This window comes from Carcharhinus amblyrhynchos, chromosome 26 (assembly GCF_965287045.1).
Source record: "Carcharhinus amblyrhynchos chromosome 26, sCarAmb.v2.hapA, whole genome shotgun sequence".
Taxonomy (NCBI): Eukaryota; Metazoa; Chordata; class Chondrichthyes; order Carcharhiniformes; family Carcharhinidae; genus Carcharhinus; species Carcharhinus amblyrhynchos.
The window spans coordinates 14,613,298-14,831,528 of NC_137349.1; the positions used below are offsets into that span (position 1 = coordinate 14,613,298).

At 44.3% G+C, this 218,231-nt stretch overlaps 4 protein-coding genes across 5 annotated transcripts in view; 2 read left to right on the forward strand and 2 right to left on the reverse strand.

Annotated features, from left to right (window-relative positions):
* Positions 1-41,319: 41,319 nt before the first annotated feature.
* comp (cartilage oligomeric matrix protein) lies at positions 41,320-87,520 on the forward strand. Its single transcript, XM_080213125.1, has 19 exons — positions 41,320-42,062; positions 43,176-43,255; positions 47,609-47,660; positions 48,981-49,153; positions 49,439-49,576; positions 50,844-50,921; positions 57,707-57,859; positions 59,272-59,376; positions 59,494-59,601; positions 63,332-63,491; positions 66,555-66,673; positions 67,593-67,645; positions 78,092-78,285; positions 79,004-79,182; positions 80,103-80,151; positions 80,447-80,643; positions 82,048-82,220; positions 82,620-82,759; positions 86,323-87,520. Exons 1-19 carry the CDS (start codon positions 41,981-41,983, stop codon positions 86,370-86,372), a joined length of 2,283 nt encoding a protein of 760 aa, XP_080069251.1. The 5' UTR covers positions 41,320-41,980; the 3' UTR covers positions 86,373-87,520.
* A 78-nt stretch (positions 87,521-87,598) lies between these two features.
* On the reverse strand, positions 87,599-172,643 carry LOC145358817 (CREB-regulated transcription coactivator 1-like). Of its 2 annotated transcripts, XM_080213126.1 has the most exons (14): positions 172,506-172,643; positions 158,441-158,557; positions 151,125-151,262; positions 149,130-149,191; positions 148,213-148,313; positions 138,141-138,226; positions 133,245-133,288; positions 132,913-133,133; positions 132,249-132,394; positions 126,927-127,139; positions 117,345-117,446; positions 108,325-108,405; positions 107,368-107,545; positions 87,599-99,678 (listed from the first exon to the last, which is right to left on the reverse strand). In XM_080213126.1, exons 1-14 carry the CDS (start codon positions 172,629-172,631, stop codon positions 99,467-99,469), a joined length of 1,827 nt encoding a protein of 608 aa, XP_080069252.1. In that variant the 5' UTR covers positions 172,632-172,643; the 3' UTR covers positions 87,599-99,466. The 2 variants fall into 2 exon arrangements, with proteins under 2 accessions (XP_080069252.1, XP_080069253.1); XM_080213127.1 differs by lacking the exon at positions 117,345-117,446.
* Positions 172,644-194,230: 21,587 nt separating this feature from the next.
* Positions 194,231-203,484, reverse strand: klhl26 (kelch-like family member 26). Its single transcript, XM_080213004.1, has 3 exons — positions 203,416-203,484; positions 201,274-201,456; positions 194,231-197,074 (listed from the first exon to the last, which is right to left on the reverse strand). Exons 1-3 carry the CDS (start codon positions 203,460-203,462, stop codon positions 195,493-195,495), a joined length of 1,812 nt encoding a protein of 603 aa, XP_080069130.1. The 5' UTR covers positions 203,463-203,484; the 3' UTR covers positions 194,231-195,492.
* Positions 203,485-216,957: 13,473 nt separating this feature from the next.
* Positions 216,958-218,231, forward strand: part of LOC145358590 (uncharacterized) — a 20,646-nt gene continuing 19,372 nt past the window's right edge. Inside the window, exon 1 of the mRNA XM_080212774.1 lies at positions 216,958-216,997. The gene's annotated coding sequence lies outside the window, so the exon portion shown is untranslated. The remainder of the gene's footprint in view (positions 216,998-218,231) is intronic.

Genomic DNA, 218,231 nt, shown 5'->3' on the forward strand with positions numbered 1-218,231 from the left:
CTGAGTTGCCACCTTCAGAGAAGTGTTGATCTGCACACCTCTGTACATTAATATTTCTAAGGGCTCCACCATTTACTGTACACTTTCTTTCTTCCAGATCACATCACCTCACATTTGTCCAGATTAAGTTCCATCTGCCATCTTTCGGCCCAGGTCTCCAGTTGATTTATATCCTGCTGTATCCTCTGACAGTCCTCCTTACTATCTGCTACTCTCCCAATTTTTGTATCATCTGCAAATTTACTAATCAGACCACCTATATTTTCCTCCAAATCATTTCTATATATCACAAGCAACAGAGGCCCCAGCACTGATCCTTGTGGAACACAGCCTGTCACTGACCTCTAGTTAGAAAATTACCTTCCTATTGCTACTCTCTGCTTTCTATGACGAAGCCAGTTTTGCATCCATTTAGCCAGTTTATCCTGGATCTCATATGACTTCACCTTCTGTATCAGCCTGACATGAGGAACCTTACCGAAGGCTTTATTAAAATCCATGTATACAACATCCACTGCTCTGCTCTGGTCAATTTGTCTTGTCACTTCCTCAAAGAACTCAATCAGGTTTGTCAGGCACGACCTCCCCTTCACAAAACCATGTTGCCTATCGCTAATAAGCCTATTCTCTTCCAAATGTGAGTACAATAATTTCCCCGCCATTGATGAAAGGCTCACAGGCCTGTAATTTCCCAGGTTGTCCCTTCTGTCCTTCTTAAACAGAGGAACAATGTTAGCTACTCTCCAATCCTCTGGTAGCCCGCCTATGGCTAAAGAGAATACAAAGATTTTGGCCAAGGCCTCAGCAATTTCTTCCCTGGCCCCTCTCAGTATTCTGGGATTGACCCCATGTGGCCCTGAGGACTTGTCCATCTTGATGTTTTTCACAACCTCCAATACCTCTTCCCTTTTTATCTCAACGTGTCCTAGAATGTCAACATCCTCCTTTCTACACTTACCATCCACCACATCCTTCTCCTTTGTGGGTCTGGAGTCACATGTAGGCCAGACCAGTTAAGGACAGCAGGCTTTGTTCCTTAGAGGACATGAATGAACAATATGGGCTTTTGCGACACAAACAGAAATGCTGGAAAATCTTAGCAGATCTGATAACATCTGTGGAAAGAGAACGGAGTTAACATTTCGTTGATTCTTTATCAGAGCTGCAGACAATAGAAAACAGGACAATATTTATACTGCTGTGGGCGAGAGGGAGGTGGTGGATTATCATAGGCAAAAAGACAAAGGGAACATAAATGGTGCTGATCATGGCTATGAAGCATACTGATAGTAGCCAAGCTAAAATCCCAGGCCAGCCATACAGACTCCCGCCGACTACAGCAATGTCTGCAAGACTGCCATCCCTTTTTTGACTTCTAATCTAGTCCCAGTTGTCCATGTTTGGCCCATATCCCTCTGTACCCATCTTACCCATGTAACTGTCTAAACTCTTTTTAAAAGACAAAATTGTACCCGCCTCTGCTACTATCTCTGGAAGTTTGTTCCAGACACTCACCACCCTCTGTGAAAAAATTGCCCCTCTGGACACTTTTATGCCCCTTCCCCCTCACCTTAAACCTATGCCCTTTAGTTTTAGACTCCCCTACCTTTGGGAAAAGATGTTGACTGTCTAGCTGATCTACACCCCTCATTGTTTTATAGACCTCTATAACATCACCCCTAAGCCTCTTATACTTTAGGGAAAAAAGTCCCAGTCTACCATTTCATGAACAACCTCAGCTGGTATAGGAAATGAACCCATGCTGTTGGAATCTCCCTGCATCATAAACCAGTCATCTAGCTAACTGAGCTAAACATCCCCCACCTATGTATTAAAGTGATGGAATGTACCAGTTTAGGGGAGCTGCTGTGAAACAGTCCAAATTGGGGTTATTATTGTATTTTAAGAAGTACAAAAGAGTATGATTCAGAACCTAATACATCCATTGACAGTGAGATCCTATATTGTAAAGATGTTATGATTTGAACCTACAATTTTCTGACTGGTGAGAGGAATCATTGAGGAGGAGGCAATTTTCTAAAAATGATACCAATCAGTCCCACCCCCTTTGTATTTTCCCAATCTTCTGCAAGGTTCCTTTTTAAATATCTAATGCCGTTTACAGGATATTATTGGTCTCAATTGTCCAATTGTTCCTGCCAGCGGGATCTCCTGGTGCCACTGATGGCCCAATCCCTGCTGCCGGTGTATATATCGGGAAATCCCATTGACAGTGGTGGGACCAGAAGATCCCACTTCCAACCAATGTTGGGCTGGCCCTGCCAACATGAAATATGCTGCTACGACGTATGAAAGTTGCCACCTGTGGAATCTGTTTCTAGTTTTAAAATGTATTTCTTAGTTTCACAATTAGACTGCAATGAAGTTACTGTAAAATTCTCCTAGTCGCCACACTGCAGTGCCTGTTTGTTTATAAAGCTTATTTATTTATTAGTCACAACTAAAGCTTACATTAACACTGCAATGAAGTTACTGTCAAATTCCCCTAGTCGCCACAGTCTGGTGCCTGTTCGGGTCAATGCACCTAACCAACATGTCTTTCAGAACCTGGGTACAATGTTTGGATACATTGAGGGAGAATTTAGCATGGTCGATCCACCCAACCAGCACACCTTTCAGACTGTGGGACGAAATCAGAACACCTGGAGGAAACCCATGCAGACATGGGGAGAACGAGCAGACTCCACACAGACAGTGACCCAAGGCAGGAAGCGAACCTGGGTCCCTGGCACTGAGGCAGCAGTGCTAACCACTGTGCCATCATGTTTACCCATTTAGAGTTTGTGAGTAGATGTAGATCTGAGTGTGTTAGTGCTTGTGTCAGCAATTAAGTGAGGGGGATTGTTCTTTCTATTTGTTCTCAGGATGTAGCAAAGCCAACATCTATTGCCTATCCCTAACCACCTGGAAAGGAGTTGGTGAACCACATTATTGGATCGTTACAGTCCATGTGGTTAAAATAGTCCCACAGTGCTGTTAGTGAAGGATTTCCAGGATATCGACTCAGTAACGATGAAGGAATGATAAATCAGCTTGGTGCGTGTAGTAATTCCACCTAAGCCAGTCTTCCATCACCAAATCCTCCCACATACGTCCAGCTCAACAGAAATTGGGCACCTTTTTTATCAGGTGGTCTGTTTCAAAGTGAAATTGAAGATCCTTCTCCCACAGACATTGAGGACCACCATCACCTCCTCCCCTCATTGAATGGATGTTTCCCCACCCCCCTAGTCAACAAAAATTGTCAGCATTGGGAATTGGGGCCCTTTCAATGGGTCCCCCTTCATGCCTTACCCCGGTCAGGCCCCGCACCCTTGGCACTGCCCCAGGGACCTTGGCAATGCCGGCTAGTCAGTGCCACATGGGCACCATCCAACTATGCTCTGACCACCAGTGGCCTTTGAGCCGTCCATCCCTCCCACCCCACAGACCAGTGTTGATTCTCGCCAGGTTCCAGCTGCGCCCAAGAGTCGAGAAATCCCGGGAGCAGGAAGAATCCGGCCTCAAACGACTCTGCATATTTGGTTTCTGACCATCAAGGGCAGGAACCCTAACCCTAACCCTAATGCAGGAATCAGATTGCATCCCAGAGCAGTGGCTGGGAAGATCATAATAGGATTTGGCACCGGCACTGAATGTGCTAAAGGCCTAACCCACAATTTTCCGGCCCTGCTCCACTCCGACCTGACCTGCACTGGGCACAACACGGCCAGGTAATTGCAACCAAAAATTGCAAATCAAATCTCTGAATGGAATTCACCTGCCATTTGGACTAACATAGCAGAATGTAATTATCTGGTGGCTCATCATCGGGGTGTGCGTGTCTGTCTATGTGTGTGTGTGTGCGCACGACTGTCTGTGTCTGTGTGTATATGTGAGATCCTGGGAAGGTGTGATTGTAGGTCTATGTGTGTGATTTATGGGAGTGTGTAATTTTGAATATGTATGACTGTAGGTGGGGGTGTGCGTGACTGAGCAAATATGTACTGTGAATTGGTCTATTTGAGTGGGTGTGTAAAACCTCTCTCAACCCTCAGCTGCAACAACTACATGCTGGAGTATGCCTGTCACAACAGACCCAGCTCTCAGGATTCTGTCAAACTGCTCATTATCCAGGAGCAGAAAGCAAAGCCCTTTTTATTTTCACTTGCACCAGGCTGTGGGCTGGAGGTACAGGTGTCTCTGCTGATTCTGAGGATAATTTACAAGCTCATTCTTTGTGAAAAAGTCAGAGAATTGAATTTTTGAAAAATTACTGTTTGCCTTGTGTTTTCCTAATGCCAAATCCTAAAGCTTTTCGCCAGCAGAGGGAATGACTTTTTCCGCAGTTTATTACCCAACCAGTGAGTGGTGGTGTTGTTCCTTTAAAGGAACAGCTCTGGTTTCCGATAATGCGATTTGTATTTGAGGGCAGGAGAATGCCACTCAGCCGCAACCTGCAGTGAAGGAGAGTTTAAGGTTTCCATCCCTGTGGCTCTTGTGCTTTGTCCTAGATTAGCCAGTGCCCGCTACCCTACAACCCCACAACATCACCTCGCCAAGGCAATTATCTCCCTGTGACTAATCTATTATTTCCTTATCGTTTTTAAACAGTTCAATTACGTTAGCCCTCAATGTTCTAAACTCAACGGAATACTTGGGTGCCCCTGTACAAGGAACACGGGAAGTTAGCCAGCAGTTACATCAAGTACTTAGTGAGGGGAACGGTATGTTGGCATTTTGGCAAGGAGCTTGGAGTATAAGAATAGGTAAGACATGCAGGGCTTTGGTGAGACAACACCATCATAGGACAGGACACCTCAGAACTAATCGCATGTATCTGCACAGTACTATCTCCAATACAAGTGTATCCTTCCTGAAGTAATGATGAGAAGTTCAGTGAATTGGGTCCCTTCTCCAAGTTGCTTTGAAGAGCGAGAGTTGATCTCATTGAAACATACTAGATTCTGAAGATGTGCGGATTACTTTGATTGGCCATGCTAAATTGTCCCTAGTGTCAGGGAGATTAGCAGGGTAAATGTGTAGGGTTATGGGAAAAGGACCTGGGTGGGATTGTTGTCAGTGCAGGTTTGGTGGGCCAAATGAGTGGCACAGTGGTTAGCACTACTGCCTCACAGCACCAGGGATCCGGGTTCGATTCCTCGCTTGGGTCACTGTCTGGAGTTTGCATGTTCTCCCTGTGTCTGCGTGGGTTTCCTCCGGGTGCTTCGGTTTCCTCCCACAGTCTGAAAGAAATTCTGGTTAGGGTGCATTGACCCAAGCAGGCACCGGACTGTGGCGACGAGGGGAATTTCACAGTAACTTCATTACAATATTAATATAAGCCTTACTTCTAACTAATAAATAAACTTTAAAACTGGTCTCTTTCTGCACTGTAGGGATTCTGTGATTCTATGCAGGGATTTAACTGGGTGGATGCTGAGAGGTTCTTTCACTTTGCTGACTTGGAGAATGGGCAGATGTGCAATTGAAGCAATGAATTGGCCAACATCACAGCAAATAGCAGAGCAGGATTGAAGGGACAAATGGCCTACTCCTCCTGATTGTTATGTTATTAACTTTTCTTCTAGTCTCTAATCTGGATTATGTCCTCTTGGATTGTGAAGGTTTACAGTCTAATGCAGGCAATGGCTCTGCCAACATTTAACATAACATTGGATAGATGGAAGAAAATTTATTCGAAGAGGGCAGATACACATAACTCAAGCTGTTATTTTATTTCTATATTGACGCTGTGTACATGCTTTTACAGGGCTGGTGTGCTGGAGCTTGTGATATCCCTGCTTTGCTATTCAGGTTGAACAGTACTAACTCCTTGTACATGATTACTCTCTGTACATGCTGACCCCCTGAACCACTGACCTTTGAACCACTGACCCCTGTATAAACTGACGCCTGTACACACTGACCCCTGTGCACACTGACCCCTGTATGCACTGACCCTTGTACACGGTTACTCCCTGTACACACTGACCCCTGTACACACTGACCCCTGTATACACTGACTGGTGTACACACTTACTTCCTGTACACACTTACTCCCTGTACTCATTGACCCCTGTACACACTGACCCCTGTACACACTGACCCCCTGTACACACTGATTCCCTGTACACATTAACCTACATACACACTGACCCCTGTACACACTGACCCCTTGTACAGATTGATCCTACATACATAATGACCTTGCACACATTGACCTCTGTGCATACTGACTCATATACGTACATACCGTACTCCCTGTACACACTGAACTTCTTTGTCCACACTATGCCACACTTTGTCGTCTGCCCATTTTCCTATCTGTGAGAGGTGATGGGAACAGAGGCACAGAATCCAGGGCCCAGATTGATGCCCTGGGGATATGGGTTCAAAACCTACCACACAGCTGGTGGAATTTAAATTCACTTAATCTGGATAAATAAATTAAAAGCTTGCCTAATGGTGATGAAAAAAACCATTATTGATTATTGTAAAAATCCAACTGGTTCACTAATGCCCTTTGGGAAAGGAAACCTGCTGTCCTTACCTGCTCTGGCCTACACGTGACTCCAGACTCACAGTGATTTGGTTGACTTGGCCAAGCGAGACACTCAATTGTATCAAACCATTACAAAGTCTAAAAGGAATGAAATCTGATTGGCCAGCTAGCATTGACCTAGACACCAGAAGCAAGAACAGAAAACCCAGCCCAGGACCTTTCACAGCCCTCCTTACTGACATCGGGGACTTGTGCCAAAATTGGGAGAGCTGCTTAACAGACTGAGCAAGCAACAGCCTAACATAACTCATAGAATCACACCTAGACAATTGCCCAGACACCAACACCAGTGCTGGACATGTCCTGTCCCACCAGCAGGACAGACCCACCAGAGATGGTGGCACAATAGTATATACTTGAGATGGAATTGCCCTGAAACATTGATACTTGACACACATGGCGCCAGGCCAAATATGGGCAAGGAAACTTCCTGCTCATTACTACCTACCATACTCCCTCAGCTGATGAATCAGTACTCCTCCATGTTGAACACCGCTTGGAGGAAACACTGCAGGTGGCAAGTGCGGAATGTACTCCAGTTAGAGGACATCAATGTTTAGCGCTACGCCTATTGGTAGCACCACCACAGACCGAGCTGGCTGGGTCCTAATAGACATGTGATGGACTGGGTCTGTAGCAGGTGGTGAGAGAACCAACAAAAGGGAAAAACATACTTGATCTCATCTTCATCAAACTGCCTGTCACAGATACAACTGTCCATGACAGTATCAGAGTGACCACTGCACAGTCCCTGTGGAGATAAAATCCTTCTTCACATTGAGGATACCCTCCAACGTGTGGTGTGGCACTGTCACTGTGCTAAATGGGACAGACTTTGAACAGATCCAGCAACACAAGACTGGGCATGCATGAGGTGCTGTGGGCCATCAGCAGCAGCAGAATTGTACTCAACCACAATCTGTAACCTCATGGCCCAACATATCCCCCACTCTACCATTACTACCAAGCCAGGGGATCAACCCTGGCTCAATGGCGAGTGCAGGAGGGCATGCCAGGAGCAGCACCAGGCATACCTAAAAATGAGGTGTCGACCCAGTGAAGCTACAACACAGATTAATGCATGCCAGACTGCATAAGCAGCAAGTAACAAACCAGCTAAAAATAAGTTTGAAGCATTTGTAGTCATCTTCAGCCAGAAGTGCTGAATGGATGATCCATCTCAGCTTTCTCCTGAGGTCCCCAGCAACACACCTGCCAAATCAATTCACACCACGTGATGTCAAGAAACGGCCAAAGGCAATGAAAATTGCAAAGACAATTGGGGTTACTGTTCATCAGAAACTGAACTGGGCTACCAGATAAATATTGTGTTACAAGAACAGATCAGAGGCTAGGAATTCTGTGGCGAGTGAGTCATCTCCTGACTCCCCAAAGCCTATCCACAAGCCACAAGCCAGGACTATGATAGAATACTCTCCACTTGCCTGGATGGGTGCAGCTCCATGGTGCTTGACACCATCCAGGACAAAACAGCCTATTTGATTGGCACCCCATCCACCACCTTCAACATTCACTCCCTCCACCACCAGCATACAATTGCAGCAGTCTGCATTAACTGCAAGATGCACTGCAGCAACTCACCAAGGCTCCTCCTACAACATCTTCCAAACTCATGCGCACAACCATCTAGAAGGACAAGAGCAGCAGATACGTGGGAGTACCAGCACACTGAAGTTCCGCCTAATGTCACAAACCATATTGACTTGGAAATATATCGTCATTCCTTCACTGTTGCTGGCTTAAAATCCTAGAACTCCTTTCCTAACAGCACAGTGGGTGTAACTACACCATATGAACTGCAGCTGTTCAAGAAGGCAGCTCACCACCACCTTCTCAGGGCAATTAGGAATGGACAATAAATGCTGGCCTGGCCAGTGACATCCTACGAATGAATAAACAAACTAAATCAGGAAAGACAAAGACTGCCACAAGCATTACACTTGAAGTTGTCCCATGCTGATGGTGCAGATGATCTCTGGTGATGTGTTGTGTGCAAGGCTAATATTTGCTTTGAAACTTCTGAAACCATGGGACGATTCTCCCCCAAAAAATCTCAGTGTTGAATTTATGGGAAAACTGGAGTAATTCACTGTTTTTTCAGTGGGAATTCCAACTAGAATCTCCCACACTCTGTGCAATGCAGAGGCTGCCAGCGAGAATCTCATTTGATTTGAGGGGATGGGGCCTATTCATGCCCAGGAGTCTGAAACCAGCGGGACTCTGCACATGTGCAGTGGCCCCGAACTGAGAGCTTCCCGATCACTGGCCAGCCCAGGATACCCACGCTGCTGCCTCACCCCACCCACAGCCCCATCACGTCCCCATCCATTCACGGGCCATCTCCAAACCTCCGCTCTGACCCAGCCCTCCCTGATCCCCAGTCCCCCTTCCACGCCAGCAGTGATGATCACCCCCACCACCACCAGCAGACCACCACCCCACTCCCTCCCAGCAGCCTGCCCGATTTCTAGCCTCCCCCGGCTCCCATCGATCCCCATGCAGGGTGGCAGTGGGGCCCCCACACCCCCACCCATTGCCCCCTAGGCCCTGCCCCCAGCAGCCTCGTGCTCTTGGCAATGCCTGATGCCCAGTTGACAGTGCAAAGGCGTGCCCTTGGGCAATGCCAAGGGCACAGGATGCCCATGCCTGGGGTACAACCCTCTGCCCAACCCCCGGGCCCCCTTTGTGTCAGCGGGGTCAGGCCACTAGCTCCCTGAAAGTGGGGAGCTACCCTAAATCCCGCTGGAGTGAAATACTCTGGTAGGGTGGCAGATGCTCGCAGGACCAGAGAACTCAGTCCAGGGCCCACTAAAAGCATTTTAAAAGTATATAAAATGCTACTTAAGTGCTAGTCCCACCTCCCAACCGATTTCCAGGCCTGGGAGATGCAAGCGCGGCATGAACACTTGCGGGAGTCCTGCCAATCGGCAGATGCATGATTCTCCCGGCCCGCTGCACTAAGGGATGGGAGAATCACCCCCCGTATGTTGCGGTGGTGGCAAATTGCTGCCTACAGCTGGTGTCGCTGTTTGCATTGGTAGTGAGCTAGAGTTTCCTACTTCTTGATGTTGAGGGCTTTCATGTCTTCTTTGACAGTAGCGCAGCTTTGGCATCCGACTGATCTGTTGGCAGAGGCTACCTTCCCATGTTGTATATTCAATGGGCTGCAGCCTTCTTCCATCCTGTACACATGCCTAAGTCAGCAAAGCCTTCTTTATGTGATCAGCCCTAGCATGGGCTTGACATGTTTGCTCTAAAAAGCATTGTTGATATTAGGGTTAATTTTCCTTTTCCAGCTGCCACAGGAACTGTAGCGGGCGATAGGCAGACCATGGACGGTCCACTGACCTCAGGTGGGATTTTCCGGTTTTGAGGTGAAAGCAGCCGGAAAATCCTACCCATTGTCTTTCCATGTGATGCCAAGGATACAGTGTGGATACCAGAGATTAAAGTTATTGAATTTTTCTTCTTGATAAAAGTAAGTTGTTCAGGCTTCCCTGACCCCAACAGCAACATGCTGAGGAAACAGGCCTTGTAGATAAGCATCATGCTGTTGTGGGTCAGTCTGCAATGTTAGCTCCGCTGGCTGGGCAGATAGCCTGTGGATCCAAGTAACACTAACTGTTGGCGTTTGGTCCTGGCCCTCACTGAGGTAGACTTGAGAGCGTTCCCAGTGGTAACTTCACACCTGCTCTGTATTCTAGTTCTGATTCCAAGACCAGTTGGAATCTACATGATGTATAAAGATGTAACAGAGGTTGTGGAGGCAGTGCTGTGGTTGCCATTAGTAACTATTGAGATGGTATGGGGATGAGTCAGGGATATATCAGAGTTCTGTGTCAGTAATGGAGGACATTTATTAGCTGTTTTGCTGAAAATGTTTGCAGCTGTCTGTACAGTTAAGGGTCTGATTATAAACTTCAGATATTGAAACATCCCAATCATTGCATTCATTTAACAACACAGCCTTACGTTTGTGGAAGAGAATTCATCTGATGTGGCTTTTTTATTATTTCCTGTGAAATACCTCCCACCTCCCATGAAGCCTTTAATGAAATTCCAAAAATAGCCTTTCAAGTTTTCTAAGACTTGAACAAGTAATTGTCTCCTTAAACTCTGACCATGCAACAGAATGATTTTGATACACTGAGCCAACCAGAGGCCCAAACATCCTAGACCATTGCTACACAAATATCAAACATGCCTACCACTCTATTACCCGCCCACACTCTGGCAAATCAGACCACAGGGCTGTGCTCCTGCTCCCGGCTTACAAGCAAAAACTGAAGCAGAAGAATCTATCAAAGAAAGTCGTGCAATGTTGGTCTGAGGAATCAGATGATCTCCTACGGGGCTGCTTGGAGTCAGTGGACTGGTTAGTATTTAAGAACTCTGCAACTAGCCTGAACGAGTACACTGCTATGGTAACTGACTTCATTAGTAAGTGTGTAGAAGACTGTGTGCCAAAGGAGCAAATCCGTGTGTTCCCCAATGGAAACCATGGATGAACAGAGATATCCACCTAGTTGAAGTCCACGTCTGAGGCGTTCAAGTCAGGCGACACTGACCGATACAAGAAAGCCAGATATGATCTAAGGAGGTCGATCAAAGATGCCAAAAGACATTACCGGACCAAACTAGAGTCCCAGGCTAGCCACACTGACACCTGCGACATGGCAAGATTTGCGAGACATAGGCTACAAGATGAAGGCTTGTAAAATTGCCAGCTCCAACATATCCCCTCCCTGATGAGCTCAATGCGTTCTACGTCCATTTTGAGCAAGAGGTCAGCGAGACCATGTCCTCCACCTTGGAAGCATGGATGAACCTGTATCTGGGGTCACCATTCAAGATGTCAGAGCAGCTTTCTTGAAGGTCAACCCACGGAAAGCAACTGGCCAGGATGGGTACTCTGAACCTGCGCAGATCAGCTGGCAGGGGTATTCACAGACATCTTCGACATCTCTTTACAACAATCTGAGGTTCCTAATCTGCTTCAAGAAGATGACCATCATCCTGGTATCAAAGAAAAATCAAGAACACACCTTAATGACTATTGGCTGGTGACTCTGACGTCCATCATTATGAAGTGCTTTGAAAGGTTAGTCATGGCATGAATCAATTTCAGCCTCCCGGACTACCTGGATTCGCAACAGTTCGCCGACCGCCGCAGCAGGTCCACAGCAGATGCCATTTCCCTGGGCCTGCATTCAACCCTGGAACATCGAGATAACAAGGACACCTATGTCAGACTCATATTTATTGACTATAGCTCAGACTTCAACACCACTCATCTCCAAACTCCATGGCCTGGGCCTCAGCACCTCCCTCTGTGACTGGATCCTGAACTTCCTAACTCACAGACCACAATCAGTAAGGATAGGCAACAACACCTCCTCCACAATAATCCTCAACACCGGTGCCCCACAAGGCTGTGTTCTTGGCTTCCTACTATACTCCTTGTACGCCTCTGACTGTGCAGCCAAATTCCCCTCCCAATTCAATTTTCAAGTTTATTGATGACACCACCATAGTGGGTCAGATCTCAAACAATGATGAGACAGAGTACAGGAATGAGATAGAGAATCTGGTGAACTGGTGCAGCAACAATAATCTCTCCCTTAATGTCAACAAAACGAAGGAGATTGTCATCGACTACAAGAAACATAAAAGAGAACATGCCTCTTCTACATCAATGGGGATGAAGTAGAAAGGGTCGAGAGCTTCAGGTTTTTAGGTATCCAGATCATCAACAACCTGTGCTGGTCCCTCCCATGCCGACAGTATAGTTAAGAAAGTCCACCAATGCCTCTACTTTCTCAGTAAACTAAGGAAATGTCAGCCATGACTCTCACCAACTTTTACAGATGCATCTGTGATGCAGATGGTTGTATCACAGCTTGATATGGCTCCTGCCCTGCCCAAGACCGCAAGGAACTATAAAAGATTATGAATATAGCCCAGTCTATCACACAAACCAGCCTCCCATCCATTGACTCTGTTTACACTTCCTGCTGCCTTGGCAAAGCAGCCAGCTTAATTAAGAACTCCACACACCCTAGACATTTTCTCTTCCACCTTCTTCGGGAAAAAAGATACAAAAGGCTGAGGTCTTGTACCAACCGACTCAAGAACAGCTTCTTCCCTGCTGCTGTCAGACTTTTGAATGGACTTACCTTACGTTCAATTGATCTTTCTCTACACCGTAGTTATGACTGTAACACTACATTCTGCCCTCGCCTTTCCTTCTCTATGAACAATATGTTTTGTCTGGATAGTGTGCAAGACAGTAAAAAGTCTGACAACACCAGGTTTTAGTCCAACCTATTTATTTGATAATATTCTCACAAGCTTTCGAGGGGACAGCCTCTTCGTCAGGTGAATGGAGAACTCTCCATTCACCTGACGAAGAGGCTGTCCCCTCGAAAGCTTGTGAGAATATTATCAAATAAATAGGTTGGACTAAAACCTGGTGTTGTCAGACTTTTTACTGTGTTTACGCCAGTCCAACGCCGGCATACCCACATCATAGTGTGCAAGAAACAGTACTTTTCATTGTATGTTAATACATGTGACAATAATAAATCAAATCAAATATATGCAAATATACCAGAATATATAGACTGTTAATGTTAAAGGAAGGGTTCCAATTTTGAAAGATTATCAGATGGCACAGTGGCACAGTGGTTAGCACTCCTGTCTCACAGTTTCAGGGACCCGGATTCAATTCATTCTATTTAGGTGACTGTGTGGAGTTTGCATATTCTCCTTGTGTCTGTGTGGGTTTCCTCTGGTTTCCTCTCATAGTCCAAAGATATGCAGGTTAGGCAGATTGGCCACATTAAGATGCCCCTTAGTGTTCAAAGATGTGTAGGTTAGATGGATTAGTCATAGTAAATGTATGGGGTTACAGGAATAAGATGGAGGAGAGAGCATGGATAAGATACTCTGATAGAGAGTCAGTGCAGACTTGATGGGCCTGCACTATAGGGATTCTATGATTTTTCGGGGTGAATCATTTACAGTTGTTTCCGTTGCTCGGTTGAACAATAACAAGGAGCTTAGACCATCACAGGAAAGTTAGAAAATTTTTTGTGGGATGTTATTGTTGTTGGGATCCTTCCTATTTGTTTTATATATTAACAATTCAGACATGAACATGGGGGGAATGATAGAAAAATCTACAGATGACACAAAGGTCAGCCGAGTAGTGGATAGTGTCGGTGATAGCTTTAATCTCCAAAATGATATTGATGGGATGGTGGAGTGGATGGGAAAGTGGCAGATGGAGTTCAGCTCTGATCAGTATGAGGTGATGCATTTAGGGAGGTCAAACATTTATAGGGAGTACACAATAAATGGGAATATACTGAAAGGGGGTAGATACAGTGAGAGATCTTGGTGTATACAGGCCCCTAAAGGCAGCAGCACAGGTAGACAAGGTTGTAAAGGTGGCAAATGGAATGCTCTCCTTCGTTGGCAGAGATATAGAATATAAAAGTACAGATATAATGTTGGAATTGTATAAAACACTACTGAGGCTACAACTGGAGTATTGTGTGAAGTTGTGGTCGCCATGTTACAAGAAGAATAATTGCTCTGGAGAGAGTGCAGAGGAGGCTTACAAGAATGTTGCCAGGGCTAGAAAAGTGAAGCTATGAGGAGAGATTGGATGGGTTGGTGTAATGGGTGCTTGGACTGCCCAAGTTGGTGGTGGGAGGAGTCCATAACTGGGGTCATAGTTTGATGATAAGGGGTAAACCTTTCAGAATTGAGGTGAGGAGAAATTTCTTCACCCAGAAGGTGGTGAATATGTGGAATTCACTCCTACAGAATATAGTTGAGGCCAAAACATTGTCTGATTTTAAGAAGAAATTAGATATAGCTCTTGGGGCTAAAGGGATCAAAGGATATGGGGAGAAAGGGGGATCAGGATATTGAATTCGATGATCAGCCATAATCAAAATGAATGGCGGAGCAGGCTTAAAGGGCCGAATAGCCTACTCCTGTTTCTATGCTTCACCAGCAAACTTGAAAATCGAGTTGGAGATGAAATTGGCCGCACAGCGTACTCGTTCAGGCTGGTCACTGAGTTTTTAAATAAGGCCTGTGGGGCCTTAAGCCTTGTGGGGCACTGCTGTTGAGGATGATCATGGAAGTCTACAGTCCAGTTGTAGAGGGAGGAGCCAAGGCCCAGGCCACAGAGTTTGGAGATGGGTTTTGCCAGAATAATGCTGTTGAAGGCTGAGCTGTAGTCAATAAATAGGAGTCTGACTTAGGTGTCTTTGTTGTCTAGATGTTCCGGGCTTGAGAGTAGGGCCAGGGAGATGGTGTCTGCTGCGGACCTGTTACGGTGGTAAATGAACTATAGTGGGACCAGGCAACCCTGGGAGGCCGGAGATGATTCATGCCATAACCAACCTTATTGATGGATGTCGGAGCCATCGGACAATAGTCATTAAGGCACGCTGCCTGGCTTTTCTTTGGTACTGGATGGTGGTCTTCTTCTTGAAACAAGTAGCAACTTCAGATTGGTGTAAAGAGAGGTTGAAGATGTCTGCGAATACCCCTGCCAGCTGGTTCGTGCAGAATCTGAATGTTCATCCGGGTATCCCATCCGGGCCAATCGCTTTCCGTGGATCGACTTTCGAGAAGGCTGCTCTGACATCTCCGATGGTGACCTCAGTTATGGGTTCGTCCGAGGCTTCCAGGGTGGAGGGCATGCGCTCCTGACCTTTTGCTGAAAATGGGCATAGAATGCATTGAGCTCATCAGGGAGAGGTGTGTTGGAGCTGGTGATAGCACATGCCTTCATGTTGTAGCTTGTTACATCTTGCAGATCTTGTCATAGTTGGTGGGGGTTGATGTGGCTAGCCTGGCACTGTAGCTTAGTCCAGTATTGCCTTTTGAATCTTTGATGGATCGCCCTCAATGGTATCTGGTTTTCTTGTATAGGTCAGAGTTGCCTGTCTTGAACGCCTCAGGTCTGGACTTCAGCAAGCAGTGGATATCCCTGTTCATCCATGGTTTCTGGTTGGGGAACACACAGATTTGCTTCTTTGGCTCACAGTCTTCTCCACACTTACTTATGAAGTCAGTTACTGTAGCAGCGTACTCGTTCAGGCTGGTCACTGAATTTTTAAATATTGACCAGTCTACAGACTCTAAGCTGTCCCGTAGGAGACCATCTGATTCCTCAGACAAACATTATCTGACTTTCTTCAACAGATTCTCTCGCTTTAGTTTTTTGCTTGTTAACCAGGAGCAGGAGCACAGCCTTGTAGTCTGATTTGCCAAAGTGTGGGTGGGTAGTAGAGTGGGAGGCATGTTTGATATTTGTGTAGCAATGGTCTAGAATGTTTGGGCTTCTGGTGGAACAACAGACATGCTGGTGGTATCTTGGTAGTAAGCTTTTGAGCTTGGCCTGGTTGAAATCCCCGGCCACAATGAACAAGGCCTAGGGATGTTCATCTCAAGCTATTTATGGTGGTGTATATTTTGGTCAGCGTGGTCTTCACATCCGCATGGGATGGGATGTAAACTGCTGTCAGGAAAACAGAGGTGAACTCCTGTGGAAGGTAGTAAGGGCAGCATTTTAGCACAGGTATTCGAGGTTTAGAGAGCTGAAACACACCAGCATCGCTACGTCTAGGCACCACATGGCGTTTATTAGGAAGTGGACCCCACCTCCCCTAGCCTTGCCTGAGGCTGCTGCACAGTCCATTTGGTGGATTGAGAAACCCTCTGGTTGTAGAGCACAGTCCGGTGAAGCAGGAGTGAGCCACATCTGTGAAACAGAGAACACAGTAGTCCCTCAATTCTCTTCAAAGAGTGAGTTTGGCTTTAAGGATGTGAGGATTTGGTATGATTTTTGCCCGTGACTTAGAAAGTTGAGATTCGGTCCTGTTTTATATTTTATAACTCAGGCAGCCTCTGAATGGTGATTCTGAAGTTGCACTGCATGGTCGGAGAATTTCACGTGACATTAAATGGTGGCCTCGTCTGCCTTATCAAACTCACACAGAACCCGCACAGCCTTTATTTTGATGAAGAGCCCGAAATTCCTCAGCTTTGTGGCTAATATTCCTCTTAACTCACTTCACTACAAAGAATTGGTTTGCTTGTTCGCTCCGTGCAAACATTGGCTGCTGCATTTTCCTATGTTATAGCAGGGGTTCACTTCGAGAGTAATTCTTTGGCTGGAAGGTTTGTTGAGTTGTCCCGAAGGTAACAAAAACAGTATACAAGTTTGTTTCCTCAGGTGTTGTAGCTTCTGGGATGTTAGATATCTGTTTGTACAGGACTATCATCTTGCAATGTATCTGAATTCTTCACACAGTTGGTCTGTTTGGAGCACTGAGCTCATTATGCTGCTAATCCTGGCAATGAACTGAAGCCGCACAGGGAATCACTCTCAGATCACACCGCTCCCATTATCACCCACCCAAATACAAACAGAACAGCACTTCAAATACTCCTGCCCTCTGGCTATTCTTTTAAAGAATGTTTACTTTCAGCAGTTAAAAATACAGAAAAACATTACAGCTAGCCTTTGTAATAAAAAACAGAAAATGCTGGAGAAAGTCAGCCAGTCTGGCAGCATCTGTGGAGCGAGAAAGATATTTAACATTTTGTGTCCATTGGCTCTTCTAAAGAATTGAAAAGAAATAGAAATATGATAAATTATATACTTGGAGAGGGGGGTGGGGCAGAATGGAGAATCGGTGATAGGTTGGAGTTAAGGACAGTGGATTGACAAAGTTGTCATGGACACAGGACAAAGGACTGTCAATGGTGCCATCAAGGACTGAAAGAATGTTAATAGTGGCAAAGGTAGGATCACAGAATATGTTATTATTACTTGCGTGGAGAAAAACTGCAGCAGGCGATGGTGCAGAGGGACCTCGGGGTCCTTGTGCATGAGTCGCAAAAACCCAGCTTGCAGGTGCAGCAGGTGGTCAGGAAGGCGAATGGGATGCTGGCCTTCATCGCGAGGGGGATTGAATATAAAAGTAGGGAGGTCTTGCTGCGGCTGTATAGGGCATTGGTGAGGCCGCAGCTGGAGTACTGTGTGCAGTTTTGGGCGCCATACTTACGCAAGGATATTTTGGCCTTGGAGGGAATGCAGAGGAGGTTTACTAGGATGATGCCGGAGTTGAGGGGGTTGAGCTATGAGGAGAGGCTGAATAAGTTAGGGTTGTACTCGTTAGAGTTTAGAAGAATGAGGGGAGATCTCATTGAGACGTATAAGATGATGAATGGGATGGATAGGATAGAGGTGGAGAGACTCTTCCCGCTCAGAAAGGACAGTAGGACTAGGGGGCACAGCCTCAAGATAAAGGGGGGGCGGTTTAGAACGGAGTTGAGGAGGAACTTCTTCACTCAAAGGGTGGTGAATCTCTGGAATTCTCTGCCCGTTGAGGTGGTGGAGGCTACCTCGCTAAATATTTTTAAGACGCGGGTTGATGGGTTTTTGATAAGAGAGGGGATTAAGAGTTATGGGGAGAGGGCGGGAATGTGGAACTGAGCCACGACAGATCAGCCATGATCTTATTGAATGGCGGGGCAGGCTCGAAGGGCTAGATGGCCTACTCCTGCTCCTATTTCTTATGTTCTTATGTTAATAGGAGGGCAGTAGTCAGTGCTGAGGGGGAGTGACACTGAACAAAAGGGACAGTGGCCATTCGTGGGAGGGATGACTCGTGTTGGGGTAAGGCAGAGGAACTGAATATAGGAAACAAAAGTGGGGGAGGGGGAGTCAAGATGGAGGAGAAAGTTCACTGACTAAAGTTGTTAACTCAACATTGAGTCCAGAAGGCTGTAATTAGCCCACATGGAAGATGAGATGTTGTTCCTCCAGTTTGCATTGGGCTTCACTGGAACATTGCAGAATGGACATATGGGCATGGGAGCAGGATGCTGATTTGAAGTGCAAAAGCCTGGTCACATCATTCCTTAAGCAGAAACCCCTGCCCTCTTGCAAGCAGAGAGCAGAGAGTTCTACCCCGACTCTGGCAGGATCCTGATAGTTGAGGTTGCCAACAGTCCAGGATTAGCCAACAATCTCCTGGAATTAAGGATTATTCTAAAGGGTACTGCTAGGAGCAATCCTTAGAGAAACAACTTCAGGGAAATCAAAAGAGCTGTGTTTTTACAAAATATTATTTGAACATCTTTGGAGTAAAGGGTGTTAACCAACAGTGCAGAATTAGGCAATCAGATAATAATGCTTGGTTTCCAATCGGCCAGGAAAGTGGGTCACCATGAATATTGATATGTTGGGTGACCAATAGTGGATGTGTGTAGGCCAGAGTCCAAGTGATGGAATCTCCAGGAATATGTTCAATCATAGTTGGCATCTCGATTGGCAGCAGTTTACAGGACAGAAGACTATTGCCTTAAGTTTAGAAGATTGAGGAATTAATTTATTGAGATGTTTAATATGATAAAGGGGTTCAATAGGATAGAAATAAACTTTTCCAATTGTGGGAGGGAGTCAAGAATAAAGGGGCAGAACAGTAACCTTTGAGTGTAGCTGTTCAGGGTAATGTCAGAAAGTAAAACTCACAGCCGTCTCAAGGGGCTTTTTCAGGATTAAGATCGCCAGATTTTTGTTGGGTGAAGGGTATCAAAGGAGAGGGAAAACAGTTGGGTGAATGGAGTCGGGCACAAATCAACCAGAATTGAAAGGGGAACAAGATCAGCAGAGTGAATGGCCTTCTCTTGTCCTTCTGAAGTTGCATTTAAACAGCAGCTTTCACATCATCAGAACATCTGGAAGTGTCTCCCAGCCAAATAATTATTTAAGATGATTATTTACAGTCTCATGGACAAATACAGCTGGTAAGTTGTACACAGTGAAATCCTCCCAGAGATATGACTGGGGTGAAGTGCTTTAGTGATACTGGCTGAGGGATTACTTTTGGCCAGAGTACTGGGATAACTCTGCTCTTCTTCTATTGCCAATGAAGTGATAGGAACAGTAGAAATATACTTAATAATTCAGAGACTTAGAAACCAGCTGGACAGGAGAGCAAGTTACTAAAATAAGTGTTACAGATCAGTAAAGAATTTAAAATTCTAACAAAGTGCTGGTATTGTTGAGGACAGTATAGAAACAAGAGGGGTGAAATCAGAAAGGCAATAAGGAAAGCAAAGAGAGGGTGTGAAAGAATATTGATAAGCAAATTCAAGGACAACTCAAGATATTTTGTCAATACCTCAAGGCCTGAATTTCTCCCTTGCTGTGTGCTCACAATCAGCAGGCCTGAGGTGGACGGAAACCTCCCTCCCAACTGAAACTGGCAGCTGACATCATTCACTCACTGACCAGCCAATCAACAGCCACTCAGCATGAAATTCATTCTCTGAGGGGGTGAGCACAGCTGGGGGGCGGCGGGGGGGGCGGGGGGTAGTGGAGGATGTTGGTGGAGGGGCAAGGGGAGGACGGGAGGGAGACAGTTTAGCACAACTAGAGGGAGGGGTTGGCACTGTCGGGGTTGCGTGGTGCGGGATCAACATGGCCGAGGGGCTAGAACTGCCAGTGGAGGGGAGCTAGCACAGCCAGGGGTAGGTGGTTGGCACAGCCAGGGCTAGGAGGTTGGCACAGCCAGGGGTGGGGGGAAGGAGGCTAGCGTGGGCAGATGTCTAGCATGGCCAAGGGAAGGAGGCTAGCACAGCCTGGAGGAGGGGTGCCAGCATTGCCAGGGATGGGGGGGGGTTCAGCATAGCCAAAGGAAGGGGGCTAGCACGGCCAGGGGAAGGGGCTAGCACAGCCAGGGGAAGGGGGATAGGCATGTGGCACAGCCAGGGGTGAGGGATTTAGCACGGCTAGGAGGAGGGGGTTCAGCGCTGCTGGGGATGGGGGGGGTCAACACAACCAAGGGAAGGGGGCTAGCACAGCCAGAAGGGGACTAGGCATGGCAGGGGTAGGGGTCTAGCATGTCCAAGGGTAGGGGAGGCTAGTACTGCCAGGAGTTGGGGCTCAGCATGGGTAACGGTAGGGAGCTAGCACAGCCAGGGGTAGGGAGTGGGCATGGTCAGGGGTAGAGATTTGGAACAACCAGGGGTAGGGGATAGGCACAACCGGGGGAGGAGTCCAGGGGTAGGGGGTTGGCACGATCAGGGTGGAGAGCTGGCATGGCCTGTTGGAGTGAGCTGCAGGCTGGAGGGCTTAAAAAGATAGGAGGAAGCACACAATTAAAGTGGTGGAAAGAAGGTTTGTGAGATTGTGCTGTGGCATATCTGGAAATGCCTCTAGGAGAGAAGCCTCCTCACTTACATTGGAATACGAGCAATATGGTTTACAGAGAAAGCAAGATAGTGCAGAGTTACACAAGAAATGTTACTCCTCCATCCACACTCCTTGCTTCATCTTCAGCCTTATTTCCCACCCTGCGATCACAAAGTGCAAATTGTATGACTCCTCCTGACTGTCCCTGACTGTAAAAAACACAAATCTCTTTAGTAGAGAAATGGTGTTGGGGAATTTGATGGGATTGAAGGCTGATAAATCCCAAGGGACTGATAATCTATATCCCAGTTTACTTAAGGAACTGGCCCTAGAAATAATGGATGCATTGATGGTCATCTTCTGAAATTCTGTAGACTCTGGAACAGACCCTGCAGATTGGAGGGTAGTTAACGTAAGCCCACTATTTTAAAAAGGACGTAGAGAGAAAACTGAATTCTAGACATCAGCAGTGGGGAAGTTCTAGAATCTTGGAAAGCAGTGACAAAATCGGACAGAGTCAGCATGGATTTACAAAAGGGAAATCATGCTTGCCAACCCTACTGGAATTCTTCAAGGATGTAACTAGTAGAGTTGATGAGGGAGAGCTAGTGGATGTGATTTATTTGGACTTTTGACTAGGTTCACCTAAGAGATTAGTGTGTAAAGTTAAAGTGTGTGAGATTGGGATAGTGTACTGAGATGGATAGAAAAGTGGTTGGCAGACAGGAAACAAAGATTAGGAACAAACAGATCTTTTTCCCAATGAATTAAAATGTCTTTGCTAAGTGCAGCACTGTTTTCTGTGAACTTATCTCACAGTGCTTCTAAAACTCAAACAGAACCAGTAAAAATAAATCTCAACAAATCTGAAGGCAAAGCTGGGACATCCTTGGATCTGCTGAATGCATGTTTAGTTGTGCATGTTTAAGAGGAGGGTCATGGAGAGGTTGTTCAAGGTGGGGAAAGGTTTCTGTTTTTAATTTCTTGTATTGGGCACTCCTTAAAAACAGTGCCCCAATCTTTTACAACCAAAGTTGCTGTCAGGACAGGCTCATACAGAGACCACCCTGCCAGCGTGACATCAGGGGACCCACCCCCTCATTTTGTTTGGCTACATGTGGAAGAGGGCGACTGGGAAAACTGCCGTTGGGGCTAGCGGCTGAGACACTCTGCCTTTTTTAAAGAAAGTTCTACCCTATGTTTATTGACGAGTCGGAGCGATACAAATCCAAGCTACAGCCTGACATGGGCGCTATACCCTTGCTGACTTCTTCCAGACTCTTCTACACAGAGGCTATTATCATGTGACTGATGTGGGTGGTACAGCAGAGTGTCAATCTAGACTGCAGTCTTACATAGGGTTCAGTGGGGAAATTCTGATACCAGGAGTTTTTTAGTCTACTATCCCAGCAGAACTTTTCCTATTCAGTGGGAATGCTGATGCCAGTGGCGTATGAAGCAGCACACAATGTACTTACAAACGAGACAGTTACCAAACCTCTGAAATTCTCTGGGGAAGCTGAGATCAGACATTGTGCAAAACAACTTCCAAGAACCACAAGCATTTGAAAATTACCTGCACCTTTTACTCACTTCCTCCTCAATCTGTCATAGGTTTGGAATGGAATGAAGTATGTTATTGGTTTGTTTTCTGTTTGAGAAACTGAAGCTGAATTTGAACAGCAGGCTGAGGACAAAACTGTGTTTGCTCTCCGCTAATACTTAGCCTGCTGTCTTTTACACTGATTTCTCCCTGAGTGCAATAAAATTATGTGTGGACTTGAATTACAGAGTCACGGAACCCTTTGGCCCAAGTCTGCACTGATGTATGAAATGCCCTGACCCGTCCACCTAATCCCACTTGCCAGCACTTGGCCCATAACCTTGAATGTTATGGCGTGTCAAGTACTCATCCAGGTTCTTTTTTAAAGGATGTGAGGCATCCCGCCCCACCACCCTCCCAGGCAATGCATTCCTGACTGTCTCCACCCTCTGAGTAAAAAGGTTTTTCCTCAAATCTCCTCTAAACCTCCCACCCCTCACTTTTAACTTTTGTCCCCTCATAACTGGCCCTTCAGCTGAGGGGAACAGCTGCTTCCAATCCATCCTATCCATGCCCCTCATAACCTTGAACACCTCAATCAGGTCGCCCCTCAGTCTTCTCTGCTCCAGAGAAAACAACCCAAGCCTATCCAACCTCTCTTCATAACTTAAATGTTTAATTTCAAAAGATGTTTGATCGGGAACACTGACTAGAATTGTTGGCAAAATTAAAGCCAATAGTAAAGAGGCAGCAGTTGCCGGGATACAAAACTGGGGAAGAGACAAAGCAGAGGATTGTGCTGAGGGTTTGTTTTACAGACTGAAGAGAATATACAGCGATATTCCCCTTGGGTCAGTGTTGAGATCGCAGGTCTTTCCGATATATATTAATGACCTGGAGTTAGTTATACCGAACATCATTTCAAAGTTGCAGATGACACAGAACTCAGAAATGAAGTAAACAACAAGGAAGATAGTAATGGAATTCAGGCGGGCGGAGGCTGACTGAAATGGAAAGACATATGGCAAATGAAATTTAACACAGGGAAGTCTCAAATGGAATATTTTGGCGGGAATAATGAGGAGAAGCAGTATAAACAAAATGGACCATTTTAATGGAGGTGTAGGAATTCAGAGTATATATACACAAGTCTTAGAAGGAACAGGATAAGTTAAGACTAATAAAAAGCCATATAGGTCCTTGGGTTTATAAATCATAGAATCAAAGAACAAAGAAAATTACAGCACAGGAACAGGCCCTTGGCCCTTCAAGCCTGCACTGACCATGCTGCCCAACTGAACTAAAATCCCCTACCCTTCCGGGGACCAAAACCCTTAATTCCCATCGTATTCATGTATTTTTCCCAACGCCCCTTAAAAGTCACAATCATATCTGTTCCACTGCCTTCCTCAGCAGCAAGTTCTGGGACCTACCACCCTCTGCCTCACACATCTCCTGTAAACCTTGCCCCTTGCACCTTAAACCTATGTCCCCTAGTAATTGACTCTTTAACCCTGGGAAAAAGCCTCTGACTATCCACTCTGTCCATGCCCCTCATAATCTTGTAGACTTCTATCAGGTCACTCTTCAACCTCCGTCGTTCCAGCGAGAACAAACTAAGTTCCTCCAACCTCTCCTTATAGCTAATGCTCTCCAAATCAGGCCACATCCTCATAAATCTTTTCTATATTCTCTCCAAAGCCTCCATATCCTTCTGGTAGTGTGGCAACGAGAATTAAACACTACATTCCGAGTAGGCCAAATTAAGGCTCTATAAAGCTCAACATGACTTGCCAATTTTTAAACTCAGTGCACCAGCCGATGAAGGCAAGCATGCCGTATGCCTTCTTGACTACCTTCTCCATCTGCATTGCCACTTTCAATGACCTGTGTATCTGTACACCCAGATCCCTTTGCCTATCAGTACTCTTAAGCGTTCTGCTATTTACTGTATATTTCCTTTCTGTATTAGACCTTCCAAAATGCATTACCTCACATTTGTCCAGACTAAGCTCCATCTGCCATCTCTCCGCCCAAGTCTCCAACCAGTCTATATCTTGCTGTATCCTGTGATGGTTCTCATTGCTATCTGCAAATCCACCAGCCTTTGTGTCATCTGCAAACTTAATAATCAAACCGGTTACATTTTCCTCCAAATCATTTATATTTTTACAAACAGCAAAGGTCACAGCGCTGATCTCTGAGGAAATCCACTTGTCACAGCCCTCCATTCAGAATTGCGCCCTTCCATTGCTACCCTCTCTTCTTTGACCAAGCCAGTTTTGTATCCACCTTGCCTGCTCACCTCTGATCCCATGCGACTTCACCTTCTGCACCAGTCTGCCATGAGAGACCTTGTTAAAGGCCTTCCTGATGTCCATGTAGACAACATCCACTGCCTGATCCTCATCAATCATCTTCATCACTTCCTCAAAAAATTTAATCAAATTGATTAGACACGACCTCCCCTTGACAAACCCATATTGCCTCTCACTAATACATCCACTTATTTCCAAGTGGGAGTAAATCCTGTCTCGAAGAATTCTCTCCAATAGTTTCCATACAACTGATGTAAGGCTCACCAGCCTGTAATTATCTGGATTATTCTTGCAATCCTTCTTAAACAAAGGAACAACACTGGCTATTCTCCAATGTTCTGGGACCTCCCCTAGAACCAGCAAGGATACAAACATTTCTCTCAAGGTCCCAGCAATTTCCTCCCTCGCCTCCGTCACTATTCTGGGGTATATCCCATCAGGCCCTGGGGACTTATCTATCTTAGTGTTTCTTAAGAACCCCAAAACCACCTCCTTTTTGAGCTCAACATGACTCAAACCGTCTACACACCCTTCCCCAGACTCATCATCCACCAAGTCCTTCTCTTTGGTCAATACTAACGCGAAGTATTCATTTAATACCTCACCCATTTCCTCTGGCTCCACAGATAGATTGTCTCCCCTGACCTTGATTGGGCCAACCCTCTCCGTGGCTACCCTCTTGATCTTTATATATGTATAAAAAGCCTTGGGATTTTCCTTAAACATGCTGGCCAATGTTTCTTCGTGACCCTTTTACTCCTTGCTTAAGTTTCTTTCTACTTTCCTTGTATTCTACACTTGTTTCGTATGTTCCCTTGACAAATGCTTCCTTTTTCTCTTTGACTAGGCTCACAATATCTCTCGTTATCCAAGGTTCCCAAAACTTGCCCTACTTATCCTTCATCCTTACAGGAATGTGCCAGTCATAGAATCGCTATTGGGCAAAAGGAGGCCATTTGCCCCATTGAGTCTACTTCAACTCTCTGAAAGAAGAGGGTCCTCCCCTCCACCCTATCCCTGTAACTCTGTGCATTTACCATGGTTAATCCACCTAACTTACATATCTTGAAAAACCAAGGGGCAATTTATCATGACCAATCCCTCTAACGTGGACATATTTGGAACGTGAGAGGGAACTGGAGCACCCGGAGGAAACCCATGCAGACACAGGGAGAACATGCAAACTCCACATTGTCACTCAAACCTGGAATTGAAATGGACCTCCGGTGCTGTGAGGCAGCAGTGCTAATCACTGTGCCACCCTGCTGCTCCTATAGTACTAAAGTTGTACTGAACTTTTATAAGTCACTGGTTAGGCTCCAGCTGGTGTGTTGTCTCCAATTCAGTTCTGGGCACTACATTTTAGGAAGGTTGTCAAGGCCTTGGGGCAGCAATGGTATGGCTGGTGGGAAGGAGGGGGGAGAGACCGGCGAGGGAGGGGGGAGAGGCCAGGAGGGGGAGAGAGGGAAGAGGCAGAGGGGGATGGGGGAAGGCTAGGAGGGGGAGAGAGGGGAGAGGCCATTGTGGGGGGGAATGAGGGAAGGCCAGGAGGACGGGAGAGGCCGGGGGGGTGGGGGAGGGATGGTGGTAGGCTGGCTGGGGAGGGGGGGATGGGGTAAGACTGGGGTGGGGCAGGGGAGGGGAGGAGTTGCAGCAAGGTCTTCAGTTATGAAGAATGGCTGCAAAAGCTGCCATTATTCTCTTTAGAGCTGAGAAGACTGAGGGGAGATTCAATATAAGTGTTCAAATGAAGAAGGTTTTGACAGAATAAATAAGGAGAAACTGTTTCCAGTGGCAGGAGGGTCAGTAACCAGAGGGACACAGATTTAACCAAACTGCCAGAAGAAGAATGAGGAAATATTTATTTGCGCTGCGAGTTGTTTGATCTGGAATACATTGTCGGGAGAAGTGGCAAAAGCAAATTCAATGGTAACTTTCAAAAGGAAAACTGAATAAATATGTGAGGGTAACTTTTGCAGGGATTTGGAGAAAGTGCAGGGGATTGAGTCTAATTGGATAGTTTGACCAAAAAGTCATACAGATCTGATGGGTTAATGGCCTCCTTCTGTACTGTATCATTCTATGCTTTTGGAATTCTTTCGGGGCCTCAGCTCCACAGGAGTTGGGTGCCCTGACTCTGACCTCATTCATATTAATTGAAAGTATAATTGTATTCAGGTGGTGGCCATTAAATGGGGACTTATCTGGGCTCACATAAAGTTGAAACTATGGTTGGTTGATGGAATTACAATATATATAATGTGTTTCTCTGCAAATAAAAGCTTGTAAATGTACCAAGACCTGGCCCCAGTCCTACCCTTCACCACATGGCTTTCTGTATTGTGATGTAGAGATGCCGGCATTAGACTGGGGTAAACACAGTAAGAAATCACACAATAACAGGTTAAAGTCCAACTAGTTTATTTGATAGTAATCCCACTAGCTTTGCGGAAGTGATGTTCCTTTGTCAAGTGTGTCCTTCTCTGATCAGAACCTTCCACACACCTGAAAAGGAACAGCGTTTCCGAAAGCCTGTGGGATTACTATCAAATAAACTGGTTGGACTTTAACCTGATGTTGTGAGACTTCTTACTGTACTTTCTGTATTGTAACAATCCACATGACCATTCTTCCTGTAGGAATCTGGATGGTGGTTATTCAGTTTTGGAGAACATCATGGGGCAGCTGAGTTTGTTACTTTCTGATGCAGACAGGGAGAAAGCTTCCAACAGAAAGTTCAGCTGCAGTTCTTCTCTGAAAATGCCTGAGACACTGACCCTAACTGTAGCTCTTAACCCCAGCATTGACTGGGATGAGCCACTTCGACACAGACAAAGAGTGAAATCTGTGCATGTCTCAAACCTTTGCTGACACATTAAAGAAGTGTGGTGTGCTCTGTTTATTATAGAACCATAGAATCTGCAGCTGTAACCACTGTTCCACCATGCCGCCCCTTGGCACTGATATCAATTATAATCTTGACCTGTGTTTCTGCACCTCTGATGAATCTCAGCGCAATGTCAGTTCCAGTGACCACTGTGATTTAGCTGATCATTAGCTGACCCCACTAATTGTCATCAGATAGATCGGAAGCTAAATTTTTACCTGCAGGTTCTTCCAGGCAGGCAGTCTGTAATGACCCTAAAGAGTAAAAAATAACAAGGCTGTACTGATCCTCACAGGAAGTCTGAGGCTGTAACATCCAGAAGGCCAGTCATGTTAAACAGAAAAGCACAGTGAATTCAGCTAAAGAGTGGGTGTCCTTTATGTAACCAATGTTAATTGAGCACCGAGTGCGTTTGTATTATAAGTCAGCAGATATTCTGGGTTCAATACATAGCAAGCAACAACCGAGATGGGTGTAAGATGTACAGTTTTTATAATGCTTTTATGATTGCTCAGGATACAGGGAGATGGCATTCAAATCAGTTTCACTTGTGCAATGTATTAACTGAAAAATTAAGCGGAACATTGTGGCGTTCCCTGTCAGTGAGTCAGACATCGTGCTGTCTCTGAGGATCTTCCAGCTTGTTGGAATAATCATTCTTTGTTCCACTGTAAATGTGTTTTCCTCTTGTTAATCTGCATCATAATCTTTTCCTGACCGCTTGACTCCTCCCTGATCCTCAGATTGCTCTCTGATCCTGGGCTCTGGAAGTAAAATTGCAAACATTTGCACTGCAACATCTATGTTTATTCCCCGCTTCTATCTGCCCCCCTCTCTGCCAGACATTTCCTCCCATCACTAGCTGCTTCTCTTTCATTTCTGTACCCCTCTTGCAAACTCATCTCTTCAATCTTCTACTCTAGTTCCAGCTGCCAAGGGTTCACTGGTTCCAGCATTCCTGGATTTAACCAGGTCCAGACTGGTGGGGTTTTCAACCAAATTTAACATTGTCAGGCTAACCAGGTCCAGCCAGGTGTTAACCAGGTCCAGCATTGCCAGGATTAGAGTCATAGGTCATAGACTCATAGAGGGTTCCAGCATGGAAACAGGCCCTTTGGCCTAACTTATCCATGCCTCCTTTTTTTTAAAGACTAGGCTAGTCACAATTGCCCACTCTTGGCCCATATCCCTCTATACCCATTGTACCCATGAAACTGCCTAACTGCTTTTTAAAAGACAGAACTGTATTCGCCTCCACTACTACCTCTGGCAGCTTATTCCAGACACTCATCACTCTCGATGTGAAAAAATTGCCCTTCTGGACACTTTTTTATCTCTCCCATCTCACCTTAAATCTATGCCCTTTGGTTTAGACTCCCCTACCTTTGGGAAAAGATATTGACTATCTAGCTGATCTATGCCCCTCATTATGTTATAGACCTCTATAAGATCACCCCTAAACCTCCTACACTCCAGAATAAAAAAAGTCCTAGTCTATCCAACTTCTCCTTATAATTCAAACCATCAAGTCCTGATAGCATCCTAGTAAATCTTTTCTGCACTCTTTCTATTTAATAATATCATTTCTATAATAGGGTGACAGAACTGTACACAATATTCAAAGTGTGATCTCACAAATGACTTGTACAACTTCAACAAGATATCCCAACTCCTGTATTCAGTGTTCTGACCAATGAAACCAAGCATGCTGAATGCATTCTTCACCACTCTGCCCACCTGTGACTCCACTTTCAATGAGCTATGAACTGTACCCTTAGATCTCTTTGCTCTATAATTCTCCCCAATGCCCTATCATTAACTGAGTAAGTCCTGCCCTGGTTCAATCTACCAAAATGCATCACCTCGCATTTATCTAAATTAAACTCGATCTGCCATTCATCAGCCCATTGGCCCAATTGATCAAGATCCCATTGCAATCCAAGATAACCTTCACTGTCCACTCTGCCACCAATTTTGGTATCATCTGCAAACTACCTAACCATGTGTCCTAAATTCTCATGCAAATCATTAATATAAGTAACAAATAACAGTAGACCCAGCACCGATCCCTGAGGCACACGGCTGGTCACAGGCCTCCAGTTTGAAAAACAACCGAAGCCAATTTTGTATACATTTAGCTACCTCACCCTGGAACCAGTGAGATTTAATCTTATGCAACAACCTACCATATGGTACCTTGTGAAAGCCGTTGCTAAAGTCCATGTAGACAACATCAACTGCACTGGTCTCATCTACATTCTTGGTTACTTGTTCAAAAACTTAATTAAATTTATGAGACATGATTTTCCACTCACAAAGTCATTCTGACTGTCTGTAATCAGTCTCTGCCTCTCTAAATGGCTGTAGATCCTGTCTCTCAAAATACCTTTCAACAATTTACCCACAACAGATGTGAGGCTCACCAGCCTGTAGTTCCAAGGCTTTCCCCTGCCGCCCTTCTTAAACAAAGGCACAACGTTTGCCACCCTCCTATCTTCAGACCTCACCTATGGCTGTCGATGATTCAAATATCTCTGCTAGGGGACCTGCAATTTCCTCCCTAGCCTCCCACAAAGTCCTGGGATACACTTCAATAGGTCCCGGGGATTTATCTACCTTGACGCACTTTAAGACTTCCAGCACTTCCTTCTCTGGAATATATACATTCCTCAAGACGTAACTATTTATTTCCCCAAGTTCCCTAACATCCATGCTTTTCCTAACAGTAAATACTGATGAGAAGTATTCATTTAGGATCTCACCCATCTCTTCTGGATCCACACACAGATGACTTTGTTGATCCTTAAGCGGCCCTACTCTCTCCTTTGTTACTCTTTAGATCTTTATGTATTTGTAGGAGCTCTTTGGATTCTCCTTTGCCTTACTTGCCAAAGCAATCTTGTGTCCCCTTCTTGCCCCCCTGATTTTTCTCTTAACTGTACTCCTACACCCCCTATACTCTTCAAGGGATTCACTTGATCCCAGCTGCCTATGCATGTCATGTGCCTCCTTCTTCTTCTTCACCAGGGCTTCAATATCCTGAGTCATCCAGGGTTCCCTATTTCTATCAGCCTTGCCCTTCTAAGAGGAATGTGCTCACCTGAACGCTGGTTCACACACTTTTGAAAGTTTCCCACTTACCAGACGTCCCTTTGCCAGCCAACAGACTCACCCAATTAACAATGGGTTAACCTGGTCCAGCCCTGCCAGGGTTAACCAGGTTCAACCCTGCTAGGTTTAACCTGGTCCAGCCTTGCCAGGGTTAACCCGGTCCAGTCCTGCCAGGGTTAACCAGGTCCCACTTTGCAAGGGTTAACCAGGTTCAGCCTTGCCAGGGTTCACCAGGTCCAGCCCTGCCAGGGTTATCCCAGTCCAGCCCTGCCAGGGTTAACCCGGTCCAGCCCTGCCAGAGTTAACCAAGCTCCTCTTGAACTGGCAGTTTGTTGTTAATTCAAGGTTTGGCTGTTGGTTGATTTCACCCAGCCTCCTGGCACTGGAGGAGTAGACACAGACTGTCTGCCTCTTCCTGTGCTGGAATTTATCCGTCTCTGGGGCACTGTGCAAATCATGGAGCCCACGTGTGGTGGCTACTCTAGATCCTTGAGTGTTCGCCGCAAATTCCTTCCAGAAAATTCTTTGGATATCTGGAAAGTTAATTAACTGAGTGAGGCACACGCACTTTGCAATGGCCAAGAGGCATTGGGCAGAGCAGCCAAGCTCACAGCTAAACACTCAGGAATCTCATGCATGGACTGGTGCAGAATAGATTTCAGTCAGGTTTAACAGATGCAATGGAATTACTGTAACAAATTCTCGCTAACCTCTCATCACCCTTCACATGTGTTGTTTCATGCAATCTTTCCCCATCAAAGGTTTTAGTCATGGAACAAAGTTTCCTTCCAGAACTTTACACCATCTCCCTCGTAACTTGTGCCTCTAGCTCTCCATTTCACCCTTGACCTGCCATAACCTATTGTTCCCTAAACTGTTTTGTCCCCTCTACTTTTGACACCATAGGGTAGCAGGATTGTATGGAGCCTACAAGAAGTGGAATCGTGGCCTGTGGGACAATAGAATTTAGCAGGGTGAAATTCTGACCTCCCAGTGGCAGGTTGAGATGCGGAGATTCTGTCAGTGAGTACCTGGGGTGGCCTGTGGAAGGTTAGTATTTGTAACACTAAAGAATGAACAAAAAAAATCATTTTTTCTTCCATAACAAAGGAAATGTCCCTAAATCTCCTGTGAGCACCAACATGTCAACTATGAGAAACACCAGTACAAGCTGCTCCGCGACTGAGCTTGTCTCAATAATTAACAATGAGACACACATGAATAAAGTGAAAGCAATGAAATATTTACAAATGAAATTTGAATATGAAACAATAGCCAGCCCTCCATGGTGCTCTCAATAAGACTCATTTGATTAGAATGGCATTGGGCAGGAAAGTTGTGACTATGATGCAGTCTGCCTGTTTGTCTCTTTTACAGCCAATCCATAGCAAGGGCATTGCCAGGCTAGGTTTCACTGTTAAAACCCACCTCCCTCCATGGAATCACACATCTTTCCAGTGCATGCTGCCACACTGTCAATTTTAATTATAATCACTGGGAAACAGGGTAAAGCAAGAGAGCTAATGTGGCGCACATTCCACCATTGGGAATGTCACACCACTGACAAAATTCTGCCCCTTATTCCATCTTTTGTTCCCCCATTTCCATCCCTGCTCTAAAAATAATTGGTGTCATCATCTATGTCCAAGCAAGATTGAACGTATACAGCAGGAGTTTCCAATGCTTTCCCTCTCAACTAAAGGCAAGAACAGACTGAAGCTGCCCTCCCGCATAACCAATAAAAGCCCCTCTTCCTTGCTTCACCTTGATCTCCTGTATTGAAGGATTTGATGAAATGTTCTCCTTAAATCACAAGCGTGTGCATTGCTGCTTCTATCTTTATTCCCCTTCTCTTTCTGCCCCCCAGTATCTGCCAACCACTAACCCCCCATCCTTCACTTTAGCTCTTTCTCATTAATCTCTTCAACCCAGGAGGGAACTTGTCTTCTTTAAAATCATCTCTTCTATCTTCAATTCTTGAGCATTCAGTTATCAGCTACCATTCTGGGCCTCTGTGATAACCCCCATGAGTTCCATGGGGAATCTCTAATTGACCTCCTTGAGGGGTGGTTGAATATAGAGTCATAGAGATTTACAGCATGGAAACAGGCCTTTTGGCTCAACTTGTCCATGCCGTCCTTTTTTTTTAACCCCAAAGCTAATCCCCATTACCTGCATTTGGCCATATTCCTCTATACCCATTGTACCCATGTAACTGTCTAAATGTTTTTTAAAAGACAACATTGTACCCACCTCTATTACTACCTCTGACAGCTTGTTCCAGACACTCACCACCCACTGTGTGAAAAAATTGTCCCCCTGGATCCTTTTGTATCTCTCCTCTCTCCCCTTAAACCTAAGACCTCTAGTTTTAGACTCTCCTACCTTTGGGAAAAGATACTGACTACCTAGCTGATATATGCCCCTCATTATTTTATAGACCTCGATAAGATCACCCCTCAGCCTTCTAGGCTCCAGAGGAAAAAGTCCCAGTCTATCCAGCCTCTCCTTATAACTCAAGCCATCAAGCCCCAGTAGCAATCTAGTAAATCTCTTCTGCACTCTTTCTAGTTTAATAATGTATTTTCTTTAATAGGGTGACCAGGACTGTACACAGTATTCCAAGTATGGCCTTAGCAATGTCTTGTACAACTTCTACAAGACATCCCAACTCCTGTATTCAATGTTCTGACCAATGAAACCAAGCATGCTGAATGCATTCCTCATCACTCTGAATATGAGTTCCCTTGGTAACAGAAAATGGTCTGCCCAGGTGGAACTTGTCACCTGAACGCTTTATAAGGCAGACATTGGGAAGGTCTGTAGAGCTATTGTCCCAGATGGGACTTGTGTGTCCCAAAAGATGTAACCTCAAAAGGCATAACTCTGGAAGATGAAAGGTTACTTTACTTACAATGGACTCATTGTAAAGTAAAAAGTAAAGTTAAACACAAAATAAAGCCACTATTCCCTGGCATACATACACAAGTCCCAAATTTCTTTTTACTTAAATAATTTGTCCAAATACATTATAATCTAAACACATTAAAAATTACAATCCAAATACATTATAACTTCACAATGATAACTTATTAAAACAACAAGCTGATATAATTACAATGTCAATGGTAAATATGCCTTCCTTAAGCAAAATCCTCCTGCCAAAGAAAATGGAGTCCATTGTCTTTCGGGACACTCAAGTCCCAACCAGGACAATAGCTCTACAGACCTTCCCAATGTCTGCCTCATAAAGCGTTCAGGTGACAAGTTCCACCTGGGCAGACCATTTTCTGTTACCAAGGGAACTCATATTCAGAGTGATGAGGAAGGCATTCAGCATGCTTGGTTTCATTGGTCAGAACATTGAATACAGGAGTTGGGATGTCTTGTAGAAGTTGTACAAGACATTGGTAAGGCCACACTTGGGATACTGTGTACAGTCCTGGTCACCCTATTATAGAAAGGATATTATTAAACTAGAAAGAGTGCAGAAGAGATTTACTAGATTGCTACTGGGACTTGATGGCTTGAGTTATAAGGAGAGGCTGGATAGACTGGGACTTTTTCCTCTGGAGCCTAGAAGGCTGAGGGGTGATCTTATAGAGGTCTATAAAATAATGAGGGACATAGATCAGCTAGATAGTCAGTATCTTTTGTTTTATTGTTAAATACCATTCCTTTCCAGTTGGCTTCCTGAGTTATTACATTGGTGACAAGGAACAGGCAGCACTTCAGATAACCTTGCCTTTCAATAAACCTGGTGAGATGGTGTAGTTAAGAAGAGATAGATAGGTTCTTGATTAACAAGGGGATCGGGGGTTATAGGAAAAAGGCAGGAGAATGGGGATGAGAATGGTAGAGCAGACTCAATGGGCCGAGTGGCCTAATTCTGCTCTTATGTCTTATGGTCTAAGACAGTAACTGGGAGATTTGAAAATGCCGCTGTTCGGAAAATTGGAACCGTGTGATGCGGGTGTGGAGTGTTATAATTCAGATCAGAAACTCCAAAATACTTTCTGAACTCTGTCTGAATCATAAGTTTTTTCACTTTGAATTTGGCTAGGATAAGCATGAGATGTTTCACTTCAGGGATGATTCAACTGACCCATTCCAGAGTTTTTACCAAGCAAAGTTTATTTAAGAATATAGTTAACATGTATAGAAAGAGAATTAGTAATAACTTTTACCAATTACAAACAAGCAAATACACAATCATGATATTGTATAAATTTAACAGCTAAATACCATTCCAAGCAAACAAATCCCATAAACAAAATCCTTGCCATTGGTTTAGCACAAAAAATATGCATGTTCACGTGACGCTGGAAATTAGTCCTTTGGTTGGATACTGCAGTTCTATTGATACACGCATAGATAAGCTTAAAACAGAATAGCTTCCTAAAACAGGAGAGAGAGAGAATCTAGTTACTTGCGAAAAACCATCAACAGCAGAATATTCACTCCAAGAAGGACTAGAGATCTGCTTCCAGCTAGTCAGCAGAATTTACAATACCAGGGAGAGAGAGAAAACCTGTCTGCCGCTTGAAAACTAGGACATCTTCTGACTCGAAAACCAAAACTGAAAATAATCCTTGGATTCATCTGGGGAAGAACCACCTGACTCTGACTGGAGTTTAACAATAAATCCTATTCCTTTTCAGCCGGGCTTCCCTGAGATATTACAGTCCCTGTGTCAGTGAGCTGGCATTGTCCATCTGCCCTAGTGAACTTCACACATATTCATACAACTGAGCTGTTGTTACCTCTCTGCCCTTTCTGTTTTTAAGATTAAGGATATTTTGTGTTATCACTTCTCAGCTCCATTTGAAATCTCTCCATTCTGAAAAAAGATACAAAAGTGTGAGGTCACGTACCAACCGACTCAAGAACAGCTTCTTCCCTGCTGCCATCACATTTTTGAATGGACCTACCTTGAACTAAATTGATCTTTCTCTACACCCTAATTATGACTGTAACATTACATTGTGCGCCTTCTTTCCTTCTCTGTGAACTGTATGCTTTGTCTGTGTAGTGCACAAGAAACAACAGTTTTCTCTGTATATATTAATACATGTGACAATAATAAACCAAATCAAAATACTGTGCTCACTCTAACCCTGAGTGGGAACCTTTCTGCAGCTCCTGTAAATGTGCTATCCTCAACTGTCCAACCCCTTGGAGTTCCGCTTTCCTTTTGTAAACATAGCTTGTTCCCATCATTGCTGCCTCCATCACCGATCCTCTCCTATCACCCCCACTCACCATCTCCCTCTGAACCCCCACCCACCAACCCCCTCTCCTCTCACCCACCCACCCACTCCCCCCTCCCTCTGACCCCTATCCAGTATGCCCTCCCTTAGAGACCCTTACTCATCAGCCCCTCCCCCACTGAACTCCATACAGGAACCTCCCTTAGAAACCTCCACCCTGCAACCCTTTACTCAGTGACGCTCTCCATGAACCCCACTCACTGATCGTCACCCAGCACCCCATCCTCTGACCCCCCCCCACCCCGTTCAGTGATGACCTTTGCTGCCTTTCTTCAGTGCCCATCTGTGCAATGAACTCTAGATTTACTCTATCCACTGTATGCCCTTTAGACCTTTGACCCTGGATTCCTACTATTCTCACTCTATCTCCAATCCCGACTGGACAGAGATGTTCTTCTGCAGAGATGGCAAAGAAACACAGTCTGGTCAGTCTGTCGTCCGGTCAGAACACCCAGATGAAAGCAAAATATTGTAGATGCTGGAATCTGAAATAGAAACAGAAAATGCTGGACAAACTCAGCAGGTCTGGCAGTGTCTGTGGCGAGAGAGCTAATGTTCTGAGCTCCGATCACAGTGTGGTTCAGGGCATTCTGAAAATCTGAACTAAGATTGGAAAAATAAACTGGAAATATGCAGCATGGCAGTTGGTGTGTCGAGAGAAATGGAACATTAGAGGCAAAGTCTTGCTTAGTTTGGTGCTCTTTCTGTCCCCGTTCCATAGATTCACTGACAAGCCTGTTATTTCCAGCATTTTCTGTTTTTCTTGCTGTCTATTTTATTTTTATTCTTTCTTCCAGTTTTCCATTCCAAGGATCTCTCTGGCTTTGAATAACCTACTCTGCCACAGCACTATTTCTGTTAACTCATCGAGAAATCATTCTCGGGGGGGAATGGGCAGGCACATAGGAAATGAAACTTAGTGCCAGGAACTTCAAAGAATTTTAGTAGGAAGAATGAGCAGAGACAAAGAGGCCCTAGGGGGAAATTAACATAAATCATTGAAGGTGGCAGGACAAATTGAGAAGATTTTTGGAAAAGCAGATGTGATTCTTGGTTTATTAATAAAGAGATTGAATAGAGGAATTATGTTAAACCCGTATAAAATACAGGTGACAGACCAGTTGGAATATTGAGTTAAAATCAGGATACAGTATCTTAGGAAGGATAGAGTCATTGAGTCATAGAGGTTTACAGCATGGAAACAGACCCTTCAGCCCAACTTGTCCATGCTGCCCTATTTTAAACCCCTAAGCTAATCACAATTGCCCGCATTTGGCCCATATCCTTTCATACCCATCTTACCTATGTAACTGTCTAAATGCTTTTTAAAAGTCAAAATTGTACCCGCCTATAATACTTTCTCTGACAGCTCATTCCAGACGCTCACTGCCCTCTGTGTGAAAAAATTGTCAAAATTAAACTCCATCTGCCATTCATCAGCCCATTGGCCCAACTGATCAAGATCCCGTTGCAGTCGGAGATAACCTTCTTCACTGTCCACTATGCTACCAATCATGGTGTCATCTGCAAACCTATTAAGCAGACCTCCTATATTCTCATCCAAATTATTAATATAAATGACAAATAACAGTGGACCCAGCACTGATCCCCAAGGCACACCACTGACACAGGCCTCCAGTTTGAAAGATAACCCTCCAAAACCATTCTTCATCTTCTGTCATCAAGCCAATTTTGTATCCATTTAGCCAACTCACCCTGAATCCTGTGAGATTCAACCTTATGCAACAACCTACCATGCGGTACCTTGTCAAAGGCCTTGCTAAAGTCCATGTAGACAACATCAACTGCACTGCCCTCACCTACCTTCTTGGTTACCCCTACAAAAAACTCAATCAAATTGGTGAAACATGATTTTCCACTTACAAAGAAATGCTGACTGTCCCTATTCAATCACTGAACTCTAAATGCCTGTAGATCCTGTCTCTCAAAATACCTTCCAACAACTTACCCACCACAGATGTGAGGCTCACTGGCCTGTAGTTCCCAGGCTTTTCCTTGCAGCCCTTTTTAAACAGAGGCACAACATTTGCCTCCCTCCAATCTTCAGGCACCTCTCCTATGACTATCGATGATTCAAATATCTCTGTGAGGAGACCTGCAATTTCCTCCCTAGCCTCTCACAATGTCTTGGTATACACTTCATTAGGTCCTGGGGATTTATGTATCTTGATATGCTTTAAGACTTCCAGCACCTTTCTCAGTAATATGTACACTCTTCAACACATCACTATTTATTTCTCCAAGTTTCCTAACATCCATGCTTTTCTCAACAGTAAATACTGATGAGAAATATTCATTTAGAATCTCACCCATCTTTTGTGGATCCGCACATAGATGATCTTGTTACTCCTTAAGAGGCCCTACTGTCTCCCTAGTTATTCTTTTGGCCTTTATGTATTTGTCGATGCTCTTTGGATTCTCCTTTGCTTTATCTGCAAAAACCCCTTTTTGCCCTCCTGATTTCTCTCTTAACTCTACTTCTATACCCCCTATACTCTTCAAGGGATGCACTTGATCCCAGCTGCCTATGCATGTCATATGCCTCTTTCTTCTTCTTGACTAGAGCCTCGATATCCCGAGTCATCCAGGATTCCCTACTTCTACAGCCTAAGAGGAATGTGCTTACCCTGAATCCTGATTCACACGCTTTTGAAAGTCTCCCACATACCAGACATCCCTTTGCCTTCCCACAGACTCCTCCAGTTAACTTTTGAGAGTTCCTGCCTGATACCATCAAAATTGGCCTTGTCCCAATTTAGAATTTTAACTTTTGGGCCAGACCTATCATTCTCCATTGCTATCTTAAAACTAATGGAATTATGGTCACTGGTCCCAAAGTGATCCCTCACTAACACTTCCGTCACCTGCCCTTCTTTATTTCCCTGAAGGAGGTCAAATTTTGCCCTCTGTCTAGTCGGGCCATCCACATACTGAATGAGAAATTCCTCCTGAATACACTCAACGAATTTCTCTCTATCCAAAACGCTAATACTATGGATGTCAATGTCTTGAAAAGTGTTCAGGGACAATTTACTTGAATGGTATCAAGGATGATGCTGGGGGCAGCATGGTGGCACAGTGGTTAGCACTGCAGCCTCACAGCTCCAGGGACCCGTGTTCAATTCCGGCCTCAGGTCACTGTCTGTATTGTGTTTGCACATCCTCCCCATGTCTGCTTGGGTTTTCTCTGGCTGCCTCACCTCCCACACTCAAAGATGTGTAAGTTAGGTTGATTGGGCGTGCTAAATTGCCCTTTAATGTCAGGGGGATTAGGTGGGTAAATATACGAGGTTATGGGGATAGGACAAGACATGGGTGGAATTGTTTATGGTGCATAGGACCAAAGAAAGAACCATAGAAACCCTGCATGCAGAAAAAGGCCATTCGGTCCATCGAGTCTGCACCGACAACAATCCCATCCAGGCGCTATCCCCATATTTACCCGCTAATCCCTCTAACCTACGCATCCCAGGACACTAAGGGACGATTTAGCTTGGCCAGTCCACCTAACCTGCACATCTTTGGACTGTGGGAGGAAACTGGAGCACCCGGAGGAAACTCACGCAGATACGGGGAGAATGTACAAACTCTGCATAGGCAGTGACCCGAGCCAGGAATCAAACCCAGGTCCCTGGATCTGTGAAGCAACAATCTTAGCCACTATGCTATTGTGCTGCCCCGGCTCGATGGGCCAAATGGCCTCCTTCTGCACTGTGGTTTCTATGATCTATGAGGGAGTTCAGTTTTGTGTAGAGAGGATGTGGGATTTTTCCCCTAGGAATCGAGAAGGTTTAGCGGAGATTTCAAAATCTTGAATGATTTTGGCAGAGTAAATAAGGAGAAGCTGACTCCAACGTCAGGACGGTCGATAACTAGAGGACCACAATTTACAAAAGAACTAGAGGTGAGATGAGGGAAAATAATTTCTCTGTGTGTTGGGAATGTGCTGCCTGAAAGAGCAGTGAAAGTAAATTGAGTGTTCACATTCAAAAGAAAAGTGGCTAAGTACTTGAGAGGGAAAACATTGTCATATTTCTCTGTACCCTTTTGGAAACACTCTGGGTGTATCTTCCTGCAGTTACTGGAAATGTGACCTAATCACAGAGTGGCTGCAGCTAAGAGGCCATGTGGGGATGTGTGGGCATGTACAGATGGAATTTAATGGAGAAATGTGTGAAATGATACATTTTGGTTGGAAGAATGAAGAGAAGCAGCAAAAAAAGGATACAATTCTAAAGGGGATACAAGAGTAGAGGGCCTTGCAAATCTTTTCCTCAAACTCTCCAAAGTCTTCATATTCTTTCTAAAATTTGGTGTGTAGAATTCAACTCAGTGGGTTAGAATTCATGCTACCCTGCTGATGGGCTGAAGGTGGGGGAACCAGTTAACCCACTATCTACACACTTGCCCTGCCACAATTTTAACAACAGTGGGATGGGGTAAGAAGTGGTGGGGGAGGGATAGGGGAGTAGGGAGCAGAGGGCCTATCCACCTGTGGGCCAATTTGAGGCCTTCAGTGGCCTACTAATGTCCACCTAGGGATTTTCTCCTGCTATTACTGGGATTTAACCAGCAGCTGGAGAGGCCCATGCTACATACTCAGCCTGGTAGCTTTTCCACATTAGTCAGCTAGCTGATCCTGGACTCATTGGAGGGCCTCCCCCATCCCCTAAGGTACAACACCACTGCAGTTCCCCTCCAGCCCCAGCCCATCTATCTGCTGGTTATTGCCTGCTGGTCTAACTCCAGTTATAATCCCATCCTTACCTCTGGTCAAAATTCCAGCACAGCCTACCTTCCTCACGGCTTCCTGTATGATTGGCAATGGTGTTGGCTCTGATTGGGCGACAGCTCTCTGATTTTGGGGAGATCAAAGTCCAGCCTCAAGCTGGTTAATAACCAATAGGATGTTGAATATCAGTGAGGAAGCCCTCCAGAGTGAGGGTGGGGGTGGGGAGACACCATCTCTCAGCTTTTAACCAGGGCTTGGGCAGCATAGTCTCCCACTATATCCAACTGAGTACTCCCATTGAGGCCCAATCAGCCTTTTATGAAAGTTCATTGAAACCTCCTTGCTTTTGCACTCTGAAAAAGCCAGATTCTGTTTGCCTTTTGAACTTCTTTCTTAACCTGTCCAGCCACCCTCAATGATTTGTACACATGTATTCATGAGTTCCTCTACTCCTGTATCCCCTTCAGAACTGTATCCCTTATTTGTTGCTTCTCTTCATTCCTCCAACCAAAATGTATCATTTCACACATTTCTCCATTAAATTCCATCTGGTACATGCCCACACGTCCCCTCACCCAGCCTGTCAATACAGGCAGACAAACAGAGGGAGATCAGACAGGCAGAGAGATGCAAACAGACAGATGCAGACACATGGAGGGAGATGCAGACGGACAGAGAGGTGCAGATACGTGGAGGGAGAGGCAGACACATGGAGGGAGATGCAGACAGAGAGATGCAGTCACATAGAGGGAGAAGCAGACGGACAGAGAATTGCAGACACCTGGAGAGAAAGGCAGATGGACAAAAAGGAAACTACAAATATTTTGAAATTATTACTTTTTTGTGGGTGAAAGAAATCAAAGCTCTGAGTGAGGGATTTTGCTTCATTCTGAGCAATGCCAGAGAGTGTACCGAGGGCAGCGAGGGTTAGATACGGGAAGGAAGTGAAAACTGAGCTCTTCGTCATTCGAGCGGCCTTCAAACTCCTTTTGTTTTTGTTTTGGGAAAGTGATTCAGAACAGAATGCCAACGCATGATGTCACTCAGGCAGCAAGCATCAGTGATTTAAAAGTAGCAGCAGCCACTTAGCAAAGGCACAGAGAGAGGGAGAAAGTGCTGCAACAAGCTTAGACAGAAACAGACACAGAGAACAGGAGGCAGAGCGTTAGAACAGGTTTGGGGACGGAGCTGGAAAGTGGGCAATAGTTGTTCTCTGGATTTAGCTGAGGGCTAAGACAAGCTGAAAGAGATCACTTCAACTTAAAGCATCAAAACAGAAATGATTGCAAATGTGTACTTATTGACTATGATTTTGCAGCTTTTGTGCCAGTGCAGCTCCTGCCAGCAACTGGTTACCGGAGGTAAGAATCTTATTCCATTTTTATTACTTTTTTTGATATTTGTGACAGGAATTCCTCAGGTTTTGCTGATTCCTGGCTCTGAGGCAACCAGCTGGTTTAAGCTCAGTCATTTAAAGGACTGTATCAGATCCCAGCAGCTATTCTGTGTTCTCAGAAATACAGAAACTTCTTTAAACCATTCTCTCCTCATTTAAAAAAAAATTCTCTGCGATGAAAATCATGTGTTGGAAGAATTCCTGGTGTGTTTCTGAGTTACAGAGTTGCAGCTTTCAAAGGAGCCTTCCATCAATTAGGCATTTCCTATCCCTCTGTTTGAAGATTCCAGCTCTGGAAGACCTCAGCCCATTACTCTGTCACTCCTGCACACATTTCTCCTTTATTCACAACTTTCATTTCTGGATCATTACTCAATCCTGGGTTCCGTTATCCTGTTTCTGTTATTCCTTTACAGAATTTGTCATCGGGGATGAGTCAAACATTTATAAAATAAAGTTCAGTAGTTGAAGTGATTTTACTTTTAAAACATTTTTGTGATGCTGATGAAGTATTTCATGAATGGGAATGGATTAACATCAGAATCATAGAATCTTAACGGTGAAGCAGCGATACAGAGAGTAATACAGGGATCTGGGGGGAGCGGGAGGGATGCGGGGGGAGAGTGACAGTGTGAGGGAGCTGAATTAACGTCAGAGAAGGTGGTGGTGGTGCAGTGATATTGTCACTGGATTGGTAATCTCAAAAATCCAGTGTAATGCTGTGGGGACCTAGGTTCACATTCCATCATGATAGGAATTCAACTTTTAAAAATCTGCAATCAAAAGTCTAACAATGACCATGAAACTATTGTCAGTTGTTGTAAAATCCCACCTGGTTCACTAATGTCCTTTGGGGAAGGAAATCTGCCGTCCTTGCCCGATTTGGCTTACAAGTGACACGTAGTTGAGTCCTAAATGCCTTGTGGCAGGCCACTCAGTCCAAGGGCTGTTAGGAATGGGCAGTGAATGTTGCCCCGGTCATCAACACCCACATCCCATGTCAGGATAAAACAAAATGTGGTTGTGCGCTATTGGCTGCTGTGACTGACACTGTTTCTTTATTTTCTAATTTGTGGAGATGTTGGCCGCAGAATGCTTTCTCAGATGATGGAAACCAACCAGGAACTGGCAGAAATCAAGCAGCTCCTGAAAGAGCAGGTTGGTGAAAGGAATATCACTCCTGTCATCCTCTATCCCCTTCTGTCCTTTTATTCTGAAGGGTCCGAATTGTGAGTGTCAACTTCAGGTAACAAGCAGGACAGTGGCCCAGAGTAACATTGTGAGATAGCTCATTCAACCAGAGTCCCCGCAGGTCTGACCCTGAAATGTCCCAGCTCAACTTGACCCTAGCCTGTTGACTGTAACTTCCCTCAGTACCTACTCTATGACTCCAGAAACCATTCTACTGCTTAATGGCTGTGAACCATAATATTTGAATTACGCAGTGCATTTTTCAGTGCTCTGAACTCATTCTAATGATATCATTAAACAACAAAGGGAGAGGTTAAAATTTCCTTCACTTAGTTATATGACCCATCTTCTGTGTGAAAGAAAAATACAGAGTGGAATTTTCCAGCCGTGCTCGTCCCGAAACCGGAAAATCCCGCCCAAGGTAACGGACCTTTCCATGGTCCGTCCCTCACCCGCACCAATTCCTGTCGTTGTTGGAACGGGAAAATCTGTCCCTTAGTTGTAAAGCTCCAGTAAATCCCGACCTGTTCAATAACACACACAGTTTAATCAGATAAACGGTTCCACGGGTAACCGCACACCCGTGGAATTTTTTCGGCTGAGTCACTTGCTCATAAATGTTACTTGCATTTAATACAAAATTCCGGAACTGTTGGAGGCTTCCATCTGGCATGTAGAATCCAGCAATTTGGCTTTCAGTGTTTATTTTTGATAACTGAAATATCATTCCGAGGCAAACTGTGAACACTTTTGATGTTTACTGATATTTAACTGAAATGGGTGAATCTGTGTGCCCTTGCACCAGTTTAAACAATTCCTGTCGTAAATTTGGGATAGTGATGTCTTGTTGATGCAACCTTTCCGCATTTAAGTCCTGCTTTCAAAATGTGAAGCCATTCAGTGATTTTAGATTAATCCATCATTAAACAAAAATACATTTTCATCACACAAAAGACTCCTTTGATTAATGCTTAATTGATTCCCAAATTGTGGATTGACAGAAATGTCAGTTTTAAGTATTTCTTGGTATTTTGCAGTCACATTTAATATTGGACATGTTTTTCTGGGACTCACCTCAAAACATTTCACACAGCAATTTTTATACATAACTTTTCGTCTAATGTGAAATCACGCTTAACTTGCTGGTTGTCCGGCAAAGCGGATGGATGGGCATTACACTAGTAATCCAGAGTAATCAGAGACCTGGGTGAATGTTTTGGGGACCCAGGTTCGAATCCCACCATGGCAGATGGTGAAATTTGAATTCAATCTAAAAAAAAATCTGGAATTAAAAGTCTAACGATGATCATGAAACCATTCTTGATTGTCATAAAAAATCCATCTGGTTCACTAATGTCCCTTTAGGGAAGGAAATCTGCCATCCTTACCTGGTCTGGCCTACAAGTAACTCCAGAACCACAGCAATGTGGTTGACTCTTAATTACCCTCTGAAATGGCACTGAAAGCTTTTCAATTCAGGGGCAATTAGGGATGGGCAATAATTGTGGCCATCCAGCGACGCCCATGTCCCACAAATGAATAAATAAGTAGCACTTAGTCTAAAACTAGAGGACATAGGTTTGAGGTGAGAGGGGAGATACAAAAGGGTCTAGAGGGGCATTTTGTTTACTCAGAGAGTGCTAAGTGTCTGGGACAAGCTGCCAGAGGTAGTAGTAGAGGCAGATACAATTTTATCTTTTAAAAAGCATTTAGGTAGTTACATTGGAAAGATGGGTATAGAGGGATATGGACCAAACATGAACAATTGGAACTAGCTTAGTCGTTAAAAAAAAGGGTGGCATGTTGGGCCTAAGGGCCTGTTTCCATGCTGTAAACATTTATGACTCTATGACTCCTTACCTGTCCAAGAAAACAGGTGCAGTAGAACAAAGGAAAATTCTGCTTTCTGGTTGACGTTCTCTCGTCAGTAAAGATGACCAACTGGTGAATTGCTTATGCGAGAGTTTCATGCTCGAGTATGTTGTGAATTCTCATCTCCTCACAGCTAATGTCGTAGCACACAGCCATCGCCTTGAGAATGTGCAAGCACCTGGTGGAACTGCTCAAGTTTACAGGCAATCTATGAGAAGCCATGGGTAGCAAACAGGTCACAATGGAAGATAAACTTTGCAGAGTGGATTTAATGGACTTCCAATTGCGCCGTGCCTATCTCCATTCCTTTGCTTATATGTGACTTTGGTCAGAGCAAAAAGCTTCACTAAGCAGATCGTGGCGTCCTGACTGAGTGATGTGTTAACTATTCTCAACTTTCTGTGGACCATTTATAGGAAAGTTACTCTGCCTAATCCCTGCTCATTATGTCAAACAAGAACAAAACCATAGCTTTATTTACAAATTATTCTTATTGTTTGGAGTTTTCAGGGGGTTGAAGCTAAGACTAGTAGGTACCTTAATGAGAGTATGGCTGGGGGAGGTGATGGGTGCAGTGGCTGCTATAGTGAATACCTTCAAATTATTAAATCAGATTTTCTCCTCATTCATATTCAACATTTGGAGACTGTTCCCTGTCTCGGTCTCTCCATACACTGCTCAGTGATTATCCATCAATGAAATGTTAATCTGTAGGTCTCTTTGTGTTGGAAGTAAGCTAAATTAAAGACTTATTTATTTTGTGCAGTGACCCACACAAATATTAAACTTGGGTAAAGCTGAGTTACAGTCACAGTTAGTGTTAGTCTTTTAGTGAAGCTATTAATCTCACTGAGTGCTTGGAAATTGGTTTCCAAGAACCAGGCTAACCATTGAAGGATTTCCTTCAACTTAAGGTCTTTTGAAAGTTGGGCAATCGATTATTTGCTCAGCTGTTGTGGTTGATTTATTTATGAACACTATGAAAAGCAAGATTTTTCTGAGATCCAGATTTTTTTCCTGAGGTGAACTCTCAATTTGCATTTAAGAAAAACAGCAGCGTTTTGGAAGCAAAATTTAACAACACCACAACTGAAGAGACTTCCCCAAATTCTGAAAATTGCATTTAGTACTTTCTCTGAGTCATTTGGCTTAAGTTTCCTCTCTCTTCATCATCTATAATCCCCATAACAGATTCAGCACATTAACTGTAAGACACTGCTCTCCACTGTCCCCATCAAACACAGTAAAAAGTCTGACAACACCAGGCTTTAGTCCAACCGATTTATTTGATAATAGACTTACAAGCTTTCGGGGTTAGTCCCAGTAAGTGAGGTTCACTTACTGTACTGTCTGGAGACAATACACATCTCTTTAACCTGTGATCAGTGCTCCTTCCACTCACATTGTCAGCCACTTCAGGTCTTGAACAGCAGGTTAGGTGTAAGGATTCACATTCTAATCAGTAATCTCTAAACTGTCTGTGCTTTATATGCTCTGTCTGAGGCCAGAACTCTCCATTCACCTGACGAAGGGACTAACCCCGAAAGCTTGTGAGTCTATTATCAAATAAATTGGTTGGACTAAAACCTGGTGTTGTCAGACTTTTTACTGTGTTTACGCCAGTCCAACGCCGGCATACCCACATCATGCCCATCAAACACTCGCAGGGTAGGTGCAGCACAGGGTTACATACAGAGTAAAGCTCCCTCTACACTGTGCCCCATCAAACACTCCCAGGACAGGTACAGCACGGGGTTAGATACAGAATAAAGCTCCCTCTACACTGTCCCCCATCAAACACTCCCAGGACAGGTACAGCACAGGTTAGATACAGAATAAAGCTCCCTCTACACTGTCCCCCATCAAACACTCCCAGAATAGGTACAGCATAAGGTTTGATACAGAGTAAAGCTCCCTCTACACTGAGCCCCATCAAACACTCCCAGAATAGGTACACCATAGGGTTTGATACAGAGTAAAGCTCCCTCTACACTAAGCCCCATCAAACACTCCCAGGACAGGTACAGCACGGGGTTAGGTACAGGGCAAAGCTCCCTCTCCACTGTCCCCATCAAACACTCTCAGGACAGGTACAGCGCAGGGTTAGGTACAGAGTAAAGCCCCTCTACACTGTCTCCCAGATCAAACATTCCCAGGACAAGTACAGCATAGGGTTAGATACAGAGTAAAGCTTCCTCTCCACTGTCCCCCATCAAATACTCCCAGGACAGGTACAGCATGGGGTTAGATACAGAATAAAGATTCCTCTACACTATCCCCATCAAACACTCCCAGGACAGGTACAGCATGGGGTTAGATTCAGAGTAAAGCCCCCTCTACACTGTCCCCATCAAACACTTCCAGGACAGGTACAGCATGGGGTTAGATACAGAGGCTTCTTGACGTTGTAGGTTTTTCTTCTACTAACTCTGCTGTATGTCCTCACAGATAAAGGAGATCATCTTTCTGAAGAATACACTGGCAGAGTGTAATTTCTGTGGTGAGTAAATTGACTGAGAATCAACAGGAATTCAGGAACCCCAATAATATGGACGGTTTGTTATAATGACAGCATCTTACTCAGAGCGAGCACACCATGGTCTTTTTGTCAATTGGAGATTGGAATGCCCCATCACCTTACCCTCCCCACTGCCCGTGAGCCCTCACCATTGACCTGGAGCTCTCCCCACTGCCCCCAGAGCCCTCCCCAGTGCGCTGGACCCTTTCCCATTGCCCTGGAGCTCTCTGCATTGCCCAGGACCTCTCCTCACTGCCTGAGAGCTTTCCCCATTGCCCCGGACTCCTCCTCACTGGTCTGGCGTTCTCCCCACTGTCCAAGACCCCTCCCCACTGCCCTGGAACCTACCCCACTGCCCCAGGAGCCTCCCCACTGCCCCGGAGCCCTCCCCACTGCCCCGGAACATACCCCACTGCCCCGGAGGCCCCTCCTCCCCCCACTGCCTCAGAGCCACCCCCCCCCCCCCCCCCCCACCTCCCAACAACTGCCCCGGAGCCCTCCTGATTGCCCTGGACCCCTCCCCACTACCCTGGAGCCCTCCCCACTGCCACAGAGTCCTCCCCACTGCCCTGGACCCCTCACCACTGCCCAAGAGGTCTCCCTACTACCCTGGACCCTTCCCCACTGCCACGGAGCCTTCCGCGCTGCCCCAGACCTCTCTTCTTGCCCCATCACCGTGCCCTGGAACCCTCTCCTTGCACAAGACCCTACTTTCGTTTTATACATTTACAGATGTGGGTATTGCTGGCTAGACCAGCATTTATTGCCCATCCTAGTTGCTCTTGAGAAGGTGTTGGAACCTACGCCTCCACATCAGCACTGCTCTGGATCTCTCTCATCACACACACCCCACTCCCTGTGTTTGATTTGGTTTGGACAGTCTATCACTTGGGTAAAGGGGGAAGAGTTTCTGGGGTAAAGGGAGAAAGGTTTTGGGGTAAAGGGGGAAGAGTTTCTGGGGTAAAGGGGGAAGGGTTTTGGGGTAAAGGGGGAAGGGTTTTGGGGTAAAGGGGGAAGGGTTCTGGGGTAAAGGGGAAGGGTTCTGGGGTAAAGGGGAAGGGTTCTGGAGTAAAGGGGGAAGGGTTTTGGGGTAAAGTGGAAGGGTTTCTGGGGTAAAGGGGGAAGGGTTCTGGGGTAAAGGGGGAGGGGTTCTGGAGTAAAGGGGGAAGGGTTCTGGGGTAAAGGGGGAAGGGTTTCTGGGGTAAAGGGGGAAGGGTTTCTGGGGTAAAGGGGGAAGGGTTTCTGGGGTAAAGGCATTGGCAGGTTTGGTGTTTCAGGTCTCATATCAGATTTCATCCCCAGGTATCCAAAGTGAACGGCAGCAGCGACCAATCACCCTTTATCCTTTGGGAAGATGTGTTCCCAATCCCTGCTTCCCGGGAGTGCTGTGCTCAGAGACGGCTGATGGATTCAAGTGTGGGGCCTGTCCCAGCGGTTTCACTGGCAATGGGACATACTGTGTCGATATCGATGAGGTGAGGAGAGGGAAGCGGCTGAACTGAGCTTCCTGCTCGGAATTGTTGAACAGCAATGTCAGATTAGTTACTGTGTGGAAACGGGAAGAGTGGAATCAGAATTCTGTTATTAATTTTCTCAATTTTCCTCAAAACTCACAAAGGAATCATTCTAAAATTAAGTGACATTTCTGCTCCAGTTACTGTGAAGGATACTCTGACTGATCTGAACAGTTAGGGTTTGGGTTACGAACCTCAGCGGAAGGCATCAGAGGTTTTTGAACAAATCTTTCTCTCTTCTCCTAGTGCCAGTCACGTCCCTGTTTCTCCAGGGTCCGATGCATTAACACCTCTCCTGGTTTTCAATGTGAGCCTTGCCCGACTGGTTACACTGGCCCAAGGATTCAGGGAGTGGGAGAGATGTTTGCCAGAACTCACCGGCAGGTAAGGAGGCAGCACCAGAACTAGCCAAATATTCTTCACTGTGCCCTCTGCACCCTCTGCACGTGGAAGCCCTGGTCCATTAAATTTACTGGGACAATACCATCCACTCACACAGGGTTAACCTCAAACTCCCAGTGCCAAAGCACCTGCTCCGAACTGGACAGTGGACTGGGAGGGGGGAGGACGTGGATGGGGAGACAGGGTGCCTGGGTCTTTCCTCTGACAGTGGATTGAGTTTCGTCCTGTGGGCGGTCAGCGTCGCTGAGGTGAAGCCAGGATCTGGTGTTTCATGGCATTGTACAGAGCAGTGCTTTCACTGGAGTGTGAGAGGATGAAGGGGTATGGGGGTCGAGAAATTAAGGGATGGGGGTCAGTGAGAAGGATAGGGAGGGGGTGAGAAAGCTGGGGAAGCGGGTGAGAGGGCTGGAGGAGAGGGTAAGAAGGCTGGGGGAAGAGGTGAGAGGGCTGGGGAGAGGGTGAGAGGGCTGGGGAGAGGGTGAGAGGGCTGGGGAGAGGATGAGAGGGCTGGGGGGGGGATGAGAGGCCTGGGGGAGGGGGTGAGAAGGCTGGGGGAGGGGGTGAGAAGGCTGGGGGAGGGGGTGAGAAGGCTGGGGGAGGGGGTGAGAGGCTGGGGGAGGGGGTGAGAAGGCTGGGGGAGAGGGTGAGAGGGCTGGGGAGAGGATGAGAGGGCTGGGGGGGGGATGAGAGGCCTGGGGGAGGGGGTGAGAAGGCTGGGGGAGGGGGTGAGAAGGCTGGGGGAGGGGGTGAGAAGGCTGGGGGAGGGGGTGAGAGGCTGGGGGAGGGGGTGAGAAGGCTGGGGGAGAGGGTGAGAGGGCTGGGGAGAGGGTGAGAGGGCTGGGGAGAGGGTGAGAGGGCTGGGGGGGGTGAGAGGCCTGGGGGAGGGGGTGAGAAGGCTGGGGGAGGGGGTGAGAAGGCTGGGGGAGGGGGTGAGAAGGCTGGGGGAGGGGGTGAGAGGCTGGGGGAGGGGGTGAGAAGGCTGGGGGAGAGGGTGAGAAGGCTGGGGGGAGAGGGTCAGAGGACTGGGGGAGAGGATGAGAGGCCTGGGGAGGGGTGGTTAAGAAGGCTGGGGGGGTGAGAAGGCTGGAAGGAGGGGTGAGAGGGCTGGGGAGGCAGTGGAGAGGGATGGGGAGGGGATGAGGGGGCTGGGAGGGATGAACGTGATGGGGAGGTGAGAGAGATGGGGGAGGGTGAGAGGATGTGTTTAATGCGCTAATCCGTGGCAGCCCTTCACATTCTCTCTTTTCAGATTTGCAACGATATCAATGAGTGTGCGGATGGTGATAACGGTGGCTGTGACCCCAATTCCAACTGCATCAACACTCCGGTAAGATCCCATAGCAACCTCACACTGAGCCCCAACCTGCACTGGAACAAAATACAAATCATTGAGAGGCAAATGGCCAAGCACATTGGACTGAGTGTGAATATGAATGAGTGTGAGTGAGTGTGAGGGCTGAGTGTGAGTGTGAATGAGTATAAATGAGTGTGAGTGTAAATAAGTGTGGGTGAGTGAGTGTGTGAGTGAGTGAGTGAATGTGAGGCTGAATGTGAGTGAATGTGAGGCTGATTGTGAGTGAGTGTGTGAGTAAGTGACTGAGTGAGTGTGAATGAGTGTGAGGGCTGAGTGTGAGTGAGTGTGAAGGCTGAGTGAGTGTGAGGGCTGAGTGTGAGTGAGTATGAAGGCTGATTGTGAGTGAGTGTGAAGGCTGAGTGAGTGTGAGGGCTGTGTGAGTGAGTGTGAAGGCTGATTGTGAGTGAGTGTGAGGGCTGAGTGAGTGTGAGGACTGAATGTGAGGGCTGAGCATGAGTAAGTGTGAGGGCTGAGTGAGTGTGAAGGCTGAGTGCGAAGCTGTCTTGCTCTGCCTGGTGGTCAGCCATTCCCTGCCTGCCTGTGGAGATTGAGCCTGCGGTGTGACCACCTCTCTATGTGGTATCCATGATACTCTCCACCATGCGGATGCTCCACAGCATCCCCAGACATCGCTCCAGCTCCGAAATACAAGCTTCCAGAAGCTGTAGCTGGAGACATTTCCTGCACACATGCTGGCCCCGGGCACTGGAACTGTTTCTGGTTGCAAGGAATTAAGGAGAATGTGGAGTTGAAGGAAATTAGTACAAGTGAGAAGATTGTATTGGAGAAATTAATGGGACTGAAAGTTGATAAATCTTTGGGACCAAATATTTTGTATCCCAGAGTATTAAGGAGGTTGCTACAGTGAAAGTGGATGCAAAGGTGGTCATCTTCCAAAATTCAATAGATTGTGGAATGATTCCTGAAGATTAGAAGGCAGCAAATGTCATCCCATTGTTTAAAAAGGAAGGGAGAGAAAACAGGGAACTACGGTCTGTTAGCCTTACATCAGGGATTGGGAAAATGCTGGAATCCATTACAAAGGATGTGATAAATGGACACTTGGACACCATGGTCCAATAAGGCTTATTCAGCATGGATTTACAAATGGGAAATCACATTTGACAAACTTGGAGTTTTTGAGGATGTTGCTTACAGAATTGAGAAAGGAGAGTTGATGGATGTTGTATATTTGGATTTTCAGAAGATTTTTGATAAGGTCCCCACAGGAGGCTGATTAGCAAAATAAAACTTCATGGGATAAGAGGCAATGTACCCTCATGGATTGAGGATTGGCCAACAAGCAGAAAAGAGAAAGCATGAATAAATAGGTAATTCTTGTGTTGGCAGGCTTTGACTAGTGGGGTATCACAAGGATCAGTACTTGGTTCCCAACTGTACACAATACATATCAATGATTTGGATGTGTGACCAAATGTAATATTTCTAAGTTTGTGGATGGTCCAAACCAGGCAGAATTGTGCATTATGAGGAAGATGTAAAGCATCTCTGAAAGGATTTGGAAAACTTTGTGAGTGTCATAGAGTCATAGAGGTTAACAGCTTGGAAACAAGACTTTTGGCCCAACTTGTCCATGCCGCCCTTTTTTTTGAAACCCCTAAGCTAATCCCAATTGCCCACATTTGGCCCTATACCCATCGTACCCATGTAACTATCTAAATGCTTTTTAAAAGACAAAATTGTACCCATCTCTACTAATACCTCTGACAGTTTGTTCCAGACACTCATCACCCTGTGTGAAAAAATTGCCTCTCTGGATGCTTCTGTATCTCTCTCCTCTCACTTTAAACTGTGCCCTCTAGTTTTAGACTCCCCCATCTTTGGGAAAAGATATTGACTATCTAGCTAATCTGTGCTCCTCATTATTTTATAGACCTCTATAAGATCTCCTCTCAGCTTCCTACGCTCCAGAGAAAAATGTCCCAGTCTATCCAGCCTCTCCTTATAATCCAAACCATCAAATCCCGGTAGCATCCTAGTAAGTCTTTTCTGCACTCTTTCTAGTTTAATAATTTCTTTTCTATAATAGGGTGACTAGAACTGCACACAGTATTCCAAGAATGGCCTTACCAATGTCTTGTACAGCTTCAACAAGATGTTCCAACATCTGTATTCAATGTTCTGACCAATGAAGCCAAGCATACTGAATGCCTTCTTCACCACTCTGTCCACCTGTGACTCCACTTCCAAGGAACTATAACATATACCCCTAGATCTCTTTGTTCTGTAACTCTCCCCAGTGCCCTGCCATTAACTGAGTAAGTCCTGCCCTAGTTCAATCTACCAAAATGTATCACCTCACATTTGTCTAAATTAAATCTATCTGCCATTCATCAGCCCACTGGCCCAATTGATCAAGATCCCATTGCAATTGGAGATAACTTTCTTCACTGTCCACTATGCCACCAATCTTATTGTCATCTACAAACTTACTAACCATATCTCCTATATTCTCATCCAAATCATTAACATAAATGACAAATAACACTGGACCCAGCATTGATCCCTGAGGCAGACCGCTGGTCACAATTTGAAAAACAACTCTCTACAACCACCCCCTGGCTTCTGTTAAGAAGCCAATTTTATATCCATTTAGATATCTCACCCTAGATCTCGTGAGATTTAACCAAATGCAATAAACATATCATACGGTACCTTGTCAAAGGCCTTGCTAAAGTCTATGTAGACAACATCAACTGCACTGCCCTCATCTACCTACTTGGTTACCCTAGAAAAAATCTCAACCAAATTTGTGAGATATGATTTTCCACTCACAAAACCATGCTGATTGTCCCTAATTAGTCCTTGGCATCTCTAAATGCCTATAGATCCTGTCTCTCAAACTACCATCCAACAACTTACCCACCACAGATGTCAGACTCAGCAGCCTGTAGTTCTGAGGCTTTTCCCTGCAGCCCTTTTTAAACAAAGGCACAACGTTTGCCACTCTCCAATCTTCAGGTACCTCCCCCGTGACTATCGATGATTCAAATATCTCAGCTAGGGGACCCACAATTTCCTTCCTAGCCTCCCACAATGTCCTGGGATAGACTTCGTCAGGTCCCGGGGATTTATCTACCTTGATGCGCTTTAAGACTTCCAGCACCTCCTTGCCTGTAATATGTGCACTCCTCAAGGCATCACTATTCATTTCCCCAAGTTCCCTAACATCCATGCTTTTCTCAACAGTAAATAGTGATGAGAAATATTCATTTAGGATCTCACCCATCTCTTGTGGATTCACACATAGATGACCTTTTGATCCTTAAGAGGCCCTACACACTCCCTTGTTACTCTTTTGCCCTTTATGTACTTGTAGAAGCTCTTTGGATTCCCCTTTGCCTTATCTGCCAAAACAATCTCCTGTCCCATTTTTGCCCTTCTGATTTCTCTCTTAACTCTACTCCTACACCCTCTATACTCTTCAAGGGATTCAGTAGATCCCAGCTGTCTATGCATGTCATGTGTATCTTTCTTCTTCTTGACCAGGACCTCAATAATCTGAGTCATCCAGCGTTCCCTACTCCTGCCAGTTTGCCCTGTGTGCAAGAACATGGCAGATGGAATATAATGTGGAAAAATGTGAGGTAATCCACTTTGGTAGAAGGAACAGACGTGCAGAGTATTTCCCAAATGGCAAGAGATTTGAAAGTGCCGATGTACAGAGGACCTGGGTGTATTTGCCTATAAGTCACTGAAGGCTATCGTGCAGATGCAGCAAGCTATTAGGAAGATAATGGAATGTTAACTTTTATCACAAATGGATTTGCGTAAGGAGTAGTGAGGTCTTGCTTCAATTGTATAGAACCTTGGCCAGACTGCACCTGGAGTAGTGTGTGCAGTTTTGGTCACTTCACCTCATTGAGAAAGTGCAGTGAAGGTTCACCAGACTTGTTCCAGGGATGGTGGGACTGTGTTATGAAGAGAGATTGGGCAAATTGGGCCTGTATTTTCTAGAAGTTTGAAGAATGAAAGGCAATCTCATTGAAACCTATAAGACACTTAAAGGAATAGACAGGGTAGATGTGGGTAAGATGTTTCCCTTTGTTAGGGTATCTTCAACCAAGGGGCACATTTTCACAGTAAGGGGGATGCCACTTAGGGCTGAGATAAGGAGAAATTTCTTTACACTGAAGGTTGTGAATCTTTGGAATTCCCTACCCAAGAGACTGTGGAAGCTCAGTCACTGAGAATGTTTAAAGCAGAAATTGATAGATTTGTGATTGACAATAACATAAAGGATGTGGGCATAATGGGTGTAAAAGGTATTGAAGTGTCTGACCAGCCATGATTGCATTGAATGGTGGAACAGTTTCAACGGGCTGAATGGCCTACTCCTGGTTCCTGTGTTCCTAATTGTCCGTTGGAAAATGGCCATCAGATATTTAGACTGCTCTCCAACATTTAGTCTGAGGGTAATAAGGGTGTGGAATGCCCTGCCTGCAGCAGTAGTGGATTCGCCAACTTTAAGGGCATTCAAATGGTCATTTGATAGACATATGGATAATATTGGAATAGTTTAGGTTGGAGGGTCATTAGATTGGTTCCACTGGTCAGCACAACATCGAGGGCCGAAGGGCCTGTACTGCGCTGTAATGTTCTATTCTATTCTATAACATTGACTCTCAAGGGTCGACTTTATCATGGTGCCATGCTTGTCATTATCTTACTGAGGCCATTCTTCCATCACCAATCACCCTTTATTTACAGCATGTTTGAAATGCCATTCAGCAGCTACAGAATACTGGTCAGCCCCGAGCCTATTGGCTGCCGATCTGAGTGCAGCCAGCTGCAGCCCCTTCCTTATTGGGTGAGCCTCCACTCAGCGAATAAGGGAGCTTGTATTCTAAGAGGCCCAAAGGGAGATCTATTGATTATCCATAAGATGGAGGGGAAGATTAAGCCATTCAGCCCATTAAATCTGCTCTGCCATTCAATCATGGCTGATAAGTTTCTCAACCCCCCCTTCACCCATCTTTTCCCTCTAACCTTTGATCCCCTTACCAATCAAGAACCTATCTATCTCTATCTTAAATACACTCAATGACCTGGCCTCCACAGCCTTCTGTGGCAATGAATTCCACAGATTCATCACCCTCTGGCTGAAGAAATTCCTCCTCATCTCGGGTCTAAAGGTATTGAAGTGTCTGACCAGCCATGATTGCATTGAATGGTGGAACAGTTTCAACGGGCTGAATGGCCTACTCCTGGTTCCTCCTCATCTCGGGTCTAAAGGTATTGAAGTGTCTGACCAGCCATGATTGCATTGAATGGTGGAACAGTTTCAACGGGCTGAATGGCCTACTCTGAATGCCCTTTACTCTGAGGCTCTGCCCTCAGATCCTAGTCTCTCCGACTAATGGAAACATCTTCCCCACCTCCACTCTATCCAGGCCTTTCAGTATCCTGTAAGTTTCGATGCGCTCCCCTCTTATCCTTCTAAACTCCATCGAATACAGACCCAGAGTCCTCTGCCGTTCCTCATACATCAAGCTTTTCATTCCCAGGATCATTTTCTTGAAGCTCCTCTGGAACATCTCCAAGATCAGCACATCCTTTCTCAGATACAGGGCCCAAACCTGCTCAATATTCCAAACGTGGTCAGACCAGGGCCTTATAAAGTCTCAGCAGTACATCCCTGTGTTTGTATTCTAACCCTCTCAAAATGAATGCTAACATTGAGGCCCTACTCTCTTCCTAGCTGCCAATTCAATCTGCACGTTAACCTTAAGAGAATCTTGAACAAGGACTCCCAAGTCCCTTTGTGCTTCCAGTGGCCAGATACATATGTCACTCCCTGAGGGCCAGAACTTTCTCAATGGAGAGACAATGTGCTCAGAAGGAAAGGCAGTGACTCTAGTCATGGCATGCGTAAACTTCTTCATGAGATTGAAGAGTTTCTGAAATCTCAAACGTTTCCTGTGCTGATCTAGAAATACTTGTTTTGCTGATGATCCAATGCAGCTCAACACTCGTGTGGAGTTGAGCATTGTCTGGCCTTTCCTTGTTCCTCTATTGGGAATTTACCACATTTTCTCCGTCACCCGCTTCTGCCCACGTGTGTGTGCCCACTGGCTGCTGCCATTTGTTTTTACCATGCAACATGTCCCACTGACAGGAGAGTATCTGTACTGGTAAAGTGTGTGCTGGACTAATGTGTTACATGCTGCCTCTTCCTCTCAGGTCTCTGCTAGATGCATTGCTCTCTGTTGTGCCACCTCTGTTACTGCCTGTGGGAGAGACAAGAGCACACGTTACAATGCCCCAGTGCTCACCTCCCTCCTGCCAGTACAGCCTGGACCACAGAGGCACCACCACAAGACCAATGGAGACGAGTGTGTGCCCACCACCCATTATTGGTTAGCTTCCCTCGCAGAGCTTCTGTTGATTGGTCACATTGCAGGAGATACTTATGGGTGAGTGACCTGGAAATGATCCTGGCATCAGGAACTCAAGCCAATCGGAAATCCAGCCCAAATGGCCACAGGTTTAGCAATGAAAGGAATGGGTTATCTGAACACCAAGGGGCAAATCAATAATGATCCAACCTTCAATTCTTTGTTTGATGCTAAATAAGAAAGTTTCCAATATTCTTAGACTGGACCCTGCCCTGACCCCTGCCTTCTGACCTCACCGACTGAAACCTCAATTCCCAACAGCTTCAAGTAACCTGAATCCTTGAAATTCTCCTTTTCAAATTCCAGATGTTGACAACAAACGTCTTTCTGTTTCCCCAGGGATCATTTCGATGTGGCTCTTGCAAACACGGCTACATCAGAGACCAGAACATGAGGTGTCGGAAGGAGAGGAGTTGTTCTAGCAGAGCTTCAAACCCTTGTCATGAGAAAGCAGAGTGCAACATGGACCGAAATAATGAGATCATCTGTGTGGTAAGGATTCTAAATCAACCAGAGGGACAGGGGAGAGAGAGAGAGACGGGGACAGCGTAGAGAGAGAGCGAGAGAGAGATGGGGCAGGGGAGAGAGAGAGAGAGAAATGGGGGCAGGGAAGAGGGGGGTGGGGGGAGAGAGAGATGGGGGCAGGGGGGAGAGAGAGAGAGAAAAGGACAGGGAGAGAGGAGCAGAGGAGAAAGAGAGAAATGGGGGCAGGGGAGAGAGGAGCAGGGAAGAGAGAGAGGGGCAGGGAAGAGTTGGGCAGGGGAGAGAGGGAGGTGGAAAGAGAGAGAAACAGGGAAAAAAGGGATGGTGGGAAGAGAGGGAAAGACAGAGAGAAGCAGGGGAGAGATAGTGGTACAGGGAAATAGGGACGGGGAATAGAGAGTGAGAGAGAGAGGTGGGTGTGAGAGATAGAGCGATGGACTGAGAGTGAGAGGAAGAGAGAGAGAGAGGGGGAATGGGAAACAAGAGGTATAAGAGCGAGAGAGAGAGATGGTGGGGAGAGAGAAAATGATGGAAACAGATCCGGGGAGAGAGACTGATGGGGAGACAGGGAGAGAGATGTGAAATAGGTGAAAGAGGGAAATAGAGAGAGAGTGAGAGGCACAGAGTGGTAAGAGAGGGAGAGAGGGATGGGGAGAGGGAGAGAGGGAGGGATGGGAAACAAGAAAGAATGAGTTGGAAAAAGAGACAGTAACAAAGATTGAGCAGAACAGGGAGAGAGAGATTGAGAGAGGGATGGGGAGAAGGCAAAAAGAGTGAGACAAGGAGTGAGTGGAACGAGAGAGTGAGTGCAATGGACTGAGGGAGAAACACAAGGAGCAGAAGTGAGAAAGTCAGATGGGGAGAGAGGGAGGGACTGAGGGGAGAGACATAGTGAGACAGGGTCCAAGTGAAGGACAAAGATGAAAGAGTAGGATGGGGAGAGAGGGAAATAGTCATTCAAGAACGGTGTTAGACACAATAACAATTAAGAGGCAATTCTGTCTCTGGAGTGTGCTCAGTTATTCAATGTGATTCCAGCTGATTTCATAACTCATTCACAGAATGCTATGTACACACTAGTGTATTATTCAGGAATATGTACAAACACACAAACACTAATTATTGATGAATAAAGAACATACTGGAAATGAAAGAGGGAACACATGCTCATTCAGTAAGATAATGCTCTGGAGGGAGTGAGCAAGGATGTTAAATGATCTGTTTACAAAGTGTACATGGGAGAGAAGCAGTGGGACAAATCCAGGTGTGCCACAGATGTTTATGTAGCTTTAGTGATTCACAATTCATTGTGTCAACAATCTCAACAAAGGTCTCAACAACATATCAGTTAGTGTGCTCTGGATGGTTCATGTCTAATCATGTTATTAATTAAGATGGTCTTTAATTTTTAATTGCCACAGTGTGCAACCGGATGGGCTGGAAATGGCTACAGATGTGCAAGGGACACAGATATCGATGGGTTTCCAGATGTGACACTTGAATGTCCTGAAAATAACTGCCGCAAGGTATGGATGGAATGTAACGGAAGGAAAGGAAAGTTGGAGAGATAGAATGAGGAAGAAGGAATAGTAGACAGATGAAAAAGGGTGAGTGTTTGTTAACATGCTGTACTCCCTTCCTAGGATAACTGTGTATCAGTGCCAAACTCTGGGCAGGAAGATGCTGATGGGGACGGTGTTGGAGATGCCTGTGATGATGATGCGGATGGGGATGGAGTTCCAAACCTTGAGGTTGGTGTTTGATTAAATGGAATATCAGTTTGTTGAATGGGTGGCATGCTAGCCTGAGAACTTTGTACTCCAGAAAACGGAAATCACAATCCAGGCTGGCACTCCCGGCACAGTACTGAGGGACTGCTTTACTCTCAGAGGGACTGTGTTTCACATCAGATGTTAAACTACAGATGTCCTCTCAGGCAGACAGGTGAAATCCCATGGTCACTATTTCAATGAAGAGCAAGGGAGTCCCCCCAGCCAATATTTACCTTCAATCAAGGCCATTACACCAAATGATTTGGGATCTTGCTGTGTGCAATGTAGGACAGAAGGTCAGAAACTCCAACATGTTTTATGGAACCTGAATCATAAGTTTTACACCTTGAATTTGGCTAGGATAACCATGATATGTTTTACCTCAGGTATGATTCAAATGACCCACTAGGGAGCTTTTATCAAAGTTTCTTTAAGAATACAGTTAACATATATGAAAAGAAAATTAGCAATCATTTTTTATCAATTAGATCAGTACAAACAAAAAACAATAATGTATAGCCCTCAACAAATATATCTAAGATGTTCCAATCAAACAAAACTTCCTTTAGACAAAAAAACACTTCACACAGGTTTAACACAGCAAAGACTAATGCTTACATGATAATGGAACTGAGTCTTTTGGTTAGAGAATTGAAACCCTGGCTTCTCAACTTGCAACCTCTAACAGCCCTCTGGATACCCAGAACAGCTTGAAGCCAGAACAGTTTCCCAGAACACCAGGTGGCGACTGGTCAAACTACCAATAGCAGATTCTCTACTCCAGGAAGGCAAGAAGCCTTGCTTTCAGCTAACCAGCAGAATTTCCAAATCCAAGGAGAGAACAAAAGACACTGCTGTCAGATGTCCACCCCCTTCTAAATTCCAACTGCAGCCAAACAGAAATGAAACCTTAAATTCACTAGGAAGATAAAAAAAACTATCCCAAACACATGACCTTCCTCCTAACAATGCAGGGTCAGAAAACATGATGTGGGTATGCCGGCGTTGGACTGGCGTAAACACAGTAAAAAGTCTGACAACACCAGGTTTTAGTCCAACCTATTTATTTGATAATATACTCGCAAGCTTTCGGGTTAGCCCCTTAAAACACCCAGAGTAAAAATAAACAACCTCATTTAAACCACTGAAGGAGCAATAAGAGGACTTCTGGCAGACAGCCTGGTAACAATAAACCAAAACAGCTTACAGCTGCAGAGAATATGATTTTAAAAAATTTCTTAAAGGTACACTAACGTTACACCGCCACCCTTAAAAAAAACCATCGACATTCAAAGACAGTTTCATTTTTCTAACCCTTTCAGTTTCACACTACTAGTGCTCTACAATAAATATATATACAATTTGCAAAATCAAAATGTGCAAACATAACAGCAATACAGTCCATTCCAGTCCTCGTCTTCCACCATTGAACACTCCTTTTTTTAAAGTGCTTCATCTTCAAAATTCTCCTTCAGCCTTTAATCCTACGTTCTTGATTCCAAATCCAAACTCAGTTTGTTGTTATGATGATAAATTAGTTCTTGTAAGCTCTTCAGAGAACTAGGTAGGTTTAGCAGATGACACATTGCATGTGTGTTGTCAGGGCCGTTCAGAAAGGTCATGTTATCTCTGTCCCCTTTGTTGTTCACTGGCCTTAGCTCCTCCTCTTCCAATCAATTCTACTCCTTTGTTTGCTCTGGGTCTGCACCATCTCTTTCTGCACACTCTTTGGTAAAGACATATGGCAGATTGTTTCCCTTGGCATCAGAACCCATTTCGACCATGGTTCCAAGAATCAATTACGCCACTATAAAAACCACTGTTAGTTATTTGAACACCAGCCTGCCTACAATATGATTTCACAAGGCATCCACATCTCTGCACACTGTACACAATCATTATGCCAGCAGCTCATTTCAGATGATGGTACAATTTTGGCAAACGGTCTGATTCCCTGTTGTTGTCCTTTCCATTGATCCGCATTAATACGATACTTCACTCCTCAAACTCCTTTTTAATATCACATATGACTGTTGACTCATCCACACTTTCCTTTGCATATATCATCAGCTGTTTTTGACAGTCCTGCAATTTATGTTTAGGCAATTTGGACAACTCAGCAACACGTTCCAAAACAGTCAACTTGTCTTGTATCTCTGTCCACACCTGCTCACTTTTTTTATCCACATTATTGTCCATTAACTGGTTCCCCTTCTCTGCCTTCACCAGTTTTCTGTGATCTATTGAGACTTTTGGCTGCTGCATCTCAGACTGAACAAACGTCAGCTTTTCCATCTAAACCTGTGCCAACCTGAAAAAGTCATGTTTGCAAGGAAAATGTTTAATTGGAACTGTATTTCCCACATCTACATCATATATGTTCATTCTAGTATTTCCCAACTTAATCCCACACACTTGTCCATGTGATATTAATAACTCTTTCAGGCCAGTTCAATTTTCCTCTGGAAGGTAAGTCAGTACTTTACCCCAATTTTTAATAACATCCTCGTTATCCAATTTAATTTGAGTAATTCAGAGTCATCTGGATTCGGTTCTTCACTCTGAATTATAACCTTTAAAATCTCCTCCTTTTGCTCTCCTTCCCTGGCAAATTGGATATACAATTGGCTCGATGGTAGGAAGCAGAGGGTATGGTGGAAGGATGCTTGTCGGACTGGAGGCCTGTGACTAGTGGTGTGCCTCTGGTCATCTGGGCCCATTGCTGTTTATTATCAATGATTTGGATGAAAATGTACAAGGCATGATCAGTAAGTTTGCAGTGACACTAAAATAGGGGGTATTGTAGACAGTGAGGAAGCTTATCAAAAATTGCAGCAGGATCTTGATCAGCTGGGGAATTGGGCCAAGAAATGGCAAATGGAGTTTAATACAGATAAGTGTGAGGTGTTGCATTTTGGAAAATCAAAACAGGTAGGACTTTCACAGTGAATGGAGTATCATGGAATAGCGGGACCTTGGAGTTCAGGTGCACGGTTCTCTCAAGGTGAAGTCACAGGGCAGTGAAGAACGCTTTTGGCATTCTGATCTTCATCAGTCAGGGCATTGAGTATAGAAGTTAGGAAGTCATGTTGCAATTGTACAGGGCGTTGGTGAGGCTGCACCTGGAGTATTGTGTTCAATACTGGTTGGCTTGCTCTATGAAAGATGTTATTAAACTGGAGAAAGTGCAGAAGAGATCTATAAGGATCTTTTCCTTGCCGGGACTCAAGGAACTGAGTTATAGGGAGAGATTGGACAGGCTAAGACTTTTTTTCTTTGGAGTGTAGGAGACTGAAGGGTGATTTTATAGAGGTGTAAAAGATCATGAGAAGCATGGATAGCACGAATGCTCTCAGTCTTTTCCCAGGGTTGGGGAATTGAGAACTGGAGGGTATAGGTTTAAGTTAAGAGGGGAAATAATTAATGGGAACTTGAAGAGCCACTTTTACACAGAGGGTGGTACGCGTGTGGAATGCGCTGCCGGAGGAAGTGGTTGAGGCAGGGACATTGACAACATTTAAAAGGCATTTGGACAGGTACATGGATAGGAAAGGTTGAGAGGGATATGGGCCAAATGCAGACAAATGGGGTTAGCTTAGATGGAGTTTTTGGTCGGCCTGGACCAGTCTGGGCCAAAGGGCCCATCTCCGTGCTGTAGATTCTATGATTCTATGACAGTGAACTATCTTATTTAATCTCATTTTTACAGGATAACTGCGTTCTGACACCAAATGTTGACCAGAGAAACGCAGATCTGGATAATTTTGGAGATTTATGTGATAACTGCAGATTGACAGTTAATAACAACCAGCAGGACATTGATGGTGATGGGAGCGGAGATGCATGTGATCAGGACATGGATGGAGATGGTAAGCACTGTGAAATGTGAGGTTTCCTGGGGATTAAAAACCCTCCACGGTTAATTCCCCATTACATCCGACAAGGATTGACTTGGAAAAGGAAGAGAATGGGTCTTCACTCATTGAGTCCCAAACTGATGAAAAAAGCAATGGGGTTGTGTTAAACCCTGCTGCTCACTGCTGGCTTGTGGTATTACTAGTTGGTACAACTATTAATCTCAGTACTTTCAGTGTGGGGGCAGTGTACTGTGGCAGAGAAGAGAGGGAATCAGCCAAACTAAGAACATAACTGATTAAAGAGCACGGAGCAAGAAAGAGACAAAAGTTTATTAGACAGTGAAGAGAGACTGGACGAGTAAGCAGGAGGCATTGACATGTTTTGGCAACGTGGGTTCAAATCCCAGCATGTCCTGGTGGAATTTAATTTCAATTGATGAAGATCTGGAATGGAAAGCAAGTAATGAACCATGACTACTGTCATCAATTGTCATAAAATCTTGTCTGGTTCACAAATGTCCTTTAGGGGAGGAAATCTGCCGCCCTTATCTGGCCAATATGTAACTTCAGACCCAAATCAATGTGCCCTTGAAAAGTATTCAGTTCTAGGGCAATTCAGGCTGGGCTGTGCCAGCAATGTTACATTGCATGAAAGAATAAAGAAATAAAAGTTGTGGAGAGTATTCAGTCAAAGAGATTCTTATCTGAAAAGGAGGAATACGCAGAGTGAGGGGAGAATGGCACCAAGGCAATTGCTCTTTCAGAAAGTGGTGCAAACACAACACACCGAATGGTTTCATTCTGCAATAATTCTGTGAAGAAACAAGTTCCATACCAGAAATAGACGGTAACCCGGGGTTAAAAAGATTGAGGGAACTAGGGTAATTAATATCAACAAAAGTAAATTATTGGAGAAACTGAAGGGTCTAAAATCCAACAAATGATGGTCTACAGCCTCAGGCTCTAAAAGAGGGAATGAATGTGCTGGCAATGATTTTCCAAAATTATTCACATTCAGGAACAGTCCCACTAGATTGGAACCAAAAGAGAAAGTGCTGGAAAATCTCATCAGGTTTGGTAGCATCTTGCAGCATCTCTTTTGGTTTCAGATTCCAGCATCCACAGTAATTTACTTTTACTGCTAGATTGGAATTTGGTAAATGTTACACCACTTTTCACGAAAGGAGGGAGAGAGAAAACAAGGAACTACAGGCCAGTTAGCCTGAGATCAATTGTTAGGAAAATGCTGGAATCTACTATTTAAAAAGTCTTAACAATGCACTGAGAAAAGCATAGCGTGATTAGAACAAATCAAAATAGTTTTACTAAAGGGAAATCCTGTCTGACAAATTTAATAGAATTTTTTGAGGATGTAGCTAGTAGAGTAGATAAAGGAGAATCAGTAGATGTAGTATGTTTGGATTTCTAAAAGGCACTTGATAAGATGCCACACAAAAGGTTAGGGGCAAGGAAAGGGCTCATGAAATTGGAGGTAATATATTAGCACGGATAGAGAAACAGAGACTGAGCATAAACAGGGCAAGTTGGCAGGCAACTTGAATAGTGAAGTTCTGCAAGAATCAGTGCTGAGTCCTCAGCTATTTACAATATCTATTATAACTTAAATGAAGAGACAGAGAGGAATGTATCAAGGTTTGCTGATGATACCAAGCTAGGGAGGAACGTAAACTGTGGGGAGGACACAGAGAGGCTGTCAAGAGATGTAGACAGGTTAAATGAGTGGGCAACAAGCTGACAGATGGAGTAATATGTGAGACGTGAAGTTATTCACTTTGATTGCAAGAATAGAAAAGCAGAATATTCTTATAAGGTGAGAAACTTGTAAGTGTTCAAAGAGTCTTGTGTTCATACAAGGAATGCAGAAAGTTAGCATGTAGGTACAGCAGACAATTAGGAAGGTAAAGGGCATATTGGCCTTTATTGCGAGGGTGAAGAGTAAAAAATAAAGAAATCTTGTAATAAAGGTTTTAGTGAGACCACATCTGGAATATTGTGTGCCATTTTGGTGTCTGCATTTTAACAAAGGATAGGCTTGTATTGGAGGTGGTACAGTGAGGGTTCACTAGATCGGTCGCTGGGATTGAGGGATCTTTGATGAAAGGCTGAATAAATTGGGTTTATACTCTCTGGAGTTTAGAAGAATGAGGCTACCTCTTTGACACATCCAGGATTCTGAAGGGGATTGACAGGGTGGAGGCTGAGAGAGTGTTTCCATTGGTCAAAGAATCTAAAACATGGGGCACAGTGTCAGGTTAAGGGGCTGATCATTTAGGACTGAGATGAGGAGAAATGTCTTCGCTCAGAAGGAGTGAATCTTCAGAATTCTCTCCCCAGAGGATTATGGATGCTCCATTGTTAAATAGATTTAAGATTTTTGGTCTGTTGGGGAATTATGGAATATGGGGAGTTGGCAGGATCCAGAGCCCAACATCAGCCATGGTGGTGTTAAATGGTAGAGAAAATCTGATGGGCCAAATGGCCTACTCCTGCTCTGATTTCTTGTGTTGAAGAGCTTGCTCTTCGTTCAATATCGATTAAGACTGATCCTTAGTTTCAACTTCCCTTTAATGCCTACTCTCCACATTCCTAATTCCTCAGAGATCAAAAACCTATCTCAATTTTGAATATGCTGAATGACTGGGGAGAGAATTCCAAAGATTCACTCCCTCTGAGTGAAAATATTTCTCCTCATCTTAGTCCTAACTGCCCCTTATCCTGAGATTGTGCTCCTGAGTTTTAGATTCCCTGACCAGCAAATACAATCTCTCAGTGCCCACCCTATCAAACCCCTTCAGAATCCTGGATGTTTCAATAAGATCACCTCTCATTCTTCTTAAACTCCAGAGAAGATCAGCCCAATTTTCTCAGCCTCATCATGGAACAATGCCCTCATCCCAGAGAGGAATCTAGTGAAGTTAGTGAGCTACAAGGTGGGTAGGGGTGGCCTGGGTCTGGAAACGTACTGAGACTGGCAAGGCTGCACTGCAGTTGGTGAGTAGTTCCTGTTCCTAATCTGAAATGCTTTGGATTTCAATCGTTCTTTATCTTTTCCAGGAATCAGGAATAGTTTAGATAACTGTGAGGAAGTTCCTAACTGGGATCAGCTGGACCAGGACAGTGATGGAGTTGGAGATGCTTGTGACAGCTGTCCAAACATCAGTAACCCAGATCAGGTAAGTGTCAGGTGCTTGGCACCAGCCACCTCAACCTCCTCCCCTTGTCCTGCACCTGGGGAGCTCTCACCTTCTATCCGGGGCAGCCTCAGACATTGGCCACATAACCCTCAGCCTGCTCTCAATGGCTCAACCTCTGGCTCATACTCAATGTGTGAGAAGTTCTAGGGTCCTCTTCTCTATAGGGGTCTCTTGCTGTCTCTCTGGGGGTCTCTTCCTGTCTCTTGGGGGTCTCTCACTGTCTCGCTGGGGGTCTCTCACTGTCTCGCTGGGGGTCTCTCACTGTCTCCCTGGGAGTCTCTCTCCATCTCTTGGGGGTCTCGTGCCATCTCTCTTGGTGGTCTCTCGCTGTCTGCCTGAGGGTCTCTCACTGTCTCTCTGGGAGTCTATCACCAGCTCCGTGGGGGTCTGTCACCATCTCTGTGATGGTTCTCTCACCGTGTCTCTGAGGGTCTCTCGCTGTCTCTCTGGGGTTCTCTCGCCGTCTCTCTGGGGGGCTTTCTCCGTCTCTCTGGGGGGGTCTCGCTGTCTCTCTGGGGGTCTCTCGCTGTCTCTCTGGGGGTCTCTCACTATCTCCCTGGGGTTCCCTCGCCGTCTCTCTGGGGGTTCTCTCACCATCTCTGTAATGGTTCTCTCGCTGTCTCTTTAGGGGTCTCTCGCTATCTCTCTGGGGGGGTCTCTCGCCATCCCTCTGGGGGGGGGTCTCTTGCCGTCTCTCTGGGGGTCTCTTGCCATCTCTCTGAGAGTCTCTCGCCATCTCTCTGGGGGTCTCTCGCCGTCTCCCTGGGGGTCTCTCGCCATCTCCCTGGGGGTCTCTCGCTGTCTCTCTAGGGGGCGCCTCTGTCTGTGCTCAATGAGCTGGGATGAGTGGGATTTAATGGTCTGGATTTGAGGGTTATTTTGATACTGATTTTTCCAGGTGGACCATGATGATGACCTTGTAGGTGATTCCTGTGACACAAACACTGACAGGTAAGGGTGCAGGCTCCATCTTGAAACTGAGTGGGGAAGTTGTGTATACAACAGGTAATTAAAACAGGAACAGAGTGACTTTGAGAAAGATTATTCACAACTTCAGTCCAACAATCCTCACTACTGAGCACCCACTCAGCTGGGGATATAGAGGCAATAAGAGGATAGTGTGTGTGTGTGTGTGTGTGTGTGTGTGTGTGTGTGTGTGTGTGTGTGTGTGTGTGTGTGTGTGTGTGTGTGTGTGTGTGTGTGTGTATACAAGTATATAGAGTCAGAGATTTACAGCATGGAAACAGGCTCTTTGGCCCAATTTGTCCATGCCGCCCATTTTTTCAAAACCCTAAGCTAATCCCAACTGCCCACATTTGGCCCATATCCTTCTATACCCATCGTACCCATGTAACTATCTAAATGCTTTTTAAAAGACAAAATTGTACCCATCTCTACTACTACCTCTGACAGTTTGTTCCAGACACTCACCACCCTGTGTGAAAAAATTGCCCCTCTGGACGCTTCTGTATCTCTCCCCTCTCACCTTAAACCTATGCCCTCTAGTTTTAGACTCCCCAACCTTTGGGGAAAAGATATTGAGTATCTAGCTGATCTGTGCCCCTCGTTATTTTATAGACCTCTATAAGATCATCCCTCAGCCTCCTACATCCCAGAGAAAAAAGTCCCAGTCTATCCAGCCTCTCCTTATAACCCAAACTATCAAATCCCGGTAGCATCCTAGTAAATCTTTTCTGCACTCTTTCTAGTTTAATAATATCCTTTCTATAATAGGGTGACTAGAACTGCACACAGTATTTCAAGAGTGGCCTTACCAATGTCTTGTACAACTTCAACAAGATGTTCCAACGTCTGTATTCAATGTTCTGACCGATGAAACCAAGCATGCCGAATGCCTTCTTCACCACTCTGTCCACCTGTGACTCCATTTCCAAGGAACTATGAACATGTATCCCTCGATTTCTTTGTTCTGTAACTGTCCCCAGTGCCCTACCATTAACTGAATAAGTCCTGCCCTAGTTCAATCTACCAAAATGTATCACCTCACATTTGTCTAAATTAAACTCTATGTACCATTCGTCAGCCCACTGGCCCAATTGATCAAGATCCCATTGCAATTGGAGATAATTTTCTTCACTGTCCGCTATGCCACCAATCTTATTGTCATCTACAAACTTACTAACCATGTCTCCTGTATTCTCATCCAAATCATTAATATAAATGACAAATAACACTGGACCCAGCACTGATCCCTGAGGCACACTGCTGGTCACAGGCCTCCAATTTGAAAAACAACTCTCTACAACCACCCCCTGGCTTCTGTTAAGAAGCCAATTTTATATCCATTTAGATATCTCACCCTAGATCTTGTAAGATTTAACGAAATGCAATAAACCTATCATGCAGTACCTTGTCAAAGGCCTTGCTAAAGTCTATGTAGACAACATCAACTGCACTGCCCTCATCTATTTATCTATCTATTTCTAGTTTAATAATATCCTTTCCATAATAGGGTGACCAGAATTGCACACAGTATTCCAAGTGTGGCCTTACCAATGTCCTGTACAACTTCAACAAGACATTCCAACTCCTGTATTCAATGTTCTGACCGATGAAACCAAGTATACTTTCAAGGAGCTATGAACATATACCCCCAGATCTCTTTGTTCTGTAACTCTCCCCAACGCCCTAGCATTAACTGATTAAGTCCTCCCTGGTTCAATCTACCAAAATGCATCACCTTGCATTTGTCTAAATTAAACTCCATCTGCCATTCATCAGCCCACTGGTCCAATTGATCAAGGTCGCGTTGCAATTGGAGATAACTTTCTTCACTGTCCACTATGCCACCAATCTTATTGTTGTCTGCAAAACTTGCTAACCATGCCTTCTATATTCTCATCCAAATCATTAATATAAATCAGAAATAACAGTGGACCCAGCACTGATCCCTAAGGCACACTGCTGGTCACAGGCCTCCAGTTCAAAAAAGAATTCTCTATAACCACCCTCTGGCTTCTGTCAAGAAGTGGAGATGCTGGCATTGGACTGGGGTAAACACACTTAAGAAGTCTCACAACACCAGGTTGAAGTCCAACAGGTTTATTTGGTAGTAAATGTCACTAGCTTTCAGAATGCTGTTCCTTCGTCAGGTGAGTGGAGAGTTCTGATCACAAACAGGGCATAGAAAGGCACACACAATTTATAGACGATTGATTAGAATGTGACTCTTTACAGCTAATCTGCTACTCAAGTCTTAAAGGTGCAGAGAGTGTGAGTGGAGATAGCATTAAGCATATGTTATAGAGATGTGTATTGTCTCCAGACAGGACAGTAAGTGAGATGTTGCAAGTTCAGGCAAATCATGAGGGTTACAGATAGTGCGACATGAACCCAAGATCCCGGTTGAGGCCATCCTCGTGTGCGGAACTTGGCTATCAGTTTCTGCTCAGCGACTCTGCACTGTTGTATGTCGTGAAGGCTGCCTCGGAAATGTTTACCTGAAGATCAGAGGCCGAATGCCCATGACCGCTGACGTGTTCGCCAACAGGAAGGGAACAGTCTTGCCTGGTGATTGTCGAGCGGTGTTCATTCATCCGTTGTCGTAGCGTCTGCATGGTCTACCCAATGTACCATGCCTCAGGACATCCTTAATGCTCCATTAAGGACACTCACCTCAGCACCTCACTGTGTCGCAAGCCCACAGATAACTTCACGATGCTCCACTTCTCCAGCTTCCACCCTAAACACGTTAAAGAAGCCATCCCCTATGGACAAGCCCTCCGTATAGACAGGATCTGCTCAGATGAGGAGAATTGCAACAGATACCTCCAGATGCTGAAAGATGCCCTCATAAGAACAGGATATGGCGGTCGACTCATCGATCGACAGTTCCGATGCGCCACAGCGAAAAACCGCACCGACCTCCTCAGAAGTCAAACACGGGACAGAGTACCCTTCGCCGTCCAGTACTTCCCCAGAGCGGAGAAGCTACAACAACTTCTCCGGAGCCTTCAACATGTCATTGATGAAGATGAACATCTCGCCAAAGCCATCCCCATACCCCAACTTCTTGCCTTCAAACAACCGCACAACCTCAAACAGAGCATTGTCCACAGCAAACTACCCAGCCTTCAGGAGAACAGTGACCACAAACACTACACAATCCTGCCACAGCAACCTCTGCAAGACATGCCGGACCATCGACAAGGATGCCATCATCTCACGTGAGAATACCATCCACCAGGTACACAGTACATACTGTTACAAATCGGCCAAAGTTGTCTACCTGATACGCTGCAGGAAAGGATGTTCTGAGGCATGGTACATTGGGCAGACATGCAGACGCTACGACAATGGATGAGCAAACACCGCTCAACAATCATCAGGCAAGACTGTTCCTTTCCTGTTGGTGAACATTTCAGCGGTCACGGGCATTCAGCCTCTGATCTTTGGGTAAACGTTTCCAAGGCGGCCTTCACAACATACAACAGCGCAGAGTCGCTGAGCAGAAACTGATAGCCAAGTTCCGCACACATGAGGATGGCCTCAACCGGGATCTTGGGTTCATGTCACACTATCTGTAACCCCCATGACTTGCCTGAACTTGCAACATCTCAGTTACTGTCCTGTCTGAAGACAATACTCTTTAACCCATGCTTAATGCTATCTCCACTCACACTGTCTGCACCTTTAAGACTTGAATAGCAGATTAGCTGTAAAGAGTCACATTCTAATCAGTATTCTGTAAACTGTGTGTGCCTTTATATGCCCTATTTGTGATCAGAACTCTCCACTCATCTGATGAAAGAACAGTATTCCGAAAGCTAGTGGCGATTACTACCAAATAAACCTGTTGGACTTTAACCTAATGTTGTGAGATTTTTTATTCTGTCAAGAAGCCGATTTTGTATCCATTTAGATACCTCACTCTGGATCCCGTGAGATTTACCTTATGCAACAACCTACTATGCGGTACCTTGTCAAAAGCCTTGCTAAAGTCCATATAGACAACATCAACTGCACTGCCCTCATCTACCTTCTTGGTTACCCCTTCAAAAAACTCAATCAAATTTGTGAGATATGATTTTCCACTCACAAAGCCATGCTATCTATCCCTAATCAGTCCTTGCATCTCTAAATGCCTGTAGATCCAGTCTCTCAAAACACGTTCCAACAATTTACCCACCACAGAAGTGAGGCTAACTGGCCTGTAGTTCCCAGGCTTTCCCCTCCACCCTTTTTAAACAAAGGCACAACAGTTGCCACTCTCCAATCTTCAGGCACATCACCCGTGACTATCGATGATTCAAATATCTCGGCTAGGGGACCTGCAATTTCCTCCCTAACCTCCCACAATGTCCTGGGATACACTTCATCAGGTCTCGGGGATTTATCTACCTTGATGCGCTTTAAGACTTCCAGTACCTCCTTCTCTGTAATATGCACATTCCTCAAGACATTAATATTTATTTCCCCAAGCTCCCTAACAACCAAGCTTTTCTCAACAGTAAATACTGATGAGAAAAAGTAATTTAGGATCTCACCCATCTCTTGTGGATCAGCACATAGATGACCTTGTTGATCCTTAAGAGGCCCTACTCTCTCCCTTGTTGCCCTTTATTTATTTGTAGAATCTTTTTGGATTCTCCTTTGCCTTATCTGCCGAAACAATCTTGTGTCCCCCTTTTGCCCTCCTGATTTCTCTCTTAACTCTACTCCTACACCCCCTATACTCTTCAAGGAATTCACTTGATCCCAGTTGCCTATGCATGTCATGGGCCTCCTTATTCATCTTGACCAGGCCTCAATATCCCAAGTCATCCAGGGTTCCCAACTTCTGCCAGCCTTGTGCGTGTGGGTGTGTGTGTGTATGTATGTGTGCGTGTGTGTCTGTACATGTGTGTGTGTATATATACAGTGCCTAGGTGAGGATCCCCAAATTTGTTAATCCAGGTAACACCTCTCTATTTGCTATGGCTTGGCTGGAATATCCCTGAGTTTTTGTGTACAGGTGAGGGATAATGAACTGGCTGCTTTTATTAAACCCCCTCTGCTGGTCGCAACAAGATTAACCTGAAGAAACAATCCCTCCCTCTGCCTTTTCCCGTCCCAACATATATATTTTAGAAGGAGCCAATTTAACCAGGCTTTCTGGAGTTAGAGTGAGTTTATTAACTACCAACGGTAAGAAAATGTTAAAACACATGAATATATGTTTGCACAGATGAGAAGTGAAACAGTCCATGACCTGTGAGGAATAGATTGATTGTTGCAGTTGTTGTGATTTGAGATTCCAGTTGCACTGAATTCAGCACGCGCTTCTGTGGGTGTGAGAGTGTGTTGTGCGTGTGTCTCAATGTTTGTGTGTGTGAGAGAGTGTGTGTGTGTCAATGTGTGTGTGTATGTGCGTGTGTATGTACGTGCACGCTCGTGTGTGTGTGTGTGTGTGTGTGTTCGTGTGTGTGTGTGTGAGAGAGTGCATATGTTTTTTCAGTTGTTCATGGGATGTGAACATGGTTGGCAAGGCCAGAATTTATTATCCAGCCCTTGAGAAGGTGGTGGTGAGCTGCCTTCTTGAACTGTAGCAGTCCATGTGGTATACGTGCACCTACAGTGCTGTGAGAAGGGGAGTCAGTATTCCTCTTGGAGGGAACTCACAGCTGATAGTGTTCCCATACATCTGTGGCCCTTGTATTTCTAGGTGGTAGAAGTCATGTGTTTTGGGGCTTGACAAGTTCCTGCAGTGCATCTTGTAGCTGGTACACACGGCTAGTACTGTGCATTGGTGGTGAAGGTGAAGGATAAGTGACAACTAGTGGGTTGCTTTGTTCTGGATGAAGAACTGGTTAGCTAACAGAAATAGGGAGATGGCATAAATAGATCATTTTCTGGTTGGCAAGTTACGATGAGTGGAGTGCCTGAGAGATCAGTGCTGAAGCCTCAAACAAGTAACATTGATATCAATGACTTGGATGAAGGGACTGAATGTCTGGGAGCTCAATTTTCTGATGACACAATTTTGAGTAGGAAGATAAGTTGAGAAAAGAACATAAGGAGTCATAAGGAGGTTAACTGACATTCTTCAGTGTTGTTGGAGCTGCACCCATCCAGACAAATGGGGCGTATTTCATCGCACTCCTGACTTGTGCCTTGTAGATGGTGGACATGTTTTGGGAATCAAGAGATGAGTTACTTGCCTCAGAATTCCCAGTCTCTGACCTGCTCTTGTAGTCACAGTTTTTATATAGTTGGTCAAGTTCAGTTTCTGATCGATGGTAACCCCCAGGATGTTGAGGGATTGGAGTAATGCCATTAAATGTCAAGGGGCGATGGTTAGATTATCTTTTCTTGGAGATGATATTGCCTTGCACTTGTGTGGTGCAGATGTACACGAGAACATGCAAACGTATTTATTAGAAATAGGAGTGGGCCATTCAGCCCCTCAAGCCTGCTTCACTATTCAATAAGGTCATGGCTGATCTGATTGTGGACTCTGCTCTACATTTCTCCTCCCCCAATAGCCATTGGCTCTTTGTTAGTGTAAGATCTATTGACCCCACTTCCACCGTTCCTTGGGGAACAGAGTTCCAAAGATTCACAACAGAGAAAAAAAAATCTTCTCATCTCTGCTTTGTGTGGGAGGCCCTTATTTTTAAACCATATCAGCTGGTTCTAGTTTTTCCAACAATCTTTTCAGCATCCATCCTGCCAAGTCCCCTCAGGATCGTATATGTTTCAATAAGATTACCTCTCAATCTTCTAAACTCCAATGGGTACAGGCCCAACCTTTCCTCATAAGATAACACTCTCCCCCACTTCCGATCTCCCCAGAAGCAATCAGGTGAACTATTTCTTACATATTTATATCCTTTCTTCAATAAAGAGACCAAAACTGTACACAATATTCTAGATGTGGTCTCAACAACATCTTGTACAACTGTAGCAAGACATCTGTGCTTTTATATTTCACTCCCCTTGCAATAAACAACATTTCATTTTCCTTCCTAATCGCTTGCTGTACCTGCAGCCTAACTTTGTGATTCATGCACCAGACACCCAGATCCCTCTGTACCTCGGAGTTCTGCAGTATCTCTCCATTTCAATAATATGCTGTTTTTCTATTCTTTAAGCTAAAGTGGACAAGTTCACATTTTCCACACTATACTCCATCTGCCAGTACTTTTCCTATTCATTTAACTTGTCTATATCCCTTTGCAGATATCTTATGTCCTTCTCACAACTTACTTTCCCACCTTTCTTTGTGTCATCAGAAAAGTTATTAACGATACATTTGGGTCCTTCACCCAAGACATTGATATAGGTAATAAACAGTTGAGGCCTCAGCACTGATCCCTCTGCTTGTCGCATTTTGCCAATTGGAGAATAATCTATTTATGCCTACTCTCTGTTTCCTGTTAACTAACCCCTTGCATCATGAGCTTTTATTTTGCATAATAATCTTTGATGTGGCACCTTGACAAACACCTTCTGGAAATTCAAGTTCATCACATCCACAGGTTCTCTTTATCCATGTTGCTTGTTGCTTTCTCAAAGAGATCCAATAAATAAATTCCCTTTCACAAAGCCACTTTGACTCTGTCTGATTCCATTAATATTTGCTAAGTGCCTTAATAACAGATTCCAGCATTTTCTCTGTGACAGATTTTATGCTAGTCAGCTTGCAGCTTCCTGTTCTCTCCCTCCTTTCTGGAATAGAGGGAGCCACATTCCCTATTTTCCAATATTGATGGGACCTTCCAGAGTCTTGGGAATTTTGGAAAGTTAAAACCAATGTGTCTGAAATCTCAGCAGACACTTTCTTTTCAGGTCCTAGGATGAAGTCCACCAGAACCTGGAGACTTGTCAGCTTTTAAATCGAATAATTTTCTCAGTAACCTTTTCCTGGTGATTATAATTGTTCCAAGCTTCTCCCTCCCTCTCACCTGATTTGCAATTATTTCTGGAATGGTATTTGTATCGTCCATGATGAAGACACAAAATATCTATTCCATTCAACTGCCAATTCTTTATTTTTTGTTATTTCCCCATTTTAAGTCTCTAGAAAACGAACATTCACGTTACTTTACCTTTTTCTTTTTAAATAAACTCTTACTACCTGTTTTTATATTTCTAGTTAGCTTTCTCTCATATTCTAATGTTTCCCTCCCATAGACCAGAAAACATAGGAGCAGAAGTATGCCATTCGGCCCATCGAGTCCACTCCGCCATTGAATGAGATCATGATTAATTAGATGTGATAACCCTCAACTCCCCATTTCCCGCCTTATCCCCATAACCCTCAATTCCCTTACTGATTAAAAACCTTTCAGTCATCATTTGCTGTTCTTTATATTCTGTAAAAAGTCTGACAACACCAGGTTTGACTAAAACCTGGTGTTGTCAGACTTTTTACTGTGTTTACGCCAGTCCAACGCCGGCATACCCACATCATGACTTTATATTCTGTCCAACCTTTTGACCTGCCACTCATCTTTATGGAATTATATGTTTTTCTTTCATCTGATAATATTTTTAACCTCCTTAGTTACCAATAGATCATCTGCCCTGTCCTTAAAGTCTGCCTTTCTCACTGGAATATATTTCCTCTAAATATTTTGAAACATTTCCTTAAATATCTGTCACTACATCTCTACTGACCTTCACTCCACTCACTTTAGCTAGCTTTGTCTTAATTGCACTTTTATTTAAATTTAAAATATCAGAGGTAGATCCATTCCTCTCTCCCTCACATGTAATGTGACATTCAGTCATGTTATGATTGCTGCTACCAAGGAGATGCCTTTACAATTAGGTCATTAATTAATTGTGTCTCATTGCACATTACGTGATCTAGAATAGCCTATTCTCTGGTTGGTACTAAAACATGCTGCTCTAAGAAACTGTACAAAAACACTATGGACCCAATACCCAGACTATCTTTGCCAAACTGATTTATCCAATCTACATGTAGATTAAAATACCATGTTTATCACTGTATCTTTCGCACAAGCCTCTTTTATTTCTTTCTGTAGATCCCGTCTTACAATGTGGTTACTCTTAGGGAGCTTAGAAACTACTCCCACCAGTGACATGTCAGCTTTACTATTTCTCATCTCCACCCAAGCTGATTCTACATTCTGATCTCTCTCTCTCTATTGTGCCGATATCATCCTTGATTAACAGAGCTACCCCTCTTCCCCCCCCATTTCCTAATTTCCTGTCCTTCCTAAATGCCCTGTACCTTTCAATATTTATCTCTGATTCTTTTGTCAACTTGCAGCTAAGACTCTGTAACGCCTCCCACATCATCCATACTGATTTTGATTTGCGATGCCATTTGCTTTGTGCATCCAAGATCAGAGCATTTGGTTGATCCTCTTACAGTCAAACTCTGATCATCATTTTTCTCATTTCTCCCTTGCTCTTTCACCATGTCTTTTCTATTTAGTTTATTACAATTTCCCAAACTTGATCCCTCGCCCTCCCCACTCTTTAGTTTAAAGCCCTCTCTAACCCCTCCCTCCCAGTTATACAACTCTGCAGAACACTGGTCCCAACACGGTTCAAGTGAAAACTATCCCAGTGATGCAGCTCCCCTTTTCCCCAATATTTCAGCCAATGCCACAGGAATCAAAACCCATTTCTTGCACGTTAATCTTTGAATCACGCATTTTATTTGTTTTGTGGTTCAGATAACAATCCACACATTATTACCTTTGAGCTTTTGCTTTATAATTTAGTCTCTAGCTGCTCAGGCTCCTGAGAAAAACCACTTTCCTGCTTCTACTTATCCCACTGGTACCTTCATGGACTGTGGACCACTGGATTGTCCCTTACAAACTACAAATAAATGACACAGAGTTTTAAGATAAGTGATTGGTTGGTGAATATTTCAGTCACTTATCTGTTTTCCTGTGAAGTCACACTTTGATTTGTCTCAGAATGTTGCTGCATCCTCTGGGTAAACTTGTTGAAAGACAACCTGAACCTGGATATTGTCCAGGTCTTGCTGCATTTGGACATGGATTGCTTCAGTATCCAAGGACTCGGAATAGTGCTGAACATTGTGCAATCATCGGCGAACATCCCCATTTCTGACCTTATGACGGAGGGAAAGTCATTGATGAAGCAGCTGAAGATGATTGGGTCTTGGACACTAACCCTGAGGAACTCCTGCAGTGATGTCCATGTGTGTATGGGGGTGGGGGGGGGGGGGGGGTGGATGGGAGATTTGGTGTAGATTTGTGCATGTGCATTTGTGTGTGTTGTGTGTGTTCGTGCATGTGTGTGTGGGTCTGTGTGTGTGTACGCGCATTTGTGTGTGGGTCTGTGGGGGTGTGTGTGTGTGTGTGTGTGTGTGTGTGGATGTGTGCTGAGTACGATGCTGTGTTCATATTACCATCAATAGTTGGGATGTTATCATTCTGCACTCAGTGACGGCGATGGACATCAGGATTCCAGAGATAATTGTCCGACAGTCATTAACAGCTCCCAGCTAGACACAGACAGGGATGGAATGGGTGATGAGTGTGATGATGATGACGATAATGATGGAATTCCTGACACCTTCTCACCTGGACCGGACAATTGTCGGCTTGTAGCTAATCCAACACAAGAAGATTATGATCGTGAGTGATTGACTTTCTCTATCTCTCTTTCCTTCTGTCTTTGGCCTTTGTCTGTCTTTGTCTCTCTCCATCTGTCTCTGCCTTTGCCCAGTCTCAGAGATAGAATGGAGCAGAGGGAAGAAAGGGAGTGTGGCAGTGAGAGGGAGAGAGTGGGGCAGAGAGTAAGGGGGAGAGGGGCAGTGAGAAAGTGATTGAGGCAGTGGGATTAGTTTGGGATTGTTCTGACAGAGCAAATGTAGCCATAATGTGTGAGTTAATGGGTTGGGGGGGGGGGGTTAGGATTTAATGTGGGGATTGAGTTGGGATTTTGTTTAGAATTAGGGTTAGGGTTTTGATTAGAGTTACAATTAGGGTTGGATTTGGGTTTAGGGTTAAGGTTATGGTTTGATTCAGGATTTGGAGTTGGGTTATGGGATAGGGGTTGGGTTAGAGTCAGTGATTGGGTTAGGATTTAGGTTGGGATTTTGTTTGGAGTTAGGGCTAGGGCTTAGAGTTACAATTAGGGTTGGGTTTGGTACAGGATTTGGGGTTGGGTTAGCGTTAGTGGTTGGGTTAGGGATAGGAATTGGGTTAGAGTTAGGGGTTGGTTTAAGGGTAAATGTTGGTTTATGGGTTGGGTTTGGGTTAGTTTTAGGGTTAGGGTTAGGAATATCTCAGATTGTTTGGGCTACTGAGTTAATTTGTGATCCTCAAGTTAATCATCTCCTTTGAATCACAGGTGATGGGACGGGGGATGCCTGTGAAGGAGATTTTGATGCTGACAAAGTTATTGATGTTATCGATGTTTGTCCGGAGAACGCTCAGATTGCACTCACCGACTTTCGAGCCTATCAGACTGTGATTCTGGACCCTGAAGGAGATGCACAGATTGACCCAAACTGGGTCGTCTTGAACCAGGTACCACATCTGCCAGCGTAAGACCCACTCCCAGGTACCACATCTGTCAGCGTAAGACCCACTCCCAGGTACCACATCTGTCAGCGTAAGACCCACTCCTGGGCACCACATCTGTCAGTGTAAGACCCACTCCCGGGTACCACATCTGTCAGCGTAAGACCCACTCCCAGATACCACATCTGTCAGCGTAAGACCCACTCCCGGGTACCACATCTGTCAGCGTAAGACCCACTCCCGGGTACCACATCTGTCAGCGTAAGACCCACCCCCAAGTACCACTATCTGCTTCAAGAAGACGACCATCATTCCAGTGCCTAAGAAAAACAAAGCAGCGTGCCTTAATGACTATCATCCAGTGACTCTGACATCTATCATTATGAAGTGCTTCGAAAAGCTAGTCATGGCACAAATCAATTCCAGCCCCCCCAGACTATTTGGATCCACAACCACAACATGTCCACAGCAGACACCATTTCCCTAGCCCTGCACTCAATCCTGGAACACCTAGATAACAAGAACACCTGTGTCAGACTCATATTAATTAAATTCAATCCGATTAAATTCAGTCAATCATTAGTTCTAACACTGATATTCAGCAATATCCAATTCAGGCAGATCTAACTGACAACTTGAGATTTTTGTTGTTAATTTAAAATATTTACAGCACCTGGTTACAGGCGATTGTTACAGTGACCTGTGCTGAGAGAGTGACTTTCCTGATGTTATTACAAGTTCAGGGTAATCTCACAATCTCTGCATAGCTCTTTAAAGGCAGCCCTGTACTTTTAAGATAGGTACAACTGTGACTGCAAAACAAATATTCCAGCCATACTGTAACTTTGATTATAAACAGTTTGTGGTTTATTGTAGATGTGTCTAAGATTTGTAACCATTACTCAAGGTTATTGTGATCATTGCAGGGAATGGAGATTGTCCAGACAATGAACAGTGACCCAGGGCTCGCTGTTGGTAAGATTTGTCTATCTTTTTATCTTTTGGATAACAGAGATGTCAATTAAATATGGAATCAATACTTCACTGTCGTTAGAGTGTTTGATGGGAACAGTGTAGAGGGAGCTTTACTCTGTATCTAACCCCATGCTGTACCTGTCCTGGCAGTGTTGGATGGGAACAGTGTAGAGGGAGCTTTACTCTGTATCTAACCCCATGCTGTACCTGTCCTGGCAGTGTTGGATGGGAACAGTGTAGACCTCAACCTAAAAGCCATGGCCTCTGTCTTGCTGAATCTGTTCTTTCTCCTCAGGTTACACGGCCTTTAATGGTGTGGATTTTGAAGGCACTTTTCATGTTAACACAGTGACAGACGATGACTACGCTGGGTTTATCTTTGGCTATCAGGACAGTTCCAGCTTTTATGTGGTGATGTGGAAACAGACAGAACAGACATATTGGCAAGCCAATCCATTCCGTGCTGTAGCTGATCCAGGAATCCAGCTTAAAGTGAGTGATTTCCCTCCATCCACAGTCTGCATCTTCACTCATGAAGCAGTCCCTGGATCCAGACTGCAGAACACAGGCTCTGTCTAGACCCACAGCATACAGCACAAATCCCCACTCTGTATTAACTCCTTTGTGCCTCATTCTGTAACCTTCTCCTCCCTTTCCCTCTCCACCTCACCTGCCTATCCATGTCCCTGTCTCCATGTCGCCCAATTTCTCTTTGCCTGTCACTCCGTACTCCCAGTCTGTGTTGCCAGCTCCAACTGTGATCTAACCGACCTTTACATAGAATCCCTACAATGCAGGAGGCCATTCAGCCCATTGAGTCTGCACTAATTGCAATCTGACCCAGGCCCTATTCCCACATATTTACCCTGCTAATGCCCTGACATTAAGGAACAATTTAGCATGGCCAATCAACCTAACCCACACATCTTTGGACTGTGGGAGGAAACTGGAGCACCTGGAGGAAACCCACACAGATATGGGGAGAAGTGCAGACTCCACACAGACAGTGACCCAAGGCCGGAATTGAACTTGGATATTTACATCTTCACTTTTGTATTCTGGTCTCGTAGAAATAAATCTTTCTGACCTTTCACAGCATATTTCCACTTTGCTTATTCATGTTTCCGCTCATCTCCATTCAGATTCTTCAATGTAATGTCAGAGGTGAAATTTATCAGGAAATAGCAGGAGGGACTGGAACTCATTGGTTAATTCTTCCAAAGAACCAGGATAGGTGCAACAGGCTGAATGTAGAATTGTGTGATTTTTCTAAGCACAGTGGGAGGCTGCCGGGACAGTGCATCAGGCAGAATTTAAACTTCCAAATATATAAATCCCATACATTAATACTCATTGTATATTGGCTATAGCTGGATTGGTTGTTGGGCAGTGAAACATTATCTCACTAACTGTCCATGGGAAGGGATAAAGAAATAGAGCATTATCACGAATCAATGAGTGACTATCAGGAGGTGATAAACAGGCTTGTTATAGATGTACGGGGAAAAAGCAACGGGTTCTCAATAGTGAGTAGAGAGATGTTATTATGCTGACTTGTTAACCACGATTAACCAGTAATAGCTAAAGCATGTTGATGGAACCTATTAGAAGGATCTAATTGATTAAATCTAAAAAAAAGGACAATGGAGCTCCTTTTAAACTGGTCTATCTGAAGGTAGCATTAACTTTCATCTGCTAGTGTTTAAGTTGATTCTGATCTCTCTATACTACCCACAGAGGGCGGTATCTCACCCCACTGCCGTCCTGACTGAATGGAGACTTTCAATGTTGTCCAGCACTCCCCAGCTTGTAATGACGATGAAAGGATATGTGACAATATCCACGATAAACTAACAGATCTTTTACTGATGGAATGTTTTAACTTGCTCCGTCCAGGCAGTGAAATCTCAGACTGGCCCAGGGGAACACCTCCGCAATGCCCTGTGGCACACAGGAGACACCAGTAATCAGGTCAAGCTCCTGTGGAAAGATCCCAGGAATGTGGGATGGAAAGACAAGACTTCCTATCGGTGGTTCCTGCAGCATCGTCCCCAAGTGGGGTACATCAGGTGAGTCGTAGCCCTGTGGAGGGGGAGGAGGGGGCGAGGGTCATCACCCCAGGGGTTAAAGGTCACAGGCCAAAGGGGTATTTTTGGCAGGGAGGGGGAGGTGTTCGCCCAACCCCCATTTCCTCTAGGATAGACAATCACTTCATCACAGAACAGAAACTGGGGAAAGCTGTAGTGAGCGGCAGGTGGGAGCAAGAGTTAGAATATACCATTGGAAGCCTGTCCTTTCAATAAGGTTGGATGTGTGCACCAGGTGTTTCACCTCTGCAACATCAACTCCCGCTGCTCCCGAACCTTCACCTTCCCTCCCCATCTCCCTTGTCCCTCTCCCACCTCCCTCAGCCTCTTCCCCCCTCCCCATTTCCCTCGTGCCATTGAGTCTGTGTTTTGTTCTTGCAGAGTGCGCTTGTTTGAAGGAACAGAGATTGTGGCGGATTCCGGAACAATCATTGACACCACAATGCGTGGCGGGAGACTCGGAGTCTTCAGTTTCTCTCAGGAAAATATCATCTGGGCAAACCTGCGGTATCGCTGCAATGGTGAGAGGGGTGAGGGGTGTCAAAGGTCAAGGGGGGGAGCGAGGAGGATGGGTGAGTGTGGTAAGGATTGAGGGCAATGAATAAGGGATGAGAAAAACTCTGGATTATTACTTCACACTGACATAGGGGACTGTAGGACATTTATCAAGAGTTGCAATGAAGTAGTTCTGGAGCAGAGATATTTAGGGGTGTGTGTGCGCGTTTTTAAGGCAAGGATAGATAAATTTTTGAATAGTGAAGAAATTAAGCGTTATGGTGAGCAGGCGGGTAACAGGAGCTGAATCCACAAAAAGATCAGCCACGATCTTACTGAATGGCAGAGCAGGCTCAAGCGGCCAGATGGCTTACTCCTGCTCCTAGTTCTTACGTGTGTACAAAATCAATTCAAAAGATAAACTGAGTATTGATCTTTGTTGCAATGGAATATAAATGGAGGTGGTGCATGTTATCTGGAGCTCGAGTCAGACCCCATTTGAGGAATCGGGAAGGGTACATTGGCCTTACCAGGGACGGTGTGTAGATTTACTAGAATGATATCGGGTTTATATTCTATTTTTTATGACTCTCAAAGATATATTCCATTCAGAACAAAAGACTCTGAGAAGAAAAGACCATCCAAGGTCAAGGAAATTAATGATGGCGTTAAATTGAAAATGTGTACAATGCTGTGAGGATCAGTGATAGGCCAACGGATTGGGAATAGTTTAGAAACCAGCAAAGGCTGACAAAATAAACATAGAGGGAGAAATTAGAACGAGAGAAAACTAGCAAGAAAGAGGAGAATAAACAGTGAGAGCTACAAGTTTATAAAAAAGGACAGTAACTAAAATAAACATTGGTTCTTCAGAGAATGAGACTGGGAAATTAGTAATGGGAAACGAGGGAAAAGCAGAGACTTGTGTCGTGGACAGGAGAGCGAGGTGCCCTCGACTACCTGTGACCAATGGTTTAATTTTTAATTTAATTCCCCCAGTATCTTTTCCCTTCTCGAGTTTGGGTTGTGGCGAGTTTCTCAAATCCTGGTTTATGAGGTACAATGTTGATAATAATCGCACAGCAAATTCTTTAGGGTAAAATAAAACTAGGATTGTGAACACATTCACACTCGAACAAACAAAATAGAAAAGCGGAGAAAGAAAGGGAAAGAAATTATAAATTGCGAGTTACTTACAAAAAAATCAGAACCGTGTTTGTATTAATTCACGGGGTCTTGTCAGTCGGTGTCCTGAGAAGGTTCTTTCAGAATGTCCAGTATAATTCCCGGTTTTTGTCCAGTTTGAGACAACTGAAGATGCAGCAAAGTATTCTGGGAATTGGGTCACTCTGAATGAGATCCAGAATTCTTTCTGCAGATCCAACTTTGGGAGAGCTTGAGGTCAGAGGCAGGCAGCTATCTTGGAGTCCAGTTTTCTCTGAGTCCAAACACTGTATAATTAAAGTCCAAATCTCAGTCATGTGACATGGTGGTTTGGGGTTGACCATTTGGCTAATGCCTGATGTTTAAGGCTATTGTTAAAACCCAATGCATTTTGAACAGGTAATGGTGGAACTATTAACAGAGTTGGAGCTCTGCCTTTGTCCAGGATTGGCTGGTGCAGACCTCTTGGTGCCTAGCCTTTTGTGCTGGCTTGGCTGGAATGTTTATACAACACAGGGTTCAACATTCCGAGTGTTTGATGAGTTAGCTTTTGTTCATTATAAAGTTGCACAGAAACTTCCAGAACTATTGTCACATGGTCAATTCCAGCCATTTTTATCAGTCTAACCATTTGACTATCTTTTTAAAAAACAGAATTTGAACAAGAGAATATGGAATGGAAACTAATTTTTAAATAGTTTTCTCTTTGCACCTTCTTAATATGAGTATTTTGTAACAATCTTCATGGTAGAAGACACAAAAAAACCCAATAATAGTTGAAAATCAAGAGATAAAGGGAGGAATTTAAACAATCAGGATCACGTGAAAGGTAAATTAATGAGACTAAGGGCTGATAAATCTCCTGGACCTGATAGCCTGCAGCCTAAAGTCTTAAAAGAAGTTGTTATAGTGCATATTAGAATACCACAAAGGTAGCAAATCTGTTCAAGAAAAGGAGGAGACAGAACGCAGGGAACTATCGACAGCTTACCCTTAGAACTGTCATTAGGAAAATGCTAGAATCCATTATTGAGGAGATAGTTGCCAGACATGTAGAAAATTATAATACAATCAGGCAGAGTCAATCTGGATTTGTGAAAAAGAAGTCATGTTTGACAAATTTATTGAAGCTCTTTGCAAATGTAACAAGCAGGGTGAATCAAAGGGAACCAGTAGATGTAGAGTATTTCAATTTCCAAAAGATATTTGATAAAGTGCCACATAAGGGGTCACTGCACAAAGTCATGGCATTGGAGGTGATATATTAACATGGTTAGAGGATTGACTAATTATCAGGAAGTAACAGTTGGGTTAAAATGGATCACTTTCAGACCAGTAAAGTGTAACTTGAGGCGTGACACAAGGATCAATGCTGAGAATGCAAATATTTACAATCTGTATTATAGCCAAATCTACTGATGATACTAAGCTAGAAAGGAGATTAAGTTGTGAGGAAAATACAGAGTCTGCAAAGGGATAGGGAGCCATGGAGTTAAAACATGACTCATTCAAGATCTCATCGATTGGCAAAACAGTACTGAGGGACTCCCGGTTCCATTGGTCTCGTTCTCTGACACAGCCTAGTGGAGATAGGGGATGTGAAAGACCACTGCCCACGTTACACATCTGATTTCTGCTTCCCCATACTGGAGATGCCATTGAAGAGACACTGAAGGACTAACAGTCTGTGCTGTGACAGCCGCAGTGTCTGCTCACTGGATGCACTATCTTTACACTCACTCCTAATCTAAAGAACAGGCTAGTTTTCTCAAAAGAAACATAAAGCCCAACAACACTTCCAATTTGCTGAAGAAACTGCTTGCAGCCATAGTGTAATGTTGTGGAGATGCTGGCATTGGCCTGGGGTAAACACAGCAAGAAGTCTCAACACCAGGTTAAAGTCCAACAGGTTTATTTGGCAGCACTAGCTGTCAGAGTCTCAGGCTTCTTCTTCAGGTGAGGACAACTCTGCATTCATTTGAAGAAGGAGCCTGAGACTCCGAAAGCTTGTGCTGCCAAATAAACCTGTTAGACTTTAACCTGGTGTTGTGAGATTCCTTATAGTGTAATGCGATTCAGTCACTGTCCACAATTAAGTAATTAAAACAGCCATGGGGCATTAAGTCTGCTGTCAGACTTTTGAATGGATCTACATTAAGTTGATCTTTCTGTACACCCTAACTGCGCTGTAATACTACATTCTGCACACTCTTGTTTCCTTCTCTGTGAACGGTATACTTTGTCTGTGTAGCACACAAGAAACAATACTTTTCACTGTACGCCAACACATGTGACAATAAAATCAACTCAAAATATGCTTCTCTTGCAAGTCCACACACCTTCTGATCCCACACTGCATCCCTCTTTATTCCCCCCCGCCTTTGCCTTCAGCCCCCTTTAATTGTTCTGCTTTCGTCTTTCACAGACACGATTCCAGAGAACTTCCACCCAACGCAACTCCAGTACCAGCTTTGAAGAGTGGAGTCTGAAATCTTAAACCAGAAAAAGCCTTTGGTTGGTCGAAAGCCTGGCAGCCTCTCATCAAACTTCCAATCAACATTTCTGGAACCTTCCCCACAGTTTTACAGCGAAACCAATGATTCTATCAATTGGATCTTTCCTAAATGGTGGGAAAGAACAGATTGGATTGGTTATTCGGCAGAATCCTGGTCACTCACAATCAACCAATTGACTGGTTGCTGGACTTTGGCACTTGTTTCCTAAACACCAAAGATACAAGTTCGGTCAACGTTCCAGCAGCTCAGTCTGATTGGAGGATTTGTTGATGCAAAGGAGGAGCAAAATGGAGTGATTGGTTTTGGCAGTTTTGGAATCAATGAAGAAAATTGATTCCCAAAAAAGTACAGTATTTGATTGTTTCTGTGGAAGCTCTTCCTCCCACTCTGCTTCATCCCTGCCGTTTCTCCATAACTCCAAGAATTCCTCATCCTTAAGTATGTGTTCAGCAGGCTGAGGGCTTTATTTTTGCTTAAGACCTGCTCTTTCTAGATCCCAACTTGGAGCACATTTCTCCTAATTTTCCCGCAAGATTTTTGTTTTCCCGATTATTTTGAATCTGTGACCTTTGCTTATTGACCCACTCAGCAGAGATAAGTTTCTCTTGATCAAAATCTCTCGTCTGTACAGTGGGAGTGGGCAAACTGCATATTTTTTAATGACAGAAATATTCTTGATTGAAATTAGCAGCATTGATCGACTTACTATATTTTTATAAACAGGATTTATTAACATAATATCATTCATACCTGAAGGCAACTGATTAAATAACAAGTTCAATGACATAAAAGTTACTGCAATATGGATTCTAATTAAAACATTGCTAAATGATTATCTTATAAGAAGCATACATCAAAACCTCTCATCATGTTGAAAATCAATTAGATCACTCAAACTGTTCTGTTAAACCGTTCCTCTATAATCTGTTGGGCCTTTCCTCTGTTAGATCGCCTCAACTTTCATTTCAAGATTAGTCCTACTGTGCCTCTATTTCCAGAACTGAGTTCCTCTTCCTTGGTAAAATTGTGAAACTTCTCTGTACATTTTCTAAGACATTTACATTTTTCCTTCACTGTGTTACCCAAGAATAAAGGTTTTGAGATGTTGTGGAGTCCTTCAGTCATTCATTTGTCCGATTTTACCAATCCTCTATTGCCAATCCTACCCCTATTGTTCGATTCGGTAAGGATTGGCACTGGGAATCAGTAAAGTGGGAAAATGTGAATCAAAGTATTGATGGGAAGATACACAAAACCCACATTCCAAACCCCAGTTGCTAATTCCTCTATCTGTTCTGTTAAGCAGCAGAGTCAGGAAGTTGGAAGTTGGTGTTTTGTTAGTGATAGACTAGATGTGTGAATAAGAGTAAGATAGATATGACAGCTTTTAACCAATGTAGTTCTTTAAAATACTCATTTATATTTACAAACCATTAGGTATAAGGACTTTATTGGGGTGGAATTTAACTAAATTCAAGAGAACACTGATATAACTTGAATACTAAGCATTTTTATTCACTGCAAACATTTTCTGAATAAAATTTTTCTTGCAGGTGTTAAAAAAACTATATAAATATTCCTATTAACTAAACAAAGATTGTTTCTTCTTCAGGGTTAGTATGATAGGCTAATGAACTCTAATGCTGCAGGATTCTGAGATGCCAATATATTTATAGAGCGTATTTTCACAACTCAAATCTCTTGAGTGTCACATTCCATTTGTTACTCTGAAGTAGTTACTGTTACTGTACAATGAGACCTGGCAGATCATAATCTGCACTCAGCAACATTCAGTCAACTGAACTTCCTGGATCTTAATCAAGACTTCCATTCTTTCCAATATTGTCACTGGGTCAAACCTGACAACAGCCTCTCTCAACTTCATGCTTCACTGAAAGGACTGTACTTCTGCTAGTGCAACGTTCCTACTGGAAGACATTGGATAAGTAAAGATTATGTGTACTCCATCACTCCTCTAATACACACACACACAAACATCCATGGGCAGGTTCACACATTGGAAACAGAGTAAAGCTTGGGTCCAGTGCTGCATCGATCTTTGTTCTAAACTATCCCATCAAACACGCCCAGGTCAGGTACAGCACAGGGTTGGACAAAGAGTAAAGCTCCCTCTACACTGTCCCCATCAAACACTCCCAGGACAGGTGCAGCACAGAGTTAGATACAGAGTAAAGCTCATTCTACACTGCACCAAGTTTGTGAAATTTCTGTGATTTGCATCATATATGTTCTGAGAATCAGCTGCTCCTGGGCTGTGTGGCTGTAAAATGAAAAGGAAATCAATATTCAGGCTTCAGGAGAGAACGGAAGTGAGAAGATATTAAAGTGCGAAGGACTGCGAGCAGAAAACCGTTGAACTTTAATTACATTTCATTTACAAAGACAGAAGCCTCACACAAACATAAACTTTAAAAAACATTTACAATTTAAAATGAAGATCTTTTGACAGTCTGTCAGTACAAGTTATGGTTTGCATTATACCTGAAATCCACTTCAAAATTTCCAAGTTTATTTATAAAAACAAGACATCAGAAAAATAAATAAATGATGCGTTTGCCGGACGGAATCTGATTAAAATGTCAATCTGGGGAAAGCTGCTTCGCTGCGTCTCTCTGAAAAGAAAGGTTTTTGCTGCCAATTAATTTGAGTGTGTGGCGGGGGTGAGTGATTTGCTCAGGGTCTGCTGCTTACATCTGCTTCACTGCAACAGGATGAAAGGACTAAGAAATTTCCGGTTAGCTCCAAGTCAAGCAAGTTTCTCCCAACTCGGAGAATTATTTCAATGTGATGTAATTATAAACTGCCTCTCAATTAGCATTTATTATCAACTCTTACCTTGAGATTTGTTAGGATAGAAGTGACTACATTTAATCCCGAAAGCACTGGTATTTTGAAAAGGTAAAGAATATAACTGGAATTAAGGGGCGGAAACTGGGCGTTAATGAACTATTTTCTACTATTACCTGAGCATCTGAATGAGATTCGTACTCTTTCTGGTCCATTTTCATAAAGATCACAGGTTCTAGAGACACATTTGATACAAATACTTCTTACGTGAAATGCAGAAAGCTTTAAATTCTGCAATTCTGCTAACTGTAAATTTCCTCAATATCCAACCAAAATTACATCGGGATTAATGATCACCGGTTATCTTAAACCTTCTACTCAATGCTACATTTTGATTTTGTTTTTAACTGTAGTGCTTTGAACAGTTTTTAAAGTACTCCCAGAAAACAGTTCAGTGAGGCAACAACACAAGAATTTTCACCAAACAGATGCAATCTCATTCAGTATTATAGGGGCAGAATTGTACTGTAGACTGTTAACAGTGACTGAAGGCTGTTTATTGCAACAATCATTGATCAAGGTTCCTGAATTTAGATCAATCCATTGCTGATCAAAGAACCACAATGATAGATTTAAATTGTACAAAGGGAATCAGCAGGGATTAATTACCAGAAGGTTAGAAGTTAATCACCCACCCACTCTCAGGATTCGCTGGTTAACCCACAGCATTCAGATTAAAGGCACACCTCGTTCAACTGCACGGTCTGAGAAATACCATATTGCCTCTTGCATTGGCAGGGACAACCTGCAAAGAACCAGGCAGCAGTGCAGTATCATTATACAGCACATCATCATTCCTGGCCATGGCTACACAGGAGTTACCAGGTTAGACAAATGCACTACCAACATCTTTGAATAGTTTTGAAGCCGGTGATTGTTAGCATGCTGTGTGCTGGCAGGCTTGCAGTCTGACTAAATGATACCACACAGCATTGCTTAATGAGTGACCTCATGTTTTCAGGAAAGCATCCAACCTATAATACCATAAACTCTTGCAGAAGGTGATCCAAATCCAGCTGAAGTCTGACCATATAGTGAATGTAAGGAATACAGGCCCAGGGAGGCAGTGTTATACAGCACATTATAATTGGGGTGTGTATGTGATGGATATGGAGTGGGAATGAGAGGCGGCCTGTGGCTGACATTTCAATCTGTCTCAAGTTCTGGCATTGATTGGATTGCGTAAAGAATGTTAGAACTATTACAAGGACTACATCTGATAATTCTGTGATCAGCAGCTAATGTTTGATAGCATGATACAGCACAGGAAATTATTTGTCCCACTGTAGCTGTATCAGTTCTTTGGCAGAGCTAGCCAGTAACCACACACTTTCCTCTCCCCTGCAACTTTTTCCTCTTCGTATGTAACTAATTCTCTTCTGAGCACATTACAAAGAAGTTATTTCATTTCATATCACCACTTTTTTTTGGTCAATTACTTTAAATCGGTGTCCTCTGATTGACAAACCCATTTTTAAGAGAAATGTTTGTGGTAAGTAAGTGTCTCTGGCAGGACTGGCATTTAATGTCCATCTCTAATTACACAGGAATTCCCAACTCAGAAACAGGCCATTTGGCCCAACCAATCCATATTGGTGTTTATGCTCTACTCGTGCAGTCTTTCCTTATCTAAATCTACCATCAGACTTGATTCCCTGCTCCTTCACGTTTGTCCAGCTTCCCTTTAATGTATCCTTTCCATATCTTTCAACCATTCCATAATAGAGTTCCAATTTTTCACCATTCTTGGGTAAAGATTTATTCTGAATTCCGAATATGACTTTTCGGTGACTATATTCTATTGACCACCCCCAGTAATGTGCTTCCCTACAACACAAAATGTTCTCTCTGTACCCACTTTGTCAAAACCTTCCATCATTTGCAATATCTCTCTTGGTCACCCCCTCAGCCTTTGTTTTAGAGAAGAGACCCAGTCTCTCAACCCTTCCCTGCTGTACAAACTCTCTCATTTCTCAAATCATTCTTGTAAATCTCTGCACCCTCTCCAGTGCCACGATATCTTTTTACAATATGGCAACCAGAACTGCACACAGTACTCTAAAGTGTGGTCTAACCAAGGTTCAATACAGATTTAAAATAACTTTTTAACTTCTTAATCCTACTCTTCTAGAAATAAAACCTAATGCTTAGTTTTCTTGCTAACTTGTGGCGTAACTTTTAGTGATTGTATTTGTACTCGAGATCCTTGTTCCTCTCACTCCATCCCAACTCTCACCTTCCAGTTAATAAGCAGCCTACCACTTCTACGAAAATATATAATAGTGTTGATGCCAATTATTTGCCCAGAGTTTATTAATGCCCTTGTGATGTGTTAACAGGCCTCTTCAGTATGGACTTGCTCTCCAAATCGTCCACAAATTAAAAAATTATATTTTTGATTCCAAATCTTTAATGTAAATTGTGAAAGGCAGAGGTCCCAGTTCAGATTCTTGTGGAACCTCACTTCCCACTTTGTGTCACTCTAAATAACAACCCTTTTCCTTCTCCTCGCTTTTTTTTTATCTTAAAGCCAGTTAGCAATACCTTCTGTCACTTGTCCCACTCCACATTCCTTAAACTTATTCGTTACTCGATTATGGGGAACCCGTTAATATAAACCTATTTGTGACACTAATAAATAAACTTTAAACTTATGAAAAAGACTGAAAATCCAGACAGGTTACACATACTGCTTTATCGCTGTCAACTCTTACTGCCTTAAAAATTCAATAAAGCTGGTCAGACAAGATTTTTCCTTTTGAAATCCATGCTAATTATTCACAATTATCGAGAAGGTGATGATGAAGTGCTTCCTGTTACTGGAAACAGTTCACACTTTAACAAAACCATTCCAGTTTTGAATCGCTCATATTTCCCTTTAATTTCTGCTTGGGAGAGAACTCCGGCTCCTCCAAATTATCTGAAGTCCCCCATCGCTGATATGAACAAAGAACAACACAGCACGGGAAACAGGCCCTTCGGCCCAACGAGCCCACGCCGCCGTCCCACTGTCTCAGTGACCTATTCATGATTTTAGTCTACGCCTAATATGCGAGGATTCCAGTAAATCTCCTGAAAGCATGGTGCTCAAAGTTGAACACAATACTCCAGCTGGGGTCTAACCAGGATTTTATAAAATTTTAGGATGGCTTTCTTGCTTTTGGACTCTGTGTCTAATTAATAAAGTTAAGGACTGTAATATGTTCTTTTTTAAAAACAGCCACCTTGACTCGTTCTGCCACTTTCAAAGATGTTCGTATTTATACCTCGGACCTGTTTACATTGGAAAAATGAATGAGGCAAACAATAATCCACAAACTTGTATTTAATCTGCCACACATCTGCCCATTCACCAATTCACCAGTCATGCACACTATTATTCTCCTCTTATTTACATGATTTCTGAATTTCAGGTCATCTGCAAACTTTGAAATGATACCCAGTACACCCAAGTCTAAGTTTCTAACAGGTATCAGAGACTTGGAGAACAGCACTATCTGCTTCAACACTACTATCTGCTTGGTGCTTTAACAAAAGTTCTATCTGTGCTGGCACTATCCCATGGACTTTAATTTTGCTAGCAAGTCTACTTTGGTATTTTGAAAGTCCACATACACATCAACTGCATTACCCTCAACAACCCTCAGCCAGTATATCGAAGAACTGAATCAAGTTAATCAAACACGAAGCTCCTTTACAAAATTTGTGTTGGGTTTCATTTTACTAGCCCACAGCTGTCCAAATGCCCATTATTTATATCTCAGATTGTTGTCTGATTTCCCATCATTGATGTTAGGCTGACTGATTGCTCATTGCCAGGTTTTTTCCTTCCTGTGGCACCACTGCGATATTTAAGAAGCATTTTCAATGCTTGCGGTACAGAATGTCCTGTGATCTATCTTACTGCCTAGTGCCTAATTAGTGATGGCAATTTAAAAGGAACATTGATTGTAAAGTACTTTGGGACCTCACAATATCATGCAAGTTCTTTACTACTTCACAAGAAATAAAGCACAATCTATTTGTCAGTTCTCTCAATTTGACTTGTCTTTTGAAATGCTTACATTTGGAATTGAGTTATCCATGTCAGTCATTCATTTTTGTCAAGAGTCCACCCAGTCTCTTTTTGGAATCATTAACCATATCTGTTTCCACCACCCCGAAGCAGCAACTCTGAGTGTGTTACCATTTGCTGCGTGAAAAATTCCTCATGTTCCCCCTTCCTACAATCCTTGCCCCAAACCATGAATCTTTGGCCCCTTTATATATAATTTCTGTGTTAACATCCATAAGAATACTCCAGATGTAATGTCAGTTTTGTCCCCTAGTAAAATATTCCTCTTAATTATACACAAAGCTTCCAAAATTGCTTTGCTATTTATCCCCTTCACTCATTACAGCTACTGTTTAACCCTTTGCTGATTACATTTCACCCCTCCCTTAAACAGAAAAGAAACTGGATCTCTTCAACCTCTCATCACAATCAGTTCCTCCTCCACAAATGGCAAAGATTAGACTTTATTCTCATTAAATCGCTCACTAAGATAAAACAAACAACTTCTGCTGACAGCATTTACACGTTGACATTATTTTGAATAATTCAACAATTTACAGTTACATAGGGTCTCCAAGTCTCATGCTCTCACTGAAGTCTAACAGTCTGAGTGGTGTGTATGTCAGACATTAACCCACTTTCACTCTGGAAAAGGCTTGCAGTCCTCTCAGATACCGCTCAGATTCTCCAACCTCAAACACCAACCAAGAGAAAGCAGCGTGGAGACAAAACTGACCTCTCAACATAAGCAACACTCTGTTGGTCAACAACATTCACTCTGTGCAGTATCAACACCATCAGCACCCAGTGGACAACCTCTGGAACTCAGTTATACTGCAAGCAGAATCTGAATAGTTCTCTCCAGCCTGTTCAACCTCAGGACAACTGGCAGCAGGAAACCAGGGAACTAAGGCTAAACTGAGCACAGCAGCAGCAGCAATCAACACAAACATTGCACCCTCAAAAGCATGAAGAAATAATAATGGCTCTGCACTGACTCTCACAAAGCCCAGGTAGACGAGACATCAAATATATACTGAATGTAAACTCATTAATGTGGCATGACGGCAAGAATCATTGCCTGACAGTGATGGGGACTTGGGTTCGATTCTAGCCTTGTGGAGTTTGCACGTTCTCCCCGTGTCTGCGTGGGTTTCCTCCAGGTGCTCTGGGTTCCTCTCACAGTCCAAAGATGAGCTAGGTGGGTTGGCTATGTTAAATTACCCCTTAGTGTCCCAACATATGTAGGTTCAGGGATTAGCAGGGTAATATGTGGGGTTACAGGTATAGGGTCTGGGTAAGGTACTCTGTTGGAGAGTTGGTGCAGATTCAATGGACCAAATGGCATCCTGCACCGCAAGTGTTCTACGATGCTTCACATGGGTAGCTCTCTCTCAGGCACTAATAGCTAGTATGTTCCATTAGTGTCCTACTCCAATACGCCTGTACTGGCTGCCATCTCATCTGCAAATACAAGCAGCAACTTTTATCACCACACTTATAACTGATTCAGACTCCTTGCGGTGAGGCAATTCCTGTGGAAAATCATTAGGCTGAGTTCACTGTGAGAAATGTACATAACATGAAAGAAAGTTGCTTTTCATGTCAGAAGTGGTGCAAAACACATTTAAATTTCACTTGTCTGTACATCATTTGATCTAACCAATTTCCATCTTTTGTCCAAACATGTCTTACGTTCCTAATTTCCAGTTTATTGCACTGAGTGGGAACATTGCCGTGCTCAATAAATAATTCATTTCAAATTCTAAGCTCTTACTTAAAATCCTGTTATTGGAGTATTACGCTACATTATGATTAATTATTAGCCACCAGATTTTATTTTAAACTAAAATCTGATAAATGTCCAAAAACCGACCCCTCATGGCACAGACTGTTGATTAGTTGGATTTTCCCTGTCACAAACGTTGACATTTATTTAATTTGTGTGTGTAACAAAGAGCTGTGGAGCACTTGACATTTCTCCAACATGCAGGAACAATGTTAAAATGGAAAGAGTGCAACATTACAGTAATGCAGCAGAGGCACAGTGACGATTGCAACACTGTAGTGTTACAGCACAAGACCCATCATGTTACAACATGCAGTAACGCAGCAGCGAGAGGCACAACATGCTGCAACACTGCAGTAATGCAGCACAGTGTGAGGTACAGCACACTGCAGTAATGGAGCAGTGGGAGGCACAGCATACTGCAGTAATGCAGCACAACAAGGGGTACAGCACACTGCAGTAATGTGACAGTGAGAGACACAGCACACTGCAATAATGCAGCACAATGAGGGGTACAGCACACTAACACTGCAGTAATGCAGCACAGTGTCAGGCACAGTGCACTGCACTAATGCAACAGTGTGAGGCACAGCAATGTCATGTCACAGGCACGATCTGCAGCAAACAGTACTGAGATCCTGGGTAACCCTGGTCAGGTCACATCACATCAGAGCTTCAAACACTAGCTTCAGAATTGGCAGCTGAATGATAACATGCTCTCTATCTGCCTTTTCTATGGGGAATGGATCAGGAAACTGACGTACAAGAAACTGGCAGTGAACTAACACTTGACTGATACCAAATAAAAACAAACATCACGAACTGAACAAATTAAAAACATTCTGTACATTAGAACTCTGAGTAACGCTGGCTGTGATTTACAGATTTCACATAGCCACCCAAAGTGTGGCTCTAACTCTGCGTGTGCAGCTATCAGGCACATGCTACATCTCCCGTTGCTGGAACATCGTGTGGCAGTGCCAGTAAAGGTCTGGATGCTAACAGCCAGTGGAGAGATTGCTGATTGGAATAAAGTCACACATTGTTGGGCACAGTATTTGCTTCTACAAGTCTACACCAGGAACCTTTAACACCCCAAGGTTTCTGTACAATTTACCCCAAAGGCCACTGGGCCCTGGCACTCGGGGTGATTCTGACCAGATTATTCATTAAACACTGATTCAGATACAATGATTAAAACTTCAAAAAGCCTGCCTTGTTGCTAACATAGAAACAGGAGGCCATTCAGCCCCTTAAGTCTGTTCTGTCATTCACATCCTCAGAACACATTTTTAAAAATTAGATCACGGCTGATTTGAACCTCAGCCATTTATATTCTCCAGATCTCACGATAATCTGACCCCCGCCCCAAGAAGCTATGGATCTTAATCTTGAAAGTTCAAGTGTAATCTGAGCCTTTTTTGGGTGAGAGTTATAGATTTCTGCTATTACTCCTGAACAGCGTGGGTCTCATTTAGAGGTTCTGTCCCCTGTCCCTTTTCCCCCCACAGGAAACAGTTTCTCTTTACTGGCCCATCAACTCCTTTATAAATGCAAATATTGCAGTAAGATCTCAGCTTAGTCAGAATATGAACCAGGTTTATGTAACCTGGCTTCTCTACCCTCTAAAATTCACTTCCCTTGAGTTAATGGTTAATACCCCATCTGTCCTTGCTTTTTGTAACAGTTCACTAGTTTTTGATGAGCCTCTAAAACTTCCTGCTCCTCCACAGTCCTTAACTCCTCACCGATTAGAAAATACTCATATCTATTAGGTCCAAAGTGGACTCTCACACTTTCCCATACAGAACTTCACTTGTTCCAGCTTTTCTCACTCACTGCCTAGCAATGTCCCGTTGTCACTTTCTGATTCCATTTAAACTCATCACTGTTGGATCTGACTCTCTTGAAACAGCTTCTTCAGAAACATGGTGGTAAGTTTAGTCCCCAGAATAGATTCAGAGGGAAAATAACAAAATACAAATAATTGAAGAAAACCATTTAAATGACTGTTTTTAAGAGTGACATAGTCAGGGTGGCATGAGACCAGAAGATCAACGTGTTAAAGCATGACGAAGGATGAACATGTTAATGCACAGAGAATTAACAGACGTCAGATTGTGTGATGGAGGATTAGCACACGTTAGAGCATGCTGAATGATTAATACATATTAAGTGCGAGATGGAGGTCTAACACAGATGTGCTGGAGAGCACGTAATGTGTGTGCATTTGTCCTCATCAGGGCTGTGGCAAAGGAAGGGAACATAAGTAGCAGCGAAAGCTGACTGTTCAGCTCATCTCTGCCGTTCAACGTGACCGTTGGCTATTGCCTTGACTGTACTCTCCTACCCACTCTCCAGTTCTCTTGTAGAGACTTCCAAAGATTCACAACCCTCTGAATGAAGACATTTCTCTTTTTAGTCCTAAATGATTGGCCCCTTATCCTCAGACTGCATATTGCAGATCCCCCAATCAGGGGAAATAACCTCTGGGTATCTACCCCATCAAAACAATTCAGAATCTTGTATGGTTCAACAGATCAATTCTCAACCTTCTATCCTGCAGGATATAGATCCAATTTACTCAGCCTCTCATCATAGGACAACCCTCGCATTCCAGCTAACCTAGTCATCCTTTATTGTACTGCTTTCAATGCCAAGTGTATCCTTTCTTACATATGGAAATCAAAATTCTGCATAGCACTCCAGGTGCGGTCTCACTAAAGCCCTGTACAACTGTAGCAAGACTTCATAATCCTTGTACTCCAATCCCTTTTATAGTAAAGGCCAACATGCCATTTACCTTCCTAATTGTGTGCTATTGTTGTGTTTCTTGCCTTGCACAACTGTCTAGTACTGACAGAAACTTGTTGCAGCATTTAATTGCTCAGTAACTGCTGATAAAACATTTACAATATGTAAAGTTTGTATTTTAGTGGTAAGAGATACAATTTAGTGTTCTCTCCAAGAGACATTAGCAGGAGTCAGATGTGTCAAATGTTGCAAATTGCGAGACAGATTAGCAGCCAAAAAGGCCAGTACGAGTTTAGTGTCTTGAACTAACATTTGTGATTCTGTTGTGAAAAATAATTCACTCAAGCAGGTAATATTTGACAGAAAGGGTTCTAATTTGTAGTGAATGCATTGGGAGCAGGTCCCACAGCATGTAGTGTTAGTAACAGTCCTCCCTGTCCACACACAGGGCTAAAAACTGCAGCAAAAGTTCTGAAAAGCCACTTGGGTCCACAATTATCAAACATCCTGCCAACAGCTGGCAGGAAGCTTTTCTCCCCAAAGGAACACCAATTATTTCTGCCTTCTCTCTCATTTCAATGGCCATTGACCAGCTGCAAAATATTGCGATTGTTGCTGGTCACCACAGCGACTGGCGATGGGAATGATCGACCACCACACTCTTAACACACACTTCACAAGCACCAGAGAGAAGGGTGTGTGTCTGTTGGGGAGAGGGTGACTATAGAGTCACCTAAAGTTAGACATTAGTGCAGGGGCTGAATGAGAATTGGGCTGAGGGAAGGAGAGAATGTTTGGTTTCTCAGAGACAGCTGGCAGCAAACCCTAATCTTCAGCCAGTACACATTCTTTTTTAAAAGCTGCTGGAAAAAAGTAAATGAAAGGGACACAAACAGGAGCTAGAGATCGCCCCTGTTAAATATTGGCTGTAATACAATTTCTGTCCATGCACTTAGCTCTTGTGTCAGAACAATCTCAGATCAGTCTCTTGTTCACTTTCTCAGCAACATACAACAAGGCAGTGGCTTTTGCTGAACACAAGCAGAGTGAAAGGGAATAGGGCAGGAGAAAGAAATCACAGACAAATATAAAAATATAAATAAGAATCGAGCAGCACAGAAAATACAATGGCAACAGCGCACTGAAGAGTGTGTTGGACCGGTGACTTCAGGCTAAATGATAACGTCACCGTGCTATTGGCCTGGAGCTGCCAAATGTTACTGTCAGTTGTTACCTTGCAGGTAGATCCCAAATTACTTGTAAACCTGCCAATGACAACGATGCACTGAAAGCCCACCGCAATCATGAGGACAATATAAATAGAACGGAAAATAAAACAAGAGGCCTGGGGATGTGATGGAGTCAAATGAAACGTTGCAATGGAGGAGTGCGCCACATAGCTGAAAGCGCTATACTTGGTTCATTCAGGATCGCAGAGTTGCAAGCTCAGAACAAGAAGCGGAATTCATTGCACGCTACGCTCTCACGTTAACATCATTCCATCAATTGCACTCGGTCACTCAATTTCCGCTCCCTGGCGGGTTTTGGGCCTGCTTCCCCAACTTGTCTTAGGTTTGAGTGTCCCTTTCTACAGGCGATCCATGCGGAAAGTATCCTCTGTAGCGGGGTCTGTCAGCACCATGTCTGGATCATTCAGCATGTGCAGACCATCCAGTGTTAAGGGGTCAATTTTCAGTTCATCAAGAGGAAATTGGGAGTCGGTGTCAAAGGTCACATCAGCAACACCCGCGAGTGAATTGGTCAGCTCCTTTGACAGGCTCGGGGGAGACTCTCCAGTCACTGTGTGGGGAAGACAGAAAGACAAGGCCAGTTAGCAAAACACACAGCAGCTGTACACAGGTATTAACATAAAACACCCAACACTCTACTCCCAACTCTTGGCTTTGTGCAACCAGCTTTATTTTTAAAATATATTTGAATTTCTCAAGCAAATAATTCCTGCTTTTGAGTTTTAACCATTCCTGAGACTCCAGGGTTTGAAGGCTATATAAGTCCATTGATATTAATTGATGGGGCTTGGGCACTGACCAGGGTTAGCATATATTGATCACGTCAAATTGCTAGCGAGATGTTGAGAATTACACTTCAGGAAGACCAACTGGTGAAGGATGATACTGAAGCCAATCTTTACTCAATCTGCAATATCACAACCACACACACCCCAACTCTCACAACACGCTTTCAATTTGTCTCTTTATATGCGCTCAAGTGAAATCTCTACATACAATTTAGCACAATTAATTATCCAATGAACAACCTTCTTGAACCGCTGCAGAGTTTAAACAAATATGGCAGGGGGATGGGAACCGACGCAGGAAGTCGGAAGGAAGTGGGGACAGAAACAAAAAGCAGTAAGGAAGGCAGAGAAACCAAAGACAAAAATCAAAAAGGGCCACATTACATCATAATTCTGAGGGCAATGAATGCCAAAAAAACAAGCCAGAAGGCTCTGTGTCTCAATGCGAGAAGCATTTGTAATAAGGTGGATGAATTAACTGAGCAGACAGTCTTAACGGATATGATGTAATTGGGATTATGGAGACCTGGCTCCAGGGTGACCAAAGAGGGAACTCATCATCACGGGTATTCAATATTCAGGAAAGAAAGAAGGGAAGGAAACAGGAGTGGGACGTGTTGCTGGTTAAAAAGGAGATTAACGCAATAGTAAGAAAGGACATCAGCCTGGATGATGTGGAATCTGAATGGGAGGAACTGCAGAACATCAAAGGACAAAAATTGCTAGTGGTAATTGTGCACAGACCACCAGACAGTAGTAGCGAGGTTGGGGATGGCATCAAGCAGGAAATTAGAGATGCGTGCAGTAAGGGTACAGCAGTTATCATGGGCGACTTCAATCTGTATATTGATTGGACTCATCAAACTAGTAGCAATGTGATGGAGAAGATTTCTTGGAATGTATAAAGGATGGTTTTCTCGACCAATATGTCAAGGAACCAACTAGACAGCAAGCCAACCTAGACTGGGTATTGTGTAATGAGAGAAAATTAATTAGCAACCTTGTGGTGTGAGATCCTTTGGAGAAGAGTGACCATAATATGGTAGAATTCTTCATTAAGATGGAGAGTGACACAGTTAAGTCTGAGACTAGGGTCCTGAACTTAAGGAACTTGGATGGTATCAGACCTGCACTGGCTTGGATAAACTGGCAAAGGATACTTCAAAGGTTGACAGGCAATGGCAGACATCTAAAGAACACATGGATGAACTTCAACAACTGTACATCCCTGTCTGGCCTAAGAGTAAAATGGGGAAGGTTGCTCATCCGTGGCTAACAAGGGAAATCAGGGATAATGTTAAAGCCAAAGAGGAGGCATACAAATTGGCCCAAAAAAGCAGCAAACCTGAGGACTGGGAGAAATTTAAAATACAGCGAAGGAGGACAAAGGGTTTAATTCAGAAGGGGAAAATAGAAGATGAGAGTAGGCTTGCTGAAAACAAAAAAACTGACTGCAAAGCTTCTATAGGTATGTGGAAAAAAAAGACTGATGAAGACAAATGTCGGTCCCATACAGTTGGAATCAGATGAATTCATAATGGGCAGACCTGTTGACCAAATACTTTAGAGTTGTCTTCACTAAGGGGGACACAAATAATCTTCCAGAAACATTACAGGACAGAGGTCTAGCAGGAAGGAGAAACTGAGGAAATCCTTATTAGTCAGGAAAGCGTATTAGGGAAATTGCTGCGGTTATAACTCAGTAAGTCCCCAGGGCCTGATGCTCTGCATCTCAGAGTACTCAAGGAAATGGCCCTAGAAATACTGGATGCATTGGTGATCATTATCCAGCATTCTATAGGCTCTGAAAGAGTTCCAACAGATTGGAGGGGAGCTAATGTAACTCTACTTTTTGAAAAAGGGAGAGAAAACGGGGAATTATAGACCAGTTAGCCTGACATCGGTGGTGGGGAAAATACTGGAATCAATTATTAAGGATATAATAACTGAGCATTTGGAAAACGATGACAGGATTGGTCTAAATCAGCATGGATTCACTAAAGGGAAATCGTGCTTGATAAATCTTCTGGAATTTTCTGAGGGTGTGACCAGTAGAGTGGACAAGGATGAACCAGTGGATGTTGTATATCTGGACTTTCAAAAGGTTTTTGACAATGTCCCACACAAGAGACTGGTGAGCAAAATTAAAGCTCGTGGTACTGGGGGTAAGCTATCGACGTGGATAGAGAACTGGTTGGCAGACAAAAAGCAGAGAGTGGGAATAAATGGGTCCTTTTCAGAATGGTTCACAATAGGCAGTGACTGGTGGGGTACCGCAGGGTTCACAATATACATTGATGATTTGGATGAAGGAATTGAATGTAATATCTCCAAATTTGCAGACGACAGTAAGCTGGGTGGCAGTGTGTGCTGTGAGGACAATGCCAAGAGGCTGCAGGGTGAGTTGGACAGGCTGGATGAGTGGGCAAATACTTGGTAAATGCAATATAATGTGGATCAATGTGAGGTTATCCACTTTGGTAGCAAAAATAGGAAAGAAAATTATTATCTGAATGGTGGCAGTTTAGGAAAAGGGCAAGTGCAACGTGACCTGGGTGTCTTGGTGGAACAGTTGCTGAAGGTTGGGAGAGGGCAGAGGGGTTCGCTATCACTCTGCATGCGATCGGCGGAGGGGGTGGGAGGCAGGGGGCTGTGATCAGTCCGGATAGCAGGGGCAGTGCAGGGATGGGGGATCAGTTATGTTGTGGGGGCCGGGGGAGGCATTATCTGGCCTGGAAGTGATGTGGCAGGGGAGCGGTTTTCTATTTTTTTAATGCGCATGTGAAGTTGGAGGTGCCGATCAGCGCTGCAGGATTTCAGGTGCAAGTCCCGCTCACAGGCTTCCGCAACGCGATTCGGAATCACTGCTATTTTTTCAGGCAAAGTGTGAATGGGGGTGCCTGAGAACAGGTCTTAAAGTCGGATCTAAAACAATCCCAGATTCAAGTCCACCCAGGACTTAGAATGAAAATGTTGGACCCTTTGTCTCTCTCACAAGGATGTCCAATCTTCACCTTCAACCACCCTTGGAATTCTTTCCAAACATTACTCCAACTGGGATGGCCGGGCAGCCGGTGGGCTTCTCCAAGGCAGATGGGGACAACCAGCCTCTGTACAGTTTTATTTTGTTAATAAATACATTGTGCTCCTGACAAGGTCTGCTGTGTGCTTCATTATGCCAACCTTGGATTAAGGGCCTATGCTTTGTTGCTTTCTGTCTCCCTCCTTTCTTGAAGAGAGGTTAGAGAAACGGAGTGCAAGAATTAAACAGTTTATAATTAATTAGTTAGTTAATAATAAACAAAGAATTAAACTCCCCCACCCTCCAGCCAGAGATAACAATATCCCCTGCATTTAGTCTATTCAAGCCTGACCAATTTTTTCTTCAGCTCTCCAACTCTAGAACAAAGAACAAGGAAAATTACAGCACAGGAACAGGCCAATCGACCCTCCAAGCCTGCACCGACCATACTGCCCGACTTAACTAAAACCCCCGACGCTTCCAGGGACCATATCCCTCTATTCCCATCTCATTCATGTACTTGTCAAGATGCCCCTTAAAAGTCACTACCGTATTCGCTTCCTCTGCCTCCCCCAGCAACAAGTTCCAGGCACCCACTACTCTGTGTAAAAAATCTGCCTCATACATCTCCTTTAAACCTTGCCGTTCGCACCTTAAACCTATGCCCCTAGTAATTGACTCTTCCATCCTGGGAAAAAGCTTCTGACTATCCACTCTGTCCATGCCTCTCATAATCTTGTAGACTTCTAACAGATCTCCCCTCAACTTCTGCTGTTCCAGTGAGAACAAACCAAGTTTCTCCAACCTCTTCTCATAGCTAATGCCCTCCATACCAGGCAACATCCCGGTAAATCTTTCTTGTACCCTCTCCAAAGCCTCCACATTCTTCTGGTAGTGTGGCGACCAGAATTGAACACAATATTCCAAGCATGGCCTAACTAAGGTTCTATAAAGTTGCAACATGACTTGCTAATTTTTAAACTCAATGCCCTGGCTGATGAAGGCAAGCATGCCTTCTTAACTACCTTCTCCACCTGCACTGCCACTGTCAGTGACCTGTGTACCTGTACATCCAGATCCCTTTGCCTATCAATACTCTTAAGGGCTTTGTCATTTATTGTATATTTCCTGTCTGTATTAGACCTTCCAAAATGCATTACCTCACATTTGTCTGGACTAAACTCCATCTGCCATCTTTCCGCCCAAGTGCTGTATCCGCTGATGGTCCTCATCACTATCCGCAAATCCACCAACCTTTGTGTTGTTGCAAACTTACTGATCAATCCAGTTACATTTTCCTCCAAATCATTTATATATATTACAAACAGCAAAGATCCCAGCACTGATCCCTGTCACAGCCCTCCATTCAGAAATGCACCCTTCCACTGCTACCCTGTCTTCTTTGACTGAGCCAGTTTTGTATCCACCTTGCCAGCTCACCTCTGATCCCATGCGACTTCACCTTCTGCACCAGTTTGCAGAGGGACCTTGTCAAAGGTCTTATTGAAGTCCATGTGGACAACATTCACTGCCCTACCCTCAATCATCTTTGTCACTTCCCCGAAAAACTCAATCAAGTTCGTGAGACATGACCTCCCTTTCACAAAACTGTGTTGCCTCTCACTAATATGTCCACTTATTTCTAAGTGGGAATAAATCCTGTCTCAAAGAATCCTCTCCAATAACTTCCCTACCACTGATGTAAGGCTCACCGGCCTGTAATTACCTGCATTATTCTTGCCACCCTTCTTAAACAAAGGAACAACATTGGCTATTCTCCAGTCCTCTGGGACCTTCCCTGTAGCCAGTGAGGATACAAAGATTTCTCTCAAGGCCTCAACAATTTCGTCTCTTGCCTCTCTCAGTATTCTAGGGTATATCCCATCAGGCCCAGGGGACTTGTCTGCCTTGATGTTTCTCAAGAACCCCAATACCACCTCCTTTTTGATCTCAACATGACTCAAACTATCTACATGTCCTTTCCCAGACTCATCACCCACAACTCCTTTTCTTTGGTGAATAGTGATGCAAAGTACTCATTTAATACCTCGCCTATTTCCTCTGGCTCCACACTTAGATTCTCTCCCTTGTCCTTGAAGGGACATAGAAACCAGAAGCAGGAGGAGGCCATTCGACCCTTCGAGCCTGCTCTGCCATTCATCTTGATCATGGCTGATCATCAAATTCAATAGCCTGATCCCTCTGTTCCCTCTATATCGCTTGATCCCTTTAGCCCCAAGAGCGATATCTAATTTCTTCCTGAAATCACAGAATGTTTTGGCCTCAACTGCTTTCTGTGGGAGTGAATTCCACACATTCACCACCCTCTGGGTGAACAAATTTCTCCTCACCTCAATTCTAAAGGGTTTTCTCTTATCCTCAAACTATGACCCCCCCCCCCCACTAGTTCTAGACTCACCCACCATTGGGAACATTCTGAATCTACCCTGTCTAACCCTGTTAGAATTTTATACGTTTCAATGAGATCCCCTCTCACTCTATGAAACTCTACTAAATATAATCCTAACTGACTTTGACTTTCCTCATATAACAGACCTGCCATCCCTGGAATCAACCTGGAATAAACCTTAGCTGTACTCTCTCTATAGCAAGGTCATCTTTCTTCCGATAAGGACACCAAAACTACACACAATACTCCAGGTGTGGCCTCACCAACACACTATACAATTGCAGCAAAGCATCCCTATCCCAATACTCAAATCCCCTCACTATGAGACCAAACTACCATTTGCCTTTTTTACTGCCTCTCACTGATTTGGCAGGTTTTCCTACTAATAGCTGTTTCCAGTCCAATCCTCATTTGATGCTTCATTAAGTACATCATTCCCCCTCACAGCTTAATTGATTCTTTAAACAATAATGCTACATCCCTACCATTTTCTCTAATTATTGTGTTGATACCATGCTGCCATTTGACTGTCTGTATGCTCAGCTCATCAGCTTTATTTTCTATGCTCCTTGCATTTATATATCTACTTTTTAACATTGCCAAATTCCTGTGCTGTACACTTTGTAACCTGTACTGTTTCTGTCTTTCAGAGTTATTAATTCTCTGAATTTGCCCTCAGGTTCCCAGCCCCGTCAGTCTGGTTTAAAACTCCAACAGCACGAGCAAATCTCTATGCAAGGATATTCATCCCAGTCCTGTTCAGGTGTAGACCTTCCAGTTTGCACAGATCCCACCTTTCCCAGAACTGGTCCCAATGCCTCAGAAATCCAAAACCCTTGACCAGCTTTCCAGCCATGTTTTAAAAATCGCTCAGTTCTCCTGTTTCTATCCTCGTGCAGGTGGGGACTGGGAGCAATGTGAGGTAATACGTTTTGGAAGGTCTAATACAGATAGGAAATATACAGTAAATGACAGAATCCTTAAGACTATTGATAGCAGAGGAATCTGGGTATACAGGTCACTGAAAGTAGTAACACAGATGGAGAAGGTTGTCAAGAAGGCATTCGGCATGCTTGCTTTCATCGGCCGGGGCACTGAGTTTAAAAATTGGCAAGTCTTGTTGCAGCTGTACAGAACCTTAGTTAAGCTACATTTGGAATACAGTGTTCAATTCTGGTCGGCACACTAACAGAAGGATGTGGAGGTTTTGGAGAGGGTACAGAAAAGATTTACTAGGACATTGCCTGGTATGGAGGGCATTAGCTTTGAGGAGAGGTTGGAGAAACTTGGTTTGTTCTCACTGGAATCTCAGAAGTTGAGGGGCGACCTGATAGAAGTCTACAAAATTATGAGGGGCATGGACAGACTGGATAGTCAATAGCTTGTTCCCAGGATAGAAGAGTCAATTACTGGGGTGGGGGACATAAATTTAAGGTGCGAGGGGCAAGGTTTAAAGATGTACGAGGCAGATTTTTTTACACAGAGAGTAGTGGGTGCCTGGAACTCATTGCCAGGGGAGGTGGAAGCAGGTACGATAGTGACTTTTAAGGGGTGCCTGGACAAATACGTGAATAGGATGGGAATAGAGGGATATGGTTCCCGGAAGGGTAGGGGGTTTTAGTTCAATTGAACAGCATGATTGGTGCAAGCTTGGAGGGCTGAAGGGCCTGCTCCTGTGCTACAATTTTCTTTGTTCTTTAATCCTGAGATTACTGCTTTAGAGATCTTGTTTTTCAATCTCAGTTCCCTAAGGTCTGCTTTCAGGACTTCATCACCTTTCTTACCTAAATCATTGGTGCCAATATGGACGATCACTTCTCGCAGATCATCCACCCCTAAAAGAATACAGGCACAGGAGGAGGTCACCCTACCCGGTTGCCTGTGCTGTATTTGGTTATAAAGTTATTGTTGTGACTCATGTTCCAACTACGATGCTTGTTATTTGGTGACGTAACAAGTTGATGAGTGGGAAGTACAAGGAGTGAAACATTAGCTACAACAGTGTTGTGAGGTACTTACCAGTCAGAATGATGTTGGGGATGTTTCCGTGATTGCTGTAACTGAGCTGAGAGTCCTGTAGATTCCCGTGGCTCCCTGTCAGCCCCATCATTGCTGCCTGCGAGTAGTTCAGGGTTGAGATTTGGTTGTACAAGCTGTTGGTGCTGTTTGGGCTCTCAATCATATTAAACTGTTCAAGCTAAAATAAAGAATTTAATGATTAGAATCTTCTCCTGGATGGATTCCACAGGGGCTAAAGACCCAAACCCTGTGAGGGAAGGGTCCTGGACCCATACCTCCAGGAGAGGTGGGGGGCCCTCCAAGACTGTGCACGAATTTATGCCACTTCTCAGAAGTGTAAAATGAGCCACACTATGAGATTGACTGATTATCTTAAATTAGTTTCTAAAATAAAAACAAAGCATTGTGGATGCTGCAAATCTGAACTAAAAAACAGGAAATGCTGGAAAAGCTGTGCTGCTCTGGCAGCATCTTCTGAAGTTGAGTCACATGGATTTGAAATGCTAACTTTGTTTCTTTCTTCACAAAAGCTGCCAGACTCCCTGCAGAGGTTTTTCAGGATTTTCTGTTTCCATCTGAAATTGGCTATTAGTGTAGCTATTAGCACACTTAGGATTGTTCAGCAAGAGCTGGCCAACTGCAGAACCCTATCTAACATTTTGTTTTGGGTTTTGCACTTGCTGGTTCATTACAGCCTGAACTCTATTATAAATAACCAAAGAATCAGCCAATCACTGGGATGTACAGCCAATGGACCTGGCATTGCACCAGCACTGAAATTCATACACAGTGTTATTCACCGTATGATAGTTAGAATGTCCTTTTGGATTGACAGCAGCATCCAATGAATTGACGAATAATTAAACTGAAGTTACAAAGACTGGGCCAAATTTAAAACTTTGACGAGTTGCTGACGCTGCCTACCCACTGCAGCAGGGAATTGGCCTGTGTCCTTACCTGGTGAGACAGCGAGTTGGCTTGTCTGTTTGTCAGCTGCTGATCATAATAATCTCCAAAAACACTACCAAGTATGGATGTCTGTGGAAAAGGACAGAGAATTTATTGCTCACAAATAAGACATTTAATGTACACTAATCATCTTGTGACTGACAGGCACCAAGTACACATACCACGCACGCACATATACACGCACACAGACACACCGCGCACACACACAGACACCGTGCATGCATACAAACACATTGCACACGCTCACACGTACACAGCCATACCACGCACACACACATACATGCACACACACACAGACATACACACATACACTCTTGCACACGCACTCATTGTTTCTTTTCTGAGATTGCTTCCTTCAGTTACAGTCTATAATGTAATTCCTAAATATGAAGCTGTACTGAAAGGGAGACTCAGACCTCCTCTTCATAACACCAAGTGCTCTGTCAGGTCAAGCCTATCTCACCTGCACCCAGTCTCTGGTCTTATCCACTCTGTCCTGGACACTGGGCAGTCCACGGAACTGCTCTTGTTACAGTCTCCCCTCCCTGGGCATTACATCTTCTACTAATGCTGTATAAGAAGAGGAGGGTAAATGTGATGAGAACTTGCCAACATGGATTGGATGGGCCGGAAGGCCTGTTTCCAAGTTGCAATTTCTATGTATTGCTATGATGCAGCATCAATCAGAAGCTGCCACCTCGCTGTAACCCATTGTGTATCAGCATTATGACAAACATACTGCAGCTTTGTAAACTTGCTAATCCATCTTGGGAAATACTTTGTCAGATTAAGTTTGAATTTCAGAAAAGGTTTCACAGTGAGAACACGTCATATATTAGCTGCAGGAGAGCCTAACTATAACAACATAGGCGAACCTCCAACATGCACAGTCTAAATAGATCGGTCCATCAAACAGCAAGCACCAGATCCAGCATCAGCCTTAGGGTCTTCTAGGTACCCCCTGCCTGAGCCCCCCTCTCCGACCCTCTGCCGTAACCATTCCCTTCTCTCTGCCCAGGGATCCTCCTTGACTCTCCTCTCTGCCTGGGACTCCCCTGCCCCCCCTCTCCACTCTGCCAGGGACCCCCCACTCCTCTGTCTGGGTCCCTCATTTACACTCCTCTCTACCAGGGACTCCATTCTCCTCTCTCCCAGGATCCCCCAGCCCTTCTGCCCGGAGTCCCCTGTTGACTGCCCTCTGTTCAGGGTCTGCTCTCCTCTCCTCCATGCCTATGGCAAGTCCTATAGAATGCTTAATAAACATTAATTCAGCCTCAGTCAGCATATTACTTGTTTTATAAACCAGTGACTTCCAAGGTTGCCACCTTCTTGGACTAAATCCTAATAAAAAGTAAAACAACAGCATTTAAGACTCCTTCGTGAACAAAATGAATGTCATTATTATTGCTTCTTATTATTTGCACCAGATACCGATCCTCAACGTTATTCACACTTGATGGTAGTCTGCATTGGGATGGGGTTGTCCTAGTTATAAGGAATAGGTGCAGTCCTGCACCACCAGGGCAGCACTGGTGGCGTCTGAATAGCCAGGCACAAGTTCTCCCCACTCACTCTCTTACCAAAGAAAAGTTCCCGCTGTCATACTTCCCCTAGAGAATGCTTTTTACTCATTCTAGCTCTCACTCTCTCTGCAGAGAATGCTTTCTGCACGCACCCCTCAGATCCAATGCCACAGGAGGCCATTCGGCCAATCAAGCACCTGAAAACTCACTCTCAGTAGAATAATCCAGTAAGTAGGATTTCCCAGTTTATGCCAATAATGCTGCAAGTTTATCTCCCTCAAATATCCACCTGGATCCCAATCTGAAGCAAGTCATTGTCTCCATTTCAGTCATTCTTGTAGCAGGGAGTTCCAAGTCATTACCACACACCACATAAAAAATGTTCTTCCTAAAAAACTCCTTGCATCTCTTAGCTAAAACGTTCAATCTGTACCCGAGTCCTGGAACCACCAGCCAATGGAAACTTTTGTCTACCTTATCTAACCCTATCATAATGTTATACTCCCCTATCAAATCTCCCCTCAATCTCAAAGAACAAAGAACAAGACAGCACAGGAATAGGTTCTTCTGCCCTCCAAGTCTTTTAAAGTTTATTTATTAGTCACAAGTAAGGCTTACATTATTGTAATGAATTTACTGTGAAATTCCCCTAGTTGCCACACTCCAGCACCTGTTCAGGTCAATCCTCTGGGACCTCACCAGTGGCAAATAAAGAAACAAAGATTTCTGTTAGAAGCCTAGCAATTTCATCTGTTGTCTCCCTCAGTAATCTCCTTTTGTTCAAGTACAAAATATCAGCTTCTCCAATCGAGGCTTGTAGTTAAAATCTGGCATCTCTGAAACCATTCTGGTTAATCTCCTCTGCGCCCGAATGGAGACAATTACTCTGTTGATATTGTCATGACTTCTGACCCATTTGGAGTATTGCATACAGTTCTGGTCACCACACTACCAGAAGGACATGGAAGCTTTGGAGAGTGTGCAAAGAAGGTTCACCAGGATGTTGTCTGGACTCAAAAATGGTGACTGTGAGAGGTTGAATAAACTAGGATTGTTTTCATTGGAAAGAGGGAGGCTGAGGGGACACCTGATAGGGAATTATGAGAGGCACAGACAGCGTGGATAGTCAGAGGCTTATTCCCAGGGTGGAAGTGTCAATTACAAGGGGGCACAGGTTCAAGGTGAGAGGGGGAATGTTTAAGGGAGATAGACTGTCACGACCTTTGACCCATTTGGAATATTGTATGCAGTTCTGGTGCAGGGGAAGTTTCTCATGCAGAGAGTGGTGGGTACCTGGAACACACTGTCAGAGGAGGTAGCTGAAGCAGGCACAATTGCAACATTTAACAGGCATGGGGACATGAAGAGAGAGGGAACAGAGGGATATGGATCAAGTAAGGGCAGGAAGTTTTTTTTTAGTTTAGTTGCGGCATCATGGTCGGCATGGGCTTGGAGGGCCGAATGGCCTGTTCCGGTACTATACTTTTCTTTGTTCTTTTGGAAGCAGTATAGTAAGAAAAATGTGTCATTCTTTAAAAAGTCTGTGGAATCTAATTATTTTTATGAATGCTTGAAAAAGGACTTTGACTGAATGGCTGGCAGACACAAAATGAAAGCTGTAGCCACAACTGCTGGAGTGTGACTGTTATCAGCATACAGATATAGATACAAAGAGAAAGCAGTCAGAGACAGAAAGAAGAAACAGAATTCCTGGGAGAAGCAGCAAATCACTCTCAGGAACAGATCAGTTTTTTTCAGTTTGGCAGAAAAACAGACATGAGTTCTTGGAGGTACTTTGTGAGCTGGTTAAAAAAATCTAAACCCTGGAAAGCTGTGTGAATACTTCAGGGACATTAAAAAGTTAGGTATTTTCCTATAAAAGGGCACACTATGAACTAGGTGCTACTGGTTGGTTGATGAGGAACTCTGAGAAGCTATACTAATCAGGATTATCGTGACCCAAGGGAGAGAGGGTTCACAGGAGTGTGCTTTGCTGATGATGACTGTACCCATGAAACTCAAAGATGGATCACCCTCTGGATCTACGTTCTGTAAGTAAAGACCTGCTTATTATGGAACTGTGTAATTATGTAGTCCCATGTTTGTGCAGGGGGAAATATGAATGTTTGTGGTTGCTTAAGGCTTAACAATGTTTAATCAAGTATTTAAAGGAAAATTTTTACCTTTTTATTTGAAGTATCTTTTTGCCTATTAATTCATGTGTGGTTTGCATTGTTCTGATTCATATTAAAGGAAAAACTATTCAAGTGGAATCTTGTTGGTACTGTCTTCATTTGGCAGCGATACAGTGCATTTGGTTATTTTGAAATTTGGCAGGTCATTGTTACAACCCCAAAGCCAAAGACTATTAACCCCCAGGTTCCTATGTCATGAAGTCTAAATCATTAACAGACACAACAAGCATCAACGACTCCAACACTGAGACCTGTGCAACATCACTGGAAACTACTTTCCAGTCACAAAAATAGTCATAACACCAGAAGATGTAAGAGCAGAAGTAACCATATGTCCCATCAATTCTGTTCCACATTCAGTGAGATCATGACTGATCTGATAATCCTCAACTCCACTTTCCATCCTTATCCCATAATTCTGGATTCCCACAGCGATTAAAACTGTCTATTTCAGCCTTCAACATATTTATTCCAGCTCTCTGTGATAAAGAATTTCACCTAGTCACTACCCTCAGAGAAGAGATTTTTTTCTCATCTCTGGGTCGTCTTCAATGGGTCGCCCTTGACTCTGAGATGATGTCCTCTGATCCTAGTCTCTCCCAAAAAGGGAAACAACCTCTCAGTATCAAACCTGTCAATCCCCCTGAGAATCTGATGTGTCCCAATAAGGTTGTCTCTCATTCTTCTAATCTCCAATGAGTACAGGCCAACCTAGAAGCCAACCTCTCCAAAGAAAATTCCTCCATACCCAGGAGTAACCTAGTGAACCTCCTGTAACTGGCTCCAAAGCCAGTATATCTTCCCTTAGATAGAGACCAAAACTATTCACAGTATTCCAGATGTGGTCTAACTAATGGCTTGTACAGTTTTAGCTGGATTTGCCTATTTTATGCTCCTTTTCTTTTGAAATAAAGGTTAACATTCCATTTGTTTTCCCAATACCTATCATTGTTTTGTGATTTATGCACGAGGACCCCCAAATCTCTCCAAGCTGCGGCTTTCTGCAGTTTTTCTTCATTTAAATAATTTATGCCCCTTTATTCTTCCTAACAAAGTGCATAACTTAACATTTTTCACGTTATATTCCATCTGCCAAGTTTTTGACCACTCGCTTAAGCTACCTGTATCTCTCTGAAGACTCTGTCATTCTCATCACTAGCCTTCTGACCTATTTTTATGTTATGCACAAACTTGACTTTGGTATATTCACTTCCCTTGTCCGTGCTATTAATATATATTTATATCACTGTGGACCCAGTACTGATCCTTGTGGAAGTCCACTTGTTACCATCCTGAAATGCCCTTTATCCCAACTGTCTTCTATTAGTTAGACAATTTTCTATCCATGCTAATATACTACCACCAAACCATGGGCTCTTATTAAGTAGCTTTTTGTGTGGTACCTTATCAAAAACTTTGAAATCCAAATATGTCTGCTTGTTCCCCTGTATCTAGCACGCGTGTTATTAACTCAAGGAATTCATTTACATTTGTCAGGCATGATTTTCCCTTCATGAAGCCATGCTGACGCTGCTTGATTATACGATGTATTTCTAAATGTTCTGTTGTTATATTCTTTACAATGGACTCTTCACATTTTCCCAATGACAGATGTTAATCTAACATGCCTGTAATTAACTACTTTTTACCTCCAGCTCTTTTTCAATAATTGGCAGTTTTTCAATCTTCTGGTGCTTTTCTACAATTTAAGGATTCTTGGAAGATTACTACCAGTGCATCAATTAAATTACTCCTTTTACTCGTTACTGAGTCATTTCTGGAATCAACCTGTTACTTTCCCCTGTATCCCATGAGATCTCACTTTTCTGACCAATCTGCCATGTAGGACCTTGTCAAGTGCCTTACTGAAATCCATGTAGACATTATTCACTGCGCTGCCCTCAACAATCTTCCTTGTTAATAAGGCATGATCTTCACAACACAGCAAAGCTGACAATCCCTGATCAATCTCTGTCTAAGAATTCTTTCCAATAATTTGCCCACCATTGAAGTCAATTTGACCAATCTATAGTATTCTGGTCTACTTTTCACCCTTTATAAATTGTACAACATCTGCAGATTTCCAATTCTCTGGTACCTCACCTGTGTCTAGCGAGAATTGGAAAATGATCCTCAGAGCATTCATTATTTCCACCTTGGCTTCCATCAACAGCCTGGAAAACATCTCACGTCCCCTTCTCTGAATTTGTCCTCAGGTTCCCCGTCAATCTAGCTTAGAATCTCGCAACAGCATGAACAAATCTTCCTGCGAGGATATTCATCCCTTTCAAGTGTAGACTGGCCAGTTTGTACAGGTCCCAACTTTCCCAAAATCTGCCCCAATGCCTCAGAACTCTACTGCACTCCCTCCCACACCAGCTTTCCAGCCATATGTTTAATTATTCAATGCTTCTGCTTGTATACTTGTGCATTGTGGAGATTACTGTTTTAATCTCCTCCTGAGCATCGCAAGGTCTGCTTTCAGGACCTCATCCACTTTCCTCCCTAAATCATTGATACCAATGACCTCTGGCCGATCACTCCTGACCCAAGCACCAGGGAGGCACCATATCATCCTGAGTCATTTCTGTGGCCACATGTTATTCTAACTAATGCATCCCCTTTCAATACTGCTCTTCATTTGGGCATTGAACGTTAGGGGACACTATTGTCAACCATTTGCCAGACTAAAAAAAAAACTAATTATGTATTTCTGTCCTTAAGATAATTTTTCATCCAAGCTGACACTACTTCCTATTCCATAAGCGTCAATTTTGTTAACCAGCCTTTTACAGGTTATTTTGTGGAACGCTTTCTTAAAATTTAGATATCCAGTGCATTCCCTTCATCAGTGTTCAGTTATTTTATCAAAAAATTCAGTCAATCAAGTTAACCATGATCTGTCTTTTACAAATGCGTGCTGGCTGTCTTCATTAAATCAAACCTCTTTAGTTGACAGTTGAATTTTTTTTCTAATTATTGATTCTAAAACCTTACTCACCAGCAATGTTAAACTGATTGGCCTGCTGTTGTTTGGAATGATCTTGCATCCTTTCTTGAATACACTCAACACATTTGCCACTCCCCAATCACATGCACATCCCTGATATGCAGGGAGGATTGTGGCAAGCACTTCTGCTACCTCCATCCGTATTTCCTTTAGCAACGTGGGAATGCAAACCATCTGGACTGGATGACTTATCTGCTCAAAGTATAGCAGCCTTTCCAGTACACTCTCAACAATGGAAAAGCATTTAATTGAGCACCTGAAAAGCCACAGCACACAATGCTATGGACCAAGTGCTAGAAAATAGGATTTGAATAGACAGGTGCTTGGCGGTGTAGACACAAATGGTCTCTTTTTGTGCTATGAAACCCTCACCACTTCCATCGATATTTTGTGAGCGTCTCCTTAGTAAACACTGGTACAAAGTACTTATCAATATTTTAGCCTTGTCCAGTGCTTCTTATCATCTATTACCCTTCTTGTTCCTAATAGAACACACTTCCTATTTAGATGCTGGTAGAAGATTTTTGGACTTCCTTTTATGTTAATTGTCATTCTAGTCTCATTCGGTTTCCTCTTCTCTTCTCTCTGTTTGTATTTGGCCTGATTTCCACTTGAAAACATACCCTCTTTATACTGCTTCATTTCATTCTCTATCTCCTTCATTACCCAAGGAGCCCTGGCTTTGGCTCCTCTACCTTTCTTCTTGTTGGAACATATCTAGCCTGCGCCGAGAAGATCTTCTTAAGATCACCCACTGTTCCATTACAGTTTTTCCCGTCAATCTTTGGTTCCATTCCACTGTAGCAAAATCCCTTCTCATTCAACTGAAATTAGCCCTCTTCCAATCTACTATAGATTGTTCCTGTTCTCCCCCATTATTAATCTAAACGTTATGATCACTCTTGACCAAGTGTGCCCTCTCAGACACTTGGTCCACTTGGCCCAGCTCATTCCCAAAGCAAACTGGAGGAACAGCACACCTGTTCTTCCGATTAGGCACTTTACAGCCTTCCGGACTGAACAGAGTTCAATAACTTCAGACCCATGAATTCTCTCCTCTACTTTTACCCCATTTCCATCATTTAATTTCAGTTTATTATTTTTCATTTCTTCCATTGTTTCATTTTTCAGCTTATCAAAGATCTCTCCATCTTTTTCCACCCCCACCATGTGTCTCTTCCCTCCCCCCTCCCACCACCACTGTCTCCCCCCCCACCACTACTGACTCCCCTTCCCCCCACCACCAGTGTCTCCCCTTCCCCCCCACCACGGCCACTTGCTACATGTTTCAAGTTGTCCTTTGACATTCTGCTTACCTTTGTCCTGCCATTTACACATTCTGATCCCTTAAAGGCCGCAATCACCACCATTTGTGTTTCTTTTGTCTTTTTAATCTTTAACATCTTTGACAATCTCTCTCATCTCCACCAACTACAGGCCCTCTACCAGTCAGTCGCCAGCCAACCCCAACCCTCACCCCCAAACAACATAAATCTCATCCTATTTACTATTGTCTTCAGTTCTGATGAGAAACATTAACTCTGTTCTTGATCCGCAGATGCTGTCAGACCTGCTGAGATCTTCCAACATTTTCTGTTTCAGATCCAATAATATCTTCTTTCCAGTTAGATTAAGAACATAATTCTGCTGAACACATTTCAGAAATTCCTCCCCTTCTTTTCCTTTAATTATATCCCAATCAATATTTGTTCCCCAATATTACCACTCTAAATTTCTTGCAAATCTCTTGTGCTTTCCTGCAGATTTGCTCCTCTATTTCCCCTCACTATTTTGAGAGTTAGAAAATATAGCATTCAACTCCTGCTCACTCAAATTCTCACACCTTCTCCTGCAGGGTGTGCTGCCTGCACACATCCTTCCTTCAGAAGTGGAACAGATACACTCGCAATAAAATCTAGGCTCTTAACTCTGCCTAATCAATATCTTAATTCGAAGATATCCGAATTTGTTTCCATAAATCCAAAAGTTAGCAATCAATTAAATACAGAATGATCAAATCTCACCCAGATCCATGCTTAGTGACATGCATGCACACACAGAATCATGCAGCCATGTGCAGCCACTCAGTCATACACACCAACACAAGTGGAAATGGAAACTTTAATAAGGCTCAGAAACAGTTCTTGGTTAAACAGAGAGGTACATGGTGATGGAAGGTGACAAAGCAAATTGTGACATGGCAAGAATGGGATAACCTCATTGCAAACCATGAATTAGTCACAACACCAAGCCAATCACTGGAAGCAAAGGTTCCCTTACTTGAGGGGAGGTGCCGGGAGAGAAGCCTTGATTGGAGCCAGGGGAGGTGGGAGACTGGTTGGCTGGAGATCCAGCATTACTGCGGTACTGCTGGAGGGAAGCCTACAGAACAACACAGAGTTAAGAACGACTGCTGAGATAGGCAGAGTATAGCAGCTTTGGAAGTTCTGAGCGGATGCAGGTAATGATGCTGGTGCAACTATTTCAATCCCTTGGATCCGGGCAAATCAGTTCACAGCTACCTAAAACCAATGCTGAATTTAATCTGCTGAAGTAGGAGATACTTGGGATTCCAAGTCCTTTTCATGTGAAGATTGTATTACGGAGTGAGGTAACAGGGGAGCTGCAGAACGAGCTGGGGCTATGACTGAGTTCCCTCTCTTCTGGTTTGTTTGCACCTTTGTCCTCTCTCCTCTCATGTGTACGCATCCCTTTACTCTCTCCCTGCTGGCTTTTTTTCTCACATGTGTCTTTCTTCCAAGTTCCTTTCCACCCCTATCACAGCCCTGTCCTGCATTCGCTGCCTTCTCCATTCACTTCATCTTTCTTGTTTGTTCACTCCCACTTTGTTCTCAGCTTATCACACTTCATGCCTCCCTGCTCATTCCTCACACACTTCACGTTTGCTTGCTCCTTCTCTCCATATATCTCCCCTTCAATCTCTCACCATCACCCCTTCTGCTTACTTATCTCTCACTCCCCTTTCTCCTATTTGCTCCAAATCAACCCCACTCTCATCTTTTGCACTCTGCACCCACTTCAGGCTCATTCATGTTTATTTCCGATCTCCCTGGCTGGGTTTCTTCCAGCTCACATTTTCTCTCATGGTGGCAGTGGTTAGCACTGCTGCCTTACAGTTTCAGAGACTTGGGTTCAATTCCTGGCTTGGATCACTGTATGTGTGGAGTTTACACGTTCTTCCCGTTTCTGAGTAGGTTTCCTCCAGGTGCTCCAGTTTCCTCCCAAACTCCTAAGATACGCCAGTTAGGTGCATTGACCCGAACAGGCGCCGCCAGACTGTGGCAACTAGTGCAATTTCACAGTAATTTCATTGCAGTATTAATGTAAGCCTTACTTGTGACTAACAATTTTTTTTAATAACCATTACACATCTCAAAATGCTTACAGTCAATGAAGAGCTTCTGAAGTGACCATTGATCATGCTAAATTGCCCCTTAGTGTCCCGGGATGCGTAGGTTAGAGGGATCATGGGGTAAATATGTGGGGCTACGGGAATAGAGCCTGGGTGGGATTGATCTCGTGCGGACTCAGTGGGCCAAATGGCCTCCTTCTGCACTGTAGGGATTCTACATTTCTCTCCCATGGGTCTCTGCTTGCTTGCTTGCTTATTTCTATCACATTCTCTCATTCTCAGGGAACCACTCAAAGGAGAGCAGGAGAAGTCTGTCCTGAGCCAAATTTATCCAAGGAATAAAGAACAAAGAAAATTACAGCACAGGAACAGGCCCTTCGGCCCTCCAAGCCTGCAGTGCCATGCTGCCCGACTGAACTAAACCCCTTAACCCTTCCGGGAACCATATCTCTCTATTCCCATCCTAATCATGCATTTGTCCAGAAGCCCCTTAAAACTCACTATCGTATCCGCTTCCACTACTTCCCCCAGCAAAGAATTCCAGGCATCCACCATCCTGTGTAAAAAACTTGCCTCGTACATCTCCTTTCCTCACACCTTAAATCTATGTAATTGACTCTTCCACCCTGGGAAAAAGCTTCTGATCGTCCACTCTGTCTATGCCCCTCATAATCCTACAGACTTCTATTAGGTCACCCCTCAACACTCCAGTGAGAACGAATCATGTTTCTCCAACTTCTCCTCATAGCTAATAGCCTCCATACTAGGCAACATCCTGGTGAATCTTTTCTGTACCTCTCCAAAGCCTCCACATCCTTCTGGTAGTGTAGCAACCAGAATTGAACACTATATTCCAAGTGTGGCCTAACTAAGGTTCTCTAAAGCCGAAACATGACTTGCCAATTTTTAAACTCAATGCCCCAGCCGCTGAAGGCAAGCAAGCCTTATGCCTTTTTGACTACCTTCTCCACCTGCGTTGCCACTTGCAGTGACCTGTGTACCTATACACCCAGCTCCCTCTGCCTATCAATACTCTTAAGGGTTCTGACATTTACTGTATATTTCCTATCTTTATCAGAACTTCCAAAATGCACATTTGTCCAGATTAAACTCCATCTGCCATCTCTCCGCCCAAACCTCCAACTGATCTATATCCTGCTGCTGGTGATGATGATGGTCCTCATCGCTATCCGCAAATCCACCAACCTTTGTATCATCCATAAACGTACTAATCAAACCAGTTACATTTTCCTCCAAATCATTTATATATATATTACAAACAGCAAAGATTCCAGCATTGATCCCTGAGGAACGCCACTCATCACAGCCCTCCATTCAGAAACACATCCTTCCACTGCTATTCTCTGTTTTCCATGACCAAGCCAGTTCTGTATCCATCTTGCCAACTCACCTTTGATCCCATGCGACTTCACCTGTCTGCCATGATGGACCTTGTCAAAGGCCTTACTGAAGTCCACGTAGACAACATCTATTGCTCTATCTGCATCAATCATCTTCGTCACTTCCTCGAAAAACTCGCTCAAGTTCATGAGACATGACCTCCCTTTCACAAAACCATGTTGCCTCTTGCTAATACGTCCATTTATTTCCAAGTGGGACTAAATCCTGTCTGGAAGAATCCTCTCCAATAATTTCCCTACCACTGATTTAAGGCTCACGGGCCTGCAATTACCTGTATTATTCTTGCTACCCTTCTTAAACAAAGGAACAACACTGATTATTCTCCAATCCTCTGGGACCTCCCCTGTAGCCAGTGAGGATACAAAGATTTCTCTCAAGGCCCCAGCAATTTCCTCCCTTGCCTCTCTTAGTATTTTGGGGTATATCCCATCAGGCTTAGGTCTGGCCTTTTCCTCAATCAACATCACGAAAGCAGGTTATCTGGCTATTACTGGATTACTGTTTGTGGGATCTTGCTGTGTGCAAATTGGCTGCCAAGTTTCCGACATTACTATAGTGTCTACACTTCAGAAGCACTTCATTAGCTGAAAGCATTTTGAGATGTCTAATGGTTGCTAAAATAAATTATTTATTAGTCACAAGTAAGGCTTACATTAACACTGCAATGAAGTTACTGTAAAATTCCCCTAGTCACCACAGTCCGGTGCCTATTCAGGTCAATGCACCTAATCAGCATGTGTCTCAGAACGTGGGAGGAAACTGGAGCACCTGGAGGAAACCCACGCAGGCAAGGGAGAGCGTGCAAACTCCACACAGTGACCCAAGCTGGGAATTGCACCAGGATCCCTGGCACCGTGAAGAAGCAGCGCTAACCACTGTGCCACTCAGGTACTAAATAAATGCAAATCTTTATTTAACTGGTTGTAAAGTATTTTCAGACATCCAGAGGTTGTGAAGGAAGCTTTACAAACGGGACGTTTTTAAGACACTCCAGAGTCTGTGAAGAATTAGTTAAGTTTTCATAGCATCCCAAACTGCAATGCAAGAACCAGACCAGAATATTTCAGCTCTTATGAAGGCCTTTGTTTCAATCCAGCGCCTGTTATTGCAAAGTAACTGTTCTCTTTACATGAAATAAATGGACTGCAGCGATCCATAACCACCATTCTCTCAAGGCCAACTGGGGATGGACAATAAATGCTGCCCTTGTTGGCTAAATCCCATGAAAGAATAAAAAAATGAAGTTTTTATAAACAAGCCTCCCAAGGGTGAATCAGTCAAGTGAAACACTCTGACGAGAATTCAGGAACCCTCAGTATCATTGCAGTGCAGTATTACAGTTCCTGCAAAGGACATCTAGGACTTCTGGAATGGCAGCTTAAGTAACTCTCTGAACAAGCCATCAACACTGGCAGAGGTACTTTAAAGTTCAACACTCAGCAAAGGGGCAGACACTCAGGGGTTCCAAGAACGGGAATCGTATTTCACAAAACGCAACAAATTTCCCACTGGGGGTTTATTTTGGTGACTGCTTCTCCAACACCACCACCAGCTGATTTACAGCATGGCAGTGACTACACTTCATCAATTCCACATCATTGGAATTTCTGAACAAGAAACTTATAAGGAAGCGAAGTATTTGATTGCTACAGCACATACTCAGAAGGAGCATACAGAGCAGGGTCAAAGTGAGAGTATGAGAGGGGATGGAAGGATGGAACGAGAAGGAGGGACAGATTAGAAGGGAGAGAGAAATATACAAAGGAACAGCATTATAGAGGTTTACAGCATTGAAGGAGGCCATCAACCTCATATTCATCATGCATTTGCAAATCCCTCAATTATAAATCGATGAACACCCCAACCAGAAGTACTCTTCATAATTTCAACAACTCTTAAATCTCTTGACAACAGCTGCTCCAGTGGCAACTGTAGCAGTATCTTATGTCTCCCTTCAGAACTAGTTTTCATTCTTGGCAATGTCCTGGTGAATCTGCACTGTCTGCTTTCATCTCTTATTGTGGCCTAACCATTATTCAAATTTATCATGATTACTTGACAACAACAACTTGCATTTACACAGCCAAGATTTTTCAGAGGAGTAATTAACAAAATTTGACACCAAGCAAGGAGCAGATTTTAGAACAAATGGCCAAAGGCTTGGACAAAGAATTGGGGTTTAAGAAGCATTTGAAGGAGGAGAGAGAGGTGGGGAGTTTTCAGAAGACAATTCATTTTCTATTGTGTTCCATGCGCCTTATTATAAACCCAAAATGCTCTTGCTTGTATTTTCTGGAACTATCTGTCTCTTGGGAAATGATGCAATTGCACCTAACATCTGGATTTAGGAGTTAACTTTAATTTTTCCTCCTGTGTGCTCCTTCCTTCCACTTCACAAACTGGCCTACACCTTTCACTCAGCCCTGAAAGCGTCACAGAGCCCACTGCTCTTATGATTTCAGTAATTGTGAAGTTGTGTTCCCTTTGTCAAAAATCATCCATACTTGCTCTGCCCCCACAGGTCAAGATCCAACTCTGTCCTGTTTCCCCATTCACTGCTTACCACACTAATCCCCCAATCCCCAGTCATGACTCGACATTCCCCCTCACTCCAATATTCTCAGGCCATTACCCTCCTCTTCCAATCCTTTCCTAGCGGAACTACACACATTAACCTAAGCATTTTGGCTGGGCAAGCAGTTCCTAGCTATAGGTTGCTCCATTTCGATATACAACATGACTGAATTTTGGAAACAAGCCTCTAGGAGGGCCACAGTAGATCCACATAGACTACACATACTTTATTCCCTTTAACCATCCCTCAACAATCACCTCTACAAATTAAACCTTTGTATGTCAAACATCATATTGCCTTTAACAAATGAATGTTGGCTGCTCTAGCATATTCCATGCATCTTTAAATGTTCACTGATTTGACCCTTTATTACAGATTCTAAAAGTTTTTGACAACTGGCATATTAACCAAGCTCTAATTAAGAACAAAGAGGCCACTCAAGCTAGTTGCATCATTAAATCTCCTCACTCTGGTTCCACAACCCTCAAAACCCTTCATTTTTGCAAAAGATCCTTAGTCTCAACAGCTTTGTGACAAAGTGTTTCCCGACATCATCCCTAAACAGTTGAGCTGCAATCTTAAGGTTATGGCCTCTTACTCTGAATTCCATGCCAAAGGTGATAGTTTCTCTCTTTTCTATCCCATTAACTTGACATACAACCTACATAACTGAAATAAAAACAAAGTGTTGGAAAAGTTCGGCAGGTCTGGCAACATCTGTGGAAAGAGAAATACTCAACGTCCCGAGTCCAACATGACTCTTTGGAAAAGTTATCCTTCTTCCAAGAAAGTCAATTTGGACTTTGAAATGTTAACTATTTCTCTTTCCACAGATGCTGCCAGACTGGCTGAGATTTTCCAGCAGTGTTTTTATTCCAGATTTACAGCATCTGCAGTATTTTATTTCTCCATTAATGAGCTAGACTTGGATATCAACAGACCAATTTAAAAATTTGCAGATGACAAAAACTTGGAAGTATTGTTAACTATGAAGAGGATAAGGACAGACTTCAGGTAAACACATACAGCCTGGTGGAATGGGTGGAAATGTAGCAAATGAAATTTAATGCAGAGCCAAACAAAGTGTTTTACTTTCGTGGGAAGGATGAGTACAAAATAAAAACTTATGGATACGATTCTAAAGGGGTTACAGGAACAGAGGGAATTGTTTGAATTTTTTGAAAATGTGATCAAGTGTTTGAATGAGGGAAGTTCAGTTGATTTAGGTTGTACACATTTTAACAAAACTTTTGACAAGGTCCCACATGGGAGACTGATTGAGAACGTTAAAGCACTCAGAATTGAGGGTAAGTTGGCAAGATGGATCAGAAACTGGTTTATTAATAGGACACAAAGGGTAGTGGTAGAAGACTGTTCAAGTGACTGGAGGCCAGAAGGATCAGGACTGGGATCCTTATTGTTATATACATAAATTACATAGATGAAAATGTAGGGGGAATACCAAGCAAGCTTGCAGAAAACATCAAGATTGGTAGGGTGGTTAATAGCGAATAAGATGATTTTATAGCAAAATATAGATGGTACTTAACTCTGATAAATGCGAGATGATGCACTTTTAAAGAAGAAACAACATAAGGGAGTTAATTTAGATAAATGCAAAGTGATGCACTTTGGTAGATTAAACCAGGGCAGGATTTACTCAGTTAACGGTAGGGCTTTGGGGAGAGTTATAGAACAAGGAGGTCTAAGGGTACAGGCTCATAGCTCCTTGAAAGCAGAGCCACAGGTGGACAGAGTGATGAAGGCATTCAGCATGCTTGGTTTCATCAGTCAGAATAGTGAATACATGAATTGAGACGTCTTGTTGAAGTTGTACAAGACATTGGTAAGGCCACACTTGGAATACTGTGTGCAATTCTGTCACCACTGACAGGCAAGGCAGATGAACTCTGGAGTGTAGGAGGCTTAGGGTGATCTTATAGAGGTCTATAAAATAATGACAGACATAGATCAGCTATATAGTCAACATCTTTTCCCAAAGGTTGGGGTGTCTAAAACTAGAGGGCATAGATTTAAGTAGAGAGAGGAAAGATACAGAAAGGCCCAAAGGGACAATTTTCTCACTCAGAGGGTGGTGAGTATCTGGAACGAGCAGCCACAGGCAGTAGTAGAGGCGGGTTCAATGTTGTCTTTTAAAAAGCATTTACTCAGTTACATGGGTACGATAGAGGGATATGGGCCAAATGCGGGCAATTGGGATTAGCTTGGTGGTATAAACTGAGTGGCATGGACAAGTTGGGCTGAAGGACCTGTTTCCATGCTGTGAAGCTCTACATTTCTAACATTTAAAATTGAGATACGTAGAAATTTCTTCTTGAAAAGGTGGTGAATCACTGGAATTCTTTGCCCCAAAAGTTAGTGAAGTCTGGTTCATTAGAAGTATTTAAAGTGGAGGTGAATAAATATTTCAGAGACTGTGGAGTAGAGAGCAATGGGGAAATGGCACAGAAAAGGAATTGAGGTCAGCAGAGATCAGCCATAACAAAAAGAGAAAACACTGGAAAATCTCAGCAGGTATGAAAACATCTGTGGAGAGAGAACAGAGCCAACGTTGAGTCTGGGTGCCCTTGTGAGAGCTGCCATGACTGTATTGAATGGCGGTGCAAGCTCGAAAGGCTTCGTGGCCTACTCCTGTTTCTATTTTTTGTGTACCTTCGGGTTGAGAAAGCCGAGGGGGGGGGGGGGGGGGGGGGAAACCTGATTAAAGAGTGGAAAATTACGTGGGACACAGATAGGCTGGATAGAAAGAAACTTTTCCCCTTAGTAGAGGGGTCAGTACCAGGGGGCCTGGATTTAGGGTAAAGAGGAGGAGACTTAGAAGAGATTTTTGGACAAATGTTCTATGTAAATCTTTCCACCTAGAGGGAATCTGGAACTCACTGCCTGAAAGGGTGGTAAAGGCAGGAACCCTCACAACATTTAAGAAGCATTTAGGTGAGCATTTGTAACACCATAATATACATGGCTATGGAGCAACTGCTGGAAAACAGGATGAGAATAGAAAGGTGCTTGATGGCTGTTGCAGGCACAATGGGCTAAAGGGGGACTCTATGACAGTTTCCATTTGACTGGATGAATGCTGTGGCTCCAACAACAAAAAGCTCAAAACCATCCAGGACAAAACAGCCCATTTGATTGGCACCCCATCTACCTTCAACATGCACGCCCTCCACCACCAACAAACACTGGCAGCAGTGTGTACCTTCTACAAGATGCACTGCAGCAACTCACCAAGACTCTTTCGAAAGCACCTACCAAACCTATTACTTCTTCCACTTAGAAGGACAAGGGCAGAAGATACATGGGAACACCACACCTGCCAGGTCTCCTCCAAGCCACACCCCATCTTTACTTGGAAATATAATCGCTGTTCCATCATTGTCACTGGGTCAATATCTTGGAACTCCACCCTTAACAGCACTGTGGGTATGCCTACGCCGTATGCTTTGCATAGTTCAAGGTGACGGTGACTCATCACCACCTTCTCTAGGACAATTAGAGATGTATAATTATTGCTGGTCTACAACCAGCAAAGCCCACGTCCTATAAAAAGGAAAATATTCCAAACTAAAAGCTTCAAAATGATGAGAATTTCCTTCATATAAAACTCCTGCACTGAAATCACAGGTAGTTCTTCTAAAGTTAGTAAGAGAATGAAAATTTGTAAAGTTCATGTTCTAAGTAACAGATCTAAGAAAATGAAAATTTTCTTGTTTTCGTTCTGCTGTCACCTTAACCAAAAGCAAATAGATGAGTGAAGCAGTAATGAGACATACTTATCATTAAGTCTCACAAGTGAGTTTCAAATCAAAAGGAAATCAGTACAGACCCCCCAAACACAATGGAGAGTTGCAGCAAAATTAACTTTCCAAAATTACTAGTGGCTAGAACTGCATCCGTTACAGTCCCAAACTGCCCAAGCACATGGGGCCACAGGAAGAAAACTTGACAATATAACCTGCAGCAGAACTTACTTCCTGCGGTGACAGCCTTAATGAGGCTTCCTCTTGCACTCCAGACCCATCAAGTGAGAGCCAATTGGCTCACAGTGCTTTAAAGGCACTCCCAAAATGAAGCCACAGTTGATCAATTCTAAATGGCTCCTTCCGTTTCCCAAGGGATAGTCTTTACATGAATTATTCTGCCTGATCACTCAAACTACAGAACTTTCATCTACTCTCACATCTCCAGTATGAAATCCTGGAATGATGCGTCAGTGAATTATTCCAGCTGCGATGAAGCAGGACTATGGGTTTTTATTCAGTTCATGAGGCATCCAATGAGTAATGACCTGCAAAATGTATGAAAAATTAAATGCAACTATTGACTGAACTTTTTATATCTCCTGCTCTTGTTGATGCACTTTTCTAGATACGCATATATATTTATCTATATAAATACAAGAAAGAAGTTGGTTGACGATTTTGAAATAGTTATCCTACCAACTCTGCCATAGACCTTACCCACTTACCGTGCTGATATCCATTCCGATAGGTGCCTGTGTTTGGTTCATTGGCGGGGATTGCGGCATTGTGGCTGCCTGTTGCTGGCCACTGCTTTGCTGTGACTGTGAGCTCTGAGCCAGGCTGCTTGAGCTCTGGGACTGTGGCTGCGTTGTCTGCTGCGTGAAAAATGGATATGCAGGAAGATGCTGCTCCAATGCCAACGCGTCCATAGCAACAGCCTACAATAAAAATAACACCCCATTCAGCAGCCACACTTTGCACAGACTGTCACACCACACAAACTAAGACATGTGCTTTTACAGCGTAGTGCAGAGGGTGAAAGCGCTGGCTGGTATGGGTCTCAGGCAAACACCTGAAAGTTTATAAGTTTCATCCCTGCTCTGTGCTGAATTAGTTGATCTTAGTGGGTAGTGATTGGGAAATTGGCTGCTGGTTTTTGAGGCCTCTGGCTACATGAAGAAAACCAGACAGGATGGCTGCTCCCAAGATCCAATCTATAGAGAGCCTTCTGCTTGGAGGTACACATGCAAATGTCAAGTGAGCTAAAATACTTTATTCAGTTCTGGGCACCATACTTCAGGAAGAATGTCACGGTATTGAAGAAGGAGCAGAAGAGATTTACTTAATTGGTACCAAGGATAACCAACTGCAGAGATTTGAAAAGGCTCGATAACCTCAGCTGGTTCTTCTTAGAGAAGACAAAAGAGGGATTTGAGAGAATAGAAACTATTTCCAATGGAAGAAAGGGTCAGGAACCAGAGGAGACAAATTTAAGTAAGCAGTAAAAGAAACACAGGAGTAAATAAGGAAAATTATTTTTATGCAGCAAGATGCTATGATCAGAAATGTGCTGCCTAAAATGGTGGTGGGCGTAGATTCAATAATAGATTCCAAAGGAAACTGAAACAAAGAACAATACAGCACAGGAACAGGCCCTTCAGCCCAAGGAGGTTAGAAAGATTAATGGGGTTACAGGATGGGGCTGGGATGGGATTGTTGTCAGTGCAGACTCGACAGGCCAAATGGCCTCTTTCTGCACTGTAGGAATTCTTTGATTCCATGAAGACTGTGCCAACACAGATGTCTCTCTAATCTAATTTTCTTGCCTCTACGTGGTCCATGTCCCTCTATGCCCTACCTATTCATGTATCTATCCAGATGTCTCTTGAACGTTATTATAGAACAGCGGTCTCCAAACTCCAATCTGGATGCAGCCCGTGGGCCGTAGTTTGGAGACCCCGTTATAGAACCTGCTTCCACCACCTCCTCCAGCAATGCGTTCCAGGCATTCACCACCCTCTGTGTGAAAAACCTGCCCCTTGCATCTCTTTTAAACTTTCCCCCTCTCACTCTCAACGCATGCCCCGAGTAACTGACCGTTCGAGACTGGGAAAAAGACTCTGACTGTTCACTCTATCCAAGCCTGTGATAATCTTGTAAACCTTTATCAGTTCCCCCACATCCCCTGATGTTCCAATGAAAACAATCCAAGTTTGTTCAACCTTTCTTCGTTGTCCATATCCTCCAAACCAGGCAACATCCTGGTAAATCTCTTCTGCACCCTTTCCAATGCAGCAACGTCCTTCCGGTAGTGTGGCGAACAGAATTGTACACAATACTCCAACTGCAGCCTAACCAAAGTCTTATAGAGCTGCAACATGATTTTCCAATTCCGATACTCAACTCCCCGACTGATGAAGGACAGCATACCATACGCCTTCTTGATCACCTTGTTCACCCAAGTTGCCATCTTCAGGAAACTGTGGATCTGCATGCCTACATCCCTCTGTATGTTAATATTTCTAAGGGCTCTACCATTTACAGTATACTTGCTTCTGCAGTACACCTTCCAAATTGTATCCCCTCACATTTGTCCAGGTTAAATTCTGTCATCTTTTGGCCCAAGTCTCCAGCCAATTTATACCCTACTATATTCTCTAATAATCCTCCTTGCTATCCCGCTATTCCCCCAATTTTCGTATCATCATTTTGGAACACTTGGTCAACATTTACCTTGCTGTGAGCGGGTGCCCAATAAGACGGTATAATTTCCAAACTATTTCATTTTATAAAGGCTTTCATCTTAGTTTGGCTAATTCCTAGTGATAAAACATGGCAGTTAATGGAATGGGATGGGATCCTAAATGAACATTTCTCATCCGTATTCACTGTTGAGAAAAGCATGGATGTTAGAGAACTTGGGGAAATAAATAGTGATGTCTTGAGGAGTGCGCACATTACAGAGAAAGAGGTGCTGGAAGTCTTAAAGTGCATCAAGGTAGATAAATCAGTGGGACCCGATGAAGTGTATCCCAGGACATTGTAGGAGACAAGGGACAAAATTGCAGGTCCCCTAGCCAAAATATTTGAATCACTGATAATCATGAGTAAGGTGCCTGAAGATTGGAGAATGGCGAATGTTGTGCCTTTGTTTAAAAAGGGCTGCAGGGAAAGGCCTGGGAACTCACATCTGTGGTGGGTAAATTGTTAGAAGGTATTTTGAGAGACAAGATCTACAGGCATTTAAAGATGCAAGGACTGATTAGGAACAGTCAGCATGGCTTTGTGAGTGGAAAATCATGTCTCACAAATTTGATGGAGTTTTTTAAAGGGGTAACCAAGAAGGTAGATGAGGGTACTGCAGTTGATGTTGTCTACATGGACTTTAGCAAGGCCTTTGACCAAGTACTATAAAGTAGGTTGCTGCATAAGGTTAAATCTCATGGGATCCAGTGTGAGGTACCAAAAGGGATATAAAATTGGCTTTTTGACCAGGGGTTGGTTGTAGTGGGTTGTTTTTCAAACCGGAGGCCTATGACCAGCGGTGTGCCTCAGGGATCAGTGCTGGGTCCACTGTTATTTGTCATTTATATTAATGATTTGGATGAGAATATAGGAAGCATGGTTAGTAAGTTTGCAGATGACAATAAGATGGGTGGCGTAGTGGACAGTGAAGAAAGTTATCTGCAATTGCAACAGGATCTTGATCAATTGGGCCAGTAGGCTGACGAATGGCAGATGGAGTTTAATTTAGATAAATGCAAGGCGATGCATTTTGGTAGATTGAACCAGGGCAGGACTTACTCAGTTAATGGTAAAGCGTTGGGGAGAGGTACAGAACAAAGAAATCTAGGGGTAGAAGTTCAAAGCTCCTTGAGAGTGGAGTCACAGGCAGACAGAATGGTGAAGAAGGCAGTCGGCATGTTTGGGTTCATTGGTCAGAACATTGAATACAGATGTTGGAACGTCTTGTTGAAGTTGTACAAGACATTGGTAAGGCCACACTTGGAATATTGTGTACAGTTCTGTCACCCTATTATAGAAAGCATATTATTAAACTAGAAAGAATGCAGGAAGATTTACTAGAATGCTACTGGGACTTGATGGTTTGAGTTGTACGGACAGGCTGGCTAGGCTGGGATTTTTTTCTCTGCAGCCTAGAAGGCTGAGGGGTGATCTTATAGAGGTCTATAAAATAATGAGGGGCACAGATCAGCTATAGTCAATATCTTTTCCCAAAGGTAGGGGAGTCTAAAACTAGAGGGCATAGGTTTAAGGTGAGAGGGGAGAGATACAAAAGGGTCCAGAGGGGCAGTTTTTTCACACAGAGTGGTGAGTATCTGGAACAAGCTGCTAGAGACAGTAGAAGAGGGGGGTATAATTTTGTCTTTGCATTTAGACAGTTACATGGGTAAGATGGGTATAGACGGATATGGGCCAAATACAGGCAATTGGGATTAGCTTAGGGATTTTAAAAAAATGGCATGGACAAGGTGGGCCAAAGGGCCTGTTTCCATGCTGTAAACCTCTATGACTATCATTTGGATGCAACAGGACAATTGTATAGAAATCTATGGTGGTGGAGTGCTGCTCTGAGCTGCAGCAGAGCTTGGTGACAGGAGGAGTTTGGTAAAGGGGAGAGTTTGGCGACAGGGAGAATAAGATGATATCGCTTAGCCCTTTGAGCCTGCTGCACCATTCAAATATATCATGGCTGAGCTTTGACCTAACTCCATATACCTATCTTTGCCTCATACTCCTTAATACCTTCAGATAACAAAGATCTATCAATCGCAGATTTAAAATGAATTAGTCTTTAGATCAATCATCAATTGCCATTTGTGAAACAGTGCGTCAAGTTTCTATCACCTAGTGTGCAGACATGTTTCCTCATTTCACTCCAGAATGGCCTGGATTTAATGTTTAGATTACGGCCCTTACTCCCAAGCTAGAGCAGCAGAAACAGTTTCTCTTTACCTGCTCCAGCTCCTCCCCTTCACATCTTAAAAACATCTTAAGCAAATCACTGCTTAACATTCCACACACTGGAAAATAAACCTCTAGTTCGTGTACTCTATTGTAATGTAACCCTTACGAGGTTATGAATAAGGAGCAGGAGCAGCCCGCTCCACCATTCCATAAGACTGTGGCTAATCTGATCTGCAGTTTAGATTTCAATCTGATAAATCTCTGCTCCGAAGGCAACATATTCTCCCTAAGATTTGGTGTGTAGGTCTGCATATAATACTCTAATTGCAGAGTAACCAGGGCATCGAAGTATAATTTCCACCCATTTCATTCTTGCCCTCTAGATATCAAGCATTCCAATTAGCCTTTGTGATTTTTTTTTGCAGCATTTTGATGACTGATGAAGCGGATATCCAAATGGCTGCATGTCTATCCCAGTGTTTTAAAGGAGGAAACCATACATTTTCTAGTGAGCCTAATGGCCCAGCTCAGTCAATTCACTTTCAATTCCTCAAGCTTCCACTTTAGCTAACAGTTTCTTTTTATAGGATCAGAGAACAGGTACAGCATGGTAGGAGGCCATTCAGCCCATCGGGTCTGTGCAAGGCCTGCTTAAAATATGGTACAAGCTTAAATTGTCTCTCTGTGTATGTGTGCTAACAAAGGTTTAAAACTTCAGTTCAGCTTCACCTTTAACATAGGTGCCTGCCAGGCTGTGGCTTTTAGCTTCACTTTAAACGTTGTCTGCACTGTAATTAAGGTTTTAATTACAGATTGAAAAAAAAAAGCAGTTTTTGGCAATCAGATGTCCATACTGAAAAACAGGAGCATTTTGAGTTCAGTCTAGAACCAGGTCACCCAGAAGCAAGATGCTTTTGGCAGCTGAAGGAACTTATCTACAAGATAGCAGATCAGCAGCACTGCAAGCGTTTGTGTGAACAAATAATGACCCGATAGAGACTGACCTCATGAGATTAAGTCAATTAAGTTTCTGATGAGTTTAATCTAATTGTCCTGTTAATGTATTACACTGCAAAAGCATGTTACATTTGTGGTATCTTATTCCATGCAGACCATACCTGTGTGATTGGAGAGAGTGGGGAGAGAGCTGGTGATAGTTGAAGTTGTCTCCGTGAATCCGTGCTGACTGGTATGGTGAGGGGTGTCACGGTTGGTTGCCGACTCTGGAGAGATCCTGTTAGTGACCCCTGTGATGATGTCAGGCCTGCAGACAATGCAAGAGATTGCTGACTGGAAAATTGATGGGAGTGATTAATATTGTTTTTCTGGGAGGTTCTATTCATGTTTCCACCCACTGCTCAGATAGAAGCAAGCTACCCAATTATTGACAGCACCTCTGCAGTTCCACGGTGAGGGTGTGCAAATCAGGTACCAGAAGTCTTTGCATTTTCAAATAATTACTGCAATACAAGTGTTATGGGTTCCTCTCAAAACTGAAGTCTGTATTCCACACACTCATATCTCTCCAAAACCTTCTTTGGCTGTCTGCCAGAATATGAGACACACAAATTATTCTCCTGAGACAGGATTCTGCACATACCCTGATTGTACCACATCCATCCCAAGATCCCTAGTTCTATGTGCTGATGCTCTCAAACATACCTACACTGTTTCCTCATGCGTGCTGGCTATTGGTGCAAATGGCCCCTCATGTACCTTGGCTGCTGGTGCCATTGCCCCCTCATGCACCCAAGCTTTCAATACTAAAGCCCCAATGCGTACCCTGGCTGGTGGTATTGAGGCCCAGATGGTTCATATTTGCTGCCAGGTTTCCAGTGCTGTTTGCGCTGCTCAAGGTCGGGAATGTTGTCTCCTCTGGATCTAGTGGGGTGGGGAGGGGCGGTGGGAAGTGGATATTTGTAAGATCTGGCAGGGATCCTCCAGTATTATGGGCAACAGGCATCAGTGATGTGTTACTTTCCTGGTCTGTAGATGGGAAAATACTGTTAAGAAAAAGAAAAATTGAAGTTTTTACTTGCAACCAACTGACAATTTCAGAGCTCTTCTCACATCGCACACCCACACGGTCAACAAACTCCAGAAAATCTACTCACTTGATTCCTGGGACTTCACATGATTTAGGCCGTGATGGTGCAGACTGTGAAGAGAAACAGTTGAAATGAGAAGCATATTAAAACGTGAATTCTTATGGAAAAATCCATAATCAGCAAAACCACCAAACCCATCAAGCCTTAATTCTCCAATTTTAAATTCCCTGTCTTTAGTCTGTGTCTAATGTTTTGTCCTCCAATATCTTGCAAAAATGCTCCGAACATTTAACACCCATTGAATGGGAAAAAAAAAGTTAGCAAATGAAGTCCTGTCTATGGATTTTTCTTAGTGTAGGAAACTGGACAGGGAAATCGTTCCTCTCTTTAACAAATATATCTCAAAATATTATTTTAGTATTTCAACCTGTTTCTTTTGTTCTATCTTGTGATTATTTCTATCCTTTTGAGCTATTAGGACTGGCGTAATGAAGCTGTAGTGGTGAATCAGTTGTTTTAATCTTTCTGGAGTAGACCAGACTCGACTTCCACTTGATCAAAAACATCCTTTAAACTGCAGTCAAACTCGATGGCCTTGACTGCCTCAATGGCAACAGGCAGTGTCCAGAATGAGAACGAAAGAAACAGATGAACCAGGACTGATTGAAGTCTACAAGATTATGAGGGGCATGGACAGAGTGGATAGAAGCTTTGTCCTAGGACGTATGAGGCAAGTTTTTTTTTTACAGAGAGTAGTGGGGGCCTAAAATTCATTGCTGGGGGAGATGGTGGAAGCAGACACAATATTGAGTTTTCAGGGGCTTCTTGACAAATACAGGAATAGGATGGAAATAGAGGGATATGGTCCCCGGAAGCATAGGGGGTATTAGTTCAGTTGGGCAGCATGGTTGGTGCAGGTTTGGAGGGCTGAAGGGCCTGTTCCTGTGCTGTAATTTTCTTTGTTCTAGGACAGAACCTGTCCTTGTGCTAATCAGCTGTTCTATGTGAGGAGCAGCAACTGTGGGGCTTCAACTGACTCTGCAGTACGGGAGAAAAACAGCAAGAAACAAAGACAGTAAAAGCTTCCACAGGTATATAAAAAGGAAACGATGCACTAAAGTGAGCACTGGTCCCTTACAGGGTGAGATTAGGAAATTAATATTGGGAAATGAGGAATAGGCAGAGGCTTTCAACAAGTATTTTGTCTCCACCTTCGTAACAGAAAACATAAAGCATCCCAAGAATAGGAGAAAATCAAGAGACAAAAGAGAATGAAGAACTTAAAACAATCACTAGAGAAAAAGTAATGGGTAAACTAATGAAGTATAGAAATAAGAAAGTTTTGATGCAACTATACAAGGCAAATTGTAACCCACACCAAGAGTACTGTGTACAGATTTGTCACCTTCAGGAGGGACAAACTTGAATTGGAAGCAATTCAGAGAAGGCTCACCAAGCTGATTCCTGGAATGAGAGATTTGTTTTCTGAGGAAAGATTAAGCAGAATGGACCTTTATTCATTGGAGTTTAGAAAAATGAGAGGTGATCTTACTGAAACAAAGAAGTTTCTGAGAGGGTTTAACAGGATAGATGCTGAGAGGATGTTTCTTCACTCATGGGGAAATCCAGAACTTATGGAGACAGTTTCAAAATGAGGGTTTTAACTAAGACAAGGATGAGGAGAATTGCCCCTCTCAGGGGGTCATCAGTCTTTGGAATTCTCTTTCCCAGTCAGCAGTGGAGGCTGGATCATTGAGCACACTGACGATTAAGTTAAATTTCTGATTGACAATGGGGTCAAGGAATACTGGGGGGTGGCAGGAAAATGTGTTAAGGCCACAATCAGATCAGCAATGATCTTGCTAAATTATACAGAAGGCTTGACAGGCTGGATAGCTTACTCCTGATCCTCCTATTTCTTACATTCTTCTCATGGAAAGTGTTTGTGTCAGGAAGTTGAGGGACAAATGTTAATGACGCTCCCCACAGTTAAACAGCCTGTCAGTACTGCCCATTGAGGATAACACAATAGTTTAGTCTTTTGGGCAAACTACCACAGGAAATCCAATCCTATGGAATTATATCTCAGCAAGAGATAGGAAGGGACAGGAAAACAAAGTCAAAGTTGTTAAAGTTTGGCCTTTGCTAAGGAGCCACGTGATCACAAACATCATGTATCATGAAGGGTAGACATGGGTAATACAGTATATGTAACATATTTGGATTTTCAAAGAGCCGTTGATATCACACAGTGGGCTTACAACTAAAGTCAGAACATGTGGATTCAGGGAATAAGTAGCTGAATGGACTGAAAGAAGACTATAAAACCGAGAATAAGGGTTGCTACTCTGACTGACAAAAACTGCAGAATGGTGTTCCAGAAGGATCACTGTCATTCGTCATTGATGGAAATCATTCAGATTTGGAAACTGAACAAAGAATTGATTTAGTTAATACAGAAGAGGACTGTTAATGAATACAGCAAAACATTAATAAACTTGCAGAATAAGCATGTAAATGACAAGTTCATTTCAATGTAGGCAATACATTTTGTTGGGAAGGATAAGGAGGCCACATATTACTCAGAAAATCAGAATAAATGTGGTAGAGGAACAAATGAATCTGGAGGGATACAGACATATGAATCACAGATCATTAAGATCATAAAAAAGCAACTCATTTGTAGAACAGAACTGAAATGCAGGAAGTTATGTTAAATTTGCGGTAAACTTTGGTTAGACTTAATTGCAACACTGAAGTTATGATTTCCATAGTATTTTTATGGAGGCATGAGAGAAGGTGCAAAAAACATCTACTAGAATACTAAACTGAGAAGATAGAGCTACCTGAAAATATTGGGCAGGCTTCTCATGAAAAGAGATCAAGGGGTGACCTAATAGAGGTATTTTCTTAATGGTGAGGATTTGCTGCCAAAGCATGTCTGTCATTGAGATGGCAATGCTGAGCTGCTGCAGCCTCTGAGATGTGAATATACCCACAGCTGTCAGGGAGGGATGATGAAAGGCCATATTTTTCCCAGTCAAGATAGCACATGACTTGGAGGAGGACTTACAAGTGATGTGCCCCATGCACCTGCTGCCTTTGTCCTTCTCAGGCAGATGATATACAGGGGTACTGGGAAAGATAGGGAATGGCACTAAGTCATGTTGCGCAAATGGAGAAGCGGTGGAGACATGATGGGTCAAATGGCCGCCTTCTGCACCATTACAATTTTGTGATTCTGTATGATGAAATATTGTGAAAGGAATTGCTAGGATGGACAAAGAGATGCTTCTACTTGCAGGTGGGACCAGACCTAGCAGCCAGAAATAAGACCGTTGCTAAGAAACCCAACAAAGAATTCAGGAAAAATTTCTTTAGAGTGATGAGAATATGGAGTGTGTTACCACAAAGTATAGCTGAAGAAATTAGCATTGATGGATTTCAGAGAAAGTTGGATAAGTGCCTAAAGGGAGAAATGAATAAAGATGATCCTGATAGGGTTATATAAAGATAGGTAGGTGGAACTTGTTCATAACCAACACCAATACTGTTGGTTAAAACTTTGGCCTGAACATCAGGGGAACTACTCTGACCTTCAAATAGTGCCTTTGGATCCGAAGGATATCACTGTAGCACACCTCGGTCCTGCACTGAGACGTCAGCCCTGGTTTTGAGCTCTCAAAAAAAGGTTGAGACTTTGATCTTAAACCAAGGGCACAATGAGACTACTGAGTCATCACTGAGTAACTTCACTGAGGATCAGATATTATGGAAGCAGACTGTTCAAAATAGAGGCCATCACAGCATAGCCCACCCTATCCTCACTTAATGGGTGGAATTTTCACAAAAAATTGCTAAGTATCAGGTTTCTGAGAGAAATAGGCAGGTTTTCTCTCCAGATCTTATGGCATTTTGCCATTTTAAAGCAGGGTGTGTGTCTCGTGTCATCATTGTGAGGGGCAGAGCCTAAAGGCGCCAGCAAGGCTGCTCCACAGAGTCTTTACAAAGGGCACCTCGATGTCAAATTAACGTCAAAGACCACCTCCACCCAACGGCCTCCAACATCTCTTCCCCCCATGTGTTTAGGACCCACCACCTGGCAGAGTGCCCACCCACCCTGGGAATCACTGGCCTCCATGTCTCTAGTGTGGTCATCATGACTGGTTTCAGTTTTTGGATACCAGTTTTTATTCCCGCTAGCTGGCATCACGGCTGCAGGGGGTAATAGACACTGTGAAGACATTTTTGAATATTTCCATGCATGCTAATCAGATTTATGCCCTTGCTGGGTGCAAAAGCTATGACCTTACGGCCAGAGGGTGGGGACCCCACTCCTAAGCACAACTCCCACTCTGGCCCTCTCGCAAGAGCTTCTGGCCATAATGGGATTTGCGACCACTGCAAATTGTCCCAATGTCCATGTGCACCATTCCAACAAGAATCACAGCAACAGGGTGTTCTATCCAAAGTTTAAACCAACAGCATTAGAAAGGTTTAATAATTGATCTCATTGCTGTATGAGAATTCTTACTGTGAACAAATTGGCAGCCGCATTTCATCACAACATCAAGTATAATTCTAAAATTAAATCAGTGGCTGTGAAGTGTTTTGAGGTGCCCTGAAGCTGTAAAATGCGCTATACAAATATCAACGTATTCTTTTCTGAAGCACATCCCAGCACAGCAAGCATCATTTCCAGTAGAGCTGGAGAAAACTGGGACTCCTCAGTTTAAAAAAAAACAAAAAATTACAAAGGTTAATGCATGCCAAAAACAGTAAGAAAGAAACAAGAAGGAGCTTAAAAGGGAAGAGTTGCAACACAAAGCACAATAAAGAAGAAGCTGCACAAATAGAAACAGGATATCTAATGGACAAGTGACATGAGATGAGTGACCAGGGCCACTCTCATGCGTTCCAAATCCACCTCAGAAAAATTAGACATTAAATATCCTACAATACCTTTTTGTTGTCCCACAGTGGTTTGGATAGAGATTTATCAGTCTCAGACGTATTCTCGTCCATCCCAGGAACCGTTAATAGTAACACTGAGAGACGTGTAAGAGAGAGAGAGAGATACACAGACAATAAATGGTTCAAGAATTAGACAAGACAAAAAAAAAATCAGGGAAAGATGCACTGATCCACCAGCACCTTCTGTTTCTCAGTAACTGAGGATGAAGCAACCCGACCAGATATGGTTTGGCCCGATTATCTTTAACTCTTGCTCAGGGGGAAGGCCATTGAAGTCCGATGAACCAAACAGCAGCAAGGAGCCAGCAATGGCACAAAGAGCTGGACCGTGGTCTTTTGTTTCAAATCTAAATGTTGTTAAAAGAATCAAATGCTGTGGGCATTGTATCTGGAAAGGGTCAGATCACCAGGGGGAATGTTTGCATTCCGCGCCCACCAGCGGGGGGGGGGGGGGGGGGGGGGGGGGGGGCGGCACAACGACAACATGCAAAAGTCTGTTGACCTCGGGCAGGATTTTCTGGTTTTGGGGAAATTCCGCCCGTTGTGTTAAGCCAAAAAATAGGAACTTTTTGTTTGTCCATTCTGGTTCTTTATTTAACTTTATGTTCTTTCCCAATCCTGCACCTGACCTCTGACAACTCTTCCTCCAGGCTAGCCAGTGAGGGTGCATCACAGCCAAAGCTAATACAGTCCTCTTGTGCATTTTCCAGCTACAGGGACAGAAAGGGACAAGTTTGAATTGTCCCCACCACCCCTCTCACCGCCCCCTTCTTAGTGGTGGGATTTGGAGGTTAACTCCAGTGGCCTAAAGGCTGCCCTGAGTGCACAGACCAAAGGGAAAACCAAGGTCCTCCTGGTTAGTAAGTAGCACACTTATCTCAAGCCATTCTGATTGTGACTTCTCTGTTTTTCCTTTTTTTAAAAGTTTATTTATTAGTGTCACAAGTTGGCTTACATTAACACTGCAATGAAATTACTGTGAAAAATCCTGAGTCACCACATTACAGTGCCTATTCGGATACACTAAGGGAAAATTTAGCATGGCCAACGTGCCTAACCAGCACGTCTTTTGGACTGTGGTAGGAAACTGGAGCACCTGGAGGAAACACACGGGGACACGGGGAGAACGTGCGGAACTCCCCACAGACAGTGACCCAAGCCAGGAATCGAACGTGGGTCCCTAGTACTCTAAGACAGCAGTGCTAACTACCATGTCACCCTTAACAACTCTAACTTCAATAATGGCAGATTGGCACAAAATCTAAAATCACATGGAATTCAGGTTGGGATGGCTAGATGGACACAGAACTGGCTTGGTTATACAAGACAGAGAGTAGCGGTGGATGGGTGTTTTTCAGAATGGAGATCTGTAGCTAGTGGTTTTCAGCAGGGATCGGTGCTGGACCTCTGTTATTTGTAGCATATGTAAATGATCTGGAGGAAAATGTGCATGGTCTGATTATTAAGTTTGCGAATGACACAAAGCTTGGTAGAGTTGCTAATAGTGCCGGGGATTGTCAGAGGATACAACAAGACGTAGATTGGAAACTTGGGCACAGAAATGGCAAATGGAGTTTAATCCAGACAAATTTGAGGTAATGCATTTTGGAGGATCAAATTTAGGTGCAAATTATACTATAAATGGCAGAACCCTTAGGAACATTAACAAATAGAGGGATCTAGGTGTGCAGGTCCACAGTTCTCTCAAAGTGGCAACACACAAACAGCCAAAGTGACAAAGAAGGCATTCTTTCATTCAGCTGGTGAACTGAGTACAAGAATTGGGAAATCATGTTGACACTATATAAAACCATGGTTAGGCTGCATTTGGAGTATTGCGTGCAGTTCTGGTCACCACACTACCAGAAGGAGGTGGAAGCTTTGGACAAAGTGCAAAGAAGGTTCACCAGGCTGCTGCCTGGTCACGTGGGCATTGGCTATGAGGAGAGGTTGAATAAACCAGGATTACTTTCACTAGAAAGATGGAGGCTGAGGGGAGACCTGATAGAGGTCTACAAAATTATGAGAGGCAGATACATCTATAAGGAAGCTCTGAATCTTAGAACAATTCAAGAGCATGGACTCCCGAATTTTAGGAAATCCAAATCGATCTATGCTGAGAGTTTTTCTCCAAGGGATGCTGGACAATTACAGACTGAGAACAAATGAACAAAATGCTGGTATTGTGTTCATACTATCAGAGACTGAGCCTTGCATAGCTCTGCTTCCAATAAACCAAACAACATCTTAACCACTAACAGAATGACAAAAATACTGAGGTATACGTAAACTGTGAAATATTGCCTGAACAAACTGATCAATATCTATTCCATCTATAAACCCAACTAAACGATCAATATCCATTCTGTGTATATACCCTGCATCTAACCATGACAGTTTGATAGGAGTGAGAAGCACATGATCCTTGTGGATGGAGAAGAGGTCCTATCTCCACCATGTTGTGTGGCAGCCCCATTGTTCTAAATGGGATAAAATTGGGATGTATCCAGCAACTCGAAGGTGAATATCTATGTAGTAGTGTGAACAAGCAACAGCAGCAGAATTGTATTCCACCACAAATGGTAAAGTAATGGCCTGGCGCATCCCTCAAATCTACACACCATCAAGCCAGGGGCCAACCCTGGTTCAATAAGGAATGCAACCATAATACAACTGAATTCCATATTAAATTGCAAGAGTCATTCTGCAGTCCAAAACAAGATTATTATTAAACAAAGTTAATCACATAGGTATGAAAGAAAAGCCAGCCAAGGTTGATAGGGTGAACAGAGTAAAAGGAATTGCAGTAAATAAACAACGGAAAGCATTTAAAGAAACAGTTCATAATTTCAAACATAAATTTATTCTTTAAATAAAATCTCAGCAAGAAACATTCATCTGTGTCTCATTACAGTTGTTAAAGGTGATATTAGATTTCAAGAAGAGGCTTAAAATGTTACAAAGAATAATACTGAGCCCAAGGCCTGGGAAAGTAGGAAACAACAAGAGTAAAAGGGATAAAAAGGGAAAATAAAAGAATATGCGAGTAAACAAGCAAGAAATATTTAAAATGGATAGTAGAAGTTTTCACTAACATATAAAAAGGGAGAGTCACCAAGGTAAACATTGGTCCCAAAGAAGCAGAGGTTAGCAAAGAGAATGCGGAAATAGCAGATATGCTGAGTAAATTATAGATCAGAAATAAAGGGTAACCGGAGCTTATAGGAATGAGGAACTTAATGTCATTAACATCAGCAGAAAAAAGTCATGAAGAAACAAAGGGATTAAAGGTCAACAAGCTTTCAGGACATTTTGGCCTACATCCAAGAGTTCTAAAAGAATTAGCTGAAGAAATAGTGTATGCGCTGGTATGATTTATCAAACTTCCCTGGTACCAGCAGTTAGGAAGTTAGCAAATGTAACTCCACTTTTCAAGAGAGGGACAGAATACAGGGGATTGCAAGCTAGTTAGCTCAGCAGTATTTATCAAAATTGCGGGAATCTATTGTTAAGAAAGTCTTAGCAATGCAATTAGGAAGTCATATTATGCTTAGACAAAGCAAACGCGATTTTACAAGAGGAAAATCTCATTTGATAAATTTACGAAGAATTAAGAATGGTTTCATGGTCATCATTAGACTTTTAATTTCTGATGTTTTGTGGAATTCAAATTCCACAATCTACCATGATGGGATTCGAACCTGGGTCTCTGGATTACTAGCCAAGTGACAATTCTGCCTCCCTTAATCTATATTAATGATTTAGATGAAGAGAGTAAATTAATAATTTGGAAGAAGGAACTATATGTATTATCTCCAAATTTGCTGATGATACAAAGCTGGGTGGGAGGGTGAGCTGTGAGGAGGATGCTGAGATGCTTCAGCACGATTTGGACAGACTGTGTGTGCGCGCATATACATGCAGATATAGTATAATGTGAACGATTGTGAAGTGTGTGGGGGATTGCGGGGGTGGGTGGCGGAGTGCAGGGAGGTATCAGGATATTGAATTTGGTGATCAGCCATGATCAAAATGAATGGTGGAGCAGGCTCAAAGGCCGAATGGCCTATTGTTTCTATGACTAAGAGCAACACATCTGAGTTTGTTGACCATACAAAATCAGGTAGAAATGCAAATTAAATGGTGGACACAAAGAGGCTGCAAAGAAGTATAGACGGGTTAAGTGAGCGAGCAACAAGATGGCAGATGGAGAATAAAGTGTGGCATTGTAAAGGTACTGGACTTAAGAACAGAAAAACAGATGTGAAACTTTTAAATGCTGATGTTCAGATAGACTTGAGTATCCGCACCCAAGGAACACAAAGTTAGCAGGTACAGCAAGCAAAGACAAAAGGCATGTTGTGCTTTATTGCAAGGTGATTGGAAATATTGTGCTCGTGATTGGAAGAGAAGAGTAAGGAAATCTTGCTATAATTATACAGAGCTTTGCTGAGACCACACTTAAAATGAATTTTCTGCAGTTTGGCTCCATATCTGAGGAAGGATATACTTAAATTGGAAACATACAACACATCTTCAATAAACTGATCCATGGGATGACAGCCTGAGTAAACTAGGCATATACACTTGGAGTTCAGAATAATGAGAGGTGATCTCATTGAAACATCGAAGATTGTTTTCAGTGAAAACCATGGAAGAGTGAGGAGCAACTTGATTGTAGTATACAACATCCTGAATGCAATTAACAAGGTGGATTTTTTAAAAAATTCATTCATGGGACATGAGTGTCGCTGCACGGCCAGCATTTATTGCCCATCTCTAGCTGCCCTTGAGAAGGTGTTGGTGAGCTGTCTTCTTGAATCGTTGCAGTCCATTCTGCTGTGGGTTGACCCACAATGCCGTTAGGGAGGGGATTCAAGCATTTTGACCCAGTGACAGCGAAGGAACAGCAATATACTTCCATGTCAGGACAGTGAGCAGCTTGGAGGAGAACTTATAGGTGGAGGTGTTCCCATGTACCTGTTGCCCTTGTACTTCTAGATGGAAATGGTTGTGGGTTTGGAAGGTGCTGTCTTAGGATCTTTCGTTAATTGCTGCAGTGCATCTTGTAGATAGTACACACTGCTGCTCCTGACCATCAGTGCCACAGGGAGTGGATACTTGTAGATGTGATGCCTTGTCTTTGTCTTAGATGGCGGCAAGCTTCTTGCGTGTTGTTGAAGCTGCACTCATCCACGCAAGTGAGGTGAATTCCATCACACTCCTGACTTGTGTCTTGCGGAATGGTGGACAGGCTTTGGGGTGTCGGGAGGCGAGTTACTCGCCACAGTTTTCCTAGCCTCTGATCTGCTCTTGTAGCCACTGTGTTTATGTTGCAAGTCCAGTTGAGTTTCCAGTCAATGGTAACCCCAAGGATGTGGACAGTGGGGGATTCAGTGATGGTAACACCATTGAATGTCAAGGGGCAGGTGATTAACAGTGTCTCTTATTGACGATGGCCATTGCCTGGCATTTGGGTGGCGCAAATGTTACTTGCTACTTGGACTGCTTTAGTATCTAAGGAGTCATGAATGGTGCTGAACATTATGTAATCGTTGGCGAACACATCTGACCTTATGATGGAGGGAAAGTCATTGATGAAGCAGCTGAAGATGGTTGGGCCTAGGACACTAACCCTGAAGGATTCCTGCAGTGATGTCCCAGAGCTGGGATGACGGACCCTCCACAGTCATAACTATCTTCCTATGTATGGTACGACTCCAACCAGCAGAGGGTTTGCCCAGATACCCATTTGATTCTAATTTCACGAGGGCTCCTTGATGCCACACTCGGTTGAATGCAGCTTTGATGTCAAGGGCTATCACTCTCACCTTACCTCTGGAATTCAGCTTTTTTGTCCATGTTTGAACCAAGGCTGGAATGAGGTCAGGAGCTGAGTGATCCTGGTGAAACCCAAACAGGGCATCACTGAGCAGGTGCTGCTTGATAACGCTGTTGATGACCTCTTCCATCACTTTATTGATGATCGAGAGTAGACTGACTGGGTAGTAACTGGCCGGGTTGGATTTGTCCTGCTTTGTGTGTACAGGACATACCTGGACAATTTTCCACATTGTCGGGTTTATGCCAGTGCTGTAACTGTACTGGGAGAGCTTGGCTAGGGGAGCGGCAAATTCTGGAGCACAAGTCTTCAGTATTATTGCTGGAATGTTATCAGGGCACACAGTCTTTGCTGTATCCAATGCCTCCAACTTGATGCCACATGGAGTGAATCGATTTGGCTGAAGACTGGCATCTAAAATGCTAAGGACCACTGAAGGAGGCTGAGATGGATCATCAACTTGGCACTTCTGGCTGAAGATTGCTGTGAATACTTCAGCCTTATCCTTTGCACTGATGTGCTGGGCTCCTTCATCATTGAGGATGGAGATATTTGTGGAGCCTTCTCCTCCAGTGAGATGTTTAATTGTCCACCACCATTCATGACTGTGACAGAGCTTCAGAGCTTAGATCTGATCCACTAGTTATGGGATCACTTAGCTCTGTTTATCATTTGCTGTTTTTGCCATTTGGCATGCAAGTAGTTCCGTTTGGTAGCTTCACCAGATTGCCACCTCATTTTTAGGTATGCCTGGTGCTGCTCCTGGCATGCCCTCCTGCACTCTCCATTGAGCCAGGGTTGATCTCCTGGCTTGATGGTAATGGTTGAGTGGGGATATGCCGGGCCATGAGGTTGCAGATTGCGCTGGAGTACAGTTCCACTGCTATCGATGACGCACAATGCCTCATGGATGCCCAGTCTTGATTTGCAAGATCTATTCAAAGTCTGTCCATTTAGCATGGTGATAGTACCATACAACAACTAGGACATGTTGAGATAAAAAGGGAGAGGATATTGAAGGTTTTGAAAAACATTAAGGTGGACAAGTGCCCAGGGCCACATATGATTTATCCCAGAATACTAAGAGACGCAAGGGAAGAAACTGCTGAGGTCAAAATCTTTGTATCCTCTTTAGCCACGGTGAGGTACCTGAAGATTGGAGACTAGCCAACATTATTCCTCTGTTTAAGAAGGGCAGAAGAGACAGTATGGGAAATTACAGGCCTGTGAGCCTTGCATCAGTGGTGGACAAGTTATTGGAGAAGATTCTGAGGGATAAGATGTACTCACATCTGGAAGAGTATAGGCTTATTAATGATAGGCAGCATGGTTTTACAAAGGGGAGGTCTTGCTTCACGAGTTCTTTGAGCAAGTGACAAGAAAAATTAAGCCAGGAAGGCAGTGGATGTTGTATACATCGACTTTAATAAAACTTTCAATAAGGTTCCTCATGTTACAGAAAGTGAAGTCATTTGGGATCCAAGACGAGCTGGTTAAATGATACAGAACTGGCTTGGGCATAGAAAGCAGAGAGTAGCAGTGGAAGGGTACTTTTCTAACTGGAGGTTTGTGACAAGCATGTTCCACGAGGATCAGTGCTGGGGTCTCTGTTGTTTGTTGAATATATAAATGATTCAGAGGATTCTGGTACACAAGGTGAAGTCGCACGGGATCAGAGGTGAGCTGGCAAGATGGATACAGGACTGACTCGGTCAAAGAAGACAGAGAGTAGCAGTGGAAGGGTGCAGTCCTGAATGGAGGGCTGTGACAAGTGGCGTTCCTTAGCGATAAGTGCTGGACTTTTGCTGTTTGTAACATATGATTTGGAGGAAATTGTAACTGTTTGATTAGTCAGTTTGCAAACGACACAAAAGTTGATGGAATTGTGGATAGTGATGAGGACTGTCAAAGGATACAGCAGGACATAGATTAGTTGGAGACTTGGGCAGAGAGATGACATTTGGAGTTTAATCTGGATAAATGTGAGATAATGCATTTTGGAAGGTCTAATACAAATAGGAAATATACAGTAAATGGCAGAACCTTTAAGAGTATTGAAAGGCATAGGGATCTAGATGTACAGGTATACAGATCACAGAAAGTGGTAACACACGTGGAGAAGGTAGTCAGGATGTATTATGGCTTACTTGCGTTCATTGGCCAGGGCACTGAGTTTAAAAACTGGCATGTCATGTGGCAGCTTTATAGAACCTTAGTTAGGCTGCACTTGGAATATAGTGTTCAATTCTGGTCACTACACTACCAGAAGGGATGTGGAAGCTTTGGAGAGGGTACAGAGAAGATTAACCAGGATGTTGCCTGGTATGGAGGGCATTAGCTTGAGGAGAGGTTGGAGAGACTTGGTTGTTCTCACTGGAATGATGGAGGTTGAGGGGCAACCTGATAGGCCTACAAGATTGAGGGGCATGGATGGAGTGGATAGTCAGAAGCTTTTTCCCAGGATGGAAGCATCAATTACTCGGGGATATAGGCTTAAGGTGCAAGGGACAAGGTTTTTGATAAGAGAAGGGATTAAGGGTTATGGGGAGAGGGCGGGAAAGTGGAACTGAGCCACGACAGATCAGCCATGATCTTATTGAATGGCGGGGCAGGCTCGAAGGGCTAGATGGCCTACTCCTGCTCCTATTTCTTATGTTCTTATGAGACGTACGAGACAAATTTTTAAACACAGAGGGTGGTGGGTGCCTGCTCACGACTAGGAGAGATAGTGGAAGCTGATATGATAGTGACTTTTAAGGGGTGTCTGGACAAATCTACGAATAGGTGGGAAGAGTAGGAAGTTTTAGTTCGGTGGGGCAGCATGGTTGGTGCAGGTTTGAAGGCCCGAAAGGCCTGTAGGTGCTCGGATTAGTAAATTTGCAGATGATACAAAAATTGGGGAAGTAGTGGATGTTGAGGAGGATTGTCAGAGGATACAGCAGGATATAAATCGGCTGCAGACCTGAGCCGAAAGATGGCAGATAGAATTTAACCAAGTGTGAAGTGATGCTATTTGGAAGGTCTACTGCAGAAGTATACAGTAAATGGTATGGCCCTTAGAAATAGGAGACATACAAAGGGACCTAGGCGTGCAGATCCACAGTTCCCTGAAAATGGCAAGACTGAAGCACTTGCAACCTTCTTAGCTAGCGTGCCAAGTAGATGATCCACCTCAGCTTCCTCCCTACCATCACAGATGCCAGTCTTCAGCCAAATAAATTTGGACAGCACAGTGATTAGCATTGCTACCTCTCAGTTGCAGGGACTCGGGTTCAATTCCGGCCTTAGGTGACTGTCCCTGTGGAGTTTGCAAGTTCTCCCCATGTCTGCTCAAGTTTCCTCTGGGTGCTCCAGTTTCCTCCCATAGTCCAAAGATGTGAGGTTAAGTGCCATGCTAAATTACCCCCCCAGTGTCCCAAGAGGTGTAGGTTAGGGAGATTAGCCATCTTAAATGTGTGGCGTTATGGGGATGGGTGAGGGAGAAGGTCTGGGTAATGTACTCTATCAGAGGGTTGATGCGGACTCAATGGGTTGAATGACCTCTTCTGCACTTTAGGATTCTACAAATGACTAAGCACACCGAAGACAGCAAAGGCTACAGGATCTGGCAACATTCTGGCTGTTGTACTGAAGACTTATGCTGCAGAACTAACCATTCTCCTCAGCAAGCTGCTCCAGCACGGCCACAACACTGGCACCCACACAGAATTGCGGCCTGGTCTTAAAAAGCAGGACAATTCAAAGCCAGCCAATTACTACCCTCCAATCTGTCTCTATCATGAGGTAAATGATAGAAGGTCTTGTTGACAGTGCTATCAAGCAGCATTTACTCAACAATAACCTTATGCTCAGCTTAGATTCCATTAGGACATGACAAATTGCTTTCCAGTAAGGGCTTCAGGAATCAGTTTCTGGTGCACTTTCCACAGGTATAAAAAGTTAATGATACAAAAATTGGGACTATATTTGTACTTCGCATCCTGTAAATGAATAGATAACAAACACAGCCATCCTACCTTCCTTAGAGCTGCTGCTTTCATGGCTCTGCAGCTTTGAATGAACAGTCTATTAGTTTGCATTTGCCAGTGCATGTATCTGAGAGAAATTGTCAGAAATATCAAATGCATGAGCGTTCTGTCTGAAAGGTCAGTAAGGGTAGCCCTAGTGAGTCATCACTCACTGGAGGGCCAGAACCCGCAGATTGAACACTGTCCTCACCTCGCTTGTGCTGTTCTTGTGTTTCTTGGGAGCCCCCATTAAATGGATCCTGAGCGGTGGGATTCATCGTACTCTGGTGCAGGGCAGAGTCTGAATTGGTCCTGAAATAAAAATGTGTATCATTTGTGATAATCAGGCACAAGTGTGATGGACTGACAGTAACCCAGAAAGAATATAAAACAGATCAGTGAAAACAGATAAAGGTGCTTCATTCAAAAATGAGAAACCTCTGTGCTGTGCACATATCACAGAGTAAGGACAGCCCTGCTACCATTTCACCATCTGTCAATTCTTTCTGGACCCTCAGCCAATGTCATGCATGTACTTTTCTGGAGAAAGATGAGCTTAATGTCCAGTACTAACTAGTTACTGAAAAGGTGGGTGAGAATGAATATAAATTATTACACCTTCTACATTATTTACATGCTTGTAAAATCAATAATAATTTAGCTAGCTGGTGGCGTTTGCTACCAAATAAATCTGTTGGACTTGAATCTAGTGTTTTGAGACTTCTTACTATGCTTATCCCAATCCATTGCCGGCATCTCCACATCAGAGAAGAAAACCCAAGCCTATCCAACCTCTCTTCATTATTTACATGTTTCATCCCAGACAACAGACTCAAATGTCTCTAATGTCCAGGTCCACTCTGCCGCCCTCCCATCAGATCTCACCTCTTCTTCCTTCCCACCCTACCTATGCTCACTGATCCACCTGCCTTTGTTCCCCTGAAAGTCATTCTCCCTCACTGCCTCTTGGGTCAGCCTCATTCCCACATATACCGAGGTGCCACAAAGGTCAAAGTATTAATTTCTTAAATTCTTAACTCCAATTATTAAAACATCTATTTGTTACAATGCATGGATTCCAACAGATAGACTGAGATTGGAAGTTTAATTTAGGAAAATGTCACTCACCTTCTCCAGCTGGTGTCAGCTGGGGGCGATAGATAGACCGAACCATACGGACAGCTGTCTGCGTGCTGTGGAGTCAAGGAAACTTCAGAGAACAGAACGGATTCTGCAACAAACTGTTCACTGTGCAGAAAATTAAATATTTTACACACAGCTCCTCTCCTGTGGAGCAATACCCACTGCAGTAAAACTCAATAAAAATCTTTACATCCTATTGGAATAGAGCTTCCAACCCCATTTCCTCTCCATCTCCTTAACATCACCCAAGTGTGTCACTGCATCAGCACATCAGTTGCTCAAATTCTCATCTATGCCTTTGTTAGCTTTAAGATCACAGAATGTAACAGCACACACGTTGGCCATTTGATCCATTATGATTACATTAACTTTTTCAAAAAGCAATGAAGTTGGGCCCACTTCCCCACTCTTATATCCCTGAATTTTTTTTCCTGTTTCAAGTATTTATCCAATTCCTTTTTGCGGTCTGCTATTGAATCTCTATGTGCAGTACATTCCAAATCTTAACCAATCAGGTACATAGGCATTTCTTTCCTCATGTCACCTTTGATTCTTTTGCCAGTTACCTTCACACTGTGCACTTTTATGATCAACCCTCCAGCTACCAGAAACAGTTCCTTTTCATACGAACGTAAGAAGTCAGAGCAGAAGGCAGCCATTCGGATCTTTGAGGCTGATCCACCATTAGTTAAGATCAGGTCTCATCTGTTCCATTTCAAATTCCACATTCCCATCTGCCCCCAAAAATTCCCTTATTGAATAAGAATATTTCTGCCTCCACATTAAAATATTCAATGACTCCCAACTCCAATGTTGCCTGAGGCAGAGTTCCAAAGTCACACAACCCTCAGTGAAAATTTCTCCTCAGCTGTCACACAACGCATGAAATAGACGGAGTGGTCCCCCCATTCAATATGATCATGGCTGATCTAAACCAGCCTCAACTCCTTTTCTGTGGTCCCATTGTCTAAAATGGCTCCCAACCCTGTAGCAATTCAATTCTCATTCTAGTATTCAAATCTCTTCATGGACTTACCTCTACCTATTTTGGTAACTTACTCCTGCCCTACAACACACAGACTTCCCTGGGCTCCTCCAATTCTGGCTTCTTGCTCATCTCCCATTGTCTTTGCTCCTGGTCATGCCTAGGTCCTAAGCTCTGGAATTACGCCTCCAAATCTTGCCCACCTATTTTTAAGGTGTTCCTTAAGTTTAACTTTGTTGACCAAACTTTTCATCACATGTCCTAACATTTTTCTATATGATTTAAGATCAAATTTTATTTGTAATGCTCCTAGTGCACCTTGGGATACTACTTTAAAGACACTATATAAATGCAAATTATTGACATTGTCAAATCAATCATCCTTACTTTTTTATTATTATTTGTTCCAGGGTTGCGGGCACTGTTGGCACAGCCAGCATTTGTTGCCCATCCCTACCTTCCCTTGAGAAGGTGACAGTGGGCTGCCTTCTTGGACCACAGCTGTCGATCTGGCATAACTACATACATAATACATAGGCAAATATATAGCGTCAAATTAATAGTTAGATTTAAACACCATTACGCTCAAATTCATGTGGCAAAAATCTTACATTTGTAATTAATACATCACTAATAATCCTTGAGAACCACATGTGCATTAGCTATAGCAAAACACCCTTATATGAGTGAGTGTTAATTCTGAAGAAATGATAATTATGTTAGAGAGCAGAAAGTTCAGAGGGCACAAATACTTTCCCTGAAAACACTCCACGCCACGAGACTGATATTGTCAGACCAGGTCCAAAGGCAGGACATCATTTATCAAAGGGGCCTTCATGAGTAGATCTCAACAGATCAAAGCAACGTGACTTCTCTTACCCTTCTTGTGAGGCTTTACCTGGCAATCTTGGTGAGATGTCCTCACCAAAGTCTTTTTCCTCTAAGCTTCAGCTCTGGATCACAGTATCCATGCCACACTGACACAGGAAGGATATCTGGCGCCCGTGTTTGTCAACAGGAATGGCACGGCGGTGTGGTGATCCCAGTCGGTTTCTGTCCCTGTAGACCCGGTCAACCAAGCCATGATGCCGGGTCGATCTACTCGTGTCCAAGGCTGATGATTGGAACGGAGTCTGCAATACAACCATGGGGAGTCCTTCAGTATTGTGCACATGTGGTTCAGACATGCTGACTTTTTCATGGCTTGGACTAATTAGAATTAACTTTTATTTTCCACCTTGATAAAACTAATGGTGTCAGGTTTAGCCTTTTATACATCATATACATAGTACAGAATTTGTACCTCAGTGACTGGTTTTAAGTTTCACTTTATTACGAGCCCTACCTGTGGAAGTCAGAAGTTCTAACCTAGGTAGATTGCTGCAACATACCTTCAGTCAGTTTTGGGTTCTGTATGATGCACATTTAGAAAAGTCCTTCAGGCGAGCTTAACACAACGAGCAAGCACAGGAGTAATGACAACTTCCCCACTCCTTAACCCAGGGACACTGGAATCGATTGAAGCAGTGTTGCCAAGATGCCAACGGCAGATGGAGAAGGAATCTTTGCACTTGTGGCAAAGTTTCTGCAGATGAAATTAGTAGATTGCAGAGTTCAGACACAGAATGAAACTGGATTGAGATTATCTGTCTGTTCCACTGGTGTTTGGCATAGAAGGGTTACTGAAGATGGGATGGGAATAACTGAGGAGGATTGCAGGATCTACAATAGAACTCAGCTGTATTCAAGCTCATTGGCATTGAAAAATTAACTGTTTTTTTTCCAAAAATGCTGCTTGACCAGCTGAGTATTGTGTTGATTTCAGGTTTCTAGCATCTGCAGTATTTTGCTTTCACTAGCAATCAATCTTATTTAGTTACAAATTGTCTGTCAAATCTGAATTATAGGAAGGGCCGTTTCATTTTGTTCCTCGGGGCAGGATTTTACAGCCTTACTCAGGCGAGACCAGAAATTCTCGCCTGAGGTCAACGGAGATTTCTGTTATCTGACCCTTGCCCGCTCTTATTCCGTGTTCGGTGAGGTGATAGAGTTTCGGTCCTGGTCTCCCACATTGCATCTATGTAGCACAAATTCGCTGTTATACCTCAGTCATTCACCCAGAGAAGAGACAAGTCTATTGCATTCCCACTTTTTGACTGAAGACATCCAATTAAAGTGGCCCCTTTCTTGCGCTTCACATGAATGATAGCTGAAACATTTGCAGCATTGTCTTGTTTGGAGGGTGATGATGTCACCCTGCACTGGCTACTGAGTAACCCTGGAAACAGGGTTAAGTCAAGAACTTCAGGCAAAAGTACTCATTTATATGAAAGCAAAACGATGTTTACGAACAGCACCTATACACAGGGAAATTCACTCACTCAATGTTGGGGAACCATGCTAGGAGCAGACTATTCTACATTTAGTATCATGTAATGAGATAGGGCAAATAAATGATATTATGGTTAAGGATCTTCTAGAGAAGAGTGGTTATAACATGCTAGAATTTCAAATGAAGGCATTATCATTCTGGATTCAAAGGAAATTACATAGGCATGAGGACAGACTTGTCCCTAGTGAAAGAGGCAGCAAGACTACAAGGTAGGACAGTTGATGAACAGCGACCGATATTTGAGATATTCAAGTCCTCCCAACCAAAATATGTCCCAGAGGAGTAAAGATGATGAAAGGGGGGGGAAGAGGATAGACAGACATCCAGGGTTAAGCAAATAAGTTAGGGATAACAAAGATAAAAACAAAGGCATATCATATTACAACGGACAGTAGCACATTGTAAAATTGGGAAGCTTTAAAAGCTCAACAAGGGTCACCAAACAGTAACAAAAAGAGCAAAGATAAATATGAAAAGAAAACAAGCGCAAGAAAAAGCGTAAATTCATAAAGAGGAAGAAGGTAGCTAAACCGAATATTGGTCCTTTGGAAGATGAGGCTAAGGAGCTAATAGTGGGGAATGCAGAAATGGCTGAGACACATTCAATATTTTGCCTCAGTTTTCACACCAGAGGACATGAGCATTACCCCAAAGGTAACAGAAAATGCAAACGTTATAGAAAGGGAGAAACTTAGAACTATCAAAGTCACTTGGGAAAAAGTATTGAACAAACTACTGGGATTGAAGGCAGGCAAGCCCAGGGTCTGACAGCCTACATCCTAGGGTCTTAAAGGAAATGGCGTTGGAGATAGTGGATCTATTGGTTACAGTATTCTGAAATTCTCTGGATCTGGGGACGGTTCTGGTGGATTGGAAAAATGCTAAAATAACAACCTTACTCAAAAAGGGAGAGAGGTAAAAGGTAAGAAACTATGGGCCAATTAGTTTAACATCTGCCATTGGAAAATTGTTCAAATCAAACATAAAGGAAATAATAGGTTATTTAGAAAGTAAAATGCAATCCATCAGAGTTAGCATGGTTTTATGAAGGGTAAATAATATGACTAATTTGAGTTCTGTAACAAGGTGGGGATCCTGTAGCTGTAGTATATCTGTACTTCCAGAAGGCAACTGATAAGATGCTACACAAAAGGTTAGTTCACATGGCATTAGGGGTAATTTATTAGCTTGGATAGAGGGTTAGCTAACCAACAGAAAGCAGAGAGTTGTGATAAATGGGTCTTTCTCGTGTTGGCAAGATGTAACGAGTGGGTGCTATAAGGTTCGGTCCTTGGGCCACAACTATTTATAATCTATATTAATAACTTGGATTCAGGAAAAGCAGGTACTATAGCCAAATTTGCAGATGCCACTAAAATAGGTGGGATAGTAAGCTGTGATAATTAAGTAAGAAATTTACAAAAGGATATGGATAGGTTAAGTGAATGGGACAAAATTTGGCAGATGGCGTTTACATGAATAAATTTGAGGTTATCCATTTTGGTAGGAAAAATACAAAGGCAAATAATTATCTAAATGGAGAGAAACTCTTGGAATGCTGCTGGGATAGTTTCCTGGACTAGTGTGTGTTGGAGCCGACAAGGGAGCGAGCTATCTTGGATCTGGTGTTATGTAATGAGGCGGGTAGAATTAGGGACCTTGCGGTGAAGGATCCTCTTGGGGAGAGTGATCATTGTATGGTGGAGTTTCTGGTGCAGATGGAGGAGGAGAAGAAAGTGGGTTCCCGGACGCGCGTCCTTTGTTTGAACAGAGGGGAGTACGGTAGGATGAGAGAAGAATTGGCGAATGTGGACTGGGGGAGCGCATTGGAAGGTAGGTCTGCTGAGGAGCAGTGGAGAATCTTTAATGAGATCTTTCTTGGTGCTCAGCGGAAATTTATTCCGATGGTCAAAAAGGACAGTAGAAGGAGAGGTAATAAGCCGTGGATAACGAAGGTGGTGAAGGAAAGTGTTAAATTAAAAGCAGAGGCGTTTAGAGTAGCTAAGAGTAGTGGGCGAGAAGAGGATTGGCAGAGGTTTAAATGTCAACAAAGATTGACAAAGAAGTTGATAAAGAAGGGTAGGAGAAACTATGAAGCTGGGCTAGCGCTTAATATAAAAAAGGATAGCAAGAGTTTTTATAAATATATAAAAAGGAAGAGGCTGGCGAGGGTGAACGTTGGTCCCTTAGAGGATGAGAAGGGGGACTTAGTGGTAGGGGATGGGGATATGGCTGAGGTCCTGAATAACTTTTTTGTTTCTGTCTTCACGGAGGAGGACGTGAATAATTTGCCGGGTGTTAGAGATGGAAAGGTGGTAGGACTGGAGGGTCTTAATGACATTACTGTTACGAGAGAGGTGGTGCTCGACAGACTGGAGGGGCTGATTGTGGACAAGTCGCCAGGACCGGATGGAATGCATCCGAGGGTTCTGAAAGAAATGGCGGAGGTGATAGTGGATGCCTTGGTGGTTATTTTCCAGACGTCGCTGGATTCCGGGGAAGTGCCGGAAGATTGGAAAGTGGCTAATGTTACGCCGTTGTTTAAGAAGGGTGCCAGGCAAAAGGCAGGGAATTATAGGCCGGTTAGTTTAACGTCTGTTGTAGGTAAAATGTTAGAATCCGTCATCAAGGAGGAAATAGCGAGGCATCTTGAGAGGAATTGCTTGATAGAGCAGACGCAGCACGGTTTCATTAAAGGGAAGTCGTGTCTGACAAATTTACTGGAGTTCTATGAGGATGTGTCTAGGGCGGTGGATAGAGGAGAGCCAGTGGATGTGGTCTTTCTTGATTTTCAGAAGGCGTTTGACAAGGTACCTCACAAGAGGTTATTGCAGGTCAGGGGACATGGAGTTGGGGGTAGGGTGTTAACGTGGATAGAGGATTGGTTGTCAAATAGGAGGCAGAGAGTGGGGGTCAATGGGTGCTATTCGGATTGGCGGATGGTGACTAGTGGAGTGCCCCAGGGGTCGGTGCTGGGGCCTCAGCTATTTACCATTTATATAGATGATCTGGAGGAGGGAACCGAATGTAGGGTGTCGAAATTTGCTGATGACACCAAGATTGGTGGAACGGTAAATTGTGCGGAGGGTGTGGAGAGCCTACAGAAGGATCTAGACAGGCTGGGCGAATGGGCCAGGAAATGGCAAATGGAATTTAATGTTGGCAAGTGTGAGGTGGTCCACTTTGGTAGGAATAATGGTAGGAAGGATTATTACTTACGTGGAGAAAAACTGCAGCAGGCGACGGTGCAGAGGGACCTTGGGGTCCTTGTGCATGAGTCGCAAAAACCCAGCCTGCAGGTGCAGCAGGTGGTCAGGAAGGCAAATGGGATGCTGGCCTTCATAGCGAGGAGGATTGAATATAAAAGTAGGGAGGTCTTGCTGCAGCTGTATAGGGCATTGGTGAGGCCGCAGCTGGAGTACTGTGTGCAGTTTTGGGCGCCGTACTTACGCAAGGATATTTTGGCCTTGGAGGGAGTGCAGAGGAGGTTTACTAGGCTGATTCCGGAGTTGAGGGGGTTGAGCTATGAGGAGAGGCTGAATAAACTAGGCTTGTACTTGTTAGAGTTTAGAAGAATGAGGGGAGATCTCATTGAGACGTATAAGATGATGAATGGGATGGATAGGATAGAGGTGGAGAGACTCTTCCCGCTCAGAAAGAATAGTAGGACTAGGGGGCACAGCCTCAAGATAAAGGGGGGGCGGTTTAGAACAGAGTTGAGGAGGAACTTCTTCACTCAAAGGGTGGTGAATCTCTGGAATTCTCTGCCCGTTGAAGTGGTGGAGGCTACCTCGCTAAATATTTTTAAGACGCGGGTTGATGGGTTTTTGATAAGAGAGGGGATTAAGGGTTATGGGGAGAGGGCGGGAATGTGGAACTGAGCCACGACAGATCAGCCATGATCTTATTGAATGGCGGGGCAGGCTCGAAGGGCTAGATGGCCTACTCCTGCTCCTATTTCTTATGTTCTTATGTTAAACTTCAGAAAGTAGAGGGATCTGGGTGTTCTTGTGCATGAATCGCAAAAAGCTCGAATGCAGCTACAGCAGGTAATAACAAAGGCATATGGAATCTTGGCATTTATTGCTAAAGAAATGGAATATAAAAGCAGTGTTGCTGCTACTGTACAAAGCATTAGTGAGATTGCACTTAAGAATACTATGTACAGTTTTAGTCTCCTTACTTGAGGAAAGTTATAGTTGCATTGAAGGTGGTTCCAAGGAGGTTCACTAGATTGATTTGAGAGATGAGGGGTTTGTCTTACGAAGAGAGATTGGACAGGTTAGGTCTATGTTCCCTGGAGTTTAGAAGAATGAGAGGAAATCTAATTGAGGAGTATGAAATCATAAGGGGGATTGACAAAGTAGATGTCGAGAAGATGCTTCTATTTGGAGGACAATCTAGAGGTCATAGTTTTAGGATATGGGGTGGAAGATTTAAAACAGAGATGAGAGAAATATTTGTCTCAAAGTGGCGCGAGTCTGTAGAATTCACTCCCCCAGAGTGTGAGGATGTTAGGACTTTGAATAAAATTAAGGAAGAGGTGGACAGATTTTTAACTACTCAGGGTTTGAAGGGCTATGGTGAAAGGGCAGTTAAGTGGAGTTGAGGCTGAGGTGAGATCATATTAAAAGGCAGAGCAGGCTCAAGGGGCTGAATTGCCTACTCCTAGTTCTTATGACTCACAACACTGCCTCCACTCTGTGTTCCCTGTTTATGTGGTGCTCAGAGAGAGTTCAAATTCAGTTTGAGAACTGGAGTTTGGAGTCAGATGATTTTAACATCACCAATTTGACTGACTGACTGACGATCAGAGTACAGAATCCATCAGCAATCATCAACTCAATGCTGAGCAGCACTTTATTACTGTGGATCAATAATCCAGCTGTGCTACACCACAACACAATCCCTGGCCAGCACTCAACAGAACGAGGCCTATCAGGTACAACATCACCAGTGACTGAGAATCAATCTGATCAAGTGCAGCACACAAACCAACCTGCTTTACCCAATGAGCAACAGGATGGCAGAGAAGGATCACTGTACATTGGGTGAGAGATACAAGAGATAAAACTGGTGAGCTTTTCTTTTTCTTATGTTGTTGCTTCCCCAGATAGTTAGGGATGCAGCTTGTGACAAGTGCAGTATCAGCCAGATCCTCAGATCTCTTTTATCCACTAATCACTCATTGCGAATGGTTTTGTAAATTCTAAAATCGCAGAAGTAGATCACAGACTAGAAGTTCTAATCTCCAGACAGTACATGACAGGTGAGCTGACATTCACATTGGGTAGTCTCTTGCAACAGTCACAATAGGCAACTCTTTCACTTGCTGACACCCATGACTGACTGGATCGGATCAGACAGAGCTGCTGCAGGTAATCTAAGATGCTGGCATTTTTTGGTAATTCATTCACGGAATGTGGGCATCGTTGCCTGGGCCAGCATTTATTGCCCATTCCTCACTGCCCTTGAAATGAGGCCTGAATCCAAATCCCAACTTTCATCCTTCTGAAGCACTGTATCTGCCACAGATCTGTACAGATCAACAGACAAACAGTGATCTTCAGCTGCTCTTGTACTAGCACCGAGTGAAATACAAAAGATGACTTTGAATGGGCTCTTTATTAGAATTTGCATACCTGTTGAACAGAGTTTTTAAAAAAATCCTCATCTGATTTTGAAACTCACAATTTACATAGTAAATTTACTATTTAAATTTACATAGTACATTCTGTGAATTTAGATCCAAATGTAAACTCGGAGTGAAGAACGAGGAGCAACTTTTGTGAGGCATTGGCTCCTTTCTTAGTTCTTCCTCCTTGACTTTGATAAGGGACTTGTTATGCATTTATCATAATTCTCCTGTTTAATCTCCAGTTTTTATTCTTTTTCTTTTTAATTGAAAAATGAACTCACCTGAAAAGGGAGGTCCAGAGTGGTGCTCCCGATCTGGTTGACGTTGGGAAGGGAGCCTCCATAGTACTGGCCCCGACTCTGTCCCAACTGTAAATACTGAGATTTCTGCAACTGTAACTGAGAACAAACAGAAACAGTCTTGTTACAAACAAATTAACGGGAGTCGAGACACTGGCCAAAGAACTTTCTGGAACCTCTATGACCACAATACAACAGCACAATCACTATCACATACCAACGGCTCCAGGGGCTGGTCTCCACACAGCTACTGCTCACATAAACTTAATAAAAACTCATATCCAAAAGACTCAGTGTATCTGGTGGCATCTGCGGAGAGAGAAACTGCTAACATTTCAAGATAATATGACTCCTCTTCAGAGGCCAAACAAATTCAAAATGTTAACGCTATGTTTCTCCCTCCACAGGGAGGGGGCCGGAGTAGGATTGGAACAAGGGTTGCTCCACATAACCCATAAAGAGACAGACATTTCTAGGACACATGTGGGTGCCCAAATCAAAACGTTTTATTTGGAGGAAATGAGGTGAGTTAAAGGCGAAATTAGATCTGAGAGGATTTGATGAGGAATCTACAGAAGTTGTACTGGGCGGTACCTGTCACTTGGTTTCAGAGAATGGTGAGTCTGACCACAATTTGCCTATTGGTTTATATGGACCCTGTAGCTCCTGAGAACTACAATGTGGAGATGTTGGATTGGGGTGGTCACATTAAGTCGTCGCACAGGTCATGAAGAAGTGCTTATGAAAGCTTGTGATTTAAAATAAACCTGTTGGACTTTAACCTGGTGTTGTAAGACTTCTTACTTCCTGAGTACAAGATATATTTTATAACTTTTGTAATTCTTACAGATTTGCGTGCATCAGTGAAGATGTAGTGGGAGTGAAGTTCTGTATTATAGTTAATCTTAAATGTTTTATTATTTTGTTAAAAGTTAATTTGCAGTCCCATTACTCTAAACAAAAAAATAAAAGTTATGATCTATTGAGCTAGCTTCTGCTCTGAAGCCTGACTGCCCAGTAGTATCAGCCACTTGTTATTCACTTGTTATTTCCTCTCTTCTTTCCCTTTTGCAGTGTCTAGGTTTGTATTCCCTGGAGGACTGGTGGCATAGTAAGTAGCGGAGAGGGGAGCATAAGAATACAGAGAGACAGATTAAATGAGAGGGAAGAACTGAGTAAGGAACAATAGTACGTGCCATTATTGGACTAGCAATCTACAGGGGGGGATTCAGTGATGGGAGTGCCACTGAATGTCAAGTAGTGGTGGTTAGATTCTCTCTTGCTGGAGACAGTTATCGCCTGACACTTGAGTGGCGCAATGTTAGTAATCTTCCAATTAGGCACTTTTCAGCCTTCCTGTCTCAACAGTGGAGTTCAATGATCTTAAATCATAACATCTGCCTCCTTTTTTCTGGATGGCAACCATTAGTGGTGATTCTGTTTTCCCCTTTTACACCTCCTCTAGGTTGTAGGCTGCTTATTCTTTACTTGATCCATTATCTTATAGCTATCACAATACTCCAGATCTTCACTTGTTATTTCCTCTCTTCTTTCCCTTTTGCAGTGTCTAGGTTTGTATTCCCTGGAGGACTGGTGGCATAGTAAGTAGCGGAGAGGGGAGCATAAGAATACAGAGAGACAGATTAAATGAGAGGGAAGAACTGAGTAGGGAACAATAGTACGTGCCATTATTGGACTAGCAATCTACAGGCCCGCACTAATGCGCCAGAGATGCAAGTTCAAATCCCAACACAGCAGCAGGAGGAATTTAAATGAAATTAATTAATAAAATGCTGGTCTCATTAGTAATCATGAAGTATCTGAATTGTTGTAAAAACCTATCTGATCTTTTGGACTGTAGTGGTCAACTTTTAAGTGCCCTCTGAAACGGTCAAGCCACTTAGCTGCACCAAACTGCTACAGAAAAGTCAATAACAATAAAAGCAGACTGACCACAAGGCATTGATTTGGGCACTGGAAACAAAGGCATCCCATGTTGCAGAGTCAACTTGATAACTCAACTGAAGTGTACAAGATCCTGAAGGGATTTTACAGTGTGAAGCAAGCTTGAGGGACCAGGTGTCCTAGCCCTACTCTTAATCTGTATGCAAAGCCTTATTCACCAACATTATCCCAAAGTTTGGAGAGCTATTCCTCAGACTGATCAAGAGCAACTTGATGTAGTCATACTCATTGAATCATAATTTACAGCCATTGTCCCTAGTTCCTCCATCACCATCCTGAGGTAAGTCCTGCCCCACTGGTAGGGCAGACTACCAAATGGTTTGGTGCCCATTCATGGGAGCTACTGGTCCTGGGAGTCCCCAGTAATGATTCCGAACCCCCATGAAATCTTCTGTTGATTACCTCCTACCTGAACCAGAGTTCCTCGTTCCTCCATGTTGAGCACCCTTGGACAAAGCACTGAGGGTAGCAAGAACATGAAATTTACTTGGAGGGGTGTGTGAGTATGTGCATGCAGGGGGTGGGGGGACCAGCTGTCTCCTGAAGGACACAGTTGCCAGACTGAGCCTGCGGCAGGTGGTGTTAAAATCAATGAGGAGAAAAAAAACCTACTTGAATTCTCCTCACTGACACCTGTTACAGATGCATCTATCTGTGATCCAGCTGGTAGGAGTGATCACCACGCATTTTTGTGGAGACGTCATCTGCTCTTCATGTTGAGGGCACTGTTCATCATATTGTCAGGTACAATCACTGTGTCAAACGGGAGAGGCTCAGAGCAGATCCAGTCACTCAAAACTGCTCATCTATGAGGCTGTCTTTAACAGCAGAATTGTTTTCAATCTGTAACTCACAATCTTGCAAATCCCTCACTCTTCCATTATCTTCAAGACAGGAGACCAACTGTGGTTCAATGAAGAGTTCAGCAGAGCATGTCAGGAGCAGCATCAGATGCCAACCTTGTGAATCTACAAACACAGCGCTACACACACATTAAAACAGTGCTGTAGCATGCTATAGACAGAACTAAGTGGTCCCACAATCTGTGGATCAATTTAAAGTCCTACAATCCTGCCACAAAGGGTGGTGGTTCTTGTGACTGGAGGCCCATATCTAGTGGTGCACCACAGGTTCAGTGCTGGGACTCATTGTTTGTTATAGACATAAACGATATAGATGAAAATGCGGGAAATATTATGCAAGTTTGCAAACGACACCAAAATTGGTAGAGTGAGTAATAATAAAGATGGTCATAGGTTACAGGAAAAGATAACCCTGATAAGTTCAAAGTGATGCACTTTGGAGGAAGCAACAAGACGAGGGATATTTAATGAATGGCAGGACACTGGGAAGCTCAGAGGAACAGATGGATCTTAGGGTACTTATTCATAGATCCCTGAAGGCAGCAGAACAGGTGAATAGAGTAGTTAAGATGGCATATGGGACACTGGCCTTTATCAGCCATGGCACTAAGCACAAGAACAAGGCGGTAATGCTGGAGCTGTACAGTCTGTTGGTTAGGCCACAGCTAGAGTGCCGTGTGCAGTTCTGGTCACCTCACTATAGGAAGGATGTGATTGCACTAAAGGGGGTACAGAACAGGTTCACCAGGACGTTGCCTGGGATTGAACATTTGAGCTATAAAGAGGCTAGACAGGCTTGAATTGTTTACAACAGAGAAGGCTAAAGGGTGTATGATTGCGGTGTGTAAAATTAGGAGAAGTATACATCATTAAATGCCTACAGGCCATTTGGCCCCTCAAGACTGCACTGACAACAATCACACCCTATCCCAACAGACCAGGTGCTTAGGGAGCAGCTATTCCCCTTGGTTGAGGGGTCAATCACAAGGGACAGTTTTAGGGCAAGGGGCAGAAGATTCAGAGGAGATTTCATGCTGAGGACCTGTGGTTCAGTAATTGTCCCACCCCTTCCCTAGCTATTCCAATAAAGCTACAACAATGACAACGACCCAGCTATCTTACCAATGCTCAGTTTGGTTTCACTAAAGCCACTCAGATTCTGACCTCATTAAACCCTGAGACCAAAATGCCCCTAGATATGTGAGGTGAATACTAGAGGTGAGGTGAAAGTGACTACTCTTGACATGAAGGCAATATCTAATTATGTGTGCATCAAGGAGCCCAAGCAAAGTTAATGGGAACCGAGAGGGTGGGGGGTAAAAACCGCTGGAGTCATAAGTTGCTCAAAGAAAGATTGTTGCAGGCCAATCATCTCAGCCCCAGGACATTACTGCATGAGTTTCTCAGAGTAATGTCCGAGGTCCAACCATCTTTTGCTGCTTTAATGACCTTGCATCCAACATAACATCAGAATTGGGGATGGTTATCAATAACTGCAGTGTTAGAACCACTCGCTACTCCTCAGATACTGGAGCAGCCTATGCTTGCATGCAGCAAGACCTGGACATCATTCATAGAAACACAGAAAATAAGCATAGGCCATTCGACTCCTCAGACTTGTTCTGCCATTCAATATGATCATGGCTAACCCTCTATCTCAATGCCACACTCTTGTTCTCTTCTCAATCCCCTTGTTGCCTTTAGTGTCTAAAAATCTATTTCAAATTTATTCAGTGACTTGACCTCCACAGCCTTTTGAGGTAAAGAATTCACAGGTTCGTCACCCTCCGAGTGAAAGGATTTCTTTTCATCTCAGTCCTAAATGGCCCATCCCCGTCTCCTTTGTTCTTAATCCCCCCACCATTTCTGCATCCAGTTTATCCAGCCCTGGCAGAATTTTAGATGTTTCAATGAAGTCCCCTCTCATTCTTCTAAACTCCTGTGAATACAAGTATAATGGATCCGATCTCTCACCGCACATAAATCCTGCCATCCCAAAGATCAGTCTGCTGAACTTTGACTGCATTCCCTCTACGGCAAGTATATTCTATCTAAGGTAAGGAAAACAAAACTGGACACAATACTTCAGGCTGCAGTGAGACATCCTTGCTCCTGTATTCAGATCCTCTTCAATGAAAGCCAACATATCATTTGCCTTCCTAGCTGCTTGCGGAACCTGCATACTTGTTTTCAGTGACTGGTATACAAGGACACCTAGGTGTGCCATATTTCCCAATCTATCACCATTTAAATAATCTCTGCCATTCTTTTTTGCCTACCAAAGTAGATAATTTCACATTTGTCCACATTATACTCCGCTGCCATGTATCTGCCAACTTCCAAATCACCTTGAAGCCATTTTACACCCTCTTCAACACGTACATTCCAGCTAGTTTTGTGACATCAACAAACTTGGAAATATTACATTCTGTTTCCTCATCCAAATCACTGACATATATTTGTAAATAGCTGGGGCCCATCATTGATCCCTATAGGAGCTCTCCAGTCTCTGTCTGCCACTCTGAAAAATACTAATTTATTCCCACTGTTTCCTGTCTGTTAACCAATTTTCAATCCATGCCAACATGTTGCCCTCAACAAAGAAAATTACAGCTCAGGAACAGGCCCTTTGGCCCTCCAAGCCTGCACCGACTATGCTGCTCAATTGAACTAAAACCCCTTACCCTTCTGGGGACCTTATCCTTCCATTCCTGTGCTTTAATTTTTCACACTAACTTCCTCAAAAACATCCTGAAAATCCAAATACATCACATCTACTGGTTCACCCTTATCATACTAGTTATATCTTCAAAAAAACTTCAGGAAGTATGTCAAATGTGATTTCCCTTTCATAAATTTATGTTGATATTGTCTAATCTCATCAATATTTTCCTTAATAGTGTCCTGTTATTACATTCTTTATAAAAGACTTGAGCATTTTCTCTACTGACGTTAGGCTAACCAGTCTGTAATTCCGTTTTCTCCCTCCCTCTCCTTTTATTTGTCATACTAGAATCTGCCGGGACAGTTTCAGAATCTAGAGAATTTTGGAAGATGATCACCATATTTCCATGGCCATCTTCCTTAGTATCCAAGGATGTAGATTATCAGGCCCTAGGGATATGTAGGTTTCAGTCCCATTAATTTCTCCAGCATTGATAATATTAATTTGCTTTAATTCTTCTTTAGAACCATAGAAAAGGGTGTTTTCTACCAACTTTGCATGATTCTTCTCTGGATTTAATGTTGTATTTATTTTGTTAGTCATAGTTGGGTCACTTTTCTTGTTCTGTTTTTGCACTAGAAAGGAACATATAAATGTTGCAATGCATGCATATGCCCCTTAAATATTAGCCATTATCTATCCACCATCATGCCTTTAAATGAAATTCCCCAATCTATTGCAGCCAACTCATACCTCATATCTTTGTAGATTCCTTTGCTTACATTTGGGATCCTAGTTTCAGATAGGACCTCTTCACTTTCCATCATAATGAAGAATTCTATCATGTTATGGTCGCTATTCCCTAAAAGGCCATGCATACCAAGATTATTAACTCCTTCTCAATGCACAGTACCAAATGTAAGAGAATCCATTCCTTTAGTTAGTTTGTTGATGTATTGGTCTAAAAGAAACAATGCATACACACTCCAGGAATTTATTTGTCACAATATTATTGCTAATTTGGTTCACCCCATCTATATGTAAATTAAAATCACCTATGAGTGATGCAGCAACCTGTTACACACATCTCTAATTTCCTGCTTCATATCATCCCTTACCTTACCACTAGGGAGGACTATAGACAGCTCCCACTAATGTTTTCCACCCTTGTTGCTTCTTAGCTGCACACTGACTGAATCCACATCTTGATTTTCTAAGCCAATACCCCTTTTTACTACTGAACTTATTGTGATTTACTAACATCACCAACCCACCTTTTCCTTTTTGCCTGTCCTTCCTAAATATCAAATTTTTGTTGATATTCAGCTCCTAACCTTGGTCACCCTGCAACCACGTCGCCATAATTGCAATCATATTGTGACCGCTTACATCTAACTGCATGCTAATTTGTCTATCTTATTGTGAATGTGGGCAGCACTGCTGCCTCACAGTGCCAGGGACCCAGGTTTAATTCCAGCCTCAGGTGACTGTCCGTGTGGAGCTTGTACTTTCTCCCCGTGTCTGTGTGCATTTCCTCTGGGTGCTCCGGTTTCCTCTCACAGTCCAAAGGTGTGCGGGTTAGGTTGATTGGCCATGCTAAATTGCCCCCAGTGTCTGGGCGATTAGCAGGGTAAATGAGGGTTATGGGAATACAGCCTGAATGGGAATGTGGTCAATACAGACTTGATGGACCAGATGGCTTCCTTCTATAGTTAGAGATTCTACGAATGCTCGATGCATCCAGATACAGTGCCTTTAAGCTTGTGTTTATAACATTTTTACACATCTTTGTGTACTATTTACTGCTTGTTTCCTTTGCTTTCCACTTTTGCGTTTGTTGCTTTCATTTCCATCTTTGTTTCCCTCTCCTGTCTTCCAGCTCATTTTCCCATCCCCTTATCACTCGACTATAAATCCTCCTCCACAGTACAAGTGAGTACCCCTGCAAAGTTATTGGTCCCGGTCCTTCTAAGGTGAAAAGCACTGTCACCAATGATGGCGTGGTTAAAATCTGAGCCAGAATTAGTTGAGTACAGATATCTTGGAGGATTGTGGGACAGGCAAGATTAGACATAAGTGAGGGCATGGAGGAATTTGTAAACATGGACAAGTACAGTTAAATGCAAAAGTACTAGCTGAAGGATAGTTAACTTAAGAGAGTTGAAAATGAATCTGGCCCCAGTGGAATCCGGAATCGGTAAACCAAATAGGAATTGACCAGAGGAGACGAATGGGGTACAACGTCAACACATTCCACTAAAGGGAAAAGGAAGGGCACTGAAAGTTCTCTTGATGACTAAAGATACAGGGGTTGAAGTGAAAAGGGTGACACAATGGTTAGCACTGCTGCCTCACAGCGCCAGGGACCTGGGTTCAATTCCCGGCTTGGGTCACTGTCCGTGTGGAGTTACATGATCTCCCTCTGTGTGCGTGGGTTTCCTCCAGGTGCTCCAGTTTCCTCTCACTGTCCAAAGATGTGCAGGTTAGGTGCATCGACCATATTAAATTGTGCCTTAGTGTCTCAAGATGTGCAGGTTAGGGGAATTAGCAGGATAAATATGTGGGGTTACAGGGATAAGGCATGGATGAGATGCTCTGTCAGAGTTGGTGCAGACTCAATGGGTTGAATGGCCTCCTCCTGCACTGTAGAAATTCTGTGATCATATAATAGAGGGCTTATGACAAATGTAAAAGTTCATAATACAGTACAGTACCAAACTGAATATAGAAAATATAAAACAATCTTTAAAAAGGAAATAAAAGGGACAAATAGAGAGTATGAGAATAGATCAGTGGCTGACATAAAACAAAATAGGGAACCCTGGATGACGTATGATATTGAGGCCCTTGTCAAGAAGAAGAAGGAGGCACTTGACATGCATAGGCAGCTGGGATCAAGTGAACCCCTTGAAGAGTATAATGGGTGCAGGAGAGCAAAAAGGTGACACAAGATTGTTTTGGCAGATGAGGCAAAGGAGAATCCAAAGAGTTTCTACAAATACATAAAGGGCAAAAGAATAACAAGGGAGAGAGTAGGGCTTCTTAAGGATCAAAAAGATCATCGATGCGCAGATCCACAAGAGATAGGTGAGATCCTAAATGAATATTTCCCATCAGTATTTACTGTTGAGAAAAGCATGGATCTAAGGGAACTTTGGGGACATAAATAGTGATGTCTGAGGAGTGTACATATTACATAGGTGGTGGTGCTGGATGTCTTAAAGCCCATCAAGGTAGATAAATCCATGGAACCTGATGAAGTGTATCGCAGAACATTGTGAGAGGCCAGGGAGGAAACTGTGGATCCCCTAGCAGAAATATTTGAATCATCAATAGTCATAGATGAGGCGCCTGAAGACTGGAGGGAGGCAAATGTTGTGCCTTTGTTTAAAAAGGGCTGCAGGGAAAAGCCTGCGAGCTACAGGCTGGTGAGCCTCACATCTGTAGTGGGTAAGTTGTTGGAAGCTTTTTTGACAGGCAGGATCTGCAGGCATTTAGAGATGCAAGGACTGATTAGGGACAGTCCGCATGGCTTTGTGAGTGGAAAATCATGTTCACCAAATTTGACTGAGTTTTTTGAAGGGGTAACAAAGAAGGTAAATGAAGGCAGTGTAGTTGATGTTGTCTACATGCACTTGAGCAAGGCCTTTGACAAGAGTACCGCATGGTAGGTTGCTGCATAAGGTTAATTCTCATGGGATCCAGGGTGAATTAGCTAAATGGATAGAAAATTGGCATGATGGCAGAAGACAGAGTGGTTGTTGAGGGTTGTTTTTCAAACTGGAGACCTGTGACCAGCGGTGTACCTCAGGGATCAGTGTTGGATTCACTGTTATTTGTTATTTATATTAACGATTTGGATGAGAATATGGGAGGCATGGTTAGTAAGTTTACAGATGACACCAAGATTGGTGGCATTGTGGACAGTAAAGAAGGGATCTTGATCAAAGGGCCAGCGGGCTGACGAATAGCAGATGGAGTTTAATTTAGATAAATGCACGGTGATACATTTTGGTAGACTGAACCACGGCAGGACTTGCTCAGTTAATGGTAGGGCACTGGGGAGAGTTACAGAACAAAGAGATCAAGGGGTACAGATTCATAGCTCCTTGGAGTCACGGGTGGACAGAGTGGTGAAGAAGGCATTCAGCATGCTTCGTTTCATTGGTAGAACATTGAATACAGGAGTTGGAGCGTCTTTTGAAGTTGTACAAGACATTGGTAAGGCCACACATGGAATACTGTGTGCAGTCCTGGCCACCCTATTATAGAAAGAATATTATTAAGCTAGAAAGAGTGCAGAAGAGATTTACAAGGATGCTACCGGAACTTGATGGTGCGAGTTATAAGGAGAGGCTTGATAGATTAGGACTTTTTCTCTGGAGCGTAGAGGGCTGAGGGGTGATCTTATAGAGGTCTGTAAAATAGTGAGGGACACAAATGAGCTAGAAAGTCAATACTTTTTCCCCAAAGGTAGAAGAGTCTAAAACTAGAGGACATAGGTTTAAGATGAGAGGGGAGAGATACAAAAGTGCACAGAGGGGCAACTTTTTCACACAGAAGGTGGTGAATGTCTGGAACAAGCTGCCAGAAGTAGCAGTAAAGACAGGTATAATTTTGTCTTTTAAAATGCAGTTAGACAGTTACATGGATAAGGTGGATAAAGAGGGATATGGGCCAAATGAGGGCAATTGGAACTAGCTTAGGGATTTAAAAAAAAGAGTGCTGCATGGACAAGTTGGGCCAAAGGGCCTATTTCCACGCTGTAAACCTCTATGTCTTTTATAAACACATTAGTAAAAGGGTGGTCAAAGGAAAGGTGGAGCTAATTAGAGACCAAAAAAGAGATCCTGTGGAGACAGAGAGCACAGTTGAAAAGCTGAGTACTTTGCATCTGCTTTCACTAGAAAAGGAGGATGTTGCCAATGTAGCAATAATGGAGGAGGCAGTTACTGGATAGAATAAAATAGATAAAGTAGGTGTACTTAAAAGTTTGGCAAAGTATAAAAGTCATTGGGTCCAGATGGGATGCATCCTTTTTTATTCAACAATGTTAGGGTGAAAATTGGGGTGCTTTAGGCTTCCAAAATTAGACAAGGGTCAGAATAGTTATCTTCCAGACTGGATTGAAGAATCCTGAGTGATTAATGTGGGAATCGCTGCTCTTTTTGATATATATTGATGCCCTTAACTTGAATATTCAGGATATAATTCAAAGTCTGGACATGATATGAAACTCAAATGTAGTAAAAAAAATTTAAAAAGCAACAGACTTCATAAGGACATACATGTTGTAAAATGTGGCACGTGAATTTAATGCAGAAGACAGTGCAAGAGGAGAGGCAAGTGGGAGACTGAAAAGAGCATAAAAGGTGAGGTGGGAAGGGGATTAATGATAGCGCAAGAGGAGTGGCAGTGAGGAGATTGAAAACAGCGAAAGAAAATAACTAGCAACATCAGCAAAGAAGCTACTTAATTGGTTGGAGAAGCTAGCTGTTTGTTTTCTGTAAGGAAGGGCATTTAGATGATAAAAAACTGAAAGGGAAAGAGCAGTGAAACTTTATAAAGAGGCATAGGGGGAGAGGAGAAGATGATTGGTGAGGAAACACTTTATAAAAAGTTTAAGGTGTATTAGTGCAATTCAGCAATGTATGTCCTGTAGAATGTGGGAAGGCACAAAATAAACTCAACTTCATACACACGAAGGAAATGACAGCAGCTACAGAATCTTAAGCTCTACATTGCGAAACATAAGCCAGTGGCGCATCCGCAAAGCTGAAGATTAAGTGGATAGCATGTTTAGAGAGGTAGTCACACCCTGGCTAGGAGATACAAAAGCAGAGAGGGAATGGGTGACGAACAGAATGTCTTGAAGAAATAGGCAGGTAGCATAGAAATTCCCCAAGGATATCTCGCTCTCTAACCGCTTTTCCATTTTGGATACTGATGGTGAAGACGGTTCCTCAAAAGACTGTAACAAAAAGTAAGTTTGTGGCACCACGCGTGGCTCAGCTGCACAGGAGAGCAGGGAGAATGAAAATGCAATAGTGATTGGGGATTCCATAGTTAGAGCAGACAGGCATTTCTGCAGCTATAGATGTGACTCCAGGATGATAGGTTGCCTGCTTGATGCTAAGGAGGAACAATATTTTCACCCAGTAGGTGAATTTCCTGAGAGGATGGTGAAGGCAGATTCGATTGAAATATTGAAAAGGAGTTGGATTGCTATCAGAAAAGAACGTGCAAGGTTATGGGGATAAGGCAGTGGAATTTTCTTTCAGAGAGCTAGTCAGACTCAACGGGCCAAATGGATTCCTTCTGCACTGTAAAGATTTGACGACTGGGGAAATAACAGAAACAATAAGGAGGCAAAAGTGGTTTTAAAAAAAGCAAAATACAACAAATGCTGGCAATTTGAAATAACAGAAAATGCTGGAAATACTCAGCAGGTTCTAATAAGTGGTCTCTGACTGAAATGTTGCTTCTCTCTCCACAAATGCTGCCAGGCTTGTTGAATAATTCCACCATTTTCTGTTTTATTTTAAACTAAATGATACAGTTTGGGGAGGGTGAGGAGTGGTTTATACTGAAATTTTTCAAGGTTGCAGGAGACAAGTTGAAATGGCTTTATTAATAGAGGAATAGAGTAGAAAAGCAAGGAGATGATGCTAAATATTTATAAAGCAGTAGTTAGGCTTCAGTTGAAGTATCAAGTTCAATTCTGGACAGACACCACAATTCAGGAAAGATGTCATGGCATTGGGAAGGATGAAGAAATTTATGACAAATGGACAAAGATGAGCGATTGCAGTTAAGTAGAGGCATTGGAGAAGTTAAGGTTACCATTCTGTGGACCAGAGGAGATCAAGAGATTTGATAGAGATGTTCAAAATCACAAAAGATTTTGTTAGAGTAAATAAGGAGAAATTGCTTCCAATGGCAACAGGGTCAGTAATGCGAGGACACAGGTTAAGGCTATTGGCTAAAGAATCAGAGGCAACTGGAGGAAACTATTTTATTACAATGAGAATTATGATCTGGAATCTGCTGCTGGAAAGTGCAGTGGAAGATTTAATAGTAACATTCAAAAGCAATCAGATAAATACTTGAAGGACAAATATTTGCAGGATGATGGGGAAAGGAGGTCAAATCATTTGATACCTACCAAAGAGACAGCACAGGCACAATGGGTTATTGTATCACTGTATAATTTTATCTTATTGAATGATAAAAAGGGCTTGAGGGGCTGAATGGCCTTCTTCTGTCCCTAGTATGGAAAATAACGTGTGACCTAATTGTGAGGCTGAAGATGATTAAAGCAACTGATAGCCCAATTTTGTCTGGTGGGTTGTGCCCAGAACAAGAGACTATAATATTAAAATTAGTCCTAGATCAGAGGTGATGTCAGAAAGCAATTTCTCACACAAAGAATCGCCAATACACTCTCTACTAAATAACTGGTGAAGCTGGAAGTCAATTAAAAATTTTAAAACTGAGCTTGACAGATTTTTGTTGAGTATAGAAAGAAGGCAGGTAAATTATGTTATATTACAGTTCAGCCATGATCTACTTGAATGGTAGGAAAGAGGCTGAATAGCCTCCTCTTGTTTCTGTAATTCTTCTGGCAATTATCTTAAAATCTGTATCCTCTGCCAACTGACCCACCTGCCAGCAGAAACAGTCTGTGCTTTGATTGAACACCCTATCTCGCTCTCCACATCCGTCATTAGGACTGTTCAAATTAAGCACCAATGATCATGCGAGAGACATTGTACACTCAAAATCAGTTGTTGACATAATTTTGTTTGTTGCGGAAACACCGGTAGCCATTCACATGGAGTCAATGTTCTAATGAGAAATGTTGGATTCCCCAAAAGGCAAAGCCAAAAGTCCAACTAACGCCTGACACAAACAAAATCTGTTATCTCACTGGGTGGCAGGTTTGCAGGGAAACAGCGCAAGCTTGTTCACTGTCAACAAACTCCAGCAACTCATTCAGTGACTAGATCCGGGAATCTGTTTACACATCTCGCTATGTTCCTCCATCTGGAGATGAAGCCGCTTGTTTCATTCAACACAATGAAAACAATTCCGAAACCAAGGAATTCAATCGCAGCAATGGCTGAGTAACCAACCCAATAAGCTTCGAATATAAAATCTAGAATGTAATGTTAGTAAACAGCAGAGCGATCAGCACAAATTGACTCAGTGTCACTGGCATTAGAATCAGGAGCCTCTTGAAACAGACACTGAATTAAAGAGCTCGGAATCGGCCTGGTTAAAGTAGTGAAACATCCCAAAGTGCCGCACAAGCAGTGACTGACAGCGAGCCACAGGGAGCGGAGGTTGCGAGCATCGCGGGGGGGAGGGGGGAACAACCTGGGGGCTGAAGGCACGACTGAGCCGGGCAGAGCCGGAGACAGAACCGCGGCTGCTCACTGGACACAGGGCCCCGGACACTGGACTCCAGAGCCCGGGCTCGGGCCTAGGCCGCTGCGGCCCAGCTCCCGATGACAGGAGGCCCCAGGCGGGCGGGCGGAAGGCGCTGACTCACCCTGGCGGCTCGGGTGATGCTCAGGTCCTTCATCACCTCCTCGAAGGCGGCGGTCTCCTCGGCCTGCTTCTGGGTGTGCAGCGCGATCTTCTCGCTGAATTTCCGCGGGTTGTTCGAAGCCGCCATCTTCCCGCAGCGCCTCCCTCGCCCTACATCATCACGCATGCGGCGTCGGCACGCACGCACACTCTCTACGTCAGCACGTACGGGGATGGATTATCTCCCCACCCCGGCGGCAGTATGGCCGCCCCCAGTCCCAAACACTGGGATGGAACCTCTCCTGACCCTGGGGACAGTGTGTCCATCTGAAACACTGGTACAGAGCATCTTCCCGCTCTGGGGACGGTGTGTCCACTCTCCACCCCAGACACTAGGACAGAACCTCTCCCCACCCTAGGGATAGTGTTTCCACCCCCCACTCCAAACACTGGGACAGAAACTTTCCCCACCCTAGGGAAAGTATGTCGACCCCCCCCCACCCCAAGCACTGGAACGGAACTTCTCCCCACTCTGGGGGCCGTTTCCACCCGACCCCAAACACTGGGACAACCTCTCCCCACCGTGGGGGCAGTGTGTCTACCCCCCACCCCAAATACTTGGACAGAGCATCTCTCCATCCTGGGGGCGGTGTGTCCACCCCTCCACCCCAAACATCGGGACAGAACCTCTCCCCACTCTAGGGACAGTGTGTCCACGCCTCCACCCCAAACACTGGGACAGAGCATCTCCCCATCCTGAGGACAGTGTGTCCACTCCGCACCCGAAACACTGGGACAGAGCATCTCCCCATCCTGAGGACAGTGTGTCCACCCACCCTACTCAAATACTGGGACAGAGCATCTCCCCACCTTGGGGGCAGTTTGTCCACCCCCTCCCCCAAACATTGGGACAGAACCTTGCCCCACCTTGGGGCATGTGTCCACCCCTCCATCCCAAACACTGGGACAGAACCTCTCCCCACCCTGGGGACAGGGTGTCCACCCACTTTCCCCCAATATTGGGTCAGAGCCCTTCCCCACCCAGTCCACACAGCATCTTATAGGAAACACACAGACAGGCCATTTGGCCCATCTACTCTGTGATGATGAATTCCACATTCTCATCTCTTTGGAGTGAAGAAGCTTCATCTGATTTCTCTATTGGATTTCTTGGTGACTACCCTATTCTGATGGCCACTGGTTCTGCTCTTTCCCACAATTGGAAACATTTCTGTGTAGCCATTGTTGTCAAAATGTTTTATAATTTTAAAGACCTCTTTAGGGTCATACTTCAGCCTTTTTGCAAAGAGACCCAGAATATTCATGTTTCTGTGACATGTTTGGCTTTTCTGGTATCATCTTTGTAAATCTCCACTGCACCTTCTCCAGTGCCTCAATATAATTTTCATATAATAGACGACACAGTAGTTAGCACTGCTGCTTCACAGCTCCAGGGACCTGGTTTCAATTCCCGGTTTGGGTCACTGTCTGTGTGGAATTTGCACATTCTCCTTGTGTCTGTGTGGGTTTCCTCCCACAGTCCAAAGATGTGCGAGTTAGGTTGATTGGCTATGCTAAAATTGCCCCTTAGTGTCCTGAGATGCTTCGGTTAGAGGGATTAGTGGGTAAAATATTTAGGGATATGGGGGTAGGGCCTGGGTGGGATTATGGACAGTGCAGACTTGATGGGCTGAGTGGCCTCTTTCTGTATGGTAGGGCTTCTATGATTATGACCAGAACTACACACAGTATTGTGTGTGGACCACCCAAGGTTTGATCCTAAAACAAAGTGAAGAAATAAAGTAATTACAGATAACATAAGCAGAAAAAATACTGGAGGAACTCAGTGACTAAAATCTGACAAATCCCCAGGATCTGATGGCCCTCATCCTAGGGTTCTGAGAGAGTTAGCTGGATTTACTGGCTATGATTGTCTAAAATTGCCTTGATTCTGAAACATAAAACAGTACAGCGCAGGAACAGTCCTTTCGGCCCACAATGTGGTGCTGAAACATTTCCAGATTGGTAGTTGGTATTGAATAAAAAGGGGAAAGAGAAAACAGGTAACCATAGGCCAGTTAGCCTGATATCAGTCGTTAGGGAAAGTGCTGGAATCTATTATGGAAAGGTCTTAACAATGCATTTAGAAAAATATAGTATGGTGAGAACAAGTCTATCATTTTTCCAAATAGAAAATCTGACAAATTTATTAGAATGTTTTGAGAACAGTAGACGTTGTTCCTAGATTATCGATTTAAGTTTAGTAGGATTTAGTGTGCTTGCTTAACTTGACTGTTTTATTTTAAAGCCATTTTTACAAACTTTGATTTGATTTATTATTGTCACATGTATTAAAATACAGTGAAAAGTATTGTTTGTCGCACGCTATACAGACAAAGCATGCCATTCATAGAGAAGGAAACAAGAGGGTGCAGAATGTAGTGTTACAGTCATAGTTAGGGTGTAGAGAAAGATCATCTTAATGCAAGGTAAGTCCATTCAAAAGTCTGATGGCAACAGGGAAGAAGCTGTTCTTGAGTCTGTTGGTACGTGACCTCAGACTTTTGTAACTTTTTCCTGATGGAAGAAAGTGGAAGAGAGAATGTCTGGGGTGCATGGGGTCCTTAATTATGTTGGCTGCTTTGCTGAGGCAGCGGTAAGTGTGGACGGAGTCAATGGATGGGAGGCTGGTTTGTGTGATGGGTTGGGCTACATTCAAGATCTTTTGTAATTCTTTGCGGTCTTGGGCAGAGCAGGAGCCATACCAAATACAACCAGAAAGAATGCTTTCTATGGTGCATCTGTAAAAGTTGGTGAGAGTCGTGGCTGACATGACAAATTTTCTTAGTCTGAGAAAGTAGAGGCGTTGGTGGGCTTTCTTAACTATAGTGTTGGCATGGTGGGGGGAGCCAGGACAGGTTGTTAGTGTTTGGACATCTAAAAACATGAAGCTCTTGACCTTTTTTACTTCATCCCCGTTGATGTACATGTTCTCCTTTACACTTCCTGAAATTGTTGATGACAATCTCCTTCATTTTGTTGACATTGAAGGAGAGATTATTGTTGCCATACCAGTTCACCAGATTTTCTATCTCATTCCTGTATCTGTCTCATCATTGTTTGAGATCTGAGCCACTACGGTGGTGTCATCAGCAAACTGAGGGGAATTTGGCCGCACGGTCATAGATGTATAAGGAGTATAGTGGGGACTGAGAACACAGCTTTGTGGGGATTTTGATCGTGGAGGAGGTGATGTTGCCTATCTTTACTGATTGTGGTCTGTGGGTTAGGAAGTTTAGGATCCAGTTACAGAGGGAGGTGCTAACGCCTAGGCCACTGAGTTTGGAGGTAAGTTTTATGGGAATAATGGTGTTGAAGGCTGAGCTGTAATCAAAAAATGGAAGTCTGACATAAGTGTCCTTGTTATCAAAGTGTTCCAAAGATGCGTGCTGGGCCAGGGAAATGGTGTCTGCTGTGGATCTGTTGCGGCAGTAGGCAAACCGTAGTGGATTCAAGTAGTCCAGGAGGCTGGAATTGATTCGTGCCATGACTAGCCTTTCGAAGCACTTCATAATGATGGATGTCAGAGCCACCGTCCAATAGTCATTAAGGCACGCTGCTTTGTTTTTCTTAGGTACTAGAATGATGGTCGTCTTCTTGAAGCAGATAGGAACCTCAGATTATTGTAAAGAGAGGCTGAAGATGTCTATGAATACTCCCGCCAGCTGATCCGCACAGGATCTGAACAAGCATTTTGCAACAAACCAACTCATCAAGTCATGATTTTGTGCTAACACATTATCAGAAAATGAGCCATGTTGATATCGCTAACCTTTTACAAACTAATTTAATATGGTATCTGTGAGATTGGCACTGATCAGTGACATACAGGAAAGACGCTCATTTAAACAGCCCTGATTTCTCCTCTCACCATCTGTCCATAAAGAGAAAGGTATTTTGATTTGCTTCCCCTTTTACAAGCAATGCTGTATTTCCCAAACACTTCATATTTTCGTGATCCAATTCTTTCTAATAAACCCACAACAAGCTTTAGAGAAGATGAACTCAAATGGTTAGTTTAGTTGCACGCATTCAAAATGCAAGAGGAGGGTCACAACATAGCCCCCTGTATACTGATATAGTAGAAGTGCTTCTCCAGCCCTTATTTGCAAGGTGGACAAAGGACAAACACGAGTAAAGGTTCAATAAGTTTATTAATAATAATACTATTAACCCTTAAATGACTCACATAAAACAAGAGGATACCCCAGATTTAAGTGTACTACCCACAAAGATGGCTTTGTTAAACTGCAGGCCCAATTCTCTGAGTCCCTCTGGTCCATCGTCACGAAGGTGAGTCTCAATGGCACCTTCTCTGGTCAGTCTTTCGGATGGTCAAGGTTGCCTCCCTCGTTGAGTCTTTGCTGCTGGTGTGTCTGAGATGTGTCTTCCTGCCTGCCTTTCCAGAAACTTCTCTGGTTTTCAGCCAATGAGGTCCCAGGAGGGGGTCCCAATACCCAACAGGTTTCTTAATGTCTGCCTAACAAGACATCGGGATCTGCCCCCAGGTGTCTATCTCCATGCTGTTGCTTACATGTAATCTGCTGCCAGGTAAGGTAACTGCAGGAACTCTCAGTGACAGACAGTCTGGCCCGATCTGGCCTTCTAACAATAGGCTGATGCATTTCAGTGGGGTGCAATGATCTCCTGCTAGGTCTCAGTAGAGTGCAGTAGTCTTTAACGAATGATTGATGGGCCAGGCCCAGACATGTTCCTGTACATTTGATTTTCATCAAGTCTGACCTGTCCAAGGTTTTACTGTATTTTGTTTCAATATGCCCAATTCTTTAATTTAGGATATCTAATTGGCCTTAAAACTGGGCACTGATTATATTACCACACCATGTCACATTTATCCCACCTCCTCATGGTGTCCTTGACAAAGAGTGCATATCCCTTTAAAGAACAAAGAAAGAAAATTACAGCACAGGAACAGGCCCGCCAAGCCTGCAATGACCATGCTGCCTGACTGAACTAAAACCCCCTACCCTTTTGGGGACCACATCCCTCTATTCATAAGAACTCAGAGCAGGAGTAGGCCATCTGGCCCCTCAAGCCTGCTCCGCCATTCAGTAAAATCATGGCTGATCTTTTTGTGGACTCAGCTCCACTTACCCGCCCACTCATCATAACCCTTAATTCCTTCACTATTCAAAAATTTATCTATCCTTGCCTTATACATTCCCATCCTATTCATGTATTTGTCCAGACGCCCCTATCGTACTATCACTATCGTGCCTCCTTCCAACATCTCCCCCAGCAGCAAGTTCCAGGCACCCACCACCTGTGTGAAAAATTTGCCTCACACATCTCCTTTAAACCTTGCCCCTCGCACCTTAAACCCAAGCCCCCAGTAATTGACTCTTCCACCCCGGGAAAAAGCTTCTGACTATCCACTCTGTCCATGCCTCTCATAATCTTGTAGACTTCTATCAAGTTGTCCCTCAACCCCTGTCGTTTCAGTGAGAACAAACAAAGTTTCTTCAACCTCTCCTCATAGCTAATGCCCTCCAGGCAACATTCTGATAAAACTTTTTTGTACCCTCTCCAAAGCCTCTGCATCCTCTGGTAATGTGGCAACCAGAATTGAACACTATGTCCCAAGTGTGCCCTAAAATTCTATAAAACTGCCACATGACTTGCCAATTTTTAATATTCAATGCCCGGCCGTTGAAGGGAAGCATGCTGTATGCCTTCTTGACTACCTTCGTAGAATCATAGAAACCCTATAGTACAGAAAGAGGCCATTTGGTCCATCGAGTCTGCGCTGACTACAATCTCACCCAGGCCCATCCCCATATCCCTACATATTTACCTGCTAATCCCTCTAACTTACGCACCTCAGGACACTAAGGGGCAATTTTAGCATGGCCAATCAACCTAACCGCACATCTTTGGATTGTGGGAGGAAACTGGAACACCTGGAGGAAACCCACACAGACACGAGGAGAATGTGCAAACTCCACACAGACTGTGACCCAACTGGGAATGGAACCTGATCCCTGAAGCTGTGAAGCAGCAGTGCTAACAACTGTGCTGCCGTGCCACTTCCACAGCAACACTTCTGCACCAGCGTTGCCACTTTCAGTGACCTGTGTACCACTACATCCAGATCCCTTTGTCTGGATCCCAAAGATTGTTAAATGTGCCAACCATTTAGACTTGAAGGTTGTGGGGTCCTTTGTCCTAGCAGATGAATAGGCTACAGTTGGCCAAGCCTGGCTGATGAAATGCAGGTGACCTAAGTACAGTTCTCTTTGAATTTGGTCTCTGCAGCCCCTAGTTGTTCGTCTCTCTTCAGAGATGAGAAAGTGTGAGATTCCCAGCCAGGTACTGCCAGAAATGTCCTCTTGTCTGAGGGTCACAGACATAGCTTCAGAATCTTAGAGTCTTTGTCTGGTTTTTAAAATTTTAGAAATTAGCTATGACGATATCTATAAATGTATATGATTTATAAAAAAAACCAATGAAGTCTTAGTCCACTGACACTAGCAACAGCAGTTGGTGGAATTTGAATTCAATAAAATTCAATAAAAAAATCTGGAATTGAGAATTGTCGATTGTTGGAAAAACCCATCTGGTTCACTAATGTCCTTCAAGGAAGGAAATCTGCGTCATTACCCGGTCTGGCCTTCATGTGATCCAGAGCCACAGCAATGTGGTTGACGTCAACTGCCCTCTGAACAAGGGCAACAAGGAATAGGCAATAAATGCCAACCGGCCAGCGACGCCCATGTCCCATGAGTGAAAAAAAAAGAAATTTAACTTGGCTATCAGTGTGCTCGAAGACCCAGGCTCCACTGCTAACTGGGAAAGAGAATCGCAAAGACTAATGACCCTCTGAAAAGGGAAATTCCTCCTCACCTTTGTCTTAGTTGAAACCCTTATTTTGAAACTGTCTCCCTAAATTCTGGATTCTTCCATGAGAGAAGAAACATCCTCTCAGCATCTACCCTGTTAAGCCCCCTCAAAATCTTCTTTGTTTCAGTAAGATCACCTCTCATTCTTCTAAATTACAGTGAATAAAGGTCCAATCTGCTTATTCTTTCCTCAGAAAACAAACTTTTTTTGTGGTTTCACAACAGACTTAATGCCATCATATAAAATCTAATTATTAAGGATACTGGTCTCTGAAACAAAAACAGAAAATACTGTAAAATGTTAGCAGATCTGACAGCTTCTGTGGAGAGAGAGTAAAGACAACGTTTCAAGTCTGATTCTTGTTCGGATCTAAAGCCATGTTTAATGGCAATGCCTGGAGGACTGCTCAATGCTCCCACCTCTCAACTGGGTTGAGGATGATGAGAAAGATGATACCACGCCATAGCCTGACCATCTCGCTCCAAGTACATGCCCACCCTACCAACGTCTGCATTTATAGCCCATGTAACTGCCCTGGTAATGACCTACGCAATCCAGCCACACACAAGGCTTCCCTGCATAAACACACACAGATACAAAGCAGGCGGCCATTGCAATGTGGTTGCATCTATCCATCTTCCCTTACCTTATAACAATCTTCCAATTCCAGTTTCAAACTCACATTAATAGGAGCAACCACTGATTGTGATTTTACCGCAACTTCCCAAGACCACCAAGATTACAAAACAACAGAAGACTTCAACAATTACCAACGGAGAGGCTCCAGTGTTGACTTCCATCTTGATTTGCTTTCCATAAATAGGTTCCACTTGCACCTCATTAAAAGTTAAAGTTTATTTGTCACAAGCAAGCTTGCATTAACACTGCAATGAAGTTATTGTGAAAAATCCCCCAGTCGCCAACTCCGGCACCTGTTCAGGTACACTGAGGGAGAATTTAGCATGGCCAATGCACCGAACCAGCACATCTTTCAGACTGTGGAGGAAACAGGAGCACCCGAAGGAAACCCACGCAGACACAGGGAGAACATGCCGACTTTGCACAGTGTCCTAAGCTAAACACAGGTCCTTGGCGCTGTGAGGTCCTCCGTTAAAATACTTCCAGCATTTTTCGCATATGATGTATTCCCTTTGTTCTTCCTGAACTCTCCAAGTCCATCATCTATCCCTTAGGGCAGAGTCAACAGGATAATCTTCCTTAATCTATCCATTAGAACTCCATAATTCTAACTTCCCTGTGTTGCCTGCAATCACCTGTATTATTTCAAACACAATATTATATTCATTTGGATCTGACCAGCTGAAATTGGTTTCTTTCAAGTTCAAACTGCGGATGGTCCAACATTTGGTCTGAGGATTGTCTCCTTCTGTCTTGATTACAATGAGTGGCTGCTCTTAAAGTTCTCATTTTCAAAGTCCACTTTCTTCTCTCTCTTTAAACTACAAGATAAATGCAGTATTTACTTTTTTTACATTTTTTTAACTGACTAGTGTGATACCATTTTCTGATTCCCTTTGTCCCCTCTCCAGCTATGTCGAGGGTATCTTGAAACCCATTGTACAATGAACTCCCAGCTTCTGTCATAATACTATGGACTTCTTACAAAAGCTTAACACCTATGGAGCAGTTGAACCAGGAAGACTCCTTGTCACAATAGATATCTCGGCACTCTACACCAGCATCTCCTACGACGATGGCATTGCTGCAACTGCCTCAGTACTCAACACTGACAACTGCCAATCTCCAGGCACAATTCTGCAACCCACCTGTTCATCCTGAACCACAACATCTTCACCTTCAACAACCTGTACTTCATCCAGACATATGGAACAGCCATGGGGACCAAATTCGCACCTCAATATGCCAACATCTTCATGCACAGGTTCAAACAAGACTTCTTCATCACACAGGACCTTCAACTGACGCTATACATCGATGACATTTTCTTCCTTTGGACTCACAGCAAACAATCAGTGAAACAATTACACAATGACATCAACAAGTTCCATCCTACCATTAGGCTCACCAAGGACTACTCTCCAGAATCGGTTGCATTCTTGGACACATGCATCTCCATCAAGGATAGTCACCTCAGCACTTCACTGTACCACAAGCCCACGGATAGCCTCACAATGCTCTACTTCTCCAGCTTCTTAAACACGTTAAAGAAGCCTTCCCCTGCAGATAAGCCCTCCGTATACACAGAGTCTGCTCAAATAAGGAGGATCACAACAGACATCTACAGATGCTGAAAGACGCCCTTGTAAGAATAGGGTATGGCACTTGACTTATCGATCAACAGTTCCGACGCGCCACAGCAAAAAAAAATCGCACCCACCTTCTCAGAAGACAAACACGGACATGGTGGACAGAGTACCCTTCGCCGTCCAGTACTTCCCCGGAGCGGAGAAGCTACAACATCTTCTTCGGAGCCTTCAACATGTAGTCTATGAAGACAAACATCTCTCCAAGGCCATCCCCACACCTCCACTACTTGCTTTCAAACAACTGCACAACCTCAAACAGACCATTGTTCGTAACAAACTACCCAGCCTTCAGGAGAACAGTGACCACAACACTACACAACCCTGCCACAGCAACTTCTGCAAGAAGTGCCGGATCATCAACATGGATGCCATCATCTCACATGAGAACACCATCCACCAGGTACACGGTCATACCTTTGTGACTCAGCCAATGTTGTCTACTTGATACGCTGCAGGAATGGATGTCCCGAGGCATGGTACATTGGCGAGACCATGCAGATGCTATGACAATGGATGAATGGACACCGCTCGACAATCACTAGGCATGGGGCATTCTCTTCCTGTCGTGGAACACTTCAGCTGTCAAGGGCATTCAGCCTCTGATCTTTGGGTAAACGTTCTCCAAGGCAGCCTTCAAGACACACGAATCACTGAGCAGAAACTGATAGCCAAGTTCCACACTCGAGGACGGCCTCAACTGGGATCTTGCGTTCATATCACACTACTTGTAACCCCCACGACTTGCCTGGGCTTGCAAAATCCAAAATCTTACTAACTCTCCTGGCTGGAGACAATTCACAACTCTTTAACTTGTGCTTAGCCCTCTGTCCACTCGCATTGTCTGCACATGCAAAGATTTGATTACTTGCAAAGACTCGCATTTCAACCATTATATTGTAATTGAGTCTATATATATGCCCTGTTGGTGAACCCAAATGTCCACTCATCTGATGAAGGGGCAATGCTCCAAAAGCTCGTGCTATCAAATAAACCTGTTGGACTTTAACTTGGTGTTGTGAGAGTGCTGATAGGGTCCTCTCCATTTTGGATCAAACACATTCTCTTTTTTTGCCATAATTGAGAATCATCTCTGCTTTCCTCCCTCATGCTCTTGGGGTTTTACTTTTGCATCAAAGCACTTCTTGATTTTTTTGATGCTCCCAAATTCTTTGCAATACTAATTTACCAAAGCTGTCCATTCCATTTACTCCATCACTCCTGATTGATAGGACCTGTTGCCTTTGTGTCAAATGACCTGGGACTTCCATTAGGCTTCCTGTCATTACCTGACAGGATTGTCTCCACCTTAGGAGTTGAAGGGTCATATGGACTTGAAATGTTAAATGTGCTTCCCTCTGTACTGATGCTGCCAGACCTGCTGAGTGCATCCAATATTCTCTGTTTTTATTTAAGGAGACTCCTGTTGTTCTGTGAGGTATTCATCTGTACTCAACTTCTTTCTCATTGCTTTCAAGAGTTCTGATTCCCCCTTTTTCCATGCCGTTTACAGTATGGAAAGAGGCCCTTTAGCCCAACTTATTCATGTGCCCTTTTTTTAACCCCTAAGCTAGTCCCAATTGCCTGCACTTGGCCCATTTCCCTCTATACCTATCTTACCCATGTAACTGTCTAAATGCTTTTTAAAAGACAAAAGTGTATCTGCCTCTACTACTACCTCTGAGCTTGTTCCAGACACTCACCACCCTCTAGATACTTTTGTATCTCTCCCTCTCATCTTAAACCCATGGTTTCTAGATTTAGGCTGTCCTACCTTTGGGGAAAGATATTGACTATCTAGCTGATCTGTGCCCCTCATTATTTTACAGACATCTCTAAGGTCACCACTCAGCCTTCTACACTCCAGAGAAAAAAGTCTCAAGTCTATCCAGCCCCTCCTTATAACTCAAACCATCAATTCCTGGTAGCATCCTAGTAAATCTTTTCTGCACTCTTTCTAGATTAATAATATTGTCCCCACTTAGCTTACCCCATCCAATTGGAACACTGCAACTGTGAGAGCTGGGTTGGACCTGCATGGGAAGGCCTCAACCCACTTAGTGAATCAATCTATCAGTACTAGTGCTTACTGATGTTTGGAATATTTGGCGGTCTATTGGAGCAAGTGGCTGGATTTTGCTGCAGGTAACATGATCCGTGCAGATGGCATCCTGAAAATCTGACCACCAGACCACTTTGGCAATTTTCTGAAACAAGAATAATCCAGGTAATTATAGGCCAGTGAGCCTTACGTCACTAATAAGAAAATTATTGGGGAGGATTCTTCAAGACAGGATTTACTCCCACTTGGAAATAAGTGGATGTATTAGTGAGAGGCAACATGGTTTTGTGAAGGGGTAGGGGTGGGGGTGGGGTGGGGCGGTCGTGTCCCAGTAACTTGATCGAGTTTTTTGAGGAAGTGACAAAGATGCTTGATGAGGATAGGGCAGTGGATGTTGTCTACATGGACTTCAGTAAAGCCTTTGTCAAGTTCTCTCATGGCAGACTGGTGCAGAAGGTGAAGCCGCATGGGATCAGAGGTGAGCTGCAAAAGTGGATACAAAACTGGCTCGGTCAAAGACAGAGGGTAGCTGTGGAAGGGTGTGTTTCTGAATGGAGGGTTGTGATTAGTGGCATTCCTTAGATCAGTGCAGGGACCTTTGCTATTTGTAATATATATAAATGATTGGAGGAAAATGTAACTGGTTTGATCAGTAACTTTGTGAAAGACACAAAGGTTGGTGGATTTGTGGGTAGCGATGAGAACCATCAAAATATACAGCAGGGTATAGATTGGTTGGAGACTTGGGTGGAGAGATGGCAGATGGAGTTTAATCCGGACAAATGCGAGGTAATGCATTTTGAAAGGTCTAATACAGATGGAAAATATACAGTAAATGGCGGAATGCATAAGAGTATTGATAGGCAGAGAGATCCGGGTGTACAGGTACACAGGTCACTGCAAGTGGCAAAGCAGGTGGAGGAGGTAGTCAAGAAAGCATACGGTATGCTTGCTTTATGGGCCTGACATGGAGTTTAAAAATCGGCAAGTCATGTTGCAGCTTTACAGAACTTTACTTAGGCTGCACTTGGAATATTGTGTTCAATTCTGGTCGCCATACCACCAGAAGGATGTGGAGGCTTTGGAGAGGGTACAGAAAAGATTTACCTGGATGTTGCCTGGAACAGAGGGCATTAACTTTGAGGAGAGGTTGGAGAAACTTGGTTTGATCTTACTGGAATAACTGAGGTTGAGGGGTGACCCGATAGGCTCCAAGATTGTGAAGGGACTCTACTTAGAGTCTTTAATCAGAGAGTGGTTAGGGTGTGGAATGCACTGCCTGCTGTGATATTGGAGTCGGACACTTTAGGAACTTTCAAGCAGTTATTGGATAGGCACATGGAGCACACCAGAATGATAGGGAGTGGGATAACTTGATCTTGGGTTCCAACATAGCTCGCAACAGCATCAAGGGACGAGGGGCCTGTACTGTGCTGTGTTTCTATTAAGATTATGAGGGGCATGGACAGAGTGGATAGTCAGAAACTTTCTCCCAGGGTGGAAGAGTCAATTATTAAGGGACAGAAGTTTAAGTTTAAAGGAGATGTGTGAGGCAAGCTTCTACAAGAGGGTGATGGGTGCTTGGAACTCACTGCCAGGGGAGGTAGTGGAAGCGGATACAGTAGTGACTTTTAAGGGGTGCCTGGACAAGTACATGAATAGAATGGGAATAGAGGGATATGGTCCCTGGAAGGGTAGGGGGTTTTAATTCAGTTGGGCAGCATGGTCGGTGCAGGCTTGGAGGGCCGAAAGGCCTGTTCTTGTACTGTAATTTTCTTTGTTCTTTGAGACTTGATGGTAGTTGGAGGTTAACTATTTGATTACTGGAAGTTAAATTCAGAAACACCAACCTGTTACTGAACCATGCGAGAAGCACCTACCCCCATTTGTCAAAGATTCCAGTTGCGTGAATTATTTTTCCACCATAGATTTTCCCAATGGATTCTGGAGCATTCTCCTTATATTTGAGGAGAAAATACATTTGAAGATTAGAGTTACACCTGGATTTGTCTGCCTCAGAATTTCACAATGCACTCACAATTTTTCACAAACAAATCACAGCAATCTTTAAAAATGTCCCTCAGACCTCAGTGTCTGTGTTTCAGTTTGTAGACAGCATTCTTTTGGCAACTGATTCAACGAGAAAACATTTGTTTCTACTAGAAGAATTGTTAACACTCCTGGCTCCAGCAGGTGTCAAAAATAACCCGTTAAAAGCTCACTTACTACAGGACAAAATGTAACTTATTTGGGAGTCATTTGTCTGAAGGGACTGCTTCAAACTTTCACAAAATATTCAGCGATTACCTTTCATTCAACTGCCTTTTAATCACTTTTGGGTTTGGTCAGTCATCAAAGAAACATTCTACCAAACTTTGCTGAGAAGGCAAAACCTCTGTGAACTTTCAAATTTCAGAGCACTAATATCCAAACTGATTAGAAAACGTGTGATGCTGAAGCAATGACCAACCTTAAAAGGGCAGTCATGCGGTCTCATTGCACCTGAACCTTCTCCAGCTTTTCACTTAGAAATGGCCTCTCCAAAACAATGTCTGACTGTTCAGCAAAAATCTGCAACCAACTGATTATGTGCCACTTATACAGCAAAGGATGCAGAATACCGCTTCTGCGTGCGAGCGTCACCTGTTCTGGGGATTCATGAACATCACGGGTTTGCGATGTATTATTCTGCACTCTCCACACCTCTAAAGCTACTCATAAAACCTGCAAACTCCTTAGTCTCATCACAATGATCAAGGAGGTGGAAGTTGGAGTTAATGCACATTTGACATTACTACAAAAGGAACAACATTGTTGCTTTATCTTCTGTCACAGCAGGGAGGGCTTTGCCAGCATCTTTAGTACATTTTGAATCACACCCAGTGAGGAAAGAACCTGTTGGGTGCCAAAGCTGTGTGTGCATGGCTCATGTTATTATATATCTCACACATGTTATCCAGGCTAGTGCCTATAAGATAATGTACCCAGTCTTCCCGATACGCAGAGTGACTTATTATTATCACATGTATTAACATAGTGAAAAGTACTGTTTCTTGCGCACAATACAGACAAAACATACTGTTCATCGAGAAGGAAACAAGAGAGTGTAGAATGTAGTGTTACAGTCATGGCTAGGGTGTAGAGAAAGATCAACTTAATGTGAAATATTTCCATTCGAAAGTCTGACAGCAGCAGGGAAGAAGCTGTTCTCAAGTCAGTTGGTACGTGACCTCAGACTTTGTATCTTTTTCCCTGACAGAAAAAGGTGGGAGAGAATGTCCGGGGTGCTTGGGCTGCTTTGACGAGGCCGCGGGAGGCGTAGACACAGTCAATGGATAGGAAGTTGGTGTGCGTGATGGACTGGGCTACATTCATGATGTTATGTAGCTCCTTGTAGTCTTGGGCGGAGCAGGAGCCATACCAAGCTGTGATACAACCAGAAAGAAGGTCTTTTATGGGGCATTTGTAAAAGTTGGTGACAGTCGTAGTTAACATGCCAAATTTCCTTCGTCTTCTGAGGAAGTAGAGGCATTGGTGGGCTTTTTTTTTAACAATAGTGTTAGCATGGGGGGGACCAGGACAGGTTGTTGGTGATCTGGACACCTAAAAACTGAAGCTTTTGGTCCTTTCTACTTTGTCCCCCTTGATGTAGAAAGGGGCATGTTCTTTACGCTTCTGAAGTTGATGACAATCTCCTTCATTTGTCCTGTTAACAACCAGAGATAAACATCCAATCAGATAGTCATTTTCAGCTCTGACAGTCTCTGCCATCCCAATATACACAAAAGGAAATATCGTCATGCACAGGGTAAGCCTTTACTCCATTCGATACTGTGGAAGGTTTAGAAAACACTTCACAACCATAGTGAACCTTGCTACATTGGGACAATGGCTGCCCACAAACCAGAAAGGTCCCACAACGAAGGGAACTCGGAAGCTGATATAACTGCTAAAGGGGCTGCACAGACAGAAATATACACAGAACCCTCAAGGGAAGCTGTTGGAGTAGCAGCAGTCACACTAAAAGGTTCAATAGATTTGGTCACCTTACAGCAGCAGTACAACCTGCATGCCAGAATCATTGAATGGCACAAGCAACCACTCCCTCAACCAACCCCTTGGGCCACAGAATCCAGTCTTCAAAATCCCAACTCTATGTGTCCCGCTGGAAGTAGGTTTGGAATTGATATTCCACTCCCACCCTGTCAGTGGTCACTATTCAATTGAAGTAACAAAGAACAAAGAAAATTACAGCACAGGAACAGGGCCTTCGGCCCTCCAAGCCTGCACCAACCTGCCTGTCTGAACTAGAACTCCCTCCCATTCTGGGGACCATATCCTTCTATTTCCATTTTATTCATGTATTTGTCCAGATGCCCCTTAAAACTTAAAATTGTATCCACTTCCACTACCTTCCCCAGCAACGAGTTTCAGACACCACCACCTTCTGTGTAAAAAATCTTGCCTCGTACATCTCCCTTAAACCTTGCCCCTCGCACTTTGAACCTATGCCCCTTAGTAATTGACTCTTCCACTCTGGGAAAAAGCTGACTATCTACTCTGTCCATGCCCCTCAACCTTGTAGACTTTGATCAGGTCACCCCTCAACCTTGGAGACTTTGATCAGGTCGCCCCTCAACCTCCATTGTTCCAGTGAGAACAAACCAAGTTTCTCTAACCTTTCCTCTAGCTAATGCCCTCCACACCAGGCAAGATTTACCTGGTAAATCTTTTCTGTGCCCTCTCCAAAGCCTCCACATCTTTCTGGCAGTGTGGCAACCAGAATTGAGCACTACATTCCAAGTGCAGCCTACCTCAGGTTCTATAAAGTTGCAACATGACTTGCCAATTTTTAAACTCAATGCCCTGGCCGATGAAGGCAAGTATGCCATATGCCTGCTTGACTACCTTCTCCACCTGCGTTGCCACTTTCAATAACCTGTGTACCTGTACACCCAGATCCCTCTGCCTATCAATACTCAAAGGTTCTGCCATTTACTGTATATTTCCTATCTGTATTAGACTTTCCAAAATGCATTACCTCACATTTGTCTGAATTAAACTTTTTTTCTTTAAAAGGTACTCACCTTTGAGACATCAACTTCATTGTTCAATCGGAGAAAGCAGAGAGGGAGTGATTTGTGTAAGGAGAGCTGAGAGTTTGATTTTTACCTTAATTTTGCTCGGAGATTTTCTTCCAGTGCAATAGAAAATGGGAAACCGGAAGTAGGCTGTGGAGAGGCCTGGGAAGGTTTGTAGTTTGCTTTTATAATGTGGGTCGCAGTGGTTGCTGGTTAAGTGTTTTATTTCTACCTGTGTTTAAGTTGGGTGGTTCCTAAACCCGAGACACTATACTTGTAGTGCCCCCACCCTTCCACCTCCTCTAACCTAAAGGGGTGAGTGAATATTAGGTTAAGTTCTTTTCTCCTTCTTGTTTTCTACCGCAGGTTTACCTAGAGGGAATGGAAGTGAAGGCAGTGCAATGTTCCTCCTGCAGAATATTTGAGGTGAGGGATGCCGTCAGTGTCCCCGCTGATTTCACCTGTGGGAAGTGCACCCATCTCCAGCTCTTCAAAAACTGCGTTAGGGAACTGGAGCTGGAGCTAGATGAACTTCAGATCGTTTGGGAGGCAGAGATGGTCATAGATAGAAGCTTCAGGGATGTAGTTACTCCAAAGAATGATGATAGATGGGTGACGGTGAGAGGGGCTGGGAGGAAGCAGGCAGTGCAGGGATCCCCTGTGGTCGTTTCCCTCGGCAACAAGCATACTGCTTTGGATACTGTTGAGGGAATGACCTACCAGTGGTAGGTGTGTTGACTAGATCTCCAGCACTGAGTCTGTTCCTGTGGCTCAGAAGGGAAGGGGGTTTGTCAGGGGGATGGAAAAATGAGCTGTAGTCCAGAAGCCAGTGTTGAGTGTAGTGAGGTACTGAGGATATCAAGGTCGCAGAAGTGTACCAGCAGACAAGAAGGTGGGCTGAGGTGTGTCTACTTCAATGCAAGGAGTATCCGGAATAAGGTAGGTGAACTTGTAGTGTGGATTGGTACTTGGGACTACGATGTTGTGGCCATTAAAGAGACATGGTTAGAACAGGGGCAGGAATGGCTGTTAGAAGTTCTGGGGTATAGATGTTTCAGTAAGAAAAGTAGTAAAAGAGGTGGAGGAGTAGAATTGTTAATCAAGGATAGTTTAATGGCTGCAGAAAGGCAGTTCACGGGGGATCTGCCTACTGAGGTAATATGGGCTGAAGTTAGAAATAGGAAAGGAGCGGTCACGTTGTTAGGAGTTTTCTAAAGGCCCCCAAATAGTGATAGAGATGTGTAGGAAGAAATTGCAAAGCAGATTATGGATAGGTTTGGAGGTCACAGGGTAGTTGTCATGGATGACCTTAAGTTTCCAAATATTGATTGGAACCTTTATAGGTCGAATAGTTTGGATACAGCAGTTTTTGAACAGCATGTGCAGGAGGGTTTCCTGACACAATAGGTGGATAGACGTACAAGAGGTGGAGACACATTGGACTTGGTACTGGGTAATGAACCGGGCCAAGTGTTAGATTTGTTTGGGGGAGAGCATTTTGGAGATAGTGCCCACAATTCAGCGTCTTTCATTATTGCAATGGAGAGGGATAGGGCCATACAGCAGGGCAAGGTTTATAATTAGGGGAGGGGTAATTATGATGCGATTAGGCAAGAATTGGGGAGCATGAGATGGGAACAGAAATTATCAGGGAAATGCACAAATGAAAAGTGGAGCTCGTTCAAGGAACAAATACTGTGTGTGTCCTTGATAAGTATGTCCCTGTCAGGCAGGGAGGAAACGGCTGAGGAAACCATGGTTCACAAAAGAGGTTGAATGTCTTGTCAAGAGGAAAAAGGAAGCATATACAAGGGTGAGAAAACAAGTTCAGTTGGGTCGCTTGAAGGTTACAAGATTGCCAGGATTGAGCCAAAAAAAGGGCTTAGGAAAGCTAGGAGGGGGCAGAGATCTCCTTGGTGGATCAGATCAAAGAAAACCCCAAGGCTTTTTACTCTTTTGTGAGAAATAAAAGAATGACCAGGATAGGGATAGTGGTGGGAACTTGTGCATGGAGTCAGAAGAGATAGGTGAGGCATTGAATTAATACTTTTCTTCAATGTACATCAAGGAGAGGGACCATCTTTTTGAGGATGTGTGTGTAATACAGGTTGATAGGCTGGAGGAGGTAGATGCTCTAAGGGAAGATGTATTAGCAATTGAAAAACCTGAAGGTTGAGAAGTCCCCTGGACCAGATGGGATATATCCTAGGATTCTTTGGGAGGAAAGGGAGGAGATTGCAGAGTCTTTGGCTTTGACCTTTGGGTCCTCACTGTCCATAAGGATAGTCATGATGTGGAGATGCCGGCGTTGGACTGGGATAAACACAGTAAGAAGTCTCATAACGCCAGGTTAAAGTCCAACAGGTTTATTTGATAGTAAACACCACAAGCTTTCAGAACGCTGTTCCTTTGTCAGGTGAATGGAGTTCTCACTCACCAGACGAAGGAACATCTGGAGAACTCTCCACTCAACTGATGAAGGAACAGCGTTCTGAAAGCTTGTGGCGTTTACTATCAAATAAACCTGTTGGACTTTAACCTTGTGTTGAGAGTATGAAGATAGTGCCAGAGGACTGGAAAATGGTGAATGTTGTTCCTTTGTTCAAGAAAGGAAATAAGAGTGACCCTGGCAATTATAGGCCGGTCAATCTTACTTTGGTGGTTGCTAAGTTAATGGAAAAGATCCTGAGGGATAGGATTTATGACCATTTGAAAAGATGCAGCTTAATCCGGGATAGTCAGCACAGATTCATGAAGGTTAAGTCTTGCCTCACAAATTTGAATTCTTTGAGGAGGTAACTAAGGGTGTGGATGAAGGTAGAGCAGTTGATGTTGTATACGTGGATTTTAGTAAGGTGTTTGATAAGCTCATTATTGGCTCATTAAGAAAGTAAGGTGGTGTGGGATAGAAGGAAATTTGACCGATTGGATAAGTAACTGGCTATCTCACAGAAGAAAGAGGGTGGTGGTGGATGGAAAATTTTCAGACTGGAGACCAGTTACTAGTGTACCACAGGGATCAGTGCTGGGTGCTTTGCTATTTGTGATTTTTATCAATGACTTGGAGGAGGGGACTGAAAGGTAATTTTGCTGATGACACCAAGATTGATGGAGTAGTAGATGAGGTGGAAGGCTGTTGTAGGCTGCAAAGAGACACTGATAAGATGCAGAGCTGGGCTGAAAAATGGCAGATGGAGTTTAACTCTGATAAGTGCGAGGTGATTCATTTTGGTAGGACAAATTTGAATGCAGATTACAGGGTCAAAGGCAGGGTTCTGAGGAATGTGGAGGAACAGAGAGATCTTGGGGTTCATATCCACAGATCTCTGAAAGTTGCCACTCAAGTGGATAAAGCCGTGAAGACGACCCAGAGTGTGTTGGTGTTTATTAACAGGGGGTTTGAGTTTAAGAGCCGTGGGGTTATGCTGCAACTGTACAGGACCTTGGTGAGACCACATTTGGAATATTGTGTGCAGTTCTAGTCACCTGACTTTAAGGAGGATGTGGAAGCATTGAAGAGAGTGCAGAGGAGATTTACCAGGATGCTGCCTGGTTTGGACAGTAGATCTTATGAGGAAAGATTGAGGGGGCTTTTCTTTTTAGAGTGGAGGAGGATGAGAGGTGACTTAATAGAGGTTTATAAGATAATAAGGGGGATAGATAGAGTGGACATTCAGAAACTATTTCCTTGGGTGGATGTAGCTGTTACTAGGAGGCATAACTATAAGGTTCATGGTGGAAGATATAGAAAGGATGTCTGAGGTAGGTTCTTTACTCAGAGTGGTTGGGGTGTGGAACGGACTGCATGCTGTGATAGTGGAGTTGGACATTTTAGGAACTTTCAAGCGATTATTGGATAGGCACATGGAGCACACTAAAATGATAGGGAGTGGGATAGCTTGATCTTGGTTTCGGACAAAGCTCGGCACAACACTGAGGGCCGAAGGGCCTGTACTGTTCTAAACTCCATCTGCCATCTCTCCACCCAAGCCTTCGGAAGGAGCGCTCTGAAAGCTAGTGGCGTTTGCTACCAAGTAAACCTGTTGGACTTTAACCTGGTGTTGTGACACTTCTTACTGTGTTTACCTCCTCTGTAGCCAGTGATGATACAAAGATTTCTCTCAAGGCCCTAGCAATTTCCTCCCTTGCCTCGCTCAGTATTCTGGGGTATATCCCATCAGGCCCTGCAGACTTGTCTACCTTAATGTTTCTCAAGAACCCCAATACCTCCTCCTTTTTGATCTCAACGTAACTCAAACTATCTACACATCCTTTCCTAGACTCTTCATCCACCAAGTCCTTCTCTTTGGTGAATACTAAGCAAAGTCCTCATTTAATATGACCCATTTCCTCTGGCTCCACACATAGATTCCCTCCCCTGGCCTTCAGAGGGCCAACCCTCTTGCTCTTTATATATGTAAAAGCCTTGAAATTTTTCCTTAATCCTGCTGGCCAATGATTTTTCATGACCCCTTTTAGCCTTCCTTACTGCTTGCTTAAGCTTCTTTCTACTTTCCTTGCATCCCACGCTTGTTTTGTGTGTTCCCAGCCTCCTAGCCTTGACAAATGTTTCCTTTTTCTCTTTGACTAGGCTCACAATATCTCCCATTATCCAAGGTTCCCAAAACTTGTCACACTTATCCTCCATCCTTTCAGGAATGTGCCAGTCCTGAATCCCTATCAACTTACTCTTGAAAGCTTCCCATATGCCACATGTTGATTTGCCCTTGAACATCTGCCCCCAATCTACATTCTTCAGTTCCTACCTAATATTGTTATAATTAGCTTTCCACCAATTTAGCACCTTCACTTGAGGACACTTATCACAATTTTACTGAATTGTGGTCACTGTTCCCGAACAGCTCTCTGACAGGCTAAAGAGGTGAAACTGCCATGCACGACGGGGGTGGCACGGTAGCACAGTGGTTAGCACTGCTGCTTCACAGCTCCAGGGACCTGGGTTCGATTCTCGGCTCGAGACACTGTCTGTGTGGAGTTTGCACATTCTCTTCATGTCTGCGTGAGTTTCCTCCAGGTGCTCCAGTTTCCTTCCACAGTCCAAAGATGTGCAGGTTAGGTTGATTGGCCATACTAAAATTGCCCCTTAATGTCCTGGGATGTGTAGGTTAGAGGGATTAGCGGGTAAACGTGTAGGAATATGGGGGATAGGGCCTGGGTGGGATTGTGGTCGGTGCAGACTCGATGGGCCGAAGGGCCTGTTTCCACACTGTAGTGTTCTATGATACTACCCGGAGCATCCTGTACAACATCCCCTCCCCCACCACACCCTGCCCCCCACGAACACTGCCAGGTCTTCAGTCTGCCCTGTACACCTGGTAAATGTATAAATATCAGCCGTGCGGCGCCGACCCCCGGACAGTGTGCGGGTCCTCAGTGCTGACCCTTGGATGGCAGACGTGGGCCCTCATTTAGTCCCTGGCTGAGCCGCAAATCCAGGAATTTTATTACCCATGGTCCCAGGGTGAATGAGATCATTTCACGCCTCAGTTACCGGCAGGCATTTTATTCCAGAGTTAAATCTGTACATTGAGATTCCCATCCTTAACCTGGATGAACAGGGAGGTACGAGCTAAAATAAATGAACTGAATGTGCTGTCTGCCCCAGAGGGATGGCTCCAAATCTGACTGCAAACAGAAGAGGCACTGATGTTGGTGACTGGAAAATGAGCACCAGCTCAAATCTTGACAACATTGGGACAGGCAACAGGCAGAATGAGTGACTTAGACTTTACACAGAGCATGGCTGGAACCAATGGCAGAGCACTGAGCAATATCCCAGTTCCAGATGCTTCACAGACCCCAGCAACAGATTAACACTTCAAATTCAATACATTTTAAAATGAAGAGTCAGCACTGCTCTGCGGAGAGGTCCTGACCGGAAACATTGACTGTTTCTCTTCACAGATGCCTCCTAACCTGCTAAGCGTTTCCAAATGATTTTGTTTCATTTTAGATTTCCAGCATCTGCAGCATTTTGCTTTTCACCTGGTTTCCCGAATGCTTCATTCCTGATCAGAAATGTTCAGCTCTGATCCTAATGCACACTTGCGCAGTCTCTGCCGACTGATCTCAGTTGGAGGCAGGTCCCTTGTGGGAAGGTTTCTGTTTTCATAGAATTCCGACTCTCAGCAGTTGAGTTACACTCAGTGAATTCAGGGGTCTTGTATCAAACCCAAAAATCACTGATTTCAATATCAGCTGACAGAGCGGGTCCAAGCGGCTCACTTGCAGGGTCACTATGTTACAGTATACTATATACAATAACAAACATTTTGATTTTTTTGATTTTCCTTTCATTGAGGCCAGTGGGAAGGCTTCCTGGCTGAGATTTCAGCAGCATAATGAGGATTTATTACATTCAAGGAATACTGCAATTGGCTGAGTTTAAAGATGTTTCAAATAAAACAGGTCAGTTTTTGCTCCCCTCTGTACAGCCACCCAGGGACCCCGAGTGAAACGTAGACGCAGCGTTAAACATGTGGGCTCCCGGGTAAACCACACTTTGTCCTGATTTGGTAGGGAGCGATGTTGTTGACTGGGTCACCCAGCTCTTCCCTCCTGTCCTGTAAACAAGGTCTTCCAGTTCCTGCACCCGACCTGAGGGCTCCCTTTCCTACTGCCCGCTGGGCAGTGTCTTGGCTACCTCTGCACCAAGAGCTGTGGAAGGACGAGCGGAGCACAGGCAATTCCTGCATAAGATTCGGGGAAATGCAGGTCCCTCTCCCATTCATCTGTGCCAATGTTATAAACCTGTACAATGCTGGTCACATTGTTCAAGTGCCAATTATATCCTCCTACCACATAGATCTTTCTCTGTAGCACACAGCAACCAGCTTCAGACTGACCCGTCCTCATCGGACTAACACTGGTCCACTGATCAGTCTCAGGGATGTAATATTCAACAGCCAGGACATCGAAACAGTGATCAACATGGTCCATACGGCCGCCAATTGCATAAATCCGCCCATTTGCACCGACCATCGAGTGGAGAACCCGTGGCTCATTCATCGGAGTTTTGAATTCCCAGAGGTCAGTTTCAGGAGTGTAGCAATGAAGGGATTTCTTATCCTCGATGGTGATGCCATAACCTCCAGAGATGTACAGCTTCCCCCCACTGGCTGTTCCTGCGTGGCCCCAGGTTCGCCGTTTCAGGCTGCACACATTTGTCCATTCATTTTTCCGAGGGGAATAACGCTCGACTGTGGAGAGGCTCCCAGACCGATTTCGCCCACCAGTGGCAAACAGCATTCCCTGCAGCACGTCCAGCTGGAACTGGATGCGAGCTTCCTGCAGAGACCGAATCCGCAGCCAGTGATTGAGATGGGGGTCGTAACGGAAGCACCAGCTAACAGCCCCTTCTCCGCTCCTGTACTGTAGGTGCTGACCTCCCACGACATACACAAAGTTATCCAAGACAGCAACACAGGCGTGGCTACATCCCACCTCCATTTCTGGTCGCTCTGTGAACTGGCGAGAATTCCAATCCGGCAGAGCAAAGACTTTGCGGCTAACCATTCGGTCATTGTCCGTGTATGGAGTGCCACCAAAGGCAACGAGGGACACGGTGTCAGAGCGGATTCTGGTCCTGGCAGATTGCATCTCATGTTGGCGGAATGGCAGGATCTGGTAATTGAAAGCCTCCAGCAGGTAATGACGACACAGAGGATCTTCCACCATGACTGCCTGCGTCTGCACACTGTCCACTAGCTCAGAGGATCTCATCAGGGGGAAGCGGATGTAGCAGAGGACCAGGTGAGCATTAGCTCGCCGAGACTCATCAAACTGCAACCATCGGATGGCAGCATGGAACAGGTCAACCTCATTGCAGTTCTTTAGCTTGTTGCTGTTCAGGAAGAAGACAAGTCTCTCAAGAGGAAGCTGTAGGAAATCCTCCTCCTGTGCAATCTGCAGGAAATGAGCAAAGGTGAAGGCATCCACTGACTCCTTCAGGGAGGAGAGGTTGAAGGTGGTGGCCATCTGACCAATATTGAGACAGGTCTCCACACTCATGGCTGACTTCAGGAACTGTTCACATAATTCAACCACAGGCACAATCTGCAGGAAGACAGCAGCTCCCAGTACATCTTGGATACAATCGAGGTCCAGGGTCACCTCAGCGCTATACGCAAAATCAATGATGTGTTTGAGGCCCTTGGCAGATACGCCTTTCAACTCAATAACATCCTGGCCAGCTTCCCGCATTCCTCCAGTGAACATTGCCCTAGAAAAGAAGAAATAGAAACAAGAATTAACTGAACACATCCAAATGGCTGATCTCAGCTTGATCACAATGTATGACCCTGTTTGTTAACCCTCTTAGGGGAATAATCCCATCTTCTCCACATAACTAAACAACTTCATCCATGGTATAAAAAGCATTCTTTCTGGCTGTATCACAGTTTGGTATGGCTCCTGCTCTGCTCAAGACTGCAAGAAACTACAAAAGGTCGTGAATGTAGCCCAATCCATCACGCAAACCAACCTCCCATCCATTGACTCTGTCTACACTTCTCGCTGCCTCAGCAAAGCAACCAGCATAACTAAGGACTCCATGCACGACGGACATTCTCTCTTCCACCTTCATCTGCCGGGAAAAAGATACAAAAGTCTGAGATAGCATACCAACCGACTCAAGAACAGCTTCTTTCCTGCTGCCGTCAGACTTTTGAATGGACCTACCTTGCATTTAGTTGATCTTTCTCTACATCCTAGCTATAACTGTAACACCACATTCTGCACTCTCTTGTTTCCTTCTCTATGAATGGTATGCTTTGTCCGTATAGCATGCAAGAAACAATGCTTTTCATTGTACGTTAATACATGTGACAATAATAAATCAAATCTAAAATCAAAGCAAAATACTGTGGATGCTGGAAATCTGAAATCAAAACAAAGTGCTTGCACAACTCAACAGGTCAGGAAGCAACAGAAGAGACAAACCAAGTTAACATTTCAGATTGTGATCTTTCATCAGAATTTCCAGAAATGTTAACTTGCTTCCCTGTTTCCTGTTAGCTTGGTCTGTCCATGCCAACGTTACCCCCTACACCATGTGTTACCCCCACAGCAATTATTTTCCACAAAATAACTTTTGATGAGGCACTCAACCAAACGCTTTCTGGAAACGTAAGTACTGTATATAGAAACATATGAACAAGGAGCAGGAGTAGGCCCTTCAAGGCTGTTCCTCATCAAGTAAAATCATGGCTGACCTAATTGTAATTTCAAATCTGCAACCCACCTACCCCCTATATCACACTAACTCCTTACTGGCCAAGTATCTCTCCACCTCTGCTTTAAAAATATCCAAAAACTCTGCTTCGACAATTTGCTTAGTATCACTTTGGTGACTACAGTGATAAGTCTCATAACACCAGGATCAAGTCCAAAAGGTTTATTTGGTATCACAAGCTTTCAGACTGCTACTCCTTCATCAAGTACCTCACCTGATGGCCACCCCAGTCCAATGCCAGCATCTTCACATCTTTGGTGGCTGTAATTGCAGTGTGTTCCTCCCTCCCTACCCATGCGCGCGCACGCACACAAACTCAGCCGCGCTGCGCGCGCACACAAACTCGGCCGCGTTGCGCGCGCGCACACACACAAACTCGGCCGCGCTGCGCGTGCGCACACAAAGTCGTCCGCGCTGCGCGCGCGCACACAAACGCGCGCGCGCACACACAAACTCGTCCGCGCTGCGCGCGCGCACACACAAACTTGTCCGCGCTGCGCGCGCGCACACAAACTCGTCCGCGCTGCGCGCGCGCACACACAAACTCGTCCGCGCTGTGCGCGCGCACACACAAACTCGTCCGCGCTGTGCGCATGCGCACACACATAAACTCGTCCGCGCTGCGCGCGCACACAAACTCGTCCGCGCTGCTCGCGCGTGCACACACACTCGTCCGCGCTGCTCGCGCGCGCACACACAAACTCGTCCGCGCTGCGCGCGCACACACAAACTCGTTCGCGCTGCGCGCGCACACACAAACTCGTCCGCGCTGCGCGCGCGCGCACACACAAACCCGCGCGTGCGCATACCCAAACCCGCGCGCGCACACACACAAACCCGCCCGCACTGCGCACACACACACACAAACCCGCCCGCGCTGCGCATGCACACACACACACAAACTCGCCCGCGCGGCACACGCACACACACCAACTCACACGCGCACACAGACACAAACCTGCCCACACACACATGCAAGTACGGCTACCCCCACCCCCACAAAATATTTTTAAAAATACATCCACCCTTACAGCTGACATACAGGATTAAGGGGGGACCTTTCTGAAGCCTCCTCCTGCGCTTTGTTGTTTAATTGCTCAACTAGCCAATATGTGGCAGGGTTTCAGAGATGTCCGATCTGTTGGTTGTGGGATCACTAGCTGAACCATCCTGGTGATTACCATTGACCAGAAATTGATTGGATTAGCCAAATAAATATAAATATGCTACCAGGGCAGGTCAAAGGTTAGGAATCCTGTAGTGAGTAACTCACCTCCCTCCCACATCTACAAGTCAAGAGTGTGATGCAATACTCTCCAATTGCCTGGATGAGTGCAGCTCTAACAACACAAGAAATCCAATACCATCCAGGACAAAGTAGCCTACTTGATTGCTGCCCCTTCGAGAAACGTTCAATCCCTCCACCACTGATAAGCAGTGGCAGCTGTGTACATCATCTTAAAGATGCACTGCAGCAACTCACCAAGGTTCATTAGGCAGTACTTTCCAAACCCATGACATCTACCAGGACAAGAGCAGCAGATATCTGGGAACACCACCACCTGCAAGTTTCCCTCTGAGGATCATTGGGTCAAAGTCCTGCAATTCCCTCCCTAACAGCATTGTGGGTGTGCGCCTACACCGCATGGACTGTAGCGCTTCAAGGCGGCAGCTCACCACCACCTTCTCAAGGGCAACTAGGGATAGGCAATAAATGTTAGCCTAGGCAGCGACACCCACATCCTGTAAATGAATTTTAAAAAAGCTTGATTCCATGTTGCTTCCGTTATTTGACATGCAAGTAGTCCCACGCTGCAGCATCATTCGGTTCGCAAGTCATTTTGTCACATGCCTAGTGCTGCTCCTGGCACGTTCTCCTGAGCTCGTTATTTAATCATTTGTCCCATTGCTTGATAGAGTGAGGAAAATAGCAGGCCATAACACTACAGGTTGTGGTTGTAGATAATGGCCTACAGAACCTCATGGATACCCTAGATCAGATAGGTTCTGCATTGATCCCAACTAACATGGTAGTGACACATGACAGAATGGAAGATATCCTCAGATGGGTAGAAGCTGGGAGGCTGTTTTCCCTGGCTTGCAAGTCGAGTACTAACAATCATAGCCTCAGGATAAAGCACCATCAATTTAGAGGTGAGATGATAAGACAATAAAGGTTAAAGTTTACTTTATTAGGCCTACATTAACAGTGCAGAGAAAAAATTACCGTGAAAATCCCTTAATTGCCACACTCCGGCGCCTGTTTGGGTACACTGAGGGAGAATTTAGCATAGCCAATGTACCCTACCCAGCACGCCTTTCAGACTGTGGGAAGAAGCCCATGCAGACATGGGGAAAACATGCAAACTCCACACAGACAGTGACCCAAGCTGGGAATTGAACCCAAGTCCCTGGCACTGAGAGGCAGCAGAGCTAACCACCATGTCAGCATGCTGCCCGTCATCTCATTGGAATGCACACTTCGTTATTTTTATTCATTATTGGGATGTGGCTAAGCTCATGTTTATAAGAACTAGGAGCAGATGGAAATCGCCGGCCCACCTTTTAATATCCTGGCTGGATTTCTACAAAACTCCACTGTGCCAACCAGATATTCCGGTTTCCTTCCAGAGTCCAAAGATGTGCAGGTTAGGTGGATTGGCCATGCGAAATTGCCCCTTAGTGTCAGGGGGATTAACTAGGGTAAATGCATGGAGTTATGGGGATTGGGCCTGGGCGGCATTTGGTCGGTGTCGACTAAATGGATTCCTTCTGCACTGTAGGGATTCTATGACCACTTGATAGTCTAACAGAATAATCATCTGTCACTCACACGAATACCTAGATTGAAGTGATAGACTTCAACGTGGAGGTGGATAAATATTTGATAGATCGAGGAAAAGAGAGCTATGGAGAAATGGCATAGAAAAGGAGTTGAGGCCAGAATAGACAACCATTATTGTGTCGAATGTCAGGGTCTGGAGGCTGAATCCTGCTTCTATTTCTTGTGTAACCATACCTTTATGACAACTTGAACTCTGACCTTCACCTTGGGGCTCAAAGGTTAGACAAAGGTTGAAGTTATGCTCAGAAAGGAATACGCCAGCATGAATGGCCTGTTCAGCATCAAACCACTGGTTAAAAAACACATTAAAAAACTGTGGCTGAAAACAAAGTAGGCAACTCACCGAAAATAGTCGCTGCAGGCAGCCAGTACTGCTCGATGCACCCGAAATATCACAGTGTTTACCATCAGTACCACATCCAATAGCTGCTCGCGAGCTCGAAGCAATGCCAGTCCCCGGAGCAGAGTAGCACTGTGCCCTGGGGCTGAAAATGTGTGACGCAGGGCAGTGCTCTTATCAGCCATGCTGTGAGGAGACAAGGAGCAAACAGAGTATAAACTGAGTTAAATAGAGAAGAATGTTCAAATGTGGGGCAGCACGGTAACACAGTGGTTAGCACTACTGCTTCACAACTCCAGCGAACTGGGTTCAATTCCCGGCTTGGGTCATTGTCTGTCTGGAGTTTGCACATTCTCCTCGTGTCTCTGTGGGTTTCCTCCGGGTGCTCCGGTTTCCTCCCACAGTCCAAAAATGTGGAGGTTAAGTTGATTGGCCATGCTAAAAATAGCCCCTTAGAGTCCTGAGATGCGTCGGTTAGAGGGATTAGCGGGTAAATATGTAGGGATATGGGGGTAGGGCCTGGATGAGATTGTGGTCAGTGCAGACTCGATGGCCAAATAGCCTCTTTCTGCACTGTAGGGTTTCTATGATTCTATGAAATATTAGAGGGAAGGGAAGGGGGAAATTCAGGAAGAATGAGCATGACAGTTGGCAGCTCTCTCCAAGCCTCTCCACATTATGCCTCTGTGCTCCCCCTTCTCCACTTCCTCTCCAAACCTGTCTTCATTCCCCTCTCGTCTCATTCCCCTCCATCCTCCTCCCCAATCTGAGCCAGCTCTTCCTCCTCATCATCCCCTAACCTCCCATCACCTAATCCCCGCTCTCTCCTTTGCTTCCTTCTCCGCCTCCTCTCTCTCCCATCCCCTCTCCCCTACTCCCACCTCCCCAACCCACTCTTTGATCCTCCTCTTTCTCTCACCTCACTTTCCTGTGTGTTCCCCTCCCCCACCCTACTTTTCCTCAACCCGTTACTGTCCTGCTCACTCCTCCTCTCCCCTCACTCAATGTGGTGTATGGCATGCTGGCTTTCATCGATTGGGGTGTTCAGTATAGGAGATGGAAAATCGTGTGTGATTGGCACAGTGGTTAGCACTGCTGCCTCACAGGGACCCGGGGTCAATTCCCGGCTTGGGTCACTGTCTATGCAGAGTTTGCACTTCTCCCCATGCCCGCATGGGTTTCCTCCGGGTGCTTCGGTTTCCTCCCACAGTCCAAAGATGTGCAAGTTAGTGGATCAACCATGCTAAATTAACTTTTATGATCGGGGGACTAACTAGCGTAAAATACATGGGGATTGGGGCTAGTTGGGATTGTGGTTGGTGCAGACTCAATGGGCTGAATGGCCTTCTTCTGCACTGTAGGATTCTATGATTCTGTGTTGCAGCTGTATAAGACTTTGGTTAGGCCGCATTTGGATTATCGTGTACAATTCTGGTCACCACACTACCAGAAGGACGTTGATGCACTCTTTCCCCCCCTCCCCGCCCCCTTCCCCTTCCCCCCTCCTCGCCCCTCCCCTCGCCCCCCCTCCCTCTCCCCCCCCCCTCGCCCCCCCCCTCCCCTCGCCCCCCCCCTCCCCTCGCCCCCCCTCCCCCCTCCCCTCGCCCCCCCCTCCCCCCTCCCCTCGCCCCCTTCCCTCCCTCGCCCCCTTCCCTCCCTCGCCCCCTTGCCCCCCCTCCCCCTCCCCTCCCCTCCCCTCCCCCCCCCTCCCCTCGCCCCCTCCCCCCCCTCCCCCCTCCCCCCCCCTCCCCTCCCCCCTCCCCCCTCCCCTCCCCTCCCCCCTCCCTCCCTCGCCCCCTTGCCCCCCCTCCCCTCCCCCCTCGCCCCCCTCCCCTCCCCCCTCGCCCCCCTCCCCTCCCCCTCCTCCCCTCGCCCCCTTGCCCCCCCTCCCCTCCCCCCTCGCCCCCCTCCCCTCCCCCTCCTCCCCTCGCCCCCCCACTCCTCGCCCCCCCACTCCTCGCCCCCCCTCCCCCTTCCCCCCCAATCCTCGCCCCCCTTCCCCCCTCTCCTCGCCCCCCTTCCCCCCTCTCCTCGCCCCCCTTCCTCCCTCTCCTCGCCCCCTTCCCTCCCCCTACTGCCGCGAGCACAGGGCCTACTGGACTGAGGCATTGTTTCCCAGGCCCGGTGCCCCGATTTTCCCTTTACCTGCTCTGCTGCTCGGGAGAAAACTCCCCGCCACCGGACTCGGCCATCTTAGCGGGGGGTGGAGCCTGTGGGAAGGGGTGGGGCGCGGGGCGGGGCGTGCGGGAGGGGATCGCCCTCGCGGCGGGGGAGGGTGGGGACCGCCGTCCGGGAGTGGGCCTGAGACAGGGAGGGGCGGAGCCTGGAGCGAGGGGCGGGGCCGTGGCCGGGCAGTACAATAGCGGACGTGCCCAGTGAGGAGGCGGGGCTTACTCAATACATATTCACTACGTATTACATATTCATTAGTCAGTTTGGCAGCAGCTTGAGTCATTACAGCGGAGTGAGGCCATTCTGCCCTTCCACACCTGATGGCTCTCTGTAGGGACTGTGTCAGGCTTTTCTAACCTAAGCTTGTGGACCCTCATCCCTGGAGTCATTCCCCTAACCCTGCACCCTCTCCTCACCCCCTTCCCGAAGGGTGCTGAGCAGAACTGGACACAATGTCCCAGGTGTAGCCAAACCCTGAGCCTTATTAAGGTTCAGGCTAACTCTAAAAGAGAACATGCTGGAAAATCTCAGCAGGTTTGGCTATGTCTGTAAGGAGAGAATGGAGCTGATGTTTCGAGTCCGGATGACCCCTTGTCAAAGCTAAAAGGCAGCTGGGCTTTCAGTCTAACATCTTTTGCATTCATTGGGACTGATTTTACCATTTTGATTCTGAGTTCTGAGCAGACTTGAATCTGGGAGTGCTTCAGATCAGACCTTTAAACCCGTTCAAAGTGTCCCCATATGCACTCTGCCTGAAAAAATAGCAGCGATTCTAAATCACGCTGTAGAAGCCTGTGCGTGGGGCTTAATGCACCCAAAATCCTGCAGCTCTGATCAAATCCTCCAACTGGACACGCACAGAAAAAAATGATAGCATGCGGTTCCTCTGCCACATCGCTCCCGGGCCAGATAATGCCTCCCTGTGGCCCCCATAGATGTTGCCCCACCCTCAAAATGTTACTGACCCCCCTTATCCCCCCTACCCCCCCGACCCAGACCAATTGTGGGGCCCTCCCCCCTTCCCCCCATCGATCTGAGGCGGAGTGGCAGCAGACCTCCCCTTCCCCCTCACTGATTTCAAGCAGAGAGCCCTTGGACGCTCAGCGCTTACCTCCTCACTAACTTCTATGGAGCATGTCTGTTTCACGCTGATTCTGGATGGGTGAACACAGCGGTAAAGGGGGAAGTGCTGGTAAAATTGGACATGCAGCCCATTAAGTCAATATAAATGCAAAATGCATTTAAATTGACTTAATGGGTTGCACATCCAATTTTGCGCTCATTTTGGACGCAGTCCTGGTTGCGGCCATTTTCGGCTTTTGATAAAGGGGGAACCGCCGCAGAGGCTGGCGCGGATCGTGCGACTCGCCTCATGTTTACCAAGTTTCCGCGCCCAAAAGCGGATGCAAGGCGATGGTAAAATCAAGCCCAATATATTTATTTATGAAGCTGAAGATGTGTGGCTAACCCCTCTGAATACGTCCCGTGTGTTGCAACAATCTAAACCCGTGAAAACCCCTCCCAAGTCCTTGTTCACTCTTTAGAATGTGCTATTAGTCTATATTGCCTTTCCTTCCATTACTTCTGCCAAAATACACATTTCTGTATTAAATTCAATCTGCCAATTTTCTGCCCAATCTGCTGCCTCTATAAATATCTTGTTGCTGTTTGCTTGTCTTATCCTCACTGCTTCCCATGCCTCCAAGTTTGGTATCATCAGCAGCTTGTGGAATTATATTGCAATATCGATGTCATTTATACATATATATATATAAAACAAAAAGCATTGGTTGAAGCCTTGGGACACAGCACTCATCCTTCAGTGTGAAAAACAACCAATTCCCATTTTATGCCCTTTTTTTGTATACAAGCTGCCACTCATCACTCCTTTTCATAGGCCTTAACTTTATTAACCAGGCTTTGATGTGGAAATTTGTCTAATACTTTATTGAAATCCGTATCACCGGCCTGGCTATGTCCTTATGTGTATCGTTAACCTCCTGATACTCTGCCCTTTACACCCATGTCTGAGTATTCAATACAGCATTGCCACTGACCTGAGAGAACTCCCTCCAGGCTGAAAAAACAATCATTAAGCACTGTCTGTTTCCTGTCACTCAGCGAGATTCATGTCAATGTTGCCACTTTTACTTTAACCTTGTTATAAGTCACTGTGTCAAACACCAAGCACGTTAACTCCATTCCCCTTTACCTCATCAAAAGAGACTATTAATTGTCTTTTAATTTCCCTGCAGATTTATTCCTCTCTATCTCCCTCACTATTTGGTGACCAATTCTCTACACTCAGCAGTGTAAAGTCACCTTTACTGTTTCTTAACTCAAACCAATTAGATTCTTGACTCTTCTAGGATATTTTCTCTTTACTGTAATATTATCCTTATCAATACTGAATGTATTCAATTCTACCAATCCTCCTCCTTTCTTTTCTTCCCTCTGTTTCCTGAACAGCTTGTATCTGGAATACCTACTATCCAGAATTTCCCTTTTTGGAACCATCATAACATCACATCCATACGTGGCTACCTGGGTACACAGCTCACCTACCTTACCACACATGTGAGCATTCACATACACGCATGATAAACCCCATTTAAGCCTTATTGTATTCTCTCTTTGACTGATCCTATCAAATATCTTACTATTTCTTATGCTACCACTCTGTCTTTACCAATCCTTTGTGAACCTTGTTTCTACTTTCTATTGCGACATCCTAGCTCTCATTTCCTGCAAGCTTGTTTAAAAGCTTCCACGCTGCACTGATGACCCATGAAAACATTGACCCTGGTTCAGCTTAAGTGCAATCAGCCTGGCCGTACAGGTCCTACCTGCCCTACAACCAGTCCCGACGTTCCAGGAATCTAAAACCTCCCTCCTACCTCCCTTCCCCCATATTCCACAGAGTCCATGCAATCCCTTAGACTCCCTATAGTGCAGAAAGAGGCCATTTAACCCATCGAGTCTGCACCGACTGTGTGAAAGTCAAGTCCTGCACGTCCCCACCCTGTACCCATCACCCCACGATTTAACATGGCTACTCCACCTAACCTGCATATCTTTGAACATGGGAGAAAACCGGAGCACCCGGAGGAAACCCTCACAGACAAAGTAACCATTGACCTGCTTTATCGTCCTTTCTCTAGTGTATGATACTGAGACCAATCCAGAGATTACAGACAGGAGAGATGTAGGATAACAGGACTTACTTCCTCCCAGCTTCTGTCTGTAAGCAAAAAGTGCTTTGAATTATTTTTAAAGTATGCGATGGCGTGTTTTTCCAAACCCTCAGTTTGTGTGATCCAATTGGCTAACTGGCATTATGATTAAGTCAGAGGAGTAGTTTATTTCACATTCAAAACCCAGGGAAGAAGTTTTCACAACTTTTCACCCCACATACACCCCTCCGCACACACACACACACACACACAAATGCACAAACACCCACACAAACACACACACATACACACGTGTCCACATACAGGCATGAGCAGACACACATGCACACACACATACATGCACACACATATGCATACATGCAAACACACACACATGTGTGTCCACACACAGGCATGTGCACACACACATGCACACAGACACATGCACACACAGGCATGTGCACACACACACACAGACATGCACACAATCACACACACACACAAATGTGCACACACGCACACATGTGTACACATGCACACACAGTGTAAAGGTGGGGTGGGGCTAGATCAAGTAGTTTGACTGTTTTGGATGGCAACAGTACAAGAACCAGAGAAATGAAGTATAATTCATGTATTTTTATTCATTCTGTGGTTGTGGGCATCACTGGAACAGTAATTATTGCCCATCCCTAAGTGCCCTTGAACTAAGTGCAAGGTAATTTCAGAGGCCATTTAAGAGTCAGGCGCATTGCTGTGGCTCTGCAGTCACATGTAGGCCAGACCAGGTAAGGACAGCAATTTCCTTCCCTAAAGGGCATTAATGAACCAGATTTTTTTTTAAATGACAATCAACAATGGTTTTATGTTTATCACTAGATTTTTAATTCCAGATTTTATTGAATTCAGATTTCACCATCTGCCATGGTGGGATTCGAATCTGGGTTCCCAGAACGTGACCCTGGGCCTCTGATTATGGTTCAGTGATTTTCAGAGTAAAAGTTAATGAGGAATTCTTTCATGCAGGAGCTCCAGTTCAGCTGAGTGTGTGGAATCTACTTTCCTGTTGGCGTTGATAGCACACGGCGAAGCAGAGATTCTGCTGGCAATGGTAGGAAATTCTCCAGCGGTAACAAGCTTCGAGGGCCTGGAGTTCTGTTTCTTTGTGGTTCATCAGTTGGATGTTAAACTGCAGACTGCCCGTGAGACCAAAGATGTATTGTTAACACTGTCCAAAAAGGCTGGAGGCTTAGGTCATGTGACATGGTTCATTAATGGTTAATTACATAACAATCAGTTTCTGTGCTTCTGGCCAAAATTCCATTGTTCCTCCACAGAGAAAAATTGATAACTTGCTAGAATCTCTTCCATTATAATGAATTTTGATCTCTCTTTTGTGATGATTTAGATTGGGGAGCCAATTCATCTGTATTTCATTTTGTTGATTTCAAGGGGTCTGCTCAAAGAAGTGTGAGATTGTACGGGCTGAGTGAAAAATTATTCTGTTTGGGTAACTTCTGCTGGTAGCTCCCAGAACAAAGGGCCAGCCATGGCCTTTTTTCTCTCTGGAGCGTAGAAGGCTGAGGGGTGATCTTATAGAGGTCTTAAAGTAATGAGGGACACAGATCAACTAGATAGTCAACATCTTTTTCCAAAGGTAGGGGAGTCTAAAACTAGGCATAGCTTTAAGGTGAGAGGGGAGAGACACAAAAGTGTCCAGAGGGGCAAAATTTTCACATAGAGGGTGGTGAGTGTCTGGAACAAGCTGCTAGGGGTAGTAGTAGAGGCGGGTACAATGTTGTCTTTTAAAAAACATTTAGATAGTTACATGGGTAAGATGGGTATAAAGAGATATGGGCCAAATGTAGGCAATTGGAATCAGCTTAGGGGATTAAAAAAAAGTTGGGACTTTTGGACAAGTCCCAAAGTTGGGACTTTTGGACAAAATGGACAAGTTGGGCTGAAGGGCCTGTTTCCGTGCTGTAAACCTCTATGACACTATGTGATCATGTGACATGTAGCAGCCATCTTTCCTGATTCAGCAGAAAATCCATTTAAAAATAACAATGAGAGTGAAGTGTTGAACGTACAGTGTAGGGTTTATTTTCATGTTGTAGGAACCCAACACTACTGTTAAGATCCTGCTTATTAATCTCTTTCCTAGCTCCCTAAACTCTGCCTACCTGACTTCAACCTTCTTTCTACCCATCTCATTGGTCTTGGCATGATGACCGGATGTCATCTGTCCCTCAACCACTCAGTGACATTCTTGACCTTGGCACCTCGGAGGCAACATAACCATCTGGATTGGCATCAGTGGCCATAGAAGCACCTGTCTATTCCTCGAACAACAGAGCCCCAATCATTGTTTTCCTGATTTTAATCCACCCCCCCGCCTTTCTCCCCGACCCCCCGCACCATAGAGTTGAGCCACCTTTGGCATCATAGACTTGGCCCTGCCTGCAGTCCCTAATGAAGCCTTTAAATTCTGCAGCGTTTATCACTGACATTCTGCAACGAAAGAAAAATTACTGAGGAAGTTGGAAATCTGAAATAAATTCAGGAAATGCTGAAAATACTCAGGTTTGGCTAAACAGAGTTAACATTTCAGTTCAATGGCTCTTTGTCAGTATTCATATTTACATCCACCCTGTCAGACTTTCCATCACCCAATCTTCCTTCTGAGCAGAGAGAGCTAATCCATTCCAGTTTCCAGGGAGGAGTGAAGCCTTTCCTGCTACCCTTCCCGTCAATGTTTTCTGCGCCTTCTCCAGTGCCTCGATCTCATTTTTCTAACATGGAGAACAGAACCTTTTGCAGCATTGCTGGAATGGTATAAGGGGAAAATTAGAACATAATTGTTAAGAGCTTTTGAAGATGCTTCTGTCTGCACGCTGCGGAATATCGTTTAAACCCAGAATTAACTGTTGCGCAAAATGTAGGTCTGCAGGATGTGATCTGCTGTTGTCAAAGGGCTGGCCCTTAACAATATCAGTCAGTAGGAAAACACTTTGACCCCCTTGGGTAGCTTATCTGTATTTTTAAATTGTATAGAAACCTGCTAAGCTCCGTAAACCACTGGGAAAGTCTCCTAGGTAACCAGGAGAGATTGTCTCACTACTGATCTAACAAAATAAAAGATTGTTCTCTGATTGTTCGAGAACCTTGTGCTCGAATGTGGATCCATAAACTTTACGCAGCAACTTGGCAATGAGGATGGGATGTTCAGAGCAGACAAGACTGATGCAGATTGAGTAGATGGCTGAAGAACACAAATGCCTTATTTCACCGTGAACAGTTAGAGCTGGAACCTCTGCTTGATTCATCTCATGTGGCATCTGAACATAAAGGGATGATGGGCCTCTCCGACAGATAGACCAGTCCCGGAGGAACAGCAAAACACACAAAGCAAAAAAACTTCTCTGTGGCGTATTAGCTGCAAGTATATATCAGGCACCGGGGGATAGACAGTGACAAGGAATAATCCATTCCCATAAGGAAATATATAATGGCAGTCATTAAAAAAAAGAAAAGTTAGAAATGGAATGGGGACCCGAGGGTTCGCAAACATGTAATGGATAAACATCAAACGTTGATTGAGAAGATGTTGAAAAATGGACGGAGCCCAGGCATTATTTTGGCCCAACAGAGACAATGATGCAATAAACAGGATGCACGGTGACACAGTGGTTAACACTGCTGCCTCACAGCACCGGGGAACTGGGTTCGATTCCTGCCTTGGCTCACTGTCTGTGCAGAGTTTTCACATTCTCCCCATGTCTGGGTGGGTTTCCTCTGGGTGCTCTGGTTTCCTCCGACAGTTTGAAAGATGTGCTGGTTAGGTGCATTGACCCGAACAGGCGCCAGAGTGTGGCGACTAGGGGAATTTCACAGTAACTTCATTGCAGTGTTAATATAAGCCTTACTTGTGACATTAATAAATAAACTTAAAATTGGAACTGAAATTGTGACAGAACAACACAGAGCTCTGGAAAAAGATGAGGAAAATGCGGTCGTGTCTCAACTTGAGAACCCCCAGGTCACCAGGCAGGGAATAGAGGGAAATGGACCACGCAGAGGTAAGAAAATATTAGATTAGGGAGGCATCTGTGTCGGCACAGACTTGGTGGGCCGAAGGGCCTGTTCCTGTGCTATACTGTTCTTTGTTAGTTTGAACCAAATTGTCAGTCAGTCACTGGAACCAATTGGATGAATATTTTAGGGAGAGAACGATGCAGGGAAACAGCCCTCACCAAATCCATTCCAAACACAAGTAACAACGAGTTGAAAGCATCCGTTCTCCAGATTCTTGGAGTGGTGCCAGTTAACCATCTCTGGTATTTTTATAAGAAGTATCACAACGCCAGGCTAAAGTCCAACAGGTTTATTTGACAGCACCAGCTTTCGGAGCCTCAAGCTCCTTCTTCAGATGAGTGAGGACTTGTTTTCATAAACAGGGCATATAAAGACACAAACTCAATTTACAAGATAATGGTTGGAATGCGAGTCTTTACAGGAAATCAAGTCTTAAAAATACAGAGAATGTGAGTGGAGAGAGGGTTAAGCACAGGTTAAAGAGATCTCTACATCATGGTATTTTTGTAGCAGGGGAAGCAAGGCAGGCAGCACGGAAACCAAATTCAGGATAAACTTTCCGTAATAATTGAGGAAGGATTTTTGGTGTTCCTTGGGGCTGGTGCTCCCTTGATGACCTTTCCCTTATCTTCCACTAGATGGAACCCCTTGCCATTTACTCGGTTGCCTAACCAGGTTACTCTGACTGCTCAGAAAATAGGATGTGGAGATGCCGGCAGTGGACTGGGGTAAACACAGTAAGAAGTCTCACAACACCAGGTTAAAGTCCAACAGGTTTATTTGGTAGCAAAATCCACCAGCTTTCGGAGTACTGAACCTTCATCAGGTGAGTGGGAGTTCTGTTCACAAACAGGGCATTATAAAGACAGAAACTCAATTTACAAAATAATGTTTGGAATGCGTGTCTTTACAGGTAATCAAGTCTTAAAGGTACAGACAATGTGAATATAGAGAGGTTTAAGCACAGGTTAAAGAGATGTGTATTGTCTCCAGCCAAGACAGTTTGTGAGATTTTGCAAGACCAGGCAAGTTGTGGGGGCCACAGATAGTGTGACATGAACTTGAGATTCGGTTGAGGTGGTCCTCATGTATGAGGAACTTGGCTATCAGTCTTGGCTCAGTGACTTTGCTTTGTCGTGTGCCATGAAGGCCACCTTGGAGAATGCTTACTTGAAGATCAGAGGCTGAATGCCCGTGACCATTGAAGTGCTCCCCAAAAGGAAGAGAACACTCTTGCCTGATGATTGCGGAGCGATGTTCATTCATCCATTGTCTTAGTGTCTGCATGGTCTCCCCAGTGGACCATGCCTCAGGACATACTTTCCTGCAGCACATCAGGTAGAAAATATTGGCCGAGTTGCAAGAGTATGTACCTGTACCTGGTGGATGGTGTTCTCACGTGAGATGATGGCATCCGTGTCGATGATCCGGCATACATTGCAGAGGTTGTTGTGGCAGGGTTGTGTGGTGTAGTGGTCACTTCTTCTAAAGGCTGGGTAGTTTGCTGCGGACAATGTCTGCTTGAGGTTGTGTAGTTGTTTGAAGGCAAGAAGTGGGGGTGTGGGGATGGCCTTGGCTAGATGATCGTCTTCATCAATGACATGTTGAAGGCTCCGGAGAAGATGCTGTAGCTTCTCTGCTCTGGGGAAGTACTGGACGAGTACTTTGTCTGCCGTGTCCTGTATTTGTCTTCTGAGGAGGATGTTGTGGTTTTTCGCTGTGGCGCGTTGGAACTGTCGATCGATGAGTCGAGTGCCATATCTTGTTCTAATGAGGGCATCTTTCAGCACGTGGAGGTGTCTGTTGCAACCCTCCTTATCTGAGCAGATCCTATGTATACAGAGAGCTTGTCTGAAGGGAATGGCTTCTTTAACGTGTTCAGGGTGGAAGCTGGAGAAGTGGAGAATCATGAGGTTATCCGTGGGCTTGCAGTAAAGTGTTGAGGTGACTGTTTTTAATGGAGATACGTGTGTCTAAGGATGCAACCGGTTCCAGAGAATAGTCCATAGTGAGTCTGATGGTGGAATGGGACTTGGTGATGTCATCATATAGTTATTTCAGTGATTGTTCACCATGTGTCCAAAGGAAGAAAATGTCATCGATGTATCTAGTGTATAGCATCGGTTGAAGGCCCTGTGCAGTGAAGAGGTCTTGTTTGAGCCTGTACGTGAAGATGTTGCTGTATTGAGATGCAAATTTGGTCCCCAGGCTGTTCTGTGCGTTTGCATGAAGAACTGTTTGATGAAGGTGAAGACATTGTGGTCCAGGATGAAGCAGATGAGTTGTAGAATTGCACGTGGAGATTGGCAATTGTCAGTGTTGAGTACTGAGGCAGTTGCAGCAAAGCCATTGTCATACGGGATGCTGGTGTAGAGTGCCGAGACACCCATTGTGACGAGGAATGCTCCTGGTTCAACTGCTCCATATGTTCTGTAGGATGTCCGGAGTGTCACAACAAAAGCTGGGGGCTCTTTGTACAATGGGTTTCAGGATGCCCTCGATGTAGCTGGAGAGGGTCTCGCACAGAGTCCCATTGCCTGATACGATGGGATGGCCAGGTGTGTTGGCCTTGTGTATCTTTGGGAGGCAGTAGAGATCTCCAATGCAGGGGGTACATGGGATGAGAGCATGGAGGGTGCTCTGAAGTTCCGGATCAAAGATCTTGATCAGTCTGTTGAGTTGACGGGCGTGTTCTTTGGTCAGATCTGCGGTTAACTGTCTATAGTGTTGCTTGTTGTTCAGTTGTCGGTACAATAATCCGTTCTGTTCAGTATGACGATGGCCCCTCCTTTGTCTGCTGGTTTGGTAACAATGTTGCAGTTGGTCCTGAGAGCACAGATGGCGTTGCCTTGTGTTTGGGTGATGTTCGGGGCTGTCTTGTGAGTGCGGCTGATGAATCTGGCATTGATGCACCTCCTGATGGCTCGGGCATACATGTCGAGTCGAGGGCAGTGGCCTTCCGTAGGAGTCCAATTCGACTCTTTCCTCTTCAGTTGCTGCACCGCGGACCTCTCTGTCGGCTGTTCTGGTTCATTGGCTGTCTCGTTGTGTTTGCTGTTGGCCTCTTGTGGTTTCTGGAAGAACTCCCGCAGCCTCATTCACCTGATGAATTCCTCTGTGTCTGCTGCGAGACTGATGGGGTCTATTTTGGTGGTGGGGTAGAAATTGAACCCTTGGCTGAGAACTTCGATTTCATCTGGTTGAAGTGTGTAGTCCGACAAGTTGACAATGGACTTCCCTGCAGTGGTCTTGCTTTCTACTGTGGTACCAGGGGAGGCTTGGTTGCTGCTGGTGATGCCGAGTTTCTCAAGTTTCCTGTTCTTGGTGTGCATGTAACTGGCATAGCTCCTTTGTCTTATCTGCTTGGTAGAGTTTTGCAGCTCGTCTGTGTCCTGAGCGCAAGTTGAGAATATGGACTCTATCTTGGTTTCCAGGATGCGGCGTTTACTGTAGGGCTGGTGTATGAGGTGCTTGAGGAGTGTGAGAGAGGTGCAACGGCAAAGTCTCGTAGCCTAGTCTGTGTTATAGGTTGACCTGAGTGAGTTTGTGATCGCTACAGGCTTCCTACAGAAACTCAGCACACATGGAGCAGTTGAACCAGGAGAATTCCTTGTCGCAATGGATGTCTTGGCACTCTACGCCAGTATCCCCCACGATGATGGCATTGCTGCAACTGCCTCACTACTCAACACCAACAACTGCCAATCTCCAGATGCAATTTTACAACTCATCCGCTTCATCCTGGACCACAATGTCTTCACCTTCAACAACCAGTTCTTCATCCAGACACACGGAACTGCCATGGGACCCAAATTCGCACCTCAATATGCCAACGTCTTCATGCACAGGTTCGAACAAGACCTCTTCACTGCACAGAATCTTCAACCGATGCTATACACTAGATACATCAATGACATTTTCTTCCTTTGGACTCATGGTGAACAATCATTGAAACAACTGTATGATAACATCAACAAGTTTCATCCCACCATCAGACTCACCATGGATACTCTCCAGAATCGGTTGCATTTTTGGATACATGCCTCTCCATCAACGATGGTCACCTCAGCACCTTACTGCACCGCAAACCCACGATAACCTCATGATGTTCCAGTTCTCCAGCTTGCAAAATCTCACTAACTGTCTTGTCTGGAGACAATACACATCTCTTTAACTTGTGCTTAACCCTCTCTCCACTCACATTGCCTGTACCTTTTAAGACTTGATTATCTGTAAAGACTCACATTCCAATCATTATTTTGTAAATTGAGTTTGTGTCTTTATAATGCCCTGTTTGTGAACACAACTCCCACTCACCTGATGACGGGGCAGTGCTCCGAAAGCTAGTAGCTTTTGCTACCAAATAAACCTGTTGGACTTTAACCTGGTGCTGTGAGACTTCTTGCTGTGCTCGGAAAACACATTTCTCTTTCTTCAAGCAAATCCTGCTCTGGAAAATCTCTGCAAGACTTCTAGGTTGGCCAGCTGTTACTGGTCCAAAGGCCCCGTGGCCAAGGTGTCATCTCAGTATACTGCTACCTTGGTTAGTCCATGAAGAATGTTCTCTAAAGCACTTTGAAAAATGGCACGAGCTAACGAGACCCCCAAAGAGCAAATGAGTATACTCATAGGCTGGAATTTTACCACCTACCCACCATGGGAATTGGAGTGAGCGAGGGGTGGATCCTTGGTCAATGGGAAGATCCGTTGACCTCAGGTGGGGTTTTTCGGTTTTGGACGAAATGCAGTGGCATAGCTGGGAGGGGGTAGGAGGAGGGCAGGGTGCAGGGGGTGCGATTGCTTGTGTCACTTTTCAAAGTGCTTTAGCGAACATTCTTCACACCGAACCCCCTGACTGACAGCTCAATAAACCAATAAAAGGAGCACCGCTCTTCACCCACTAAGTGACAAGTTTACGGACAGGCAGGAACCTGTTCTGGGAATGTCCATAACCTAAGAACTGAGCGGCAGAAACACTCATGTAAAGGGCAGTGAGGTGAGTGGATAAACGCTCCGGTACTCCTTTGTGAATTACACTGCAGATTTTAATTCTGTCACAAAGTTGAGGCCAGAAGTTATGAAGTCGAAATGTCCCACTTCTCTTTTGAAATTAACCATCGGGCAGCACTCCTGAGATTGCAGTGTCAGAGAGAAATAGTCACTGTCCTTCCTACTGTCTGCAAGTGTCCACACCAGGGGATTTTGAATGCCTTTCGAACTTGGTGCACGGAATTCATTAATTACAGCCTTACTTTGAAAAATGGCGATCGATCCCCCTGCACACCACCCCCCCCCCCCCCCCCCCCCACCAACTAGCTACGCCACTGCATTTATCCCAAAACTGTAAAACCTCACCTGAGGTAATCAGATCTTCCCATTGACCAAGGATCCGCCCCCTCGCTCCCTCCAATTCCCGTGGCGGGTGGGCAGTAAAATTCCAGCCTATCAGTATATTCATTTGCTCCCTGGAGTCTCGTTAGCTTGTGCCATTTTTCAGAGTGCTTTAGAGAACAGCCTACCTGCGATCATTGATTTTTTTTAAGAAAACGTGTATATTTTGTGGTTATGTGTTGTGGTTTACGGGGAAGACCCACACCCAACCCCCCCCCCCCCCCCGACTGACAGCTCGATAAACCAATCCGGAGCACGGCTCCTCAGCCCCGCTCCGTCAGTGGGACGGCCCAGGTCTACGGACGAACGTCGGGATTCAGCAGTCGCCATTTTTCAGAAGTGGCGCCCTCTTGAAAATAAATGGTTTTTTTTAAAGGAAAGAAAATGAATTACCGAGGAAAGAACGGTTGGTTTGCGAGCGATGCGACGACGCCAGACTGTGAGGACGTCAGCGCGGGACGGGGGCCTGGACAGGGTTGTGTGGGGGGGGGGTGCAATTGGTGGAATGAGAGAGAGGTCATTGTTTATTTCGTGGCGCCTTTTTTTGTGCGCTCGCTCCCCCTAATCTTCGAACCCGGCTACGCCACTGGGTAAATGCTGCTGTAAGATCCTGCCCATAGAGTCTCCGATTGTCATATATTTCTGGGATGACTCTCCCTATCCAAGTTGAAGTTAGGTGTGGATCGAGCTTGGAGAACATTTTGCTGCCTGTTAACTAAACGTACGAATCTTTAATTTGGGACCTGAGGCACCTATCGAGTTTGGAGATCCAGCGGGCAGTTCTCCCATTGCGACCAGCAGAGTTTCAGACATTTTGCGGGATTCCCGATGCAGGCGAGTCTTCCAGAGCCGGAGAACAGTCACAGTCGGGACCGCGCTGGAAACCAGTGGGGAGACAAGTAAATGTCATTTAAACCTCTTTTTAATGTATTTTAAATATATTTTGCATGTGATTATTGGGCCGGACGTGGAACCTGCCGGGTCCAACAGCGTCTCCCACCCGCCAGGGGTACTTCACTCTGGTGGGGTTCAGATTACTCCCCGCGTTCGAGGAACTAGCAAGGGGACCCTGTCAGAACGAAGGAGGGGCAATCAGGGATCCCCCAGGGGGTCAGTTGTTGGGGCTGGTGCTCACTGGGCATCGGACAGTGCCAAGGGGGTGGGGGCCATCGCGGGTGGGGCCTAGGTTGATCGCTGGGGGGTGGGGAGCCCCATTGGCAGTCTGCATTGGGATCGGTCCGGGATGGAGGGAGGCCTGTGATTGGGGTGGGCTGGGGGGGGTCGTCTGCCGGGGGGGGGGGAGCGGAGTCTGCTTTCCGGTGGAGAGGGGGGCGGGGATGACCCAGGGAGTGGGGTAGGGGCCAGCTTGGGGGAGAGGGGTGGTGGTCTGCTGGGTGGGGACGCCTGCCTCCCGGGGGTGGGGATGAAGCAGCGTGGGGTGATCTGCCAGGTTGAGGGGGATGGGGGAATCGCCACTGCTGGGGGGGTGGGCTGTGCATCGGGGCGCTCCGGTACAGCGGGGGGGGGGGTGGTGGTGGTCCGGGCTGGCCCAGGAATTGCTGTGGGGGCTGCGATTGGGCCGTGGGGGGAAGCTGGAGGGGGCAGCGCTGCAGGGGTCCCAAGCTGGCCAGCAACTGAGCTGGCAGCAATGGGGAGTCTGACAGATTCCCCATTGCTGCCAGGGCGAAAGGGCAAAAAGCTGCAGCAGGCGACGGTGCAGAGGGACCTGGTGGTCCTTGTGCACGAATCGCAAAAACCCAGTCTGCAGGTGCAGCAGGTGATCAAGAAGGCGAATGGGATGCTGGCCTTTATAGCGAGGAGAATAGAATATAAAAGCAGGGAGGTCTTGCTGCAACGGTACAGGGCACTGGTGAGGCCGCAGCTGGAGTACTGTGTGCAGTTTTGGTCGCCGCATTTCTGAAAGGATATATTGGCCTTGGAGGGAGTGCGGAGGAGGTTCACTAGGCTGATACCGGAGATGAGGGGGTTGGACTATGAAGAGAGATTGAATAGACTGGGTCTGTACTCGTTGGAGTTTAGAAGGCTGAGGGGGGATCTTATAGAGACGTATAAGATAATGAAGGGGATGGATAGGGTAGAGGTAGAGGGATTCTTCCTGCTTAGAAAGGATAG

Bases quoted from the DNA above. Each gene is read 5' to 3' on its own strand.
- comp (XM_080213125.1), top strand. From the start codon at position 41,981: ATGATTGCAAATGTGTACTTATTGACTATGATTTTGCAGCTTTTGTGC. The intron at 59,377-59,493 runs GTATGGATGGAA...CTCCCTTCCTAG, and splicing joins CTGAAAATAACTGCCGCAAG to GATAACTGTGTATCAGTGCC. The intron at 79,183-80,102 runs GTACCACATCTG...TGATCATTGCAG, and splicing joins ACTGGGTCGTCTTGAACCAG to GGAATGGAGATTGTCCAGAC.
- LOC145358817 (XM_080213126.1), bottom strand. From the start codon at position 172,631: ATGGCGGCTTCGAACAACCCGCGGAAATTCAGCGAGAAGATCGCGCTG. The intron at 107,546-108,324 runs GTAAGGACACAG...TCTTTATTTTAG, and splicing joins CCAACTCGCTGTCTCACCAG to CTTGAACAGTTTAATATGAT. The intron at 99,679-107,367 runs GTAAGTACCTCA...TTCCCCACACAG, and splicing joins CCCCAACATCATTCTGACTG to TGACTGGAGAGTCTCCCCCG.
- klhl26 (XM_080213004.1), bottom strand. From the start codon at position 203,462: ATGGCCGAGTCCGGTGGCGGGGAGTTTTCTCCCGAGCAGCAGAGCAG. The intron at 201,457-203,415 runs GTAAAGGGAAAA...GTCTCCTCACAG, and splicing joins TCTCCCGAGCAGCAGAGCAG to CATGGCTGATAAGAGCACTG. The intron at 197,075-201,273 runs GTGAGTTGCCTA...CTTCTTTTCTAG, and splicing joins GCCTGCAGCGACTATTTTCG to GGCAATGTTCACTGGAGGAA.